Genomic DNA, 288,358 nt, shown 5'->3' on the forward strand with positions numbered 1-288,358 from the left:
CCTGCAGCGCCCGCAAGGTCCCCCTGCTCAAGAAAGCACATGTACAGGCCCATCTGAAGTTTGCCAATGAACATCTGAATGATTCAGAGGAGAACTGGGTGAAAGTGTTGTGGTCAGATGAGACCAAAATCGAGCTCAACTCACCATGTTTGGAGGAGGAGGAATGCTGCCTATGACCCCAAGTCAACAAAGGAGTGGCTAATGAAGAAGCACATTAAGGTCCTGGAGTGGCCTAGCCAGTCTCCAGACCTTAATCCCATAGAAAATCTGTGGAGGGAGCTGAAGGTTCGAGTTGCCAAATGTCAGCCTCGAAACCTTAATGACTTGGAGAGGATCTGCAAAGAGGAGTGGGACAAAATTCCTCCTGAGATGTGTGCAAACCTGGTGGCCAACTACAAGAAACGTCTGACCTCTGTGATTGCCAACAAGGGTTTTGCCACCAAGTACTAAGTCGAAGGGGTCAAATACTTATTTCCCTCATTAACATGCAAATCAATGTATAACTTTTTTTAAATGCGTTTTTCTGGATTTGTTTGTTGTTATTCTGTCTCTCACTGTTAAAATACACCTACCATTAAAATTATAGACTGATCATTTCTTTGTCAGTGGGCAAATGTACAAAATCAGCAGGGGATCAAATACTTTTTTTCCCTCACTGTATATAATATTATATCTCACTACATGTCGCTGCAATTGTGAGGTAGTGACTGAGATTTTCACAACTTGACTTTTAAGTGTTAATTGCACTTAATTTATGCTGAAGATGCCAGTTGTCCTAAGTATCTGTAATGATTGCTAACAATTCAGAACTTTTACACTGAACTTTGTATAATGTATATTACACTCACCTAAAGGATTATTAGGAACACCATACTAATACTGTGTTTGACCCCCTTTCGCCTTCAGAACTGCCTTAATTCTACGTGGCATTGATTCAACAAGGTGCTGAAAGCATTCTTTAGAAATGTTGGCCCATATTGATAGGATAGCATCTTGCAGTTGATGGAGATTTGTGGGATGCACATCCAGGGCACAAAGCTCCCATTCCACCACATCCCAAAGATGCTCTATTGGGTTGAGATCTGGTGACTGTGGGGGCCAGTTTAGTACAGTGAACTCATTGTCAAGAAACCAATTTGAAATGATTCGACCTTTGTGACATGGTGCATTATCCTGCTGGAAGTAGCCATGGATGGATGGGTACATGGTGGTCATAAAGGGATGGACATGGTCAGAAACAATGCTCAGGTAGGCCGTGGCATTTAAACGATACCCAATTGGCACTAAGGGGCCTAAAGTGTGCCAAGAAAACATCCCCCACACCATTACACCACCACCACCAGCCTGCACAGTGGTAACAAGGCATGATGGATCCATGTTCTCATTCTGTTTACACCAAATTCTGACTCTACCATCTGAATGTCTCAACAGAAATCGAGACTCATCAGACCAGGCAACATTTTTCCAGTCTTCAACTGTCCAATTTTGGTGAGCTTGTGCAAATTGTAGCCTCTTTTTCCTATTTGTAGTGGAGATGAGTGGTACCCGGTGGGGTCTTCTGCTGTTGTAGCCCATCCGCCTCAAGGTTGTACGTGTTGTGGCTTCACAAATGCTTTGCTGCATACCTCGGTTGTAACGAGTGGTTATTTCAGTCAAAGTTGCTCTTCTATCAGCTTGAATCAGTCGGCCCATTCTCGTCTGACCTCTAGCATCAACAAGGCATTTTCGCCCACAGGACTGCCACATACTGGATGCTTTTCCCTTTTCACACCATTCCTTGTAAACCCTAGAAATGGTTGTGCGTGAAAATCCCAGTAACTGAGCAGATTGTGAAATACTCAGACCGGCCCGTCTGGCACCAACAACCATGCCAAGCTCAAAATTGCTTAAATCACCTTTCTTTCCCATTCAGACATTTAGTTTGGAGTTCATGAGATTGTCTTGACCAGGACCACACCCCTAAATGCATTGAAGCAACTGCCATGTGATTGGTTGGTTAGATAATTGCATTAATGAGAAATTGAACAGGTGTTCCTAATAATCCTTTAGGTGAGTGTATATATTTATTATTTAATCCAAAGACATTCAGATAAACTATGGCAGGTCTAAATACATGTGTACAGACATACTTAACACATTATTTAAAATGTAATTCATTGTCAAGGGCACGTCAATACAGATATACACATTATGACCACTGATAGGTGAAGTGAATAACACTGATAATCTCGTTATCATGGCACCTGTCAGTGGGTGGGATACATTAGGCAGCAAGTGAACATTTTGTCCACAAAGTTGATGTGTTAGAAGCAGGACAAAATGGGCAAGCGTAAGGATCTGAGCGACTTTGACAAGGGCCAAATTGTGATGGTTAGACGACTGGGTCAGAGCATCTCCAAAACTGCAGCTCTTGTGGGGTGTTCCCGGTCTGCAGTGGTCCGTACCTATCAAAAGTGGTCCAAGGAAGGAAAAGCAGTGAACCGGCAACAGGGTCATGGGCAGCCAAGGCTCGGACCACACGGGCCAGCCTTCGCTCCCCACGTGCATCGATGCACGTGGGGAGCGAAGGCTGGCCCGTGTGGTCCGATCCAACAGACGAGCTACTGTAGCTCAGATTGCTGAAAAAGTTAATGCTGGTTCTGATAGAAAGGTGTCAGAACACACAGTGCATCGCAGTTTGTTGCGTATGGGGCTGCGTAGCCGCAGACCAGTCAGGGTGCCCATGCTGACCCCTGTCCACTGCTGAAAGCGCCTACAATGGGCATGTGAGCATCAGAACTGGACCACGGAGCAATGGAAGAAGGTGGCCTGGTCTGATGAATCATGAGTTCAAGGTGTTGACTTGGCCTCCAAATTCCCCAGATCTCAATCCAATCGAGCATGTGTGGGATGTGCTGGACAAACAAGTCCGATCCATGGAGGCCCCACCTCGCAACTTACAGGACTTAAAGGATCTGCTGCTAACGTCTTGGTGCCAGATACCACAGCACACCTTCAGAGGTCTAGTGGAGTCCATGCCTCGACGGGTCAGGGCTGTTTTGACGGCAAAAGGGGGACCTACACAATATTAGGCAGGTGGTCATAATGGTATGGCTGATTGGTGTACAATTACGGTTGTAATCATTATTATTTAATATATTTTAATATATGTGTTAATCATATGCTTCACAATTTTTACTTTTTTACGAAGGAACGTATTTGTGAACAGAATTAAAGGTTTTATTTGTATATATTTTTGTATTCACCACAAGGGGGAGCAACACAAAATATTAAGATTTTCTTTTTTGGTAAATTGGTATTTTTAATCTGTAATACTTTCACTGCCTATCCTCATGAATCACAGCTGTAGAAAGTATTTCCTTAATTTGAAACCAATGATCAGTGATTTATTTATTGTTCATTTAACTATTCTTATTTATAAATTGAATATTTCCAGTGTGTTGTCTTCATTACACTCACTAAACAACTATATTTAGCAGCAGTAACTGAAAAAAAACACAAAAGGATTGTAATATTTACAATCTGTATTCTGTACTTTAAAAACAATCATTTCTAATATCTAAATTTATTCTCAGTATTTTGTATCTATAGCTGTGTGTGTGTAATTTGACCATGTCCTTCAAATTAACCTACTCATGTGTCCAAAATGGTGAGATTTAAAACTATTGTATTGCTTCTCAAAAATCCATACAATTACAACCCCCAACTTCAGAAATAAACACAAAAGTAATTCAAGTATTTTATTTCACAACACATTACATCTTTCATTCAAAGAAGATACAGAATGAAAAAAAAAAAAGTTTTATGTTACAATAACTAGGAAGACATTTATCCCCAGTAACGTATTTTAGTGTGTTTACAGCTCCTACACCCCACAACAAAGGGCAGGAGCCAGCCAATCAGGGGCATCCTGTGGGTCATTATTATAATAGTAGTAGTAGTAGTAGTAGTAGTAGTAGTAGTAGTAGTAAATAATAATAATAATAATAATAATAATATTAATAATAACTAGAATGCTCAAGTTCCTGGACAAACTTTGTCTGCATGTGAAAGTATGTTTGAGTCCAGTAGCCAGTATGTTTCAGTGTACATGTAGTACTGTGGTAAGTACAAGATACTACAGTATACAACAATGTACTATAGTATATAACAAGTTACTACAGTATACTATAGTATACAACACTGTACCATAGTATTTTCGGTAGAACTGTAGTATATTACAAGGTACTACAGTATTCAATAGTGTACTATAGTATATCGCGTTACTACAGTGTAAAAGTGTACTATAGTATATGCGTTTTTCTGTATTTTTGTGTTGTTATTCTGTCTCTCACTGTTAAAATACACCTACCATTAAAATTATAGACTGATCATTTCTTTGTCAGTGGGCAAACGTACAAAATCAGCAGGGGATCAAATACTTTTTTCCCTCACTGTATATGCTTTTTTCTAAGTCTCTTAGCGCAAAGTTGTGACAAGGTTGAATAGTATGGAATGATAACATTACAAATAATCGGTATTAAAGCCCCGTATACAACTATTAAATGTAGTATAATTATTATTAGTCGTAGAAGTGGTATAAGTATTAGAATAATACAGTATTTATGCGGAAATCAAATGATGTACTCCACCGCAATGGGAAATCACAGTGCATGGCGTAGAGTTTAGGAGAGACAGGGAGGCGGGATCGAACGCTGCGAACCGTGACCGCTGATTGGCGACTGACTGGTTCGTAATTTGCTTAACCAACGCTGATTGGTTACTGAGATTGAGCGGAAGGTCCGTGCTCGAGAATACGTTCCTCCATTGAACTCAATGGAATTTCTTTGATTTTTAATCGATCATATCTCAATAAATATCGATCCCAGCCGCGCAAAAATCACAAACAACCTGAACGGTATCATTATGAACCACTGTGTGAAGTTTGGTGTGTGTACGTTAAGAATTGTAGGAGGAGATAATAATAAGGATTTTGTAAGAACGAAACTGCATGTTTTCACATGCAGAATATTAAGAATAAGAATAACGATTTTGTAAGAGAATAATAATCTGCATGTTTTCACATGCAGACTAATAATAATCATCATCCCAGAAATAACAATAGGATTATTAAGTCTTAAAGGCTTCACAACAAATGAATTTGATGTAATCTTTACATCCTTCTTTGCTGAGATAATCACATACTATTTTATTATTGATATTTTGATTCATTTCGTACTCGAAAGGTTTTTTAATAATGTGCATAATGAAAGGCATCCAAAATCGATCAAAGAACTTGACAGTTTCAGGAAATGAAGCCGAAAGTTCAGATTCAATGAAGTACTCCTCAACAGTGGTGAAGTCCTTTATTTGTTCCTTTACATAGTCAATTAATGATTTTATTTTGAGAAGACGTCCTTTTTTTTTTGTTTCAGTCCTTAAACTTTGTTTTACCATTGAATTTACTAGACGCTTTAATTTTTGTATATCTGAGGCTGTTGGGGGTCTTAGTCTTAGTGCTCTTAGGCACTCCATTTCTAAGGTTTTAGTTTCGGTACTTTCAAATTCTGTATTTTCAGATAAATCTTTTAAAAGGGACTCCAACTCCTTTTCACTATATGAATAATATGTCTTTCCTGTTTCACCATACCATTTCTCAAAACCTACATAGCACTGAATCCCATATTTGTCATGCCAAACTTCAACATAATCATGAAGGATTTCCATGCAAGAGCATTTTCCTTTGTTAACAATGCATGGGCTGTTGTAAGTAAAGATAAACAGCCTACAACCTGTTGTAATCTTTTCCTTATTCTTATCTAAAAATACATCTACAATTTTTATTATGTGTTCTTCTGTGTGAATTCCAGATTTACCATTTGTACCATTAGCTACTGAAAGATCACAAGCATAAAAAAACAATTCTGAATTGTCTGAATTGATGATCTGAGTGAAGGAGTATTGGCAAGATATTTTAATAGATGGATATTTTTGTTTCATTTTTAATTGTAGCTGATGAAATGTTTCAATGATATGTGGATCATTTATTAAATTCCCCACATAAGGTAAATCATACTTTAAGTACCTTGACATTATAATGTTTTTGCATGTTGGAAAAGTTATCACACTTTTTGAAAATGTATGTATTTGACATATATCAGAATTTAATAGCTTGTATTTCAAATCACCAAAATGATACATTAATTCATTCATTATATTTTTCTTATAAAGTGGGTAATTACTATTCCTAGTCAAATAAATAATGTGATCATTTACAAAGGTACATATCTTCTCTAATCTCATGTAAATGTCTTCATTGTCTGAAATGCAAAGGTGTTTCAATTTTCGGTGTTTCAATGAACTGAAGTCCCGTTTGGCTTTCAGCTGTAGCAGAGCAAGAGAGGAACATGTTACTTTACTTTACCAGTGTATTTTATTTTGTTTTTTTATTTAAAGTATTAAAAAAAAAATAGACAAATGTTATTGTTTGTGAAAATGTCTGATTACAAGCATATAGCCTAAGTAAATATAACTTTAAAAAAAAATTAAAAGATGTACTGTGCCTTGTAAATGGCAAACTGTACCTTGTGAAAAGAATAATTCTGTGTTTGTTCTTGGACAGTGTTTTTTAATTTCAAACTGAATTCACACATAAAACAAGATACCTTGACATGAGAATAAACAATTACTCACACAGGCGTTGAAGTGAAGTTCCTTTATGACAGAAAATACAAATTCCAAAATTGGTTTTGAGATCATCTGTGGAAGAAGTATATACTGACTTAATTACATTTTTTTGTTTTGTTTTTGTAATTCTTATTTATTACATCATATACAGACATAAAAACAATTGTACTGGTGGGCATGTATATAAGGTGTGGAGATAAGTGTCTGGGGTATTAAGGGTAAAATAAGTTCAAGTGTCTTTATTAATGATGCCCAAGTTACACATTTTATACTGTCTGATATGTTCTCTGTGATTGACCTTTTACTGAATTAGTTCCATCTAGGTGTTTGAGCAAATGTGTGTCCAGAAGTTGGTATTGGTTGTAATTGCTAGATCTGATTCCCACTGGATGATTGGAGGAAAAATAATGGAATCTATATCTATTAGAAATCTATATAATGTTGAAAGCTGTTTCTTTGAATTTGAATTTGAATTGGTTCTTCTAGTAATGGTGGTGGTAACAGGTTTTTATTAGTAATATCATTTTTTGATTTCAAAATAGGCCTACTTCTTATTTGTAAAAATGTTAAATACTGCTCTTTACTGATACCATACTTCTGGATCAATTCTTCAACAAGGGTTTTGCCACCAAGTACTAAGTCGAAGGGGTCAAATACTTATTTCCCTCATTAACATGCAAATCAATGTATAACTTTTTTGAAATGCGTTTTTCTAGATTTTGTTGTTGTTATTCTGTCTCTCACTGTTAAAATACACCTACCATTAAAATTATAGACTGATCATTTCTTTGTCAGTGGGCAAACGTACAAAATCAGCAGGGGATCAAATACTTTTTTCCCTCACTGTATCTATCAATTTTGTAATGATGGAATCTAAATTGGAAAACCAGTTTGATGTTGGCTGTACCAGGTTAATTTGAATCCGGTATTTTACTTTAGGGAGGATGGTGATTTTAATAGTAGCTATACATCCAATAAGGGAAATGGGAAGATTCATTCAGCATTTTAGTTCTTCTTCTATGGACTTTAATAGAGGTATACAATTGAGAATAAAAACCTCTGATAGCTTATTGAGATGTTGATACCGAGGTATAAGATATTACCAGAGGATAAAGGCACTGTGAGTTGTGTCTGAAGTGTAAGACTCCACCTCTGACTGGTCATGGGTAAAATAGCTGATTTAGTCCAGTTAATGAAATAGTCACATATGAGGGAAATAGTGTTAATAACCTTAAAAACGTACTGCAGAGAAGAAAGGGTTTTTTGAAGGGAAAGTAATATGTCATTTGCATAAAGTCTGATTTTATTAGTTGAATTAAGTGTTTGAATTCCTATAATATTACTGTACTAGTGGTTCAACGAATAGGGCAAATAGGGATGGACAAAGTGGGCATCCTTGTCGTGTTCCTCTTTAAAGGCGAACTGACTCGATCAAAGGCTTTGTTATGGGCTCAAATTAGCGCCATAAGTATCGCATCAAAAAAAATATTGTAGCGACCTTGCCTTTCTAAAGCTTGCTAATAAAATAAAGCACTCGAGACCGAGTTTATCCGAAACAGAAACTGTAATTTATTTATTGGTCCAGCAGGTTTTAGTGACGGTTCTTCCTAACCCAATCAGTGGGCTGGGTGGGTTGGCTGCGTCCCAAATCACACACTTGTTCCCTCGTTCCCTTCCCTTGCGGGGCGGAAGTACTACGGTGGCATCTTAAGGGGTGTCCCAAACCCTTAGGGAACGAGTGAAGGAGCCTAATCGAGCCGTTTGTGCCCTTCAATGCTCCCTTTGACGAAGTGTACATGCGGAAGTGTTTTAGCGCTGAAGTCCCAGAAGTCTTTGCGTTAAAGGCAGAGACAAGTCAACTGGGAAAATCTAGCAGCGGCGGGTGCATATAATGCCCCCGGCCCCGGACGCTTAAAGGGGTGTTTCCACTGGCTAAGCGTCCGGACGCGTCCGTGTTTTGTGGACGGTTAACTAGCTGGTGCTGGACGTGTCCGTAAGTTTCCGTCCCACTGAGGACATGATTCACTTTCAGCAGCGGACGTGTGCGCTTGACTTGAGACACAGGGAGGAGATCAGATACATTGTGTCGGAAGATATAATCTGAAGTGCCGTGTGCGATCACGAAGAAATTACAAGTTTATTAACAGCTTGGAGTGAAATCCACGTACAGAAACAATGACTGCTTACAGTTAATATCCGAGTGTATTCAAAACTTGGAGTTTATTAAAATAAACTGAAGGATAATAATCGGAGCGGTAGCAGCCGATATTCTTAATATTTTATGAATAACTGGCCGGTGTTTCAGGCTGTGTTTTTTGAATGGTGTGCAGGACAATCCGCAGAGACAGTCAGCGTGAAGGCGAACACGATTTAGTTAACGTGTCAATTTACAAGTTAAATTAATGAATACATTAATACAGCAGATCTGGGTTTCCTCTAAAACATTAAGGACTGGTTTAATAAATGCGTCCATAAACGCCATGACTGAGACGCGCAATTTAGTTAAATTATAACCTGCTATATTGTATCTGGATGATTAATCATGAAACGTGTGTATTTTGTTCCAACTGTAACTTCCCCGGGTTAAGGACGTCTGATAAGTAAATTATAAATAATTCGGCAAAAAGTATCGTTTGTAGTTACAAATCTGTAGTAAGAGTAATACGTTATAAGTAATAAGTCACGCTGCGCCGTTTAAAATACATATATACTAGCACAAATTATGACGATAATAATAACAATACATATTCGCTATTTAGTATTATTGTTGTACTTTTTCAGACAAAGGCAAAGGCGCTGAAGTGTGTCCCATTGAGCGCTTTTAGTTTCACCTACACCCTCCTCACTCAAGTGCACACTCTGTGACGTAAGCGCAACGTCACGCAAAGTGTACACTTGTCGAAGCGTGTAGGGAGCAAGTGTGCGATTCAGCGACTCATCAAACACCCTGTGTGCGCAGAGACCTGCAGGCAAATGGATCACCGCCATTTGAGCCCATACAAACAGCACTGAAACACAACACAGGACTCACCTGCTACGTGCACAGTAACATGTTTAATATCATGTTTATGTTAATGTAACCTGCAGAGCTCCTCGGATAACACAGCGCCAGACTGATGGAGCTCACATCATTTAGCAAGAGGCAAATGGAGGGGCATCGTATTCATTAAGAGCATGTGATGTCCCAGTTTATGTTAAGGTAAGAAACCTAAAGGGCACTTACCTGACCCATGTTCTGATAAAGCCTTGAGGATGTATTGGTAAATATACTTGGTGGGTTCAGACAACAGTGACTATTAGGTTTTCCAGTCTGTAAGCAACGTAAAGTGTAATTATTACCAACAATCCAGATATAAAATATATTGCAAGAATGAATGTAAATATAAACAAAAACATAGCAGTTCAAATGTAGGTATCAGATCCAAAGTTTGAGAATACACCCCTCTTATAAAATGGAGGCATTACAATGACTTGTGTCCCTAGTGATCTGTGCATTTAACATTAATGATTTGGTCATATCACTCAGGGCCGATGTTCTGCTGAGGTCCCGCGGACTCCAGCTTTAAAGGGGCGGCTAAAGTGCATAATACATAAAATAATAAAGTTCATGAGCTGCTGAACTGCATCTACAGAGTGGCTCCTCCTGAAACTGAGCGCAGGGGCCGGGCTGACTGCGATGATCAGGACCTTGTGTCAACCGCCAAACCCGAGTGGAGCCGAAATCGCATTCTGTACACAAGATACGCAATGGTCTAAAAGAGACAATTGACTTCAGCTTTCTACGTTTCTTTTTTTCTTCATTGCTGTATTAAGAAACAGATAATGAACAAAACCTAAAAAGAATAGGCCTATAACGTATATCATTTTTAACTGCTCAGTGTATGTTTTAGTGTAGTAGTAGTCTAGTGCTTGTGGCTGTTTTGTGCGCAAATGTGCATTTGTCTAAATTCATGCCTTAACTATGTTTTCTCGATTGTTATATAAAAACATTACTTATTCTAGTACATAATAGCTTTTCTATATTAGTGTAGTATATAGGCTACATTATAGTTCGTCTAGTAATAATGCGTTTGTCTCATCTCCGAGACATAATGCTACTACAATAATCTGTTAACGTTCAGTGCGATCCATGACGTGATACATAAATAGTAACGTTAACGTATTTAAGAAAACAACAGGGAATTAGTTTTGTTTATTTCGTTGATTCTGTTGGTTGCATTATTATTGTTTACAGACAGCCATGGAAAGACATGCAGTTCCTTTATCAGTTTAAGGGACAGATGTGGCACCTTGTATTCAAAGGCCTACAGGCCACATGTTCAATGTGAATAATAGAAAATGAGACTCTCAGGCAAAGTGCCGTATCTGTTTAAGTAGTGTGAACCTATGTGACACCCGTAGATGGCTCTATTTTGCATTATACACAGTCTTACTTTTTCACATGGGCTTTTTTCAGAGTAATCAGAAAACTATCAACAAGGGATACATTGTATCGGTTTTTATTTTCATTTTGTTGAAGGTACACGAAATAAAAATAATATTTTTTATAGATAAAAGTATATAGATTTAAAGTATGATTTACATTTTATTAATGTCATAAGCTATGTTCATAAAATATTTCGTAATATAGGGACCATATCTGTCTCCTAGCCTGGTAAGGGTTGTTTTTCTTTGCAGTTCTATGAATACACTCGATTTTCTACATCCCCATATAGTACATATATTTGTATATAGGCCTACTATACAATACATTATTATTATTCAGTTACGTTTTAATAGTTTTTTGTAAATACATTTTAATTACATTACATTACGGTGTTTTGTTTAGCGTTCACAAATACTGTAAGGAGCAAGGTACTTTGTCAAGACAATTTTAGTATTAGTTAACGTTACAAATATTCTCAGAAAGGTCTTTAGAAGGAAACTGCTTTGTTTCATATCATACCAAATAATGCTTAATTTTCAAAACATGTTTAAAATTCACTTATTTGAGGAAGTATCGAAAGGAGTATACAGATATGAATTAGTTATCACAATTTTGTTTTCATTCCTTCAATACATTGTTTTAACCCATCAATCAGTGAATCAGTGAAGATTAGAACAACAATCTAGCTTTGGTAGGCAGGACTAACCATCCTATTTGTTAGCTGGAAAATAATCAAATATTTACCTTTTGAAGACTTCTTTTTCTCTATAGAGCTCTCTAAAAAAGGCAACCAACAACTGTCAAGATACTCTTCCAAAATGGAAGTAAAAGCTGATTACAATTTGCTGTCATCTTCTGTGACGTCAATGTAGAGCATCCAGAAAAACCAGTATTTAGTGACTGCAAAGTATGTACCGTCCATCTAAATTTAGATGCATGTGGCTACTACAGTGTCAGGTTACCAGAATGATTGCCTTCCTGGATGAACTCATCCAAGAAGATTTCATTTGTGAACGTTGTCGTCATGTTGAAATCCTAGAGATCAAAGTCTGTGATCTTGAGGCTCAGCTTCAGTTGATCTGCGCTGTATTAGTGATATGGAAGAATTAGTCAATCAGCCCCTGAGAGAGATGTTGTTTACGCCAAAACCTAGGAGAGTTGTAGAAAAGGGCGTGCACAACCTTTAGAGACATCCCAAGAGCTAGAAATGCCCAACAGGTTCCAACTGCTGGACACCTAGTTGGACAGTGACAGCTCAGAGGGTGATGGGAGGGCAGTTGAGCACCAGAGCACCATGGTGCTCACTCCCCCCCAGAAGAAGGAGGTAGTTATAGTAGGATACTCAATTCTTAGAGGCGTAGATCACACAGTGTGTTCTTGTGATAAGGAGACCCACATGGTATCTTGCCTGCCTGGTGCTCAGGTTCCAGATCTCCCTAAACTATAGACAACTGGCCAAAGCCGGGGGGAATCCACTGGTCATGGTCCACATATTGGAACCAATGACACAGGAAAAGGAAGGGCAGAGGTGGTGCAAGACAAATTTGAAGAGTTAGGAGAGAAACTAAAGAGCAGAACCTCCATGGTAGTTTTCTCCAAAATACTTCTGGTACCATGTGCCAGACCAGGGAGACAGCCAGAGATTAGAAAGTTCAACACGTGGCTAAAATTCTGGTTTAGGGAAGAGGGCTTTAGATTGATCGGGCATTGGTCTTTCTTCTGGGATAAATGGGACCTGTACAAACCGGACAGTCTACATCTAAACAGAAGGGGGGCTAATGCATTGGGAGAGCGTATGTGCAGAGTAATTGAGAATCTTTAAATTAGGGCCCAGGGGGGCAGGGAGTTCGGACAATGGGAGATGTTCCACTAATGAAAGAAAACAAAGTGAAACCACTAGTAGGAAAGTCCTGAAATGTCTGTACCTCAATGCCAGGAGTATAAGGAACAAGATGTTAGACCTAGAAGCCACAGTGCTGGTGTGTGACTATGATGTTGTAGGAGTGACAGAAACATGGCTTACAGAAAATGATGGGGATGAATACAAGTTGAAAGGATACACACAGTTTAGGAGAGACAGGCAAAATCGAAGAGGTGGTGGGGTGGCATTATATGTCAGAAATGACATTGAGGCAGAAGAACTCAAATTATATCGTTCTAACGAAACTAGGGATAGACCGATTAGAAAATTATTGGCCGATAACGATAGCCGATGTTCATATAACATAATCGGCCGATGCCGATACCGATGTTTTTGACATTTCTGTAACTTTCTACCCTGTCATAAATTAAATAAAAATGTTGCTTCTGATGATGCTTCTAATTTCAGATCATTTTAATTATTCAAGTTATTTTTCCATATATTTGAATAAGAAAATACTTGTACCCCATTCAGCCAGGATAGAGGTCCACCAATTTGACATTGTGTATTTTTTAGAAATGAAAGGTACGCAAAGGGAAACCCATCTACAAAGCCGATACTTTTCTTTCTTGCAATGGAGGTAGTCTATTTTACCTCAGATTTGAATTAATGCGGTACAAGCGTTGGTGGCATTTTGTAGTTAATGCTGTGGTAATAGTTTCAATAAGAACATGTTATCTGTGATTTCTTTACAGATTAGTGTATTTAATAACGTATAAATATAGGCTAACGCAGTGCACATCTTATTCAAATTAAGATTATTATTCACTATAGTATCAGGCTTCATGCATTATGCATATGTTATCTGAAATGAGCGGGGAAGGAACATTTTAATATATAAATAATATATATATATTTCAGACAGACGCGAGTTCATAACGTAGTTTATTACAGTAAGTTGCCAAAAGAACGAATTTTAAAACATTTACTTTTAAACATCCATTTCACTGTCTGTATTTTAATGATTAACGTCAATGGAAGAACTGTGTTTGGTTTTAAAAACAGACAGAGCAACACTACGAGCGACACAGCCTGATGTGGGAGGACTTTTGTGTGTGTTTTATTATTTGTGCTTTACATGATTGTAAACAGCGTAATAAATACACGTTTCTGTTCAGAGATATTTGGAAGAGCTAAACGTGTAGAGACAACATTATATACAGACAAACATTACATTACTGTAAGAAAACGTTTCCATGTGCAACAATAAAATAAATATTTGCTATTTATTTATTTATTATTATTATTATTATTATTATTATTGTAATCATCATGAAGATATGTGCTAGTATATATGTATTTTAAATGGCATTTTAAAACTATTTTAAACTTGACTCCCTTAACTTATTACTCTTACTGCAGATATGTAACTGCAAACAATACTTTTTGCTGTATTATTTATAATTTACTTAACAGACGTCCTTAACCAGGATAAGTTACAGTTGAAACAAAATACATACGTTTCACGTTTAATCATCCAGCTACAATATAGCAGGTTATAATTGAACTAAAGTGTGCGCGTCTCAGTCATGGCATTTATGGACGTTTATTAAACCAGTCCTTAATGTTTTAGAGGGAAACCCGGATCTGCTGTATTTATTTATTTATGAATTCATTGAACTTGTAAATGTGCACACGTTAACTGAATCGTGTTCGCTTTTATACTGATTGTCTCTGCGGGGCTGTTATACAACAGACTGCACACCATTCACAAAACGACAGCCTGAAACACCATCCAGTTGTTCATAAAATATTAATAATATCGGCTACCAATGCGATTATTATCCTTCAGTTTATTTTAACTAGTCAGGCACTGCACCGGTCCTGTGAAATCCAAGTGTTTAATGCACTTGGATATTAAGCAGTCATTGTTTCTGTACGTGGATTTCACTCCATACGGCTAATTAAACTGTAATTTCTTCGTGATCCCACACGGCACTTGAGATTATATCTTCCAACACAATGTATCTGATCTCCTCCCTGTGTCTCAAGTCCAGCACACATCTCGCTGCTGAAAGAGAAGTGTTTCTTCAGTGGGTGACGGGCGCTTACAGCCGCGTCTGGCAGCAGACAGTTAACCGGCCACAAAACACGGATGCGTCCGGACGCTGAGCCAGTGGAAACGGGGCATGAGTGTGAAAGCTCTCACCATATACAACACAGCAGCCTGGCACTGTATTATCTGTCATTGACACGGGACTGGAGAAAAAAACGTTACTTAATATAAAAATTAGGTAAGCATGATGCCTTTTCAGACACCACAATCGGTCGCAAGTAATCGGCCATTTTATACCAATAATTGGTATAAATACCAATAATTACATTTTTTGCCTATAATCTGCAGATACCAATTGTTGGCGGTGCATCGTTGCCGATTATCGGTGAATCAGAGAATCATTAGGAAACTGAATCTTTGTGGGTTAAACTTTTGAAAAAAGATCCGGAGGATTAGCGGTAGGAGTGTGTTACAGACCACCCAACTCAGATATTCAGAAAGATGCTGCATTGTACAATGTAATCAGGACTGCATGTAGCGAGGATGTGGCTGTTATAATGGGGGATTTCACTTTCCCAAACAGACTGGGAAAGCCCAGTTGGGACTACAGAAGCAGAAATAGAAATGGTTGAGATGGTAAATGACTGCTTTCTAACTCAATTTGTCAGGGAACCAACCAGAGAGAGCGCATGTATTGACTTGATCTTTTCAAATGGTCAAGATAGAGTCAGAGGGACACTAGATAGAGAACCAATGGCAAACTGTGATTACAAAATGGTTAGCTTTGAGGCATTCTTTCAAAAAACAAGGACCAAGTCAAAAATAATGGTCTATAATTTTAGGAAAGCAAACCTTGAAGGTATGAGATGGCACTTATAAGTCAGACTAGAGCACACTGGATACAGATTCAGTTGAAAATTGAAACATTGGTCAAAATGGTTTAATAGAAGTATGCAAAAAAAAAGCAAAGAGAAAAATAGAAAGAAACAGCTCTTGGAGATAAAACTAATGCAAAGAGGTTTTTCAATAATACAAAAGCAAGAGGTTAATAAAGGAGGAAGTGAAACAGATAAAGGGCACAAATTGAAGTATCTTGGAAAAAGAACAAGGCACATTTTCTAAAGAAGTATTTCACAGAGGTTTTCACAAAAGAAAAATCAGATAACATGCCACAGGTTAACAATCAGTCCAGTCAAACCTTAAGAGGGATCAGGATAAATGAGGATGAGGTACTAACGGGACTAGCAGAATTAAAAACAAACAAATCACCTGGGTCAGATGGTATATTTCCAACAGTACTTAAAGAAATGAGGGAAATGATTTATAGGCCGCTAACTAAGCTATTCCAAATGACACTTAGAATGGGATGTGCCAAATGATTGGAAAACTGTTAATGTCATACCTATAACATGAAAGGGGCCAAAACTGAGCCAGGAACTTACAGACCAATCAGTCTCACCTGCATCACCTTTAAAATGTTGGAAACAATGATTAGACAAAAAATAGAGGAGCATCTTAATGAAAACCATATTCTTGGAGATAGTCAACATGGGTTTAGATGAGGCAGATCATGTCTCCCTAATCTATTAGAGTTTTTTGAACATGCAACTGCAGCTGTAGATCATGTGAAAGCATATGATATGATATACTTAGATTTTCAAAAAGCTTTTGTTAAGGCTCCACACCAAAGACTGATCCTCAAATTAGAAGCTGTAGGCATTCAGGGTAATGTAAGTAGTTGGATTATGAACTGGTTGATGTATAGGAAACAGAGGGTGCCGATTAGAGGAGTCGCTTCTAACTGGAGTGAGGTTGTTAGTGGAGTTCCACAGGGATCAGTACTGTGGCCTTTGCTTTTTCTAATCTATATTAATGATCTGGACTCTGGGATAGTTAGCAAACTTGTCAAACCACATCAAACCAGAGTAGCTTTTCCAGATCTGCAGGGAGACGCGGACCCAGGGACACAAATGGAAATTGGGCATCAAGGCATTCAAGATGGAAAACAGGAGACACTTCTTCACACACAGAGTTGTTACAATCTGGAACAAACTCCCCAGCGATGTGGTTGAAGCTAGATAGGATCCTTGGATCACTTAGATATTAATGGATACCAAACGAGCATGATGGGTCGAATGGTCTCCTCTCGTGTGTAAACTTTCTTATGTTCTAAATGCCTTGCAAATATCAAATGTTGTGAATCTAGATATTCAGGTATACAATGGATGGTTTTGTGGTAGTTATCTGTGTGTTTATAATAATAAGAAACCGTATTGTATTTTACCAGGTACATATTTAAAAAAAACATTAAAACTATGACTGTCAGTATTTATAATTATCAATAATTCTCCCCTTTTGGGGGTATTTACTGTATCAAGTATTTGTTTTTTGTTATTTTTTGTTTCCCATTTGTCTTACATCCTGACCTTGTTTGCCTTACTCTAGTCAGCCACTTCTATATTCGGTGGTGCTCCAGTAAGGGTTAATCTAGAAGGTCACTTGATCTAGTTGAAGAGAAAAGGCTAAATCACGATATATGCTTTGGTTTTCATTTTGGAATAATCTTCTATAACTAAATGGTCAATATATAGAATGGACAGAAATCCTTTTGGTTAGTGATTGTGGTAGGCCAAAAACAAACTGATGCATTGATTGTACCCACAAGGTTATATTATAATTACAATGGCCGTCAAAGTGCACAGTATCTCAGCTTTTGCCATGTATCTTTGTCCACCTTGACCAGAGAGTTCGCCTTGGACAACAGTACTTGCTATAGCAAAGTACCCTGGGGGACATTGAAAAATTACACTTTGATTAAGTACATAGCAAAATCCGCTTGCTAACATACATTTCTGGGCTAATTTCTATTGTTTCACTTGGCTAAAGAGAGTGTAGAATGTAGTAAACCTTTTCAGTCTGATAAAAGGCTTTAAAATGTCTGATATGGGAATCTTTCTTGAATGATTTTATAATCTTTATAATTCTGACAGCTACCATGTTGTGGTGAAGGTTACAACTTACAAGTGTTAGAAGTTGCTAGTGTTGTGTTCCCGGAAAGAAGGATGACTAACACAGACACCTCAGTGAACTCAACGTATTTTATTCACTTCCATTCCTCCCTTCCACATCTGGGGAAAATACCATGCTAGATGTTCAAAGGAAGCAGCGCCCTCTACAGTCTGTATGATGTATAACTTTAACTATAAACACAACATATCTCCCTCTTTCTAAGCATTCAAGTGAAAAAACAACGAGGAAAGAAAAAGATAAGAACACCATAGTATTAAAGGTAACAACGTTTTTCAGCCTACAGTCATTCAGCCTGGCAGGTGGCTTCCTTATTCCTCTCATTTTGGTAAGAACCCAGTGTCACCTCAGATGACATGGATAAGTGTGACGCATCCCTTGTCTCCCTGTCACTCATCAGGTAGCTGTGTAGTTCTTTCCTTCTTTGGACTTGCGGTGGATTAGTGAACTTTGGGATCCTGGCATTCCTTTAGACATGTGATTCCTTCTTACTGCTTCTTGTATGTCCTTGTTGACAGTGACGTCATCTTTAATAAGTAGGATATTTAGCTTTGTTCTTATTTTCCTGCCATACATGAATTCAAATAGTGACATCCCTGTTATAGCACGTGGTGTGGATCCGTAGTTCTGAAGGAACTCAGTGACAAATGTTTTCCATTACTTACTTTCCCTTTCTGCATTGAGAATGCATTCTTTAAGGACTCTGTTGAACCATTCCACAGCTCCATTCGCTTGAGGGTGGTAGGTTGAATAATGAATGTGCTTTATATCTCTTTAAGAAAAGTCAGTGGATGTAAACATTATCAGTGACCATCTTGTACAGATTTCCCCTCTGGCTAAAGAGAGAAGTCAAGAAAGAAGTGACAGCAGCCATGGTGATGTGTGATGTAAATGCTACTTCAGACCACTTGAGTTAAGTTGATTGGAGTAAAAAAATGCATTTGGTTGTAAATAATGTAGTCAGTGCTTGATGATCCATCCTTGGGGTGAAACGCCCCATAGGTATGTCCTCCATCTTTCAACAGTCCAGACCATGCCAGTGCGTCTTTCTCTATGGTGAGGACTTTATTTCAGCTGCAGACAAAGTCCTAGAAGCAAAAGCAACTGTGTGCTCTGTATTGTCAGGGTGGAGGCCATAATCATATGCATCTGTTTGAAACAAAAGTAGGTAAGAAAGGGTCAAACTGAGCTAGAGCTGGACTGTCTACAATGAGTGTCTTGACTAGCTGAAAACCGTCCTGTGCTGCAGCTGTCCAAGTAAAGTTATTTGTATTCCAAAGAAGCTCTCATCAGTTCTACAGTGGTTGCAGAGTTTGGTATAAATTTGGCATACCAAGCATGAACGGAGCGTGGGATCATCAGTGGGAGCAGGGGCATCTCGATTATCTTGTCCATACCTAGGAGTGGTGTATCTTATTAGAATAGCAGCCGAGTCCATCATGTAATGAACAAGCACTGGCAATACTATTTCTCTGATGTCATGTTTCTGAGCAGATTGGAAGACTTTATCAAAATGTCCGACTTTACCACACATTCTGCACCTTACTTTCCATGCAGGGCATGATGGCACTTTCACTAAGTGAGTTGGTGAGCCACAGCGAGAACATTTACGTGAAGCTTGTTGTCCTGACAAAGTCCCATTTTCTTCTCTGTTGGGAGTCTTTGCCCATGCTTTGTGGCTTGTTTAGTATATAGGCTCTGTACAGGTATTAGTTTTTTAACATTTCTGTTGCCGTGTGAATGGCTGATTCTATCTGGTTCATGAATTCCATGGTTAGAAGCTTTTTCCACGATTTAGTCTCTAAGCTTTTCCTCTTTTTCTCTGACATCAGACTAACTCAGGAAGTGCAGTCACATATTGTATAATGCATTCATCCGATCTCTGTTCCAACTGTTGGAATCTATGGCACTCGGTGCAATTACATTTACTTTTCCTTTAGCAAAAAAGTGTGTTCGTAAAGCAGTAACAGCAGTGGAGTAAGGAGTAGGCCTACCTGTATCTGGCTGGTCTCAGACAATCCTGCAGGTGATGAACCATTGTTTGTATTATTCCCAACATCACACCTTTCAATTAATAATAATAAAATACATCAACATAATTTTGACTCATTTTAAGTGGTTTCTTAAGCAGTCGTGTGGGTCGGTAGCAGTTGCATACACAGTCGAACAGTGCATTTTTCACACATGACTAAAGTTAGCCCATCAGCATAAAAGTTGAACCTTCCCTTCTGTGGGAATGCAGGAAAGTGATCAATTTCATCAAAATGTACATCACTAACTGGCCTTGGAACTACAGGTTTTTTGATCACCTTATCGGTGGCTCAGCCTCCGGATCAGTACCTGGGCAGTCCGGTCTGAACACTGTTCACCAAACCTCTTTACTTCTAAATCAAAGCAATTAAGCAACCAGCCAATATTGACTGCAGTGTCCAGAACCTGCCAAAAAATTCCCAAAGTACCACTGAGATGAATTTCGAGGTGTATGATTTAAGAGGCCTGCCAGAATCTTGCGGAATTGTATCTGTATTATATTACACGAATAATAATAATTAAAATGTTAATCGGTTTAATATTTAAGTTAAAAATACAGTTCAAAATGTATTATTAAAATATACATTTTGGATTCAACTTGATACCATGTACTGACTGCCTGACAATATAATCTGATAAGTATTACACTTAAATCATGTTAACAAATATATTTTGTTTAAATAATAATTACCAGGGCTGTTCCTGCCAGAAGCAGCCATGACAGTTTTTCAATCGGTTGAGCAAACCATTTGAATTAATACTTGAGAAGGTGCCTGAGATTTTGCATAGAAAGGGAAGGTATCCGCTGAGATTCAATGCCAGGTTTGTGCAAATGAGATAGTTTTTAATTAGATAACCAGGACAGCCTTCCAGGATATAACCTCCTCATCATTAGGGGTTACATAATTCAGTTTTGTTGTTATCCTGCTCCTTTCATAATTAACATTTAATTGCTAATGACAACTGTGTCTGCCTGATGGTGCTGAATGGTGTATCCTTTTCTGACATTTGTAGCATGATTCTAATCTTTTCTCTGATGTTGGGATTACAGTTAATTAATTATTGAGAAATTATTTGTCATTGTGAAACAGATTTGAAGTATATTTCATAAACATTAAAAACAAAATAGCTACCAAAGATGTATTTCAGAAGGTGATGCTTTAAAGCCCACACCCCTTATATAACAAAATAAAAGTGTAGGTTTAGGGATGTCTGAGATTCAAACATGATTCCCCTGTGAAATGTGTGGTGGCAATGTCTGCAATGCCTTGTGCGCAGTTTCCTTCAGATAAACAGATGGCTTGTGATAATGTGGCACCAGAAGACAGCCAGTCAACATAAGTGTGCAGTTTTTATTACACTGTTGCAGTTTGGCCATGAAATATTAATCTTTTCATTACTTCGTTATCTCATTATTGTTAACCACTTAGCTTTATTTTAGCTTCACATACAATGCATTTTATTGGCTGTTATCCCATCAACTGAAAGTGGCATAAATACTGTATTTTCAGATCGATTTCTCAGTCACTCTTTGGGACGATCACCTATTAGATTTGTGTAGGAACTAATGTAAGCATGACAGGAGAAATAAACCCCAAAGACAAGTTCTAAACATGTTGTGTTTAATATGGAATGTATACTTTTCCATTAAACATAAATTACAACATTTATATACATTGAGCTTTTCAATCAGGATAGACTATTTATATATAGATAGATTTATATAAAGACAGACAATTATTGAATATCAAATGTACAGCAGTTAAATAAATAATGGGAGCGAAACAAAAATGATTAATGAAAGGGAAACCATTCCCAAATTCAGAAGATATCAGCAGCTGAAAGAAGTAGTAGCAGAAGAAGAAAAATAAGAAGGGTTTGGTTTGCATAGAACAGGGCAAAAACAACCAACACAGTGGCTCAAACCACCTGCTCAAGCATTATATTACCAACTGCAATTGTGTGTTCAAATTCAAGCATTCACCAAACTTTGCGTTTTGATGTTCATGATCCATTTAAAGCTTCAGAGAACTTGAGGTACATTTTATGATGTTCCTGTTGTAGAGAAGTCTGATTTGTAGATCAGACCCTCCCCCCAATGGGGGAAACATCTTTTATATTCGTGGCATATATGAATTTAAAAAATATATACATCACCTCAGGAGGAGGTGTGGCTTCAAACACCACAAATTAAGCTTAAATAATAGATATTTACATCCTGAAAATTTCAATTTGTGTTTCAAGTACATCTGTGAGAAATGAATATCTAAAGCAGAAAATAGTCAAATCCAATTGAATTAAATGACTTTTAATTGTATTGGAATGGCTATTCTTTACACACTTTAATCCTAAATTTGCATATTCTCGCTCTCATATATATATATAAGTACAGAGGCTCTGTAAAATGAGAGGAAAATTAAGACATTACCCTGAAAAAAGCATTTTAAGACTGTGTAGGTTCAGTTGTTTTTAAGGGGAACAAGAAATCTGTGGCTTTCTAAACTACAACAATGATTAAACTCAATTATTCAGATGGCGCCAACTCTGTAAATCAGCGAAGTAGACAATTGTCAAATAATTCACTGATTGCATCAACAAGGGAAGGTAAGATAAAGGCTGACTGTCTAGTATATATAGTTTTATGGATGATATTTAGACAAATAGATTGGGTAATTGTCCACAATTTATCTTTTTCTTCCTATGTGTTTGCAGTGGAACAGCATTCACAGATTGCAAAAACTCAAATAATCCTTGAATATAATCCAGTCCCATTCCTACTAAATACATTCATGAAGAAACCACTTTCTTCCTGGAATGTTGAAGTCATCATGAGCATGTATCCACCATGTAGTACACAGGAGAAAGATATCTGTATACATTTTATATCCTGTCCGCTTGTTAAACGCAATGTAATGGGCTGCTCTGCAATCATCAAAGTTGACAGTCCTGTTCTAACGGCTCAAATCGGAAACTGATGCTGAAGGAGAAGCCGGTCTAGGTTTGGACTGGCATAGAAAATAGGTTATTGTTGGATATAAAACGAGTCTTTTATCTATCTTTCTGGATGAGGTCATGAAACCAGAGAAGAGTGAGAGGGGTCAATCTGGAGAATAAACAGTTAAAGCCAATTCAGTTAGGCTGCTTAGCCATGTCGCACATCCTGAAGTTTCCAACATAGAATTTATTCCCACCAAAAAAAAAAGAAAATTACAGTTTACATTGACCACCGGCCCCCCCTGCTACATTCCCTCAAGGAGAAACAATATTCCATTCATACATAACCAATGGGATCCATTAACCTTTCCCTCATTGTGTCTCCCTGGAGAGCAGACCATATTTATACAACATATATACACACATTTCTCATATACCAGGAAGAACCATGGCCCAGAGGGTCTGGTTGGAGGAGATTTATTTCAATTACTGTACACTGTGATGGGGATGACATTTGATTTTGCTATAGCAATAGGGATAATATTATTCGTTGAGAAAAGATCTTGGCTTGCATCAGAAACCATGTGCAGTAAGCAAAGAGAGAAGTTTTATTGAACAGCTCTAGCTGCTGTACATGTTTAAGGGACTTCTGTGGAACTCAAAATTAGCAATACGTGACGCATTTTCTTTCCAATCGTTCTCCTTTGACTTTTAGGAGGATTTATGTGAATTTTTCATACAAAAAAAACGAGAAGATTAGAGACAAAAGTCCCTGGTCTTCTTTCCTTAGGATTACATTACTGAGCAATTTTATGGAAGACCAGGAATTTTGTCACATCATGGCAGTTTAATGTAAAAAAAACTAAATTGTTGCGTATTTGTATGGCCATGTGATCCCACCTGTGTTTTCAGGCAAATTTCTGAAGCTCACCAAAAACCTTTCGCCCCTCTATAATTTAACCTTTCTGCATCTGATGTAAAACATAATAGCTAGCACTAGAACACAAAATGTGCATACATACAAAAGAAGTTTTACATTTACAATGGAAGCCTGGTGTAATTTAACATTATTTTCAGAACCTTTATACAGTCTCCAATATTACATACAAGCCAAAATAATTATGTTTCAGACATCAGATACAACAATAAGAAGACCTTTCTTGATTGGTCCATTTTCCCTCAAGATGTTGGTGATGGTTGTTAGGCCAGCACACATCCTTAAAAAACAAGTGGCTGTTTATAATTAAGAAAATGCTAATTAAGCAAACGTATTGCTCTTGGTGTACAGTGCATGTAGTTACATAAAGAAATTCTGTAAGGTGATACCTGTGTAAAGACAAAGAGGAATACAAATGTTGAAGGCAAAATGAGGAAAAAATTGCACAAGTTTTTATGATCGATGACACTACTATTAACACAGCGTACATCTTATTCCTCTGAGTAATGTTCAGCAAAAAGACAAGCCAAAGTGAAATCTTAGAACTTACATATATATATATATATATATACACACACACACAGAGACATACATATATATATACACACATACCAAGGGGAAGCAGACCAATCAGAAGAAAAAAAAAACTAAATGCAAATCTCCTTTTTTGGGGTTTTTACTGAGGGCATTGTAGGTTGATTTCAGTGCTTTTAAAATTAAAGTTAAAAAAACTAAAAAAAAAAAAAAAGTTTTAAAGTGTTTATATGTTTGAGCTTAAATTCAGGAATCTCTCTCTTAGGTTTTTTACCATACTCTGTTGGCTACTTTCAGCTTTTTTTGCTGCACTCGCGGTGGCCCTCAGGGGTTCTGCGTCCACCTCGCTGGCAAGGGCGCCCCTCTCCGGTTCTCGGGCTTTCCCACCACGGGGGGCGTGCTCAGTCTTGCTCCCCTCCTCTCTCTGGCGGTATTCTTCTGACTCTTGGTAGGCCTTGCACCGCTCGATGACCGCCATGATGGAGATCTTCTCCCTGCTGGTGGGAGACCTGATCTGAACAAAGCTGTCATCTGTGTCCAAAGCCAATTCACCTGCCCGAGGAGCATCAGTCTCCAGCTCTTTTTCTGGAACTTTCTCCATGACGATCACCTTCTGCTCGTTAGGTAGTGTGGCCTCAGCCGAAACATAGTAGGTGCTTTTCAGGTCTTTGTTGCGCAGGTTCTGGAGTTCGCTGAGCTGGAGGCTGCTTATCCTCTGGTCCAGGGAGCCTGCCCTGCAGACCCTGGCGTGGGGAAAGCTGAGGCAGTCTCCACAGTCCCTCTGCAGAGACCTGGAGCCCCAATGCTCAGATGAGCTGGTGGAAACTGTTCTTCCACGGGCTTCCAACGAAACTGGTGCCCCAGAGGTGTAACTGGAGCGCCTCCATTCTGGGCCGCCCACTGAGTTTTCTACCATCTTCTCAGGAACAGAACAGCTCCTGCCCACTGGTATTACTTTTAACTGTGTTCGGTCAGGACCCCGGTGGGCGTATTTTGAACGCAGCTCACGCACATCCGGCCAGTTGAAGCTCTCGGCCTGCACAGGACTGAGGGGGCTCTTGGATCGTGCTCTGCTGGGGGATAGCACACGGGGACTGCCCACTCCCGAGCTCGGCGTACGTGCCGGGCTGCAGCTGGCATGTCGAGCAGGGCTGGTGCACTGCAGCGTGGGAGATCTCACCTGAGATGTGGGGCTCACCTCCTGCAGGGTGACTTGATCATACGAATTGAGAGCCAGTGTCAAGTTGGGTTTTCCTAGAAGACATTCAAATGGAAGAGCTATATTAAGTTTTTACTGCTCCTCTCACTCGCACAAAAACAAGCAGGGAACTGTGTAGTGAATGTACCTTTGTCTAAAGTAAAGAAATAGCATAATCTTTACAAATATATACAGAACACACTTTGAACATAATTTGAAATGTTAAAATAAACCATACCAGACGATATCTTTTGAACAAAGCAGATGTCTCTTGTTTCTAAAGTAAAAGTAGTTAATCATAATTTCCCTATGGCCTGATTAGCTCCCTGTGATTCTTGTCAACAATCCTAGGGAAGACATTTTGAAATAATTTTGTGTTATGTGGAAATAAAATAAATAAATAAATAAATAACTGTAGCCTCTTGGGTTATTAAAACACATCTATGCACAAAGTAATTTTTAATTAATACAAAATATATAACATTGTTATCATTTGGTCCACTGATTTCTGATACAATAAAGGAAGCTGCATTAAATCAAGATTCAGCTCATATTCAGGTATAAAAACTCAGGCTGATTCATAGCAGATGCCAGACAGAATTCTGGTAGCAAAATGTATTGTTGCCAGGTTTCCTGTTTAAGTTGTTTCTGTTAGAAATCTACAAATCCTTGGAAGAATACCTTTTCTGTTTTAAACACCTGTAACTATACATCAGATGATGTCACAGCAACACACATTATTTTCAGCGGCCATTTTGTGTCTTTAAGCCATAGCTTAGATAGCCAATTTGATCATTAGTTTTTCTGCATTAAACTGAAATGCTAGCATTACCACCTAGTAATGTGTAAGACGTTTTAAAATTACTCCATACACTTTTTCCTTCTGTCTATTTTCCCCAATTCCAGAGAAAAAGCCCATATTCCACAATGGGATGTATTATACACACAGATGCAGACACACACCCTTACCTCGGTTTTCTTTCTCTGGTTTCTCCTCCTGAACTGCCGGCAGGTTTCTCTTATTCAGCTGGCCCTCCCCCTCCCTGCCTCTCTGCGTCACCACCGGCCTTGTGCTCTTGATTCTCTGGCTGTACTGGCGTGCCAGCTGGAAGACCTTGTTCTTCACTTTCTCCACATCTTGCAGCAGCATCTCGTCCTCAATGCCTGACCTGAGATGGATGATCCTTGGGATCGGTGCTCTGGAGACCCTCACTCCAGTGCTCTCCTCCTGTCCCTTGTGTCTTTCAGACAAGCTTCCTATTCTCTCGTGTCCCAGAGCAGTTGGAGAGATCTTCTCTGGTGACGAGTGAGAAGACTCTTCCGTGATTGTGCTTAGATCACCTTCTTCAAGTATCATCAGGGATTCATTGTACTCTGTCTGTGGGCTGCCATTACTCATCTGGCCCCTCCTAGAGAGTCTTGGGCTTGCTCCTCTTGAGAGATTCCCTTCAGGTGCCTTCTCACTGCTCTGCGGCCTCCTGGATGCACCACTCACTTCCTTTTCCATCTCCTGCCACACTTTGATCATCTCTGCTGAAGGCTTGAACTCCTCATCCAAATCATGTGACCTGGCCATGCTGCTTGGAAAGTTCAACGATTCCTCGATTTCTACATCTAAAGGCTTTGATTGAAAATCCTTCTCTAAGGGTGGAAGATCAAAGACTGTCCACGATGGAGGTCTGCGTCCCGAGTCGACAGCCCTGTAATCAGAGCTGTTGACTGCTTTCTTCAAAGTTACGACTGGAGCAGGATCGTCTTTGGGGATACTGTTCAACCTACAAACGGAGTTCCTGACCAGTCCAGCAGGAATATAGGTCAAGCTTTCCCTCCGCTTGATACTAAAGCTGGCATCCTGGTGCTCTGCGTGTTCATAGTAGTTCTTGATCTTGTTGATGAGGAGGCGGTCATGTTTGGAGAGAGTAGAGTCCCTCCTCCTAAAAGGCGTTCTGTCCACCTCAAAGAGGTTGTCCGAGCCTGGGGACAGTATAGTGGGGTCTTGGCAGGAAGTAGCTTGGTGTCCCACAGAGTCCTGTACGACAATGTTGAGAGATGCTTCAGACGCGGTGTTGCTGATTCTCTGTGCTTTCTCCACGGCTTCCAAGCTCATAACACTACTGCTTCTGCTGGTCAACCTCGGAGATGGGCAACCGAGTGAACGAATGTCCTCTGCTATCAAGCTACCCCGCCTGGACAAGTTGCTGACGAACCGTTCTGCAATGACACTGGCCTGGTCTAAAACAGACGGGGGCAGAATGCTCTTGGGCTCGTGCTCTGTCGACGTCTCTTCCTCCTCCTCTTCGGAAGACTCCCCACTGCTAAGGGTCTTCGCTTCCTCTGCCTTGTCTGAAGGTGCCGATTCCCCAGTTATCTCCTCAGTTGTCTCCAGAGGGGTGTCCTTGGGTTCAGAGCTCTCGGGGCCTGCTAAAGCTTCACAGAGCAGCTCTGACATCACAGCTGCCTGTCCGTCAGAAGGATGATCTTCCACAGCCTGCTCTATATTCTCTGACTGAGTTGCCTTGTCCTGCAGTGCCTCCTCTCCTCCAGCAGTCTAAGACGGGAAACAAGATTAAGTGTCGCTCGTAGATACTCCAGATCCTAAAATGTAAACTTGTCTCTATTTTCAGAGATAAAGCAGCACCAGTTTACAAGGTTTTGGAACCAACACAAAACTAAAGCACATCTTGTGAAACATCTCTTGCACTTAGCAACAGTTATACATTTAACAAGTATAGGGTGGATAGTTAAATATCTTGCTTTTTGTTTTTTAGAAAATGGCAAATGTTATAAAAAGACCAGTAAGTTACTAACATTACAGTTTGAAACATTGTTAACAAAACAAGGAGAACAGTTTCCAGCAGGGTGATGTGCCATGCTTCATTTGCTTGACTATGCACCCCGTCTATAGTAACGGTGAGAGAAGAGGATGGAAAGAGAAGTCAGAACTTCATATAGGAGCTCCACAGGGAAGCCAATGTGTTATGCTTCTATGAATCTATCCAATTTTCTTTTCACAGAAAATCAGGTCATAGATCTTTTCATTTCAATACCTTATATATAGATCAACAGGTTAAAATCCCTTATTGAGACATTAATAAATCATTGAGATCAAAACAGAGCTTGCTTTTGGAAATAAATGTATTTCGCATATGACCATTTTCAGTAATAAAAAATACTCCTCCCAAAACACAAAATCTGAATTAACAGATGGGTATGATTAAAGACACCATATATTTTTGGTAATGTGAGGTTTTGGGTTGGGGGGGTGTAAATGGTCAACAGGAGGGGGGTTTGGAGAGCATTTTGAAGAAAGTAGTTCACTATTCTACATCTGATCAATCTGCTTTTACATCCATCCATCCATTTCCAAAACCACTTATCCTGTTGAGGGTCGCGGGGAAGCGGGAGCCGATCCCCGGTAGGCATAGGGCGCAAGGCAGGAATACACCCAGTTCATCGCTGGGCAACACACACACACACACACAGGGCAATTTAGTGAGACCAATTAACCCAACCCGCATGTCTTTGGATGGTGGGAGGAAACCGGAGTGCCCGGAGAAAACCCACGCAGACGCGGGGAGAAAATGTCGGGGTGAGGCAGCAGCACTAACCACAGCGCCACCGTGCAGCCCCTCTGCTTTTACATGGCATCATCAATATTAAATTTTATTTGCAGAAGCATTTACTATGTCATGGTTGTTTTCATGGTTGTATAGAGTATGAATAAAAATACTTCAATGTAGAACACTAGTGAAGATATATGATTATACTATAAATGTACCCTAAACTCATAATTTGAGCTGCAGAGTGCATTAACAGTTTCAAATATTCTCTACATCCAGAACAGGTCATTAGTTACACAACATTTGCACTTTCTTGTTCATAGCAACGGCAGCATCAATTTACCTGCTGAGTGACAGAGGTGCCCTCCACGGTCTCCAACATCTCTTCTTGACCAGACAACCGCTGGTTCTCTCGCTTGAAGCCATTTTCTTCTATAATGTCACACCCTTCTTCGTCCTTAAAAAAGAGCAAGAAATACAGACATATAGAGCATCTTTGGGCAAAAGTGTTCTTGCAGAACCAGCACAAAATGATACGGCTGCTGGACCACGTTGCTGTAGGAATCAGAGGGCACACAACCCATGATGTATACTTTAGACATTCCTCAGCAGCTAGTCTTCAGCTGCTGGTTAGACCCCATCCCAAAATATGAAGGTAATGTACGGGTTTGTCAGCAGTCTCATCTACAATCAGAGATCAAAAATCAAAAATCTTAAATCTAAATCTACACAGAAGAGTGAAAATACTGCCCCAAGAGCAGATTGATTTCTAGGGCCATTTAGGAACTGATAAACAGCTGCAATAATGCAATTACACCAACAGCCTTTAACACGGATATAAGTCAAGTACTTATCTTTTCAACAGGACTAGTTTTTTTTATTTTTATTATTATGTCAGTAATAAACCACTTCCAGTATTTTGTATTAGACATTTTTTGTTCTCTAATATCGACCTTATCATTCATACAGCATTTTTTCCATGCTAATTAACTTTCAATTTCACAATGTTTCCTGCATTAGATGATTATCTATTAGTACTTTGGCTAAGTATCTGTTCCAGCAATTCTAACTTTAAAGACTACTTAGGATGATTGACAGTAAATACACAGGTGTAGTGCATTTATTTTGTTACACTTTACTACACTGTTCCAGCACACGATAGGTGGCATAACACTAATTTGCGATCCTCTGCACACTTCCTCCTAATCAAAATCAAGACCTTTTGAAGCTTTATTAATTCAGTAGTTGTTGGAGATATTTCAAACTGAGAACTGAGATAATGGAATAGTGAAGTTCTGAAAGTAGATGAAACAGTTTAGTCAGAACATTCTTCAAATAAAAAAAACACACCATGCATCACTACGTGTCAAACAACAGGCTAATGCTGTACACAACAAACCAAAATAATTTCTAGAACTTTCAAAAATGTATACTGGACCTCTGAAACACCATACCTGTATCTTATATAATGAAACTTATCTAAAACTTAAGAGTATACAAGTCAAACATGCTTAAGGGTAAGCATGTTTCAGCGTGGCACTGCATTGGTAAAGGTTGTTCGGCTATTTACTTTGACTAAAACGCACAAATGAACCAGACACCCAGTTCACAACATATAATATGGTCGCAAACACTTTTACCCTTTTAACGAACCTTCCAATAGATCAAAATAAAGGCAAAATGACAACATCAAATGTGTAACTATTCAAAGGATATTGTCTGAAAGCAATTCAGTCCAAAAATTGCTTTTAAATATATAGTATTGTGAGTTGCACATTTCTTTTGTAATGCTAACATTTACCAAAAATAGCTTTAAGCTAATTTGGTTCACTTCCTTTTACACAAAGTACAAATAAACCTTTGATGCCCGACATTAACAATGCTGACAAACCAATACATGACTTCACTAATTATAGATTGAAATGCTGCATATAATAATTTTGGCTGATCTTCCGACCCTGGGTGCTGTTGAGAGCATGCATTAAATAATAACAAAATAACATTTTCATGGGGTATGTGGCCTCCGGCTCCAATTATAAAATCAAGTAACACGTCCCAACCCATGGGCTTTTGTTCCTGAAGCTTTTCTCTTGGAACCGTGTCAAGGTTGGTCTATTTTAGCTTCTGTTTCACACCATGTTTTACTTACATCATCATGTCAGCATGCTGGTTTGTGTAAATAACTTGTGAAAACATTAAAAACATTTACATTTGAACACATAATTAGACTGCATACACATTTCCAGTCCTCAGAAGCCTGTTAATGTACTGCATTTTGCAATCCCTGCAATGATGCTCCTTTAAGACCAACAGGCAGGATATGTAAAGCCCATATAATTAAGTGTGTTACTTAAAAAAATTGCAAAATCCTCTCTTTATGCATTATTTGTAGCAAACAAAATCCACCATAAACATTTTTGCTTCAGAAATCAGCATAAAAATAACCAGGTAGTGGAAAAATATTCTACTCTTTAAAACCTATATTAGCATTGTAAATATATACTGTTTTGTATCACATATCTGTTCAATTTTAACCACTCTTTATCTGAACACAAGGTAAACTCTGCAGCATATATGCAAATTAAAAAAAAAAAAGTATCAGCATCATTTTTACATTCACACATAACTATTATTGTGAATCAGGCCAGTTTAAATGAGATTACAAGTCAGTAATTAAAAAAGGGTGACAACCTTTTCCTGATAGATGGAACAGTACATTCCCAATACTTCCCTTCAAGCTTAATTCACACTTAACACACAATTGAACATCACCTCTATATCTTAAGGTTGAATAATTCTCTCTATAGATATAGATATATATAAACTTTGATCTGAAAAAAAACTGTCTGTGATCCAATGTTCCCAACAGCTTTTTGTCTGCAAGACCAGGCCCAGTTTGCTTTTTTCTCTCCCCTTGGAACAGAAAATGGGCAGTCACCCCTTGTCTTGTGTAGTTGCTGTGAGTCAATGACAGGCTTTGTTAGTGTTAATCATTCTTCAGGTTTAATTTCATGCTTCTTCGTTTGAAAGCGAGAGGTCCCAAGGTTCATCAAAATGCTCCCATGCAAACTTCGGTTAGCTTCATGCCGGTGCAGACGCTCACCGTGTTAGTGGGTTAAAAGTGTGTAAAGCACGAGCAGAAGCCAAGGCTTTGACAAGGGTGTAGAATAAAAATAAAAACAAGAACAAGAAAACCCATTGGTGACAGAGCCTCACCGTTGTGAACCGAGCGAAAAGCAAAGCCCTGGCCCTATAGTGCCAGCAGGAGATGGCGGCCAGCATTGAGCTGGCAAAGTCTGCTACCTGGTCGTCCCCCATCAGTATCTCGTCCTCCTCATTCTCCCCCTCCTCAGCTGCACCCGAGGAGAGCTGTAGCCCGTGACCAGCCTCTTCACTGTCACTAGGGCTCAGCTGCTCGAGAGAATCTTTGCGCAGGCCAAGTTCTTCACAGTCTGTTCTCTCCTCATCCTCTTCCATACTAGGCCTCTCAGGCTCACCTAGGCTTGAGCTGCTGACACTAGCTCCAGCTTGTACAGAGCCACTGTCAGCCTGTAGGGCCCCTTCACTGTCTGCGTGCTGCATGAAGTTACAAACATTTCTTTCTGTTAACGTGAGGTCGAATCACGGATACGTTTTCAATGCGATGAGTAGAAAATGTTATACATTTGATAATATGTGATTGTCCAAATTGCTTTCATTAGAAAGCATTGCTCATTATAGAGGGATTTATTCTGGTTACATTGGCCTCCATAAATATCCAGAATTGGGCGTTTGTGATCTTGAATTCCTCATACGAATATCTGAGATTAAAAAAAGGCTATGAAAGTGTTTTAACAAGGGGTTTGATATAGTTTCTAATAATATAGTGAAACAAATTACAGTAATGAAAGAAAATGGTCTGATCAAAAAGCTAATTCTGAAAACCTGTCATACAACATTGCTGCAGCTGCTTGATAAAACGAAATTCCAGTAAGTGTAGCAAAATGAGGAAAATGAAGTACAGGTGACTTTGCAGAAAGGATTTGTTCATGGGTTTAGCATATCTGTGCACACAGAGGTGATACATGCCAGCAGGGTCTTTACATACATTTCTGTTTGGACTGCAATATTCTATACATCAGTTATACATATTCAAAATGTTCTAAACAAAAAAACTCACCTTTCACAACATTTTCTATTATAGCTTAGCATTTAAGGGGTATTGATTTGTGTCCATTTATCAGATTTTTGGAAGAGAACACTATATGCAAATAAATGTATGCATTTATAAATGTATGTCTTTCAAAGAAAACAGGGGAATAGGTCAGAAAATTGTTTCATAAAGAGGGCTGTTATTTTCCTTAAGCAAAAGTACACGGATAACCTGTAGATGCTGATGTTATAGTTCTTGTTCATTTGATTCAAAACAGATTGATGACCAGACATGTTTTAAATAAAGGTAACAGGGCTGTGGATACACAAAAATAACAGATTAGTAAATTATATTTCATGTGAACTAAAGGGTTCAGACTTACCTTGAGAAGGGCTGCCATATTCAATCAGGAAATGTGTTAAATGTGAAGAAAAAAGGAAGGAAAAAGGTTTAGTAGTGAAGTATTTTTAGACAAATCAGTGCTAGGTATTAGCACTATATACAGATAATACAGTGAGAAACCCAAATAAGTTTGGGTAGTTTTGAAATACAACAAAGCAGGATAGTATTGTTTTTTACCCCTGCCTTTTTCAGCAACGTTATTATGCCAGTGTCATCACAGACACTACTTTAACGCTTTTATTCAAACTCAGAAGATCGATTAAGGTGAGGATTACAAATCAAAACCAGGCTGACTAGCTAACCCACCGATAATCAGTAAAAGGACACTATATTACAAATTTAATTTACTAATTTACTTAATTATACAACATACGGATTCTGATGTATTGGCTCTCTTCTTAATTTAGTTTTTACACAGTTTGTTTTACTGCCAGTATGAAGAGAGCCAATGAAATTATAAAATCAGACTTTAACACATACTTATATCAAACAAACTGGCAAAATAAACAGTGATGCTTTTTAGGTCTAAATAGTGCAGCCTTCATTGTACAATTATATTCAGTTAATTCCCTTTTACAGTTTGACATGCTGTATCATTCCAAAGAAAACTCTGAGAGCTAAAATTGAGCATGTTCCCATATGTTACCATAAGATAAATTAGTTGGGCTCAAAATTACTAAATTATGTTGAGTTCACAAATCAGCCTATTACTGACAAGGAGATGGAGTCGAACACACTGTTCTTTCAGGAACTCAGAAAGCTTTACCTTCCTGCTATTAGTTTTGACAAGATTTTTGATTTCCTCGCTAAATAATTCAGAAAAAGATGGAAGTGGAAATGACAGCTTAATTAAGTCTGCTTCAGAAACATGTAATGTTACAAAAATAAATAAAATCGAGAAAAATATGTAAAGCTTTCCACTCACACTCCCCACAAATTAGAATTAATACAACAGGAAATCCATTGATCTCAAGCCAAAACACATTTGATGACTCAAAGAGCCAAAGCATCACAGAGACTTAATAATGCAACAGGCGTGCTTTTGTCAGAAGAGAAAGAAGAAGCCTGGCGTTTGATCTCCTCAAGAGGGCAACAATTCTGCCACTGCTCCTCCCTGGCAGCCTTTGAAGGGTGCGTGACTGGGTGCTCAGTATGGGAGTCCACACGCATCACAAGACAGAAACGGGCCAGGAAGAGGACACACAGGTGAGGGAAAGCATCTCACGAACGCTACTATAGAACAACCTGGACATCCTCTCCCACCCAGACCTATCGCAGTCGAATGTCACCGGAACACAACCTGCGACTATATTAGAAAAGCACATGAACAGAGCTATTTAATGAGCCCTGGCACGGTCAGTAATAACCGCATGTGTAAAACCATTCAGGATCTGTTCTAGCACTCTTGCTTGCTTTTGTGCAAACTGCATATGATTAGTAATATGAATTAATGCAGACAGATGGTAAACACATATACTGTATAAGGAATAATAATAACGTTACACTTTATTTCCATAGAAGGTTCATAGCATTTGTCAGTCAGAAGGAATGTTATTTTCTTACCTTTAGTGCTCTTTATAATATGCTTAGCAGGTTCTAAAGAAAGAAAGAAAAAATGCATTACTGAATAAAACTAATTGCAATTTGCTCTCTGAATTTTTCATTTCAATATAACTGAGAAAATACACTCATCTTAAACCCTATTAGATGTCATCTTAAATTCAGACGCAATTAACATAAATTATCCTACCAGTGATTGTAATGTACATAGTTAAAAGAATGTTATAGTTTTTAAAGCTTTCCCCACACTATTAAATACAGTCAGTCTGAGGTGCAACTAAGAAAATTGTCGGACAGAATATATAGGGCTTACATTACATTAAGTAAATGTAAATCTACATAGATATATGTATATGTAAATATATGAAAAAGGTTTTGGAAATGGAACTTTAACAAACAAACATATTTCAAAATATGGGAGCAGATGGGTCTACACCACAAACAGCCAAAACATAACTGCTCAGATGTGCAAACTGGAATTGGGCCACTGAACCATCCCAAACACTGTCAGCCTGCCAAACAGCCTATATGTCTTGGACTGAGCTAATCTTCAACTTGGTGACAAATCCTTCATAAGAAATGAATTAATACGGAAGATTTCTACAGTTAAAGACGTTCAGCATTGAGCAGCACGTTGCCACACACAACAGGACTGGGTGTATACAGAACAACCAACAAACAACAAACCATACACAATACAACCCTGCTAATTGGTGAGGGATATTAAAGCTATAGCTGGTTCTGCAAGGTACCATTGATAAGTGTTGTGCTTATTTCTGAGTATTTTTGTACAACGGCAGTGTGAGGTGACAGAAACCCACCAGAACGCCTGCGGCCTTGCCTCTCCCCAACCGGAAAGTCATCTGTATGGCATGACAAGGCTTTCTTCAACCGCTCTGGGCTGTACTTGTATTTGCTTGGGTCTGTCAGAGAAACGGTACAAAACACTAAGTAGTATTTCACCTTTACTCCCATTCCCAGTGTCTGTCACAATCTATTATATTTATATTCTTTTTTGGTGATGCCATGCCAGGCAAGACATGCAGGGACCGCTCCAGCAGGCAGTGCCCCGGGGAGGCCAATTAGCACTGCACTCCTGTGATTGGCTCCCTGCCTCAATAAAACAAGAAGTGAATTTCCCAGGGTGGAGTGCCAGGAGAGGAGAGAAGAACAGTGTGAGAGAAGGAGCAAGATAATTGAATACGGTAACTGGACATTGATTTATGGATGTGGATTGTGGAGTGGGATTTGGACCAGTTGTGGTGTGCGTCTATCTGTGTGTTATTACATGTTTAGTGAGGGATCTGTTGTCATGTTTAATGACTCAAAGAGGAGTTGGGTTTTTGATGGTTTTTATACAGGTTTCTTTTGATTCACTGAAGCATTGTATTGTATTAAACTCACTCTCCATTCACTGTACCCCTGCCTTTGTCTATGGATTAACTAAAGCTCTTCCTTTCCATAGGTAGGTGCAATGATTTTATTCAAATTAGTGGATTTCAGTTTTAGTACTTACATATGGAGTCCATTTCTAAGATGGCTTCCTTTGCCTAAAAAGACAATTGAAACAGAACCTCAGTCATGCATGCATGTTAAAAAGCATAATCACATTTATAAAAAGCAAAAATCAAGGTACCTTCTGTGGAATGATAGCATGGTGGTTCTCCAGAATGAGTCTTTTAATATGGTGGGTCCACAGTCTTTTCTCTTCAACAGTTTTGGCCTGAAGAAAAAAAAAAAAAAACTATGAGCCACTCTTATTGTCAGGGTTTATTTCACCAGCATTAATATGGAACTAACATGTGATCATGCTTGTAGATGATAATGGTACACTTAAACCCATATAAGAAGCTTCTCTTTGAATACCTGAACAGATGAAAAAGACAACGATGTCAAACACGAGCACATACTCGCTGCAAGTCTTCACAGACTAAACCGGTGGTAATCAAAGCCAATGACAAGACAGTCTGCTTCTAAAGGCACTCTCTTCTCAGCTGCCGACACACTCACCTGGACTGTGTGCGGCTGCTTGGGGTGTTTGTAGTGCGTCACGCTGAAACTCAGGGAGTCTTTTGCGCTTTCTATCAACATCAAGGTGGAACACTGGAAAGAAAGCCAGAATAAAAGTCTCACACCCCCATATACTTACACAAACTGGATTCATGTTCTGTGCTCAGTTCCTGCTTTGGGCCTATTCACAGTAGTTTGGCACAGTCTAAAGCCATTTTACTCATTTGTACATCACAGCTCTGTCCAACACCTAAAAATAACCCAAACGTCAACAAGAGCCTCGATTAAAACAACAAACGTGGCAGGCAGTTGCGCATACCGTGATGTGCGTCTTGTAGACATAGTGTTCTCCTCGTTTTTTGGTGATGAGCAGCATCTTGTCGAAGAGGAAGAGCGTGCGCTCATTTTTGGCGCGGTGAACCCGGAACGTCCCCTCCAGGACCAGCTCCCCATACGTGGTCAGATCAGGACCCTTCCAGTTGATCAGCAGGGACTGGACCTCCTGGAGAGGAAAGCATGGTATATGGCACAGGTTGATGTGGCTTAGTGATTGAGACGAGTTTTTCTTCATGCTAGAACCACATGTAGCATTTCATTGAGTACTGCAGCATCCACACTCGGCACTGCATTATAAAGCGGTCAGAACAGGTGGATTTATTATTTTTGTACTTTGCCTTTAATCACTGGCTAAAACCCATTTTCAGATCGGCAGGGTTCTTTAAGGTAAGGCTTTGTAGTTTGATGGATGCCACGCTGGGCCTTTGTAAGCAGCAGATTGATGGATTTAACTTTTTTTTTTTTTTCTCCAATCAACAGAAATGGTATTCTACAGTCAAAAGGCAGGAGGTGCAGAGAAGTAACAGGAAAGAAAAATAAGTGAAATGCTAAAAATGTAAGTCCTGTATTTCTGTGCATTGGTCATTTAAGCTAAACTACTTTGTTGGGGTTTCCCTTAAATCCTGATTCTGCAATTAATATCCAAACAGACAAACAAATCCGGTCCCTTTATTTATGACATGTTGTGCTAAAGTGTCTCTCACTACCTGATTGTATAGAACAGCACTTAAACAGATTTTGTTTGGGCTAGAGCAAAGCCTATCCACAAAAAACAAAGAACAAGCCTGTCACAGTTTCATTTATTGTCATAAGCCCCTTTCTACCACTTTTAAATGTAAAATGCAATAAGATACAAATTTGTAATTTGCCATCACAGGGAGGTCAGTTTTGTTTTGGTTTAGGCCTTTGTTTTGTTTTTCACCTTTGCCAGTGTTTAAGAACATACAATTAATAATGCAATGTCATACAAGGTTTATACTAACAATGCTAATCATTAACACTAACATGTTGAGGCAAGGGTTAAATATAAAGGTACAGAGACTTTTTTAGCAAGTAAACAGAGTGAGGGTATAAATCAACTTTTTTGCTTGGCCTGCCACGTGTTTCATTTTGGTCAACTTGCACCACACGTGAAAGCATGTTCTGTGCAGCAGGCAAACATATTGCAGATTAGTGTGGGTAAGCCTGGACTTCCACAGCCGGTTTCTTAGCTGAAGCATTTTTTTGCTAAACATAACACACTAGACATTCCTAGGCATTATGTAGGTGGCAATTTAAAGACGACAACAACTGGTGACACTGCAGGGCTCCCCTCTGTTGCTGTTGATTTATTCAGGAACATTCATCCATTTACATCATCCAGCTAGTAAGACTGCTGCTAATATCAGTGCTGAACATCCTGAGTAATACAGCAAATAAACATAAACCATATATAAAATATATAATTAAATATATTATGGCACAGACTAGACCCTGGTTTCTTTCTGCACTTTGGATCGAGCAGATCCACTATCACTATCAAGTGCATTAATGGTTTAGCAAAGCAGTGAGGCTGTTGACATGCAGTATGTAAGAGCACTTCATGCGATGTGAAAAGCTGGCAGTTTGAGAGAAGACAAGTGGCAGGCTGGCGCCGCCGGCGTGTGGGAACGGACGGCCCACCTGCAGTCTGACGGCGTGCTCATGTTTCCTCTTCATGTCGTTGATGTACCAGGCCACACCCGTCATGGTGTCAATCGCCTCCTCCACCACTTCATAGCCCTCCTCCTCAGGATCGAAATGCTTTGCGATTTCCTGGAGAATTAAATGGGAGATGCATCAAATACAAGGGTGGAGAGTCTTGTGGTCTTATAGTTCTCGCCCTATCCCAGCCTTAAAAAATAATGACTACTAATAAAATAAATCAAGAAACCAAAACACAATGTTCCCAATCATCAAAATGACTGAACAATCAGAAAAACATATACCGGTATCTCAGTCTACAATAATCCATTAACTAGCTGTCCAGTGAAATGGTGCCAGACCTGTCAAACACACAGGCAATCAACTGAAATAAATGGTTCTTTAATTATACACTTTAGCTCTAGCGCTTGAGAACTTCATTAAGGTTGAGAGTGTGTGTGTGTGTGCGCATGTGTGTGGATAATATCTGCACAATCCTTGAAACTCCCCACTGGCCTCAGCTGGGGTGAATATATTCGAACAGGGGAATCCAAGGGACAGCAGTACTCTTAGTTGGGTAAAATGTATAAGCTTTAGGTGGATGTTTTTACGTTCAACACGTAAGTCTGGGAGGAAGTTCCTTGAATCATTTCTAACCACAATGCGGCTGCAGGTTCAGAGTGGAGAATGCTGTGACTCCAAACGGCCCGCTCTATGGGCCCAGCTGGCGTACCTGCAGCAGCAGGTGGTATTTCAGGATGCGCTGGACCGGCTTGAGCAGATAGGAGCCCAGCGGGAGGGAGCGTTTCAGCGAGGCCTGTCTTTCCCGGAAAAACTTGGCCAGCGTCTTGCTCCTCATGCAGTCTGTCAGTGCTGCCACTGAGCTGCAGGGGGGGGGGGGGGAAGTAATGGAGATTAAACAAGGCACAGCCATGAAATGTATATTAAAGAAGAAAAAGTAAAGCCTTCTAGACACTTTTGTAACAGATCCGTGTTGGTACTTTATTACATAATACTACTACTAATAATAATACAGGCACTGAAGAATGGAAAAGTATCACTGGCTTGTTTTTCCATTTAAAGTATTATTTTGGCTTATGCTTTTGACAGACTTCCCATTCTTGCTATAGGAATAATAAATACATCATAACTCCAACAAAATGTTAAGAGCTGCTTGTCAAGTGGTGTGAAATGTTTAAAGTGCTAAAAACTGCAGAATTACGATGCCAATTTCTACCAATAAAAGGCTTCTGAGTTTCTGCACTTAGTCTTCTCCACCATTAGGTGGCAGACAAACACAGACACCAGGGCAGATCTATTATGTTATGTTATGGTATGTATATCGAAGCCACAATGTGGAGAATGAACACAGGTTTGTTTGAAAACACCAGGTCAATTGCATTTTAATTTTATATTGGGAACAAATTAAGATGGAACAATTCTAATACAGCTACTGATAATGTCAAGTGAAAAACCAGTCGAAGACAACAGAATATATCCCATGCAGATAATTCTAGAAAGCATTAAAAGGTTTGATGACCAAGGTTAACTGTAATTAATTTTAGATGCAACAGCTTGATAGTTACAAGGTGTGTATTGGTTCAGTGGAGATAGGACTTCAGGCAGTAAACTCATTGAGTTGCTGACAAGGCCTGCTCTTCTGTAAATATAATGCATTAATCAATTTTCATGAGGCTATAAGCTCTCAGGAACAGATGTACCATGAGGTGAGACTTATTTGCTTACTTGGGGTAGTTTGTGCAGTATTGAGTGTAGATCTCAAAGTACTCACTCTGCAAAATAAAACAAGGGAAGATAAGTCAAGAAATGTATAGCTTTTCATTTCAGCAGCAGTATGTTTTGTAAATTAATTATGAAATGGGCCAAACAGTACAAGGCCCAGTACATTCATTCATTTACTGTAAGTTCCTTATATCTGTTAAATAATCTGATCATAAGAAGACTTTACTATGCTTTATTATGATTGTCTTGAACACTATTTAACCACAGATTATAGAAGATCAAACAGGTTTGGTTAAAAACAGAAAACTATCTATACAGTAGAGTAAGATTCTCAGCTGATGTATTGTGGGAATAAAAAAATAAAGCATTCAAATTTTAGGAATTCCACCCTGTCAGCCATCAGCTCTAGAGTAGTAGATTCTATTGTACATCTATTTTGATTCCTTTTTACATAAGAGCATCTCAAAATCGAATATTAAAATACAACATCTATGCATTAGTACAAGGATATGTACGATTCATTTTCCTCCCGTTACAAGGAAGGCTCAAGTCTACTCACCTTGTCTACAAAACACCTTGCGATTGCTACAGGATCATTCTCACACATATCCAAAGACTGCAAGAGTTCACTAAAAACAAAAAAATAAAGAGTAATGTCAGGCAGTGAGTTTGAAATGGCAACTAACTCAAATGCAAGACCTGCTTTTAAAAGGACAAATTCAACTGTCTATGAAAGAAGAACAAATACTTTAATTAAATACCAAATACTAAAATAAATCAAAAATACCAAAGACAGATTGTGAACATTTTGCAATGTTTCCACAGAAATGACAGATCAGCTTCTCAACATTGTTGGACCTTTTTCTGAAGACAGCAGCTTTAACAGCCAGCTCGGTTCTTCCGTGTGAAATGTATGTGCCACAGCAACTTATTGCCATACTTGCTATTTTCAGTTCAACTAACCAATTACGTTATGGAGACATTGAATGGCATATGATCCAGGAAGATACATTTCTAATTAAATGGTCTAAAAAGATAATTGAATCTTGAATCTAGAATGCATTCAATAAATGTCAGTCATTGTGCCATGTCTGAAACACACATGATGGCAGTACATATAGTGTATTTGTGAATTTGCCACTGACTAGCAGAAAAGCTTTAACATATAACAAATTGCCCACAGCTATGTGGCAGCGACTCCAGTCATTAATGCTGAACAACACCTATATTGGCATTGCTTAAATGGGTTTCTTGCAATTATGTCAAAACAATTTAATTTACAAGCCCATACAAAATGTGCATCTCTCTATGTATATACTGTATTTACTAATCCAGCAAAAGCTGTTGCTTACTGATATTAGATTTGTGTGTGGCAAGTAAGATGTGTATTTTTCCTAAATGTTTCCAATGTTGCCGAGTTTAAAAATCAAGCTTTCAGCCTTTCTACTCGTTTGAAAGAGACAGTAAATAAACCACCACGTACACTTCCCCAAGGTGTTAACGCCCCAGTGATGCATTTTGCGAATTTAGTTAATCAAATCAATATGATAAGACAAGCAAATCGTCAATTTCTGTGGCATAGTTTCACAAAAAAAAAAAAAAAAAAAAAAAAAAGAGGAAGTTGGGATAAACAACAAACAGTTTTGAAGATTTTAATATTGTAGAGCATTTGTATGGACAAATTGCTTGTCAGATATGCTACTTGTTGGAAAGTTCTCCTAGCACAAGTCCATATTTATATTATAGACCTCAACATAATCTCCACTATATGTATAATTTAAAAAAGCATACAAATGAATTGTGTGAATTATGTCTGTGAAAAATTACCGATGGCAAAACATAAAATAAGCAACAGACTTTTCTTAATTTCTCCAAACGAAGTTAAACCTAACAACTTTTATTGAGTTTGCGGTTGTAACTCTATTCCTTTCTTTGTGCCTGGGCGGTCTGTTGTAGCTCTCTGGCTCTATAAAAATATGCTTATTTGTTTATTTTAGGCCGGTCCAACCGAACACAATGATGTAGATTCGTAACCTCAAATCGAACGCATCTGGAGAGGACAGACACACAACGGCACTTCAAGTCGAAATCATAAAGAGAAGAAAACCCACAAAAGCACAGCAACAGAAAAACTGCAAGCTGGCATCAGAAGTGCATCAAAAACAAGCATGCACAAAGGGAATTGAAATCAAGAGCAAACTTTTATTTAAAATATATATTTTTTTTATACTTACCACCTCACACAAAAACAGACTAACAACTAGCAAATTAAAAAAAAAAAAAAAAAAAAAAAAAAAATCCATTTTGAGTCCAAAATAATAGGGGGATTACAAGAGCAAAAAACAATAGGAAACATGTCAATATTTAAAAAGACGACGGAAGAGACAGGTGGGATGTTTTCTGAAGCATATTGACCTGGCTGCCCACAGTCTAACATGAAACGCATGTGAAATCCTGAAGGATCGGTTTATGAGAGACTTGGCTAAAGGAAGGGGGATGTATCAGGACTTTAATACTTTACTACCATTCGTGCAAAAGTAATGGATTGCATATACAGTGCAGCTCTCTCAAATGCGAGAGAGGGCAAAAGTAAAAATACATAAAATGAAACTCAAAATCCACTGGATTCAAAGCAGCTTGACTGTGCATGTGGATATTCCAGGTTTATTTGTGAACCACCCTGCTACACATGGTTGGAACCCCAATGTTTGGACAGCCCACGCATCAATGGAGAGATGGCTGTACCATCAGTGATTGGGTGATTGTGTTTGTTCGGGAAGCATTTAGCACTTGATACTCTCCAGATGAAAGTCAAATAAAAATTCAATTTCATTGCAAGGGACTGGACTTATTTTTAACTAACAGCTTTGTTTTGCTTTGCTCCAATAACCATGGAAAATTACTTGGCAGGGAATACAGCCACACTATTTTTCCACACACCACAGTGTCACACTAACACTGGTTTGCCCTGTCCTGAGCTAAGAATTATGTGGTATGGTTTTTAGAGCTTGGCTCAGTATCAGAGAAACCATTTATAAGTATAACAATATACCACACTCGTAGTGCAGTAAGAAAATATTAATTATCTTATATATATATATATATATATATATATTCTTCATGAGGTAAAATGTAGTTAATTTCTTTCTCCTGTTTTTCATGTACAGCAGAGCACTCAATCCGGAAACAGATTTGCGTTCTCGTATAATGTGAACCTATATTTTCAACAAGGTTAAATCAGTAACAAACTTAGACCACCGTATACATGTATTGATTAGTCATTAAAATTTTAATTCCTTCACAGCTTTTCCTTATCTTGCACCACGTCAAGGGAGCTGGCTAAGATCCATTCCCCATCAGTTTTATAACAAGGTCAAAAGCTCTAAGCACCTGAAATAGTATTTTTCCTGGAATCTGTAGTGAATCTGAACACCTCAAGGAAGAATTTAAATGCAAGCCCATCTGTTCCTGAAACACAGGGATGCCAACCAAAACTGCCACAGTGAAAGCTTCAGTCTTGATATGAATGTGTGACTAGTGCTTACACACAACCCAGGAATGAAGAATCAGCTTCCCAATTTCAATTGTGATACAATTAATTTTAACCCTAACATCACTGTTACACTATCAACCAATCACAGACCAGCACAAACTTTGGAGGTGTCTTGAGTACTGACGAGAGGCAGTCCCATCTGAATCCAATCTGCTGTAGGGTCTTAATTTTTTTAAATGAACAACAACTTTAGAATATTACAGCATTCGGTTTCTCCTTCGTTTTCACCCATTGTGCTCAAGGATTTAGAATGGCCAAGGAAAACAGCTCCTACCTGTTGAATTCATAGATATCCTCAATGTTTCCAAACAGGTGGCACACTTGGTCGGGCCGGATTGGGAGGTCACCTGTATCGATAATGTGAGCCAGGTAATCCTGAAAATGAAAGATGTAAGAAAGAAAGAAAGTTAAAAAGTACATAAACAGAAAATAGATGTCCGTTTTGATGTGCTACTGTAAACTTATCAAAACATGTACCTAGCAGACTGTGTTCCTTAGGACGTATTGAAATTAAATTTGAATGCTCAAATCATTTAAGGAATATAAAACCACTGTTTAAGTATACTTTACGTTATATGTGGAATTTCCAAATATTTCCATAGTTTAACAATGAAATGCAGACCAATCTACAAGATTCTGAGACTGAATAGCAATATCCTTTCTACATGCACTATTGCAGTTACACTGATTTGTTCTCAGTTGCGATTGATCCTGCATCTCGACAGTCACCCAGCAGGTGGGGGTATGTGCACAGAGACTATAGGTGCCATTTCCTCCTTGAAAAAACACTGCATGACAGAAACTCTTTATTCAATGCATTAGATATTCTGTATATAGCTCATTAACAAGACTGTGGTCCTATGCTCTCATTATGATTTATAACATCTGATAATCTGGTCCCTATTTCATCTTTTTTCTACAGTGGACAAAAGCTATGCCATTTTTCTCCTCTAAATAATGTGGTGTGAGCACATGTGTGTTTCTAGGTAACTTCATTTTCTGGTCTATTTCTTTGGATCTGAGGCCACAGGAAAGCTACGCATAAGAACACAGACAGTTGTTAAAAGGCAAACAAAGGACGGGCAGCAGAGATTGTAAAACAATCTGAAGCTCGGCTCCGGTAAATCAACCTGCTATTCCTGCCCACCCCCAGCTGGCCCCTTGTTCAATCCGATGCACAGAACCCGAGCTCGGCTTTCGGTGAAAATGGATAAGATCGGATGCAGAATGTGGCTATTATACAATCAGGAAGAAATGGAAATGCCTTGGTTCACAGTTAGCAACATGCCAAACTGCCGTGATAATTTGGGACACTGACAGGAGTGCAGCTTTCTATTACAAAACTGCAGAAAAAAGTAACCTAAGGCTGTTTTCAATATGAAGACAGTCCAGGATTTATCATAAACGGCTCATCTCAGTGTGCATCAGATAAGCATGTTCCAGATCAATTTAACATCTTTTCATTGCGTCAGCGGTGCCAATGAAAATCCTTTCCGTGTGCACAGGGAGCTTGACAAAATGGTGTTAAGGAAGAAATACTTATTTATACTCATCATGGAGATGGGAAATATAGATAATTATGTGAGCCGATATGTGTAAACAACTTAATTTGCAATTATTCATCTTCCTGGAGAAAACAAAAAGAACATCAGGGACATATTCTGACATTCATTAGCAAGAACGAAGTCCTTCTCCTTCCTTCACACCGACCACAAATTAGGGTGTGAAGTCTAAAACTAAATGCAGATTTCAAATAAAGATACAAGCAGGGGTATACATAAAACATTTTTTCTTTGAGGAAACATGCGATCCTCTTTTGGATGCAGCCTCACTATGTCAATTTCTCCTGGGTGGGCCGCTGAAGCACACTTCCTGTTTGGAATATTGAGTTCTCCTTTACCATCCCTGGACTGCCTTACGGTCACCAGCTTCCTACACCAACGGCTGCACAAATCCTCCAAACCCATGCGAAAAACGTTATGAGATAATGGACTGTATATGTTCCATATTGTCTCTTAACACGCCTGTTTAAATTTATTCAATCAACAAGTATGTTTAAAACAAGACGATAGCCAACACAACACAGACGTCTGTTAAAACAATCATAGTGCAGTAGTGCACAGGCAATATGCTGCACAGCACTTCAGGAGCTGAGACTGGGATGTCCCCGTGGGGTTCTCTGTCAAGCCTTAGGATGGCAGGGTTGGAACGTGGCCCTGGGGTCTTTTTAACTTATGGGTCTCTAGGTTCTCCATATGAAGGATCTGAAACATGTTTGCTTAGGATTGGAAGGGATCAGGGCCAACACAAACAGTCCACACAAGGGGGGCCACGATTCCTCACTGTCAGCGGCTACTAGAACTTGCGCTGACAGACTGTCTTGCCCACAGCCAGAGCAAGCGTAATCACACACGCATGTTGACATACATGGTCAGATCACTCCACACCAAAACACAAAAGAAAAACAAAACACCAATAGTAAATGCATTTGCTCACCAGGCAATATGGCATACAAGCAGAGATTATCATGGGATATGTGATGCCAAGGAGCCTCCATCAGTGTTTTTGTATGGCCACAGATCCCACTGCAGTCTTGGGTTACTGCATGGTGTTGGCAATATCTGCTCTTGGTTTACCAGTCAAACCCCACACAGGGTCAGACTTTCACTCAACCAGCAGAAATGGTATTTACAGTGCCACTGGATTTTAAGTTGGAGATGCATTAAAAAAAAAAAAAAAAAAAACACTGGAGTTAAAATTCCCCAAATCCTGAAAACCCCAGCATGTGACCTACTAGAAAAGGTTTACTGTACAATTTACAAATCTGCTAAGCCTCCACCAATTCTCAAGTAATTAAAAAAAAATGTAAAAGATAGCAATTCGCTTTCCGTTACCTCACACAAACACCGTTACACCTCAAACCGCCCTACTGGATTGTGTAATGCAACCAAATCTTCTTGAAACTCAGACCTGGAATGTCAACGATACTTTCACACCTTTTCATTTGAATTTATATGGAACATGAAGTATTCCACAGAATTTGATAGCTGTGGAAGTGTTCAACCCTTCCGAAGCATCTGCGTTACAGTGGGATTACTCCATGGGAGAATGTGACCCAGGAGAATAGTCATCTGGATAATTTACTGGTTTTGTTAAGAGGGGGCAGAGGAAGCTAAATCATGAGATGGAAAGGAAAGAAGTGTAGAAAATTACCTCTTTTGCAGTCCTATCATTTGCCTTTTGGGAACAGCTGTTTAAACTCAGCCTGAAATCTCATGCAAGCTGGTAGGCCCACACAGCTGTGTTTAAGACCTTAAGAAGGCTGTGCTTTCAAGATCAGAAGTGGCACTTTCTTGATGATGTTACACCTTGTAAGGGAGAGATGGCATTTGGAAACATGACACTCCCACTACAGATAATATGGTGTGCTTCCATATTTGTCAGGTAAGAACAATAAACTAGACTAGAGCACCAGAAACTTGGACATTAAAATATTTTAAGATTAAAGGAGTACAATTCAGGACAAAATCAAGACAATGGTAATGAGCAATGGAGAAAATGAAGTGTTGCCTGGCCATTTCCCACCAAAACCCAGAAACCCTAAGGCTGATGTTGTCTGGAGTTCGTCTTCAGTCTTTGTAAGTGCTCTGAATGAAACAAATTGAAAGGTTTAAAACAAGTTTATCTTTCTTCCTTTCCCTCTTGTTTGGCTGAAACAGGAGAAATACTTTGTTTCCATGCTGTAGAACAATGCATTGTTAAACTGCTGTTTTTAGCTAAAATATTCTTGTTCAAGGGTATACAACATTAAGCAGTAAAGTGAAGGGAAATCATTGACAGGGTTATCATTTATTCTCATTCTCAGGTCTTTTTGGACTGCAAGATGTTTCAGCACCTGAGCAAAGCCAATACATCAACGTGCCCAAAGGAAACAGTCAGAAAGACCTTCTGTCAAGCCAGTAAAATTGTAACTAACTTGTTCACATGTTAAAGTCATTAAAATAGATATTTAAGCAAATATCTTAACATAGGAAACGCTGTCAATGAAACCAGATCTACGGCATTCACAGAAATGTAAGTCTAATGACCACCTGTCCGACAGGAGGCTTTAGTCAGGAACAGCAGTCAACCAAAACACAATTAACCCACCTCAGCCACACAGCCTCCAGGGAGAAGATACTGAAGGTGGACTAAAATAGCAACTGATGTCTTCCTCTTGTCGTGACAGCTTGTGCTTTATTCAGGAACTGAACCACTTATCCATATCTCAGTCTCAGGAAGACAGAATTCAGTCTCAAAATAAGCTTTTGTTCTTTATTATTTGCTACTTCAAATACAACTTTTGTATGATACACGTTTACAGGCATGTGTTAAACACAAAACAGCGTGGCTGCCAAACGTTAATGCAAAAAAAACTTTAAACACATCCACAGTGTAAATGGTCTGGGAAACGCTCATGCTAAAACAAGGTGGAGGTATGGAGTCATATTATATACATGTGTGTGCGTGTGTGTGTGATATATACATATATACACTGATCAGCCATAACATTATGACCACCTGCCTAATATTGTGTAGGTCCCCCTTTTGCCGCCAAAACAGCCCTGACCCATCGAGGCATGGACTCCACTAGATCTCTGAAGCTGTGCTGTGGTATCTGGCACCAAGACATTAGCAGCAGATCTTTTAAGTCCTGTAAGTTGCGAGGTGGGGCATCCATAGATCGGACTTGTTTAGCCAGCACATCCCACAGATGGTCGATTGGATTGAGATCTGGGGAATTTGGAGGCCAAGTCAACACCTTGAACTCGTGATTCATCAGACCAGGCCACCTTCTTCCATTGCTCTGTGGTCTAGTTCTGATGCTCACATGCCCATTGCAGGTGCTTTCAGTAGTGGACAGGGGTCAGCATGGGCACCCTGACTGGTCTGCGGCTACGCAGCCCCATACGCAACAAACTGCGATGCACTGTGTGTTCTGACATCTGTCTATCAGAACCAGCATTAACTTGCAATTTGAGCTACAGTAGCTCGTCTGTTGGATCGGACCACATGGGCCAGCCTTCGCTCCCCACATGCATCAATGAGCCTTGGCCACCCATGACCCTGTCGCCGGTTCACCGCTTTTCCTTCCTGGGACCACTTTTGATAGGTACTGACCACTGCAGACCGGGAACACCCCACAAGAGCTGCAGTTTTGGAGATGCTCTGACCCAGTCGTCTAGCCATCAAAATTTGGCCCTTGTCAAAATCGCTCAGATCCTTACGCTTGCCCATTTTTCCTACTTCTAACACATCAACTTTGAGGACAAAATGTTCACTTGCTGCCTAATATATCCCACCCACCAACAGGTGCCATGATAACGAGATTATCAGTGTTATTCACTTCACCTGTCAGTGGTCATAATGTTATGGCTGATCGGTGTGCGTTACATTTATATATATATACATACATACACACATATACATATATACATATATACACATACACACACAGTTTTCACTGTAATGGTTCCTTTTACACACCTGAAAAAAGCTTTTAAATAGAAACTCTACAAAATGACATGTTTATTGAAACATACTTTCTCCCAGAGCAGGGTTGTATGTGGCTCAAATGTTATCAGTGAAGCTGTGGTCTGAATTATCACTGAGCACTATTGTGTGGGAGATACTCCCTCAAAACATACAGAAAGCAATGAGCCTTATTGACAAACTCCCATTTTAAACAGCATGCACAATGCACCACAATGGGTCTTGTTGTGTTTCATTATTGACACTAGTGGTTAATAAGAAACTAGTCAATAGAGGTTTTGGTCTACTCTTCCTGTAATAAACAGTAGTGTCATTTTGCACAAACCATATCACGAGTGCCCGCTTCCAGATACATAAGCAAACAGGTGCTGCTGTACCTTAATACAGAGTGGCATGTTTTTTAAAGGAAATGCACAAAGTGGCCAAAGCCAACAGTGCTGAATGTAAAAGCTCTCCTTTGGCTTCTCAAATTGCCCCACTTTGACCATATTTTATTTGGTTCAAACCTTGGTCTGCCTCATAGGGTGCAAACTAAATAAAATAAAGGTAAATAGAATCTTTAATGAGGAAGGGGTTTAAAGCAATACGATCAGGTCGCCTTTTAATCAGACTCGAGATCCTGTAGCTTTTCAAACATCAATAGTAACATTTCTGTGTGCCTTTTGTTCAAGGAGTGATTAAACTGTCAGCGATGCACTGGACTGACACCAAACACTTGGTTGTACAAGAATGCATTCACTCTAAGAAAATAATAAAAACTGTCCCATTTTCCATCTATCTGACCCCTTCAGGACCTAGAATCCCAAAGGTTTTGTTCTATTGTATGTGAGGGGCGTGGATGTTCATTTGACATGTGCTGTCTTTAAAACTACAAATTAAACCAGAAAAGTAGGCTCAAAACAATCCATAACCATTGAACTGCATCAATATGAGGTGTCAATTCACTGCATGCCTTAATCAGCATGCATTCTATTTTAATCACTCCTTGAAAATGCGAGAATGAAGAACTCTGTGAAACACCTGTTCGGATATTAGCACCGTGTGGCCCTGGAGAGCCACAACACGGAAGATGTTACATCCTGCAACAGCTGAAGAAATGGAATAAATTGTGACAGACTTCTTATGTCTATTTCATTCAAATAACTCAAGTTCAGGTGGAGCAAAGTCTAGAAGACCTCGCCTGTCTCCTGAGGCAAAAGAGAGTACCACAAAGGCGGTTACTGTGACAACGCAATATTCATTATTCAGATTAACTGCAAGCCAACGCCCTGCAATGCTGCTGCAGTTTTCATGGGGCTTTTGGTTTTATAACCATGCTTTATTTACTCAATAAATGCAGGAGAATGCAGAATGCAAAACTAGCTACTCTCTTAGCCAGGTAAACAAATGTTATGTCAACAACAGTCCCCTGCTTTTCTGTTGAAAGAGATAAGTGAGAACAGTGATAAACAGGATAAACAAGATAGACAAACAAAGGATGCATTTTTGTTTTGTTTTTAAACAAACAAACCACAAAGCATAGCCTTTGTTTTCAGCTATGGGTAAAAGGAAAATTGTGTGAGGCATATTTATGAAAGAGAAAAGGAGCAGAATTTAAAGCCAGCATTTTTATTATGGAATGGTGCTCTTTGCCACATACATGCATGTTACATTACCACAACACTGGCATTGAGCCAGCACCAAAATTTACACTTTACACTGGAACAGAGCAAAATATAGATTAAATTGAAGAGATGCTCTGTTTTGTTATTCTGTTTCTATCACATCCTACAAAAAAGTATAACAGACAGAAATATAGACATTACAAAGTTTACACAGGGTCACGAGCACAAGAATCGAGCTTACACCATCCTATTTACTATCAGGTGATTATATATATATATATATATATATATATATATATATATATATATATATATATATATATATATATATGATGTATGATATATATAATAATAAAACTGCCACAAAGGTGTGGGTAAAATTACATCTGAAGGACAACAGGTGATTCAGATGAAGGCGATCACTGCATGTTACACTTGGCTCTGGCAGGAGCCACAGCAGAAAGCGTCCAGGCTTATCGTTTGAAGCTGTTTGAAGGTCTACCCTTTCGCAACCAGCACAGAAAGTCCGTCTGCTCTTTGATTTGTTGCCACATCAAGTTTAGTTATGTTTTTTCTTCCCCCTCTCTCGGCTGCTGTGTGGCAATCGATGAAAATACACTTTCATGAGGTTGTGGAGAAGGCCTTTGATAGCATCCTATACAGCAGTTTTGTTTTTAATATGCAGCTGGTAACAAACAACGCCCCAAACAAACCATGTCTGGCAAATGCAGGCGCACTGTTTCCAGGAGTTTGACGCAATAGATGGAGTGGAGGCCTGTAGGTTTATCTCAGTGAATATCTTTCACTTCACAAGACTAAGATGGCTCTTTGGCCTATTAAAAAGCAACTTAAAGTGCAAAGAAAACGTTAAAATAATTAATAATCCTATATGCTATAAAAGTGTACAAAACAATTACAACTATAGAAAGAAATACTATAGGTTGTGTGTTAAATCAAAACCCTTTAATATTTAGAATACCTATACAAAGAATAATGTATCTATACTACTACTATTACTACTAATATAAAAAAAAAAAAAAAGGTAATTCATACATAGTTCTTTATAAATCTCTACCTGGAAAAAAATCCAAATAATATATTTTCACTTTCAGATAATGGAAATAAGATTACCATAGTCATTTATCTGGTCACTAATAAAGAGGAATGACGACCTCTTTTCAGTTCAACAGGTTTCTTTCTATATTTTTTTCAGCTTAAAAACACATTGTGAAAAACGGGCAGAGAACACATGGGTAATTATGGTTAAGGTAGATAAACTCCAAGAAGATATAAAGGATCTTTTGTAGCATCATGTCTAAAATATGCTGGAATTTTGGCCATGAGAAAACAAACCTAAGTATTTAATTTTCACTTTGGAGTGATGAATAATCCCATACCCATGTTAATTTGGTTGACCTAAACACTTTAACTGTAACTCAAATGCATTCTTCAGCTGGAAGTGTAAAGATAGAATAAACTGCAACTGCTTACATTGCCCATTTAGTGGAGGTTTCCACACAAAGGAAGGTTTTTAGATATTTCAACTGTAACAAAAACATGTGGCAGATTTGATTATTCTGCTTTTTTTCCATAATTAAACAATAATGTGTGTTCAATGCGGTGTGAGTAAAGGTAGGGAGAGCATAATGTATTCCCCTCTTAAACTATTGTGCCAAAACAGAGTCCCACTCCTGCCAAAAAATCTAGAATAATATAGTTCCTCTTGGAAAAATCTTGGATGTCTGCAAACCCACAGGGGATTATACAGCAAACCTGTAATAACAAAGCAACTTGCTCGAGAGCAATTGAGGTAGTAGCAAAGTACTGTGCAGTTGAATCTTCATTTTCAAGGTATGTTCACCTTATAGGCCACAGTACCTCCAGTGCTGGAAAGGAGTCATGGCTTTCATCAGGGTTTCTAAAGTCCTGCAATGCCCCAAAAGGCACAGTTATTAAAATCTTGTATGTCATTGCAGTGGGTTGTCATGGGTTTGTTTGATAGAAGCAGATGGATGACGGGTAGAGCTGTGGAAAGTAGCTTCAGGGAACTTGAGGGTATTTGCTACCAAGTTCACAACTATTCTAACAAACGGCCACACCTGGCATGTGGGGGATAAAAGTCAAAACCTCCAGGGAATGGCTACTTCTGTCAGATAGACACGAAGAACGTTTTAATCATTTAAATCTCATGTAATGGTAGGGTTTATCACTTACAGGCCCAAGCCTTCGCCCATTCCTTTATTCATTGCTCGGCCTACAGATTATCCTAAAACTTCAAATAAACGCCCCCGCCATTTATTCCAAATAACTGCAAGAAACCCCGGCAATTGTATTAAACGTTCATAAGGAAAAGACATCACAAACTCATGCAGGGTTAGAAGAGCCTGGAAACACAGAAGTAGGCTAATATGCCAGGCTTTTATTGATTTATTTTTGTAATTATAATTTTTTCATAATTTGCTTTCCAAAGATGCAAACAAATCACATTCAATGTATGGTAAACTATACACTGGATTGAAAGCAAAACACCAGTAATTCTGTTAGCAGTCTAAGATTTGATACACTGTGAACTCTCACTAAATAAGCAAGAACTATTCAACAAAACTGTGGAATTACGCTTTACACCAAACCATCAACATAATGCATTAATGCATTATGTCGCAATTAACAGCTAGTTCAATCACTGCAATTAACAGCAATACATATAGTTAGTGAGAAATACATTAATAAAAACACAAGAGATACTGAAAACAAGAGACGCGTAACCCGGCGTTTATTAGAGACCGGATATTGTTTACATGATTATGCAAATCACCTATTGGACACCGGCTGTTATTTGAGACTCGGCGAGTATTGAAAGTTTTACGGTAACTTAAATCAACACACTCTATGCAGATGCACAGTGATGGTTAATTGACTTAATTTAGCTCTGTCAGTTATATTACAGTGATGCCGTTACCCTTGTACTGTTGGGTGGATGTAGAGCATCGTATGTTAACATTTGAATTACCATGCATGACTTAGTTTGACAAGGAGTGACTCACCCCATAAAAGTTTTTATAGGCCTGTTAGAAGATTTAGATATTTTTTTTTGTTTCTTCTTGCTGCTAAGATGAAAGGACCAGAAAGGAAGCAGTCAGTCACAGTAATACATGAGGGAAGAAAACTCAACTAAGAATTTGATTCAATTACAAAACAATGCTCTATAGTTCATTTAAGTTGAGCTCTTAACACAGAGGTCTATTTCTGACTTGAACAAAGGCAGCAAACAAACTTAAAATTAGAAAAACAGAGGACACTGACATTCAAAACAGTGCTTCCAAAAACCTCCCATCAAGTCCCCCAGTCGACTAAACAGTGTCCCTCGACTCCCAACCCACTGCAACTGAAAGTCACAGAACCAGTTAATGGGATTATTTGAGGAGGATGGTAGGGCTTAAAAAGAGTTAATAATAGATTGTGTTGTTGTAGTTCCAGAGGACTTTCTAAATCATGTGAGAGGATATGTTTTTATCATTACGAGTGATCGTTGTTATGAATTTCCTTCGCTCCAGCTAGGGACTGCTTTTCCATGGTGCGTCTATATGTACTCAGTCAGCGGGGACTTGAGGAAACAATCTGTTGTGCTCATAACACAAGCACAAAACAACACTGGCGTACACACAGCCAGAGAACAGACCTCCTAATCCTCCTACACTGAACTGATCCGTCAGCTAAAGGAGTTAGCTTCCAAACTGGTGCCGTGTCAGACATAACTCCGAGTCACACTATATGGAAAAAATGCACAATGACAAAATCTTGTTGCACTCCGAATTCTTGTGCGTCTCTGCATGATAAAGAGTTATCGGTTTAATTGTGCGGAAAGCTTATCTACTATATAAAGGGCTGCATTTTACAAAGTATGTGACGGATAAAAGCTGTTCCTTGCACGGAGTTAGACGTCAGTAACATATTTGAAGTTCATCTGGATGTCATTTTATATACCTATCGAAACTCATTGCCCTTCCCCGAGAACAAATGGAGAATTCCTTGTTCTGTGAGGTGTAAAACAATAATAATTATTATTTAATTAGTGCTCCCTTAAAATGCAAGCAGCATGTGAGCCACTGCTAGCATTCCTTACAAAGTGAGACGCCGTCACATCACTGAAATGGCCGATTGGGTTTAACTCACTTGTTCCTTTCAACCCAATTTGTGAACTAACAGACCTAAACAAAGGATTTTAATGAGATAAAGATGTGTGGTTGAACTAGTGTTGGCTTTAGAGGTCAGAGGTCTAAACTCTCCATATTAAAGTGAAAATCACCTTTTTCTCTTGGGATCTAACCTTGTATATTATTATTAGTAAACGACAGATTCGCAATTATAGAAGTGTACTACAGTCTAAAGTATCCCCCCAGCAGGTTCTCACCTCAACGATGCTCCTCAGGTCACGCACGTACATGCGCTCCGTCTCGATGATCTCCATGACAACACGGTCCACGTAGCTGAGCTTGGGGTTGGGCGCCATGGCTTTGGCAGCAAAGGGCGAGAGGGGGCCCTGGCCGGCCCTGTTGGCAGTGTTGTTGTTGTTATTGAGGGGGTGGCTCAATCGCACGTGGACCTCCTCTGTTTGGGCTTGCTCTGTGTGCGTCAGGGCTCTGTGCTGTTCCTTTGGGGACCCCGTGGGGCTCAGCTCCAGATCGATGTCCTCCCCGGCACCGTGTTGGGGCTCAGATAGGTGGGAGACGGGGGCAGTGGCGGTCAGCGCAGCCGTACTCCCGTACAGACTGTGGCCGTCCCGGGAGGAGCCTGAGGACAGGGTGGACACCAGGCTCACTGGGCGGTCGGTGTCGGAGAAGTCGGCGCTGACAGAGGTGGAGCACTCCGACACCGTGGCCGTGGACATCCTCTCATTGCTGCTGATGGAGGAGGCCGTGGACAACCGAGGGGATTCTGAAGGAACAAAGAGAGAAGAACCTGTTAAAAATGACCACACAAATCCACAAAAGACAGTCTAGGAAGAGGGATAATAAGGGATGGGGGGAGTGGGGCAGCTTAAAAATGTGTTTTTTTTTTGTTTTGTTTTTTAGGATTTAGCCAAGTTATTAACCCACATAAAACAATGGTTTTAAAATGGTGCAAGCTAGCTATTATTCCTATAATTGCAACCTGAGTTTGAGAAATAACACATATTAGACAGCAGGAAGAGTGAAGAACGCAAGACGAGACCTGGGGTAAACTGCATTCACATCATAAATTAAAAAAGATATAGGCTAGATAATTTAGGGAAGGCAACTAGACAATGTACAGGTTTCAAATAAAGATGGCCATAAGATAGTACAGTGAGGGAAAAAAGTATTTGATCCCCTGCTGATTTTGTACGTTTGCCCACTGACAAAGAAATGATCAGTCTAATTTTAATGGTAGGTGTATTTTAACAGTGAGAGAAAGAATAACAACAACAAAATCCAGAAAAACGCATTTCAAAAAAAGTTATAAATTGATTTGCATGTTAATGAGGGAAATAAGTATTTGATCCCCTATCAATCAGCAAGATTTCTGGCTCCCAGGTGTCTTTTATACAGGTAACGAGCTGAGATTAGGAGCACTCTCTTAAAGGGAGTGCTCCTAATCTCAGCTCGTTACCTGTATATAAGACACCTGTCCACAGAAGCAATCAATCAATCAGATTCCAAACTCTCCACCATGGCCAAGACCAAAGAGCTGTCCAAGGATCTCAGGGACAAGATTGTAGACCTACACAAGGCTGGAATGGGCTACAAGACCATCGCCAAGCAGCTTGGTGAGAAGGTGACAACAGTTGGTGCGATTTTTCGCAAATGGAAGAAACACAAAATAACTGTCAGTCTCCCTCGGTCTGGGGCTCCATGCAAGATCTCACCTCGTGGAGTTTCAATGATCATGAGAACGGTGAGGAATCAGCCCAGAACTACACGGGAGGATCTTGTTAATGATCTCAAGGCAGCTGGGACCATAGTCACCAAGAAAACAATTGGTAACACACTACGCCGTGAAGGACTGAAATCCTGCAGCGCCCGCAAGGTCCCCCTGCTCAAGAAAGCACATGTACAGGCCTGTCTGAAGTTTGCCAATGAACATCTGAATGATTCAGAGGAGAACTGGGTGAAAGTGTTGTGGTCAGATGAGACCAAAATCGAGCTCTTTGGCATCAACTCAACTCGCCGTGTTTGGAGGAGGAGGAATGACCCCAAGAACACCATCCCCACCGTCAAACATGGAGGTGGAAACATTATGCTTTGGGGGTGTTTTTCTGCTAAGGGGACAGGACAACTGCACCGCATCAAAGGGACGATGGACGGGGCCATGTACCATCAAATCTTGGGTGAGAACCTCCTTCACTCATGCCAGGGCATTGAAAATGGGTCGTGGATGGGTATTCCAGCATGACAATGACCCAAAACACACAGCCAAGGCAACAAAGGAGTGGCTCAAGAAGCAGCACATTAAGGTCCTGGAGTGGCCTAGCCAGTCTCCAGACCTTAATCCCATAGAAAATCTGTGGAGGGAGCTGAAGGTTTGAGTTGCCAAACGTCAGCCTCGAAACCTTAATGACTTGGAGAGGATCTGCAAAGAGGAGTGGGACAAAATCCCTCCTGAGATGTGTGCAAACCTGGTGGCCAAATACAAGAAACATCTGACCTCTGTGATTGCCAACAAGGGTTCTGCCACCAAGTACTAAGTCGAAGGGGTCAAATACTTATTTCCCTCATTAACATGCAAATCAAATTATAACTTTTTTTAAATGCGTTTTTCTGGATTTTTTTGTTGTTATTCTGTCTCTCACTGTTAAAATACACCTACCATTAAAATTGTAGACTGATCATTTCTTTGTCAGTGGGCAAACGTACAAAATCAGTAGGGGATCAAATACTTTTTTCCCTCACTGTATATGTCCATGCTGTGTGTGTAGGCTGTGGGGCAGGTCTGTTCTTTAAATGAGACATGGCTGTGGATTGATGGTGGTACGTTTTCAACCGAAAGCGTGTCAACCAAACTACTCATACTTCTGTCCTATTTGTTTTCCATTCTGTGTGATCACACAGTCAATTTCTCTTACTGTAGGTACAGTCTTCCCAGTGTTCTGGAAACACACCTCCAGCCGAGAAGGTTATTAAAATGCAGCTGGTTTGGTGCTCCAGCCCTGTGATTCAGTCTGTGTCAGTTTTGTGTGTGGTGCACTGAGGTCTGGTGTGACATCATATCTCCAAAAGCAGCAAAGAACTTTGTTGCCCATCAGAGGTCATTTAAATTTGAAGATAGGTTTTCTTCCTGTCTGTGTTGAGTTTGTGTGTGTGTGGAGTTCTCCCCCTGTCTGCGTGGGTTTTCTCCAGGCACTTCGGTTTCCTCCCACCGTCCAAAGACGTTTGTTAGGTCGATTGGTCCCTCTAAATTGCCCTGTGTGTGTGTCTGTGTGTTGCCCAGTGATAGACTGGCATCCCATCCTGGGTGTATTCCTGCCTTGCACCCTATGCCTGATGGGATCGGCTCTGGCTTCCCAGCGACTCTCACCAGGATAAGCGGTTTTGAGAATGGATGGATGGATGGTTGGTTGGTTGGTTGGTTGGTTGGTTGGTTGGTTGGTTGGTTGGTTGGTTGGTTGGTTTTCTTCCAGCTGGGGTACTTATACCATTTCCCAAACATACAATATGAAGACGAAGAAGAAGAAATCTACAAATAAAACAAGTCTGGGCAACTCCCATGAGCATTTTTTTTTTTTTCTGTGATTCTTAACAAAGTTCTTCGAAATTATTCATTCAGCTTTAAATTGCAGAGTTACCAACTGAAAAATCAAATGAGGAAAGCATTCAACATGCAGGTTTAGGCCTCATTTCTGGGCTAAACAGACAAGTGTTTTGCCATTGGTTCAAAGTCACAAATTGATGATACAACGAACATACAAACATGAAAGGGAAAATGAAAATGAAAAAGATGCTTCCCCTGGTTATGATGGAAAAAAAGAACAAACAAAATGGTGGTATAAAAGTTATAATAAAAGAACTACTGTTTTTAATTTAGTTTTTATGACAAAAAATAAAAATGCCAGGCTCCTTTAATCTTTATTCGATACATTCTTTGGTTTAATTTCCCCGTTTGAGTCTATTCCAAATTTTTCTTACAGCTGGTCCTCTGATGAATTCAGCTGTACTGTTAAATGTAGCTGTTCCTCGGCTTAATACTATTTACAAAGAAGCCTCTCACATTGGGAATGGAGATATTACAGTTTCTGTTGGTAATGCAGCAGTAAAATCACTAGGATTAACCTCCAATTCTAAAGGCCGAACCCCGTTTTTGTCCAAAACCAGTTTCACTAAATATAAGGACCATATACAGTGAGGGAAAAAAGTATTTGATCCCCTGCTGATTTTGTACGTTTGCCCACTGACAAAGAAATGACCAGTCTATAATTTTAATGGTAGGTGTATTTTAACAGTGAGAGACAGAATAACAACAAACAAATCCAGAAAAACGCATTTCAAAAAAGTTATATATTGATTTGCATGTTAATGAGGGAAATAAGTATTTGATCCTCTATCAATCAGCAAGATTTCTGGCTCCCAGGTGTCTTTTATACAGGTAACGAGCTGAGATTAGGAGCACTCTCTTAAAGGGAGTGCTCCTAATCTCAGCTCGTTACCTGTATATAAGACACCTGTCCACAGAAGCAAATCAATCAATCAGATTCCAAACTCTCCACCATTGCCAAGACCAAAGAGCTGTCCAGGGATGTCAGGGGCAAGATTGTAGACCTACACAAGGCTGGAATGGGCTACAAGACCATCGCCAAGCAGCTTGGTGAGAAGGTGACAACAGTTGGTGCGATTTTTCGCAAATGGAAGAAACACAAAATAACTGTCAGTCTCCTCAGTCTGGGGCTCCATGCAAGATCTCACCTCTTGGAGTTTCAATGATCATGAGAACGGTGAGGAATCAGCCCAGAACTACACGGGAGGATCTTGTTAATGATCTCAAGGCAGCTGGGACCATAGTCACCAAGAAAACAATTGGTAACACACTACGCCGTGAAGGACTGAAATCCTGCAGTGCCCGCAAGGTCCCCCTGCTCAAGAAAGCACATGTACAGGCCCGTCTGAAGTTTGCCAATGAACATCTGAATGATTCAGAGGAGAACTGGGTGAAAGTGTTGTGGTCAGATGAGACCAAAATCAAGCTCTTTGGCATCAACTCAACTCGCCGTGTTTGGAGGAGGAGGAATGCTGCCTATGACCCCAAGAACACCATCCCCACCGTCAAACATGGAGGTGGAAACATTATGCTTTGGGGGTGTTTTTCTGCTAAGGGGACAGGACAACTGCACCGCATCAAAGGGACGATGGACGGGGCCATGTACCATCAAATCTTGGGTGAGAACCTCCTTCCCTCAGCCAGGGCATTGAAAATGGGTCGTGGATGGGTATTCCAGCATGACAATGACCCAAAACACACAGCCAAGGCAACAAAGGAGTGGCTCAAGAAGCAGCACATTAAGGTCCTGGAGTGGCCTAGCCAGTCTCCAGACCTTAATCCCATAGAAAATCTGTGGAGGGAGCTGAAGGTTCGAGTTGCCAAACGTCAGCCTCGAAACCTTAATGACTTGGAGAGGATCTGCAAAGAGGAGTGGGACAAAATCCCTCCTGAGATGTGTGCAAACTTGGTGGCCAACTACAAGAAACGTCTGACCTCTGTGATTGCCAACAAGGGTTTTGCCACCAAGTACTAAGTCGAAGGGGTCAAATACTTATTTCTACTTATTAATCAATGTATAACTTTTTTGAAATGCGTTTTTCTGGATTTTTTTGTTGTTATTCTGTCTCTCACTGTTAAAATACACCTACCATTACAATTATAGACTGATCATTTCTTTGTCAGTGGGCAAATTTACAAAATCAGCAGGGGATCAAATACTTTTTTCCCCTCACTGTATCCACTTTCCACTGCATGAAGAAACCAAAGGATTTTTATGCTAGTTGTCAGCATTTTATTAAACAAATGCATAACCAGACATGTATAAAATGAAATGAAAATAAAGAGGGGATTTACATCACTTAAAGTATATTGCAACATAGCTCCAGTGTTACAATATGCACCTAAAAACATATCCCTTCCTATCTAGAACAAAGTCTTCTGAATGATTCATAGTATGCAATAATTACAAATGTACCACATCCTTGGGAAAGGCCCTTTATTGCTTGAGTGGGCCCTCCTAGTTACAGTAGGAATGGGAATATCCAAGATGCAGAGTAACCAGCACCCAGTTCATTTTGTCAAGCTCAATCAAGTTATTCAAGATGCTTACTTTTTGCTCACGTCTTGTTCGGAAAGACTTTTCTGAGAGACTTTTGAGGAAAAGGAAAAAATGCATAGACTCAATCACCATCTACGTTCAACCATATCGACTTGTCAAATTAAGACAGATTTATGGTCTCTGGGAATCTAAATCATTACCAACATTAAACCATCTCTATTCCAGACAAGCTCGACAGATTTCAGTAACATCCTTCCTTTAGTGTATTTCTTCTCCTTCAGACTGCTTATTTTTCTGTATGTTTCTGAACTTAGCACATTTGCATGGACAGTGATGGTGTTAGGTGATGCAGCTACATTGAACCCATGGACGCCAAGCAAAAGAATACCACCATTTATAATCTATAATATTTAGGCTTTGTTTCATAAGGTAATGCAAGGTGACCATTAAATTCAATGCAACAGTTTAAATGGCCAATGCTAAAGGCACAGATTTTCCAAGATTTTGATTTTACTGAATTAGCTGGAAATGCTAGAGGTGAATCAGTTCTGTACAACAGGCAGATCAAATTGGTGTAGGAAAGTTTTGAAATCTTGTGAATAAATCTTATAGCATGAAGCTATAGTAAACAATGTACGTATGTATCTATTTAAGTAAACATGGGACCAATTAAATAAGGAAAAACGTGTTCAAACTTTCATCAAACGTATTCGAAAACAGTTGTGTCACAATCCCTGTGAAACCACAGCCACAAATTGAATTCCTAAAAGAATACACTGGCATGACTGTAAAAACTTCTTGCTATCTTGGGATTATAACAAAAATCCACAAGCAACACATCATTGGGAGTTATTCAAATACTTAGCATGAACACAATGTTAACCATAATTATTCAAGTAACCACGATGCGAATTACATGGGAACAGATATGTCTTTCAAATTTTTAAATTATCTTAAAACCTTGCAGCTGTGACTGAAGTTTCAAAAGAATATTAATTTTTAGCTTGAGAGAACCTGGGATCATTTCACGAAAGTGGTTACTCCACAGATTCTGGAAAATACATTATGACTTCAAGGACATCAAAAACCAAAAATCAACATCCGGCAGACATTACAGTAAAGAGCATTATGATTTTACATCCTTCTGCAGTTTGCAAGGGGCAGAGATCAATACAGTTAATAGGAATCTCCGAGTTATTTATAGTCTTTTCCTCTTTGAAAACAATTTTAGCTGATGGAAAGATTCCTGGACACGCAATTATACCTTAAGACCAAGTCAATCTGACAGGAAAGAAAATTACAAACAAAGGAAGCTTGCCGCACAAAGGTGATAGTTACTGGATTGGCCTTTATAATTGAGGCTGACATATTGAAGGAGAAACAACAAACTCACAGGGAAAAGTATGAAAGATATTTTTTTCCTGTAAACTAAACAAAACAAAAACTATTCCTTGTATTGTACAGTACTCATCTCATAGCTGGGACAGAAAGTTAACATTGCAGCATTATAATGGCAGCCAAGAAATAATTTGTTTTATGCCGATTGTGGAATCACATTCTCCATGACCCCTACATAACACAGGAATGAAGGAAGGGGGGGGAGAAAATTCAATTTAGTTTTAGTTCTTATGGTTAATTACACTCACCACATTCTCATGTGTGTATTTTCACATAAACAGAACACATAACAGATATGTTGGGAGACCGGTCTAGCCTATTTTTAAAAGTATTGTTTTCTTTCCAGATATGCATTTAAGCTTATAATGTAGGGACTGCTGAAATCAGGGAGATTCATAACATGAAATAATACCCATAAAAGGAGTATGGTATATATACAAATGTAGGCCTTCACTGATTTATACCAAATATGAAAAGTAATTTCATTGTAATCTATGAATTGGACTGTTGCAAACATTTTGTTCTTAAGATTACAAGAAAATAAGAAACCTAGTAGGGCCTATTGCCTTCATAATTGTTGTAGAATAGATCTTTACTGCAATGCTTTCCCAACAAAACAAATTAACACTGTTAATGTTACTATTCAAATGAATAATAACCATCTAGACAAAGTCAAATTTGATCTAAATAAAATTGATTATCTCTTTGAGAACATTCATCATGAACTTTGTTTTTCCCCATGGAATTACAAACGTGAATGTTATAATAGACATAACCTTCACGTGTGTAACTTGAGTGGGGAAACTCAGATTAAGTACATATTTTTTCTGGTTGAAAATTACTTTCACTTTTAAAATTACGTTTTCACTTAAGAACAAAGTATACAAACGAGAGGAGGCCATTCAACCCATCATACTCATTTGGTGTCCACTTCTCTGTAAAGCACCCATTCACATCTCTCAGCACAAATGCGATTAAATTATCCGCAAATCATTCACATTGATTGAACCACACAATTTCAAGCGGTTGTAGATCATGCTTTCGACTTACAAAGCCATGGCTCTTTTGATTACAGAACTATTTAAATCAGGACTGGATTAAAAATCTGGAACAGTGGTGATCTGATCTTATCGATTGGATTTATTTATCGTCAAATGAAATTGAACATAAGGAGAGTGAATAAAATATATGGACATACCCACTAACCAGTCCTGGGTAGGTTTGAGAATAAATGTGTATAGAAGAGAGCCTGCTAGTCCACCTGACAAAACAAAGCAAACATAAATAATAATGCAAATAAAAACAAATCCAGAAAAGATTAATGTGTGAAATACAATTTAAGAGGTGAAATTCAGATGAGTCAGTCCTTTATAACCAGAGGAATGTTTGGAAGACTGTGGGATTCTTTAGATGGTGCTGAACATATCACTACACAACATTAGATGGAGTTGTCTATTTAGATTAAAACTGTTTTTCACCATTATCAGAGGTGACAAGATAAAGTTTATAACTGCACGTTCAAAGAATTTGACCAACAACCATATGTTTGGATTGAAAGCAGTATTATCTTGTTTCAGATCTGCATATATAGTAAATGAGTAAAACACATTAAAAAAAAAAAACATTAGAAAATGTGACATTGTGTTCATCTGTCAGTCACCAAATTTTAAGTCAACATTCATGTTGAGCACTTAATTTGGGGAGATACCCTTGTAACCCCGCCCTTCCCCATTCTGCTTTTACCAATAGTAAAATGTAGCCTATAGGGATACCTAGATTAGAAGGTCTGTAATGCAAAAGGAAATTTGTTTATTCTCAAACAATGCCTTGCTCCTGCAGAGCCGCCCTAGATAGCCAAACATTGGGAGTATGCTTTCCTTTGAAAGAAAACATTTTCAAACTGGAACAGCATTTCAAATCTAGCCAGTCCTGGCTGTGCGTCACTGGACTTTTACCCCCAGTGTGAGAATGAGCTTGGCTGACAGCCTTTTATTGGGCCGAGAAGTAACTGCTGCTTTGGTCTGGTGCACACACTGGCAGAGTGAGAGGCATGCAACAGGCCAACACCTAGGTCAACGACAAGTCACAAATGTTCTCTCTCAAAACCCCAATGGGAAAAGCAAAATGCTGGTCTTTCAAAGTGAAGAGATTCCTTTCATTCTTATTATGTTCTCCCTGATGAATGCAAACGTTCTAGGGCACTTGTTTTGTTCAAGGAAAACCCCAGCATAACCTTGTTAGTTCAATGTGTTTACCTTGACCTTAAAAGACAAATCCCACTACTAGAACTACAACTAATAGTATAAAAATAGATATAAATATACCTGTCAGACAAACTTTAACTATCATTGTCTCTAACCCTGGAAAACATTTGGAAAGCACTGAACCACAACAAAACAAATTAGTCTGACTTTTGAATGCAGGCTGTTAACAATCTCTCATTGTAGAGGCAACAGTTCCTGCTTACTCAATACACTAAACCCAAACTTAAGTTACACTTGATATGGCCTATTCCAAGCAAGACCCTTGAGCTTCATCCACTTATTGTGCATGTAAATATTTACTCACAATGGACATACAGGAAATTAGCAAAAAACAGAGAAAGAAAATACTGACATCCACAAGAATAGACTAAAAGTTATCACACAAATTCATTAAATCACCAGAAATATTACTGAGCATTAAGGTAATATAAAAATAAAAAATAAAATAAAAAAAGCCTTTTAAAAGCCGTTTAATTATTCCAGTCCTTGCTCACTTAATGAGTTACAGTTTGACACTTCAGATTCAGGTTTCTACATGACAGAATTTGGAGTGGGAAATACTGAAGCATATTGCAATATGGTGCCTTTTTTGGGCTTTGGCCTAATGTTACAGTGAATCATGAATTATTTAATTATGCCAACTCTCCAAGAGAAATATGTGCGCGCCTGTACATGTGAAGTTAACAACAAAATACAAAACTAAAAACAGTTGTTAACTTGAGCATGGTTACATTTAAAAAAAAAAATCCTTCTAAAGTCATTACTCCCTTGAATTGAAGAGGGAAAAAACAAATACTTACCAAACCACCTGGAAATCCGTTTGTTTAAACTATTCCTGAGGCGTCTATCCTCCCAAGCATTCCTGATCCCAGCTATTCCCACCATGCTTGGCTTTAGAGTGACACCCCAGCTCCTCTCCTTATTTCTGCTCATCAGATTCATGGATTTTTATTCCAGAGCAAGGGAAGGGGGGGGTATAACAAGAGATAAACCCTGACTGAAAACTCCTCATGAGTCCTGTCTTGGTCTGACTTGCTGCCTCCGTCTTGGTCGTGAAACAGGAGTGAGTGAAGGAAACCGTTGCTGACACAGGTGAAAATCTTTTAAAAATACCTGGCCTCATTTTACAGCCACAAGAGCACGCCCCCAGTGCTTTGAGCGGAAGAACCTGCGACGTCATTCTGAGTAAAGAGTAGGAAAACAAAGAACAATCCCCACCCAGACATGACAAGAGAAGCCAGGGAGCAGCCGTGGAATGTGCTTGGAGAAACGCTCTCTCCAGACTGGATTCATGTGGATTTATTTGGCAGGTAGCTGCTGAAAGAGCAAAAGGTGGGCTTTGACATATAGGCTATTGCATTTCGCTTCCCTGTGTGTTCCTATGGCTTTTTAAGGACACAACCTGTATTCCCTCTCTACATATACAAAATACTTAAAAACCGTGCAATTGATATGAGGTCAGCAAAGCCTGCACCTACTATTGTGCCTTGTCTACCGAATGGGTTACAATACAAATGCAGTGGGGACTTAATACAATGCCAGTCAGGATATAAGATTAATGATTAATCAAAGAAGCTGGTTGTAACCAAATCTTACAACAGTATTGATTATGTCCAGTATCTGACTTTTCTTTTTTCTTCTTTTTTAGTAACCAGTGTGTCATAACTAATGATAACCATGCTTTGCCTGCTGTTGTGATGAATTCACACTGACTAATAGACCAATCACGTACTGTATGAGACAGGTAAACAACACCATTAACCTCAGGGGCCTGGTACACACTGGGACAAGTAAGAGTCACTGTACAGAGTCATGGAGACTGAAGACAGGGAAATACTGATCATGTCTGGTTTGGTTTAATCGCTGGTTTACTCCCCTGCAGTCTGTACTGGATAGTTTCAATACCTCACCATCCCCTTCCTCCATTTTCCCTAGAAGATTGATATATTTTTAGTATATTTAGTAAATCAGTATATGACTGAACTATAAGCGTTTTCTTATCCAACTGTAAATCTAAAAGACAAAGTGCTACCAGTGAAACTTGCTCTCTCTCGTGCTTTCCATCAAAGACCGTACACCACCAAGGAATGCACTCTCTAAAGAGTATTTTTGTATATCAACCTAGTGAATGACTAACACCAACCCATCATAGGAAGAGAGAAGTTGGATGATAGTTCTAATCAAGAGAGGAAATCAAAGTGTTGCAACCTGGCACGGGCCATTTGTCAAAACCTGTGATGGTAATGCGGTTGACAGGAAATGGGATGGCGATGTTTTACGGACTTCGTGTATGATCCTTACAAGCAAAACCTCATTAAATCACACGGCTGCACTCCCCCAAGGTATTCTGGAGGAACTGTACAAGCATCATCCCATGTCAGACAGCCTCACAAGCAGTCACCCCACCATATGTACACAAAACCCATGACGCCCTTAAAAGTTGTCATTATGAAACCAAATTTAGAAACTCTCTCTAAAGCAAACCGTCTTGTTATAGGCCTACTTGACAGGTAATACTCTGACATGTTTGTTGGTTGGTTTGTTATTCATTCACTAGAAAAGGGAAACCTTTAACAATTAATTCAATGCAGTTTATGTGTATGACCATGTTGCCAACTTTGATCATCAATACTAAAAGTTTTTGGATTTACAATCTATTTTCATTGCGTTTTCCGTTTTTAGATTTTAAGGCAGGGTTACGTGGACAACCCTGGTCCAGGAGGGCCACAGTGCCTTCTGGTTTTTGTTTTATCCAGATTAAGTGAATATTCCATTAAATGTTAATTGAGCCAATTGTTGGTCTTAATTAGTCCCGATTTCCATGCATTCAAGGTATCCAGTGATTGGCGATTCAGAAAGACCTGTAAAACCTACAGAATTGCTGCCCTCAAGGAACAAGGTTGACTGCCCCTCGGACAACTCAGATTTTTATCATTCATTACAAACATAAAAACAAAAGCCAAATCATACACTTGTTCCAACATGGACGTGCTGAACCTTACAACATGTGCAATCAATTCTGACAGACTATAATACTGCGGTGCAACAGCCCAGATTCCAACAATTTGCACACTCAAGGCACACCTCCAGCTCACGTAATAAAAGGAAAACATCCCAAACAGTCACATCTGTTCTCCACACAATTCACTCTTGACTTTTCATATAGAGAAAGCGAAGAGCTAGACTTTTACTGAAGAACCTACAAAAAAAAGCTTCCAGACAGATCATGGGTCTCCAAGGAGCACAATATCTTTCAAAGACTTGCCAAGACTAGAGCTATGCAGATCCATCAGCTGCTGGGTGTAATTTATCTTGCATACTTGAGCCATGCAGCAGCAGCAGCAGCAGCACACTGGCCAGCTACACTGCAATTTAGATCATTATCCCCTGGGATCTAGTATTCACTGCCTGCGTAACCACTGTGACACGGCCATTAGAAACACCAGGCAATTACAATGAAATCAACATTCCTTGAAATACAATCTGACATTTAATGGTAGGAATTGAGGCAAAATGTGGGCCAAAATATAAGGAATGTCTGGTTGATCCAGAAAAAGAAAGGCTATGAGTTTTGGAAGGGGAAAAAAGGACCGATATAGATCTTTTTTATAGTGTATACAAATATAGACACTCTGTTACTCAGAATTATGCTGTTACCAGGAAACAAAAACTGATATAAATTGAGACTTCCGATTGAGTTAATTTCCTTTAGAAGTCTCAAGATATTTAATGATACAACTACAGATCTGAAGGTGGTTTCAGAGAGTAGTTTTCACAGAACAGCCAACCTGTAAGATTCCAAGTTCACATGTTTTTCCATCCTGACAATGTCTCCAAATAATGACTAGTAAATGGTAATAGTAATTCATCATACATGATATTCCCAAGACAACCTGCTGATTGGGCTTTAAAGTGACCTCAAACATTATAAAGACCCTTTTTGAGCACACCAAAACATGCCTTACATAAATGAGCTGTGAGGTGGCGTGTTCGAAAAGTATTTTTATTGTTACATACTTCATAACAGCATTCAAGCAAGCAAATGATACCTTTCATGCTTGGTGAAAAATGTAACAGAGGGTGGATTCTTTTATTTTACATGGTTGGTTTTTCTCTATTCTTGTGCAACCATTTTGATGACATTATAAACATTTATTTCCTTGCAGCACAGTCAGTGTATTTTTAGGCCTCCCCAGAATGCACCATTATTATTTATTTATTAGCAGACACCCTTATCCAGGGAGACTTACAACATAAGAGCATTACAAATGTTTCCATTGTGTTTCACAGTGATTTCCAGCTTAGGTGGATCTATAAACAGTAGATTCTTATTCTACATTTTAACATTTCTAATTATTATTTATTAATTTGGCTGTAGTGTTTATCCAAGGTGGATAAACGGAAACTATTCAATTATAAACCGAGAGTAATTTAACAAATAATGTACAAAATTCATTAGAAAATGGGGAATAAAAAAAAAAAACTATTGTAGAACTTGTATTTACATGTAGACAAAGCAAGCAGGAAGTGGCCACTCTCCCAGGAATGCCCTTGGTGGAAATCCATCTTCCTTTACTGAGCAGAAAATGATACGGCTTGTTGACCAGCCTGCCTTCTGTGTTTGGGTTTCTTTGGCGCACTGACTGACACCTTTCAGATGTAAAGAGTCTAATTAGAGGCCGTTTTTGGCTGACATTCCCCAGCAAAAACACAAGCAACAGTAAAGATGTTCAGACTAGCCTACGGCCTTCACGTCAATCTGCTTTCAGTAAATGATCTGATCACTTTGTTGTGAGAGGCAGCAAGTAAAAGCAAAGAAAAAGAACAAAAAATACAAAATACAAATACAAAAAAAAAAAGCAGTGAGCTGAAGAGGTAATGAATGACACAGGCAATTGTGCATTTTGCTCATGAGGGGAACTTTAAATACATGCACACTCCAAACTGTTACACGTTCTAATGTCTACCATATTCTTTACGTTCTCCAAACATGTCATTTAATGTCGGTAATTAATTACTGACACACACACACACATGCAGTCGGTTTGCTTCTTTGTTTGTTTGCTTGCTTGCTTTACGTTCCGTACAAAAAGATTAGAGAGCAGGATGCTTTGAAATGAACCCTAGGATTACGTCAAAGGTTGTACTGCAAAAGCACCTCAAGCGATATTCCAAATGGAAAGCTCATTATTTTTTGTGAGCTTAGACCTCAGATCCCAGGTTAGGCATGACATCCTCTTATAATTGCATTGTCCTGGCTGGAACGAACCATTAGCAAGTAATCAAACCTCGTCTGTGACCAGCTTTATTGACACATAATATCTCAAATTCAACCCAGTTACTTCTAATCCCCCATGAAGCAATCAGACAAAGAACCCCTTGATGGCAGCAGTAAAGTACTTTACCGAAGGCATTATTTTAAAATGATCAAAGTTAAAAAAAAAATGTCCAGTAATTATTAATCTTACCAGCACTGAGTCAAAAGAACATATTGGAACAGAGCCCTAGGAGCTGAGGTTCAACCATTCGAATCCAGATCCAGTCTAAATCCAAATTAGTTCAAATGTACAAAAACAAGGTCTAGCCAATACCTACTGTCCAAAAAGTTAATTTAAACCTTTAATTCCACACAAAATAAACACATGGAAAAAAATGTCTTCTCAGTAGAAAAAATACATCTAGTTTGTTTTGTATTGCAAATATTTTTTTGGTGCAGTTCACCATTTCCTTGGAAAGGAAGACAGCACTTGACCAAAGAATGCCACAAATTTAGCTCATCTCAAACAAAGTCCGAGAGCTGGCTGATGTTTTTACAACAATGGACATTGATTTCATCCTCCTAAGTAATTGAAGCTTCCAATAAAGTATTTAAGCGCAGGACAAAATTAACAATCAGTCTGGGAGCATAATTCGATATTCTTGAAACAAAATTATGATGGCTTTAGGTTAGGATTAGGTTTAGGTCCAGGTTATACTGTTCCAGAAACAACAGCTGCCCAGCCAAATCAGGTTGTGCCATTCTAAGAATTGATATGGATAACCGATTAAGGAAGTGTGTTTGTAGGGCTGAAGGGAGGAATATAAACTAGTACTAGTCTAATGCCATTGCATTTTGAGCCAAGTCCAAACTGATGTCAAGAGGAGAGCACCCACCCTGAAAAGATCCTAGGACGCCGCCCTACTTCTGAGGCTTAAGTTTGCAAGTGAAAACCATACTTGACTAGAATGGGACCTCAGAAGACATTTGTGAAATTAAAATGGGCCTATCAAATGCATAATGAAAGGGATAAATATAGATGTCACTCACACGTCTTTAGATTGTGTTTTCGAAATGTAGTTTGGGATTTTTTCAAGATCTTTTGACCTCGTTGTGAAATATGGAATGATTTAATCATTGGTGCGGTCACAGATGCAGAAATATCTGGATCTGATGATTTGCAAGAGCGTTTGTTTATCTTACAGCAGCATCTTTGTAACTCCAGTGTAGGGGTATAATAAGACCTCTGTTCAAAAAGTCACAAGGGTTTGTTTTCTTCTCATGTATCATAGCAAGAACAAAGGACTGGTAATTTATAAGCCCAGATACGATTAAGAGTATGATTGCAGATTGAAAAGGCATACCATTTGAAAATAATTTGTTAGGTAGATGTAAGTTACACACATACCAGATTAGGATATTTTTCATGATTGAGTCTTCTTCCTAACTGAACTGTGCTACATTTGCTAGCCTTTAAGCAGCAGACAAGCAACAGATTTTTCTTTATTCACATATTGAAAGTTCAAGGTTTGGAAACACAATTATTAACTCAGCCTCAATAGTAGGTTTGCAATTTATGCCTTGGGATAGTGTATGTTCTTGGAAGACCTTCTCCACTACAACTACTTCAACATTGTCCAAAAACTGGCAAGAAAAAGCAGCTTATCTTTCCTATTGAAGTTCTTCCTATTCAATTCAACATTTCTCTAATATTAATTTTTAAAAATACTTTAAAATGCCAAGTCATGCAAAATGTAGGGCCCTAGCCATTACATATTGAATTTCCTTCACATTTCAAATTTGAAAGAACCAGCCCTACTTCCCTCAATTTCTAAGGCAGTTACTCTCTTTAACAAAAAAGTCCTCTTTACATACAGCATTTTTATCTATTACACAATGTCTGACAATAGACTAATCAGTTCCATGATTTACATCTTACAGTACTGCTTAGTGAAAGCAGAAGTACACATGGCTATTGTGAGTACTTAATGCTGACACTATCCACATTTAGCTGGGGGATACAATAAATGGTGTTACAAAACCATTATTCACTAAATGATTGAACCACAATGCATATTACCCATAATTACCTTTTTTTTTTTTTTTTTTTTTTTTTTTTTTTTAATTCAAATACCCATTCCAAGAAGCACCTTTTATACTGCTGGCATTATGGGAGGCTCATAATGGGTTAATTCCTGTAATCCCACAAAGCTGGCTAATTCCTTTGGCCTAGGGCTGCAGACTGGGCAGAATGGCTTGGATATGAGCAAAGTGTAATTCCAAACACAATCCAATTCTTGGAATTCCAGAGATCTGAGGAGCAAACTCTGCTGGCTGTTTTGTAAAAACACTGTCATCATGTGCCCTCCCTCCACAATAGCCCTCACCACTGCTGCAGAATCCATCATACCATCGCCACCTGCTTATCAGGAAACTACCTTCGGGGGAAGCCAGCAGACAGAAACCCTATAAGGGAGTTCAACAATACAAATGGGATGTCCTGCCCCGTCAACAGCTCGGAGTCTGAATGGTGCAGCAATCCAAAACACACTGGACTTTCAGAGTTAGATATGCTTAAAGTATTTTATTGCATACTTAAGTATTCTAATTATGGCTTACAGGGCCTTGCAACACCTCAAGGTGACAATGCTAAGTGCTTGGGGGCTGAGGGCTATGTGGTAAATGATTAACACAGTATTGATATTTTCTATTAATATTCCACTGGAGGCTGTTCAGGTTAAAAACATTTCCAACCACAATCAAACAGTCAATGCCGGTGCTGGACTGTGTGGAAGGACAGAATATAGACAAACTGAACAATGTAAATAGGCTCTCTTATGAAAGAGCAACAAGTATCTGTTTTTCATTTTTACAGATTGGATGAAAAAATGTGGCAGGCCAGAATGGTTTTAAAGGTTTCATGTCTCCAGGGAGCAGAGATACTTCAGAGAACTTAACATCAAACCTCTTTATAAATACTAGCTAAGTATGATTTTTATTTTATATTTTAGAAATTAAGTTATTATATATACAGCACCAAATATCTCCTCTTCAAGAGATTTTCTCTGTGGGTGTTTTTTTTTTGTATAGTGTCATCAATTCCTTTTTTAGAGAAAAAATTCCTTGTGGAAAAAAGTTTGCATAACTTCTTTTCATTACTGGACAAGGAAAGACTAAAGGGTCAAGGGCATTGTTAGGGATCCACAGAGTGCGGCGCTCCCATTCATTCTTCACATTCCTCTTTTTCAACTCATCTTCTCAATCCACAGATTCAGGCTGATAAGTTTGTATTGTTAAATGTAACAAAAAATCAGTTCACAATTGGAAACCATTGAAAACCTTTTGCTTCCTAAATAAATTCATGGTTTTAGGCAAGTACTATGTATTTAACTAGAGTAAACATACACCATTGAAACACTATTCAGCACCATTATGGTGTCTTGTTTAAGGGAATTGAATCTAAATTTTATGTGAGTATATGATATAGGAGAAAAATAAATGCACTTTCAAAAATAAAAAAATAAAATAAGTGCAAGATTTTCCATAGACATACTCTTTTGGTTAAACAAGGTTAATAGGCAGCAAATCCATGGTTTTAACCGCAGAGTGAAATTTTTGATAACTGATAAAGTTTGATACTCTCCAGATATATCTGCACCCATCAGTAAATGGAAGATTAACTGTGCTGCGCTTTAGGTATCGATTGCTCATCTGCTGCATCACAAGTTAATGCAACACATTTTACATGCTGTGTGACCTTAGCCGCGAGGTGAAAATGAGCAGTTTGTGCCTCTTTGTTCAGCCTGTGTAAGAGGAAGCCAGTGTACAGCACGCCGCAACAGGAGAGATCTGGTTTTCCAATTACACTGAGCTTAACAACACTCTCTAAAACAAAGGGACATTCCTAAGAGTCAGGATTAGATGTTTTTTGCGGACACAATACAAAAATATGCCCCCATTTAACAGTGTAACTTGATATTTATCCTACTTGTATAATGGAAAAATGCATGGGCGAGAATGAGGCACCATTTGAATGTGCGTGTTGCAGATATTGTTTCATTGCACAATTTAGAAGAAAATAACCAAGAAATATAAAGGCTTATGAATTTTAGGACAAGGGCACACAGATCTCCAAAAAAGGCAAACGCGTGACCCCAAAAAGCTGGGAACGTAACAGAGGTTCATGGAAAATATAAGCCTAAAAACACTTAATGTCCTGCTCAAAGGCTTAATCTACAGCCACCAACAATCTCCAGAAAGAAATGAGAAATTGTTAAGAGACCACTGTGAAGCTGTGTTTTGCATGTTGTCCATTGTCCAAATGCATTTTGCAATGTAGTGCGATACATACAAAGTGCATCTCTCCACACACTTCCTTCACATGCAGAAAATACATGTATGATGCATAAAGAAAACAGAAGTGGCAAACTAGACAACCCCCAGTTACACAATCAATCCATATGGATTTGTCATGTGATGGTCAAGTCATCACCCGTGTTAATTTCACAACTATAATTACGATCATTACGTGGGTGATAATCTAGTATCAAGTCATGTTCACTGGAATAAATCTCTTGTCTTGTGCAGGAGAGCGGGGATTAATTCTGTTGCTGTTCTTAATTCCCCAAGATAAAACACAAATGTAGTTGACACTGCCTTTTGTCTGGGCAAAATCTCTTCATCTGCATTTAAAAGCTTACAGCCTGGCCTAAAAACAAACACTCAGGAGTTTCTGAGCGGCTCCACCACTAAAGGCAGAACGCAAAGGCAGACCTCATTGTACCAAAATTTCCGGTAGGAACCTGGTCATTAGTGGACTGGGTGAAGGAGCAGGCATTTGGCAGGGTTAGGCGTGTTCAGTTTGACAGCGTTTCCCTGCCACACGGAAGTGAAACGTGTTGAGTATTGGTGTTATCAGCAAGGGCTGAGTGTTTGCAGAGTGAAAAGGAGTGACTGTGTACATTTTGGATGCTCTGTTTAGGTTCTCCATCTCCCACCGCAATGAGGCTCCATTTACAAGATTGATAAAGATAATTGAAACCAACACTGATGTAGTTTGGCAGACTAGACTTTTCCTGTAGTACAATATATGGCTCACTATGTAATTTGATGATATGTTATGCTGTATTAATAATTCAAGTTAAAAATAATATTAAATATAAAATTGACTAATTAGAGTACTTGCAAACAAACACATTTCTCAAACATTTTAATAGAAGTGGAAGAAAAACATTGGAGAGCAACTACTGCAAGTCATATTACACTATGATATGTGCTAGTTGAATTAAATATTGCAGGTGCAAGAAAAGCATGTCATATGTAAATTCTTGCAAATGAATGTAAATGTCAAAAGCTGGATATAATTAAATTCGAATGGCAGTCAAAGTTAAAAAAATAAACCTCAATTTTTCACTCGTTTCAAACTGTATTTCCATTTTGCAGAAATTGTTTATACAGGTTATGCAATTCTAGTCCATAGAGGGTCACCCGGATCATCCAACGTGCCAGAGCTAGCTAATCTGCAAGCTTGTCTGATTTTCACAAACAGCATCATGGTATAACAAGAATGAAGCAATCAGGTTGCTGTACAAAAGAAGAAATGTCTGATTGTGCACGTGTGCGTGCGTGTGTCCTGGGGCCAGGTCTCCCAGCAAGCACACTGTATAGAGATAAAGCACGATGTAGACACCCCAAAGTGCGCCAGCCTCAGCTTGCTGCACAGTAACTGACTGAAACAACCCCTCTTTAAGACTAAGAAGGATATAATGGGATCAGTTACATTGAAATAGTTTCCGTAAAGCCTCTATGGGACAAAGCCTGCAGGATACAGGCCTTTTAAGGTGGGATATTTTGCTAGTAAAGCTGCTGTCAGCCTGACACCCAGTTCTCAAGCCTGGCCAATGGGCAGATTAATGAAATCCTCGCAATCCCTCATAAGTAAGGTCAGCAGACACGCCTCCAACACTAACACTGCAGTGCAAGAACTGCAGACTCCAAGAACAACGGACTGGCAGCCAATGGGAGTAGGTAGACTTCAGGTCGTGACGCAGGCTATTTAAAAAAAGGTAACAGAGCAAGTGCTTGATATGTCAAGGTGTACATGTACAAGGTGTCCCTTCTGTGTACATTTGCGGGTAAGTGGTGGATATGGATGGTAATGACAGAATGCACCAGTACACATGAATCAAAGACCAAGTGGGCCGACACCTGGCAGATGAAATTCAATGTGGACAAGTGCAAGGTAATACATGCAGGTAACAAAAATGTCCACTATAATTAAACTATGGGAGGTACAGATCTAGATTAAGTAACGCATGAGAAAGACCTAGGAGTCTATGTGGACTCCTCACTTTCTCCATCCAAACAATGTGGGGAAGCAATAAAAAAGGCAAACAGAATGCTAGGGTATATTGTCAAAAGTGTAGAATTTAAAACAAGGGCAGTAATGTTAAGACTGTACAATGCGCTAGTTAGACCTCATCTGGAATACTGTGGACAGTTCTGGGCTCCACACTTCAAGAAGGATATTGCTGCTTTAGAGGCAGTTCAGAGGAGAGCAACCAGACTTATTCCAGGTCTGAAGGGAATGTCCTACTCTGAGAGACTGAGGGAACTGAACCTTTTCACCCTGGAACAGAGGAGACTACGTGGGGACTTGATCCAAGTCTTCAAAATCATGAAAGGCATCGACCACATCAAACCAGAGGAGCTTTTCCAGATCAGCAGGGACACACGCACCCGGGGACACAAATGGAAATTGGGCTTCAAGGCATTCAAAACAGAAAACAGGAGACACTTCTTTACACAGAGAGTAGTCACAATCTGGAATAAACTACCGAGCGATGTGGTTGAAGCTGAAAGTTTGGGAACATTTAAAATAGTCTGGATAGGATCCTTGGATCACTTAGATATTAATGAACACCAAATGAGCACGATGGGTCAAATGGCCCCCTCTCGTTTGTAAACTTTCTTAAATCAAAGTGTACTTTATAGAAGGATAATATCATGATAGGGATATTTTTTTTTTTTTTTTTAACTGCAATGCAGTGAGCTGCAAGATGATGACCAGGCTTCAGTAAAGAAGTGTCCTCTCTGGATGACCCAGTGGAACAGCAGGGCCTGTCTCTCAATACCACACGACTTCCAACTAGAGAACGCTAATAAAATCAAACCAATAGCACTTTCTAAATTGAGTTGGTGAGACCATTAGTGTTAACCTCTCGTAAATAAAGCAAAGAGTGACTGCAGGTTCTTAACCCACAGAAAGCATGGCTGTCAGAGGCAGGCAGTAGGAGACTGGATCACATAATCACAGCCTAGGAAAAACACAACAATGATGATTACAACAACACACTGACCTGCAAACTTGTATACTTTCTTAAGTAAACCCTTTTTTCCTTGTGCAAAAATGATCCTCATCCAAATTCCTGCAACAGCACTAACTGCCATATGGAAAGTCAAAGCATGTCATTTACATTACAGTATTTAAAAACCAAGTCAATGATTACCATGCATTTAGAAATACAATTAGCATAACTATCCATTCAATTGCTGATTATAAAGTTCAGGGGAAGAAAAATTATCCATTATAGTTGACTGGAAATAGTCAGTTTTTGCACTTCATGATTGGTTTAAATACATTATGAATACATCAGAGTTTGGCAGGAATAGATATTAGCTGTAAGACAAAACCCAGGAGACTTACTTAGAGACACTATCGAAGGGTTGGGGAAAAGCACAGTCTCTGGATAGTAGAACAAGGTATTGTGCCTTAATTATACTAAAGTAACTGGGTGATCTTTCTAGCAGAGAAAGGGTTGCTCTGTAAACAGCATCATGCTTGTACAGAGAGTTAAAGCTCTTTAACGCTTACACAACCCGGAGTAATTCTTTAACACAATCTGTTAACAGTGCATGGGGACTTCAGTGACATCAGTATAATTCACAACTCCTTCCACAGCAAGGTGCCCTAAAAAGGTGTCCTAAACAATTAAATGATCTGCAGCTCTGTTTTGTAATCTGGAGACTTCAGAATATCAGTCAAGAACACTCAAAAACTTGGTCTGTAGACTGCAAATGAACCATAAATTAGGCCTTTCTGTCATGAAAACAAAACCCACATTCCAATGTCTACTTTAGGAGTATAATAGAATGGCAGAAGTTGACATTTGCTTTCATTTCTCTTTGGTCAACCAATCACATTCAATTAGATGAATGGATTTCATAACGCAGAAATTGAATTTGTGGAAAATTACACTACTGACGTCCTATGGTGTAGATATGTCCTTTGTAAGGTCTACAGGCTTTTGTAAACACAAATAGCACATAATACAATATAAAATCACTCCTGGAGAACTGTCCAGTAGTTCTTTACTACTGCTGAAGACTTCCATGGCTTAATGGATTGAGACAAAAAGTACAATCCCCTGCTAAATTACACAGAACATGCAGAACTGGTACACTGCAATGCTTTGCTAAGATTCATTCATCATGCCTAATAGAATGACCAAGTGAAAAATTGTTCAGTCTCCATGACCTAGCTTTGGCCACCCACTTCAAACCAGCTCCAAGGAATCCAATGCATCGGGATGAACCATGTCTGACGTGGACCTATATCCAACTGGGGCTATCTATGGAGCCAAATAAAACATTTACTCAGGTGTCATGTCTGGGTTTTCAGTGGGTTTCTGGGGAAAGTTCACCACTTCATGTAAAGAGCAGGTACTTTATTCAGTCCTTGCTACCATATGACAACGCCAGCTAAGCAATAACACAAAATGTACAAACAGAGCATATGCAGAGACTTATTTCTTCCGATACTGATTACAGATAGGCCTGCTGCTTTTAAATTTTAACATTAAAATTATTTAGGCTGAATAACTTCACATTGCTCTAAAAACTCAACTGTACTTAAGGTATGAAATAAATCCAGACGCAATAACGGGAACTAGAAAAAGGTGCACAGAAAAAGAAAACGGGTCTCTGGTGCATCAGCAGTAACGTAGGAAGTAGGTTTCCACGCTAATAACCAGACTATGATTTACAGACGGAAGTCAGGTGGTGGAGCAACATTTCGACCAATGAAAACATTCAGTGAACAGAAGACAATCAGAATTTGCAAGTAAAATCCTCAGAGCTATAAATACATAAAGAAAAGAGGAAGGGAGAGGTATGATGCTACAGAAACAAAGTAACAGGACAATATAGTTAAACTAAAAGGTATATATCCATGCATTTATAGTCTGTAAAATCAAAACCTGCATGTGTAACAGCAGCACGGCTGTGGACACAGCATATGGGACATGGATAGGCACATGGACACCATGAGATTCAGCGACATCTCAATGCTATGGGACCTTTCTGATAACAGTGCATTTGTTTTCCAATAGGAGAAAATACAGTACATACAAAAGTTATATCACTTAGAAGGTTAAAATGCCAAAATTCACCATACATTCTATATCAGAAACTAAATGTGAATGAAAACAACTTTACGATCAGTAAGGTATTTTTTTTTTCTATGCTATATATTTAAAAGAAATGTCAATATGATAGCCAAGGAGACAACATTGATGACACCATCCCCCTCCTCTCCAAAAATATCAGTTTAAGATTTATTTGCTTTTAAATATAAATGTTGGCTCTTCTGGTTAATTTAGTACTTTGCTGCTTTCTCTAGAACCATAAGAAGACAAATTAATGTCTTTAAAGCTTCTGCCAAATTACTGATATTCAACTGATTTAAATCTGGGAAATGCATTTATACATTTCAAAGTTCTGGAACTGAAATCTCTTTTACCATTTTAATTCCTTCAAGTTAAAATGAAAATGTGATTTCCTTATCAAATAATACAGCCATTCGTTTTCTCAACGTCTTTCGGCAAGGGAGTATTTGAAAACGCTTTCCTATCTAAAGCATGGGAGTGAAAGGAAAAATCCTATACATACCTTCCAGGGAGATTAAAAATCAGTCTCGCCAGCTCTCCCTGGGGAGAGGTTATGATTTCCCTTGGGGAGGTTAGAAACCCCAGCAGAGTTTCTGCAGCAAAATCCCCCTTTTTGTCCCCTTCCTCAGCTGCTCAAAGCTCAGTGTTGGGACTGAGCCTTTCCTCCCTCTGTGTACACTCTTTTCTTCATCAGTGAGGCACACCTGTCGCCCTTGCTCACCGACCTTTCATGTTGCCCATTCGAGACAAGGAACTTCTATCCAATTAGTGAAAACTCTGCGAGCTGCAGCCAGCTCCTCCCACCACATCCTGCCCTGAGCCACACAGAGCGTCACAGTGAGCTCCACTCGCACAGCCCCGGCACTCTCCCACACCACAGCATTTACACACACAAATGATTAACAATCACTACTTCAGGAGGCAGTCAACTAGGTATTAAAAGAAGGCAGGCAGGGCCTCAAGTGTAAAGAGAAAAAGGTTTGGGGATGTATTTCACTCTCTCCTACTTTATGCAGAGTGCAAAAGACCTTTAACTTATTTGATTACTTTTGCGGAGTTAGAATGCTTTTGCAACACCTTCTTTTGCACGGTTGGCTTACCGCGGAAATGTGAAAAAATAAAAGTGAGTAACTTGTCTAAAATTATGACTCAGCTTTACTATTGTGCAAAAAAACCTGAACAGTATAATATTTTTAAGTTAATTAAAATTTTCTGTCAAACAGGAGGTACATTTTCAAAACCAATTAAATACATTATACATGCATTTCAGCAATATATTTTAAAATGGAAACTGAATAATGTGGTAGTAACTTGCATTTGTGATTTTACCTGAAAATCCTGCATAGTATTCCTTATAATTGAGATGATAAATGACAAGTAGAAGGGGTTCAAGAAAACTGACAATTACAATTTCATAAGAAAATAAACACGTGATTCGTAAACTATGCTTTCCTACACAATTAATGACAACTCCTATGCAAGGCACTTTCTTGATAGTGGGACTATTCCCCTTATTCAACCCTCTGCCTAATCTAACTAATCCCTTTAACAAGTTTAAATCCACATGTCAATGCACTGCTCTGAGCATGTGCTCGCCCGCAATGGGGCAGTTGCCATGGAAAGCCCCAGCCACCGACCCGTCCACACACTGGCGTCATGGGGGCAGGTGTGCTGCGTTTGAAAACCAGCGGGACAGAGCTCTTAATTATTCTTCTGCTCTCCAGTGCAACTGGGAACATTGCACTCCTGCTAAGGGACACATTTTTACATGGCAGCAACATACTATTAACTTTGGAACTGTCTTATTATTGTATTCATAGGAGCATTTAATATCCTTTTTTGATCATGCATTATGCAACTTATCCAAAATTCACTGTGAATACAAATACATCAAAAGGATGAAATGAGGCTTTAAAACCCATTAAACAGCCCCAGTCTGTTCAGCCAAAATGAATAATGACGCATACATTTTTTTTTTAGATGTTTTTATTCCCCCCTGTTTATGTAAGAACTATGACTTGCCAGGGACTGTGTGGATCTAGAGTACAAACATAAGCTGCTTGGCTGATAAAAGTTCATATTTTTCTTTCGATAGATTTGTAGAAAAGCTGCCTTTTATGCTCATTATGCCTTTTTAGCAGTCCTGCTTTGGAAGTACACCATGTTGGCTCTTATGAGAGGAAAATCTATATTTTTCAGATAATAAGGACACACTCCTCATAAACCTCCATTTGATATGCTGTAATGTGGTTTTGTATTTTCCCCTCCCTGACACAAAGTGTCCCTGGACACCCTGGACACATTCCCGAAGTATAATTTGACATTTGTATTTGACCTCTTGCTGATTTCTTTAATGAAAATAAGAAAGCAGTCTGTCATTCAGCTCTTTTGCATGACCCTATGGAAGCACCCTCCTTAGACATATAATATCTTTGGTTATTAAGGTCGAGTTTCACGAGTGCATTCCAGAGTCCACTGTTTAATCAGCTGCCGTTTTCGAGTCCTACTCTGCCTTTTCTGGGTGTTCTGGCTTGGCGAGAGTTACCAAACCACATTCAGTAGCCTGTCTTCTGGAGGTCCTATCAACAGATCCATGATGGACTCATCAACACACAGTAGCAGAAACTCAATAGCCAAACCACATCTTCACAGTTTACTAGGATCAGTGATGCATGATGGGAGTAAGGGAAGCACTGTGTAATGCAGTCATGCTAATAGCAAAATGTTTTACAAACAATAACATTTGCCAAAGCATGACATTTTATTAGGAGTTTAGGTTAAAATGGTTACCAGCTCGGTTTTAAACACCAGCATGCTGACTGAAGGTGCTCTCTGCAATTATGAATGACCTTTGTTATATGTTCCATTTTTTTGTAAACTTTAGTTTTAGACAGATGAGTGTTTGTTAAATATTTTCAAACACTTCCATCAGATACTGTCACATCAGTTGTGTTTCTCAGTAGGGAGGCTCGTTCAACTGCAAAACTGATGATGAGATTAAAAGAAATTAAATAGATACCGTGTATCACTAACAATGACTGTATGAAGAGTATGGGAATTTGGTATTTTGCTAAAGTTTTTTGTATGCATACCTTATTACCATACGTAAGCTAATAAAAGAAACCCACACAGGAAGAAGCCAGACATTCCAATGAAGACTATGTTGATGTCTTAAAAATGAGTTTGTATAAGAAGTAAGTAGTATCATTAAACAAGTTCAGTCCTTGAATTGGTGGAGTGAAACACTGAGGTAATGTCAACTAGGTCTGCATCTGGTACAAATGCAGGAGGCAAGACCCTTTCATCCCTTTAAGAAGGTGTACAGGGAGCTTGTAAATACTGAACACTAATTAAACAAATTGGCACTTGGTGAGCTGTCACTCATTAACGATTAAACATCCTCCTCACACACCTTCCATAACGAGCGGTCTTCCTGACTCCCTTTGAGGTAAAAAAATAAACAGCTTTTTGCTTCAGATCTGGAAATCCCCATGCATTTATTTTCAAACACTGAACCAAATAGATTTTATCCAGCAAATGCCTTGACGATTACAGATACTGAAAAAATACAAATAAAAGATATATTAAGTTTGCCTAAATTAATCAGTTAACCCTCTCTCTAAAACTCTGTGCATCTTGAGCATAATTCTGAAGGATGTCTAAAGGAGAGGTGTTTGGCTGCTTAGACACTCATTGAAACAGTATTTAAGGCTCACAGACTGGGCAGAAGTTTCTCGTTCCCTTTATCCATGGGAATGCACAGTCCCACCACCTAGACTAAAGGAAACGCTTCTGAAACAGCAGCAGTAATGAGTTCCTGTCTTTAATGTTTAACAAATTTTAGTTCAGAGGGGCTGTTAACTGCAGGGACTCCAGCCTTCCTTCTCAGCAGCTAATAAGACAGAAGAGCAGTTGATCCCCTTGAGAAAACTTGCTCCCACTTACACAAGAACAAAAGACACACCTGTGAAGTTAGGAGGAGGTGCATGGTACATCCCCCCCCCGCAGACAAGCAGTGGCACATTCCTAAGAATATCATAATGCCAAATTTCTTCATAATTAAAAACTTTTTCCTGAATGTTTAAAAAAGAAAATATTAAAGACAATATTAAATAAATAAATAAATAAATAAATAAAAGGTGTAATGGTGGTTCTCATACAATAGTTTTTTTTTTTCCACCTATGGAGTTTAACAGAGGGTCAATTGGAATACCAAAATCATGCAGTTTTACAATGTTCTGCATAAATAAAGATCAATCTAATATACACTCACCTAAAGGATTATTAGGAACACCTGTTCAATTTCTCATTAATGAAATTATCTAACCAACCAATCACATGGCAGTTGCTTCAATGCATTTAGGGGTGTGGTCCTGGTCAAGACAATCTCCTAAACTCCAAACTGAATGTCTGAATGGGAAAGAAAGGTGATTTAAGCAATTTTGAGCGTGGCATGGTTGTTGGTGCCAGACGGGCCGGTCTGAGTATTTCACAATCTGCTCAGTTACTGGGATTTTCACACACAACCATTTCTAGGGTTTACAAAGAATGGTGTGAAAAGGGAAAAACATCCAGTATGCGGCAGTCCTGTGGGCGAAAATGCCTTGTTGATGCTAGAGGTCAGAGGAGAATGGGCCAACTGATTCAAGCTGATAGAAGAGCAACTTTGACTGAAATAACCACTCGTTACAACCGAGGTATGCAGCAAAGCATTTGTGAAGCCACAACACGTACAACCTTGAGGCGGATGGGCTACAACAGCAGAAGACCCCACCGGGTACCACTCATCTCCACTACAAATAGGAAAAAGAGGCTACAATTTGCACAAGCTCACCAAAATTGGACAGTTGAAGACTGGAAAAATGTTGCCTGGTCTGATGAGTCTCGATTTCTATTGAGACATTCAGATGGTAGAGTCAGAATTTGGCGTAAACAGAATGAGAACATGGATCCATCATGCCTTGTTACCACTGTGCAGGCTGGTGGTGGTGGTGTAATGGTGTGGGGGATGTTTTCTTGGCACACTTTAGGCCCCTTAGTGCCAATTGGGCATCGTTTAAATGCCACGGCCTACCTGAGCATTGTTTCTGACCATGTCCATCCCTTTATGACCACCATGTACCCATCCTCTGATGGCTACTTCCAGCAGGATAATGCACCATGTCACAAAGGTCGAATCATTTCAAATTGGTTTCTTGAACATGACAATGAGTTCACTGTACTAAACTGGCCCCCACAGTCACCAGATCTCAACCCAATAGAGCATCTTTGGGATGTGGTGGAACGGGAGCTTCGTGCCCTGGATGTGCATCCCACAAATCTCCATCAACTGCAAGATGCTATCCTATCAATATGGGCCAACATTTCTAAAGAATGCTTTCAGCACCTTGTTGAATCAATGCCACGTAGAATTAAGGCAGTTCTGAAGGCGAAAGGGGGTCAAACACAGTATTAGTATGGTGTTCCTAATAATCCTTTAGGTGAGTGTATTTCACATTAAGAATACAAATACAGTGTCATGCTGCTGTAAAACAGCAGGGCTTCACAACTTGTTGGTGAATAACAGTGGATTCCTGCCATTAACTTCCTCTTTAAAGTAGTTTATGAACTTGTTAATCATAGGTACTAAAGTCCAAAAATATGTTTGGTTGGCACCAGCGCCTAAGCAGCATGCAAAATAAACGAAAATATCACTTTTCACTCTTCTGCAGTTGGCAAAAGACTGAATTATGACCAAGTGTATATTTTTAAAAACTAAAGACAGTGAAACGCTTATTAAAGAGAACGTTAGAGCAAAATATTCAGCTGCCATTTTCTACAGCATGTAGACTAGATTAATTAAACATAATATCCCCAAAAGGGTACTACAGGCTTTAGGTCTATACAGGGAAACATTTCCGATGGAAAAAATTTTAAGTATTATAACAATGATATCATAGCTATTCATCTTAGCAATATGGCCTTCCACATTAAAAACTGACAGCATTAAGATGCTTTAAATACATTACTAATGTTCATAAACATCTCAACTAAAATCTAACTTATTTCTTACACCCCAAAATATACAGGGGAGTTACAAAAGATTTGTAACTTTCAATAATTCACCATGAGATCTTGCATGCAAAAAAAAAAAAAAAAAAAAGACTACTGATTCAGAGCTGAAAAACTAGTACCCCAGATGAGGTTTTACAGCTTAATTAGACAGATAACCGTGGTTATGGAAAACAAACCTTGAAAGATTGAAGACTGCAAATCTTGTTTATGAGAGCAAGTGATGCCAAATAAAATAAATGTGTTGATTCGGTGTGACGAGGTCAGCTTATGCTGTACATTTTCCACTCATTATACAGTGTGTTACACAATTGCAAGACAGCCATGAGATCAAACTCCATTTTGAAATATGACGTTGAATATGTAGGACATAGTATTCAAACCACTACTCCAGTTACATGTGACAATGTAAACTATTCATTACAATGCCAAACAAATCACTGCTTAATAAACATGTAGCCTAGTACTTATACAGCCTTTATGCAGTAATGATACAGAAATGTGTTTTGCAGACTAAGGTTAAAGGGTACGCTTACATGATTAAAAGGGTCAAAGGCCATCAAATAAAGTCAAGATCGAAACAGACCCAAAGTAAAGACGCCTCTTGACGCAAGCAATACATTTTTTCAGATCTCTCAACACAAGCCAGCCGTGAGGACAGGTCAGCCATCTTCAGGGGTTCTGTACTGATGTGGTCAGAAATTTTATGTGCTTAAAACATACATCTCATAGATTTTCAAATAGGATAACAATATGCTCTTATTGTGAATGTGGCCATTTCTCCATCTTATACTAGTTCCCTGCACTCTGGTCTGTATTTGAATTACCTATGCAAGCTGGAATACAGTAAGCTGGGTACTAGGCAATTTGATTATGATCCATGAAAAACTGCTGCATATTTTGTTGACTTCCTCTTCACAAAGTGGAAAAGTTTCTAAAGCGACAGCCTTTGACATAAGTAAACCAGGTCGAGCAATACAAAGGTTGCGTTTCTGCGCTAAGGAATGTCAAGATATGCACTTGCCGAATGCCCGTCTGGATTTTAAAACGAGCCCTCATTAACAAGCTGTGGAATGCCCCCATAAAGCTCCTCACGTCTCCAGTAACAACCCACGACGCGTGTTTCGCAATGTCCTTTCACAGAGGAGAACAGTGTTCTGCTCATTGTGAAATTTATTAGCAGGTAATAAATCCCTGCCATAATCTTGCGCATGGCTGTAGTGTTATGTTCCTTTAACACCCTCCAAAAAGCAGAACATTGTTGTTCTTGCAGAACGAGGAGGAAGTCGGATATCAAAGGAGTATATTCTTTGGATATTCATCTGCTCTCCTCTGGCAATAGTAAGACTGGGAAGCCGAGTAATTAATACATGTTTTGAGATTAAAGCCCTTTGGGAAGTTTCGATCCTTCCAAGCTTATATCAATGAAACTTCCTAGTTGATTGGTCGCTAATCTTTTGATTGTGTTGACAAACATTAAACTTAAATGTCAAAAATAATGAAACCGCAATAAATATGCCTATATATTCTCTTTTTTTTTTTTTTTAAATCAATATTGTACTTCAGTTTTAGCGTGAAGATTCCATAAACCAACTTTCTTGAAGTTTTCGGCACCTAGTGCTTTTAAGAAATGTCTGAAGAACAAGTCTGTACAGCATAAATTATGGTGCTGTAACCAGACAGTCATTTGCTGCACCCTGGCGTGTCATTTATGTTTACATTCCAGTGTAGAGGTTTAAATTGAATTCATGACAAGCAATGCAATGAAGTAAAAGACCAAACAAAATGTATATTTTTTGGGGGTTCACAAAACCGGTGTAATAATGAAATTTAATTTAATCACTTTAGCTTAGGAAGACCTTATCCAATATTTATTTAAAAGACAAACACTTGCTTCAGAAACCAAGGAAACCTGCTGATTCTTGGGAGAACGTTCTTAAGTAAATGGATGCAAGATTGTTTGTTGATCTCATAATTAACTGAAAACAAATAAACCTAAAGAATTATACTGTAGCCTGCCATGTGGCCTAGACAAAATTATACATTACAATATACCCGTAAAGAGTTTAAGAAGAGCAGTTGTTTCAATGATAGCATAGAGGCTAAGGAGTTGAGAACCACAAGGGGCCCCTCTGCATTACCAGTACTTGGATTACAAATGTGTAGTGATTAATATTGTTTCTATGCGTTTGTCTCACTTTCCCAGACCAATTACTTTCAATAAGGTTCCCACATAATAATCCTCAATAATATTATGAACTTTATGACTTATGTCATATGGGAAGAGCCTTCTGACCTGCCAATCATTGAAAGCATCTCTGGGACTGCTCTCACCTGGTTCTCCTCCTACCTCAATGACCGGACCTACCAAGTGACATGGCGAGGTTCCTCATCCACACCCCAACCTCTCCCCACAGGTGTACCCCAAGGCTCTGTCCTGGGCCGCTCCTGTTCTCTCTCTACACTCGCTCCCCTCATCGCATCCCATGGTTTCTCCTACCACTTCTACACAGATAATGCCCAGATCTTCCCGTCATTTCCCTCTTCTGACCCTCTCATCCCCTCTCGCATCTCTTCCTGCTTGTCTGCTATCTCCGCCTGGATGCACTCGCAACACCTCAAGTTCAACCTCTCCAAATCGGATCTCCTCTTTCCACCCCCCCCTTCCTCACATTCTGCTGATCTCTCCATCTCAATCCCCTTAGAATCCACCACACTCTCTCCTTCTTCCGCTAAAATCTAGGAGTCACCCTCGATCCCGCGCTCTCCTACACCCAGCACATCACCACAGTGATGCGCACCTGTAGATTCTTCCTGAGCAACATACGCTGAATCCGTCCCTTCCTCACCAACTAGTCGACTCAGCTACTCGTCCAGTCACTGGTCCTCTCCCGCCTGGACTACTGCAACTCTCTCCTGGCTGGCCTGCCTGCAACTACTACCTGCCCGCTCCAGCTCATCCAGAACTCTGCAGCTCGTCTGGTATTCTCTCTGCCCCGATTCACACACGCTACTCCACTGCTCCGCTCCCTCCCTTATCAATGTGTGAGCTGTCTGGGCGAAGAGCATGCCAAGAACGCACTGATGGGAGAAGGAAGCTGTGTACACTGCCCAGCGTTTATGGAGGCCACATGCCGTAAGAGAGCCAGGAACTCCCCGGCGGCCAGCCGCTGCAGCGAAAGCTCCACCCGCCACTCTTCTGTTGGCACGGCTCCGCACAGACCCCCTGCGAGTGTCTCTCCAAGAAGGCAGAACAGGTGGTGGTCATCTTCCTCACGAGCTTCACCAGCAACGGTGCAGTCTCCTCCCAGGAGAGTGCCTATGAGGAGGCAGAGAGGGGGAGGTAGAGTGCACTCTCCCAGATGAAGGTCCCCGAGAGCGAAACGCTCCCGCTCCAGATCATCCACGGACTCCTCCATGCTGCAGGAGACAGGCAGTGGAAGGGATTGCAACACTGCTTAAGCAGCTCGGGGAGAGGAGATGCAGGCTGTACTCCCAGCAGCAGATACTAAACACTGTGGTGGCACTACTTCCACCGCACAACACCTCCTTCAGCTGCCACCACCACTACCACCGGAAGAAGCACTGTCCCATGTGGCATCGCACTCGGACATATCGGATCCTCCATCTTTCACAGAGGAGACCGAGGCAGCGAGTTCAGTGTCGGAGCACTTTCAGGGGCCAAGCATGGAGTTTAAGGCCCTGATGAGATGTGCGGCTATGGCAGTGGATGTTCCGTGGTGCCCCCAAGAAGAGGTTCCAAAAAATTGTAAGGAAGAAGACCGCTAAACCTGCGGAGACCATTCCCCTCCTTAGCGATTACGTGGACATTGTGCAATCCACATGGAGCCAGCCGGCTTCTATCCTGAAACCTGGATGCCATGTACACAATGGCGGGGGCGGAAAAGTCTGGGATCTTTCCCATCGATAGGGGACTCAGCGTCCAGGCTGGTGCAGGTGAATGCAATATTAGGCAAATAACTGTTGGGGTTAATGGGAGCCCGCCTCGAAATTTTCTCCCCTTGGGCCTTCTGCACATGCGCCCATTGCAACGCTGGGTAAACGCCCACAAGCTACACCCAACGAGAGACAAACACCACCCACTGACAGTGACGTCAACGTGCTTGCAGGCACTGTCCTGGTGGAGAAATCTGTGCCTCAGCTCAAGGAGTGGCCTCTGGTCAGCCACACACATCAACTGACAGGAACTGCAAGCGGTGCAACTGGTGCTACACCACTTTCGCCATGGTCTGACAGGCAGACACGTGCTGGTTCAGATGGACAACACGTCAGTGGTGGCCTACATCAACCACCAGGGAGGCCTACACTCCCCCAGACTACATTGTGTGGCATGCAGACTTCTCCTGTGGCATACGGGTGATACACCTGCCGGGCGTGTCCAATACAGCGGCAGACATTCTCTCCAGGGGAGGTCCAGACAGCTCCGAGTGAAGACTGAATCCTCAGGTGGTGGAGCAGATCTGGAAGAGGCTGGGATGAGCTCGGGTCAACCTCTTCGTTACACAGACGACGACCCACTGTCCTCTGTGGTTCTCCCTGGAGACAGGAGGCGGCCCCCTGGGTGTGGACGCCTTTGCTCACCCATGGCCGCAGGAACTGCTATATGCCTTCCCCCCACTGCCACTTCCACTGACACTGGAGAGGATTCACCAGGAAGGAGTTCAAGTTCTCCTGATCGCCCCCTGGTTGCCGAGACAATTATGGTTCACGACGCTGGCACAGATGATCAGTGCGGATCCATGGCAGCTTCTGCTTCGACGGGACTTGCTGAGCCAAGCAGAGGGATTGCTGTGGCATCCAAACCCAGCGCAGCTGCAGTTGTGGGTTTGGCCCCTGAAAAGCACCGCCTGATCTCTCTGGGGCTGCCTGTTAATGTACACAATTGTGTTAAAGTACACAATTCCAGCCTGGGACTTGGAATTAGTGCTGAAAGGACTGAGCGGTGCTCCCTTTGAGCTCATCTCCACAACAGAGCTCTGCTTCCTCTCACTGAAGGTGGCCTTCCTTTTAGCGATAATGTCGGCAAGGAGAATTAGTGAAATTCATGCCTTTGTCTGTGGATAAAGCCTGTCTGATCTTCTTGGGAAGCAACGACAGAGTCACTCTCAGGACGAACCCGGCCTTCCTGTCCAAGGTCGTGTTGGCGTTCCATATAAACCAACCTGTTGTCCTGGAGTCTTTCCATCCCCCTCCACATGATTTGGATAAGGACTGCAGACTATACACACTTTGCCCTGTCCGGGCCTTGAGGTGCTATATGTGGCAAATCCGACCAGCTATTTTGTCTACACGGTTCCACCACCAGAGGGAGGGCGGTTTCGAAACAGCGACTGGCACACTGGGTGGTGGACGCAATCCGGCTCACCTACAAGACTGCTAATGTTCCCATGCCTGAACACATCTCAGTGCACTCAACGAGGGGACAAGACACGTCGTAGGCTCTCTTTCACTGTGCGACACTTAAAGATTTGTGCAATGTTGCGACCTGGTCCGGCCAACAGACCTTCACAAGGTTCTACCGCCTCAACGTGGCGGACCGGCTACGCCCAAGCTTGGGTTCCCAGGTACTTCAAACTGCTAGCCCTCAGGTGCCATGAGGCTCTGCTATCCTTGTCATTGTGGGTTTAGGCTTAGTCGGGTGTCAGGACTCCTGACATGTCTGGTATAGTCTTCCCATTAGGTCATGGCTGTCTTTCGATTTCCCCGAAAAAGAAAGACAGCGATTACTCTTCAGGGGTTGCTCGACTAGATGACCATCCTGATGAAGAAATGGCAGGGAGCAGCAGTCAGGAGGAGACTTTTCACAGAGGCTGGGGGCAGGTCTCCCTCATGCCAGCAGGGCCCCTATTGGGCAGCTTTGGTACATGCTTTCAATGACTCACAGGTCAGAAGGCTCTTCCTTAGGTAATTGCCGTCTTTCTTTTTCAGGGAACCGGGGTTATGATAATAACCTATCGTTTTAATTAATGTCTATTTACTACATAACCTGACCTAAATAAAAACTGCAGCCAATCTTTGCAGCCGACCACAAACGGCACTGGAATGGTTAAGAGGTTAGAAGTTCTCGCAAGTGCAGTAATGGGTGTACACAGAAAGCAGTCACCCTTGACGAGGTCATGACTTTCAATTTGATTTCTAACAGCCTGGAGGGACTGTTGCGCATCTGCGGGTTGACTATTTTCTTTAAAATTGCTTTACTTGCAAAACTGAGGGCAAGCTAAATACTAACTTCAAAAAGGAGACAACTGAAGGCCCAAAAGACAGCCTCCATAGCCCGAAAACAAAACGGAAAAATGTTTTGGAACATACTCTGTATTGACATCTCGACTAAACTACGACACATGAAAAGCACAAGAATGTATTTCTCGTCTTTGTTTTTTTCTTCTCACAAATTCAAGCAATCCAGTTCTCTCAAACTAAAACAATAGACACCATCTATAGCCAAATAAACAGTTTTAGAAGTCAGTTTCTCGTTCTTTGTCAGAGCAGCTTAGATGACAGCTCAGTGATACTGATGTGGACTGACTACCTTAAAGTATTTGTGACTGTGACCCTACATCTTGACAGCACAGTCCAGGATGTAGGACCTCACTTACTGTACCTGTCTGTGTAAATTGTAAATTAGAAGTTGTAAAATGTATTATTATTTTGAATTGCTATGTTTTATGTAAATTGAATTTGTAATGATTGATGCCTTTATTGAACTGTATTTTTGCACTTTGTTTTGCACTTATGTTGTAAGTCGCCCTGGATAAGGGCGTCTGCCAAGAAATAAAAATAATAATACATTTGTTTTTCTTTTTTCCAGATTTTCCCAAGCCTGCCTTTGTCAGCCATCCATCACTAACTTACATTAAAGCTATGAAGTTGCTTGACAACCTCTACGTCAGTCATTATTCAGAATTAGGGAAACATTCAAACCTGCTGTAGATGCCCAAATTACACCCCATTCAGAAGTCTGTTAAAATTAACTCTGGGCCATTTACTATACAATGGTCTACGTGGAATAAGCTGTTATTATTGAACTTTACTGCAATTTGTCTTCATGTTGTACCACGTCACCGGGGTTTACCAGGTTTAATAAAGCAATTCCATGACATTCCTGTCATCACCTCAGAGGAACCTGTAGAGGCAAGCAGATATTTAAGGAGGCAGGAGCTTGTCTATCTAGTTTAATCACTGCCAAGGTGTGCTTACCAAAAAGAGCATGGCTGAAGCAAAACTGGAAATTCATACCAAAAAGAACTACAGTGCAAAGGTAAACATGTATAATTAATGTAATGAACGTATCTTGATTTAAGATGTACAAGCTCCAATATCTATTTTCATATACATGGCATTAGTAAACAGATATTGGCAAAAAACAACCAAATACTGCTTTGGTCTGTTATAATTATAGATAGGCTGTCCTCAGTTAGGAAGGCCACTGTTTAAATATTTGACTCCTTTCTGGCACTTCAAGAGAATGTAAACAGGAATGTAGCATTAAAAAAAAGTCTCGTTTACCGTGACACACAGCCGTGCACCCTTTTCAACAGACGCATTCTCTAGTCATTTGGTTGCAACTGTTAATCACTCCAATTGAGCTCACAATTGAAGCAGCTATGCCGGCTATCCTCTTTGTTAATCACTAACATATCCCCGAAGCTCAGAGCCAACTCAACCAGGCCTCTTCAGCTGGTGTAACCAAATTCGGTGATCAAACTGGTTTATCCGTCCAGATGTTGGAAATCTCAGGATATCTCAAGCAAAGCTTATAATGCATGCACACTCGAAAACCTAGTCAAGGGAAAAGGGGAAAGTCCGACTTCTGTGACTTAATGCATTTCAGGAACTCCAGCCCCCATTTGAGTGGAGCAAACAACTCTGGGCCAACTGTCTCACAGTGGAGGTGGCGGCCGAAGTGGTAGAAAAAGAAAGAAAGGCATTGACGGAGCATTCCTGAACCAGAGGGAGCGTCAACTGCTGCCAAGTCCATTTGTCAGTGAGGGACAGTGCAGGACAGCACTGCAAAGGATAAAGACTTTCTGTAACATGTAGGGGGAGTTTCTGCATTTCAGGTTCTTTTTTTTTTTTTTTTTTTTTTCATTTTTGGATAAATATTATTTTTGGTTTTTGTTCTACCAAAGGCAATAAGGATATAATATACCCCTGGGTAGTAACACAAAGCACTGCAATGTCTACCGCTGTAGAAGCTGTTGCACTAGCCGACCATCCCTTTTTAATTGTAGTAAATTCGATTGAAAAAACACATTCCACCACTTGTTTTGAATTTCTCCATTAAAAGGTTACAGCTGTAAAAATCCTGAGCTCAGGGAGGACCGCTGCCAGGAAAGAACGGCAGCAGACAAAGCATTTCTTCAACGAGGCATTATGGGACTGGCAGGGACGGACGCTTTTGGCTTTGTTTTCTTGTTTCGATTTTTTTTTTTTTTTTTTTTAATTTGGTTATTCTTTTATTTTCCTTGATATTTTTAAGGACCTGCTATAAACTTAAGCTTAATTTTTATGGTATATGTGTCTCGGGCAGTCATGCGGTCCCTTATGTTGACCCATGAACCCCAGGTCCTTTGCATCTCATGTACCCCAACTGAACTCAGTTATGTCAATGGCCATGGACTGTATGAACCTAGCCCAAAACTTTAACATTAAAGCACATAATACATTTGCGGCAAAAAAAATACTTCCAACACATATCTACTGGGTTTGCACTTTGGAAACTAAAGAACTCTCCACTTGGCATAGTGAGAGAATGAGAAAGAGGCAATTCATACCTTCACCCATTGGCACCTCATATGGAGCACTGAGGGATCCTTCAGGCATGGCACAGGGCGCCGCAGACACTAAAAAGAAAAAGTAATGCAGGTTTTACAGAACAATCCGAAAAATAACAGTCACACTGCAGTTTAACATTGTCACATGTCAGTCAAGCATGGCAGTCAGGTACTTTCCTGAACAGCCAGTCATCAAGTTCCTTTTCTAACAGATTTTTTTATGGTGGGAATGGCCAAGAACTTTATTTAAATCCTTTTTTTTGTATTATAAAAAAATTAGGACTAGACCAAAATCAAAACTTTGACCCTCCCACAGAAATGGTAATTACAAAGTTCTGCCCGATCACATTTTGATTTATAAATTGTAGTAACAATAAATGAAACTGTGATAGGATACAGATGTATACTTTGCGATTTGCAGGTAGGTCAGTCGGGTTTTTTTGGTCTCTCTCGTTTAGCCATTATCATGTTCAATTCAATTCATTCAACGGGTACTTTTTGTGTGTGCAGCTGGCCATGCTTACACAAACACAAAGCAGTCGAACATAATAATAATAAAAAAAAAAAAAAAAAGGACAAGACTGAGGATGTAAAACAGGCAGATGTTTTATGTGTATATGGCCTATCAATACAAACAAAAAGTGTCTACATTGCAATTATACGGGTATAAGTCACCCAGCTTGCACACAGATGAATGCACCAAAACTACTTCTGCTAATACCAAGAATCCCAAAGTACCAGAGACAGCACAGTTCACACAACAGACACTTAAGCTCTTTTGCACAGCAGCCCAGCCACCTCCGGGGAAGCTGCTACCAGCACTGTGGACATGTACACCTTGGGAACAGCTTGAAGGAGGACTAAAGTGGGGAAAATGGTCACAATTCATCATAATCAGCTGACAGAAACCATAACACCATGCTCTGTCCCAGCCTATAAAGGAGAGAGGGGGCTGGACTGTAAATTCGCAGACACATTAACGGGGAGGTTCTCACACCTAGCCGTAAATCCTCCTGCCTCTGTTTAACTTCACCATCCACGCTGCCTCCTACAAACTCAAAGTACATAACTGCAATATTGCATTCAGCATTCCCACCACTGTGTTGGGTAACAACTTTCCCCAGGAAATGGAGAGCTCTTTCCAAAGCATTACCACACTGGGGAGGTTCTGGAAACAGCTGTCAGTGCAGCAACCCTTTGGCGCTATTCTCTGAAAGCATCAGAGTGTTTGTGGAGGAGATCAGCTAAGAAAGACTGCTCTCACAAGAGTCTACCGAAGAGAAAGAGAGAAACGCACCTTAGTGGGAGAATGGGACAGTGGGCTGGGAATGCAGATGCATGTGGTAGATAAGATACCCATACCCAGAGTACCACCGATGCATTAAATTCAAAATAAAATCACTCAAAAACAAAGCCAAAGCAACATAATATTGAGATAATATTCACAATTGTAATAAGAATAATAACAGTTTAAAGTATTGTTTATATATTAATAAACATCTTATATTAATTATATTCTACAGAAGGTTAATGTAGAAGAAAATGTAGAGTTCATTCTGATCATTGTTATCACTGTGAAATATACATTACATTTCATTGTGCAAATTTAAATAAATAAAATGACTATTAAAAGAAAAGATTTACACTACAATCAGAGCTTGGGTACTGATGGATATACAGAGATTTTACTCAGCAGACATTACCAGGAACAACAGTTTTGCTCAGAAACATTACACTGAACCTGAACTGAACCGATTCTAGTCAAGCATTACAAAAATGTAAATCTGAATTTTGAAAATGCTTCCATAAGACATGCAACCAGCTTTCATTAGTCTGCACTGTCATTCATAAAACACTTCACCAGGCATAGGATACGATACATCCGAAACGTCTTTAAGGGCTAAGCTGTTACTTCCTGGTCTGCAGTCCGATTCCGTCAGCACTTTGTGGATTTCTCAAGACCACTCCCTCACTGCGCATTCCTATCCCCCAAGACAGATGTTTCCACTGAGGGAGGCAGGCTAGCGAAGTTCATTATCTTCTGTCCCACGTTACAGCGAAACAGCTGATCCAGCCAAATGTCCTTTTATTTCTTTTGATTCTCAGCGTTCTGCGTGATGCGAGCGAGATCCCTGGCAGCTTCTTCTGGTCTCTAAGGTCCTATCATGCTGCAGGTGGACCCTGCCCTTTCTCCCTAGCTGGACAGCATCCCGACAAATTTTCTCACGATGTAGAGGAGCCGTATTTCCATGTTCTCTAGACTGGCACAGCTCTGTTTGTTATTCTTCAGTTTTTTATACGTTTTTTATTTTTATTTCCCTTAGATAACCTCAGAGAGATCAGGGCGAAAAACTAGCTGTGAACTGGCTGCCTCCTCCCTGAAGTTCCTCTGCCACCTTTCATTTATTGCTGTAATTAGAGGAGCGGGAGCCAAAATTCGGCGTAATCGGACCTCCCGCTACACTCGCGCTGAACTCATAGTTACCACAGTAGTTATTCTCAGCTGCGTTCTGAAGACCATCAATCTGTTATTTGCTTGTGGCCAGCCAGGCTGTTAAAAGGGCAGAAACTGTTATTTAACCAGCTTAAAAGGCAAACCTGGGACTTGGCTTCTTTACAGTTCCAGCAGAGGAGTGTTAAAACAAACTGATGTAGAGAGAATACACATACAAAAACATTGATCTTCAAGTCAGTCAGGATGCTAGTTTGGTTTTCTATCTGAATTGTTCTTCCTCAAAGTGTTCTGCTTCCCCCAGGCCCTCCACTGCAAATCACAGAAATAGTCAATTGTGTTTACAATATAATTTTAAAAATTAAAAAAATAAAAAGTTAAGCTTTATATTACAAAGTAAAAGGTACCAATGCCATTACGAAAATGATATAAATCCTAGGCCAGGAGATGTCAATACTTCAGTTAGGCCCCAAGCCATGCGTAACAAGGGATTTGATATGAAAAGAACCACTATCTACAGCTACTGTACACTGATGAGCCTTTTTGATTTTTGTTCTTTTAATGACAGTAATTTTGACATCGACAAATATACGGAAGTAAACTGAGTCAGTCGCAGACAAAAGTGCAGACCGGAGTTAGTGTATGGTGACTTGGCCGGCCTGGAATCTTATTATCAGTGCAAAGCGGAAATTCTTGCCATTCCCCAGGAACAGTACTGTTCAGTATTCGGTGCTAGCTCGTGCTAGTCTCTTGCAAGCATATGGACTTCCAGCTGATATAGGAGAGGGCTGTGAATCCATTCCCTGCATTCCCACAATAGCCTGACAGCTGTACCATGCAGCTGGGATTAAACCCCCCAAGGGAGTTGCGATAGTGTGCTTAGAGATCAAACTTTGCAGCACCGCACATGATTAGAGATGAGCAGAGTCAAAAACTCAGCACTCTGTACTATATAATCACCCTCATAATGGCAAATGATCCTCCCAATTAATTTTAGACTTTCGATTATGTCAGAGCATTCTTAAGGCGGTAGAAGAGTTTGGCAGTCCACTGAAGGTTTAAAGAAACAATAAATCAGGCCTTTATAGCAGGAGCCTTTCACCCTCCATTGCTGCTAATATGATGAAAAGAGGGTGTGACATGCCAGTATGACATGTCAGGTTCCCATGTTGGAGTCACATAATTGTAGCTGCACTTTATAGATATGGGGAAACTACAAAAACATCAAAGCAGAAACGTCTGCGGCTTCACCAAGCACGTCGTCTGCTTCTAAAGACCCAACATCTTTGGACAACGAGACTTTCTCAGCAAGATCAGACGATTCAAATTCCTTACAGCTTAAGCTCAGTACTATTCCAAGTATTAGGTTACGATACTGAGATCTGACAGCTCTGTTAAAGCCAAAATGCTTTGCAATGTGCGCTTGATTAATTACCCTGTTTGGGAACTTGAACATCCATGAACTCTCGATTGCCCACTGGATTATTGTGAACCAAGTGAATGTGTTAATTTGGTTTTTCTTTCTTAAAACGGTTATAAGGGATCACAAGCGAAATGGGGGATGATAACATGGAACTGATTTCACCCAACAAGTCCAGAAAGGAAGGGTAGGGTTAAGTGACACAATAAAAGTGTAGATAGCCACAATAAACAAACAAGCCAAGGACTGCCTCCTCAAGTCACATGACTGGCACACAGCTGAAACACAAAGCCCCCATTCTGTAAAGCAACGATTCAGCGATTGGTAATACTCTGCTTCACAATGTGAAGTGCACAATAAACAATGTCCAGCAGGCTGCCGGCACCTGCACTAGGTTTCAGGATGAGTCAGGATCAATATTTACCTTACAGATGACCCAACAGGTTGCTCCCCTGAGCTGTCAGAGATGGGCTTCAAGGCCAAAAGCCTTCAAACTTCACTGGTCTTGTACACCTTTATGAAGTACTGAATGCTAATCTGGCATTAAACAAGCACATTGGAAGAGGGAAAGAAAGAAAGTCAACAGTTACTCAGATAATCCAGTGTAAGTAGGCTATTTTTTTTTTTTTTTTTTTAGAATCCAGACAATTATGGCAAATACACATTTCATACAAGACGTTTCTTCATAAGCTATCTTGGAGGCCACAATCTCCCCTAATGACGATAATGTTGTAAATCTGTAAAGGAAAGGTAAATTTGTGCTTAGAGCCAATTTATAATCAACTGTTTATGGTCCGCACAGATTTATAGATGGTGTAAAGGTCACGGTCTGATAAATTAAACATTTTGTGGGTCATTAAAGTCTTCATTCCATAGTGGATGATTTTAGTCTGAAGGACAATTATTTTATTCCCCTATAGCATATGGAGCTCTTAAAGAACTAGCTTTGCAAACAATTCTACACAGCACTTTAGAATGTAAGATAATGGGTATAAGTACTTTTTGGACTATTTCAGGTCTAATGGAACTGAAAATGTAATGAGAGGTTTGTTTTCAGTTTAAATTGGCGAGACTGACCCATGTTAGAAGTCTCTTCTTACAAATACTTCTCAGAGCATTTAGATTTTTATTTCAAGCCATCTGGTTTCAATTACATAAACTTAACTGATAGTGTTTACTATAAAGGGCTGACGTTGCTTAAATTTCCAGTGTAAACTTATCCCAGAAACAGATGATCACCAAAGCAAGTAAAGAAGTCCATGCTAACGTCTAGTTGGAAATAGACCAGATACACTCTCTAGATCTCTAATGGTTCAGTTGTAAAAGTTGCACTTGCAGCCATGGCCTACTGACCTTTGGTCTATGAAACGGATCTTACAATTAGAGGCATGGAGAACAAAATCTTTCTAGACCAATTAGGCTAAATTGTTTGTCCGACAGAAAAGATGCACCATTACTATAAGGAAATATAGAAGCACCTGTACGCACACTTCAAGTTCAATGGGATAGTCCTTTTCTCTCACATTTCAGACTAGTATCTTTTCCCAGATCTGAACTCCCTCTGGGAGCACTGCAGCTCGTTAGCTAATTGGACACAGATGTATAGGATGGAGATTCTGTAAAAACAGACTATGAAAATTACCTCAGAAAATACAATTCATATATATATATATATATTTTTTTTAAGATTGCGATAATTATCCTGTGATGCTAGTCGTTTTTACAGAGTAGGCTCCGTTATGAAAATTTACAAAGTAGTAGCAGGGCAGACAGACAAGAACCAGATGGGAATCTTTATTTTTATATCCTAAAGATGAGTTTCAACATTTTCTGATTGTTAAGAAAATGCACATTCAAAAAACAAATAAGTCATTGATAATATAAATACAACCTTAAAACCTTAAACTAATTAATTCTCTTTTAGTGCTTTAAATCATTTCCAGCTCAATTTGTAAAAGAGTTTTGCAGTAATGATGTTTGGCATTTGATCTGAATCTGTAAGGGCTGAAGGATATCATGAGCTCAGTTTAAAGATGTAAGGACGAGAAATTAGTGTGACTATCAAATTGTTCATTAAAGGGATTCAGATAAACTCTACTAGTTGTGTAGAAGGCCATCAGTTAGTCAATAAGATCATTAGAGCTGGAAATAAGGAAGCGGCAAAGCACCATGGGAAATTCTTGCTGCTTTTATACTTGTGCAATGTGGAACACAGGAAAGATCTAGTGGGCAGCCAAAAAGCTTAAATCTCAATTGGTGTCAAGGGACAAGCTGTTCTAGGTAAACAAAAATATGATGTAAATGTATTAGGATTTGTTTGTAACCCTAAAACAGGCGTTTCCCAATAGCAGCTCAACTGGATACAAACTGCTGTACTGACAAATTACTTGCCAAGAAGATGACATGAACAAACATGAAGGTAGTTTTTGAATGTATTCCCAAAGAACAGCCATGGGAAGCAATTACACAAAAAGTGAACAAACAGAGCTATAACTTACCCTTCGGTAGGCAAATGTACTTTGACATACTGTGCACATGACAGAGCACTAATTTCTTTTTGGTATGTTAAATACGAGACTGATGCCCATTTTGTGCCGACACAAAACAAAAGAAAAGTGCATTTCAATAATGGTCATATCAAAAGCAACCGATTCTTAAAATTATTTAAAGTACCCCCCCCCCCAATTAATTAATGCAAAATGGATTAATAGGGAGCTGACCTTGAAGACCTACGTTTTTGTTTTTTTATCTAGCTGAAAACATTCCAGACCTTTGAACTCACCCAAGGGTTTGTGAACTTAACACTCATGGTTGACTAACCTCAGAGATATTTATTTTATTTGTGAGAGAAATACCTAGTTAAGCAGTAAATACTACTTGTTTATGACGATTTAAAAAAAAAAAAAAAAAGAGAACATTAAGACATACTTCTTCCTAATTAGCTGTAACAAACTTCCAGAGACTGGTGTATATGCACTTATTTTCAGGAAAAGTGGCTGACTCCCTTGGATGGTTAAATCCTGCCAGGAAGTTTCGGGAAACTGGCCAACACAAACCGCAATGTAGGTGTAACAGAATTGTCTCATGGGATTCCAGAAAATTGCAATGTAAAATATGGTCATTTTTCTAGACCTGTGGTAGGTTTTGATTTTGTACAGGTTTCTCATATAGAGGACAGCATTCACAGTCCATTTCAAACTGTAGTGTTCTACACATACTGTAAGACAATAGCCACATTTGTAAATTATGTATGTTGTGGAAGAAAATGAAGTACATAGCAGAACAGGCTTGAACTAATGACTACTTAAAGTTTTTTTCTTTCTCTTACTCATGGCCCGTATGGAAAACAAACTGAAAGAGGCCAGTCCTGGATGGTAATCTGGGAAATTAGCCGTCTGTCAGGGTGGGAGGTAAACCCTAAAGTGTTGAGAATCAGCTAAAAATAGTCCTGGACTGCAGTGGCCGAATGCAATCTCCCACAGCCTTCCTGCCAGAGAGGAAGTAAGCATCCCCCCACACACACACACACATACACAGAACTAGCCCACCGAGACCCAGGAGAGTCTGCAAGGACTGTACAATTAGACACGAGTGGATGATAAATCTAACGAGCACTACGATAATATTTATATTCTGAACTAAAACAGACAAACCCTGACAAGTTCCCTTAAATAAATACAAAATGTAAACTATATATATACATATATTTGTAGTAGATTGACTTGTTAAACTAAGACATTATTAAATCCACAGTCTAATTTCATTTATTTCCCTTCCCAACTCCCTCACCACACATATTCTCAGCCACGTCTTCTCTAAATAATCCCTCAGTTTCCCACATTCCCTTTCCTGTGGTTGCTCTGTGTAACAATTCGCAGGAGAACTCAGTTTCCTAAGCATTGGGAAGCAAAAAATTAAACAAAAGCTGGCCTGGTATTTTCTTGGGGGCTTTCCTGCATATTTTACTCTGAGCAAGAAGCTCCAATGCAGGGGACTCGAATTTCTCAATGGGCAAGAGCTAGAGAGATTCGGGAAAAGCCGATGACCAACTGCCCTGTATGCTTAACTACACACCATCGCAACGCAATAACTCCCAAGAGATATGACTTTACAGGGAATGAGGAAAGGGAAGCAATTTCTATGAGCTAATTTCTTGGATGGCAGCCACTCTGGATTGAAAGCCAGCAATCAGGGGGGGGGGGGGGTTGCATAGCCTCAAGTTCTCAGGACTTTCAGGCTGCACAAAACATAATTCTTCCTCTTCTACTCTATTACTTTTACAGTCTTCCGTTATGAAGAACTGTGATAAGCTGGCCCAACCTCTGGAAAGCTCAATGGAGGAAATTGCAAGAAAGAAACAAGCTAAAAAGTGTCTTGCCAAACTCTAAAATAATTTTCCCTCCATTGAAATCAAGGTCATTGCTTTCACTTTTATCAGGCAAAGTGTGCCGTTACGATAAGCAATCTTTTGCTTCTACACACTCAAGGTGCCTTGTTAAGATAAACACACTGTTGTGACTTGGTGCCCACTCAGCCCACCACACAGATGAAGGCTAATTTGTGGATAATCATTTCCTTAGCCCGCCACAAAAGACAACAGGAATTTTAGGCCGCCTTGAAGTAGCTAACCCCGGGGGAAGAAGGTACATTTCTCAGGAGGGCATCTTGTTTAAAAGTGGCAGCACTTAACTTTTACCCTTTTCACCTCTCATTTCATTCACCCTCAACTTGCTATTCAGAAACTAATCACTGGAAAGCCTTGAGTTTTTTTTTCCTCTCTCAATTACTCCCTTCTTTTTGAAGCTAGCGAGATAAAAGCAGTTTTAGAGCAATAAGAGCTCTAAAAAAGCATTAAAACTTTCATCAATGGTGAATGTCAAGAAAAGACAAGTTGGCTGAATATAAACCTTCAAACATTTGGTTACGAATTTTTACGACTACTGGGAAATATATTGCTGCTCAGTCTGGTGGGATGAGAATAATTGATTCTGTGAAGGCTGTTACTATAGACAGCGATGGAAAGTTAATTGAACTGATATGGATTGTTGCCGTGCAAAGATGAATAGACATAAGATCATTGGCTGAATTAGAGTGGTTGTTGATCCTAACCCAATGAATTTCAACTCAACATTTGGCAAGATAAAGTTAGCGCAAGCAAGTGCCGATTCTAATGAAGTTAAAGACTGAACCGTAGACAACTAGTAGGCCTTCTGGCTACAGTAGCTGCAGAGTAAGATGCGACATTTTGTTTCGATTACAAACAGCTGGCTTCAAATTCTACCATCTCTCAAGGAAACTGATAATTTTCTCAGCTATCTGGCAAAACTTGGACTTTAGGTTACTGGGAGATTATAGAGCTTCCCTCACAACCAGCAAGTTCAGAATTCTTTTCACGCAAACCACCAGAAATTTGATTCCATGCAATTTTCCCTAACCAGTGTTGGATTGTTACATCTCATACCCTTTAGCATCAATCATTTTGTGTACTTCTGCAAGATAATTGATCAAGTTACAACAAACAAAACAGCTGTTTGTTGTGAGTTAAGGCTTCATTTTATATGAAAAAGGTTCTCCAAAATATCATGGTACTCCAGATAAATTTCAACTTGAAATGTAGAATATTATCCTGCACTTGCATAAGCCTTTCTTTTACTTGCAGTATAGAATAACACTGGCAACTGTAGTATATATCCAAGTGTATACAAAACAATAAAAATAAACTTTTGGCAAGCATTTGTTGATTTAATGCATGAAAGGTGTCCTACCAGTTCATTTTCAGAAACACACACAGCAAAAATCAAGACTTAATAACATAATTGGATATTTAAGAAGGGTGACATTGGCTGGTTGCCTTTAAAACATATTTTCCTAAGAAAACATGCTAGTTTTCCTTCTCTGTAAACTGAAATTATGTTCTCCACTAAGGGGCATGGATACAAAAAATAAGTGCAGAAATGACCGGGGAAGTATTTTAAAAGGTAAGGCCTATTAAATTCCAGCAGTCCATTCTTTCCAAGTACTTCAAAGGTAAAAAAAAAGTTAATGCTTTGTCTTTGTAATCAAGCATCGTGCATCTTTCTTAGCCGATGCCTCAAATATGCCCATGGCAAGACTTCCCAACATGTCAGCAATACGCACAACACACTGTGTGTGACCATGCTTAATGTGTGATAAAGCACAACGTCTGCGCTGGAATTGGAAAGGAGACTGCTTTGCTGCCACACTGGCTTATGGCATGTGTTTTTTTTTTTGCCTCCCTTTCATTAAAATAATTACTGTAGGTTTTACAACTCTGTAACTATCATTATGGAGGCACCATCACTTTGCTTCAGATCCTTTGTCGCACTTTAAAAAGCTTTGTCTATGTTCAACATCTACTTCAAGTTCTCACAGATAAGAGTAGCTCTTATTGACACACTCCTTAGCAGATAATCTAGAGTGTACACTCGAGTCAATCATCCTCACCAAAGATTCAGTCAAACAGTATACTATGGCATGTGAGACCCTGAAAGAAAAGACCATGTATTCATCCATCAAGAAATGCTGGTGCAAAAATAAACACAATTGCAAATAATTTGGCCTATCTTGTTCGATTAATAGTACATAATCAATACTTCAATTTTATCCAGCGAGTTCTTGAAGGATCCCAGCAGGTTAGGTTCTTGTGACCATAAACCCTTTGTGTCAGGAAGTGCAATCGACACAGTTCAAGACTAAAACAATCATATTCCCATTCAGCTAAAAACATGCTTTTCACATATCAGCATTTGCATTTCACATTAGTATGCCAGTTGGTAGTATGTCTGCTGTTTTTATCTAAATACAAGTTGATGGACCATACAACAGAGTTTAAACCCCAAAATGGAGCAATATTGCAAAAATAAAAGCCAAAGACCAACTGTTGGTCTTTTTCATAACCTTGACTTAAGAGGACAATTAAAGCCCACTGTTCCCGGTTTTTAAAGCGAAATAGGATTCGATCATTAAGTTTGTTATTTTTCAGATTGCAGTTAGCTTTAGTCTACCAGTATAAATCCTCAAGAATATGTAGCGCTAACAAAAACATGGTATTATGGCAAATCCCAGCAATCTAATCCTAATCTGGAATCAGATGTGAAGAAGGGCAAAGCAAACAGAAATCCAATGCCACAACAACAGCTCCAGCAACACTGTGAGAAGAATATGACAAATCTGTTTCCTGCTACAGGTCTCCCACATTACATTCTTAAAGTTACCCACAGCTTATACAATTGCTTGAATGCAATTCCTAAATAACATCTAGCTAGACACTTCAGGCCTCCACATCTCCCTCTGATCCAAACTGGATTCTTCCAGTCAACCACAAAGCTACAGTTACCAAAGGACAAGAAGGAACAAGGATGTGAACCAGATTGACATCTCTCATTCCTGGGCAGCTGTCAAGCATGCATGGGTCTGAAAGTCAGCATGGGCCCCCTTTCCCATCTCACATGATATGGCAGACTGGAGCAAAGACACAGGAGAGATAAGACCCATAGCAAATTTGCTATTTTACGAGCCCAAGAGATTCCAAAGCACACCAAAAAAAAATCAAAGACCAAAAAATACAGATTTTAGCCACCAGGTGGCACTGCTTAGTTTGAAGGCAATACATTTTCCAGTGTTCTTCTGCTTTTATAACCTTTAGCATTTTGTGGACAGTGTTTCAGTAATACTTTTACAAATTAATTGCCACTCCTTGATATGGAAGAAATAGACACCGATGCTTCAATCCCTAAAAACAAGGGATTATGGAAATAGTGCAACATAACAAATCCTTTGTCTCCTTCATGAATACATCAATTTCTTAAATGGAACTTGAAAAGTATACAAAATCCCACCAGACCCATCTATGAATCTGCGTCTTGTCTAGATGGCACAAATTAATCAAACGAGGACTGCAGAATACGGTGCACCATCAAGACAATGAATTAATTGTATTCTTGATGGAGCACAAATCAGAATGGCAGCAAAAAATACTGTAAATTACAAAGACCATATACAGCAAATATGTAGTCCACTTACAAGAGAATGCAATGCTTATTGAGACATACCCTGTAAGATTTTGAGTAGAGCAAAAGATAAAAGTTTTGAAAAAATACACCCACAAGCTAGACTTTCTGAAATATGAATTGTCATTAGGCAGAGCATTCTAGCTCAGCCGAGGCAACGGAGGGGAATCACACAAGCTAAGGACGTATCTGATATGAGTCAGGAAACCAAGAAAGCTCTATAACACCCGAGTGTATTATAGAAAAGCATGCAGTCGCTGATTTGGCACCATTTTGAAAGAGGAACTGGGTGTTGGCTACAACACAGTATGGCTTACTAACACTGGTCAGGAGTATGGATAGATACGGTAAGTTAGAAAAATAAATGTAAGGATTAATAGTTAGGCCAACTTCCTTTTTTTTGCCTTTTCAGTCTTAGATTGGTATTGTCTCTATCTCAGGGTCAAAACCAATATTTACCATATCAGTCTAAATTTGGTCTGCGTTAAATACAGCACATGGGACAGTTCTGTGGGAGACTCAATTCTTCTACCATTTTCTGACATCCACAACAATTCAGAGTTTAGACTATGACACTCTTTAACTAATTGTTTGTGGGAAAATTCCTCCATTCCAAAAAAAGTTTGAAGCTTTCATGACCTTTTCCATTCCAAATCGCCCCATACCAGTACAGCAGAAAAAATCCTGGTTCTCAGGAACTGGACATGAGCACAGTGACAAACCCTGCTGGTAGTCATTTTGTTTTTGGAAAATCAATCAGACTGGAACACTGCATTATGCTTAAATTACAGAAGTGGCCGCCTATCACAATGCGTTTGTTGTTTTTTAAACAAATATTTAGCTTCCTGACAAGGTGGTTTAAAATGCGAACAACAGTACAACAGAGGACCAGTTCAAAGTACAAACATTAGGGGAAGTTCTAGCCTTGATTTTGAAATACTTTGTGAACATAGACAATCAAATTACCCTTATCAGTCTTATGCTTTGTAACCCATGCAAGAGATGGGAATACCATTACCAATTTTGGGCAAACGAAAGTCACTTATGAGACGCTCCTTGTTAAGCAATTTGTCAGTATTAAACTACAGCTCCCCAACAGTGATGCTGCAATAAAGGCAACAGACACCCTGGTGTGTTATGAGGAGTGGAATAAATACAATTCAATGCATTATTATAATGTGCCCATTTGTCTCCAAGATGGGCAATCGAGTGGATCATCCAATAAAAGCATCCACCTGCAAGACACTACAGTTTCAGCACTAGAGAGCCCTTGCCTCATTTGCTCAATAGTCCCTAGGGTGTGGTGGGTTAACAGACAAAATTGAGAAGATTACCTGTGAAGTCTGGCAGAATAAGAATTACATTATAACTAAAGTACACAATAGTAATTAATTTCCTCTAAGCACAATATGTAAACCCACACTGGTTTACTTTCTTCTTCATTTTTAAAGATGTTAGCATCACAACTCATTTGCTACGTGTGCAACTGGAACTCTCCAATTTGTTTTGTGTACTTAGAGAGGGTCTATTTAACACATGAGCAGTAATCTATTACAAGAGTAGTCCATGTGTTAATAATACAGAGCAAAAGTGCACACAAGGCAAGGGTCATACACTGATGAGAATAGAACCATGGTTTGTCCTGAGCCAAATATCTAAATATTAAGGGGAAATGAACCACCCTGCCCCATTCACCAAATAATGAGTAAAATAATTCTATAAAACAAGCAGGATTAACTTCGTAGCATGGAACAGGGACACAAATACAGAATGGCATTAGGCAGGATTTAACCTGTACAAATATCCCATTCATAGGATGAATCACTACAAAGCTGAAAAACTCTCTCCTAGATCGAAAAAAGAAAACAAATCAAACATAAAGGCAGATCTTTGTTAATGTACAGGTCAGTCTGTCTTTGCAACCCCCGCCATTGTTTTTAGCGCATTCCCACATGTGTGGTCAGAGGATGTTTGCAATAGGATAGTCCGAACCAGCCCGTTCTTCTGGAGTCCAGTAAGCTGTAATTATCTTCTACGGAGGTGTAATATTATGAGCAAACAAAATACAAAGATTGGAGTGTTGACTGAGCTGTGATGTAAGCATCTCATTGTGTGAAGGTTAAGCAGATCTGTACAGGAAATAGTCTATGAAACAGATTATCCACAGGCACATTCAACTGGCCACTGTAGTGAAGAAACAAAGACCTAGGCCAGAAAACGTGAATTACACACCTGTACCAACCCATGTTTCATTCGAAATCAGTAGAATGTGGCTTCTGACAATAAGTGAACCTGCCATTGAGTAGGTTAATGTTTAGATTTGGTCTGAGCCGAAACTTAATTGCATTTTCATTAGAATGGGTTAAAACTAGTTCAACTTCTCAGTTCAAAGATTAGATCATGTATTAATTTTAGGGCAGAACAATAGAAATGCTGTCAGAATCGAGAGCCTTGACAGGTGTACAAACTGTACAATTTGCCTCGTTTTGGGCAAAGCTGTTTTGTGTCACTCCCTGGCTGTGATTTAATTGTAGGCGACTGATGAGGCAATAATCAAATTCTTTACAGAAAAACCTACAGAGCAACGTTGCGTGACCAATCTCACTGTGTTCATGCTAGCCTGCTGGTTACTCTAATTAATCATGATGTGTGGAATTCACTTCTGTACAGTTTTCTCAAGACTTTAAGCTGTAAACTTTTGCCGTATTTCTGCCATTTCTCACTGGATGGTGAGATGTAAACAAGTCCAGAAGAAATAATGCTTGACTCTGCATTATTGACCTATGTTAACCTTCTAGTGGACTTTAAATAAACATGGGAATACTTTCTTATTAACAATATAATAAACCAGTTCATAGTCCACTTCTAAGTCACAGGAAGACAAAGGTCAGCATTTGTATTTCAGTTTCGTCAGACAGGTATTTTCTTTAGCAGATGCTATCAATTCTCATCGGAGTGGCTGGTCTTAGGATTGTGAAAGCTACTGAGAAGCATGGCTCTAGTACTGTATAATGCTCAGTTGAGTTTGACAAGGTTTTCACAATAAGTAAAATTAAATACATACATACAAGACATGCGTCTAACTACATCCAATTGCTTTTTGGGTGTCTCCCTATGATTGTGTGCACAGCAAATGCATCATTTCCATTAGTGTTAGGAGCAAGAGATATCTGGTTTAGGATGCGAAAAATAATCTTGCCACTTGTGGTGGTGTGATGTCCTGGTACATGAAGCTCCTACTACCTCCTGCCTGCCCTATGTATAAGCCTCTTATTTCCCAGTTTGTCTTTTTATTTTAAAGCCTCCAGGCTATAAACCCAGAGCATGCATCTCTTACAAGGCAAGCATGAACGTTTAATCATTATTAGGATTAGATACTTTGTTAGGCTTGAGATACATGTGTGCTGTGCCAAACTTTCAAATGGCTTTTAATTTGGTCAATTCGTGATGCATCGTTGACTTAACTAGACCACACAATGCAGTTGTAGTGCTGTATTGTACTTTTACTAAATCAGTGTATCATCATTACAAATAATACTACCAATAACAAAAGTCCACATACAGAACAGCTGTATTTATGTTTTCACTGATACACAAACAAACACAATCGTGACAGTTTGGTTGCAACTGTTACCGCAGAGATGTTATTACCTGATCACACATGAGTGCAAACTTGCGTTTTTTCGTGGCATCTTGCGCACAGATGTGTTGGATGATTGGCTTCCCAGCGGACACACAACGTAGTATTGTTAGCTCGTTAACACAATGACTTTCGTCGTTTTAAAATGGGAAAAAAAATCGCTTATCCACTATTTAACAGTGTGGCATTAAATACAGGAAAAACAAATACCTATTTTGTATGCATGTCTATGCTAGGTGTTCACTGCACCTACACCTTTAAAAACACCTGGTTGCACAGCAGGTAAAAGCATTGCTCTCCCTATCTCTCAACTAAGAGAAACAAACTCCGGGAAAGTCACACAAAGTCCAACCGGCCGGTCCACAAAGCGTTGCCAACTTATACAAGATAATAATGCAAGACCATTGCCCCCACCCCTCAATACAGACAAGTTTAGGGCTCGTATGTGTGTGACACAAAAACAGTTAGCCTTACTTGTTTGTACAATAACGCAGTCGTGCAAAAAGCTGCTACTCACCCAAAGGCTTTGTGAACTTTTCTTATCCTCGCAATCAGACCGGCGACCTACGCAGCATTAACGTCCCATGCACATTCAAAGTGCGTCTCCTTAAAAGCACCACTAAAGTCCTGGGAAAAACAACTTCCCGAGCTACCATTCAATCCAGTAAAAGCCTGCCCGCTCGCCTCTGCTCTCCCTGCCCACACTAATACAGCCAACGCAAATCCGCTGCACTAGCCGCAATGGGGAAAGCGCCGCCTCCTCTGCGCATGCGCGGCACAAAGTTACAACGTTTCCCCAATCCTTGCAAGCGGCGTTGTAAGGGATTAGCAAATTGTAGCACCTGCGTGAAACTCTTTACACGCCATGTTTATGCACATGATAACCACTTTTCATAATTTCAAAAAAGTATGCCACTGCGTTATATCGTCCACACAACAGAGGAAAAAGACACTAATCCAGAATGCATTACGTCACCTCGGAAGTCTGGCTATTGGTAGTGCTTTTACAGATCCATTTTGAGCGCATTTTTTGAAAAGTGGATGGGCAGGTAGCTGTATGCTGGTCTTTAGTTAGGATCTAATTAATCTGTTTGAAAGCAACAGGAAATGCAGAGGTTTAAATAAGAAGACAGATGCTAGCTAATGCCCCCCGCCCTCTTCCTCCTGCTGATAAGAACAATAATTAGCAGTAATAGAATAAGCTGTAGTAGTCATAGTAATAGTACTATCTGATTTCGTAACAATACTTACACTGTTTGAGGGGTTTTCAGGAGTGCTGTTGTTCCTGTATACCAAGTTTTACCACTGGTAGGCAAGGGAGATGGATAAATGGGTTAAGAAGTTGGGGGACTGAGGGAAAATGACATCTCAGAAGGCATTTACAATTAATCATCAGTGGAACATAGGTATTTGGACACAAACAATTATATTCTAGCAATTACTGTGATTGTTCTTGTGCCATACTAAGTTGTAAGGCAAAAAATAAGGAATATTTGAATGTAAATCCAATCTTGTCACCACATAAAGTATAGAAGAACATAAGACCCATTTCCACGTCTTTCTTTTGTGAATGTGTTTATAGCAAGATGACTTATTCTTTACTGACAATAAGATATGGATTGTGGCACTGTAAACTATACACACCTTTGGGGAATGTTCTGTTTTAAAGGATTGTTAGTCACCTTGGATGTTTTCCTGTGGGCTGTGGGTACTGCTCCTCACTCAATACAGGTTTGCTTATTTGACACAGTCAATGCCGTTGCTGCAGTGACTGTGGCTGGAAGATGTTATCTCAGTGTTGACACTTCACAGTTTCCGGCTTAAAGCATAAGTTTAGACTATTAAGACTATTTATCACATGTATCTCTGTGTATTTTTACACACAAACATCTCTCATATTGTGTGTGTGTGTGTGTGTGTTTCCAATTATGTTAATGCATAATATACTTTTTGCATCAGAGTGTTCCTTTGCCTAAATAGATCTGAGGCATTTAAGCAGATGTTTTTTGCATTCATGTAAGTTTTCTGTGCAACAAAACATTCAAAGCTCGGCCCACAAACACTCGACCTGATCTCCAGACAGAAACAGAGTGGGGACAGATCACCACCCCACTGCTGGGGGTCAGCCGGAGAGTGATTTGGGTTTTGTTGGCGTATGCACTGTTTCACGGTGTTGACACGGTGAGAGGCAGGCCCCACCGCACCTAATGACATTTGCATTGTGCGAAAAAATGAAACAAACAAAACAACACAATTCTCACAGAGGGAATACAAGGAGGGCAGGCCAGAGAGCTTAATGCACACAATCAAGAAAAGAGAAAAGAAATGCCTGTGCAAGTATAAACCTGTCTATAGCCAGTAACCACACACCCATACAAGTACGTCTACAAAAGCTCTGTACTTTGGGTTTGTGGTCCAACCACATCTATGCCTGACTCAGAAATCAGATATGTTAAACTGCTACAGTTCTCCTGTGTAGGATACAGGATGCAAGACTAAGTTATAAACAAGCTTCCAAAATAATACTTTGAAAACAACATCAGGAAGTGTTTTGTTTGCCTTTTAAAGTAGTTTGCATCTTTCAGTTGCACAACATAGATTGGCTTTCTTAAGGACTTTGTAACAGATCAGATTGTTGCATATGCCAGTACAAGCTGAGACAGTGATATTGTCAACACCTTGTAGTTGAGTTTTTAAATACATTTATTTTTTAATGACTTACAGCAGGAGTGCAGTCTGTGCTTAGATTCTGAAACCTCAGATCAGGTCAACAGATTACATTTGTATTATCTTCTGAATTTTACTTTCAAGGTGTTTTCTTTACAACAAGTGACCATTTATATCTGTGCCTATCTTTTCACCAAGTATTATCCAAATCTCTCATATGTATGCTTTCTGTATTCATAAATCCATAAGGGACAACAACACCACTTTAAGTTACATGTAACATTATAAAGCAGACACCAAAAACTGTAAGACTTAAGACTCATCACATATTTGACTAATTTAGATTTGATGGGTTGCATCTCATAATGATATTACAGCAGGACAACTTGAACAAAGAAGAGGGCAACAATTGTTCAAATGGTTTAAACTTAAGCAGTAAAATGTGGACTCATGAATAGACACATTCTTCCTTTAATGACTCACCGTGAGGGAAGATAAGAGGTCACCGAGCACCTGTGGTGGGTTTCGGTCAGATGTTTGAGAATAAAATTCAGCTTTTGTGTGTTGTCGTGTAAAGTTCAGTCTTGTGCAATACATGCTCTTATCGAGCTCAAATGGTCACTTTGCAAAATGAAACTCTTATGACAAACGGGCTTGGATGTTTATGAGTTGAGTTTACTATCTTGAGAAATTCACTTAATTCACCCTGCTATAATAATCATCATCATCACCACCATAACCGACTCCCATGCTGACATCTCAATTTGGGAACCAGTACTCTGTGACAGGTAGGAGGTACAATCCACTGAAACAGAGAATAATATAAACATTTTATACAATACGCTGTTTAAATCCAATGTGGATTTCTATAACAGCAGTCATCTTGACAAAGGTATCCTTACAAATGAAGAGGTTTGTGTCCTGGAAAGAAGGGACTGGAAAATATATTTCAAATTTACACACCTTTTAATTTGTTTACATGTTCTTCTTGTCTAGGTGGGAACAGACAGTGGGACACAAGTCTCTACAAGCCACTGCACAAACGAGTACCTGTGTAAACCTCAAGGCATTTGTTGGAAAATCAGTTCAGAATAACAACACTAGGAGCTAGACTAAATCAAAACTCTGACCTACCCAAGAATCGCAAAATACCAATCTGTATCCTATCGTGGTTTAATGCATTTTCTGTAAACTAAAATGCGATAGGGTACAAATTCGTAATTGGAGATTCATGACTGGGTCAATTAATGGTTATGATTTGATCTAGCCCTAGGTGTGTATTATCATTTCACAATCACAAAAAGTGTTCTTTATAAGAAGCATCCACAGTTATATAATTTGTATTCTAGATAAAATAGGAATATTAGTCATAGTAATATTCTAATGTAAAACAATGCCTATATATATATATATATATATATATATATATATATAGTTTAAATAATGCAGATGCAAGCACTCAATAGGCAATAGACAATGCATCTATAATGCATGATAAATAAAGCTATTAGTAGCAAATTTTGAAAGCGGACAGATATAGACAACATAATGGAAAGATTTGTAAGCTGCCAAGAACAAGGCTGATGGTCAAGGTGGGTTTGCAACAATGCTCAAACTTAATTTATCTTACAAAGTGTCTTGAAGCTTTCGCTTCAGAACAGCAGAAAAATTTAAAGTTTCAGTTTTTACGGTCCTCTATATGATCTGTATCTCAAACTTATATTTTAAGGTTAAAAACTGACTGAATTACACTTAGACAGCACTGAAACAGATTGGAAATACCCAATCATTCCAGACCCATACAGAACTTGCAAAACTGGAGTGGGGCAAAGATGTTGGAGGACAAACCCATACTATATGCCAGATAGCAACACCATTACTTATTTTGTGAGCAAGTCCACAATCTTGAGTTGGGAACTACGGTCCATTTCTGAAAGAATCTGTATGCAGCCTTGTTTTGCTTTTGTGTGGGAATTACACAGAAAATGAACCCATAACAGAACATCATGCTTTTAAAAACAACACTGACACCATCTGGTGAAATGTAGAACTTAAAATATGATCACTTTGGGCTGGTTTCCCAGACACATATTAGCACTAGTCTTGAACTACCCAATATTAGTAGTACCATAGAGTAGTACCATAATTGTGCTAATCAAGGTCTGTGATTCAGGTGTAAGTCCCCCCCCACCTTAAAAACAATATTTGCTTTTTCTGCTTTGATGCTCTTAAAGACTTTCTTTCAAAAAAGTAATTTCAATCAATAAAATAAAGACAGTAGTCAATAATATGTTTCCCCTCTTTCTTTAATTAGAAAACACATTGACTTAACCCAGGACATTCTTTACACTCAGATGCAGCAGATACAGACAGGTGTGTGTGTGTGTGTGTGTGTGTTTTTGGGGGTATGAGACTAACGTATGGGTATGGGAATAAAGCCAATAAAGTCCATGAATTACAAAACTAGCTAGTTGCAAAGACCAGGAGTAATAACTGGTGTACAGATACTGGTAATGGACACCCATTTGCATGTGAAAATATCAACAATATCTGTCAAATTTGATCATTTGTATGCCTAACTATAAAAACCTTAAAACCCCCCACTCACAGGAATATACCATCTAGGCTATTATTCATCCATATAACAAATCTACAAATTTAGTAAAATACATCAGGTAGATTACATTTAACAAAAGTATTAGTTTTATAAATCAGAAAAATCAAAAGCCAAACATAAGAAATTACTTAATGCACAGGGGAAAATACAAAACCAAAAGGGAGATCATTTGAAATGCATTAGAAGTTCCAGGATGTATTTATTTCATTCCATTCTGTGTAGCCAGAAATCAAGCCAAGAGAAGGGGACCAATAGGGCAAGTAATGTTACCCATGTCTCAAGACACAGAAAGGGAAACAATAAAAAGCATGAATGTGTGCCTGCTGTTCTGTGCTGTACCTCTGTTAAACATATACAAACTATATTAGTGTTGTACTTCTAGATTTTAAATTTCATGTCTGCTCACTCACTTTACCCCACCTGATTTTACAATAAAAGGGAATTCAGTTGGTGTAGATGCTGCAAACATCAGCTTCTTATGATCTTGTATGAATTAATACAGCATCCCACCAAACAAACTGCTGGCAGGGAATCAAAACAGCCATCTGAATTATCACTTTAAACTCTTATCACCCTGTGCTGGAATCACACACCTTCTGTTCATTGCACCAAATTTACATCAACACCAAATGTGAAACTGGGCTAACCTGTGGGAATCTTCATTCAATGACCAGAAGTTAACATAGTATTCTCTCTTAACCTAGAAGATGTATTCATATGTACAATATGTTCTGTGTATTAAAAAAAAATCCCTCCATTTCTACAATTCCCCTTACTTGGATTTATTATAAGCATTTTTGCAAAACCAGATTACAATTATTTACAAAACTATGACCGTTTCATTTCAATAGTAAAGATTTGTTTAAAATATACATGTAGATTAAACAATTTATACACAAGTAGTAAGAAATGACAGGAATAATAAAAAAAAAGGTTTTATTATTATTAAAAACAATCCCACATTTCTGCTGGAAAAAATAGTAGACAAGGGAACCTTAACAGTATGGGGAGTAAGGAGTTCATATGGAAAACATTTTGCTGAAAGACAGGTGATAAGAGGATAAGTCAGACCCCCCCCCCCCCCCCCCACACCCTCTTAAAAACTGGTGAAGGAGTTTGAAGACAGGGATGAAAGCAGTGCAATCTGAGTGAAGCAAGCAGCTCTCAATTAACCAATTATTCTACATTTCTTCCATGATGGAGCTATACATTGGTTTATTTTCTTTGAAGGAGAAAATTATAGCTGCTGCACTGCCATCGATTCAAAGTCCCATTATTTCCTAAAGAGGGGGTGGGGTGTGGGTGTGGATAAAACAAGTACCCTTTTATGGTGGACTGGTGAAAATATTCCAACCAACATATGCATAACAATAAAGTATACGACCAATAGTATTCACCATTCTTTACAATCTTTACTAGTTACACTAGCAAAATGTAAACTTTTCTTATTGAGTAGCACTGCAAGTGTTTATCACACCAAGCCCCAACCCTCTGGGAATCACCTACATCAACAGATTTAGTTTTTCAAAATCTGGTATGTGTGTGTGCATATGCGTAGGTGTACAATTGTTTGGAGTATTTAGGAGCATGGGCACCTGCTGGGTATTTTGCATAATCGTGTATTTTTATGAGATTTGTGAGGGTCACATTACAAAAATATTAAAGATGACAAAAGACTCCATATATGTACCTACCACCCATGTGCTGGTAAGACTTTTGACATAACTTGTTAGCTGGAATGATTTTCTTGGAGAATAAGATTTTCTTACCGACACATGCATGACCAAAAAACTATTTTATGACAACTCTACGTGTTAAAAATAAAATCAACTAACTCTGTAGCACCCCTACACATAGAAAATTATATACATTATTTTTTCAGCAAGGCACATTTTACAAATACAAAAAAACAACAACCTTAGAAGCCTCTTTGGAGTGTTAAATAACACTTAAAAAGAAACGGTAGTAATTCATAAAGCTAACTGGCAGTCATTTCAATCAAAGGTTTCTGTGTATGTAGGTAAAACAGCAGCAACAAGGATCCCAACAGATATGATATACAACATGTTCTACGGGATCTTGTATAAATGGATATAAGAACAAAACAAACTGAGAAAGAAGTGGACGACAACTCATTGTGACTGAACTGGTTTAAATGAAATCTATATACACCTACGCATCATTTGAGTTAAAAATCTGTAGTCACCAAGACATCTAAGGCATTTACGTACAAAAGCAAAAACAAAAAACAAAACCCCCACGTTTGGCCGAGTTTCAATGAAGCGGTGTCAACCTGAGATCAATTGGCTTTCCTGGATTAAATGCCAAAAACCTAACAAAAATCATAGTTTAAATGTACAGACCAAATTATTTTTCCAGGTTAATCTGCTAGATCTAAGTGGGGCAATACTGCCAGATGCAAACTTTCCATGTAAACTCACATGCATCATCACAGAGGCTTGCGCTGACAAATTGTCAAGAACATCGAACGGGAGAAAATGACTTGGTCTTACTGGGGAAAAAGCAGTAAGACCAAGGCAGACCAAAAGAAAAGCAGACTCACTCCACAAATTGGGAGATCCTGCCTGAATGGGAAGTGAAAAAGTCTGTTTGTGTGCTCCTCAGATGGGCTTGGTGGTGGAGTTGTAGACGAGGCGCTCGGTGTCTCCTGTGGTGGAGATGGTGGAGCCGTTGACCACTACACGCTGTGGTTGTCTGTTGCGCTCCTTCTTGTTTTTCAGGAAGCAATAGCCCAGAATGGCCAGGACAATTGCAATGGCAACACCTAGAAGAACAGCTATTGCAATGGTGCCTTAGAGGGAGGGGGGAAAAAACAAAACACAAATGAATGCCTCACCAATTAAAATATACACCAGTTTTCTTACACGATTTTAAAAAGTATTGGGATATCCTCCCTGTGTCAGTAATAGTATTCCTCGTGGACTGGACGAGGGGAGATTTTGGTTTTATGTGGGGCTTGGTGGTTGTCAGCATGAATTATTGCAGCATCTCATGCGGATGGCTGGTGTTCAAAGAGTCTTATAGTAACAGGCAGTAATATCTAGCTTGAGAATAATACACCATGACACTAAAACTGGGAGTGTGACAAGTATTTGTTTTTTACAATAGATTGCAAAACATGACATGGCCTGCTCAGAGTGCCGACCTCAATCTCACACATGGGCTCACTGTCCTGGAAAACGTGCTGAAGGAGGATGACTGTTTGCATGCCCATCAAATCAACAGATTTCTGGGATTGCAGAGTGTCAGTAGGGTGAAGGGTGGGCCTACACTTTATCAACATCATCATGAACAGCTGCTTTTGTATTACTACTACTACTACTGTATTATATGTACTGTATGTATGTATGTAATAGACATTTTCAGATTATAAATCTCAATAGGCCATTGATAATGAACGCATACGATTTATTTTGATAGCCTACTAAATGTGCTTCGCTTTCAGGTGAACAGCACTTTTAGACTTCCAGAACTGAAGATAGACATTTGAAAAGGGAAATATATTAATTTGATTCCCCATTGAACCAGCACGTTTAAATTATATTAGAAAGTTTCGGCTGCAAAGGGTTATAATTACTTTCAAAGAAAATAAAGAACCGATCAATAGCCTACATATCAATATTAATAAGCTGTTATTATAAATACATCACATAAACCTGTAAGCAGACCTAAACTAGATGTTTGTATAAATTAAAAGGTCAGGCATCCAGTAGAGGAAGCAGATCAGATTCTACGTGTGAAGTATTGTATTCTTATTACTTGCAAATTATTATTGATATTAAATGTGATAATTCATTAAGAACAAGTCGGTCTGTAGTAGGTTACCATGGCAATTTTATAGTTTGAGATAAGACTCAAAATATTCAAAAACTACTTACCTGATTCGGACTTGTCAGACTCCTGACGCTCAGCAAACTTCCTTGAGAACATATCCTTTCCTGTAAAATACCAGAAACAATTCTCATACAATTGGCTTATTACCTCTAATTTCCAAATGTTCCCAACTATGAACAACATTACATTACCTTGTAAACAACATTTTTTATGAGAGTGTGTATAAAAGACTTTTACTCCACAGAATATGTTTCTACTTCTAGAATAAGCAGAGAAATTATAGATTTTCAGTGGATGCATGTAAAAAGCAAATAAACTAGAATGCGTAGATTTTCGCCATTTATACTTCCATTCTGTTCTGCAAGAATTTGTTTTTTGTTGTTGTTATTGTTTTTTTCCATTATATACATTTCCCCCACCCCCACCCCCCAATTTATATATATAAATATGGAATATATAAACACATACACAGCTCTGGGAAAAATTAAGAGACCACTGCAATGTTTTCTTAAATCAGCATCTCTACATTCCATTCATAATTTTATTTGGAATCTGGGAGAAATGTCAGTAGTTTATAGAATAAAACAAATTTTACCCAAACACATACCTATAAATAGTAAAATCAGAGAAACTGGTAATTTTGAAGTGGTCTCTTCATTTTGTCCAGAGCTGTGTATGTATATTACACAAACACACACAAATTTGTGTTAAAATGTGATACTGACTGTGGGTATTTAGAATACAAGGATTTTGACCCCAGTTATTACAGCCCAAAGTACTACATAATTATGTTTTTATATTTAACACATGAATAAAAGATACACCTCAGAATATTTGGCATTTTATTTCTTGCCTTCAAAAAATTGACAGAAAATGTTTGAAATGTGGCATGAAAATAAAGCAGTAAAGTGTGACATTCCTGACTTTGATTATTTTAGAACACATACAGCAGACTGGTTTATACAGATGACACACACACATTCAATGCTATTATATAGTTGGAGAATGGCCAAGTTAATTAATCTGAATCGGAGGAATTTGTTTACAAAATTCCGGTAACTTTTGTTACCTGTCATGTCCATGCCGGTTATGAACATTCAAGTTCCACCTACAGACAGCGCAGTGATCATGGAATAATGAAATGGCTGTTAATTCTCAGGGTCTTGGACGCAAAATAAACTACCCATTAGTAGTTGCGAGTGGATTTTCAATCTCCAGCAAAATGATGTGTCGGCTGTTACACCCTTCAATACACAACCCCCCCAACAATACTCATAATGACAGGAAGTTGGATCCCTTTGTGAAGGAGTGGGATGAAGTAGTGAGAGAAACTAAGAATTGCTTTGGAAGAGAATCCGACCTAGTAACGAACATTTGCTTTGGAATTTGACTACCCTTTGGATTACGCTTTGACTGTTTGCTGTGTATTTAGGCGTTTAGTGTTTGGTTAGTTAGGGACTGCTAGGGTTTGTTTTAGGTTTTCTTTTGCTTTGGCACTGTTGTTCTCATGTCTATTTCCTGAGACCCTGCCTATATCAAGAGCCCAGCATCATGGCAACCCCCCATGGTGTGAGAATATACACACATATATATATATATATATATATATATATATAGATGGATCATCTATTTCCCCACCAGTTACTCCTTTGCAGGCCTCCATGCAAATGTCCTCTGTTGGAAACCTGTTCTCAGTGCCATCGCAGCCCCCATAGTTGAAGCGATGGCACCTCTCGTTCACAGGGTCATAGTACCACATGGTCATACTGGCGCGGCAGGGTCCAGTAGCTGGCGGATCTGTGCAACGGACTGAAGCACAGCAAACAGCCACAATGAGCCAGAGGGCAAATCTAACATGATAAATATCAAAATAAATCGTATGCGTTCATTATCAATGGCCTATTGAGATTTATAATCTGAAAATGTCTATTACATACATACAGTACATATAATACAGTAGTAGTAGTAGTAATACAAAAGCAGCTGTTCATGATGATGTTGATAAAGTGTAGGCCCACCCTTCACCCTACAATTATCATTGATTTACAAGAGTAGACCATATGTTCCCACACATGCAGAGTGACCAATAATGGATAAGCGTCTTAAAGTAAAAGGCTTTAAAATGCAAGGTCTAACAAAAAGACTACAGACAAAACTTGCTTCTTACCTTTGTTCTTCTCAATTTGAATGTTCAACAGACGGGTAAAAGTTTCATCGACTATAAGAGAAGGATCTTTATTAGGACATTGATTTCACTTTATATGCAAGTGAATAATAAAAGTTGGAGAACAAACAGACAGAAAAATAATCTAAAGCATTACGTTATATTTAGAGGATTTCAGAGTGTTATACAAACACCAACTTGACTGTCAAAGCTAATATCCCATCATTCTTAGCGTTTCTTGTTGCGGTTTCCCATATTGGCGAGATGTAAACAGGTGAGCCTGTGGAAGGAACCTGTAGAGTTCTTACTGGATTTACAGGAGGCTTCATCCGACCCATCTTCGCACTGCTTCTTCTGGTCGCACTCGAGCCCTTTGTCAATACAGCACCTGTTGTCACAGGTAAACTGGGTGTCTTGGCAGGGAGTGTTGCAGTCTGGGGGGGGGGACATTCTGTGAGGACCTGCATTTCACAATTCTTCACTTAGGAACACATTCCTAGTGATGTTGGCAGATGCATTATATATGGGTCATTCTCCCAAAACATGTACCACTGAGGGTGATCAACAATTTGGCAATAGTTAGTTAAAAAAATATGAATACACATCTTAACATACATTGTTATCATGCATGTAAAATGAAGAAAAATCTATATATTTTTTGTTTTTGTGCTTATTTTGCATTTGTTGCAGGTCGCAATTGTGCTGCGCGGATTTCCAAATTTCTGCAGAGCTGCACAATTCCACAGATCCCATTGGTGAAGCAGGGCAGATCTGCACAGAACTGTGGAAATCTGTGCTACATGAACGTGACCACAGATCTCAAGCACTGTATTTAGTGAATTGTTCTCCGTTTCACCATGACACCTTTTTGTGCAAGTCTTCAGCAGAAAAACATCAGAAAGATCATGATAAATACCCGAACAGGTAGCAAAATGTTGGATATGCCAGAGAATGAAACACCCAAACATGGCCTCAGCATGCACCTTTTTAAAAATGTGACATGCACCAATGCAGACTCTCATGAATACCCACTGATGCATGCAGACAGTTAGATATGTTCATTTTAACATATCAACAAAGAACACAAGATAATAATATACATATACTTTCTGTACACCTGTTTGGCGTCTTTGTTCCAATCAAAATCCTAGGGGGGTGGTAAAAACATGCCACTAGCACAATGTATCTGGCTGATTATGTATTTTTTCATACAGAGGTCTTTAGATAATGAATTTAATAATTAAAAAACAAGAATATAATAGATAATGGCATGATCAATTTTGGACTCACGTGTAACACTAGTGGTACATGTTTTGGGAGAATGACCCATATACTGGAGTATAAAAAGTGAGGATTGTAATTTTAAATACTTACCAGAAGTTGGCAAGATCTTTCTGCCTCCCGGTGATGGCAAAGATTCTATTACAAAGAAAAAGAAAAGTCAATCTTAAAAGGTTACAATGGTCAAGTATTTGTACATCTTCCATAACTGTGGTGTGGTCTAAATTGTGGAATTTTCTGGCGTTTCCTTGGCTTTCTTGAGAGGGCGGCTTGGCGTGTTGCATGCGGCATCATGTCTGCAAACACGCCAGCCCTTGAGCAGAACGTTTTCACTTTATAACAAAATACATCAAGAAGAGACAAAGTATCTAGAGCCTTACCTGTCACTCCTTCACAAGCCTTTTTACACTCATCCTGCGTCAAGTAATTGTTCCGGTTTTCCCTGCAACCTCCAAATAGGAAGCTCTCACAACTTCCAGAGGCCGCATTGTAGTGCCAGCGAGCGAACGAACCCCGGCAAGGGCCGATCTTCATTGGAACCAGACAGTGACCTGGAGAATTTGAGAGAGAGAGAGAGAACAGATATGAAACATGTCTATTAATTAGATTTGGAAGAAGATAAACAAGCATGAAAAATAATCTGCAATTGATTTTGAAAACAATATGGAATATGAAGAATTAAAATCAAGATGCAATAGAAATGTGTTACAACAAGATGGAAAGGAAGGCAGTACGGGCTTTAACATCCAAGAGCTGCCATTATAAAAGGACACATTTTGTTCCAATATATTTTTATTTGCATTGATATGCTTCATACTAACATTTTATTGCAGACACAGAAAGCAGTTAACTAGGAAGTTTGTCAATATTTTGTCAAGCTCTTGCTTCTTATGAAGGTGAAGACTTGCAAAACAGTTTCCATTTCTGGAATAAATCAGCATAACCCATAAGGTGAATGTATCTGAGCAAAAATGGTTTTCTGAAGATGCATCAGAGCTGGCAGGCAGGCAAATTATTACTGCCGCAGATCAGTCACACTCTGGTAAAGTTTCCACACCATCACTTTGGCTTTGGAAGTTCTCTCAAAAGCTTTCCTTCCCTGCAATACAGCACAAGAAACTGTTTTCCTGTAAACTTGATTGTCAGAATTAATCTGAACTCTTTAAATACAACAGTTGCCAAGCCATAGAAAAGTGGGACACATGATTTTTGCAGTCATGGAATGGGGTATAATTACCACATAGAAATGTCCCAAATCTTTTAAAACAAGCAGTTCAGAACATGTAAAATAAAGGGAATATGGAAACGTTTCTGAAAAAAGGAATAAATACACCATTGTCATTTTACAAGTTCAAAAATGTAAAGCTGGCACATTAATGGGTTTCCTGTATTCCTAGAAACAAGGTTATGGCATGACAAACCGTGGTATTTTATGGCAGGGCTCAGAAACCCTGATTAATTGAAGACCAGAAAGGGATGGATGAATCATCAGTCAGCGAGAGAGAGCAGGAATGGGCACTCGAGTATGGCCAATCAATTAGCCATTCCAGCAAAGCAACTCTCTCCATTCAACCATCAATAGCCAGCAGGAGGACAGAGGCATGCCAGAAAGCTTGGGTGTGGACATGTTAGTCAAGCCTGTCCTCTTGCATTTACCTTTTGACTAGCCAGCCCTTTTCTATAAAGCATGGTTTTGTTATACATAACTCTCCATTTGTATTAAAGGGCCAGCAGAGATTGTTTCTGACCTTTTTAAAAAAAATTGTTTATGAAACTTAATGTGGGTCAGAAATGCAAGCAGTCCACGATTACCCATGAGCCTTGCTTCCTGTTCTGAGGGGGCGATGCTGCAGCAACTGGCCCAAATTGAACCACATTGTGGAAGTTTCTGTGATGCAGTCCAATGCTGCTGAAGACACCCCTATCCAGTTTCAGTCCTGAGTACTTTTCCATTTCCCATAGTCACTTGCTGCATGTCATAACAAAGGCCTAAGGACAACAACCTGATCCACATCTCAGGTGTACTGAAAGATTTGCCATTTTAAATGGCAAGTATGGATGGTAAGAATGTAAAGCCACAGATGGAACAAGAATCTGCCTTCTAAACTTCATAATCATTTCCAGTCACAGTATTTTTCCTTCTAAGATTGAATTCTAAAGCTCCCAATGAGAGATTAAAAATCATGAATAAATAAAAAAAGATATAACCAGAGTAAAAACTAAGTTTGTCAAGATAATCTGCGTTCCCTTTAATTAAAAAGAACAAGAAAAATGTAACAAACACTGCAAACTTACCAACATGTGCAGCCATAACAAAATCATATTGCCATGTAATTCTAAAATCACCCCCTCCCTTTCAGGTTTTATTCAAAGGACTAAGATAAGATTATTATAAGATAATATAAAACAGAATTAACAGTTTATTGATAATGTCAATGGATCACAAGATTGCTTTTCCATTTCCATGTATTATATACACACAATTGGTTTTAAAATGTGATTATGGGCCATTTATCTAAAACAAATATGATACAATTGAATGACCAAATACAGCTTACTGTATTGCGTGTTTACAACTTTCAATGAGATTCGTTGCCCTTATATGTCATATGAGATTAGTCTGTGGCAAATTTACTGTAATCACAGCCAACTCCTGGCTTTGCACACTTTCTTCCATTTGTTTTCGATCACAGAAGGTACGATCTGTTATTGTAGTAAGTCACATGGAATTTCTAGAACAGTAATTTTTGACATATCAAGAATCTGGTTACACATATTTAGCAAATATTATGCATTTTAAAAAGTGTATTTCTAGTTATTAAAAAAAAAAGATTCTCAGCTTACACATCAGAGCATTGAAACAAGCAAACATAATATTTATACTATATAACTGAATGGCCAATTTAAGTTGGCTGGGTACAGAGACCTGTGAAACAGCCATGAAATGGAAGCAGACAAATGAAAATGTGCACCCTTCACAGTGGAATCAACTTACTCCACCCCCAGGGAATGGAGAATCGAAAAATTTTGCCCTCAGACAAAAAAGATCTGCTCTACTCATTTCACTTTTAAGATTTATTATGGACTATTGCACATTCAGCACCTGGCTTAGGTTGGTCATAGTTAATGAATACCTACATAAAGCTTTCAGTAAAGGTCCTTGCCAAGGCATTGTTTCACTGTACAGTCAGGGAGTCAGAAAACCTAGCACAACCCTATAGACAAAACAGGTTCATAAAAAAATTAAAAAATAAAACCTAATGTTGATTTTATGGTCTTCCTCCATTAATCCATTTAACCCTGCCCTTATCAGATTATACAACCCTATTCATCTGCTGTTGGATTGGATCAAGGTCACTAATGCTTTTCGGGCAAGTTGTCAACAGGAAATAAAATTGAAATTTCCACCTTCAGTCTCCTGGGAATTGAAAATGCAGCCCCCCAGGGTTTTTTCTTTGGATTAGTCCAGGCTATCACATGAGTGAAAGAAAAGCCAATTGCTTGATGTGACTCAACATCGTGACCAGCTAAACCGGTTTCTTAGGTTTGCAATGAAGGCACTGCAGTTGAGCAACAGTTGCAGTCAGATCCACCTTCAACCAGATTGTCCCTTCCACTCCAATTGTGTATTTATTGTGAAACTCGAGCCATTTGCTTGAGACTTACAATTGCAGATTCCATTGCTGAATTTAGACTCTTCATCTAGTTAAGACCAAGATGGAATTCTCTTTAAATGGGGGCATTTAATTAACCAAAAGATCAGATGGTAATCAAGGCAGCAGAAAGGAATACATTTCAAACTTTTCACTCTGCTCATATGGTAATTAAATGTGAAGTGTAATAGATCACTTGAACCAACTTCCTTTATCAAACATGGTTTAGCCAAGGCCAGAGCATTGGATAAAACCAGTCAACCATAAATGACAATAACTACAATCGATATCTAGTTCTACAGGTCACATTCATAGAAGATTAATGTTTTATTCCATGTATATAAGTATATACATGACAGACACAATGAGGTATTTATTCATTTGTCTATCGTTTTTTAATAATGCCTTTATCAAAACAAACCTGGTATGCAGTGTTAGATTAATAGATTAACAGGAAGAGCATGAACTAGTCTTAACATGTTTCCTGAGCAAGTGGAATTCCAGTTTAACAGTCAGCGAAAACAAACAAGAAAACAAAAAGTTGTAAACCGGTGCATGCAAAACTGATGTTACCTTTCTGTTTTTCTTTCTGGTTTTGATTCACCCCTCCATATTTTAGCTACAAGGGTGGCCATTACACCAGATCTGTTCAAAACAGCACATTCACTAGTGTACACTGAAGACAAAAGACAATGATGATTCAACGATGTGCTATTACAGAATGGTGTTGCCCATCATTGTAGATCGTGCCATTCTCTAACCAGAAGAAGAATAAAATCTCTCAGTCCTAAAGAATCTTAATTTGGATGTAAACTTAATGAAGTCATTTAAATAGTTTACTTACATAAAGCAGAATACTGAACATATTTTGAAAACTAAATAAAAAGATTCCCAAAACAATCAACAAGAGAGGGACTGAATTAAACTGTGCATTTGCCCATGCGTTTTATAAAGTGAATGATACTGTGTAACACCGACAACCATTAAACTATTACAGCTATCAAACTAATCCTGATTTAGTGTTAAACAGAGAGTTTAATCCATCTTCATCTTTTAATTACGGCTTGATTTCACCTGTAGTTGAAGAACATAGCCATTATGAAGCCATAATTCAGAAGTGTATGAAATGAGTGAGCAGATCCATCCATTCATCCATCTATCCATTTTCGAAACCGCTAATCCAGCTGAGGGTCGCGGGGAAGTCGGAGCTGATCCCGGCAGGCATAGGGTGCAAGGCAGGAATACACCCAATATGGGACGCCAGTCCATTACTGGGCAACACACACACATACCAACAGGGCAATTTAGTGATGCCAATTAACCTAACTCACATGTCTTTGGACGGTGGGAGGAAACCGAAGTGCCCGGAGAAAACGCACGTGGACACGGGGAGAACGTGCAAACTCCACATAGACAGGCCCCCCGAGCTGAGACTCGGACCTGGAGCTGTGAGGCAGCAACGATAACCACCGAGCCACCGTGCCGAGTGAGCAGACCCTCATATGCAAATTGAACGTTAACCTTCTCTCTGCTTCCATACAGTTCTCCTGTAGACTCACAATTGTGGCTCTGGGACAAGAAGAGATATTCTCCCTTCAAAACCACGATGGACATTTCCTCAACTAGGCCAAGGTATTGCTTTCATGCTCAGAAGTACATTAAAAAAAAAAAACTGAAAGGAATTTACTTGCTCAGACTTACTCTTATATTTACCAGTACTGAAACCATACAGGAGGGACAAAAACACCCAAAATGCTTTACAATGTTATCATAGAGTGGAAAACTATTTCCTTCCCATTTACAAGACCCTTCCATAAACAATCTTGAAACCTGTTTTACACTTCTCCTCTGCAACCCTTCCCTTTCTTCTCTGCAGATGAGGAAAGTAAACCCCACATCTAGATTTGCCAATGACTAGAATCAAATCACAAAAATTATGCTTGCCCAATGGGGGGAAAACCTTTCAGTATCCAAAAGATAATCAATTTGTAAATAAAATCAGTGAAACTAAATTCTATATGAATGCTACATATTGTTTCCTTTCAGAGACATTATAAAATTACTTTTTGCAAATTGTACTGAAAGAAGAGTTAATATTTACCTTGCGAACACACACTAATATACATTAATATACATTATCCTGTTGATACAAACTAGTGTTGGCAAGTGGTGTGACTCAAGTGATGTAATAAACGTTGGAATGCACGGTGATTAAAGTGATCACTGTAGATTGCAGATCATTTTTCCTTTCTTGAATGTGGGATGGTTTACTTGCACAATCTCCTCTGTTGCTGGGGACACAGCAACACTTCATATTTATAGAAACTACAATCACTATCGAGGAGTAAGACCATTCAATATTTTTTTTCCACAATCCATGTAATTATGACAACACATGCCGAAACACTTAAAGAGCACACATGACATCTGCCGTTACTGATTAAAGGTTATCAATTTAAAACTTGCTTATATGCTAGTGTGGAAGAAACTCAGCCTTCATTAAGGTTAGTGTGTTCATTGCAATGCCTTCATTTCACGAAGCACGGAGAGGAACAGTGAATCATAAACTACACAAATTACACAGACATATAAATAGAGGAAATTCTAAAATATTATGAATTTCAAATGTTAAAAAGTTAAATAGGACATAGTTAAATACAGATCTTTGAATTTGAATATTTTCCTAATACGTTTTAAACTACTTGAGGCATAATGTAGGCTAATAAATAATAATAAATAATAATAATAATAATAATAATAATAATAATAATAAATGTAAAATATCTACAATTAGAGTAGTGTGCTGTTATAGAAATCATAATTATATATTATATCAATAATATAAATACTATTCCACCTAAATAGGAGAAGAAACATTAACAACTCGTTAAAATATGAACTAATCACCAAGTTCAGAGTGACTGTTGGGACATTGCCACTCTGTAGTAAATTACTATGTTCCCATCTCAACCAACCACACTGAAATGCCATGATCTGTTGGTTGTCAGCAGATGGACATTATCATTAGCTGTCAGACATCTCCTCAGCCCAGAACCTGGTCAAAACCAGTTTTTTTTTATATAATAAATATATCCTGGATAAAACACACAATATCAAGACATAAACAAAATGGACAGATGCTAGTCATAGCATTGCAAAACAGTTATTATAAATTTTAAACTTATAAACTAAATTATTTTTCAACCAAGCCCACTATGTTGTCGCTTAAATTTCCGAGGTCAGATCGGTATAGCCAGTGCCATCTGTTCTTCAAAATAAGCATGATGTCCTTTATGATCAAACAATACCCCATGAAAAGCATTGTTTGGTACAGGGATGTTGTTATTAAAACCATGTTTACATAAATGGATAATGGAATATGCCAAGTGACAAAGCTTTTGAGAACATTTTACATATTAAGGTTTTACAGGTTATATTTTCTGACAATTTTTATACATTACATTTAAATGCATACGTAAACCACTGTGCTATGTGGTTAGAAACTAGCACACCACGTTATGCTGGCAGAAGGTTTCACAGATGCTCAGAATTTAAATATATCTTTCATCTCTTCTCTTGCAAAACAAACAGAAAAGAGGAACTTGGTTTTACCCAGAGCAAAGATCACAGATGTAATAGGACCAGAATTATCTGCAAACAAAGTAGTTCAAGGGCAGAGAATTCTCCCAGCATTTTCATTCACTTGCAGAATAAAAAATGCGGGGAAAAATTAGTTCCAGATTACTCACTCTCTGATTGCTCTTGCGTGAGGACAAGAATAGTGACCTGGGCAGAATCAGATTGTCCGGCAGAGTCTGTAACGGTCAGCTGAAAGACATACTTCCCAGGTATGAGCTCAGACACCTGGACTTGATCATCCAGGTGAGTTTTCTAGAAGGGGGGGGAAAAGAAAAAAAATCAAAACAGTCCATCTGTACCAAACAACCCCCCTCCGACACACATACATACATAAACCAGTGTATTTGAACCATCAAGTGTTGCAACACATTTTGGGGGGTTGGGGAGCAAAAATTAAGGCCAGGAAGTTTGTTTAATTTTGTTAATGGTTTATACTTTAATGGGTTTAGAAAGAACAGGTAGGCACTACATTTAAAAAAAAAAAATGAATATTTTTCATAAATACAGATACTAAAATAGAGTAATGGCATATACGTTTGGTTTGAAGCAGCTTCAGGATTAATAAGCAAGAACAAAAACTATTAAATTGGCAACATCATAATGTAAATTAACCAGCTTTCCAAACCTCTAATGTGAATGAGGGGTTTCCTGAAACCAGGGACCAAACATAGCTGACAATCTTGTGGTCATCTTCACTCTGATTGCCTTCAAGCATGACCACTTCATGTGGCTGGACAACTCTGGCGTGACCAGCATTGGCAATTGGAGGTTTATCTTCATCACCTGGAACAAAAAATAATAAGAGAACTTCGGGATTTAGGAGATTTAGCAACCACCTTATGCAAGATGCAAGATGCAAATATATTATATATAAATATTTTAATTGATCTTGCATTTTTCTGTTTGAAGATATTACCTTTGATTAGTTTAAAAATGATTAATAGTCTGAAAGCTAAAAGGGTGTGTAGTTGTCCAAGACCACAATGCAAGATGCATGTCAAGGTTGAAAATAAACTTCTCATGGGTTAGAAGTTTAATGCATTTTATATTATGCAAGAGCTGCAAGCATAGGCTTTTAACATTAATAGCCATGCTATTAAATTGGGCCTAAACCTTTAACTATCCAGCACAAGATATCAGCTTTAAAGACTGATGTCTAATTGCAGTGCAATGCATGTTTTGTTACTAAATGATTAAGAGATTATTTTTATTTTACATTATTATCACATTATTGACAAGATGGAGAGTGCAACATGTCATTTTGTGGATCCAAGGATTCTGTATTAAAACTATTAACATCTGTGTTGTAGGAGTTAAAAACATTCTTGCAATGTAAGCCTAGTTAAAAAAAAACATCAGTTCACCTAAAAAGAATGCTAGAACAAGCTGAAATGAGGACTATCTTGCAACACCTTGCAATCTAAAACAACTGCTTATTTCTCAATCTCACTTTCCCACATTGCTTAAAAGAGAAGTAAAAAATAAACTATGGCTTAGCTAAGTATGAAAAGAAAAAAATCCATATCAGTTGAAAGCCAAATTTTAAAACAGTGCAGAAGATAAGTTAACAGATGCTGTTAAGGGTACAAAAACACTACAGTAAACAGATTCCAACACCAACAACAAAACTCAAGTTCCTTGAGATGGTGTTGGCATGCATGACATCATTTCACACACCACACCTCCAGAGATTACAATGGACGATCGGGGTGGGGCAGTTCTTCCTTTACCGCACATAGGTGACTGACAATCATCTGCTGTGCTTCAATATAGAAATCTACTACTCCTGTTACATACAATCGGGAAACTGTACAACTTAATTAGGCAAATCCATGGCGGATTTCAAGAATACACACAAGTCTGTACTCCGTAAGTGTAGGCCTCAGCCATAAACATCTCTGGGTGTACGAAAAGCCATTAAAAGCTGATGGGTTAGATAGATAAATGTTGGGTATCTAAGCATCATTACTGATCTCATAATAGAGGAGAGGGTGTTGAGGAACAACTAACCCATCTGAATTCATGAGAGGGGCTGCCTAATGAACTCATAACGAGTTCAGGCTTGTGGGAGGATTCCGTAATCAAACAGGTTTTTTCCCCTCTATCCTCCATGTAAAAGGTGCGTGTTGAGTTGCAACCATTACATTTTTCCTTACCTATCCTAGGCTGGTTCAGTACCCAGTGACTAATACAACAGGATTGAAGGTGGGCTATTTTGAATGGCACTATGAGATTACTGGCTTTATGAGGCATCAACACCCCGTAAAATGAAGTATAGTTGAGTAACGGGCAAGCTTTCAATGACTGGCATACTAAACTGCACTGAACTGGTTTTACAGCCAAATCATATTTTGGCTTCGTATGACTGGTGTTTGGACACTGCACATTGTTTTCTCATGGTTAATGATGCTAACCAACTAACATAACAGAAAAAATAAAACAAAATCAAGGTGCTCTACTAACTTTTCCGGAAACACAAACACGTCTAGTTCCTTTGGAAAATATGGGGGGCTGGATAGACTTCTACAATAAGCTACAAAATGACTTATCTAAAATAAGTACTGTGAAATGAATTAGTATTTTATATATACATGTCATATTTAAAGCAATCACAGAGAAGAGTGTGTCAATCAGAATAAAGGTAGTTATATTACAAGTGAGCAAAAAAAGCCTAGATTTCATGGGAGAATAAGCACGGGTTTGACCTTTTGTTAGGGTTTCAGCAAGTCATGTGTCCAATGTGACAGCATGGAGGGAGTTCCATAGTCTTGCTAGTTCAGTGTCACATGTAATCAGTTGACAATTGCCAGATTAATTTAAGATTAATCTTCTGCAGGGTTTAAGATTTCCCTTAAACCTGGAACTTAACTGAATAGGTTACATTTTTTATTTATGAAACAACGACTGCTGCTTAAAAGCTTTGGAGAGGGAAACAAGTAATTAAAACAAACTGAAATAGGTCTGATTACATTTGTTGTGTCCCCTCCCAAACACACACACACACCACATTATACTGATGTTTAGTTCTAGGTTTTAAAAGGGAATATATACTAATCAGGAAAAAATAGAATGCAACCCTGATAGTATTATCAGTGTTTGATTTGGAATTAAAAGACCTGTGTCTAATTTAGACATATTTGGAGGAAAATAAGATGTCATGGTACATACATGGCAGCACTATGGCCACTTCGGTGGAAAAAAAAAAAAAAGTGCTCATGCAATAGGTAATATCTCATGCCACCATTTGCTGTCAATGAACATCTTGACAACTGAAAGGAAATTCCCTGTGTGGTGGATTCAAAAGATTTCACTAATTTGAAGTGACTGGCCAGTAGCTTTGCACATGGAATTGTTCAGTAGTAGTGGTGGGGATCTCTGATCTTACAGGGCCACATTATCTTTTAATTTACTTAATTGAACCATCAATTTGCTAAACTCAACCCATAAGGTATTTCTTCCAATTTGTGAGCAAAGGGAAATGTAGAAAGACCCACAAAACCTGTTGGACTCGGGCCCTCACGGTGTTAAAGCAGGTGTAATTAGAAGCAGGAAATTAAGCCATGTTGCTGAAGTATCTCAATGTATTTTACAATGCACTGTAAATTCCTTGATTTAATATATTTAACATTTGATTTGTTAAATAACAGTCTATATGGCAGGGGCAGAGTTTCAAAGTCATGCTATCCATTAATTGACCATTGTAGCTGCAATCCCAGGAATGGACAACGCTTACTTCAGTTTTAATCCTACATAGGCGATCAAACACGCTATACACCTGTAGGTCGCGTTCGTGTAGCGCAGATTTCCGCAGTTCTGCGCAGCTGCGCCAAGGGGATCGCCGTGGAAATCTGCGCCACAAGAACGCAACCATATCTATACACATACCTTTGGACAACACCGATCTGCGGTCGCACCTAGGTCCATAAACCGAGCGTGTGAAGCAGACAAAGGGGAATGAAAAGGTCCAATTTACCGTCACCGGCGCGGCGCACGTCCATGAAAGTCTTGGAGACCGACTCCAGCATGAAATTGGTGAATCCCTCCTTCCTGGCGAACTTGCAGGCGTAGGCTTGCTTGTACACACAGTCGAACAAGAAGCAGTGCTTGACCAGCTCGTCCTCGCCATCCTTCTCGATCAGCGCCAGGTTGCACCTCGGCTCTTTGCAGCAGGCCCAGACGCAGTCCTTGGCTCGTCTCACCTCCGGCGAGGACAGGTACGTGGCCCCCTGCTTCACCGAGTCGTCGGTGTCCAGGACGAAGTCTGACTGGCCGCTGGTGAATTTGGCAAAGCATTCACCGCCAACCGACTGAGCCCCCACTTCGCCTTGGAAAAGCAGCCAAGACCAGCAGAATAATCCGACACGGAACGGGGTCATTTTAAGGCAGTAAAACGACCTGGATCCAATGTGTTTCTCTAGAATCTGAAAACAAAGACAGAGCAATACGTTCACTTATCATTGCAGTTTCTTAATAAGTTTACACCTAGCACATTAAAGTTTGATTGTAACAACTTTTGCTTTGTGTTAAAAGTGAATTGGATACAAGTTATACATGAAACAAAAGTCACCTTGTTGTGGAACTGATCCTGTCCAATCGCCTTCTCAAACGCAGTGCAACTCAGTCCATGTAAGCCGGGTGTCCTTTCACAAATCACTTTTTATCTACTAGTTTCTTTCTTCCAAAAAAAAAAAAAAAAACCCAAACAAACCAACAACAACCCTGTCTAGTTTCTGTCGAGAGTGACGCATTGAGAGGTGGCTCGGGTGTTTCCTCTCGATGCGACGCGACGAACAATTAAAGCCCCGTGTTGTGCGGCTCAGGTGTGTCGCTACCTCTGCGCAGACCCGGAAGTGAAACGCGACACCGAGCGCACTGACGCAGGTAGGAAGACTCACCTGTCACCGACACTTACACACGCACGCAAAGCTCATTCGTTTTGGACAATGGGTTAGCTTGGGTTAGCTTTGATGCTGCTAATGTCTGTGTGAAGTGTGACTGAAACACAATGGGGTGCCATATGTGCACAATGACAAAGTTGAACAATGCAGGACTTTACTGAGATATCCCACATGGAAAATCACATTCAGATTAACATGAACAACCAACCAAATGGATACATAATATGTTACACTGTGGAAATAATGGATAGCAAGCATTGCTCTGTATTTTCCTAGGTCCATGGTGTAATTGTACTGAGTAAAACCTAATAGATTGATGCAACAGGTGCAGTTACCATTACAGTGCAGTCCTGATGTCAAGACTGCCAAGCGACTTGTGGATCACACTGAATGTAAATGTTGAGTATTGATGCAAACCTGTAATGTACAAGACAACTGGGCGGACCAACTATGCAGTGAAGAAACATAACCATTGAATGCAGCACCAAACACAGGTGACAGAAGTCTAGAAATGTACATTGTTTTTAACACTATTTTAACAGATTTGATAAGAAAATGCTTTGTTTTGGGCAATTGCAGTTCTACAGCATATTAAGGTTTAATAGGCTTCACTTTTAACAGTGAAATCAAGCAACTGCAATAGTAACATTTCATAATTATTTTAAATAAAACATTTTGAAATAAAAGGTAATAAAGTACATTTTGATGTGAAATATTAAACGATTATGTAAATAAGTGATTATTTACACTCACAGGGCTGGCCGCAAGCTAGACCTCTTCTTCTCTAGAGGCTGCTTCCCTTCAACACTCTCCATGACACCATGGACATCTCGGACCACCACTTCATTTCCTTCTCCCTCCCCACTCCACCCACTCCCTCCGTCTCCCCCTCCACCCTTGCCTCCACTGCCCTCACTCTCTTACCTTCCATTGACTTTCTCCCATCTATCTGTCAACTGTGCTACCTCCTCTTTGTTCTCCTCCCTCACCTCCTCCCTTGACTCTCTCTGTCCTCTCACGTCTCGTCCTGCCCATCCCTCCCCTCCTCCTTCATCTCCTCCCTCCTCTCTGGCTGTTTCCCCTCTGCATTTAAACAAGCTGCCATCATCCCACTGCTCAAGAAACCAACCCTTGATGCCACCTCTCCTCAGACCTACCGCCCTGTCACCATACTCCCCTTCCTCTCCAAGACTCTCAAGCAGGCGGTCCACCGTCAGCTCTCTGACTTTCTGTGCCAGCACTCACTCCTTGATCCTCTGCAATCCGGCTTCTGCACAGCTCACTCCACTGAGACGGCTCTCCTGGCTGACACTGACTCCCTCAGCTGTGCTCGGGCGGCCTCCCTCTCCTCAGTCCTCATCCTCCTTGACCTCTCCGCAGCATTTGACACCGTTGATCACTCCATCCTCCTCTCCTGCCTTGCTGACCTTGGAATCTCTGGGACTGCTTTCACCTGGTTCTCCTCCTACCTCAGTGACCGGTCCTACCAAGTGACATGGCGAGGCTCCTCATCCACCCCCCAACCTCTCTTCACAGGCGTTCCCCAAGGCTCCGTCCTGGGCCCCCTCCTGTTCTCTCTCTACACTCGCTCCCTGGGCCCCCTCATCGCTTCCCATGGTTTCTCCTACCACTTATACGCTGATGATTTTGAATTGCTATGTTTTAGCTAAAGTTGAATTTGTAATGATTGATGCCTTGTACTTCTCTGTATTTTTGCACTTTATTTGCACTTATGTTGTAAGTCGCCCTGGATAAGGGCGTCTGCCAAGAAATAAAAATAATAATAATAATGATGCCCAGATCTTCCTGTCTTTTCCCTCTTCTGACCCTCTCATCCCCTCTCGCATCTCTTCCTGCTTGTCTGCTATTTCCGCCTGGATGCACTCGCACCACCTCAAGCTCAACCTCTCCAAATCGGATCTCCTCTTTTCCCCCACTCTTCCTCACCCTCTGCTGACCTCCCCATGTCGATCCCCTTGGAATCCACCACACTCTCTCCTTCTTCCGCTAAAAATCTAGGAGTCACCCTCGATCCTGCGTTCTCCTACACCCAGCACATCATCACGCTGACACGCACCTGTAGATTCTTCCTGAGCAACATACGCTGGATCCGTCCCTTCCTCACCGACTACTCGACTCAGCTACTCGTCCAGTCACTGGTCCTCTCCCGCCTGGACTACTGCAACCCCCTCCTGGCTGGCCTGCCTGCAGCTACTACCCGCCCACTCCAGCTCATCCAGAAATCTGCGGCTCGTCTGGTATTCTCTCTGCCATGGTTTGCACACGCTACTCCACTGCTCCGCTCCCTCCACTGGCTCCCGATACCGGCACGCATTCAGTTCAAGACTTTGACCCTCACCTACCGCTGTCTCGACCACACTGCACCGAGTTACCTTCAGTCACTCGTCTCTCCATACATCCCCTCCAGACCACTGCGTTCATCCAGTGCCAGAAGACTAACTCTACCTCCTCTCCACTCCACTCTCCTTCCTCCAGAGCCCGCTCCTTCTCATCCCTGGTCCCTAAATGGTGGAACAACCTGCCCACCGAAGTCAAAACAGCAGAGTCCTTGACCTCATTCTGGCGCTTACTCAAGACGCATCTTTTCCGACAGTACTTGTAATATTAGTCCTCTATCCCTGCTAGATAGCACTTCACAGTTTTTATTATGCTTCTCGCGTTCTTGTTTTCCTCCTTGCTCCCTTTCCCGTAGCCCTTGACTGTGACCCTACATCTTGACAGCACTTAGCTTTCACCGTCCAGGATGTAGGACCTCACTTACTGTACTTGTGTAAATTGTAAATTGGAATTTGTAAAATGTATTTTGAATTGCTGTTTTAGCTAAATTGAATTTGTAATGATTGATGCCTTGTACTTCACTGTATTTCTGCACTTTGTTTGCACTTATGTTGTAAGTCGCTCTGGATAAGGGCGTCTGCCAAGAAATAATAATAATAATAATAATAATAATAATGAAGATTTGTCAAATTATTTGTAATATGATATACAAAGAAGTTACTCTTTCTATTAGACAATGATTATCTAAAAAAAGACCTCTTCAAGGTGTGTGTGACACCACTATAATGAATGTAGTACAGTCAGTCTGATTGACAACATCTCCAGAAAGGATTGTCTGGTTTTTCGAATAGCCCAGCATTACACATTAAACAGTAAACCTGTCCTATGAATCCACAATAAGTCTTTTTGTATTTAAACACAAACCTACTATAGAAGGTGAAAGTGGAAATTGTTCTTTTGTTTGTCAGAAACAGTTTGTTCTATTATGAAAAATTGCTATGGAAACTGTTCAGACAATGCAGTGTACAAATGCAGGATTTTTTGAAGGGGTATGAAATGAGTTTGTGGACCACTAAAACACCTTTGTTTCTTTTATTTACTGGAAAATGAAGTACACATTTATGGGGGTGTATGTATAAACATTCCTTACTGGAGCAACACAGCTGAGATAGATGTCACACAATAGAGCTGTTAAAAAACATGTGAAGTTAGGGGGGCAGGCAAAATAATAGTTATCTGTTAAAATGAATAATAAAAGTGAAGCAATAATAACAATAATGTAAAGAAAGCAAACTGTTTATTAGTGTTTGATGTTTATTATAATAAATGTGTGTTTTTTTGTGTCATTATATATTTGCTTTTAATCTAACAAAGTAACCAACTAAATAGTAACAGTCACATCCAGATAAGAGTGAGAAAGATGATTTCTCAGGAAGGAATTCTTCATTATAGATAAGACCAGAAGAGGGCAGTCAAACATCAGATTCCTGTGTTATGCTGTAATGCAGGCAAAGATTTATTGACCACATTACAGAGTCCCTTGAGAGCTTCCATCAGCTTGTTTTAAGCATTTATCTATATGTCCTCTACATTTCAGTATACTGATCAGTACAAATACTGATTATACTTTACGGCTACATTTCAGTGCATAGATCATTGGTCCCAGGGAGCCTCAATCCTTTGGGTTTTAATGTTTACAAATTAAGCCAATAAGTGGTCCAGTTAAATGATGCCATTATGGATGGGAACCAGAAGAAAATACTGAATTGGGTTGCAGATCCCTGCCATAGATTAATATTATTGTGTTTATTTAGGCATAAGTATAGTCTAAACTGGTTTTTAGAAATACACAATTCACAGTCTACATCATAATGACAGGCAATATATGCATCCTCCCAAAGGTATCTGAACTCTTATCTTATGTTTCTAGTGGGCAGCACAGTGTATTTCACACGGTAATATTAACAAACACTACATCAAAAGTTAGGTTTCACTATCATACACTAATCTTTCAGAGTTTTCTCTTTTAGCAAGATCATTTGCAAGTTTTCCTCCCTACTTTGCATTTTTAAAGACTACAGTGACCAGAATGCACTGCAGTCAAACGAGCAATTCAAACTTGCCCTAAGGTTCTGATTTGAAATAGTTCTCACGTACAAAGCCTTTTTCACATCTGTGTTCTCCTGCCGGCTAGGCCTCTGAGAATAATATTCCTTTTCCTTATTAAACTGTGTTGAAGAGGCTCATTTACTTCAAAGCTAAGCATTTTAGATGCAATTCAAGAACAAAATGAATTATTAATTGGGTCTGATTTCAAACACAGACAGTCTGTCCTGGTTTATTAAAGAGATAGTGTCGAAGTGTGTTACAATACTCAAACCTGAGCAAAAAGCCATAAGTCTTCTTTTAGCCAATCAGCATGCAAAAGTTATAGATGGGTTAGTTAATGTATATCAAGGACAAAACTCTCTCTTTGAACCACCTTAATTTCTGATTGACTTGAAGTAGAGTCATTGTAAATGGAAATTCAATGCAAAGGTACATCTAGCCACAATGCTTGTAATATTAAAGGGATTGTGGTAGTCATTAAGGCTAAGCTTACATCCTTTTAAAAACATTGTGCACAGCTGTCTTTTAGTATTCATCTGATGTACCAATACACTTGGTCTAATACTGCAAACTGATTTTCACCAATGTTCAGTGGTTTAGATTTGAGATATACACTTTATACTGATATATACACTGTATATGCATTTGAATTCAATTCTACAGATTTGTGTACAAATTATTTGCACTGAAATGCTTCCATTTTAATATTAGCATTACTTGTGCTGAATTGTGTTGTGCAGTACAAAACTGATTGTGCTCCCTCTCTCTCTCTCTCTCTCTCTCTCTCTCTCTCTCTCTCTCTCTCTCTCAAACACACACATACACACACAATCATACCTTTGGCATTGTGCCTCGGATCTTACCGGCCCTTTGTCGGTTTTTAAATTCTGCAAGCTTCACCTGGATAAATAAATAATATGGCCTCATATATTTTTAAAAGCTTCTTTAAAAACCTACTGACCAGACAATTCAGATTAATGCTGCATAATTTATCATAATTCCCAAGAATTGCATAATTGGTGCACATAAACATTGCTGAGTCACTACAAATTATACCATAGCTGTCCTGCTATTGTCTGCATAGGAGAATCTGATCATACAAATCTTCTACACAATAAAATCCAGGCAGTGTGTTTCCTGCAACACAATGCCTGGAGTGGAGACAATGATAGTGTATTTGGAAAGTGGGTGTGCTGTCTTAGTCATAAATTCCATCTTTAACTCTATTCAGTTTAGGGATAAAAACTATAGCTTGGCTGTTTTCTCCCATGAAGATATTTCCCTGTGATTAAGTAATGGCCTGGCTTGTGATTATGGTTTCTACCTTTTATTTAGTGTATATAACTGGAAACTAATGTATTACGTGTTACCTATAGCTGGCAACTGGGCAGGACTTTGCTAATTTTTAGTCATCAATTCGTTCTAACGGGAAGTGAAGCATTGCAAACAGTCTCCTTTTTATTTTTGGCATTGCCATGGTGACAGCTAATGCACTGTAGGGAATGCAGCATTTGCATAAACACTTCTTAAGAGTTGACAAACAGTTTGCATAAAATGGACATTAAATGATGTCTGTTGCTCAGTTAGAATATACCTACTCCTGCATCCTTATGGACAGTGGACAGTGGACAGTATTTACATAGTAATTTTGAGGTGCAGTGAAGCCAAATGTGTTTTTCTTCAAAAAGCTCTGTGTTAACGGTAACTGGAAAAAGTAATAAAGGCAAAAAGTCTGGCGAATGTGTTGAGAACTAACTTTTGTTAAGGTGAAGAGCTGGGTGACTCTCCTATGAGAGGTTGACCTTCGTACAATGGGGTCTTGTTTTTAGCAGGGCTGGCAAAATGAGGCATCCTGAGAGGGCCTGAAATAGCTGTAAATAGATCCGGCACAATCTTACGCTCCAGGTTTATCCACACGAGCGCATTATGGACAGTAGGGGCAGAAGAAAGGTGAACCTGTCGGTGTGTGAGCACCCTTTAGTGTTGCTATATTTAATTCCCCCTCCTCCTTTATGGGCTGGCTGGCAGAGCAGAACACAGGCAGAAGAAATGAAGCTGAATGAATTTGTTCATTCAGACAGGCGAGCTGCAAGGCAATCAATAATTCAGCGTTAGTAACAGACGGTGCACCTCAACTGGCACATGCCGGGTTACGGCTGACTGGTGTGCTTGAGCACAACAAAAAGGGATTGATTCATTTTGGGTTTGTTACTTTATAAAAGGATCTGAGGAAAACGCTGTTTTACATCCCGTCCATATTTGGCGCAAGGAGAAATGCCTCAGTTACTTTTGTTTAGTCACTATTTCAGTATAGATGTTCCAGTTGCCTTAGAAGACATTATTTTGTGGACTGTCAAGAAGGGTGTTCAGAAGGTTTTATTCTTGATGTTACTTTAAACAGCCTTTCACAACTAACAATTTCTTATTTCTTATGTATCTGAAGAATAGTTTCTCAAAAACGTCATGAACATCTTGGGATTTCCATAACAGATGCCAATATTTTGTTCAAACTTGTGATTGAGTTTTTGCTACATCAGTCCACAATCCTAGTGAAATAAACAGACAAGCATGACCCTTCTTCAAAACAGTCTTGAAACGACAAAGGTAGAGTACAGAATCGATGACTCTCTCTTAGTCTGGATACAGTTTGGGAAGCCTTGCGTTCAGCCAATGAAAAGGTATGTAGAGAAAGGTGTTGGAGGTCAGCCAGAGTGCAGACAGGTTCAGGACAGACTCTCACTGAAATGTCAAGGGATTGCACACCTTTGTGAGGCCTACAATAAGTATACCATAAAAAACATCAATTTCAGATCTTCTGCATAATTTATCTTCCTGATTAGTCATAGTTGAGGCTTTCAAAAAGTCCTAGCCTACCTTAGTCAGGAGTTGCAGTTATATTTTCCCAGACATACAGTGAGGGAAAAAAGTATTTGATCCCCTGCTAATTTTGTACGTTTGCCCACTGACAAAGAAATGATCAGTCTATAATTTTAATGGTAGGTGTATTTTAACAGTGAGAGACAGAATAACAACAAAAAAATCCAGAAAAACGCATTTCAAAAAAGTTATACATTGATTTGCATGTTAATGAGGGAAATAAGTATTTGACCCCTTCGACTTAGTACTTGGTGGCAAAACCCTTGTTGGCAATCACAGAGGTCAGACGTTTCTTGTCGTTGGCCACCAGGTTTGCACACATCTCAGGAGGGATTTTGTCCCACTCCTCTTTGCAGATCCTCTCCAAGTCATTAAGGTTTCGAGGCTGACGTTTGGCAACTCGAACCTTCAGCTCCCTCCACAGATTTTCTATGGGATTAAGGTCTGGAGACTGGCTAGGCCACTCCAGGACCTTAATGTGCTTCTTCTTGAGCCACTCCTTTGTTGCCTTGGCTGTGTGTTTTGGGTTATTGTCATGCTGGAATACCCATCCACGACCCATTTTCAATGCCCTGGCTGAGAGAAGGAGGTTCTCACCCAAGATTTGACAGTACATGGCCCCGTCCATCGTCCCTTTGATGCGGTGCAGTTGTCCTGTCCCCTTAGCAGAAAAACACCCCCAAAGCATAATGTTTCCACCTCCATGTTTGACGGTGGGGTCATTCCTCCTCCTCCAAACACGGCGAGTTGAGTTGATGCCAAAGAGTTCGATTTTGGTCTCATCTGACCACAACACTTTCACCCAGTTCTCCTCTGAATCATTCAGATGTTCATTGGCAAACTTCAGACGGGCCTGTACATGTGCTTTCTTGAGCAGGGGGACCTTGCGGGCACTGCAGGATTTCAGTCCTTCATGGCGTAGTGTTACCAATTTGTTTTCTTGGTGACTATGGTCCCAGCTGCCTTGAGATCATTAACAAGATAGTCCCGTGTAGTTCTGGGCTGATTCCTCACCGTTCTCATGATCATTGAAACTCTGCGAGGTGAGATCTTGCATGGAGCCCCAGACCGAGGGAGACTGACAGTTATTTTGTGTTTCTTCCATTTGCGAATAATCGCACCAACTGTTGTCACCTTCTCACCAAGCTGCTTGGCGATGGTCTTATAGCCCATTCCAGCCTTGTGTAGGTCTACAATCTTGTCCCTGACATCCTTGGACAGCTCTTTGGTCTTGGCCATGGTGGAGAGTTTGGAATCTGATTGATTGATTGCTTCTGTGGACAGGTGTCTTTTATACAGGTAACGAGCTGAGATTAGGAGCACTCCCTTTAAGAGAGTGCTCCTAATCTCAGCTCGTTACCTGTATAAAAGACACCTGGGAGCCAGAAATCTTGCTGATTGATAGGGGATCAAATACTTATTTCCCTCATTAACATGCAAATCAATGCATAACTTTTTTGAAATGCGTTTTTCTGGATTTTTTTGTTGTTATTCTGTCTCTCACTGTTAAAATACACCTACCATTAAAATTATAGACTGATCATTTCTTTGTCAGTGGGCAAACGTACAAAATCAGCAGGGGATCAAATACTTTTTTCCCTCACTGTATACACTAATATTCAACCAAAATAACTAAAATGTTCTTTTGTTGCTACATATGCCATAAAAAAGTTATGATTAGTAGTAAGGAATTATGGAGACCAGGAAAGATACCACACCAGCAGTAAATATCTCACAGCTGAAGGGTTATTGATTGACAGATCTTTGATTGTTTGAGTGCAGATTTTTATTGTTGTTGTAGATTCCTGGCATAACGTTTCCTCGTTCCAGTTCACCTGACACATCTCAACATCATATTGAACCTCAATAAAAACTCCATTAAGCATCATCATCATCGAAAAAGGGGAAGACCCCAATGATCATTTCTCTACTTGCCATTAAAGGTAAAGGTATGTAGTGGTTAATAATTGCTTCAAGTTCAGTTACAAGTCCAGTGCATTTTGATCACTGCGTCACCTCATCTATTTGTATCGAAGAGTGGATGCTGTCAAACTCGTAGTGGCTTAAGAAAGCTTTTGACCCACCTTTAAAAGCTTAACTGGACTTGCTTCCCATTTTGACTTTACACAAATGTATTTTTCCTACCTTTCCTCCATCCATTTTCTGTCAGGCAGGAGAAGAGACGGTTAGGAAGAGTTCAGACAGGGAAATAATTAGCCTCCAGCTGAGGTACATTGTGAAAGAAATAAAGTTGTAATACAGAAAGCTCAATCACCCTGAAACAAAATAAACTAGTCTGTCGGTTGAGAGTGGCAACTTCTCCAAACAGGGAAGAACCGGAAAAAAACAAGGAAAAAATATACAAAAATACTCTAAATGTCTTCTTCAGTGGAATGACGGGTTAAATAGTTTTTGAGAGAATTTGTTCCGTTACTGAGTAAAACTGAAATAAAATGTTAGGAGTGATTACATCCATGCCAGCAGTTCTTGTGATAAGCGTTGCTTTAGCTTTTATTTAGATGGACATCTACTGGTGGACCTGGGATTTCAAACACTTCAAACACTCAAAAAATGTTCTGACAATAGCTGTAGGTCTGGTACAGTAAATTGGGGTATGAAAGATTTGCATTTTCAGCCTCAGTCACACCTGTCAGGTAATTTCTTGGGTTGCATTAGGATGCATTAAATGAAACTAAAACATTTTTTGAGGGGAAAGCATGTATACCCAGAAAGCTACTGTCCCAATCAATATGATAAACATGCAATCCATCATCCTAGACCTATTATAGACCTCTTATCTGCATTCTTCTTAACCAACCCCTCCTAAACACAGGTAAGCTGTGACCCAAAGTTGGGAGTGTTGCCAAAGTGATTAAACTCACTACTTTTCTCTCCTTTCTTGGCCGCCTTCCTAACTAGAACTGGAATATGTGTGCAAGAAGCATGACTTTTCTGTCTCCCTCCCTATGTCCCTCCCTCCCTCTCTCTCTCTTTCTCTCTCTCTCTCTCTCTCTCTCTCTCTCTCTCTGTCTCTTTCTCTCCCTCTCTTGAATTACAGTAGCTTCCTGATTGCCTTCTGTTTCCCTCTCTCTCTCTCTCTCTAATTCTCCCAAACACACACACACACGCACGCACCACATAGGCAGCTTTTATTACCATCCGCCAAAGAGAACAAGGAGAGAAAACAACAGAGGGAGAGAAAGAGTGAGAGAAGGCTAGCAGAGTTCCCTCAGCTGATTCCCGAGGCCGAGGCAGGCATGGCAGCAGAGCCCAGCACCCAGCCAAGGGTACTCTTCCAAACCCCAGACAAGGTGGAAGCAGAAGCCCCCCATCGCAAACTGGGCAAGCTGACAGTCAAGTACAATCGCAAGGACCTGCAGAGGAGGCTAGACATTGAGGAGTGGATCGATGGGCAGTTACACCTTCTCTATGACTGTGAGGTAAGGCAGACCAGGCATTTGTTTCTTTATTTTAATGAGTTTTTGTGGCCATGCTAAAAGAGCACACTCAAGAGGGATTTCTGCTGATACGCCAACCTGCTCAGAGGACTTTAATTTGTGGCTGGGTGCTGTGTCAATAATTAAACGAAAAGAGTGTGTTGGCAGAGCTGAAGGGACTGGAAAGTTGCGTGCCTTGTTCGTTTCTCTGACATACTTTGCATTCTAGCTCTATGGCCATTGCTTACTAAGTAGTTTGAGTAGGCAGTTTAGTCTTTCTGAAATGGACCTGCTTACAGCCAACAACTAAAAAGCAGAGAGGTTCTTTTCTGATTGTCTATAAAACAATTTCATTCTAATTTGGCAGTTTGTTTACAGTATTCATATTATCTGTGAATGTATAAATGACAGAGAAATATACATTTATACCCACCATCAATTGTAAACTGTTCCAGTGCAAGTGGGCGTGATTTTATCACTTTAAAGTGTTTCCAAGTCTTGGGAAACATCACGACTACATTTCATAGACGTGCATAGACGTATCTCTTGAATGTTGATCGTGTTGGTTTCTATCGTGTAAACAGCTGTGGGTTACGACTCGGTGCTCGTGTGTGGGGGAAAATGGGAACAGCATGGGATTTAAAGTGTGTTTTATACATTCATCAAGATTAGCACCCCTAGTTTCTTAAATAAAAACGTGGTCTCTAATTAAGCTCATCTATGTACTGTGACAGGACAAAAGATTGTTTTATTGAGGGGTTCAGAGAAAGAAAATTGGTGAGAAAATCCCATGTTAGTAGAATTCTTGATATATTATGGATGTTTTACTCAGGTGGATACATTACACTATTATTATTATGTAATTTAGCCAATGCATTTATCCTAGGTGATTTACATGTGGAGATTATAAGAGGTTACAGCTCTACAGAAAAACAGCAACAAAAACATTTATATAACTGGTAACACTTTATAATAAGGTGATGTGATTCCTCGTGAATTAATGTATGAATACGACAGGATTAAAACATCAATTCCTAATGAATATCATCTGAGTTCTGATGTTGAGAACCTTAACCCTAACCCTAACCTGGTTACACATGTGATTAACATCAGAACTCAGATGCAGCACGTGACATATTCATGTGTTTATCCTGTGGTATTCATATATTAATTCATGAGGAATAACACTACCTTATTTTAAAGTGTGAGCATAAAGAAAGTAAAAGCTGGGATTTGGAACAGTCGCAAAAATGGGAAATATTGGTGTTATTCACATCAACAATAAAATGGACTGGCCGTACTGTAAAAGAATGTGCTAGGTGTCTATTTATATATCTTGTGCTTGTAGAAGAGCTAATGAATATAAACCCTATCAATCAAGAAAATGCATTGAAATTGAAGGTTTGTTCTTAGAGAAGACATTTACAATGGGTCCAATCAGTACATGGAAGCAAATACGACCACTGAGTTAATTTTCTCTCAAAGCAATGTGCTCCTTATTTCCCCCTGAACATTTGTCTTTATTAGCTGAGAGAGGAAGAGAAGATATTGAAAGAAAAACTCTATTCCCGGAATATTTTTCTGTTTTTTTTTATTTATTATTTTCCCCTTGGAAGAGCAGCAATCTTTTTGATTGAACTATTTATGACACATATGAAAAACATCAGTTTTAAAGTGCTTCACTGTACCCACCCTAGCAATAATAAATGCCAACAGGGGGTAAATCAGATTATTCGGTGTGCCGCCTGTAGTCTATAGGCCCAAATTAACGACTCGATGGGGTTGCTGTATTGAACTCCACGGGGGGCTGTCAGAAGGAACTACTTACAAAAAGGGCAGCACCCGAGAACGTAAAGATTCAAAGTGTGTTTGCATAATTGATTCCGCAAACGAAGATGTAGAATCCCATTACTAAATGTATCGAGGCCTTTGTATCTGTTTGTGAAATCCAATTAAATGTGTGCTGTGTTCGTTTGCAGCCGAGCCTCTTGGGAAGCTTGCAACTGTTAACTAGTACATGAGAGAAGTTATAGGTGAGAGGAGGTTGTTTGGTCAATATTGCTCATCCTATTTTTCGTTGGGTCCATCTGGAATGCGTACATAACATGGCACTGTTCCACTATACCCATCACCCAAGTCAAGAAGTGGCACCTGTTCTCAGTCCCTAATTTGGTTCTGGCTTCTGTGTTGAGTTTGAAGTCATAGTTTGCATAAGAAAATAAGAGAGTTACAATCGAGATGAATTCTACCTGCAGCTGTGCAGCCAAAGTTGGTGTTCTCGTTGCATGCAGGTGGGTCTCAGTATGCGAACACTTTAATGTAATGTTTCCTAAAATAATTCAACTATGAACAATGCCCTGCACTAATTGTTTTATTAAAAGGACTGGGTGGGCATCGTTCTTTAGTCTTTAACTGTTTACAAGTTTTAGATCTGCACCTTGCATGTTGGCAGATTAGACAATGTCCCCAAATTTAGTTTGACCTTAAAATACCTACAACTCAAAACGGAAAGTCACCACCTGCTTTCCAGATAACATTCTTTAATAGCAGCAAACGGTCAGGAAAGAAAAGGACTTTCTCTCGGAAAATAGATGCTTTCTTTAGAAGACTTGCTACCAGTTTGGCCTCGGTCCATTTGGTGAGCAGAGGAGCCAGTGTTAAGAAAGAAAAGGCACAATCAGGCAACACAATAACTGCGTCAGTGTACATCTAATAGTTCAAGAGCAAAGCCAAAAGGGCAACAAACAATGTAAGGATACAGGCTGTGTTCAACTGGATCTCATTCCACTGGCTGTGTGGGTGACAGGAGAGTGGGTGTGTGGCATGCAGTCAAGATCTTCAGTTAACAAAGGCTGTTGTCCAGAATAGCAGTGATCTGCACATTAAATTGATTCGGACTGCACAGACTAAGTGCTATGTGCTTTCATCTCAACACGAGTATAAACTTGATGAAGGACAAATTGTTAATAAACTACTTCAGAAATGTGTAATTGTGCATATCATTCCATATTGTTCTGTATGTTTATAACCACAATACAGCCACAATCTATTCTACTATTATTGCCTTAGATGAGAGAGGTGAACAGAAACACATTATGGATTTCTTTGTTTGGGTTAATTAGGACTCATTAGGCACACACACCACTACTTTGCAGGTCAGCAAAGAAGCAGTTGAGAGCATGCATCATGTCAACTGTTTTTTAAACAAACCCTGTCTGTAATAATTATGCATATTTTTTATCCGAGTAGAGTATGTGAATTTCTAAAAATAGCATGAAATGCAACCATAATATGACATACTTATTCCCCAAAGGATCCAGACTATGTGATTATGTGTCAAAGCATACCCAGTGCACGTGAGGCACAGTCTTTGAGATGAATCATCAAAACAATATGGAGTCACTAATCACACAATTGTTTGTTTAAAAAATGCCATTGCACCTTGTGAATCTGAATACAAACTGACTCTGTAACATTATCAGTAAAGTGTATCAGACCAACTGATCACATCTAACCGTTAAAAAAACAACAACATTTGTAATGCTAAGAATCTGAGTATTTATGACTTGTCTCATGCAGTTATTCAGCTTGGAAGGGTGGTTTAAAATGAATCATATCTGCAATAAAAATCTAGCCACTTTTCCCTCTATCCAAGGTTGTGATCAGAAAGCCTGCTGTAAAAAAACAAACAATTGCACACTTGAGTTGACAGACATATCCAGTAACCCTGATGTCCGGTTGGAATGAAACTGGAAAACTGGAAAATACGAGGTGCATCTAATCACCTTGTAAATATAGGACAATGATATCAGTATCATAACAGCACAATGGAAAATGGAAAACAGCAGTTGTGAAGGGTGGATAATGTCATAGCATATTATGTGCTTAATTTAAATGGCAAACATTATTATTAAGAAGCTTACACTGAGAAACACTGACTCTTACTTGGGGAGGAATTGCTGAATTATTTAAGAACATTTCTAATTTAGACATCTTTCCTGAGGCTGACATGCTGTTACACAGCCAGTGTGTGAATATCTTCAGAAATTGTTATATTGCCATTTACAACAAAGCAGCGAGAAAGTGTTTCAAATTTGAGTGTTTGACAACCCCTAGATTCTTATTTAATTTAAAAAAATGACAATTGCAAATTAATCAATGCATTTTATCAATTAATATGTTCATGGCAACCATAAAGGCAAAATACTTGCATTATGCATTATACTGTAGCATGCAGTAGTCTCAAATATAATTTAATTAACAGACATTGGTTGACTAGTCATTCCACCACAATTAATTACAATTCAAATGAATACAACTAAGCCATATCAACAAGTCCCTTTACCAAAAAGTTTGTTTTGGCATACATTTCTTGTTTATTCTCTTTGGGAGTTTTCAGGTGAGGATTTCATTGACACAGAAAGCAATTGTGAACTGGACAAGCATGGCTGAGGGAATGGGGCCCTATATTTGGAAGCATAAACATGTAATTCTGCCATTCAGGGAAGAAAACAGGGCTCCTCTCTTTTATCTACCACAGCAAATGTGAATGGGGGGTAATAGTCTAGGGTATGTATGAGTTGCTTGGGTCGTGTAGCAAGTCCTTCTCCTCGGTGTGCTTGCAACCTGTTCACCCAGAAAATTGTGCGTAATGGAAAAAAACCCTCTCATTAGGGTTTCATCCATTATTGGAGGTTGGAACTATTCCAAAGATGCCCTTTCTCATGGTCTTTGGGGAAAAACAAAGCAAAATAAAAGCGGATTAGTCACGGAGCAACTTCTGAAAAGCAATCTTCTTTTAATTGAGATCCAACTTAAAAAAATGACCCCTTTACAAATGACAAACAAACTAATCTGGTTCAGTGCAACGTCAATTTAAAATGTTTAATAAAATGGAGGTCTGCAGAGAACAGGAGCACAAAGCCTAGAGACTTTGTTACCATGGCTGCATATCTCAGAGCAAGGGTTCGTATGGGATTTTGCCTGGGGAATCACCTTTTCAGACAATCTTTGCAACAGAAATCCACTTCTGTAGTACTGTCAGGCCAAATAGCATTAGAGAGGAAAAACAAAAGACTAAAATATGATATATAATATGTGAAATATGAAATATAATACATAATGTGTCTGGGCTTTTTATGGAGACCTCGGTTTTCAGATTTAGAGTCACTGTATGTCCCACTGATATAGACCCGTGTATAGCATTTAGAATCAGACTGATAATGTACTTCCTTGCAGAAACAATATTTTCAGTCGCGGTAAGATTTGTATTGATCTTCCTGATGTTGTTGCCTTTTAATTTTACCTTAGTATTATAATTATTATAATATTAAAAATAAGATGTCACTTTCCTCTTGCTGTTTCGTCAATAATAATATTTAGAAATCTACATACAGAACATAAAAATGACTTTTTGAACCTCAGCCAACTAGAATGTTTTTCTTAATTATTCTCTGGGTTCCCACTCCTTCCTTTATTATCATACCAACATTAAGTCTGATGGTCCAGTAATGAGAGAGAGCCTTGTTCACAAACCCACATCCTTATCCTGGGCATAAGTGCCCTGTTAGAGTCTAGAGACTAATTGAAACCCTTTTCCAGCCTAATTCCCGGACACCAGCTAAATTGTATGGGCATCCCATTTGTTTAGTGTCTGTCTTACAGTCATATACTTCACCTACTTAGATTCAAGCTCAGCAAACACTACAGCTATTGTGCAGCTTTGGAAACCTATTTTGGAGGAAGAAAAATAAAACAACTCTATAGACTCAAACCACATTAAAGGCAAATCGAAAGCCATAGCATGCAGACATCATTGATGACTCAAAACCAGCAGAACAGGTTGTAAATGCCACTAATTAACAAAGGAAATGATGTCTCATCGAATCCGATTACATTTCGATCAAAATCATTCAAATTGTAGGCTAAGTTAGAGCCCCGAGGAAAATAAACGGCACCTGTTTTTCTGGTCTGCATCTTTCATTCAACAGATGTACAAATTATATCGTTTCTAAATTAAAGCTTGGAGTATTTAATGTGACAACAAGAGGAACAAATGGGGGAGCTGTAAAAGGCATTTTTATACTCTACTTTAAAGTAAATAAATGCAAATAAGTTAAAACCTCCGCCCCCCCTAATTATTTTATGAATTTCAAGATGGAAAACCTGTCAGTCATGGATCTTTGCCCTTTCTACATTTCTTTTCTCACTTTCAAGTACCAAAGCAAAACTGTGCCAAAAGAACAGTAAATGTAATTGTAGTTGTTCTATAATTCAATAGATTTTTTCCATTTATAGTATTTGGTAACTTCTGTAGGAATATTTCCTCTAAATAATGGCAGTTTATTAGTAGCATATTAGTGTAGTTATTGTGTACTTTATTACTTAAAGAAACCTATAACAAACAAAATATACAGTGCCAAATATATATTGTCATGTTGTGAATGTATACAACAACAACATTAACCTTTGAGAACAACTTTCCCAGTGCGTGTGATTGTGTTTAAACATGTGGGTCAAGCAATGCCAGTATGTGACGACATTATTTCCTCTCTCATATCTAGGAAGAGGATATTCCCGAGCTAGAAATTGATATCGATGAACTACTCGAACTTAAAGATGAGCAACAGCGATCAAAACTCCAGGTGGGCAATGAGAGGTCTTTTTCCCCTCCCACTTACCCTTTCATAAAGCCCACATAAGGATGCCTACAAGATACCAAGATTTCTCAAGACTGCTTTCTCATTTTATGCTACATTCCACATATATCTAAGTCATCTATGTGAGTTTTATAAGATACAATATTTGTAGAAATGGAGACAGATGTCAAAAATGTTTTTTACAGGCATGTACTCTGACAGTATATTTACCAAAGGTTAAAATAAGGAAGACCTGAAGCACAGAAAAGCCTTTTACTCTGAATCTCATATTATTCAGAAGTGAATATTAAACAAAATATTGTCCTGCTTTGTTTACAGGAACTTTTACAGGAATGTGGCAAGCCGAAAGAGGTAAGAAAAATTAATGTAGGCCTCTGGGACTAAAACTGAAAACAAGAATAAAATGTTGTTATATTATAATAATTTAACAAGTACCAAAAACTTGTTAAAAATATATATTATTAAGTCAGTAATTCATCCTTGTGGGTTTAAACTATCAATGTCTTTTAAATTAGTGGATTTAGAGGAAGTGCAACACTAGTAATAGTAATTTACGTCAGCCCTAATTACAAGTCTTCTCAGAGCAGCTGTCTATACCATACACTTATGGCTTAATGTATACGCGGAAATTAGTTACATTCATTCCTGATGATCGGTGACAAACAAAAAGAGTTGCATTCAACACTTAGTTTCAACCATTATTTTAACCAAGACAACTAAATTTGACCACAGTTTCTACTTGTGTGTTTGGTACTTTGTCAGCTCTAGAAAAGTAAAAACATGTGCCTGTGAAAAAGCCACTGTAGAAGCAAGCAAAACAGAAACAAACAACCAAAGCATTATGGGAGGAACGGTCAACAGCAAAATTAGCTTTGTACCTATTACAGTGCATGAAGATTGAACCTAAACTACAGATTTCACCTTTCCCCCCCCCATCACAAGGACTTTATCAATGGACTGTTGTATCGAATTAAGGGGCTTCGGAAGATGTCAGTGCCCCAGAGGAAATGAGCAGCGAGGAACTGGAGGATTGTGAAAATGTGACGTTACCATTTCTGGTCGTCTGGATGTTTTTATGTACTGTCTACATGTTCTTAACAGAACTAATGTCAGGATGGTGGGGTCCTTCTCTGTACACACATGGGTCAATGTCAATCTCAACGGAGAAGGCCTTCTGGACTGTTTCTGAAAACTATTTATGGACATTTTGACTTTTTGGAATCTTTGGGCGTATAAATGATGCAATGTGTTTATTTGTTGTTGTTTTTTTGTGAATTAAAAGAAAGAAAAACAAGTTGACCATTTTTGGCTTATTAAATACACAATGTCTTTCGTGAGTAGGGGACAGTTGTGCTTTTTATTGTATTTCTATGTTCTTATAACAGTCCATTCTGTGTGAGTTTCAGTGGTTTGTAATGAACAGAGGAAATCAGAAGAAAAGTCAATTGAAAAAAGCCACAGGCAAGCTAGCTCTTTATTATTTAGGTTCATAATTGTTTTTATAGCCTTATTTTATGTGCTAGAGATGATTTTCATTCAGCATTTACACTTGGGTCGTTATTTGCAACTCTGGCAGATTATCTTCCAAGAGGATGTTCATTACACAGAAGGTAATTTGCGAGAAATAGCATTCAATTATTGCTCTGAAGAGCCCTAATTATAGTACAGGAAGTTGCTTAGCATACGCAAAAAGTGGGTATGGTACATAATAAGTCTTTCAGATGTTTCTATTCTTTCCCTTCTCTCTTTACCAAATTTGCATTACTTTTATTTTCTTGCTCTAAACTTAATGAAAGTACGTCATAGCATGTCTAGCATATAACTACTTTCACACTGACTGCAGGCCCTTTGAACCCCTACTAAACTGGTAATTAACTCAGTGCTTTGATAAAATGTGCCACCTAATCACTTTCTTGTCATGATAGCAGTAATAAATATGCACCCTGAGCCAAACTTTGCTTTGTGAAATTATATTTAAATTATGATGTATTTTTGCATGTGATGGTAATTATGGGTCATGCACATTTTTTGATTGTCCTCAATAATAAAAAGCTGGGATTTGAAATGCCTGAGACAAGTGGAGTGCAGGCCAAGAATCATTTTCGGGAATCCACTAAAGCTCTTATCTGTGCCTGGGAGTCAAACTGGGCAACCTATCAGCAACCTAATTTGTGGCACAGATAAACTATCAGTATCAGTATTTGCAACCTTCTATTAATACATTAATACAAGTGTTATGTAGGCTAGTACGTCCTCATACTCTCCAATAACAACTATAAACAGTATTTTTGCTTTGGTTGTGCGAAAGTGAAACAAATTGAATATAGTTACTTTCACAGGTGACTGAAATAGAACAACGAATGTATTGAAATGAATGTTACATTAAAAATCATAAAGGCACACTTTTGCCAACAGTCTAAGGATACGTTATAAGTTGTATTTATTTATTATTTATTTTCAACCATAATAAATGCAGCATCCAGTTCTCGATAACACCCACATGCACAATCAGGCTATTAAATTATGTTTTTTTCTTTTTTTCTTTATAACTTCAAATAACCATAAGCCATCATTCAACTAATCCTAGCTGTATATTATTTTTGAACAACAGCTGGTGTAATTTTCTTTTATATATTGTTTTTTGTTCTTAATTGGAGTGAAAATCAAATTAATTCAATTCAATCGACATATTTTTCTCGCTCACTTTCCTTTCACTTCTTCTAAGGCATTTATGTCAATAGAACGTCCATAGCTCAGGTTCCTATGCTGATGAATTAACAGGTAACTGTCCCTTTCACACCACCTGACCATCGGCTGTGACTACAGCCCTCCTGGTTGTGTGTGCCTTCCTTGATTCATCAACAAACAACAACTTCCAGCACCAAACACTGAGAGTGTCACTTCCGGTCCCATTACATTTGTGCATCGCAAAACACTCTTCTCTAGCTCTTTCTACAATCTATTTACATCCCTCACACTCTCTTCTATTTTCATTTCCATATTTTCTACCATCTTGTTTACATGTAAACTAGAAACTCCTATCTCGCCCCAAGTTGAGTGAGCTGCTCAGCACTAGGTTTCAAGGTCTTATTCCCATCGAATTGGGGGGATTTCAGTTAAATCTGGCAATTACAAATACGTACCAAACAAAGAAATAAAATGACAGTGGGCTTCTTGCACATGAATTCAACTCACAGAAGAAAAGTCATGATTATGCATATTTAGAAAAGCAATGATTATAGAAATTACCCCTTCAGTGCTTGATTAAAAATTCAGCTTGAGGTTGGCTACAGTTGTCTGTATACACATTAATAGTCAGTACAAACAGTAAATGTTCTTTTACTATTAGTCTTTTGAATTTCTGGACATAGATCAACACTCATCTATTCCAAATAGAGTCTGATCTTGTTAGTAAAAAAAACACTAGAGACCATGATCCAGTTACTTGGCAACACAAAAATGACCGGGGCCAATACAGCTTATATACTGAGACACAACGGAGGCAGAAACAATAAAGTTTCCAAAATAGAATTAGATGTAATCTCCAGAGTTTGGCCAACAGGGTAACTGACACTCCCTACTGTGACAAATGCAACCACCTACTTTAGGACCCATCTCAGACATGTTTTTCAGCACAAGAAATAAGATTCACATTCCCTGACTAAATCTCTGGTCTTCACCACAAAAAGACAGGATTTTAGAAGTTATGGAAGATGGGTCAGATTCACTGGGTTTAGATACATATATATCTAAACCCAGTGAATCTGACCCAGTAAAGTCTGAATGGACAGGCATAAATGTATGTGTATATATATATATATATATATATATATATATATATATATGCCTGTCCCTTAAGACTTTTGGTACAAGAGAAATCCTGAATAAGGATTTCTGGTTAGGATGGGAAGATTCCTGCAAGATATGAAAACAAGCTGGGCTCTGTGTGCATCAGATTCGGTCAGCGCTGCTTTCAGACAGCGGAGGGTGGTAGTGCCGGTCACCTCTTGTTTAGTTATTCAGCAAACAAGGCAAAAAGAAGTATAAAACCATGTGGGTCAGTCATTATGCTGGTTGTAAAGACTTACAATAAGTCACTGTTTAGTTGTTGCACCTCCTAAAATCCACTGAATGCAACACAACACACATTCTTGCATTTTTCTTCTCTTCAAAGGTAAAAAGTGTTTAGATCATTTCATGCCCAACGCGGTGCTCATTCAGAGAATATACATACAATTCTGATTATAGCTCTACTTATATATTGAATTGTGTTTACATTTTCACACCCATTGTGTTTTGCAATAAGCCAACGTACTTTTGAACCAAATATAAATGACAATGAGTGAACTCTTGTGAGCTCGTTAAACAGATAGCCCTTACCTTGCCGTGTTTGTTTTTGGTTGGTGCGATTATCTAACTGAACTGCAAGGACTCTAGAAGCATGTCCTGGTTCAATGTTCATTGCGTGAATAATTTCTATGGACTTATTCCCAGGGGCAATCGTGGCTGTTTTCAGTCCCTGTACAAGACAAATAATACCGACACTGTACACAAATGCCTCCACGCTTGTGTTTCCTTTCTGTAGAACAGCTTTTAAAAGGAGTAGAAAATGCAGCCTGTGGATCCATTAACTATTTTGGAGCCTTTTCAGTGTGCCCCAGGTGGCTGTGTTCTTCTCCATCCCTTTGGTTCAGGTTATATAACATTCAAACTGGAACCAGAGTTCAGAACGCTCACATTTTATTGTGCATGATTGTGTCGACACTCAGGCACTCATGGACATGGAATCGGTGGCAAGAACAGGACTGCATTGATGAATGGACACTTTGTGGAGAAGAACCCGTAAAACAGTAATGTCCAAATCAGCAATTTACTTGAGGGTAGCTCAAATCTGTGAAAGATCGGTACACAGCAATTGGCAGGACATGAAAGGACTCTCGATTTGAGTTACTTTTCCAACGTGAACTTGAAAACATTAAGAAGGACCAACCACAGTTCCAGAAAGTCAATGTTTTGCACTCACAGTCATGAAGTACGATATGAAAAAAAAATCGATTTACGAGTTTTGTTCTTTATTCTTAATTATTTTATTTTTTTAATCCTGAAATTATGATTTGTTTTCAGCCTCTGTTAGTGCTCTAGCACTCTGGGACAGCTCTGGACAGATCATATAAAGCCTGGCCTTCTGTCTTTTCTTCCAATAAGGGTCACAATGGGATAGCTAGCCAAGGACAGTTTTGAGAAGGACACTGCAGAGGAGCTTCTGTACACCTGAGCTTCAACAGACATATTGTGATTTGGTAATTAGGGTGTGTAATGATGCACAGCCTAACCGCTGGCACATGTTTTCTATTCATAATGAACAAGGAGGCTGAAATTAAAAATATTGTATTACAATGCTTGGGTCCTGTCACGGAAAATAACACGTCTTGTCATGCACCCTTATTCAAACATTTGTCATCCATTAGGACAACGAAAAGTCAGAATAATTACAGGTTTGGCTAAATAATCAAATAGTAAATGTCATTTTGGTTTATAATTTCAGTGGCTCGTGATTGAAAAAAACAGTGATTCACTCACTTTGGGAGGTTTTCTTATTCTTCAGTTTTCTGAGAGTTCTCACAAATAAAAACTCAGAGAAGTAATTAATTTCTGCTGTGCAATCACCTGATATTAAATATAACTGTCCTAACCATCACCAGAAATAAAAGCCTCAAATCTAATTCTGTATCAGTCACTATTATTAGGTCAAATCATGGTTAAGCTTTTTTTAAAAGGCTGTATTTAATCATTTGGATTCTGGAAAGAAATTACCTACATCCAGTCACAAAGTTGTATGTGAATTGCACATACAAAAATAATCTTCAAAAGTGGCCTACTTTCTAAGAAAGATGAAGGCTTCTCAAAGTCTTCTGTTAGGTGATTGAAGTAAACAACTCATAATATTCAGTTTGCTTTATAGTCTATTGACCCATGACTCATTATATTCCACGCTGAACTATATTAAAAGTAGTTTACATTTAAATGCCCTTATTGATTTTAAGTGATTTCTTTTTTAATAGAACAGATAACATAACTATAAACTAGTTTGTGACCAAATTTAATTTAAACAGACTTCAAGCCTAGGTCCAAATCTACCAGATAATCACAAACTTAATTACTAGGTGGTGGAAACCATGTTCAAAGTTTGTGCGTAAAGTCATCGGTTGTGCTAATCCTGCCTGTGAAGAAGCGTGATGTGGAGGTCCTGGAATGGCGAGGCCGGTTGGACTTGCTGCCAAATTCTAAAACGATGTTGAAGATGGCTTATGGTGGAGAAATGAACAATAAAAACTGGAGACATATGTGGCATTATGTTGTGTCCCAGCTGCATGTTAGGGTCCATACTTCCCTGGCCATGGCTGCCATGCTGCTCTACTGAAGTACCATACAGAAATAAACTCACTTTATTTCGACACAGAAAATCAGATATTTTCACCCACCCTACCTGAAATAACACAAGGAAATCAGTCCCAAGACTAGAGTTTATATGGGACTCTGAAACCAGCTCTTTAAATTGTAAATGCTTGATTTGAAATCATGTTAAATCCCCCCTTTCAAAATTAGAACTAGAACAAATAACTAAAATTTCTGTGTATATGGTTCAATTCTTGCCTGCCTTCCCATACTCAGTGATGCTCTGTGTTGGCAACACTTTCTGATGCCAGAGCCCCCAATGACAATGTCTCCATGCTGCTTCACGATGCCCAGGTGGCAAGAAGAGCTTCTCGGCACTCTTTTGTGAACGCCTCTGCACTTCACACCTCCTCCTTTTGACCCGTCCCAAAGACTGACTCAGCTACTGATGAAGAACACAGACTTAATGTGATCAACATTTTTTGTTGTTGTTGGCCTGCAGGATAAAGAAACATTACTAATCCATATGGACTAACTATTATTTAAGATAGAAAAAGGGCACTTTATTATGCAGGTATTTTTTTGACTGGTGAGGTAGTTACACAAGGGAGGGAAATCAGAAATTAACTACTTTACAAGAGTATTTAATCCAAACAATGAAAGTTCTCCTACTTTGAGGTTCATTAAATTGTGTGGAGGCAAGGATTAATATAATTTTCTTTAATAATGAATTTTATTAAATCATTTTGAACAACAAATGAGATGCACAGAAAGACCGAAAGGAGTTACCCGCACCTGATTCACAAAATGAAAACAATGGTCTTTCTTATTAGCTATATCCACAATGTAGTGCAGTTTTAGATCTGTGCTGTATAACATCTAGATCTGACTGAAATGTGAGGTGTTTCTATGCCAACCCTGTAACAGCAAATACAATTACGGACTTATTTTTGTTTCCTCCCCTTAAAACAGCTGTAAAAAGAACTTGCATGTTTGCACAGCTAAAAATACTTTCAGATGAAAATAATAATAACAATACAGAGCTAAGGGAAATTTACTTTGTTTGCATTTTCCTTTCAATATATTTACAAATTATTGTATTTCTCCCTTACAATACAATCTAGATTATACAGTATCAAAAGAAGTAAGTGTGCAGAAAACATGTAATATCCTGGGATTATGTAGAACTAGGCAATTTAATACACCAGGCCAAGTTTAATTAGCTAACAAAGATAGACAGAGGGAGGGATGCTCCAAATATTTGTCACAGGAGGAAACCAAACAGCGTACCAACGGAAATGTAAACATTCCAGAATTAAACCTGTAATTGAATCATTTTCACCAATTAGGTATATTATGAAATACACATATAACGTCGTAAGACACTGAACTGAAGTGTGTGTGTGCATAGTATATTATCCAACATGACTAACTTGCCCATGTCTGTGTGGATTATACAGAGGCCATGAAAAGGTTCTTAAAGTGCCATTAAGGAGTGTTGAGAACTTTCGGTTCAGAAATGATATACATTTGCCTATCAGTGGACTTTGTCCTCTAACTGACTTCTGAAGTGTTGGGGGTGGGGGGTGGATAAAGCACTTAAATCGTAAATGGACTGTTTCCTGTCCTTATACTCTTCTTCAAAATGGACCAATAACAGGACATAAAAACAGAAACTGAATTTACAGAATCTTTAAAGTACAGTTCTTCACATTAGAAATAATAAATATAATAATAATAATAATAATAATAATAATAATAATAATAATAATAATAAAAATATAAAAATGTGTATACCTATATATAAGACATCTGGCACATCAGTGACTGCCCAAGTGGTCTGAAAAGAAAACCCATCCTGCACAGCCTTATATTTTGACCTTTAGCCAATGTACCTCTGCTATAGGACAACATACAAAGATCACTGTTGGTTACAAATGGCTCTTCAAATGCAGCTCAAGAGGACAGAAAACTAAAAATCCCTTTGCATGGTTGGGAACATCTTAATGTAACATGTAAGGTAGAACGGTACTTTTCCTCAAGAATGTTTTCCTTATTTTTATTTATGGCAACAGAGGACTGAAAGGGAGATTATGCATTATATCTATATATACGGGTTTCTAACGTATCCAGCTGTGAGTTCAGAGACCACAGAGCTAAAAGCATGAGTCATTTTGGAGCAACTAAGACCTTGATTAGTCACTTGTGAGATTAATTGGAGAGACTGGTGTTCACAAGCACTCAGGGTCTAATTAAGCTAACAGTAATGCCTTATAGTCTTGAGTGTGCTAGACGTCCGTGGGCATAGGCCCACGTCAGAAGCTATATTTAAAAAGATATTGCTATTTCTATAACCAGAAGTAACTAAATGTAGGAATTAATAACTTAAAGTTGCTCACAGCTGAATCTTCAAGTTTCCAGTTAAGAGTGCAACACTGACAGTATGTAATTGTCTGCCGAGACCCCATTAATAGTACCTGTATGTGATTTAAACATAAAATCACCAAATAAAAACATTCATAATACAATTTTAACTAATCTGAACACTGCTAGTTATTATGAATAGATAAAGAATATATCAGATGCCTCATTCTCTCCTCATACAATGAAAATGGTCACACCCAGGAGATTTTCTTATTAAGTTATTGTTGTTTGAAGAAATTAGAAATCTAGATTTCTTGGATAAATTCTAGTAAATCCTGCACATGCACTCAATCCCTACATCAATTATGTTTGTGTCAGTTACTACTTATTTGCGTTACTAGTCACAATCTCAGTAAACTCTGCTTATTCTCTTATTGAAATGTTTCCAGTGGAGTATAAACACGGATTGTGACTAGGGTGATTTTGAAGCTGTAATAAAGAGATTATTTTATTTGAGTCTACTGATATAAAAGACTAAGTGCCTTCATAAGATCTGCTCCTCTGCTAGACAAAGATAACTATTGTGCAGTTCCAATCAATTCCTGATGATAAAGCACTAAATCAAACAAAGCACGTCAAGGGTTTTCTCTCGTGTCTTTGACAAAGGCTGCTACTGTCTCCGACAGGAACTCCGTACATCAGCATTTCACTTCTTCTTTTTCGTTTTCTGCGGTGCTTGGTAAGGGTCTGTCTGATGTTCTTTTCTATCGAACTCGTCGTGACCTTCCCTGTAGGCATGGAATTAGAAAGATGTACATTTAATGCCACGAACTCTGATGTAAAATATTGACCCTTTAACATGCTTTCGATTGTGGGAGACTCTCTTAAATAGAAATGTTAAGCAAATAACTTCTGACACAATATGTTGATGAGTTGGGGCTATTGTGCTTCTGCAAAGTTCAAACAAGTGCACACTGAGCTGCTGCCATAGTAAAAAGATCATAGTAAGGAAAAGTTGCCTCTTAACCTTTCCAACTCAAAGCTGTGGTTCCATTTACAATATATATATATACATTTTTTTAAAAGCGCCTTGCAGCAAAAGGAATTTCATAACATGTGGTTGTGACTAAGGTTGTCAACCAGGGAAACAAATCGGTAGGAATTGAAACCTGTGAACAGTTGTTAACGAGAAAAATCCTTTCCTGCTCAATAAGCTTGGATTGATCGTGGGTCGGCAATTATAAAAAATCCACAAACCTGAAGCATCTTTTACAGTAGAGGTCCCCATCACAAGAGTGGCAGCGTATAGTGGCGTCTTCGTTACAGAGAGAGCACCAGGGCAGCTCTTCTTCATCAGAGTCCGAGGCCAGGGCCCCGGCAGCGGGCTTTCTACCCACTGTGGACGGCACCGCACTGGGCACCTGCAACACATCAGCCTGCATTACTTCTGCTGCCCAAACCTCCCAGAAAAGATCTACCAGTATGGTCAAAGCATTAAAAAAAATTAGACTAGGAACCGGCTCAGACTGGATCTGAATCTGAGGATGTTACAGCTACAGGTGTTTCATAATTATGTCACTATTTCAACTGCACCAAGACTATATAAGTATGTTGTTTGCACATGCACAAGTACATTTGAGTTCTGCTTGGCCACTATTGAGTTGGAAGCGAATCTCCCTTTGTGTGCATCGAATAAAGAACATTTGTTGTATATGTGACTCAATTCTGTTAAACCAGATTACCTTCTTATAACCTCCTGGCTTCTCTGTATTTATTGGACCGCTCTGTTCAGGTGGGATGTTGTAGCCACTGGCTTCATCTAAAGCGGCTTCTTCAGACAGCTGTGACGGAGGAGCACAGTACGAGGAAAAAACAACAGGGCTTCTCTGTCATGTCATGAAATTATAAATCACCGTCTCTGAAGAAACCAATCCCATCTTTCAAGAAATGTGCACTATATTAATTTAATATTATATACATAAACACACAGTCATAAAAATGTCAAACAACACCACAGTCTAAGCCTCTCATCTGTATGAATGGGAGGGAGATGTGAATGGAAGTCAGACCTCTATATTTGATCATATTTCTGAATCACTTGTAAACTGCATTAGTCAAATGTTCAAAAACAGCCAGAAAAAGAAATCAATAAATATTCCAAGGTTATCTTAAGATTTCTTTATCAGCCCAGCAAGAGTTTGTCAGTTTCTGCTTTGGTATATTAAGAACAGAGGATTTTATTAGATACAGTATCAACGCTACATTCATTTTCTGCCTTACAAACACATGCAACATCTATTTATACCGGAGTAACTTGTTCTGCAGTGCTCCCTTGTGGTTAAAAGCATACTGACTGAACATTCACTAGCTCCGAAGTACTGTCGAAAATGACCTGCAAACTCGAATGACAGGATACTGTTGGTGACTCATTTCCTTTCTATTTAGGATGAGCACTATTTTTCTTTTCACTTTCATGATCTTTGGCTGCATGAATGTCCGAAAAATATTTAAACACATAAGACAAACCTTTTTCAACATCCTTTTCACTGCCTCTTCCTCCGTTTCCTCCTCACTGTCCGACTGGTTTAGATCCTGTGCAGTGACTTGGACACAGAGCACAAACAGTGAGAAGATGCTGCGTGAACTAGAAGGAAGCGTACAGATGTTATAATGACAGCGACAATCATCATATACATGCTTTCGATGATCTCTAATAAAACAGGACCAATCATACGGCTCGACTCTGTCCTCTCTTGGCCCACCGCAGCTTGCTCACAATTCCAGTTTAATCAAAGTGAATTCCAATGTCATGGAAGGTGTGACCTACTTTTGTCCGGGTCCTGTCCCTTGAGGAGTGCCAGCCTCTTGGCCATCTGCAGCACCTGCCCCTGCCCCACTTTTTCCTTCTTCAGCTCCTCCATGGCTTCTGTCAGCAGACGGCTCTTCTCGGCCTCCAGTTGCTTGGCGTCCCGTTGTAGATCATCCAGATTCTCGTCCAACGCCCCACCCTCCTCCTTGTTCAGGTTGTTTAGAGGGCCGTCCGTGCCTGGGAATGAGACAGACATGACCATGTCTCTGTTAGACGCTGATGTTGAAATTTTGAGTGCCTTGGGACTGTTGGCTGCTGTAGACTCTGTGTACCTGTTACGCCTTGCGAGGTTGAGTCTGGTTCGTATCTGTTGTCGATGGCTACCTCCTCAGACAGCTGGCTAATCAGATCGTTGGCTTTTTCAGTCTGGGTTCTGTGATCAGGGGGCTGGTGGACCTGCAAAGCACGTGATTACTGTGGACTGCTAACTAAGCCGTTTTTGTTTATCATAGTACCTGAAAGTCATGACTTTGATGGCAACAAATGCTAGAGACCTGACCACAACAGACATTCTGGTACACTGGAGAGGTGCAACAGAAAGGAAAGTGTCTCTCTGCTGATTTGAGCTCCGCTGGGTTGGCATACTCACCGGTCTGGAGGCCTGGGAGGGTGGGGTGTGTCCCTGTAGGGCAGCCAGGCGGTCTTCCATCTCCGAGGCAGAGGGGATGGTTTGGGTAGGGGCCTTCAGAGCTGCCAGCCGGGCCTCTATCTCTTTCTCAGAGGGGATTGATTCTGAATTTCGGACAATACCAAGAGTCAGGCACGCGTACATCACAGGAAAATAGGAAAACTCAAGAGTTCTCCAAAGGTGCTCAGTGATCTCAAATCCCAGGCCGTTCATTTAAAAGTCTTGTTAACACAAACAATTACAACAAAAAGCTTTCAGAAAGCATTGCCTTATTGGGGTTTACTTTGAAATACAATTTTAAAAACTGACTGGGTTTAGTGTCCTCCTTCAGTCTCTGCAGCCTCTCTGCAATGGCCTGGTCCTCTCTGCTCAGTCCTTTGGCCACAGTATGTCCTGGGGCACTGCTCTTTGTACTGGGCCCAGATGCCAAACCTTGCTGGCTCTGCCGGGCCTCCAGAGCTGCCACCCTCCTGAGGATAAAAATAATGCCATTTTTACTAATTTCTCACTTCTTCTTGCCATCAAAAGAAAGCCTGTGATCTTGTCCCAGGAGTCACAAAATCCTGTAGACAGTGCCAACTCAGATTGTAGGAGTTTATTGTTTATACATAATCACAAATATTTTAGAAGCACTGTAATGCCAATGTTGGCAAATTCTTTTTGTTCTGGAAATGTTAAGGAATGGGAGTGGGTGGCATTGTTTTGTGACATGTTGAGCTTTTGAAAAGAGGAAACTGAAGTGGCAGCCATGTAAAAAAACAAAAAACAAACAAACATCCCTCAGGAATTGGCACAACTGAAAGTACTCTCTGCATGTCATCTAGTTTGCAGAAATTCTGTTCTGCACTCACTTTAAATGCATGCATGCACTTACATTTACAATGAGCTCTGCACGTTTGTCACATATTACTTACTCTGTTGAAATATTACTTAAAATGCTCAGTAGGACATCAGAGAAATACAGATTATTCTCAACAAGACAAGGTAGATTACATGTAAAGAGAATGCACATTGACCTGCTTCATATCCTTAACTGGCCCATGTCAGTTAGATATAGTTCTTAAACTCTTAAAGTCTATACCATATAAATAGATAAACAGAAACATGAAAAATGAAAGAACATATATGTTTAAGCGTCTTTAAGCTAAACACTGGTATCTGATGAAGCCTGCAACCAAGATTTCACCAGGTTCCCAGCGTGAGAATATGGAGTTTACTCACTTTTTGTAGTTCTCTGGGGGAGACCATTTAGCAGCATTATTCTGGGCTCCTTCTGGGCTGGAAATGAAAATGAAGAACACAAGAATCAGTTTACCTATCCACATACTAACTATTTTAAAGATGGGCAACTGACATTTTCAATTAGTTTGACGTCTGTCTATTGAAAGTGGCATTGAGCGATGCTTACCTAGTGAGATTGGCGTGGCACTGCTTGCAGACCTTCTGCTGGGTGTTACCGCAGCGGGGCACCAGTGCAGTGTAGTTCAGACAGCCCGAGCAATGGGACTTGCCACAGTTCTTACATCCGAGCTTGGGGGTGGGGGGTGACAGCCAGAAAAATTAATCACACATGTTATACGCTGAATAATAACATTCCCTTGCATTATTGGAAATAGTGCTGATTGCAACATAGACATAACAATCAAAAACAGGATCAAAATACAGCTGCAAAGTGGTGTACATGTCCTCCTTTCTATACATAAAATGCAAATGCAAACCTCCTTTTTGAAGCGGGTGAATTTAGACGCACAGCCGTAACATCTGCCATCCATGTCGGATTAATAAGGGGAGAGCTCTTCTGTGCAGAAAGATAAATACCGATCAGCTGATCCTGCACAACACACAATTCGTTAGACAATTATAAAGTAGCTTTTCAGTTCAAGATAGCTAGCTAATTATGCGTTTAATTTAACAAATGTAGCCTTAACCGCGTACGTAAATAGTAATTCTAACACCAATACCCCACGAATTCATTCAAGGACGACAATCATTTCAAAATGCACTTCCTAACAAGTTTGAACTTGTATCCCCATCTTACCGTAGTTTACTGACTAATGCGCACACGACATGATTATTATGAGCATTGTATTTTGTCATGCCCAACTTAAATCAGACAGAATTGTCAATGTTATTTAAATCCGCTTTCACTAAAAATAAATCACAATGGAGATGTTGTTCAGTTATGCTTACAATCCCAACGAAATCTGCGACCCGACGACGGAAGTACACAGGAAGTTTTCCATCGCTCTCGCAGTGTGTTCTGGGACATGTAGTCCGGAAACGACAACGCAACGATACACTTTACCGATTAATTTAAAAGGACATTTTGTTTCGTATTATAATTAAAATGGGTCTTTAAAATGAATACGTCGTCTTTAAAACATAGCTATGCATTAACGCTGTCTACTCTAACACTATCCCCACGGCTGCACTGTGGTGTAGGACTACATTTCCCAGACTATGTTGCCCGCTACAGTCGATATACATATCTAAAAAATGTTTAATACATTTTATAATTTAAAACTACATCCTATTTATATAAAACATGTATAAAATAATACATAGATTACACAAATATACGCTACTTTTACATCTTCAAGGTCAAACAACAGTTATAAACACGGGGTCGGGCTAGTCCAATCGGCTTTGAGAGTTGTGCTCTTCGGCCCTGGCGGTTTGTGTTTGAAATTAAGATACCGGGAAAAGGAGGAAGCAAGAAGGGTCTTTATTGACTATTTTGAAAATATTGTGTTTCCAGCATTTATACATTTATCTTGTGTAAGTACTTCTGATTATTTTACTCGGCCACTGCTGTTGTACTACACCTTTCTTCTTTTTAAGTGTGCAGTGCATTTATAATATAGATAAATCGTTGAATGCAATCCGATCGGGATAAACGCGTTACACAAATGTCCAACACTACTGTGCAATATAGCGGTATACTATCGCTGCTATTTACTTCTGTGCCCTTTCGATAAACGATGTCAAGATAATCGTAGTGAATGGCATGTAAACACGATTAAAAAAGAAACGCAATGTCACGGCGCAGACTACACAATTTGTGCTTTTTTTATTATACCGTTCTTGCACATTTTAAATGGGCAGCAACCCCCATTCAGAGACTGATATGCTCTGCCAGTCATAACCTGCCATGCTGGGTATGTGACGGGATCTGGTGCTACAGTTACAGCGGTTCCTGTGCATCCCGCCATGGCAGAGGGAGGCCCGGAGTGGGAGCTTTGCAAGGAGAACATCCAGCCCCTGAAACACGGCCGAGCCATCTCAGCCCTTCACCAGGCCTTCAGCCAGCAAGAGGGCACCGCCATCCAGCAGCAGAAACAGTATGTCTCTCTGTGCAAACTGCTGCCCACCGATTGCATCTAATGTGCATTCATGTTCACTAAAGAAATGATAATAAAAACTTTCAAAAAAGCAACTTGCAACCAAATATCGCTGTCTGTATTAGCATCATAGATTTGGATAGAGTTTTATTCTATTTCCTCCCCACTAGGGCTTTTGAGTCTGAAATCCGGCTGTATAATGGAGATGATCCACTTGATGTGTGGGAAAGGTAAGCATTAATGTGACTATCAGATGTACTTTTTTCTGTAGTTTTTTTGACCTAAGGATTTGAGTGTATATATATATATTTTTTTTTAATGTTTAACAATGACCAACATTTATTGAAATGGCTTCTGTCAAAATCATTTGTGCATGCTGTGCAAGCAAAAAATAAAATCTTCTTTTTACTATAGCTTAGCACCAGCATGGTACGATGTCGTGTGCACAAACGACATTTTTTTTATCCTCTAGGTACATCAAATGGACGCAGGAGACGTACCCACAGGGAGGGAAGGAAAGCAATCTCATCCCCCTGTTAGAGCGAGCTGTCGTGCAGTTCAAAGATGAGAAAATGTACTATAATGACCAACGCTATGTTAACCTCTGGATTAAATATGTAAGTATTTTAAAATATCTGTTGAGTTTGTATGTCTTTCATAGATTTGTAAATCTAGGGGTATAAAAAACTATCTTTGGCCCACTTGCTAACCGAAAACAACAAACCTGCACTTGTCAAGTACGTGTTTGTTCAGTATCGAGACTTAATTTTCTTATCCGTCTAATGTATATGAACTTGTTTCTGAATGTTTTTCTTTTCTAAGGCTAGCGTTGGCACTGAACCTCTGGACCTCTACAGTTACATGCACGCACAGGGCATTGGGATCCTGACGGCTTCATTTTACATCGCTTGGTCAGAGGAGTATGAAAGACTTGGGAACTTAAAGCAGGCAGACGCCGTCTTTCAAGAAGCCCTCAAGTGCGGGGCAGAACCCCTCGATAAACTGCAGTACTATCACCGGTAGTCCTTTTATAGTTACTTTTATGTATGTAGTTTTTGAAAGATGTAAGGTTAGTCAGTGCAGGTTCAATACTGACGCTTATTTTTGTGTCTCAGGGGCTTTCAGGCACGTGTGTCTCGTCAGGTGATTGCAGACATGGCGTCTGGAGGACAGGATGTGGACAGTCCTGAAGCAGCTCCGCCTCACAGGGCCTCCCTTGTGGATCTCAAGCACAAGGGGAAGAAGAAAGTAGTTGTACCCGTTATCCGAACTGGGGCTTCTGTCAGTCGTAAGCACTGCTTTCACATGTTTCTACTTTTCCTTTTTTGTATTGTTTCTCTAATATACTAATATTTTTATATCTCATTGTCTATTTTATTTGCTGCCAGATCATGGTCGAGGACTGAACTTGCAGTTGCCTGGTTCTACACAAGCCAAATCCAACCATCGAATTGCTGTGTTTGACGAAAATCAGGCCGCTCACATGGAGCCCTCCAGGCCGAGGTCAGAGCCCTGGATCGCCCCGCCGATAGGCAGAGCCAAGGAAAACGATCTCATGCCTGAAAAATGGAATAATGTCAAGGTATGGTAAATATTCTCCAGAAGGCTGGAGTCTGCTGTGCCCCTTCATGGCTATGAGATGTTTTCCATTTAGGTAGTGTCTTGTGAATTCTTCAGAGTCCTTTTAAGCTTGTCTTTAAAATCAATCCTATCTTGAGTGGTAGCATTCTGGATTTCACTGGCAATGTATGCTCTGACACTGAGTGGTGTTCTGGTCTGATAACCTGTAGAAGATGTTAAAATACATGTTTCTTAGTCTCCAAAGTAGCAACAAATCTTTGAAATAAGTTTGGAATTAGTCATTAGAGTAATTTGATCCCTTTTTAATAGCACTATTCATGATGCAATTCCATGTTAATTCAGCTGCCACAGAAATCCAGGGTTGGCTACAGCGCAGAGATGCCACCCAGCAAACCCAACTTCCAACCCTACGTGGAGGACTGTGACGAACTCCCTGCTGTGTGAGTGGCCTATATGCATCCTCAACATTGAATTTGTGCATATTTACCTTAAATATTCTGAATTGGAACTGGCATTCCAGAAAAAATCATTCTGTTGCATTTGAATACAGAATTCCGGTTTCAGTAAATTGCTTCTTGTTTTCATCCAGGACGCCGTGCAAGATCAATTCGATGGTGAACAACGTGCTGTCGGCCCGGAAGCCAGGCAGGGAGGAGAGCGTGCTGGCGAGACTGCAGGTCCAGCAGGCTGGCGAGGGGGAGAGGAAGGAGCAGAGCATGTACTGCAAAGACCTGCTGTATGGAGGCACCAGCGAGTTCTGTTTCGAGGAGCTGCGTGCAGAATGCTTTAGGAAAAAGAAGGCCAAGGAAATTGAAGGTATAACTACAACCCCTAAACTGTCATGGTACAGTTCCAATAGCAAACAAAAACTATTTATGGTTTAATCCTGTTTTATTTCGGGGGTAAGAAATGTAAGCACTTGTTTTTCTACCCCTCTTGTAAACCTTAAGCCCCTGAAGTTTTGTATTTGATGTACCCACTAGACATTGATAATGAGTTTGTTGTTGAAAACCTCTTACCTACCATTTAATTAGACCCAAGAACAGTGCATAATCAACATTGCTTTGAATGGATTATTTTGTGTGAGTTTGATAATACAAAGTATAATTGTTCAGTTGTTTTGGATAAAGTTGACAGAGGACAGTGAAATGCATTTTGGTTGGAATTTTTTTTTTAATTGGGTGCATCTAGGCTTCAAACAGTGCTCAGTACAGATTTGTCTTCAGTTGATTAAATAGCCTTTTTTAATGAATATACATGTATTTAATGTGCTTTTACCTGAGACTTTTTTTTTTTTTTTAATTTTACAGCAGAGGAAGCTGAAATACGTAGAAGACGAGAAGAACTTAGACAAGAAATTGAGGAAAAACAAAGACTCCTTCAAGACACTTGCTTGAGAAACCAAGAGTTGGGTTTACCAAATGAGGTGAGATTTGTATTACAATAATAACTATTTCTCTGATCCAGTGTAAGTATCTAAATGTTTAAATTAGTCTTTCTTCAGCATAGGTGAGCTGTGAATCGCACACCTACATTAGTTTAACATTTCATGCATTTACCATATGGGTGCATACGATTTGGATGCCGTCTTATTTTGAATATCAATGATTTACATGCACAGTGACCGGTTGCATAAAACAACTTAAGTAATTCTCTTAAGTTGTTCACTTAAGGACATTTCCCCCTTAACTAGGGGATGAATTAAGAGTGTTGCACAAACCACCTTAAGTGTTCCCCTTAGGTAAGAAAAATCCCTCGTCTCTTGCGATTCATCTTGTCCATCAGCCACTGCGAGCTTACTGAGCACTCCGGGCCGGTTTCCATAGAAATGGTGCAGCGCCTCAGATAATCGTTTTATACAGCGTTGCTCAAGAACATGGCAGAGATGTTAACATTTTGTAAATGATCTTAAAATAGTTATATGAAGTTAAGAAACTACGTATACAAAACATAAAACGTCTTATCATATTTATTTCAACATAATTTATAAATAAAGGAAATAAATGGAAATACAAAATAAATTCGTGGTTATTATTTTTACCTGATTTCTTAGCAGACACACTTATCCAGGGTGACTTACAATTGTTAAAAGATATCACATTATTCTTCTACATTTGTACCCATTTATACAGCTGGGCATTTACTGGAGCAATCTAGGTAAAGTACCTTGCTCAAGTGCCAGCAGTGCCCCCACCTGGGATTGCACCCACAACCATCCACTCCAGAGTCCTAACCACTACTCCACACTACTGCCCACAGTAGTGTTATTATGTTAATATTTAAAACCGGCATTTTAATATGGCTGTGTATATGTTAATTAACTCATGTCTAGTCTCTGTCTACATATTTAGAACAAACAAGAAGGAATGTCTTGTTCCCTGTCCCACACACATGCGTTGTACTGCCATCTTCACACATTTAAAGGCAAATCCTGCACAAGGTTTCAAATGCGTTATTTTGAATAGATTACAATTAAATCTAGTTTGTGCTTCTATATCTGATTCCATAATCGCAGATATTTTAAGTTATTTAACGTCTGTTAAACGTTTGTCCGGTAATTTTTCATTTAGTTTTTAGTTAATTCGTTTTTTCATTATCATCCAGTGTATCCAAAGGATTCTCTCTATCTCTGAAAACCCTTGTGTGAATCACAGCTTCATCTTAATTTTCAGTATTTAGAAATGTGGCCATTATAAACAGGCTTTACGGTACCTGAATAGGACCCTTAAATTCTTTTACTTTATTTTTTTAAATGAAAATTCCCCTTAAGTTGTTTTTTGCAACCATTAACTACCTTATTGGTAGTATTCCTTAACTTCCCCTAAATAAATGTTTGTTGTTTTATACAACACACTTACTTGTAAGTACAAGTTAAGATGAAAACTAAGGGGGAAATTCACTTAAGTTGTTTTATGCAGCCAGGCACTGATGCCTACTTTCATTGAGTTGCATGATTCAGCAGAGACTGCATCGTAAGGTTTCAGACCACCTTGTAGAAAGAAAGCAGAGCAAACTCGCTAACTGGCTTCTTTTAATTTTGATTACGTTTTTCCAACCTCTTAATGTAGCAGTTTGATTTGATATGTGTTTTTTTCTTTTCAAGGCTGTTCAAGAATGCAGTAAGGTTCCACATGCCTTGTTGGAAGATGTGATCCATCCACAGACGCGAGACCCCTCAACAGCTGTAGAGCAGTCTAACCCAACAATTGAAATTTATAAAGCATCGGGGTCTGACGTCTATTCCCCACCAAGGTTATCTTGTATTTGTTTTTTTTGTTTTTTTTGGTGCAGGTTTGATTTAAATTCATTGTTATATAGATTTTTATATCCCAACCTGTTGCTTTCAATTGCATCACTTGGGTTGGGCACTATGGGCACCTATTTCAGTATCACACTCTTGCTAGTTTGTGATTTTTCTTTCATTAAAACAATGGATAATTTGCTTTGGTTCAAGTAATTAATTTTAATTTATTCTGCTCCTGTCTTATCTCCTAGATCTAACCCCCTAATTGCAAATGGTTTTGACTTTCCAGGTAAGTTTGCCATTTTATGTATTTGTGTATATTTGTTTTAGCTGGTGAAATGCAGGCATCCATCATTTCAATATTGAAGTTTATCTTTAGAGCCCTTAATACTCCTAAGTATCATTATTTAATAATGAACGGGACATCTACTGAAACAAAATAGTGTTCTTTGCATTACATTACTTTATAAATTAGGATAATTCATCATGTGACTTCAATTCTTGTAATGTGCTGCTTGTTTATTGAATTCACACCCTGGGGAGCTTTTAAATATTCAATTAAATTTACAGTCCCCTTTCGCCGAGAAAATGTCCCATTAAGGTTAAGCACACTGGCAGAACACATTAGTATAATTAATAGGGAAGGCTAAATGCATGTTAAATTGGCCATTTTTGTTTGGAAGAGTAATATGAGGGTCTTAACCAAATTGTATAGTTTCAGAAATCTTTTTTTCCTCCCTCCTTTCTTTTCTCAGATGATGTTTTTGTGAGCCCTTCTGCAAAAGAGGACATTGAATTTGAAGCAATGTTTTTAAAATCCGGTGAGTTTTTTTTTTTTTTTTTTAATGATTGTTCCGATTTAACTTAACTTTATGTATTTTTTTCAAGGCAATTTCACATGGACACTTTTAGGATCTCATTCTATTGTTTGTTATTACAGCTTTAGAAGCAAACACAATGTGTGTTATACCTGAGTTGTTTGCATTTAATTCCCATTTGGATACATTTTTACATTACTGAAAATTTAAACTTGGAAGAGTATAATTCTATTTTTCATTTTTATTTTTATTTTTATGCATGACTTTCTAGATCACAATATGCCAAATACAGAAAAGATGTCTAACAAACCAGCGATCACTCCTTTCACTATTTTTGATGAGAATCCCATTGTTGAAGAGCCACAGAAAGTGTACGTATTTGCAGAAATTACATTATTTTTGTTTTGACTTTCATTTCCAAAAGCCAAATCCATTTGATGTAGCATTGTTGTTATTTTAACACTTCTTTCAAAGACTGACAGGCACCTCATTGAAAGCAAACGTCAGCCACAATGTTATCACTAGGCTTCCAATTTACTTTCCATTGAAATCTTTGGTCTGCCTTTACCCAGTTTATTACATTTGCATTTTCTTTCTCGGAGACTGACAAACGTTACAATTGTGACAATATAATTTGGGTCGTGAAGATTTTATGCTAGTTTTTAATTGTCATTTATGTGTATCACATGCTAGATTTTGGCATCTCCTTGTAGTTATTTGATTTATCTATTTAATCTTGACCATATTGGTCTCTGTATTGTAATTCCATTAACTAATGGTGCTGAAGACATGGAAAAGTCCTGACCAAATTTTACAGATTTTTTTTTTTTAATTCAATACTTCAGTTCATAGTGGGTTCCCAAATAGTTTATTGATCTTTGAGTCCATGTGATGATAAAATTAATTTACCTCCTGATTCCCAGGGCTCCTCTGCCTTCTTCCCAGGCCACTGCTCGGAAGCCTTTGGCCGCAATCCTGAGACCAGCGGGGGGCGTTCCTCCGAAAGCAGCCACAGACGAATGTGTAATTGTTTTTCTTCCTTACTGTGAATGGGTGTTGATGTGTTGAATCTGAAAGTCAGTGGAGGGGGTCCTAGAATTTGCATAGCTGTGAAGCTGTCATCTTGATGGTTTAACAACACTAAGTACAGTAGTATTTTGTATTGTTGAAGTAACCTCTTTCCTGTTCTCCTTTGTTCCAGGATGACTTGGAAGGAATTGAGCCCCTGAATGAAGATGCCATAGTCAGCAGCTATCGCAATAAAACCCTCTGTCCCAACCCTGACGATACCTGTGACTTTATGAGAGCTGCTCAGCTGGCCTCCACCCCCTTCAGTGGGGGGCTGGGCATGAGGAACAGTCCTGAGCCCGAGATTACAATGACCACGGATCTGTGCAGTGCCGACCTAGATTCCCTGAAATCAGTCACCCCAGTGGTAAAGGATGCGGCAAATGAGGAACCCCCGAGGGTCAAGCAGCTCAGGTAAGAAAAGTGACAAACCAGGGATTTACAGATGATTTGCACCTTTCGTCACTGAAAGTAGTTTTAGAATTCTGTTAATTAAGGTTAAGTTTATATATCCATGCTTATATTGCACAGGGTGATACCCCGAAATTCCCAACATTAAGATCATAATTGTATCTCGGTATCCTTAGTCCTATCCAGGAAGCTAGTTTGGAAGATGCCCGCTATTCAGTGTCCTCTGGCTCGTCCACATCCTCTTCTGTCAGTGGACAATCCTCTGTGAATGAGATGACCATCGCGGGCAAACTGGAATTGGGTCAATCCCGGACTCTGAGTACACTCGCTGAGCAAACCAGCATCGCCCATTGTGCAGGTGAGAGCTCTTTGATTACTTCCCAGAGTCCAATTTAACCATGTTTATTTATTTTTTATTTTTTATTTGCTGACAAGTCATTTTAAGTTAATAACATTGTTCACTATTTGTTTTTGTTTCTGCAGGAACTGGGATTGCCCCGTCAACCATACATGTTAGAAAGCAGTTGTTGGACAAGCTTCCCGAGAGTTATTTTTCACAGTTTTTCAGGGAATCGGGACCCCTGCCTACACTGGAGGAAAAATACCAAGTCTGTCTAGGTAACTACATAACCAAAATCAAAAGTAGAAGTGTATCCGAGTTTAAAGAGGAAAAATTACTTTTGAAATGCATAAATTAGCTGCAACGTTTTCTGTGTAGAAAACTTTTTCTAGACGTCGAGCATTGTTCTGGAAATGTAGATGGTGGAATATAATGCAGACTGCATTAATAGAACAAAGAATCCAATTTGCGCATTTTCTGTAATGCTTGTCCTGTGGATGCAATGAGATGTATACACGGATGTTGCAACTTGCTAACAGTCCTCAGTATACAGATACAGATTTGTGCTGAATATCCTGAAGTAGTGACTGTAACTTCACAAATGTTGTATACGTGGACTTTGGCTGGAGAACTGTCGAAATTAATGTTTTCTTTCATTTGAAGGCAATGATACCTATGACATTAAACGGGAGATCATAAGCACTGAAGACTATAACTTGTATTTTGCACAAAGGTCTGTGAATGATAAAATTACAGTTATCAAGGTAAGCCCTTCATAACCAAACAAGCAGAATGTTTACCATGGTTAAGTTCAATTGTTTAAAGACTTTTACAATGTGTACGTTTAGATTTGTATCCATATGTTTGGCTCTAAATTTGTATCTAAGGTGCAGAAATTCTTTATGCATAATTCTATCTAAAATAAGGGAATTAAAACTTGCTGTAATAGTGCTGGGCATGAAAGCAGAGAAGCTCAGAAGTCATGTCTTGAAATTAATCGTTAATTTGGTCCCTGTAGGTTGACTTCCAGTGTGTACCCTGGGATTTCTACATTATGACACGCCTGAAGAAGCACCTGGGAGACAAATCCCAAAGCTTTTTTGGTGACCTGTGCCGCTGTTACATGTATGAGGAGGGTTGTGTGACTCTGTTCCAGGGTTTGTACCCACACACACTAATGGTGAATATCAAATCGGATCTGTCAGTTTTATTTGGTCAAACTATACATTTTAAATATGACCCTCTGGCACTTCCTTCACTAAAATACAATTTTAATTAGTCTTGTGATTAATTCAAATGTGCAGGTCTTATTCTGATTCTCGTTACATACTTTACCCAGATAATGTGCTGTGTTTTAAGTTCACATTGTTTATTTTAATGATAGGATATATTGGAAAAAACAAGGCTTCAGAAAGACATTGCTGCTTTCCTGACGGTGAACTTGCTTGAGCTGGTCGAACAAATGCATAGCTGCGGTCTGGTACACGCAAACCTCAGCCCTGATACCTTACTCCTGGGAAGCAGGTATATTGGATTTTTATATTTGTTTTATTGGTGAAAAATGCATTGAATCAAGATTGGTGGTCAGTTGGTGTCGCTTTAAATAGTGTACATTGTGTAATTGTGAAATTGCATATATACACTCACTTAAAGGATTATTAGGAACACCTGTTCAATTTCTTATTAATGCAATTATCTAACCAACCAATCACATGGCAGTTGCTTCAATGCATTTAGGGGTGTGGTCCTGGTCAAGACAATCTCCTGAACTCCAAACTGAATGTCTGAATGGGAAAGAAAGGTGATTTAAGCAATTTTGAGCGTGGCATGGTTGTTGGTGCCAGACGGGCCGGTCTGAGTATTTCACAATCTGCTCAGTTACTGGGATTTTCACGCACAACCATTTCTAGGGTTTACAAAGAATGGTGTGAAAAGGGAAAAACATCCAGTATGTGGCAGTCCTGTGGGCGAAAATGCCTTGTTGATGTCAGAGGAGAATGGGCCGACTGATTCAAGCTGATAGAAGAGCAACTTTGACTGAAATAACCACTCGTTACAACCGAGGTATGCAGCAAAGCATTTGTGAAGCCACAACACGTACAACCTTGAGGCGGATGGGCTACAACAGCAGAAGACCCCACCGGGTACCACTCATCTCCACTACAAATAGGAAAAAGAGGCTACAATTTGCACAAGCTCACCAAAATTGGACAGTTGAAGACTGGAAAAATGTTGCCTGGTCTGATGAGTCTCGATTTCTGTTGAGACATTCAGATGGTAGAGTCAGAATTTGGCGTAAACAGAATGAGAACATGGATCCATCATGCCTTGTTACCACTGTGCAGGCTGGTGGTGGTGGTGTAATGGTGTGGGGGATGTTTTCTTGGCACACTTTAGGCCCCTTGGTGCCAATTGGGCATCGTTTAAATGCCACGGCCTACCTGAGCATTGTTTCTGACCATGTCCATCCCTTTATGACCACCATGTACCCATCCTCTGATGGCTACTTCCAGCAGGATAATGCACCATGTCACAAAGGTCGAATCATTTCAAATTGGTTTCTTGAACATGACAATGAGTTCACTGTACTAAACTGGCCCCCACAGTCACCAGATCTCAACCCAATAGAGCATCTTTGGGATGTGGTGGAACGGGAGCTTCGTGCCCTGGATGTGCATCCCACAAATCTCCATCAACTGCAAGATGCTATCCTATCAATATGGGCCAACATTTCTAAAGAATGCTTTCAGCACCTTGTTGAATCAATGCCACGTAGAATTAAGGCAGTTCTGAAGGCGAAATGGGGTCAAACACAGTATTAGTATGGTGTTCCTAATAATCCTTTAGGTGAGTGTATATTGCTAGTTTAGATGTGCCGTTTGTAATACTTTTTTTATTACTTAAAAACTCAGGTTTCATGAGACAGAGGGCGGCCCTCTCAATTTGGTGGATTTCTCCCATTGCCTGGATTTGGATTTTCAGCCCGAAGTGATGTCAGTCGGTAAACTCCAGATGGCTCAGCGCTTCCTGAAGCAGGGCTTGTTATCGGAGACCTCCACTCCTTATCAGGTATGGCCACAGCTAAATATAGTGGATTAGCGAGCAGTGATAAATTCCTCAGGCTTCAGCTTGGAGGTTCAGGATTTTAAAAAGTTTCTGTAGTTGTGAAGTTTGACAAGACGTTTGAGTTTATGCAAACCCTGATTATTGTATTGAATTCACCAGGTCAAGTTATTTTCTTTAGTCCTGCTGTGTTTTTGTACTATTCCCTGTTGGGAGAGTTTAATCTTATGATTCTGCACAGCTCTTTTGATATCACCCACTTTATTTAAGAATGGTCAGGAGCACAATTGAGTGGATGACCTCTTATCTACTTGTCCATTTAGCAGAGTTTTTTTTCATTCATTGACAGCTGGACTTGTTAGGGATCGCCGATACCGTACATAAGATGTTGGAAGGAAGGAGTATGGAGGTTGTCCGTGAGGGCTCGGAGTGGAGACTTGTTGAGTCGAATGCTGTACCTGTGAATGCGTAAGTTATTTCTGATCTGAAAACTTGATTTAACCCAAGGTGCAGATTTGTGTAAGGGAAACTAACCATGAGTCTGGGATTAATAGAAACTTTCCCTTACTCTAAGTGGTACTTTGTGCATCAAAACCCAGCCAGACTTCAGATATTGGGTTTGGAATTTGCTGGTTTTGTTTATTATATATTTTTCTGGGGTTGGCCTAAGTTATGGTTTTCTAATGCAGCGATTGTGAAAATTCTGGGACCCAAAATCCATATAACGTATTGTCCGGTACCGATATTTTATTAATTTTACCCTGGCATAAAATAAATCCAATATTGTGCTTTTGATGATGCTGTTCAATGAATGCATTCAGTGATACAAATACAAAGTGATGGAACAACATTTAGTATTAATTTCTGTATCATTCTTCCAAAACAAACATTCTGTTTCACCATCTCTTGGTAATCCAAATGTGTATTTTGTTGTAATTTCCAGAAAATTCAATGATGGCATTTGGTTTAACTTCTTCAAGAAGATTCTTAATCCTGGGGACAGATCCAGTGTGATCATCCTTGCTGAGCTACGGGAGGAATTTAACCGAGAGATGAAGCTCCTGTCCTGCCAGGACTTTGAAATGGAACTGGCATTTTTCTTCTAAAGCTTGTTGAGAAGTGTAACATGCATTTAAATAGTTTTCTCTTCTGTATGTTTTTAATAAGATGTTTTTGTATTTTCTATTCTGCTTTAGTAATAAAGTTTTTTTTTCACTACTTGAATGCAGTAATTTGTATGCTTTGCGAGTGTTTACATACTGATTGAAGCCAGTGTGCACAGAGACTGGAAAATGTGGAAATCCAAATGTGTAAGAAATGCAGTTCACTTCTAGAATATCATTTGTACCACATGGATAGGAACAAATGTAGGTTAATTTACATGTTCTCTGCTGTTTGCCTCAGTAATGGTGGTTGTTTGGAAGACGGAGACGAACTGCACATAGTCTAGTTTTGCCTGCAGGTGTTTAACCCAGCTGTGCAAGTATTTTAATATTCATATGAAGTTATATATAGCACTTCTCATTTCAAACCATTTTTGCTCTTATGAAGGGAACTGATAATCCCTGACCCAAGACTAATAAATAGTCTGTTTGAAGTAATTGGGAACAAGTTGGTTTGACTGCATATAGGAAAAACATTAATGGAACCATGTCCTCAAGGGTTATTTATAATGACTCAATGCAAAATCCAAAATACAATGAATTTGTTCATTTTAATGTACACATTTATCAAATTTCTGACAAATGTGTTCATGCCGAACCTTCAGAACCCGATTCGAGATTTGTGTCCAGAGTTCATGAAACTTTTCTTCTCTTGTGTCATTTACAGGTGTACAGCAATGTAGACTTCACACAGCAGAGTTAATTTTTAACTTTGGGAGCTTACAGGAACTCATTTGCAAGTCAAAACCAGATGTTTCGGTTAGATCTGAAACGCCGCTTTTCTCCAGTCCTGCAATGAATTTGAAGTTTCGTCAGGATAATGTGATCGGTAATATCGCTGTCGTTTAATTAAGAGAAACGGTTACTGAAGGAAGCTTGGTTTTTGTCTGGATGTATTCTGTGGATATAAGCCTACTTTGATTGTTAGATGTTCAGTGACTTCAGCAGCATGTAACTTGCAGGAAAATATGTATTGTGTATATGTAACGTGAAGGAGCAAATATATTCATTATATGCTTGTATGGTTAGTTCCTTTTCTTTGTTTTTGGCACTTTGGAAAATGAGAAGGAATATAGATTTTTGCATATTACTAGGTAAGTCTTTAAGATATAGTGCTTTTCATTTACAAGACTTGGGTGTATGTTGGAAGTTTTAGTTTATTTCTCCTTGGGCAGATGTAAAGTTATTTCTTCATCTGCCTATGCATATGGCACACTCATTTTTGCTAGCTGTAGCTGTTTTCTTGCCTGGCCCAAGGCATGATATGTAGTGTCTGATATAGAAACCAGCTGTTGCAGTGAACATTTGTTTTGTCACCCAGTAGCAAAAGGAGGCTAACCGCTGACACAATTATTCACGATTGCTTTTCAGATTGCCCAAAGGTAAGTGAGGTGGATCTGTTAAGTGAGAGGTCAGTTGTTCATTGTTTTTGGCTGCAGTATTGTTAGTTACCTGCCAAATATAACATTTAACAATTAAGAGTTACCAAAGTGTTGATATTAAACCTAAAAGGTTATACAAATCCTTCAGTTTCACAATTAATTAAATTTTAGTTGATTTATATACATACTTTTATTAAGGTTATGGTTATCATTTTTATGATTAAGAAAGACAAACTACAAGGAAAGCTTAACTGTACAGCATAGATCATAATTGATTGTAACAATCTTGCAGACGAAAACTAGTTCGGTCATTATAACATTTTGAATTCTCAACGTTTCCCTGCAGAACCTACAATTCTGCATAATTACAAACATTAGAAGATGAAGTTGACTGGAAAGTAGGACAGGAAATCTAATAAACTCATATTGGAGATAATGCATTTTAATAGTGTAATAAAAATTATAGTACAATTACAGTGGAAAAGGAATCGATCTCCATAGAAACTGAATTTCCGTTTACCAGGAGATGTAGTTTTGTTGGTTCTGATGCAGCCCTACGAAGTGTGTGGTTTCTTCTGTCACTCAGCAATGAAATACCTGTCTGGGCTTATGTCTCTCCCACCTTTTCCCTGCTGGAAATGAGTTCCTAATAAGGAATTGAGACGCTGCCTGGGGCCATATTCTTGCTCTGAGATGTGCCTTCATGATGGGCTAGACTGCAAATGCCTCAGCAGATAGTGTTAGCAGATGGCTCAGGCTTGTCAGAAGGAGACAAAAATTTCTAGACTGATGTAGGGTGGGATTTCCCTCTATATTTTTATATCTTGCCCGAGACTCAACTTTTTAATCCACCCTCGAGGCTTCTCCCAGAGACAATTGAAGTCCTTCACTGGCTTTAATATCATCAGGGTGTTACATCTTCAGGTAAAATTCACCCACAGAACTGGCAGTCCAGGGCCGTGCATTTAAGTCCTGGCTGGACCCCTGAGCACCTCTCCAATTGGTCTCCATTGACAATTGAACCAGGAGAGAGTTAAAACTTCACTGACCCACTCCTTAAAAGAGTATGAATCCAGAAATTCCTATTGGTGTTGCCAGCTCTCCAGTTTAGGAAGTGTACGCCATATATCATATATCAAAATCCTTAGCTCATGATATGCTTTGTTTCCCATGTATAGGATAGGGCAAAAACCTGTGTCGTTTTGTATATGTTTATTGACTAAAACAGATGTACAAAGTCTGAGAATACTGGCCCCTGACAGCTAGATTATTCCTCCACTCATTCGACCTTCCATCAACACTAATGAAGTTGCCCAATACATCTTACAAAGAGGAAGACAATTTATATGCATTCCAGATTGTTTAGCCATTGACTTTAGTTAATCTGCCTACATGAGAGGATATTGTCATTTTCAAATTTACGGTTACATTTTTTTGCTTTTGTTTTGTTTTACAGAGCACAGAGGCCATATGAAAAACATGATTTAGTGTTTGTTCTACTTAATGAGTACAGCAGGTCATTTAATTAATTGCAAAGCATTATTACAGGGCTCAGCATTTCACAAAACAGTACGAGAACTACTTTTCAGCTTAATCCTTTGACTTTGCTTCATTATTATTATTATTATTATTATTATTATTATCAGTCGCAGGGTTAACTGCCTCAAAGAACATCATAATAGACTTGATGGCCATCAATACCCACCTGCTGCACTTTATCAAGGTATTTTAAAAGCATTCACAGAAACAATTACCAACAATTAGCTTGTGAACAATTACATTGTTTTGGTTTTAACTGTCTTATGCGCCAGGCCTGTAGGTCCACCCAACTTTGTCAGCGATTCATCCAGCACATTGAGAAAGCACTTTGATTAGTATTAGTTATCTTCTTTGGACGGTGATGTGAGGGGGAAAACAAAGGAAGCCGTTTCCAGGGGAAGCATGCAGGTTTTTGTTCTTCACAGACAAGAGGGACAAAGATGTGGTCGAGGTGCTTGTTTGGCAGCTGTTACTTTTACATTGAAGTACAGGCACGGGTAACCATTGATCTGCCTGTTTAGCTCAGATTGTCTTTGTCCTCCACTCTGTGTCTCTGTGTGAGAGGAGGCTGACTAGGTAGAACAGTAGGTTTCAGGTCAAACAGTTTATAGATGACTGCATAAATACTGAAAGACTGCTTCGGGCAAATGTTTCGTGGCTATGGTGGTGTCTGCAGTGGCTGATGATAATCTGGAGGAAATGCAGGCTGCATGAAACTACAAAAAACTTGGTTCGGAAGGGAGGAATGGAGGGGGGCATGTTCCAGTACAGAGAGAGACACTTGCAATTGAAATGCAAATTTTATGTGGCAGGCCTTTTGCTCCACTTATGTATGCAAGGTAAGAAAGAGTAGGGTTTTTGAATTCATCAGCATGTGTGGGAGGTTTTCCTTTAATCCAGCCCTGTACTGCATTTCTCAATCTTGTTAGTTGCGCTGCAATGTCTGTGGTTCCCCAGCGTTGGGGAGTTTGGTTTGTTGCCATTTTACTCTTCCCAAGAGCTACAAAGGTGTGCGACACTGTAACTTAAAACACATCCTGCTCTAGGTCCTATTACAGTGCTATTGAAGTTGCATTAAAAATTAACATGCCATTCTTCTGGCTCAGCAATGACGGGCAAAGGCAAGTCACAATGTGGAATGAATTAAAGTGCGAGACACGTGTTGAAAATAGCACAAACCAGGGCGCATTTAATACCATGAGACTTCCCAGGTATGTGATTAATTGCTGGTATATATGCTACTGTTCCCTTCCAGATTTAGTAACAAAACTATGTGTAATTGTTGGATTAAAAGTCACCCAAAGTTCACACACAACATGGATCTTACATATTTATTGTATTCATTTTGAATTTTTGGAAGAACACATCCTTTAAGTAATTAAATGAAATGTAATTGAATTCCATGTACTAGTAGATAGAAACTGCATTACCTGACCTTGCCTGTATTCTGTACTTTATTTTTGTCCTGTTTGGCTCCTACTACGATGAGTTTGTGTTTTTGCTGATTCTGTAATGAGATTCCCTTTGGAAATGTTTTTGACAATAAGGCAATCAGTAAAGAGTTAAAGAAGTTTTGGTAATTTCCAGAACTGCACAATATCTACCGAGTCACCATTTTTATGTAACTAGCTGGGGTATACAATTAAGGCTTAGGCGGAGACAATTTGAGTGTCTTGGTGATGCCCCCGATCACTTAAACTAAGAGTTTCTCAGTTGAATGTGAAGCAAATAAATGTGTACGTTGAAAACAGAGAACCTGGAAGCTGTTTTATGAGGCTTAATAAATGTCAGTCGGGTTATAACTTGTTTCAGACTATTTTTCTCTCCTAACTAAATCCTTTCCAGTATCACCACTCCCCCAGTGCACACTTGTAACATTGAATTGTCAAGGTACTGATTCTCAAGTACTTATTGCACAATAAATGGAGTGTTAAAACAACAATAGCAACAATCAAACAAACATAAATGTAAAGTGTCTATTTCTTGTGGGATCTTTTATAGTTTATAACCTGACTGTAAACGAGCGTCTGAAAATCGATGGAAACCGTGACGAGGGAAGTCAAATGTATTTTAAAGTTATATCCCCTCAAGGACTCTAGGACAGAAGGAATGTACTGCAGCAAACACGTGCATGCTTGTGTGATAAAGTGTCAAGTTCAACTTCTGTCTGTGAAATATAAAATGTATTTTTAAATGGGCGAGGGCAATCCTTTTCGCTGAACGAACTGCCCTTCCAAGGTGTTTTTTCAAAGGCATGTGCGAAGAAATGAAAAGACACAATTACGATGACTAAACAAGATCCGTCTCACCGAATTTCGTAAGAGAACTACCTTGACGCTGAATGTAATGTTATGTTGTGCTTCCACACTTTCCACCCAGCATAAATGGAATCAGGAATAAAACCACATATTTTAGGTTGAAGAGGACATGCAATTAGACTAATATAATATTTCCCTTCAAGGGTGGGGGGTTAAAGGTTTGGACCATAGAGGTTTTTCACACACTTCAAAGGAAGTGACTAATGTTTGCTACTTGTACTTTGCAGGCTTGGACTTTTCTTTAGTGGGAAGGGCTTTGGATCCATGTTGTAATGTGAACCAATTTTACCTCTTTCTAGGCAAGATAAGGGGCATGCACCAACCATAGGCCTACTTTTGATCTCGCCGGGTGGATACTGCTGGATAAGAAGTGGATTGCAGTTGCAGTTACCTGGCAGGTAGCCTTCAATTACACTAAACTGGCAGGGGGTGGCCCACTTGAAGTCCCATTCTAACCTTTACCTTTCCGTCATTTGAAACCTGACCTGGGAGACCGACTGTTATTTAGGTTTCTCTGTGAGGGAGTACTCTGAGGGGGGGAGGGGGGGGATCAAGTCTTTAGAGCTGTAATATCCTGTTCAGTAGCTCATCCCTTACTCTGTGTGCTGAGGAGAAAATGGGGCTGGTGAAATCCACATGAGCCTCTCCTGGAGCAGGTACTGAGGAGCGAATAAGAAGTTTGTGAGCGCGCTCAGTGAGTCATCTCCCACAAAGACTCTCTGAGCTGTCTGACTGCCTGAGGGAGGAACGCGTTTGCTCTCTCAGACAAGCAGCAGCCTGCAGTGAGAGCCAGCGTGAGCCAGCGCTCCTCATCTGAGCTCACAAGCAGTCCCCGAGGACGCCGCTCTCCACAAACAGCAAGGTAAGGGGCCTGCGTTTTTCATTATTGCGGCTGCCAGACTCCTCTTCTTCCCTGGGGAGTGCTGGAAAAAACTGGGCTTCGTATACAACAACAACAAAAAAATAGGCTAGGTAGCACAGGCAAACAGCAGAATGTAGTAAGCAAGCCCAGGTGATAATGAAGCGACGGAGAGCGGATCAGAGGAGCTTATTGGAAAAGATGTCTCACAAGGTGCAACTTTATGATTTAATCCTCCCTTTCGCTCTCTTTTTCTCTCTCTCTCATTCTCTCTTTCTTCTCCTGTCCTCTTTCTCTTCCCTTTCTTCCCTTTGAATGGTTTTCCTTCATAGCCCAGGTGAGAAAGTTGGGACTCCTGCTGCTATTGTCTTGTGTTTCTCTCTGTGTGAAAAAGCTCCTGGGGATGTTGGCAGTCCCCCCTTTCTAGAATTCGCTAGGTTTGGTAATGGGTCATTTGAGCTGCTGTTTCTTGGGTTTTGTGTAGGTGGTGACATGTCAGGGCTTCTTTAGCACTGCCCAGGTGAAGGGCGCAATCTTATCAGAGACCCACTAAAGGTGATTGTGCCTGAGGAAGCAAACTTTTATGGGGTAGTGTTGCTATGGTGCTGACTCCAATTGCTTGGAGTGTGTGCAATGCTATTTTTTTTCTCTGTGTTAGATAAACTAAGGAAAACTTCTCCCAGTTGTCAGTGTTACCATGTTGTCTGTTTCAGTTATTGTGCTTTAAGTCCCAACACAATGTCACAAACAAGGACCTATCAGGTGAGACATATAGCAAGCATTGGTATTTGATTAGTTGCCTGTTTTGAACAGTAACACATTTTCAACTTCAAATGGGACTGGGAAAATCAAAAAGTATTGTTTAAGAGAGCAAAGGATCACAGCCCTCAGATGTGTGCTCCTCCCTTAGTAAAATGTTGTACTTCTGTTTGATTATCTGCACTTTTATTTCATATTTTAATGTATCTGTACCAGAAAGGAATGTGATATCCTTGTCTATCCAGTCTCATAGCTCTGTTTGAAAATGCTAGCTGGAAATATACACAGCTGTTGTATCTTGCAGTCTCCCAAAAGTGAAATGCTTCGATCAGTCTAACCCAAAACTCTCTCAGACCCTTAGGTGGGCTAAGTCACTTCATCCGGCATGTCAGTGGGCAGTTCTGTGTGTGGCGTGTGTAGCTCTTTAGTTTAACACTGCAAGAAGTCACATGGCCATGACTTGCACACAAAATAATGGACTTTTCTGCACAAAAAACACTTCACTTTAAATTGAGAGCAATGTGTCCAATTCAAGCTGTGAGAGTTCAACAAATATTCTAATGAAGTGCTCTCTTATCTATGTATCTCAGTATATAATAATAATTAATCATCATTATTAATTTTTTTAACTAATTTCACAGGTGCAGTAAAAGATTACAGCACAATGGTTTTGAAAAGAACAGAATAACAAAAATATACAAAATAAGGCACAATTTACAGCTATACAGAGAAAATTAAAATGGCAAAATATGCAATAATATCACAGCAAGGGGCTAGAGAGAACAAAAATATTAGTAGAAACAAAAAGAACAAAAATAATACACCAAATTAGCACCATATATGCTAGAATTTTAAATATTTGCTTCCGATAAGGCCCTTTTTGTTATCTAAAGGTTAGTCTAATACACAGACCTGGAAATCAAACACGGCCAACAAGCACATGTATATTTTGTGATCTCTCTGACCTACATACAATTAAGCCAACCAGCTTTCACTTTTGTCCAAAGCTTTATACAAGTAATTTGCAGCCGAAGGGACACTTGGTAGCTTCCCACGTACACAGCTGCAGGGTGCCAAAGCAGAAAAGAGCCCAGTGCTATTAAATGAAATTACATGGCATGGCATTGTGCAGATGTGAGGCAAAATAAACACTCCTCAATTACGCCAGCCTTGCAATCCCAGGATAAACAGCTTACTCAGGCGATGTGCCATGTTACGCAAAACAGTTCAGTGCTAACAGCTTCAAATTAGGCCACCGATCCAATATAACCTGTTTTAAGGAATATTGCCTGCTTTATTAATATGCAATATATGTCAAGCTAGTTCAAATGTCATGGTGAGGTCTTAGGTGTTCTGTCTTTACCTTGATTTTACCAGTTTATACATATATACATATATTCTATGCACATTCCAAATTACGCAGTTATGACGTGCTTGCATATTTAATTTAACAGTTTTTCCTCCCTTAAAATAAAACATCACATTGACATTATCAAGTCTAAAATAAATCTCTCAAGATGCTAGTTTAGGAAGGACTGTTTTAACAACATTAGGACTTTGTTTTTCCATTTTCAAAAGATGTGTGGAAGAAATGTGCGTGTTGCAGGAATGTGTCTCGAAATATGTGGGAAACAATGCTTCTTAAGGGGTCTTTTTCACATGACACATTTCTAATTGGTTTTCCTTGCACGTTCTGTGGCAGTTTTGAGCGCTGTTTTCAGCTCTCCCAGAATAGCTAGATAGGATGGAAAATAGACCAGTTTAACAGGCAGAGGGAACTACAGAGAATCAATTACACACATCCACTTTATGAATCTGTGAGAGTGTGTGTGTATTAATATATTTATTACAATCACAGAATTTACATTGGGAGCACAAATTTGGTTAATTTTGTCCTCTCGGGACCCTGGTTAATTAAATACATTGGTCTCCCTGAACAGATACGAAAATCCTCTGTCCTTTTAAAATATACTATAGAAAATAATGAGGTAGCCCTTTTTGAAGTATAATAGCAGCCCAACATCCACCTTTATTGCATACATTGTGTGTATTCTCTGATCATTTAACTGTATCATAGAATGTTTTTGGTTCATTGTTGATGTTTCTTACTGAACAGATATATCTTTCCTTTCCTGTTTTGGGATAACATTTATTATTATTATTATTATTATTATTATTATTATTATTATTATTATTTCTTGGCAGATGCCCTTATCCAGGGTGACTTACAAAATATAAGTGCAATACGAAGTGCAAGAATACAGTTTAGTACAAGGCATCAAACATTACAAATTCAAATTTACATTATACAAAGCAATTCAAAGCATAATACATTTTACAAATTCCAATTTACACAATATTTAGGTTATATTTGTTAATCTGGGTGTTCAAGTTAGAAGCTGTATTCAAGATTTTGACATCCTTGTAGTCTCATCCCATGTAGAGACGAGAAAGCCCCCCAAAATAGTACTTTCGGTGTAGAAATGCTGTGTTGTGAGTCTTCCAAGCAAAGCTTATTGCATTAATAAATTAAATCATTTGGCCTGTTCTACCAGAGTGGGGATTTGACCCTGTAAGCTACACTGACAAAAGTGGAATTGTTTCAGTGTCGGTCGAAGTCTTAAAATTCTTTAATTAAGCTGAGTGCTGATAGAAATCGGTTGCTTTATAACCCAGTATATAAAAGAGATGCCTGTAAATATATGGCTAGGACCTTTGGAAGCCTGTGCCATCCCGTAAAGTATAAGTAAATCAATTAATTTGCTTGTCTGTTAGTTACGGGGAATATGTACAGCCACAGGTAGGACAGAGAGGGAATGACCAAGAGACTAATCAATAAATGGGTAGATAGATCTTGAGATACCGTTTTAAAATGCTTAAACTGTAACAATAGTAATAGTAATAATAATACACTGCAATGTACACATTAATTCAAATGTGTTTCTTGTACTCTCTTAGCTTGAAGTTGACACATTGCTTTGAGTTTTAAATTTGAATTTCTATTCTATGATGAATAGAATCCTAAAGCACTTAAGAGACTTCATATCTGTTAACGCATATCAATGGCAGCATAGAGTCACCTTTAACTGTGCTGAAACGTTTTCAGGTCCCTGGGTTTCCGACAAGGCCAGCGCTCGGCAGTGACAGCCCTTGACAAAGCATGCACGTGCTTGTGGTCGCCTCCTCAAAGTAATTTGGATGTGCAGTCACTGGTATGAAATGTATTGTTCTACTATGCTTCACCTAACTTGAGGATTTCCATTCAGAAACTCTATAAGATAATGAAAGCGGTGTTCGAGAATCCCATTTATGAATTTGGAATCCTCCAACTCAATTCGTTTTACCACTTTTTTTCCCTCCTCTCAGTTGCCTTACTTATTAGTGCTATTATTTATTTATTATTTATTAAAATCTTGAATATTACTACTGTTATGAACCATCTCTGCCTGAGGACAGTAGGTTTATAAAGGTAGTTGGTGATTCAGTGGTTTAATATCCTGTCCACATTAAATTCATTATGTGTCACTGTGAAAATATTTAAAGTAATATTTCTATTAGGAGTTTACAAAAAAAAGAATAATTTTAATGTGACGCAATACAGACCAGGCTTTGATACCCAATGGTAATTGTGAAAGTCAGTTGTTGTTTTTTAAAAAGTAATTCATATGTAAGGCATGCCAATATTATGAACCAGTTTGGTAAGTACTATAAATCCTAGACTTAAATAGTGCATAAATTAAAGGGTGTCACTCAAATTATACATCATCAGTTACACATCATTGCTAAGGCCTGTTTTATGATTGTTTGATTTATGCCACATATTGCATTTACAATGGTCACAGAAGAACAAAAAAGACCACCTGCATCTATTTAAATCTGACTCTGAAAATCATTCTTTCAAAAGTTAGCGCAGTGCAACTTTTAAGACTGGGAGCCATTATGTTAAGGCATCGCTCTTCATTTTTCTTTATTTTTTTGCACTTTTTTGGGGGGTTAAAAACATACTCCTAGTCAAATATGTTTGCAGGAGTATAATAATGTTATGAAAGTGGGACCTAGGTCTGTTTTGAGATATTGAGGTATTTTCCAGTTCATGCTGAATAATCCTATGGGATTATTTCTATAATCCATGTTGAAAGCCACTTTCCTATCCACTGAAAGTAAAACCACTTCCAGCGCAGTCAGAAAAGAGTGACGTTGATGTGAGAATGATTTCATAAGCAGTGACTGACTTCCTAACTGACCGTTTGTTGTAATTCTATTATGTAACTATGTATAAATCTTTGTAGTTTGCAGAATCCATGATGAGACGTATGTTCTCGAAAAGGGACAATATGGCAGCAAGATAGGTCCCTTAATAACTCAACTACAAACACATTATGTCAGATTGCGTGTATTTTTATATTCAAAGGCCTGCCATGAACTGACGGATATAAAGGATTTGTGATACCGGTTCGAGCATGAGATGTAAGCTGAGAGATCTCCCTGTGCTGACTATTCCTTTGTTTTACCATTCTGTAGCAAATTCTCTCCTGAAAAAAGTTATTGATGATGAGATTCAGTGGCGAATTCAAACGACTCCTTCCCATTTTTCTCATTTTTGTTTTAATTAGGCTCTTCTCCTTGACATCTTGAAATGTAGTCCTTCTTTTTAGTTTTTCCCCCACTTCTCATATATTTACATTCCACACAGGCGCCTTGAAGCAGGAGAAGGTGAAGTCCTGAAATTAGTAGGCCTCCCCATGTGTCAAACTGCACTCTCTAATTTCAAAGCACGTCAAGGGAATCCGCAAGTACCTATGCCACTGTGTGAATGAAGCTAGGTTTTAGCTGGGATTATGCACTGGTTTGGAACAAAAGAGGCTTTGCCGATCTCTCCACCCACACTTCCCCCGCAATCAAACGCCCGCTTGGTTAAAATGCCTTCAAACGCTCACACAAACCAATCAGGATGGAATAGGGATGGGCAGAGGGTGACTCAAGCAGTGATCACTTGCAATTAGTCAATCCAGCCCTCCACTCTCCTCTAGGCACAGGTATCTGTCATTTCTCACCACTACAGGCAGCGTGCTCAAGGAACTGACACCCTGGAAGTCTCTGCACTCTAACCGCTATCCTTGCCACACCCATAACTCAAACTCAAACAGAAAAAAAAAAATGTGCTAACATGACAACTCCCTCTCAATCTTCACTCTTGCACACACCTTCAAGCTTCCCATGGCTAAACCAGCTGGTAGATAAAGCAACAGGGAAACTATCATAGTCCCTACAAGCAGCCATATGGAGTAAGGTAAGGCTGTTTTCCCATTTGATGATCCCTGTTTTGGGTCTTCAGTGTGTGGAAGGTTTTATGCATGACAGTACGTGTTGTTGAATAGTTGCGTTCTGCTATATCTTGCTTGTGATAAGTTCATTTTTGGATTCTATGATGGCCCTTGACTTGAATTGTATTTTTTCAGCAGTCCAGAGGTGTTTTCGAATGCTGCAGTTGTGATATCATTTTCAAGGTTGACGATAGAGGATGTGATTCTAAAAAATACAATTCTTTACCGCTGCATTGTTGCTTGAGAAGTTCACAGCTGGAAAACCAGATCTCCAAAACCACTCACTTAAATCCACACATTTCAAACGCAAAGCAAAGCAAAAATAAAACAAAGTCTACAATTCTGTAATGGGATGCCAGCCAAAATCAACCTTTGATTAATTCCAATTCCACTTAGCCTTTGATTCCTTTGATCGTTTCTTTAATTGAGTGGCAATGAAATGAAAGTAAAAGTGGTTCTAATCTCAGTACTGTTTTGTAGAAGCCATTTTTATACCTGGTACTGACTGACCATCCATGTTGGCAGCCTTTCATATGAGCTGAGAATCAATTAGAGGTCATTATCAAGATACAATTGAGAGTCAATAATGGTAGAGACTCTAATATTGCACCCTCAGATTCAGAGGTATATATGTGCTTTGCAAGTAGTTTTGATGGATTCTGTGATGACAATTATTATTATTATTATTGTTGTTATTTATTTATTGGCAGACACCTTATCCAGGGCAACAGTTTACATGAGCATTCAAAAAGTACATACAAATCAATACAAAATTCAAATTAAGCATTACAAAAATGTAAATAGTACAATTACTGTAAAATACAGAGCATACGTCTTATTTCAATGGGGTAACAAGTGCAGACATGATGTAGTGAAGTCTTCGGTATGTGCTAAAAGGGGGGCATTGGAGATATCTGAGTAAAATAATGGTAGGTCTAACAATGTATAAGTAAGTAGGAGCATTCAGATGTACCTTATGTAAGATTAATGCATTCATATTTAAAAGGAATTGAAAACATTGTCTGATGGAATTCAAATGCAGAAAAAGATTAACTCCCAATATCTCCAAAAGCACATGCTGTACATAGCTGCCTGTCTGAAGCTTTCAGTTGAGTATCCGTATTAGTTGTACATGTATATGGAAAAAATAGATATCAAGGTAAAAAACAATCTTTTCCTCAGTGGAGAGCATGAATCACAAGACAAAAAACCTCCAGAAGAATTAATCTTCAAAATGAGTGTCGGAGTCGGAGGATCTGTGTGATTGTGTTCGAAAGCCTTTTCTGAAATGATGCTGTTTTATGTCTTGACTTTAATCTGTGTAAACAGCACTGAGAGGTTTATAATGAATAACCAGGGGCAGGTACTGCAATTTATGTAAAAGATAAAGTCTGTTTGAAATAATGTAAAAGCTTTATTACAGCCTTAAGGCTATACTGTTTTGGTGTGTGTGTGTGTGTGTGTGTGTGAGAGGGGGGGGGTGTATAATCAAGACAGGACAACTCTACAGAACAGGCCCTTTTTTCATCTATAGTGGAACTAGCTAGGAATTCTTCAGTTTTTTAATGACATCTCTTTCATGACCGAATTGGTCAGGCTAATTAACAAACTATGTACATTGTGGACTATTGTGTGCCAATTATGTGATTATTTTCTGAAAATACCACAATGCATTCATACTGAAAAAGGGAAAACCCCATTGGTATTGAATGCTTCCACGTTGCTTACAAACAAATGTTCCCGAGTTAATAAGCACAATGCTGTCATTGCTCAGCCCAATACATTGTTTGTTGACAGCTGACAGTGTTGTATTTTGAGTCCCTGAGGGCACAAGAGGAGCCTTTTGACTGAAAAGGAAGTACTTTCGTTCAATTGATTTCTGTTTCTTATCTAGAATCTAATTATCAAGTATGACAACCCATAAACATTGAACATTTCCGTGTAGTATTAGATAACCCATTGGATGCTATTTATGATGGCGTATATCTTTAACAAGAACATTTATGGTCTACATGTCATTCTTGACTTAACATGTACCTGTTTAAATAGGAAACTGGTGCCACATGAGTTAATATTTGGTTTGGATTATGTAAACATTTAGCTTTTTATCGGTTGACTGGAAATAATACATTTTACTCATTATAAAAAATGTTACAGACTATCCTATATATCCACCTGACATTTTACTCAAGATAGATCTGTCAAAAAGTCACTGATATTGACTGTGAACAGTGAATTCACTATGCACTACACAGATCTATTTTGAACAACATATTGCACGATAAGAAGTCACCTTGAAATATGAAGATATCTGCAGGTGTTCAGGAAAGGGAGAGTTCTTAGTAAACCATCTACAGATGTAGTTTTATTGTTTATTTGTTCTATCCCTGAGTCAAATCCAGCCTATATGTAAGATGTTTCCATCTCCCCTCTTCCTGTATTCTGTATGATGTCAAATGGGCTTGTGTATTTGAATTTATACATATGCAATCAGTTTTTCTTAAATTACATATAGTTACTTGATATGTTTTATCTCTAGACCTGGACTTCTTTTGTAACTATTTCTGAGTGAGTGAGAGGTTTCAAGTTTCCTTATTGTCTTACCAAAACAACACAGTGGACACACATTTTTAAATAGTTAATACATAAATTATAACCTGTATAAACTAATATGCACATTTTATATGTATGGTGTTTACATTTATGACACTTTATAAACCTTGCACCTACATCTTATAACCATTTAACAAACGGCCCAATCATGTTTGCTTGTTTCCCCTCAGATTTAGAGGAAACAGAAAGTTTTATGTTACAGTATAAAAGTTTTACAAACACCCCCGTCACACTCAAAAACTTTCCCCCTCTTCTGCTTTAAACAATCATAATTGACTGGTTGTAAAAGCCCTTTTGTGTTTTTGATAATAGCGCCATCTTTTTTCTACCTTGACCATACTCTGGGCCTTCTTCTCTTTCCTACTTAAGAGCGTCAGCTAAATGACAAAAATAATAATAATAATACTTCCGCTTACTCCTCACAAGTAAAGACTAGTTTCCCTGTCAGAAGCAATCAACTGCCTTTTCATTTCAATGTTGTGTAAATAGTGATGGCATAAAATGATATGCTTGCACAACCCATGTCATATTAAGCGTGTGATCAATTATGACATCCTGAAGACACGTACCTCCAAGCAAATGTTTTTTGGGCTGAATCAATTTTAATTTGAGAATAACCACAGGCTGTTCATTTCCTCGCTCTATCACCTTCATTAAGGTATGGCTGTTTGCTAATTATTTAGGTGGCGGTACTGTACATACAGATCATGCAATGGAAAATCTAGCTTTTTGGGGATGGGGGTCAGAAAACTGCATGTAAAACTGATTATTTTTCCAGTTCCTTTTTACACATTTTTACTCTATGAATTAGATATTCTGAAGCCAAAGAAAGAAAGTCAGAGGCACGGACTGAACCACAGATGATGTTCAGGCAGATATTTGATTTGCAATAATTCTCAGACTCTTGGTGCATGCATCCTGTAACAGGCAGCCTACACATTATCCTATTTAATGTATTTATGATCCCCTTCTGACTTGGCTTGTCACTCCCTCATCTTTATTTATTCAAATTCCATTACAGTTTGTACCTGAGAAGAATATAGATTACGGTGAATTTATTGACACACAAATACTGACGCAGCCATACAGAGACACATACATGCATCCAGGAAGGTGATTGGATCGAGGTTATATCACAAAAGGACAAAGATATTTAGTTTTGTGTGAATGTCTACCTTCAGAATAAAGTTGTTGTAGTGAAAATACACTACAATTTTCAATTAGTATCAATCCCTTAGGAAAGACTCCATACTTTGGAGCCCTGAACCTGTCATCTTTTATGTGGAAGAGTATAGATTACACCTTTTCTCCAATAATTTGTAATGAATAGACTGATACAGTGGCTCTTTTGCATTGTTTTTCGCTGGCTAATGCAGTCGAAACCTCCAGGACCAGATTGCAGTCTGTGTATGTATCAAAAGAGTTCATGAACCACAAAGAGTAAAAACAACTGAAGACACTTTACCCCATTCATCAATTTTGTGTTTTTTATACCACTCCCTGTAGAATACATCAGACAAAGGCAAAGTTAGAAAGTGGAAAATTGCAGAAATGAGTGTCTATTAAACATATTTTGAATAATACACCTTCACTTTAAACAAGTGCTTTTCCAAGTTGATTGGTAGATGATACTTTTACTGCAGAAAGGTCACAGATAACCTCGAGGGACAGCACTGTTCTACAGAGGAATGCAGTTTGAACTTAAATTTATTCCCAACCCCTTAACTTCATAAACAATATGCAACATGTAGTGACAAAGAAACTCATTAACCTTCTATGTGGTGTAAAATTGGTGGAGTGCAAAGCATTTAGAAAATTAATTGCATAATCTATAGTTAAGATCAAATCACATCAGGTTTGCCAGGATGTTTGGGATTGTTTACTCTAGTCATCTGATGAATGCCTGTTTTAGTTTTGTCAAGGTGAACAGGAAGTCCTGCCTCTCTTAAAGAAGACTCATTTGCTCCACGGTTTCTCTCTTGCTCCGTTCTGTCCAGGTCATCTCCACAATGGCTTGGCTGTGTGACCTGCACTTGAAACGCTGTCAAACTAAATTTCCCATCTTTCTGCAGGGACTCTCTCTCTCTCCGACCTGAAGATGTTCCGCAAGAAGAAGAAGAAGAGGCCCGAGATCTCGGCACCCTTGAACTTCGAACACCGGGTCCACACCTCCTTTGATCCCAAGCAGGGGAGATTCATCGGCCTCCCATCGCAATGGCAAAGCGTCATCGAGACTCTCAGGAGGCCCAAGCCTGTGGTGGATCCCTCCAGAATCACTCGTGTGGAGCTGAGGCCAAAGAAGGTAGATTTGGATGTGTTTTTAGTTACAATTCAATTCCTTTCAATCCTTTTTAAAGGAGGTGTGTAGCAGGGTGGCTTTCGAAGCTTTATTCCCCTGAGAAACAAAATTACCTCTCATTTGCTGAAACCAACTGTAACACTTTAAAAGGTCTGGTCTAGCATGTAGGTGTAAGAAAAATGCATTAAATAAAGGTTTTTGGGGAAAAGATGTGCAAAACCATGTGGAGCAAATTGTACACTAATGCAAGACGCTTAGAAAACTGTTTTGAGAGTTCAAGTGCAGTACTGGCATGGATATATTTATAGTAGGTAGAGGCATCAAAACAGATCCCTTCTGCCAAATGGTTATAAAAAGCCCTGAGAAAGGGGGTTTGCTGTCATTGCCATGCAGCACACTTTTTTTTCTTTTAGAGACAGACATGTTCTTGTAGTGTTCAGTGCCGTATGAGGAAGGTGTGTTGTTAATCTGCCATCATAGGACAGAACTCGCCCGCACAGCCACACATACTTACCTTACATGCACGGCCCAGAGGGGATAGAAGATTTACAACGCTGTGTACACAATTTAAAATAAGTCTGTTGATGTCAAGCTCAAAGGAAAGGTTTGCAGTTACAGCTTTTTGCTATTCTGTTTGCATATCCTATTCTAATACTGTAACAAAACTAAAAGAATGAAGGCCAGTTCACTTTTTTTTGCTTTTCTTTTTTTCCCCTATTTCTCTATATTGTTGTTATTTTCTTAGTTTAGAAACTTGCCTCATAACACAATTCTTTAAAGCTGGTGTTGTATACAATTATCATTAATCAAGTCTGCATTTGTAAAACCAAAAGATAGGGCACTTTCTAAATGAAGAATCTGCAGTCTGGGACTAGGTTAGTGTTTTGCAAATAAAAACTGCTGAAATGAAGATAAATCTCACAGCGGTGGCATGCAAAGGTATACGACTACATGAGATGTGTTTAATATACAAGGTGTCGGTTTTAATATATTCAAGCTTGTTTAAGATTTCTACATGTAATTTATTATAGTAGCCCACAAACTGAGACTTTTACAATGCTCTACAGTCTCAAAACAGGATGAGTATTTAATATGACTGATTATATTGTGCAAATCCACAAGAAACGATGACAACTATGAAATGTGATGTGTATCATTTATTTGTATAAGTTACAATGAAACACACAGTCAAACTTGTTAGGGCAGATTTAATTTAATCTTTCCTCCAATCTTGGTGAACGCCAAAAGACTGTTGGAAACTTGGTTTCCAAGCACTGAGAAAATATGCTTATATGCATTGACTTTTCATCTGATTTTCAAAGAATGTTTTTTTTAACCACTCCATTATAAACGGCTACATGTTTTTAATACTCACGTTTATTTGAGAAGGCAGTCCCTCAACATATTCAAGGAGTATGTGGTGTTTTTGTTTTTCATACCTTCAGCATGAAGTGAAGAAGGACTCCAAAGTTATGTCTTGCATGGTGTACAGCAGGGATGGCGAACCTGTGAAACGCAGAGCCGTATTTACTTGAGTTTTTTTGCTTCAATTGTCTAAACTGATTGGCACTTCAGAAAAGCAGTCAGTATATTTGGCAATGACGGCACTGGCCCCAAGTCATCGAGCAGCGCGCACGTTATTGTCTGTATATTCATGTTGTAGGTCGGGTTCTTGTGCGCAGATTATCGCTGTTATGCGCAGAACTGCGAAAATCCGCACTTCACAGACGAGATGTTAGTGCTATGATGAGTGTTCATGCTGCGCTGCGCACTGGGAGCAGGAGGAAGATGACAGACATTGTAAGTCTGTGCTGTTGTGATTCATTGTGTCAGCAATGGACGGGTCTGTTGAGCACTCAGGGGAAAGCACTGTGTTTACCGTTATCTCCTGTATCAAATGGAAATGGCCACAATCATATCATATTTAACACCCCGACAATTTAAAAACTTCATGAAGTCGGCAAAAGAAAGTGGTACATTCTCAAAAATAAATAAATTATGCCTTTGATTGTAGAGTACATTTGTGCACACTCAATGTACATTGATACCACTGCATTATTTTTTTCTTAAAATATAAGTGCCACACAATGTATATTAATATACCAGTGATTTACAAAATGTAAAAGCAGTACATATTAAGTAAATATACGTTGAAAAAAGGATCAGTGATAATGATTGAGTGCAAGTGCAATCAAAACACTATGGAAGGGTTACTAATGCAGCCAAATGAACAAACTTCTTCTTCTGATGTGCAACGTCAAGGCAATGGGAGAATCTGTGGGACTTTGTTTTGGAGGTCGATTGTGATTTTAATGGGGGTTTTAAATGTACTTTAGCATTATAATCCTCAAACTTAATGTGTGATGAAATGTGATTCATGCATTTTACTGCACCCTAGCAATACTGCAACATTTAAATGATGTATTAATTGTATGATGCACTTATTCTTGAATGTTGTGACATGATTTGGCATGCTGTTCCACTATATACAATTAAGATTGATTGATTTAATTTGAATGAGGATTAAAGATTCTCATTGTCAAAAATAAAAAGGCACATATTCCAAAAATGATCGAGCTAGTGAAGTCCTAGTACTATTGTTTTTTTATATTTGTAAATTGACAATCTGTGAGCAAAAATGGAACCTGCGTATTTATATATTTTTGGGGAAGAATATGTGCCTCGCTTCATTCAGCTTCATACTCTGCAGCACACTCCCATTAGCAGACTGGAGCTGCACTTGCTCTCCAGACTACAGAGGGATATGGGGGAGGTTCAAGGTGGGGGGAGGTTGGCAGTGGATGCAGGTGGCGGGTGGGTGGGATGGTTCTATCTGTCCATAGTTTTCAGATTTTTCTGTTTGTTTTGTTGACATGTTTGCTTAATAACTTAATAACAACAAAAAATACATATAAATATTTGTTAGAAAATGCCCTTTATAGCCCCTTTATAAACGTTTATATCCCTAATTTATCATTGGCACCCTTTGACACTTAGTAAAGTATACAAACCAGCCAAGAAAGGTTTGCCATTCCTGGTCTACAGTTTGCAAAAATCAATTTGTAATCATGGTCTTTAATGCAAACTGTCTGTTTATAGAGTGTTTTTATGCAGATAATTTTGCTGTGCACAATTTCTTTCTTTGTTTCCAAGGGATTCTTTAAGCAATATGGAGCACCCATACATACAGTACAATTTGCTTCTTGCTTTATGACTGGGTCATTATAAATTAAATTAATTGGGAATTCAGGTTTTGAACACTAGATGGGGCTTGTGCATTTTTTTCATTATGCTATGCATAAAATAGCTTTTCATAGAAACCTGATGAACCTGAAGAAAGAAAATGTCTGGTTTAGGAATAATACAAATTACGCAATTAACTCTAGTTTGTAAAAATAAACAAACAAACACTTGTTACAATACCTATTCAATTGCACTTTCTTAAAATACAGATGAAAATATGAGATGTCATAGGAGTTCAATATCCATTCAGTGTCCCACACAGCAAAATAAATGTATTTGATCTAAGTTGTTTAGCTAATCTCATTATTATATTTCTGAATAATGATTGGTGTAGCTTGTTCACACAAAGTCTCACAACAACTCGATCTGAAGGTACAATAGAAATAATGGTCATGCAAGCATTTCGTAATGCCCATTGTTATGCACGGCAGAATAATAGTACTTGGAGAGTATAATAAGTGTGTACATTTTGGATGGGTAATGCCATTATCCAGGAAATCAGAACGCACAGTCACAACCTTCAGAGGTCTGCAGTACACAAAAGACACATTCTATACACTTTATTTTGGATTGCTATCTAAAATCAATAAAATATGGAGCTAGAAAAACAAGGAACTAGGAAAAGTTGTAAAATAACCAACAAGCTATAACGTTACCTGTGACCTGTTACTGACATGCTAAATATAAGGCAAGAGTGAAAAGGTTGTATGTAAACCCCTTATTAAAGTAAATACTTAACTGGCTACAAATGGAGGCCAATTGTAGGATTCGTAGCACATCAACATAAACCTTCGTTCCCAGGGCCTTGTGAAACACTGCTTTAGCACATGACATGGTGCAATGGGGCGTGTCATGTGAGATGACGCAGCAACACCAGCTTCTTCCACCTGCTCAACCCTAGGTCACCTTCATATGTGTAATCGTCTGAGCGTGACCCCAATCAATATTTAAACTGAAAGAACAGAAGCCATGTCAGACTGAGAAACCACCACAAGCCTTTTCCTAACCAACTTGTAATGCTCCTCATGACATGATTTTATCAATCCATACAAGTACTCGACAGAGGAAGTCCTGCCTAATGCTTTATTTGAAGGCTTTTCAAATCCGTTTATTTTTAAACTCTCATTATTTCAGGTCAAATGAATAAAATGCCACCGGGCATATCGGTTTATCAGTTTACCCCTAGCTCCTCAGTGTTGTTGCTGTTATTTTTATTATTCATATTATTCAACATGCAGATGCTTTCAAGAAAGTCGACATAGAAGGTCACCAATAACATTAATAGAATACATATATAATACCCTATTTACAACATTACACAATCTCAAAAGAGGCAAAGTAATTTCCAAAACTTCATCACTTAATAATAAGCTCCTTTCAAGTTTATTTTTTTTGTATAAAAGACATCATGCATCAATTTTTTGCACATTTAAACATATTCATGAAGTCATTTGGTTACATAAACCAGACTTTAAAAACCAGCCTCTTATCGTGCCCCCATTGGAAACCATGCTGTATATTACACCAGGGCATGGCTATGGATACAACGAACGAAGTGCAGAGCAAAGACAAAGGCGAGAACAGAGGGACTGTGTCCTGAACAACTGTGTCCTGAAATTACAAGTCATTAACAGTCATACAGAACAGTACTCAGAGGCCCTAGAGGAGACCTGTAGGATCTGTTTCTTTGCAAAGGTATGGAGTAGGCAGACAAGCTCCTGGGTTTCATGTTTTGAATGCATTTGATCACCTGGTCTATGATGTAACATGTATGGATGGAATGAACCTACGCTTGGCTCAGGGCAGTGCTTGAACTCTGCACTTCTCTTTCTCTGATACATTATCCCCGGTGGATTTCCTTTACTTATTTTTGTATTGCATTACCCCTCTTCAAACTTTATTTTTACTATTGTGTTATTCATAGAGGCTTTAATTATGTAGTTGCATTGCTTTGGAAGGGCAACACTTCTGATATTTTGCTTTAGTTATGTACTTTTTGATGTTTCCATTTTTTATCTGACAATTTCCAGCTAATAGCGTGAGGATATGAGGAAAACAAATCTGTTGCCACAATGAAAGGATTGTAATTACAGCTCCAGTCACTTTATTTCCTCCCCTTTATGGGACTCCATTAGAATAATATCTGTGTCTGTAATGCAAAATATGCTGGAGTGGCCACTCAGAGGATAGGCTTGTGGAAATGTATTCTCCTTTTGAAAAATGTATTTGGTTGAGAAAATGATGTTCATCAAACTATACTTATTTATCAGTGATATTCAAATCTAGATTAACGCTGCAAAGTTTCCAATTGGTTGATCTGAGTAAACTATTGACTCTTAATTGATTTCTATAGAGTTGCAGTTCAAAGTTTAAACTTCTTAACCCTAGCCTGAATAATGTTTAATCAAATTCTGTGATAAATAAGTATAGTTCATTTTGAGACTTTCAGCCACATATAATAGAGGTACCAGCTTGGTTTCTTCTAAATAGATAGTGCTGTTTTTCCCATGGATGCAGTTTGATGTGATTTGATATGATGTATTTGCTTTGGGTGGAAAGGCGGTGGCAAACCTGCTTTACCAGGTGCATTGAGGTTAGAAAATGAAGCGAACTGTCCGGACAAAGCTTTTCAAATTTGGTTTAAGGCACAGCTAAGAGAGCATTGCATGATGCATTATGTACTGCCATGTCTTTTTGTGTTTTCTTATAAGTCTCCAGGGCTTTTTCTAAATTGAAATCATTCAGCTATAACTCCGTTCTGTGGTAGAGAGAAAGCAAGAGAGTTCAGAGCAAGGAGAGGGTTGTCTATTTCTATCTGTCTGCTTCGAGTCAGCAGCTTCAGGTCCTAAAAGGAACAGTGGAAGAATTGAAAAAAATAAAAAATCCTGGAATCCTAAGAGATGAATCAGTCCTGACGTTAGTAGCAATTATGTATTTTCATGCAAGCTGTTCAATGTCTACTTTGCCTCAGCGTTATTAACTTGTATCACAGAGTGAAAACACCAGCAGAGTTTAGTAGCAGCAATTTAGTAGCTGTAATTTATTCAGAGCACATTAAACGGGACATCCACTAAAGATAACTTTTGCTGCAGGAAAACAAACAAAAAGGATTTATTTAATTCTTGAGTCTTGCAGTTCTGGAGTGTCCAAAAAACGTTAAGAGGTGAGTAGTTCTTTTTCCAAATTGTAGTTTAGTTTCAGGCAGTATTTCGACACCAATTACGAGATGGGTTGCTGATATTTATATTTTTAATAGTGTAAACTGGTAACTAACTAGCAGAGAACAGTCAAGTAAACATTCTTTAACATTTAATTCAGTTGATGAATTTCTCTTTTTTTCACATGTATGATATGGAAATATGTGATATTCATCTATGCATATCTGATATATAAGCTAATGAATATTATGTAAATTGTAGATTTCACATTGAAATAATGCTGAGGTGTTTCACACCAAGGTGGCTTGAGCTAGCTAGCTATTCAGGTTAAAGTCAAAAACAACTTTTGTTTTTCTCCAAGCTTTGAAGGAAGACCAAATGATGAAGCTAGCAGCATACTGATGTATTCATTTGCTGTATAGGGGCTACAGCTAAGTAAACATCCATTGACAGGGAAGAGGGCATTATAGTTTCAGTCCTTAAAAATATAACATTTTTATTATGTTTATTATTATTGGATGGATTTGTGTCAGGTGAAGAGCCATATTTATGAAAGATGAGTCATTTTGACAACTTTTGAAGTAAGTAATAAATTCCATTGTTTTAATCTGATTCAGTCTTGTTAAACAGTCCATTATGTATTTTTGCACTTTGTATTGCTCTTATGTGTTGTAAGTCACCCTGGATAAATTTATATATATATATATATATATATATATATATATATATATATATATATATATATATATGGTTCTCTTTAATTTTCTGTTTCCTCCAACCCTTAGCATGAACTTGTCCGTAACATAAAAGTCACAATCCTACAGGTAGAAATACAAAACTAATTGTCAGCACAACTGACCACTGCTGCGGTCTGTTTACTTCTATTGATTATCCTGGACTTAAAAATGTATTGGGATTAACAATTGGTTAACAATTAACTCATTTGTTTACCTCCCAAATAAAACCTATTGATCATAGAAATACTAGCTTTCATGAATGTTTCAGTGAACTCTATTAAATGCGAAAGCCACATTAGTTTCAATCAATGATGTAAGCTTTGACAACATTGTGATTGTTTCTTGAAGAATCAATAATGCAGAGATGAATTTCAAAGCAGTACTGAGGAGTGCTGAACATCAGAATGTTTATTTCCCAAAATGTCTTTTAAAATAAATGTTCAAAACTGTGATGTCATTTTAGCATACCATCTTGATTGTTGCTATTTTCTTCTATTTCTGTTTCTCTAGGCACTTGTGAGATTTCTGCTACCTAAAGTAGCTTTTGTTCATAGGCCCTGCTGAAACCTGTTTGACAGCCAGTGTGCACCAACCTAATCCGAACATTATATCTCCATGGAGACAGACATTTAATGAAAAGTTTAATATAATCTGAAACAAGATAAAAGAGAAAATAGAAGTGTAATGAAATGTACTTGCTTTTAGCCAAAATGCAAAAATCCTGGTTTCAATCGTTATTGCCACACTGCATATACTAAATCAATCAATCCATAATTAAATTAAAACATAATGTTGGCTGTTTGTTCATTTAAGGGTCCAGATTGGGGTCTATGCTACTTACATTTAGATGAAGACCATTCACATTGAAAATAAATAAGGAAACTCTCTATAAACATCATACATATGTCCTTAAGGATTTTATTACCCTGCACAGAACATACCAAAGAGTGACACAGAGCTCGCTAGATATACATTTACTAGTGCACAGGTCATGACTTCAGATTGATTTCATTCCTTCCATTAAATTATATAATATTGATGCAGAAGTGGCCCATTTTTAAACATGGCATTTAATTGCTCATAGAGAGGGAAGGGAAAGGAAAGGGAATAGAGTCAGAACATAGACACAGCCCAGTATTGAAACCTATTCAGAAGACACACCCATTGAACTTCTGACATAAACCTGAATCATTTTATTGTCTTCCAGAACAAAGATAAATACAAAATTCAGCAGCTGTCCAAGACCCAGACGAAGTATAGGGTTTTTATGTCTAACATCACCTTTTTTGTGTACACACATTTAATTACTATTTTTCGGATCCCTTTCAGACCATCGTGCGTGGAAGCTTCATCGGACACGGGGACTACATCGCGGCGGCTCTCTCAGACCTCAGCAAGATTTCAGTGACAAGTTCCAACTCCCTACGCAAGACCAGTCCGTCTGCCAGAAAGAGGGCTCAGTCTTTAGGCCGACTGGGGGAGGTCAAAGAAACCGACAGCTACCAGTATGAAGACTTGAGCCGGAATGGCCAAAATGGAGGGCAGCCCAACTGGAAGGACCGAGTTCAGAATGTCAGGAGTGAAAGTGGGAGTCCTCACCTGGCCCTGAAGAAGAGCACCACTCTTCAGCCCAATGGGGTCCTGCCTAGAGCCAAGTCCACCTATGAGGTACGAGTGACCTCCCCCGACAGCCAAAACGCCCAGAGTAGAGAAGCCAGCCGTCAGAGTTCACAAGGACATAGTGACCTGGGTGACTCCCCCGAAAAACTGAGCAATAATCACCAGCCCAGTGTGATGAAGAGGGAGAAGCCTCCGAGGAGGAACGGCCCTGACCAGAGGCCTACCTCCTGCTTCTACACCCCGGCCAGTTCTCTGACTGATGGGCAGCAGAAGGCCAAGTCAGGCCCCAGCACCCCTGAGCTAAAGTCACAGGACCATCTCCTCAACCATTCTTTTAACACCTCTGGCAGGCCATTTTCTTCATATGACTTGAAGGTAAATCGATTGACAGGCTGAATCACGGGCTAGTCACACAAAAAATACCTTTGACAGTTAACTTTCCTGTGTTTATGCCATTTCAGGGTTAGTTTGAAATAACGAACTGACACACATATTTCTTGAAATAAGGTTTCCTAAGTCACTGCATGGTTTGGTGGATACATATGGAACATGCCCATAACTGAGAACACTTCATCAGCAAAGTGGGATGTTAATTATACACAAACTGCGTCCGTTGATTGTAGAGCACCCTATGAGAAGAGCGCTTAAATCTCAAAGACGGATTGTTCTTTCAAGTAGGGACACTGTTACAAGGCAGTTAAAATATGATTTGTGGGGTATTACTTTAACCAGCCCGTAAGTAGTGATATGCTGTTGCCAGGAGCCCGAGTTACTTTCAAAGTGAATGAAGTGAATACGTTTGTTTGGAAAGGTAGCCCAGGCGATGAGTATGAGATTCTTCAGCTGGGACCAGGTGCTATGATGATGTTATCATTCAGTGGTGTTGCATCACATGTGTAGTGAAGAAAAATGGAACATATACCTCTTAATCCTTGAAAAGAGTGGCAGATACCACATTATATAATGTACACTTACATTACACTGCACATATGTCTTGTTTGCAGTCACTTTTATGTTGTTTATAATGCTCTGTAATATTCTGACAAGATCCAGATTAAAACAAGCCCACTCATGTAAACCCCTATCAAGGATTGTGTTTGTACTTTGCGATTGGCATTTGGGATGAGATTTTGATTTAATCCAGATTGTAGCACAACTGCTGTTGCAGCTGCTATTGACCCCTTTTTCTTGTATTCATACTTCTAGAACTATGGCTGTTACTGGTACTACAGCTATGGGTACACAATCACAATCACAAGAAAATGTTTCCAAAAATCTTGAAAACAAGCATCAGAAAATGTAAACGAAATCTCTTTATATATGTGCGTGGGTGTCGGTGTCTGTACAAAGCCTCTGAGAACAAAATGCTAAAGATATGTGCCAAGGTTGCTTTGCTAACATCCTCAATCTTCTGTCATCTCTCCTGTCCTGCCCTGTCCTGTCAGAAAGTCTTCTTTATATGTAATAGTAAAACAACTCTTAGTTCAATCAAGATTATTGGCATTATACAATGTGTCTCGTACAATGCTATTTTGCTAACTTATATAGGCCAACTGGTGATATTTATAGGATAGAAATTGCAATGTATTGTGCAAGCTCCTGTTTGTCATGCACATTAGGCTTGCAAATGTTAAATTAATCACCTCAGTTTTGTTTCAAGTCTTAATTTATAATGTAATTTAAATCAGCTATATTACTGTACCATGGAGTGTAATGCAAGGATTTGGGTTTCATCAAGGTTTATCTTGTCAAAATGGTTCATTATAATATATAACATATATAAAACTTTATATTAGAAATTATATAAACTAATAATTGAGGCACTTATTCTATTTCCTGATAAATAAATAAGTGATACTAATGCCTTTTTATTCAATTTTATAGGCAGATGCTGTTTTAAGACACCAACAAGGTATCCAGCCCAATGGCGCCAGCAGTCCGATTATGGTGGGCACAAGAACACATAGACAATTGCGACCTTCATCCAGCTACACGATTGGACTTTCACCCAGGCAGAATGGTGGCCTTTTGAAAGTGGCCTCAAGCCCAAAGCCTGCTCTTCACAGGCAGGACAGTCCCTCCCAGCCCAGGCCATCTCCAACGGGATCCCCTGCTACCAGCCCCACAGGAGCCTGCTCTCCTTCCTTCAAGCCCCCTCCTTATGCTTCAACCAGGCCAACCCCAGAGCCACCCAAGGTGACCCATGACCAGTTCAAGGCCGCTCTCCAGATGGTTGTAGACAAAGGGGACCCCAGGATGTACCTGGAGAACTTTGTGAAGATAGGAGAAGGCTCTACAGGGGTGGTGTGCATAGCTAGGGAGAAACACAGTGGGCGACAGGTTGCTGTGAAGATGATGGACCTGAGGAAGCAGCAGCGCAGAGAACTGTTGTTCAATGAGGTATGTCTATTTATCTTCAGGAATGGGGCAGTGTACATGTGACAAATGAACATGGTGACTCCGATCAACACTGTGGTGCAATCAACATAAATTAGATCAACGCTAAACGCAGGTCGAATAAATGTGGTTGTTTCAAGCCCCAGGCAAAAAAAAAAATGAAAAGGTTAATGACAAATTACTAATTTTGATCAAAATCTGTTGTCAGTGTATCAGTTAAGGGGTTACACAAATAAAATCTATAAAATGTGTAAGCGGTTACTGACAAGATAATATTGGTAATTATGACCATAATGAAACCGGGGTTTGAATCTTGCCATTGTGAAAACCCTCCTGGGTGTTACATTGGTGTCAGCAGTGGGATGCTGCATTGGTCCATAGCAGGGGAGATGTAGGAGCAGCGGCGCAAGGACGTGCTGTAATTACTGGTGGGGGGTAGTGTAGCATTACTGAGGCCTTGCTAAGGGGCTGAGGCCTTTTAGAGATGCGGTAAGGTCACTGCAGTGTGGCATGGGAGACTGGAGTTTGAACCACGCAGTGGCCAGAACCCCCCAGGATGTTACAATAGGTCATTGCAAAGATGTGGTTTACAATGCCAGTAAAAGACTAAAAATCCATTATTTTGCTCTGTAGAATTTCACCAAATTGATAACTTAGCATCACAAAGAAGAGTGTTTTTTGTATGATTCTTTTTGTTTTAGCAATGAAACCCTATTTAAGAATTGACAATTATTCACCTAAAGTGAATATTGTATTTATTTATTCCCAAGACAATACAAAATACAACAATGTAATAAGTACAAAGTCTTATATCAGACAAAAAACATTTAAGAAATTAATTAAACCTTTTTATCTTCCAATTATTAACTCTTAAGGCCTTCAAAGAATAGGAACTTGTGAATATGTATTGATGTTTGAATTTAAATTCTGTATTCCTCTCACCACAGGAAATTAATAGTGTGATTTGCTGTTTTGTTTTCCTGAACAAAGCATTTAGTTTAGAGGGAGCTGGAATGCATTTGATGCTGCAGTAGATAAAGGCATTGGCAGAAAATAGCTTCATTTTAGAAATCTGAATAACATTCAGCAGTGACTCAGAGAACGGTATGTTTCAACAAGGGTATTTTTCACAAATGCTATCTTGTATAATGCACACGTATCCTCTACAATGTTGATAATGCAGCTCTGTATGTTATTTTAGAAATTAAACTATTCATTAATCATAAAATAATTACATAAATAGAATCACAGCATTATTTTCAAACTGTGGTTCTTGTTCCTTTCAGGTTGTCATAATGAGAGACTACCAACATAGAAATGTGGTGGAGATGTATAAAAGTGCTCTGGTGGAGGAGGAGCTGTGGGTTATAATGGAGTACCTGCAGGGCGGCGCTCTTACCAACATTGTATCTGAAACCAGGTAAGCAATGGTAGAAAAATGTCACATATCCATTTGATGTAAGTCAGGGTCTGTTTTGCCTGTCAAACAGCTCTCATATCAGAACAACTTGATTAAAGCTATTACCCCTAACCCCCAAAAATTACACCCAAAGCTAACCAACCCCTGGAGAGCATGGACTTAATCTTTGGACCACCTAGGGGCTTCAATGACAAGCCTAACTTTGGCCTCAGAGGCAGACCTTGGAGATTAAACTGATTTCACAAACCCATAAGTCCTGCAAAATTGTGATAAATAATGCAACATGCTGGATGACAGTAGGTAAATACAATGCAAAATAAATGCCTCAGTAAACTCTAGTTTTAATTTATTAGCAGTATGTTTTCCTCACCTATTCTGTGTGGAATTTTACTGTAATAAAAAATAATGAATCAATCAAATATGTTGTTTGTAATTATCTCTTTAAAATAGTTATTCATAACTATTATACTAAGTCATCAGTATAGCTTAAAAGTAACCTCAAAGACTTGCCAATTTATTCCGCATTTAATGATTTAATCAAATAGGTAGGATACACTGAAAAGACAACAACCAAGTCTTGTTGCATTCATCATGCTTCCTGTAACCCAAGATATTCCTGCAGTCTCATTGATACTGCAGTATATTGCAAACCATTCCACTGCAGTGTACATCAGATCAATGTTGTCAAAAACCAAACAAATGGCACAGCCAGTGATCTGGAACCTACACCATCGATATTCATTAAAAATATAATTGAAAAAATAATAATTTCTAGAAGGTAACTCAGTTTGAATAATAACATGGCATATGTTTAAGATAGGAGTCAAGGGACACCGTGTAGAGATTTTAGAGAATCACAGAATATTATATCTTGATGACTAGCCACATATGGACATTTTGTTGATTTAGAAAAAGGCAAGGATGAGGTAAAATGATCTCCACTGAGTTTATGTGAGGCATATTGTGCAATTACATGTCATAATACTGACTCTACAGGTTGAGCTGTATTTTAAAATATTCATCTACCTACCTCCCTGTTGGTATCATGCAATATGACCCACCTACTGTATTTGTTTACCCCTCCGGATAGGTTTATGTACAGCAGCTATGAGTCATTTCGGTTTCTTATGATCTGTATTGTAAGGATTGTACAGCACAGGAATGCAAACCACGAACAAAACAAACTTGATGCCTTTCAGTGCTTTTTAACTTCAGTGGCAACCCTTGTAAAAGTTTATAGTACACCGTAAAGTGTAGGAAATCAATATAAAATCCTCGTATAGCATGGACAGGTATGATAAACCATGATGCCAACCAAGGAAACTCACAGGTAAGAAAAGAACACACATTGTATATTGAGGGAGTGTGTGTGTGTCCATACAAACAAGGAGGTTGAGGCCCCTGCAATTTTCAAATAATAATATTCTCTTTGGCCTAGGTTCATGGCTTTGCTCTTGATTTTCAGGCTGAACGAGGAACAGATTGCCACAGTGTGCGAGGCAGTTTTGCAGGCTCTGGCTTATCTGCACTCTCAAGGGGTGATCCACAGAGACATTAAGAGTGACTCCATCCTCCTCACTATCGACGGAAGGGTAAGCCGATGGTGGGGTGACCCACCTAGAGCAACCCGAGTCAACCCTCAAAAGTGCTGCATCATCATTTTCCATCTTTCAGGCCCTTGTGTACACTGATGAGAGCAATTTAGTGGTCACATATTCTACTGACATTTAAGCACTGCTATATCAATTATAACTTCAATGTTAAAGCACACATACTCCAACAAATTGTGCCACATACTGAAATGGTGCCATTACCTTACTTCCATTATACTAGAAATGACAAATGGGTAGCCAAACATCAGTGTCACAGTAGAAGTGGCAACCATGAAGGAAAGCTTTACACAGCTATGGTTAAATTTGCCATGGTTAAATGTGTGACTCTTATCAGGTTAAGAGACTTCTTAAGACTCACGGAAGAATTTTTTCAATTTCCAAATATAGTAGTTAAATACATATTATTCTAAATATATATATAGTTCTGTTCAATTAATTATTGTCAGGTCCTGTAAAGGAAATGATCAATACCAATAAACCAAATAGTGCTATGAAAAATGAAGTGTGTAGACGGAGTACATTTAATATACTTTATATCAAGTAGGTAAATAGGTGATATACTTGATATCAACAAGTAGCTGCAATGTTCTCTAAACGACAATATGTACTGAGATGTAACGTAGAGATATATACTAATCTTGCCTGCTTCTGCCTTCCTGCCCAGATAAAGCTCTCAGACTTCGGGTTCTGCGCACAGATCAGTAAAGATATCCCAAAGAGGAAGTCCTTAGTAGGAACACCCTACTGGATGGCACCAGAAGTCATATCTAAAACGCCGTATGGTACAGAGGTAAGCACACGTCTAGGTGCCCAGATATAAACGGAGAGAGAGAATTAAAGCAAAATCTGATTATTATCATACCTTGTTAATATCGAAGTGGTCACCAGATGTGTTGCAAACTTGAGAGTGAATCATTGATCCTGATTTTAATGTGTTTTTAAGCATTTACCGACCTTATGTTAGCAAAAAGAAGATATCGATGCTGTCCCCCCTCCACTTCAGCTGTGCAACTAAATATAAACTCTCTAGAACCAAGTGAATCATCACTGAAATGACTGTCTGTTGGGAGTCGGCTCTTCTGCAGTAGTTTAGGGTTCAGGAATGCAGGCTGGTTTAACCCAAAGGCTGAGTGGCAACGCCAAGGGTGTCCCAGTGAACCAGAACCAACTAGTTCTCAATGTTATGTTTATTTATTAATGTTTTGCTAATGTTTTCTTCTAGATGTACAACTTACACAATCAGACATATAAAAGCAGTCGAGCTGTCGATACACAAAATGCAAAGCAGCTCTCACTGCATCCAACTGCCCAACTGATTCTCTTGGGACAATGACAGGTTTGGTATCATTGCCGTGCAGGATGTTATACCCCGTGTTTTTTGTGCCGTCAGGTCGATATCTGGTCTCTTGGCATCATGGTGGTGGAGATGATCGATGGTGAGCCCCCTTATTTCAGTGAAGCCCCAGTGCAGGCCATGAAGAGGCTGAGAGATGAGCCAGCTCCCACGCTCAGGAACTCTCACAAGGTGGGCAGCCGTAGCATGGGCTTTAAAATGACCGTGATTCAGCAAGAGCATGATATTAGAGCAGTAAAAGATGTATTTGGCCCACTGTAGTTAATGTAGCAATTGTAATTCATTCATTTCAACTTTTCTTGTAGGCCTCGCCCGTTTTGAAGGACTTCCTGGACCGCATGCTGACCCGAGATCCTTTAGAGAGAGCTTGTGCCACCGACCTGCTTGAACACCCCTTCCTCCTGCAGTGTGGCACGCCTCAGTGCCTAGTCCCCCTGGTGGAGCAATACCGCAAGCGCATGTCGAGGTGCTGACGCAGATGGCCTCCTCTATTTTCTCCTTTGCCGGGCTCTGCTGCAGTCAGAATCCGGAGTCGACCAGCCGAGGCAGGCAGGGCGTGAGGTAGTGGTTGGGGCTCCAGTGTGGAATCATAGTGACATATGGACCCCCTTCGGCAACAGTGTCCAGGGCATTGTCTCGTGTACAGAGAGTGCCCTTGAAAAAACCTCCAAAGCACTTTACTGATGTATTAACGCTTGTGGACAAGGCGCAATGACCACCTGTTGCCTGCCCCTGTGTTGCATCCAGCTGACACAGGTGGATGAGACTTGCCACGTTGGTTATCGTTCACACAGTGTCACTGTCAGACTCATCCCAGGTCTCCGAGTGACAAATCAACCTCTCCTATCATTGCTTTTATGGAATTCCATCAGCAGGAAACAAGCTAAATAGATCCAGGAATATTTGACTTGTGAATTTACGAGAAGTGTGTTTGGTTGCTTGCGAGATTGGGTAGGAGTGCTAGTTCCTCCCTTTGGTCCTACAGGGTGTGGAAAATTAGCTTCCACACTCCCACAGCTTCGGGAAACAATAATGTCTGGTTTTATCTCAACACGACATGCCACAGCAACACCTACTTAGCAGGCAACTGGTATGACCAGATGGACACTGGTAAGTTCAGCCAACGAGTCTCAGATATCAGTTGCCTGGGAATGTGAAGAGATACACATCCTTCATCTATAGGGCCATGAAAAGCTGCAGATGATGTGGTCTGCCGATGATCTACGGGCAAATCAATGTGATGTTGCTTGGAACGTTTTTATACGTTTTGCAGAACAGTGTAATACAAGGTAGTAGTTTAAACTGTGTTTCAAACAGTTGCTTTAACAATGAGAACTGTTTTGAATTTGTCAAATAAGGACGGCACCACTATAGACTGTAGGGGTTGCATTTGTATTTATTTCATAATTTTTGTATTGATTGATATGTTCTTTCTTAAAAGTATTCTTGAACATTGATCAGATGTGATACTGCAAATGTGAGTTTTAACCTCAAAGGTTTATTGTTGTACAGTTTATGTCGTCTTTAATCAAGGGCAAGACAAAAAAAAAGTATTTCACAAAGCGGAACTTTATTACCTAAACATTTTGTAAAATATTCCAATGTGTAGGTTTGTTGTTATCCTTTACTTTTGAATGTATGTGTGCAGCTCTCATGCTATATTGCTGCACCCCAGTTTGATCCCAGTGAATGGTGCAATGGCATCGCTCTTCTAATAATGAACTGGCTGACAATGACAACTCTCTAGATGACAGTATTTGTGAAGCTTACTTATTTTTGCAGTTTTATACACTTAAGGTTGTGCACAGAAAGCGCATAGACTTAACAAATGATGCCAAATTGCACAAGCTATTCACACCTAGATATGTATTTTCTTGGCCTGGAGTGTGCTAATGCAATTTTTAATTATTCCCATGTGCAATTTTAAGTCTTTAATTAAATACTAAAATGAAAAATAATACAAAGTATAAATAATCCTATACTTTGAGACACCTTTGATAAACATCCTTCCCTGTCCTCAGCCAGACATGCTTGCAGATTGGAAAGCCTTCTTATCTTCTGTACCAGAGCAGAACAACAATCATGGTAATCCTGTCCCAGCTACAGGATTCCAGTGCACCTTTTTTATTTGGAAACCTTATGTAATAAGTAATGATGAAAATGTGACATTGACTGTTGATAATATGAAAGACTTTTATTACTAATGGAAATTAAAGTGAACTTTTATTTAAATAAAACAAATTCAATCTCTCTTTCTCTATATTATTATTATTATTATTATTATTATTATTATTATTATTATTATTATTATTATATCATTTTTAACATATTTTGACAGATAATTTTGCTGGTTTGGTATTTCATACATTTTTTGTGGTATTAAAGACATTTGTAGACATTCTTTTAAATTCACCATTATATTCCCATGTGGTACAATCTGCAGCACATTGAATGTGCTCTTGGCAATCTTGCTAAGAAACAGGTCCATGGAAACCCAATAAGAACCAGACACGGTAAAGAATGCTCCTAGGAATAAATAAATATGGAAAACCTTCAAATGTTTAAACCACAACATTTTTATTCAACTCTCTCTATGGAGAGAGTTTGTATGTACTTCATATCTGCCCCTAAACAAGAAATGTTTAATATACAATACAAATCTAAGACAATTCCCTATTCTAGGTATATATATGGTTTCCACTTGCTATTAAGTTGTTTTGTATTTTAAATGTAGTTAGTACAAATGGAAATTAGTTATGTATGCTGTATTCCTTCACAACCTGATTTGATGTAGTGAAATGTCTAAACTGTGCCATTGTTTTGTGATTTTACATCTTCAATATTTTCGAAAACAATTTAATTTCAACAATATCAATAATTTCACTTAAATAAGGAAAGGTTCTGACACAATATATACACACAAAGACAAGTACAAATTAAATTTAATCATTTATTAACGTTTATTGGAATTTGCAAAGCATTATTACAACGTTTTCTACAGTTTGAGACGGTTAAACTTAAAGACATCGTCTTTCAATTAATAAAACTAATCCGGACCAGACGTTATTTGGATATATAGACATGAATGCTATTTTCAATGTCATTACAATATTTTAAGTCTCACAAGTACAATTGCAGTCCACTCCACTGCGATGTAATGAAGACGAGACGTGTCAATGTAAGTGAATAATAATGCAATATTACCAACATTTATCTAACGCTTTAAAGCCTTTCATATACAAAATGAATTACACTTACATATCATAAATGTACTTTTTGTATATATGTTTTGATCAGCATCAGGCACCAGCAGAAAATAAATGATTCATATGTGGAAGGTAGCCTATTACTCTAAATAAGAAAAACGAAATGTCAATGAGAAAAAAATATAGAGCGAATTAGGATATGCATGTATTCTTTCCTGTTATGTGTTTACCTCTTATATAATAATCTAAATCTCGGCTGTATCCTCCCGCAAACAATGTATGATCACCCCTACATACCTCACATTGACTGATTGATTCATGATTTATTTACACATGATACACGTGGGCATTATTTTCAAACTCGCACTTCACCCCACTGATGCTGTCCACGCTTGGCTGGTGGTTGACTCTGTGGTGCGCGTATGAAAGAGGGAAAGTCTCCGATCGGGATATCTTGGCTCTCCCGTGGTCTGAGCCCGAGGGGAAGTCTTTGACTAGTCTCAGAAACTCCGGGGCTGTGAAGCGGCGCAGTAAGCGGGTCCCCAGCGCAGAGATGGCCGGCGGACTTGCCTGGATCTTGTGCGGCGGGAGCTCCTCTCTCTGCGCCAGGAGCTTGTCCGGCCGGCCGCACTGAGGGAGGCTCAGCCTTTTCTCCGAGTACGCAGGGCTGCCGCTTGCGTGGCTGCTGTGCTTTGGGTTCGGTGTCTGTGCGCCGTCTGATTGCTCAAAGCAGTGCCCCTGTCTGAGGTGGTCTAGCCGTGTCCTAGACGCGCTGCAGCCACTTGCGTCAAGGTCATTGATCGCAGCAGGACAGGCATCTTCTTGGTATTGCATGTGTGCAGACTGCTCATCCTGCACCGATCCTCTCTTCACTCTCAGTGTGTCAGGCAAGGCACTTTGCTCTGTCTGGTTTCGGAAAAGCATCTGCTCGCTGTTCAAGGACTTTGCTCTGCCCCAGACTGGAACTGGTTGCAGCACTTGTTGTGTCACCGCTCTGTCTATAGATTCATCTTCCTTGGTGTTGAATTCTAGCGTTTGGCTTTGGCTGCACCTCAGGTCTTTCAGTTTGCAGTTTTGCATCTGCTTGGCCGTGAAAAGGGTGCTGCTTTGGTCTTCCTGGTCGTCTTTGGTGGTGAAATGTTTGTTGAAGTGATTCAAGAAAGGTGGATTGGGGCCTTTTCGGTCCGGCGACTGGTTTTGCACTTTGGTTCGCTTCCTCACCCCATTGCTGTCTCCCACTTTGAGCTGCTTTTGAAACACAGCCGGCAGGTGGTCTTCACACTTACTGTGGAACTGTTTGGTGAACCTTTCTAGCACTTGCTTTGGTAGACGGTTTGGGCGCCGAATATCTGCATGTTCTTTGCTGCTCACCTCCACGAGCTGCTCCTCTGTATCGAGTGCCTTCTTCCCTTGGCTGTTGAGTGCCTGGACACACTGGTTGTGCCCGAAGAAATTGGCCACTTGGGCAGCCGAGTGCCCAGCTTGGTTGGTCCTGTCCAGTTTGAGTCCCAGTCTCTTGAAAGCCCTGATGAGAAACTCCAAGACTTGGCTGTGGCCCGAGCAGGCAGCGTACATAAGGGAGTTGTTTCCCCAGGCATCGGGGATTTCAGGGTCCGCATTGAACTGCACCAGGAGCTTCACCACGTCCAGGTAGCCTAGCTCACAAGTCATACTCAGGGCTGTCCTCCCACGATCATCCTGGCAGTTCACATCAGCTCCCTTCTCCAGTAGCAACCTGGTGAACTTCACTCGGGCTGCTGCGTCTGGGAGAGAAACTGCAAACATCAGAGGAGTCTTGCTGTTCTCCGTCTTGGAGTTGATGATCCTCCCGTCCAAGGCATCAAGGACAAACCGTGCCAAGTGCACCTTGCCACTGTGCATGGCATCCAGGAAAGTCTTGGTGCCCGAGCCTTGGCAGAGATCTTTAGGTCTAAGCATGTCTGCTGTAGTTTCAGTTCAGGACTTGATTCCTTCTCTCTCTTCCCCAAGTTCTTGCGTCTAGTTGTTCTGAAAGTTTAGTCCTCGCAGCGTCTTTGCATTTTGTTTTCGATTGTGTGTGTGTGTTTGAGGCGTTCAGCCCTGAATGAATCTAAGGGAAAAGGTGCGTGGCTTTTTATAGCTTCTTTCTCACCCTGCCTACGTAACCATGGAGACGGCCAGCTGAGGCGAGTGATGCTCTTGGAATAGCCATTCACAATTTCATGTGCGCTCTGCGCCGAGGGAAGCGTGCAGTTTGTAACTGAACAATCACACAAATACACAAACACCGTGTTTTCATTACACTGCCAGACAGAACCACTTAATATGGCCTGTTCTGTTACCCTTTCCTGTATGTGTAATGGATGTAGTCCTGTGCTTTAAACACTGTCACGTACAGGTATTCTTTGAAATGCATTTAGTTTCTTTTGGAGTATGAAAAAGGAATCACTTTGCATTTAGCACTTCTAGTAAAAGGATACAAGATCAACTTCCTGGAGAAATGCTGAAGTATTGTTTGTTTATATAGACTGCATATGGACAAAACACATTGCATTTGGAAGATTTCTTATACAATTATTGTTTAAATATCCAGAGGCAATAAAAAAGAACTGCAATAAAATACATCACTACTTAATACATTTAATGACTATAACCCCTTTATTTTCAGTCTGATATAGCTTGATTAATTTGAGTTAGTATACCATTATAAGCAGGTCTATCTATTTGGCAGTTTTTATATGAAACCTATTTTAATACCAGTGCTTTAACCAAAAGTAATATGTTCAAGGATCACAACCTAAAGATTTTCAAGACTCCTGAAATCAATCGACAGGGATGAACGGCAATGGATACTCAGGACGAAAACAAAAATAGACATGGTCTTACTGCACTAGACTGGCTGTTTATTATTCATGAGCATTGTAAGCTGCATTCAGACCATTATCTTTCAGGAGGCTTATTAATATAACTGTACCAAATGTGTATATCTATACCAGAGCCACTTGAGTAATAAAGAGCCCGACATTTATTCGATTCTTTCCATGAACCCTGACCTGTGAGTGTCTGATGTGCGCGCTGTGCCAGACCCCCATTTGATCAGTACAAGTTGGCAATTCAAATGGTCAGGCTGTTACACCTGTCACACAGCGGACAACCTTGTCTTTGACCTCTGTTTACAATTATTTAGGTAGATTCCATGGGAATCAAAGTTACTTGGAATACTTCTGTATATATTCATATATGTGCACACTGTTTGATACCCCGACTCCGAACACACATGCAGATTTCTTCAGTCCAGTTTAGCTTCATTGCTTTAAACTAATTTCTGTACCCCAATCTTACCTACACCATGCTAACCAACTGAATAAATGCAACCTCTTACTATTCCTGTGTAGAAACTCCAAACTGTATCTCTACCAAATGTCTTCCATTCAAATTATTTGAATGTTCAGACTCTGAATATGTCCTTAACAATGAAGTCTGCCATTATTTTTTAAACATAATTAAATGGTCAATCAACAGGTATTTGTATAGGTATATTAATTTTTTTTTTTTTTGGAAGTCAACTTAAACATATAAACAAACTTGGATTTTCCTTTAAATCTGGGTGGTCACATGAAAGAGCATGATTATTATCTTTTGGACTTGTTAATATAAAACGCAGCAAGAATAAATAAAACCTCAAATACAGCCAAACCGGATGAGTGACAGAAAGCCACAGGCTCCCAGTTTAATTGCTTTTCTGATGCCGATCCCCTGGCAAGTCATCTTAATCAAAGTTGACAGCCACCTGGAAGTGAAGATGGCTATGGGCTAACCGGTTGATGGGTTCTTCCCTACAGTCGTTAAAAAGAATAACCTATATTGGCAATCAGTTATTTTTCTTGATAGGGATCAATGGAACTGCTCCCTGTAGGCAAAACGATTTACTCAAGCAAGAACCATCCCAGTTTATTTTCATTCTGGGGGCTTGAAGTGAATTGATGCTTAAGCTACAAATGACCTTTTTGATCATCTGTTGCCAGGAAATACCCAGTTAAATATCAGCTAATGATGTCATCCCAAACAAAATATCAAAATAAGTATATAATGGCATAGATAAATACAGTTGAAGTTGAAAGTATTTAGTCCCTTCAGTTGATTAAACGGAGTGGCTGTGTAAACTTTTTGATTGCCACTCATCACATTTATTTATTTATTTCTCTCTCTCTCTCTCTTCCAATTACATAATCAACTACCTGCAGTCATCAGTCTTTCCATCAAACTCACAATACCTTGGAGCCCCTCCTCTCCCATTTAGGCAGGGGACAGACCTTCAAGCCCAAGGGACACTAAGGCCTTTATAAAACATTATACCACCTTCACTAGCTCAATTCACAGGGTTGTTCCAATCTGGGGATCTCCCAGTTGCGTTTTCAGGCTGCAACGATTTTCCAAAACAAAGGCATACATACATCCACCTGAAAAACACGCCTTCAGTACTCTGAGAAGAAGTTACCAGGCTTGACTTTAGAGGTTACATATTGAAGAGAGTAAGTGATTTACAGAAAAAAAACAGCTGTGTCCAAAGATATTAAACAATGCAGTTAAGATATCTTTCAATATTATTATTCTCTAGCCACAGAGTACGATTATCGGTGACTTAGTTAAATAAATATAAATATAAATATACATTGTTCTTAAATGCTAGACTATAAATATTTATAACTGTGACAAGTTCACTTCAGGTTGCCCTTTTATAATTTATATATAGCAATAAACTACCAGCTGCAGTAATGTTATCTTTAATTTGAGGTAAACCTTTCAGTTATTTCCTGGGATCTGTGATAATTTAAGCAGAGCGATGGTCCAGGCAGGTACACACAGAAAGAATAAACCCATTGGCTAATAGAAAGAAAAAAAACATTCAAATTAATGGCAAAGCTAGTTTACTTAAACTCCCCAAAGCAGCACCCCCTGCTGTGGGTCTGACTGTAATGCAAATCTTACCAGATTACCAGCGAACAGGGGTCCCTTGAACGGAGTGGCCAGAGCCTTTACGTGATAAACTTCACGTTATCGCATGAGTTGTCCTGACTGAGTTATTATTAAGAATAATTGATATGGAAAGTCAACCCCTTCCAGAAACATCTCTTGTAAAGAGCTAAAAGCAAAAGCAATAAAAGCTGTATGTACTTTTGAGGTATTTTTACAAAGAATGATATGAAATGCTGTGTAGATTAATGAGCTCTATGGATATGGCGCTTATTTTTTTAATCTCCAAGCTGCACACTGTTAGCCTTTCCAACAGTTAATTAAATCGCTGTCCCAGGATGGCTTTCACTTTCCATTCTAATAATCTAATTACTGCACTGAAGGTGGCATGCGATGTGGTGGTGGTGCTGGTGGTGATGCAACCACTTTGGAGTGGGGTAAACAACTAAATCAGGCTATCCAAGCTGAGCACAAGTCCACGCAACACACAGTGCTGTCAAAGAAGTGGCAAATTAAGACTGATGGATCCCAACACGACGATGAAAATGGAGACTCTTTTATTTATCTACCACAGATTGAAAATGAGAACAAAACACATGCATTAAGATATAATGCATGATGGCTCCAATGATATTCAACACAGCAAGGGCACAAATTACCAAGCAGTGGCATAGTTACAATTTTCTCCTCATTTGGAAGAAATGATCTGGGGTCATGCTTTTCCATTCTAAGCTTTACAACTCCTTTATAGTGGCTCCAAAAGGGAGGTCAACAGATTTAAAAATACCAGCTGGACTAGCTTCATCTGGGGAGTAAACAAGCCAAAACCAGTTGTGAACTCTCATGGATCCTGCAGCCAAAGTCAATAATTGTGTTGAGATATACAATATGAAATACATTATTTTACCTCAATACACTGAACTCACTGATGCTGTAGAACCGGTTTAAGGAAGTGTTGCAAATGTAGCAAAATGGGCACTCACGACTAACATAAAGAGGTTTTGTGTGGCATACTGCAGGGCTGTGTACTTGCTAATGTTCTTTTAATACCCTGTATGCTTATCTTGAATTCCAGAAGTGTACTAGCAGGCCTTTAGTGTTATTTTAGTTCTGCAGTCCCCATAAATGGGATTCATCAGGCTACCCTCAGGGCTTGAATATGCTTGATCAGCTCAAGTTGAACTATTTTGTTGGTTCAGTTGCATTGGGGGACACAAGATATTCAATAGTTGGCAAAGATGAACATACAAAAGCTGCTGAGAATGAACAGAAAAGTAAAGTAAGCACAGCATCAACAAAGGTTAGCAAATCCTTTAAACAAATATGCATGATTGTGAACATGAAAAAAAGAATTATGCTGGATGCATCAGGGATTTGTCTATATACTAAATCTGACTTATATTGTAACTGCGGTTAGAGGCACTCAATTTGTTATTTGAAAATCTGTTGATTCTGACTGTATACTAGCAACAGTCCACCACACATCAATCTAAATACAATTGATCCCTCTAATGAGAGGAAATTATGCAGAAACCTAGAATTAGCTCAATAGCCACATCACTTTATACAATTTCTTTGTTAACAAACATTTATTTTGATAAGTAGGTGTTAGATTAAAATAAAGCTAAACTGTTATCAGGAAAATGTAATGGCACAAGGAACCAAAAAACACATCTGCAATTTTTAATTGCTCTCCCCATAGGCAATTATACCAACCAATTTAAAATGCCCCTGAGTATTTAGATTTTCATAAACAAGCACTTGTTGGTGAAGTGCTAAAAGGAAAAAAAATATATAAATATCAACTGTAATAAATACTTTCAGACACTCCATTGCCAAGTAGCTTCTGTTAGGGGTTATAGTTATAGTAAAGAGGGTAATTAGATACGTTTCCCTGTGGACCATTAGAACAGATTTTCTTATATCGAGAACCATCTGATTTAAGCCTTTTCAACCATGTGACCAATTCTGAAATTGAAGTTATACAAAGATGAATTGAAATCATTCAAGCTTTTGAAGAACTTCTTTGTTTGTTATTTGCTTATGAACAAGAAACAAAATAAAGCCACCAAATGTTTCAGGTACTGCACCTTTTCTCTTATTCTCTTTTTGGAGATGGGCTGCATTGCTAAGAATAGCTTTTTCAAGGGAACAGCACTACAAAAGTTGTTCATGTGGAACCCAGGCTGTGTGACCAGCAGGTTCATTGCGATTCTGTAGTTTTTCTTGCTCTTAATGAGCCAGTGATCCTTTCGTCATCTTCAAGTGAGGCGTGAAGAGCCTTATCAAAACTGACATGTGATTTGATTGTATTGTCTTTCTCAGCAGTTAACTTCCTCCCCCCTCCCCGTCTTAAGACTCTAATGCCATTTCTTTGAACAGGAGATGCAACAGTCTGAGTTTCACACTTTTTAGCTTTCACTCAGTGGCAGCACCTGGATCACTGGCACAATGCAAATTTACGTGCCAATATAGAAAGATTATATCAGTCCAGTACGGGTACTAAGACTTCCTCCATGACTCCAAAGACTCTTGAATTCCCATCACAAACTATAGGAAAACTAGGTAAATGTACATTTATTCCTATGATAAACTATGTTACAATAAAGGTATTTACTATACTGTCATTATATCACACTTTATAGTACACCTTCAAATACTGTATATAATAGATTTGTTATTAATATAGTTGACTATTTTAACTGTAGTTAATGCTACTGTGTGTATTGTAGTTACTGTATTGACCTATCTACTACTTACTGACAAAGATCTACTACAGTATGACTTTCACAGCAGCAACTACCTTGTTTACTGTACTTTCTATGTTAAACTGTAGCATTACATTGTGGATTACAGGAGTTAAAACTACTGTAGCAGCTGTGATGTAGAATAGTTTGAGTTTCTTCTAATTATAGGCCCAGTGCAAAACTGCTATTAATTAGTTAACAGCTAAATAGCATTAAAACAATAAGGCTTTACCCAAAACAAGCATTTTAAAATTACAGTTACAGCATAACTGTAACTAGACCATTATGTTTAATGTTCTGGCCTTCTATCAGACTCTTGTACCTATGGGTCGGGTTTTGGCTAGAGACTTTTACTAATCAACACAAAGGAAGACAGATCATGAACAAAAACAGCATAAAAGCTTCATAAAAGAAAACACTCCCTTTCAGACAAGTGAAACTCTCAAATGAAAAGACTCCAAAGCAAAGCAGGATTCTGAACCCCAGGAAAATAATCTCCCCAGAGCCTTGCCGGACCTTAAAATAAGGCTGAAGGTGTCCCCTCTCTGACTTTTACCCCATTCTCACAAAAATTTATGTTGGATATTTAGTGGCATTTTGTTGCTGGCAAGGTCTGTGTGAAAAGGTTTGTCAGCATTTCGACACCAGCAATATTCTACCTCGGGACCTAGTCCAAATGCTAGATTTGTTCTGTGTGAATGGAGCAGAATTAGACTGGTCAGGTCTAGATGCCATACATGCTAGACGATGACATCTCGTTTTCTTGTGGAGTATATCCAATTGCCTCGGGATATCGGCAGAAATTATTGATGACATCCGAATAGCGGAATGTTTGAATCAAGAACATTTGAAATGTTGAGTTTCCCTAGTTACTTACTTAGTCACATAATATATATTAAAATTCAGTACTCAAATAACAAGAAACAACTATGTATATATAAGCCATTGTACTGAATAAAACATTCCCTGAAGAACCCAAATGGGTGAAACTAGTTGGAAAATGTATAACAGACTTTGAGTTCTCATTTAACTTAACTTAAATATATATCAACTATAAGTTACAATTCAGATGACAGAACCTCACTCAAGAAAAATAGCCCATTTTAAGAAATCATGACCGGAGAGGGATTCGCACACAGCACGTATGGGTTGCAATGAATGACATACACTCACCTAAAGGATTATTAGGAACACCTGTTCAATTTGTCATTAATGCAATTATCTAACCAACCAATCACATGGCAGTTGCTTCAATGCATTTAGGGGTGTGGTCCTGGTCAAGACAATCTCCTGAACTCCAAACTGAATGTCTGAATGGGAAAGAAAGGTGATTTAAGCAATTTTGAGCGTGGCATGGTTGTTGGTGCCAGACGGGCCGGTCTGAGTATTTCACAATCTGCTCAGTTACTGGGATTTTCACGCACAACCATTTCTAGGGTTTACAAAGAATGGTGTGAAAAGGGAAAAACATCCAGTATGCGGCAGTCCTGTGGGCGAAAATGCCTTGTTGACGCTAGAGGTCAGAGGAGAATGGGCCGACTGATTCAAGCTGATAGAAGAGCAACTTTGACTGAAATAACCACTCGTTACAACCGAGGTATGCAGCAAAGCATTTGTGAAGCCACAACACATACAACCTTGAGGCGGATGGGCTACAACAGCAGAAGACCCCACCGGGTACCACTCATCTCCACTACAAATAGGAAAAAGAGGCTACAATTTGCACAAGCTCACCAAAATTGGACAGTTGAAGACTGGAAAAATGTTGCCTGGTCTGATGAGTCTCGATTTCTGTTGAGACATTCAGATGGTAGAGTCAGAATTTGGCGTAAACAGAATGAGAACATGGATCCATCATGCCTTGTTACCACTGTGCAGGCTGGTGGTGGTGGTGTAATGGTGTGGGGGATGTTTTCTTGGCACACTTTAGGCCCCTTAGTGCCAATTGGGCATCGTTTAAATGCCACGGCCTACCTGAGCATTGTTTCTGACCATGTCCATCCCTTTATGACCACCATGTACCCATCCTCTGATGGCTACTTCCAGCAGGATAATGCAGCATGTCACAAAGGTCGAATCATTTCAAATTGGTTTCTTGAACATGACAATGAGTTCACTGTACTAAACTGGCCCCCACAGTCACCAGATCTCAACCCAATAGAGCATCTTTGGGATGTGGTGGAACGGGAGCTTCGTGCCCTGGATGTGCATCCCACAAATCTCCATCAACTGCAAGATGCTATCCTATCAATATGGGCCAACATTTCTAAAGAATGCTTTCAGCACCTTGTTGAATCAATGCCACGTAGAATTAAGGCAGTTCTGAAGGTGAAAGGGGGTCAAACACAGTATTTGTATGGTGTTCCTAATAATCCTTTAGGTGAGTGTACACTACACCGTCAGATGCGTTGTCGACGCAATATGTTAGCTAACTGGCATAACCACTTAGAATAGGGCCACTGACACAACAAGATGAAGCCACCTTTGAACAAGAACTTGTGACTGTAACGAAAAACTAACTGGGTCTTTAGAAATGGCGGAGGTTGAAAATAATGTAGTAGCAGCAACTCTGAGTGATTTTGATGAACAAACAGGTTGGTGACGTATGTAATGCTAACTTGTCACACATCAATTGCAGATCTGCACACCCAGACTTATAGTATATAGATATAGATATACATGCCAATCTACGTGCGTTTTCGTGCTATGACCAGTTCATCAGTGTGTTTTTGCGGTGTGGTCACTGGACCCAACGATCACAGCATTTGAACCAGTGAGTCCAGTATGAGACTCGGCTCTCGGTTCATGGTGGCATGACGAGAGGCTTTGTGTTGGTCTTGACATATACTGCAGCAAAGTTAAATCAACTAAAATAAATGAGAAAAAAGCATGACATTGCGTTGTCCAATGCAGAATTGGTGAACCTGCTTTGTGGGAAACAAAATAAAAGGAATGCAACATGTTACATTGTATAGATGCATTTGTATTACAGCACCTGCAGTAGCCTATAATTACTCCAGTTAACTACAATACCTTTATCTGTACAATATCTGCTTTGGTAATATATATATATATATATATATATATATATATATGTCAAAACAACTCAACCCTTAGTAAAAAATCCTACAGGATTCCTGCTGGAATTGTTGGTGAAAATGTAAGGGATAAAATAAATAAATAAATAATCAAACATAAATAAATAGCTAAATAAAATATATTCATTTTATTTATTTATCCCTTACAAAAAAATCCTACAGGATTTTCAGACCATTTTCGCGCAGAATACCTGTACAATTCCTGCAAGACACCAACAAGTCATTAATGTCTTATATTTTATAGTCTATCTGTTCATGAAGGTTTTGAATGTTAATACTACAGGTTTGAAAGTAACACATATCTGTAACTGTAGCTTCAGTATAAAAGCATATTGGTGCCACATAGAGTAAAAAATAAAGTTTGTTTTGACGAGATACTTATCTCATAAAAAACGAAGCCTTACAGTGTCAGAGACATCTCCAACGTCTGGTGTCTTGTGGATTTGATGTTAGAAGAAGGACAGCAGGACCAGATTCCCCAATAAATGACACCAACTGTAATGTGGACACACTGTCCAAACAACATAAATAATAACATCAACAACATAATGATAAAGGAGTAATAAAACTTTAAATATGCATTTGAATCCTAACCCCATTCTTCCAGAGCCCAATTAAAAACACTTTAGTTACAGTAATATTTCAGATGGCATTGTATTTTTAATAAAATATGTATACAATAATTATTAATAAATACATTATTGAATTCATTAAGTAGTGTAGTATTCCCCCAAGTACAAAATAACTTGTTAAACTGTTTTTAAAAAGATTATATGTTTAAAATGTAAATAGTGTGTGTATCATCCAGAACTATACAGGTGGAGACTCCTGTTGCTCTCTACTTTCAGACAAATTCTACTCCCTGGAGAACTGTCAAACAAATAAGATTCAAATCTCATTCTACCATTGTGTATTAATATTTCTCATATTTAAACTTGTCCTTTATTCCCTAAGCTAATTTTGAAAATGTTTACACACATTGGTGTGTGAATGTCATTTTATACTCTTCAAGTGGGGACTCACAAGTGTCATTCTGTGCTATTGGAGTGGGGACTCCATTGTAAGGGCTAACTTGATAAGTTGTAGCACCAACGGTTAGATATAATACACAAACCAGAAAACATTGAATTATATATTTAATTTAGCAGTTGACCGTAAAACTACTGACAGGTGTGTGAGTGTCGTCCTGTACCATAGAAGTGGGGACCTGTGTCGTTCTGCAACATCCGAGTGGGGACTATATGATGAATATTAATAGAAGAGACTACCATCCTGCTTGACGGATCACATTGAAAAACCTTGACAACACAAGCAGCAATCGAGATGTTGAGAGTTGCTGTACAGCAGTAGCAGACTGGTGTATTATATTTCCACTGGGGGGGGGGGGCAAAATAACAAGTAGATCAATCTGAATAAAATCATATTTGTTTGATTTAAACTACTTGATATATAAAAAGTAAACTAAAATGGTAAAAGAGGAAGATTATTATTAATATTTATATAAGTATAATACGTATTATAATATTATATAAGTAACTTAGTTGTGTTTATTTTTTGGTAACAGCAATTAGCTTACAAATAAATATGAGCATGTAGTTGATGACTAACGTGTATATACCCCAATGTATCAAAATTTCAATGTACTGAAGTGTTAATTTTTTTAAAGAATTACATCACAAAACACAAGTCTCGACACATTTGTATAAAGAAAAACATTCCAACAGTCTGAAGCTTGTAGACTGCAACATTAGTCAAATGTATATACCAGATTGTTATTACATGTCTTAAGTTGTTCTACTTTTTCTAGGACTCTGGTCATGGCTACATGCAGGTCAGAACATAGAGCAAGAGGTGAAACTCAAAAGAAGCTGAAAATTGTGTGTTTAGGAGCTGTGGCATTAAGAGGTGGCATCTCAACAGTATAAAAGTAAAACAACTTTGCAACCATTGTTAAGCATCTTCTTGTATAACAGATAAAACAGAAATGGTACATTTGCATTTATTGTGATTAAGTATTGTACCAATTGAGACAGATTTCCTGAGATGTACAGTCACTCTTCTGTGGTACGAATACCATGCACTGTTTTTTCTGCAGCAATCTCTAAAGGGTATGGAGAGGAATATCTATGTGATTCAACAAAAATAGCCAAGCAGTGTAGATTATACAAGTACTAGAGAAGCATGAAGACATCCTTCGTGTTGCTGCTTTGGCAGACAAAATGATCTGCCCTTGTGATTGTGCCCATCTGTTGTGTTGCTAGATGAGAGGAGCACGTTGTTATTAGATGTTTAAAGTTGTCATTGGAAGTGGTTAACATCTCGACGGGATCTGCCAGTAAACATGATGTCAAACTATCGGTCTTCCTGCCCTACCAAGGGGCAGAGATTGTTATCCCCAAAGGAGCCTGGGCTAAAATACAGCCTGTTAACAGCATCTATCCACAGCCTATTATTACCACGGCTTCCCTCCATTTCAATATCGGGCTGTAATTAATAGTTGAATTTATAATTTTGGGGAAATCTAATACCTGTCTTCCAACTGAAGGGACACGAGCAACTAGAAATAACAACTGCAGGGCATGTTGTACAATTTGCCTTTGCACTTTAGATTGTGTCCTTTCTGTACAGCTGGATACAGTGGGTAATAGAGACAATGATTCTCCTTGTTAATACATTGTAATTTCCTCATACTTGGGATTTTGTGATAATAATCTGGAAGTTGAATTTGATTTTTCATTTTTCTTAAGATACCAAAGCTTCCTTGCGAGTTTAACATTTAGATGTTGACATTTTGTCATTCGTAATTTAGGTGCTTGATGTCTGCAGTTGCAGATTGAAAACGGGTCAAAATAAACCAAATTTAACGGAATCAAAATTGTACATACTTTTTCAAAACAGCTTTTTCAAGAGAAGAGTCTTAAAGCTTTTAAATGGGAATATGAAAATGATTGGAGTCACCTTGAGGACCATTTTCTGTCGATCAATTGTATGATTTTAATTAAAACTGTGTGTGTGTGTGTGTGTGTTGTAATGAATTAGGCTGACCCATTAAGCTGTTTAATGTTCTAATCAGTATGTCTTCTTCTGCTCTGTCAAAAACTGACAGTACACAGAGAAAATGTATGAGATTCAAATCAATGGAGTTTACCTATTATATTCAACAGTCTGTTGAGCTCATTAAATAAAGACCCATTCCATAACAATTCTAGACATTTATATATAATGTAGACTGCTTTTGACAGGGGGGCTATCTTTGCCTCATTACAAAGACCGTTGACCTACATACATATATATTAAATCCAAGTCACGTCTTTCTGAAATAGCACACAATGTATAATTCAATACTATTCTTTCACAGCTATGCTGCAAACCCCTCTTCTAAACTGATTACATTGACTTATACAGGGGAAACTTGGTTCTACATGACTGTGGAGATACCATGCATGTACTAGCAAGTGGAAGATTGTGCTATTGTGTGATCATATTATCAGCACATAAAATATGGCTCTGAAAGATTAGAATAATTGAATCCAAGTCGGCTACATGTGGATTGCCCAAAATTTGAAATGTGTATTGTAAATTGGCATGCATTAAGTGATTTGACAAGTTAAATAAAGTATTTCGACACATTCTGATGACCTCATATTCCTGGCAAAATATATATGGCAACCATAACAGACCTTGCTGAGTGACTTCCATGTTAATTGGAAATAGGAGACAATCAGTGTAATGACCATTTGAACCCCAGAGGTGAAACCTGTGTAGGTTTTGTGCACTTAGCATCTCTAATTAGTGTGATAGTCATCCAGGTTATTTAAGAGCACACAAATAATAGTACTGCCTTGTCTAATGGTTTGGTACTGCACCTTTACTTTTTATACACTTTGTCAAGCAGTGACAAAATAGAGCTTAGTTTTATTCAAACCCTGAAACATGACATGACGACTGTCAAGAGCATGGGGAGGGGACACATGCATTACATAAAACTCAACTCAAGCACCTCATTTGCAGTATTTCAAAATCTCACTCTCAGTCTGTAGAGCTTTGATTGATTGAAGGGAAGGATATTCAGTTTTTCATGCTCTCTAATGTTTCAGTGCTTTCTAATGCATCTAAAGAATGTCAGAGGTTTTAGAATATTAGTAGCTTAGTTTAAACTAGGTTTTGGAAGTTAAAGAAGTTTTCCATTTAAAAGAAAACCATGAGTAACTTAGTAGTGGTTCCCCAACTGGTTAAGATACTGGTTGAAAAGTCACACAATTTAGCATAAATGTAACTACATTCTGTTGGGCTATATTTAATGAGGTAACTTTTATTGTCCATGTATCTGATAACTAATTTAATCACCATAAAATATCTTCAGACACATCTGATGCAGTTTCTTACATTTTTGAAGTTCATTATCGTAATGGATTATTGCATTGTGTACATCCCGCAAAGCACTCGCTTTCATTTCTGTGTTGATGAACATGTATCTTTGTTATATGTCTGAATATTAAAAACATACAGGGAATATCCTCTCCCTCAGTACTGACAAACAAAAGAACTGAATGCTACGTGATGGAAGAGAATTGTGTATAAGCAGCCGACCACAATGCGTCTACAATTTATATCAATTTTAGGCAGGTACAATTTTAAGGTACTTTTTAGTTACCTTATCTCACATCTTGTTATTCACTTCATCTCAAGAGTAATGATCTCTCAAACAGGACAAATATCACTGCCATGTTTGTTGCACAATCCATGACAAATTTAGTTCTAGTTTGAAAGATGCAAGTGGGGTTTTCAGCAGTAAATGAAATGCATAACCACATATAGTCAGCATTTTGTCATTTTGTTGTAAGAAAAAACGTTGTATGTACCAATTGTGTAGTGGAAATGATTCTCACAGACAGCTGGCGAGACATTGAACAGTCACGGCTCGATCTAAATACGGAACAGCTATGAAATATTAATATTTTGTGGTACAATAAAGTGATGTGTTGAAGATTTATTAGTAAATCACCAGGGACATCTCAATGACAGAATTGATTGTTATTTTAGAAAGATCCAACTGATACCTTGTAAAATACTGTTCAACAGTTTCAATGTTAAGCAGTTTGTTATCACTTCCTTGAAATGGTGTAATTTGGATTGTAATAATTACTTCTAGAATATTATGAACAAGAACCTCTGATTATGTATTGGTAGTATTGTCTTTGCTGTTGCTTAATCACAGATATTTGTGCTTCATGCATGGTAAATCACAGTTATTATTGAAGTTATCAAAGAGAAATTATGAATTAAAAAAATGAAAATACTGAATTGGTTAAAATTGTAAAATTGCTGTGTAAATTATACATATTTGATACACTGTTAAAGGTTTAATTGAACCAATTTTCTAAAGCAAAACAAAAAAAACCTTAAATCTACTATGTATACATTTAGGTAATATCTATATATTCTGTGTATTTTTTTAATTGAAAACATAGGGTAAATACATTTATGGAAAAAAATCCACATTATTTAGATTATGCAAACCGTTACATTACCCACCATCCTTATAACATAGCTTATACTATCCCTGTAAAATCAATGTATGTAAAAGGTTAGTTTAAAGGACAATATAATTGTGGTTAATATTTGGTCTTGTCTTGTAAGATTATAGGTACTTAATAGGTATACTTATTAGGTTGAAAATTCAGTTCAGTGAAAGGCTAGCCAGAGGTATATTCATTCTTTATACTCCTATTCATTATTCACACCATACTACATTTTAGTAAGGTGATGCCACTGATGCAGATGAAAATGTTAAACTAAGAAAACTAAAACTTTGTTTTGTTGCCCATTTGGTGATTTACATAAGATATGATGAGCACCAAGAAGATGAAATGAAGGCATTGTGAAAGCAGACCATTCTTTCATTTATTACTCCTGACAGTAGGTTTTTAAGTCGTCATGATTAATTTAAATGAGCAAATTTCCTTTTAAATATATACAGTGAGGGAAAAAAGTATTTGATCCCCTGCTGATTTTGTACGTTTGCCCACTGACAAAGAAATGATCAGTCTATAATTTTAATGGTAGGTGTATTTTAACAGTGTGAGACAGAATAACAACAAAAAAATCCAGAAAAACGCATTTCAAAAAAGTTATAAATTGATTTGCATGTTAATGAGGGAAATAAGTATTTGACCCCTTCGACTTAGTACTTGGTAGCAAAACCCTTGTTGGCAATCACAGAGGTCAGACGTTTCTTGTAGTTGGCCACCAGGTTTGCACACATCTCAGGAGGGATTTTGTCCCACTCCTCTTTGCAGATCCTCTCCAAGTCATTAAGGTTTCGAGGCTGAAGTTTGGCAACTCGAACCTTCAGCTCCCTCCACAGATTTTCTATGGGATTAAGGTCTGGAGACTGGCTAGGCCACTCCAGGACCTTAATGTGCTGCTTCTTGAGCCACTCCTTTGTTGCCTTGGCTGTGTGTTTTGGGTCATTGTCATGCTGGAATACCCATCCACGACCCATTTTCAATGCCCTGGCTGAGGGAAGGAGGTTCTCACCCAAGATTTGACGGTACATGGCCCCGTCCATCGTCCCTTTGATGCGGTGCAGTTGTCCTGTCCCCTTAGCAGAAAAACACCCCCAAAGCATAATGTTTCCACCTCCATGTTTGACGGTGGGGATGGTGTTCTTGGGGTCATTCCTCCTCCTCCAAACACGGCGAGTTGAGTTGATGCCAAAGAGCTCGATTTTGGTCTCATCTGACCACAACACTTTCACCCAGTTCTCCTCTGAATCATTCAGATGTTCATTGGCAAACTTCAGACGGGCCTGTACATGTGCTTTCTTGAGCAGGGGGACCTTGCGGGCACTGCAGGATTTCAGTCCTTCACGGCGTAGTGTGTTACCAATTGTTTTCTTGGTGACTATGGTCCCAGCTGCCTTGAGATCATTAACAAGATCCTCCCGTGTAGTTCTGGGCTGATTCCTCACTGTTCTCATGATCATTGAAACTCCACGAGGTGAGATCTTGCGTGGAGCCCCAGACCGAGGGAGACTGACAGTTATTTTGTGTTTCTTCCATTTGCGAATAATCGCACCAACTGTTGTCACCTTCTCACCAAGCTGCTTGGCGATGGTCTGGTAGCCCATTCCAGCCTTGTGTAGGTCTACAATCTTGTCCCTGACATCCTTGGACAGCTCTTTGGTCTTGGCCATGGTGGAGAGTTTGGAATCTGATTGATTGATTGCTTCTGTGGACAGGTGTCTTTTATACAGGTAACGAGCTGAGATTAGGAGCACTCCCTTTAAGAGAGTGCTCCTAATCTCAGCTCGTTACCTGTATAAAAGACACCTGGGAGCCAGAAATCTTGCTGAGTGATAGGGGATCAAATACTTATTTCCCTCATTAACATGCAAATCAATATATAACTTTTTTGAAATGTGTTTTTCTGGATTTGTTTGTTGTTATTCTGTCTCTCACTGTTAAAATACACCTACCATTAAAATGATAGACTGATCATTTCTTTGTCAGTGGGCAAACGTACAAAATCAGCAGGGGATCAAATACTTTTTTCCCTCACTGTATATTATTTACTCTTTACTTCTGAAGATCAGAGCTAGACATTCCCATTCCTTCTGAATGTAATTTCAGTACCATTTTCTCTATTCATTTTTTGTTATTGATTTTGCACAGCTCATTAGGAGAGTAATGGATTTGTATCACACTTTATATAAAATAAATAAATACATAAAATATTTTACTTAAAATGAATCTCATTTTTTTTTTATTGGAGAAGGAGGGCAGGCAGGAAAAAATATTTTCATAAACAAGGGTTGCTCTAAGGAATGCAGAACAAACAATATACACACAAAACAACCTTTCCAAGTGTTTGGCCAAGCAGTTGTCACAGCAGGAGGTAACTGTGACTTTTGTTTTTGTTTGGATACAGGTTTGTGTGTGTGGCCACAAACATGGCTATTGACAATTGATCAAACAAGACAGAGTGTCTGATCTTAAAAATAACACTTACAGTTTGATAGGCCACTAGGGTTTTCTTTTGTATGTATCTGTTTTCTTAATGTTTGTAGTAAATGCAAATGAGAACATATGTGCCCCCCGCCTCTCTTTCTCTCTCCCCATCTATATATATATATATATATATACAGTTATGTCCATAAATATTTGGACAGTGACACAATTTTAATCATTTTGGCTCTGTACTTTCATCTCATCTTTAATTTGAGGGTAGTTACATCCAAACTGGGTGAACAGTGTAGGAATTACACCCATTTTTATAGGTGGTCCCCCAATTTTAGGGGCTCAAAAGTATTTGGACAAAGTAACATAATCATGAATTAAATTGTGAGTTTCAATACTTGCTTGCAAATCCTTTACAGTCAATGACTGCCTGAAGTCTGGAACCCATAGACATCACCAGATGATGGGTTTCTTCCCTGGTGATGCTCTGCCAGGCCTGTACTGCAGCTGTCTTTAGTTCCTGCTTGTTCTTGGGGAATAATATAAAACTAATATTATTGAATATCAGAACATGAAAAACACTTCTGTAAATCTGTACTCTCAATGAACAGACAGATTTAGCTGTATTTAAAAAATGATCAGGTTTGCTTAATTCCTCCTCCTATCATATTTTTATTACACATCGGTGTCAAACCCTTAATAAATCCTGCAAATATATTCCAAGTCACTTGACTGCAACCTTAAAAAAAAATCTTAAATTAAAAACAAACAAAATTCATACTGCAACAGATGATTTTTTATGGTATCTCCTACAAAAATTGTGGTACAAATATATATATATATATATAGACTGTGCTATTTATAATATGAATAGGCCGTCAATGCCGCATCCCTGTGCTATCTAGTCTTATTGAAATTCTTCACTTATATCTCTGATGTATGATGTGGCAGAAATAGAAGCCAGAGAGCCCCCACTCCATCTCCCCCTGACAGCCTCTATTTGTAGCTTTTCTTCCTGTGCTTGCAAGTGACAGCTCAATAAATTGGACAATTGGATAACAAATTTATTTCTTTCACGACTACATTCATGGGAGACGGGGCTTGCTGAAGACTACGTGGAGTAATTGCTCTACATGTAATTGCGTCCACTGAGGAAACAAGGCTGCAAGCACTTTAGCTGCGCCAAGCAAAGAAAAACAGTTCGAACTTCAAACCCGATCTCTTATCCCTGGCTCTAACGCTCACCCCGGGCCACATACCATGAGACCACCTCTGAGAAATACTGGCATTAACTTGAAATCACATCACCTGCCACAGGTCACAAATATAGTTCAAGGTCAAGGTTCATTTTATTGTTGTAGTAAAAACCGCAACAGTGGAATTCTTACCCTTTTTTTTTAAGTTTATAATGGAATATTTACTACAGTTTGTTACAAAACATATTTGTAACTTTTGTTCAGGCTATACAAATAATTTTACTGAAATTTCAATTAATAAATATTGTAATAATAACAAACTGTGATATGCATGGATTTCATTGATCATTATTTATGTCTTTGTGTGAAACAAGAAACACTGAGCTGAGACTGTAACACTTAAGACTGATACTATCAAATCGCTTACAAGATTTCAACATATGTCAGCTTTTTCTATTAATGCTGGAATTGCTTTATTTTATGTTGCCCACCTTTCTTTGTGTTAAAGCAACATTTCTGAATAGGTTGTATTTCACAACAAAGAATAAAAAATGTATTAAAAGTTTAAGTTACCCAATTCAACAGCTTTGACTTGGAAAAGGACATCCCTGCTATGGCTCATAACACATATTTCTAACAATCCACATAGGGATAGTGGGTTAAAATCAAAAGCAGAGCTGAACGCAACGACGTGTGCTGGGATATTTAAGTTGACAGAAGATGAGTGTGTGGGAATAGTGAGCAGGCAGAGAGGTGTTAGTGCAATGAACGGTCTATGATGCAGAGACAGACAGCAAGCAAGAGATAAAGATAAAGTCACCTTAATGCCAGATGTATTTTAAAGTCACCCTTTGTTCTCCCTTGCTAGATATTAACATTTCTTTGTGTTGATTTTCAGCAGTTCTGCTAAAATTCAGAGTTTGTGAACAAGCCAGATATTGTACATATCTTTCACTTGCATCATGAACATTCATGTTCTGCATTTTGTGGGAGTGAAATACTATTGTTAATAATACTACTAAATATTGTTCTCTCTAAAGAAAATCTTTCTTATGTAGCATTCTGTCATTAGATCAGATAGATTGAATATAAAACTGATGAATGACTTATGTGGATGAAAGAGTTAAAGACCACAGAATCCTGAGGGTTAAAAAGAAATGGAGAAGTACAGATAAGTTTGATTTTGAAGAGGTGAATGGAATGCATATTGATGGGACTTAAAGGCCTTAAGGAGATAACCAAAGAGGTGACAGTTGTCCTAAAATGGACATTGGCATGTTAACCAGAATCATATGTAGTGACCCCTCCTCTTTCTTGGGCCTAAATTGGATTGATTTGTTGGAACCTGAAGTTGCATCCTAATTTGGCAGTCTCCTGAGCCTTTATAAACCTTACCATAGAGGAGGGATACTCACAGTTACCTACAGGGTCTGCTGAGAGTTTTCAGTCTTCAGTTTCTTTTCTACAGTCAGTTATCCTTACAGTCCTACAATGGGTGATGCTCTGATGGCTGAGTTTGGACCTGCTGCCCCTTTTCTGAGAAAATCTGACAAGGAGCGCCTGGAGGCTCAGACCAGACTCTTTGACATCAAGAAGGAGTGCTTTGTCGTGGATGACAAGGTGGAATTTGTCAAGGGACGGATCGAGAGCCGTGATGGGGACAAGGTGACTGTGAAAACGGAAGATGGAAGGACTGTGACAGTTAAGGAATCTGGTGTCCATCCTCAGAACCCTCCAAAATTTGACAAAATTGAGGACATGGCCATGTTTACTTTTCTCCACGAGCCGGCTGTGCTGTTTAACCTCAAAGAGCGTTATGCAGCCTGGATGATCTACACTTACTCTGGACTGTTTTGCGTGACGGTAAACCCTTACAAGTGGCTTCCAGTCTATGATTCTGATGTTGTTAATGCTTACAGAGGCAAGAAGAGAAGTGAAGCCCCCCCTCATATCTTCTCCATTTCTGATAATGCTTATCAGTACATGCTTACGGATCGGGAGAATCAGTCTGTTCTAATCACTGGAGAATCCGGGGCTGGAAAGACTGTCAATACTAAAAGAGTGATTCAGTATTTTGCCAGCATTGCTGCTGTAGGGGGCAATAAGAAAGACACAGGCAAAGGGACACTGGAAGATCAAATCATCCAGGCCAACCCTGCTCTGGAAGCTTTTGGCAATGCCAAAACACTGCGAAATGATAACTCCTCGCGTTTTGGCAAATTCATCCGTATTCATTTCGGAGCCAGTGGGAAGCTGTCCTCTGCAGACATAGAGACTTACCTTCTTGAAAAATCCCGTGTCACCTTTCAGCTCAAAGCAGAAAGAAACTACCACATATTTTACCAGATATTATCTAATCAAAAGCCCGAGCTGCTGGACATGCTTTTAATCACAAACAATCCGTACGACTACTCCTATGTGTCCCAAGGAGAAGTCACAGTTGCATCTATAGATGATGCTGAAGAACTGATCGCCACGGACAGTGCCTTTGATGTGCTTGGCTTCACCACAGAAGAAAAAATGGGGGTCTATAAACTAACAGGTGCCATCATGCATTATGGGAACATGAGGTTCAAGCAAAAGCAGCGTGAAGAGCAGGCAGAGCCCGATGGCAGTGAGTCTGCTGACAAGTCAGCATACCTGATGGGACTCAACTCAGCTGACCTCTTGAAAGGACTTTGCCACCCCAGGGTGAAAGTCGGCAATGAGTATGTAACCAAGGGGCAAAGTGTTGAACAGGTTTACTATTCCATTGGTGCACTGGCGAAGGCTGTGTATGAGAAAATGTTCAACTGGATGGTTGTGAGAATCAATCAGTCCCTGGAAACCAAGCAGCAGCGCCAATATTTTATCGGTGTGCTGGACATTGCCGGGTTTGAGATTTTTGACTTCAACAGCTTCGAGCAGCTCTGTATCAATTTCACTAATGAAAAACTGCAACAGTTTTTCAATCACCACATGTTTGTGCTAGAGCAAGAGGAGTACAAAAAAGAAGGCATCGACTGGGAGTTTATTGACTTTGGCATGGACTTACAAGCCTGCATTGACCTCATTGAAAAGCCTCTGGGAATCATGTCAATTCTAGAGGAAGAGTGCATGTTTCCCAAAGCCTCTGATCAGACTTTTAAGGCAAAGCTTTATGACAACCACTTGGGCAAATCAAACATGTTCCAGAAACCACGTGTTGTTAAAGGCAAGTCAGAGGCTCACTTTGCTCTTGTGCATTATGCTGGAACTGTGGATTACAACATCACAGGCTGGCTGGTTAAAAACAAGGACCCTCTGAATGAAACTGTGGTGGGGTTATACCAGAAATCATCTCTCAAGCTCCTCAGTACTCTATTCTCTAATTATGCTGCTGATGGAGCTGAAAAATCTAGTAAAGGGGCTAAGAAGAAAGGCTCGTCTTTCCAAACCGTTTCTGCTTTGCACAGGGAAAACCTTAACAAGCTGATGACCAATCTGAAGACTACCCATCCCCACTTTGTACGTTGTTTGATTCCCAATGAAAGTAAGACACCTGGAGTCATGGACAACTGCTTGGTGATGCACCAGCTCCGTTGCAATGGTGTGTTGGAAGGCATCAGGATCTGCAGAAAAGGTTTCCCTAATAGGATTCTCTATGGTGACTTCAAACAACGATACCGAATCTTGAATGCAGCCGCCATCCCAGAAGGACAGTTTATTGATAGCAAGAAAGGTACTGAGAAACTCTTGGGATCACTGGACATTGACCACAATCAGTATAGATTTGGACACACCAAGGTTTTCTTTAAAGCTGGGCTCCTAGGCACACTGGAGGAGATGAGAGATGAACAGCTTGCTCGTATCATCACACGAATTCAGGCCAACTCCAGAGCTCTGCTCATGAGAGAAGAATTCAAGAAACTTGTGGAACGCAGGGATGCTTTGATGGTAATCCAATGGAATATCCGTGCCTTTATGGCAGTAAAGAATTGGCCATGGATGAAACTCTACTTCAAGATCAAGCCACTTTTGAAGAGTGCAGAGTCAGAGAAAGAAATGGCAAATATGAAGGAGGAATTCACCAAGATAAAAGAGGCTCTGGAGAAATCTGAAGGCAGACGCAAAGAGTTGGAAGAGAAGATGGTTTCCCTGCTGCAAGAAAAAAATGACCTTCTGCTGCAGTTACAATCTGAACAAGACACTCTAACAGATGCAGAGGAACGTTGTGAACAGCTAATAAAAAGTAAAATTCAGTTGGAGGCAAAAGTTAAAGAAATAACAGAGCGAATGGAAGATGAGGAAGAAATGAATGCAGAACTCACTGCCAAGAAGCGAAAGCTGGAAGATGAGTGCTCTGAACTAAAGAAAGACATTGATGACTTAGAGTTAACCTTAGCCAAGGTGGAGAAAGAGAAACATGCCACAGAAAACAAAGTTAAAAACCTTACTGAAGAGATGGCTTCCCTGGATGAAACCATTATGAGACTGACAAAAGAGAAGAAAGCATTGCAGGAGGCACATCAGCAAACACTAGATGATCTTCAGGCTGAAGAGGACAAAGTTAACACGCTGACAAAGGCCAAGTGCAAGCTTGAACAGCAAGTGGATGACTTGGAAGGCTCCCTGGAACAGGAGAAAAAGGTTCGAATGGACTTGGAGCGTGTCAAGAGAAAACTGGAGGGGGATCTGAAATTAACCCAGGAAAATTTGATGGACGTGGAAAATGACAAACAACAGCTAGAAGAGAAACTAAAAAAAAAAGACTTTGAAATAAATCAGCTCAACAGCAAGGTAGAGGATGAGCAAGTTGTCGGGATTCAATTCCAGAAGAAACTGAAAGAGAACCAGGCACGCATAGAGGAGCTGGAAGAGGAACTGGATGCTGAACGAGCATCACGTGCTAAGGTGGAGAAACAGAGATCTGAGCTTTCCCGCGAGCTAGAGGAAATCAGTGAACGCCTTGAAGAAGCAGGGGGAGCCACATCTGTCCAGGTGGAACTAAACAAAAAAAGAGAAATGGAGTTCCAAAAGATCAGGAGGGACTTAGAAGAATCCACTCTTCAACATGAAGCCACTGCTGCTACTCTGAGGAAGAAGCATTCTGACAGTGTAGCCGAGTTAGGGGAACAAATTGACAACTTGCAGCGGGTCAAGCAGAAACTGGAGAAAGAGAAAAGTGAGTTAAAGCTTGAGCTAGATGACTTCGCCTCCAATATGGAACATGTAGTCAAGGCCAAAACAAATCTGGAGAAGATGTGCCGCACTCTAGAAGACCAAATGAATGAATACAGAGCCAAATCTGAAGAATCCCAACGATTGATCAATGACTTCTCTTCCCACAAAGCAAAGCTGCTCACTGAAAATGGAGAGTTGAGCAGGCAGCTAGAAGAGAAAGAGTGTCTCATCTCTCAGCTGACCCGAGGAAAGATGTCTTACACTCAGCAGCTGGAAGACCTGCGCAGACAGCTGGAGGAGGAAGTTAAAGCAAAGAATGCTCTTGCCCATGCAGTCCAGTCAGCCCGACATGACTGTGACCTTTTAAGGGAGCAATTTGAAGAAGAGCAAGAAGCAAAGGCGGAGTTGCAGAGAGTTTTGTCTAAGGCCAACAGTGAAGTATCCCAGTGGAGGACCAAATATGAAACCGATGCCATCCAGAGAACAGATGAACTGGAGGAAGCTAAGAAGAAACTGGTTCAGAGATTGCAGGAGGCAGAAGAGGCAGTGGAGGCAGTAAATGCCAAATGTTCCTCCCTAGAAAAGACCAAGCATCGCCTGCAAAATGAGATTGAAGATCTCATGTTGGACCTGGAGAGATCTAATGCAGCATCTGCAGCTCTGGACAAGAAACAGAGAACCTTTGACAAAGTGATGGCTGAATGGAAGCAGAAGTTTGAGGAGTCTCAGTGTGAACTGGAAGCCTCCCTGAAGGAATCCCGCTCACTTAGCACAGAACTCTTCAAGTTAAAGAATGCTTATGAGGAAGCTCTGGATCATCTGGAAACTCTCAAGAGAGAGAACAAGAATTTGCAGGAGGAGATTTCTGACCTGACTGACCAGCTTGGTGAAGGAGGAAAGAATGTCCATGAGCTGGAGAAAATAAGAAAGCAGCTGGACCAAGAGAAAGCTGAGCTGCAGTCTGCCCTGGAAGAAGCAGAGGCTTCTCTTGAGCACGAGGAAAGCAAAATCCTTCGTGCCCAACTAGAGTTCAACCAGGTGAAGGCAGATATTGAACGCAAGCTGACCGAGAAGGATGAAGAGATGGAGCAGGCAAAGAGAAACTATCAGCGTATGGTGGAGTCCTTGCAGACCACCCTGGAATCAGAAACACGCAGTCGTAATGAGGCCCTGAGAATCAAGAAGAAAATGGAGGGAGACCTAAATGAAATGGAAATTCAACTAAGCCAGGCCAACCGACAAGCAGCCGATGCTCAAAAACAACTCAAAGTGGTTCAAGCTTACCTGAAAGACACTCAGTTACAGCTAGATGACTCCATGCGCTTAAATGAAGATGTGAAAGAGAACACTGGAATTTTGGAGCGCAGAAACAACCTGATGCAAGCAGAACTGGAAGAGCTCCGGGCTATTGTCGAACAAACAGACCGTGCCCGTAAACTGGTGGAGCAAGAGCTCACAGAGGCCACGGAGAGAATGCAGCTCCTGCATTCCCAGAACACCAGTTTGATTAATCAGAAGAAGAAACTGGAAGGAGACACTGTCCAGCTCCAGAATGAGGTTGAGGAGGCAGTGCAGGAGTGCAGAAATGCAGAGGAGAAAGCCAAAAAAGCTATCACTGATGCCGCCATGATGGCAGAAGAACTCAAAAAAGAGCAGGACACAAGTGCCCATCTGGAGCGTATGAAGAAGAACATGGAACAGACCATCAAGGACTTGCAACATCGTTTGGATGAAGCTGAGCAAATTGCAATGAAAGGAGGAAAGAAGCAGGTCCACAAACTGGAAGCGCGGGTCCGAGAGCTGGAGAATGAGCTGGAATCCGAACAGAAGCATGGCGCCGAGTCTATCAAAGGAGTGCGCAAGTTCGAGAGACGCATTAAAGAGCTCACCTACCAGGCAGAAGAAGATCGCAAGAACATGGCAAGACTGCAGGATCTCGTGGACAAGCTGCAACTGAAGGTTAAATCCTACAAGAGATCTGCAGAGGAGGCTGAAGAGCAGGCCAATGCCAACTTGGCCAAGTTCCGCAAACTGCAGCATGAACTGGACGAAGCGGAGGAACGAGCTGACATTGCAGAGTCTCAGGTGAACAAGCTGCGAGCCAAGACCCGTGATGGACCTTGCAAGAAATCACTGGATGAGTAGTAGGATTTTGAACACCAATTCCAAAGCACGTTTTATACTATATTACACCTTTTTGAAGTGATTTTATACCACATAAAATATGGCATATATTGTCATTTACAGAATAGAAAACAAAAAGAACACAAACACACACACACATATATTTAACATTAATTATGGTTGTGCAGATATTTGTTTTGTTTCTCAATGTTGCACATTTATTGTAAGATAGAATGTATGACTTAATTTTCCATTAGAATATGGAATTTGCATCCCACATAAATTACCATGAGAGAACAGCTGAGAACTTGCATTTTGTCTAGTATTACCTGCTGCAAAACAGTAGCATAACAACAGAATAGTGCTATTGTATTCACAATTGCCACTTAGTTACTCCATATTCCTTCACTTCTCCTAAAGCTTCTTTCTCTCAGATTAGCTTACTTCTGCAGCCATATATGGTTAAAAGGGCAGTTAAATTCTTGCTAAATTAATGTTTTTTAATGCTAGTCTTCTATGTATGGTGTGGGATTGACTGTAATGTAGATATAGGTTTGTTGCATTTTTTTAGTTATATATTATCAAAATATAGGAGTAATGATTCTGGACTGCTGTCTTGAATTCAGTTTTGTTGTTTTTTTGTTCTTTTGAGCTCTATCTCTACTTCTATATACAAAAAGGAACATTGTGAAATAGTGGTATAGGTCAAATGTGGAAATGTTTAACAAGTTAACATACACTAAGGTATGAAAAACTAGAATACATAGTTTGCACATAATTTAAATTCTTTGGAGAAAATATGTACTTCCATACTCTACTGCTGAGATATTATGGCTTTATTATTATTATTATTATTATTATTATTATTATTATTATTATTATTATTTCTTAGCAGGCACCCTTATCCAGAGCGACCTACAATTGTTACAATATATCACATTATTTTTACATACAATTCCCCATTGATACAGCTGGGTTTTTACTGGAGCAATCTAGGTAAAGTGCCTTGCTCAAGGGTACAACATTTATGATTTATGAGGCAACTGGAAAGCAATGAATTGGTGAAACTGAAAATGTCACTGACAGAGGCAAAATCAATGTTAAACATGAATCGGGTGGGTTGTTTTGAAGGGTCTTGGAGGTTTTTTTCTGTTATTCATAGGTAATTGAAATGTTACATAACCCATAATATAATACACTACTAAAGTTAAAAAATAAAATAAAAAAAAAAGAATAATCGTGTTTGTGTTACTAAGAAATCATTTTATCAATGCCATTTCATAGAGCTGCAAATACAGTGTGTGTTTGTTTTGATGTGGAGGGCATTTTGTATTGGCCTCAATGCATATTCATCATGTTAATGTGTGTATTGATACTGCTGCAAAGGGTGAGTCACTGGTGTCATAATATATCATTAAATTAAAATTCAAAAGGTCATTTTCACCATCTCAAAGTATACAGTAATTGGGGGCTTTTATTATTATTAGGTTGTATCTTTGCTTTGTAACCCGACACTCATGAGATTTTAGAGTTCTGTTTACCAGATCATCAGAAATCACTCATGAGAGTTTAAAAGGCATCTTTGGGTCTCACTCGGTCACAAAACTGCAAAGACGACTTTTCACTAAGAATCTCTGATGGAGTAATTCACTTGAGATTAGCCTTCGATTTTGGACAGACTGGTGGTTTAATATTGGATCACAAATAACTGGAGAAATAATGACAGCATTCCTACTGCAATGTATATATGGCTTCATCATTTAATTAGATTTATTTGACTTTTACGAAAAACACCTACAATGTGATAACTAATGCTTTTGTGACTGACTTACATGAATTAGTTTATCCTCTTACAACCCATGCACACATAAGGAAGATATTATCTTACTTAGAAGTGACAAATTATTTCAGTTCAACAACAAAATGCATTCTTTAGTTAATTTTAGATTTTTACACTAAACACAAGGTTGTGAGCTGTTGTTAATAAAGACTGATTCAAATACCTTAGGTACTCTACAACACAGTTAAATCTGTGTGATTGTAACACTTGAGATAAGGCAGTTGATTGAAACAGGAGGGAATTCCCAGATCCATGCTGCCCTGAGGTGCTATGTAACTACTGCAAAAAATGTAAACCCCCTGGAGAGAGGAGAATAAACACAGAACAGCAGCTATCCCCTAAAACCTGTCACTCTGTTCCCAAGAATGCTGACCTTAAATTGCTCTTAACTTCACCTCCTAATATGACTTTATGAATATGGTTCAGAGAAAAAAAAAAAAAAAAAAGATTTTTCTGCAGCCTTGTTTTTCTATAAACCTATTGAGGATTTCACTTGCAGAAGCTTTCTTAAGTAATTGTATTGTTCCGTGGCCTGTTGGGCACAGTTGCATATGTCATGGTGTTAAGACAGCAGTGTTTTCCAGGGAGATCCCACAAGTGCACAAGACAACAAATTAGCCTTGAAGTTCAGTGAGCCATGTTTGACAAAATAAATACTTCAGGGCTCGACGGCCAGGCAGGAATCTCCAGAGAGCAGTTGAAAGAAGCTTTTAGAATCAATATTTGTAAGGGTAATGTTTCATACGTTTCAGTATGAAATGAAATGGGGAAGAACCAGATGTGCTCAAATTTGTTTTTGTTTGATTAAAATGGAACAGTATATTGGAAAGTCTCTAAACAAAACTGCAAAATATCTCTGTGGGAAAGGAGGCAATCCGCACAAACTCCAGGTTAATAAGACTGCCAATGTTCAATTGAATGTTGTGCATTCATCTGAAGTGAGGACCAGACATGCACAGTCACAAATCTCGGGCAAATAATATGTTGCAGATACTACACGGGGCCTGAATTTCAAAAGCTTGTGCAAGATTTACTCATGAAGAGAACATATTTAATTCAGCGTTTTCTCAAGGTCGAATCATGGTAAACATAAATCATCAATGTGTCTAGTTTATTGAAAACTATACATTAATCTAAATAAATAATAAAATCACATTGTATCAAATAAAATACTTTCAACTATATATATACACTAACCCCATCAATTACTACTCCAAGAAGGCAGGGAGCACATTTTCATCAGAGAATACCATGAGTTACCATGTTTTCCCGTGCATTGTGCCATTCCTCTCCGTGGCATCTGAAGCCTTTTAGGCAGGTTATAAATAACAGCATTTAGCCATCATAGAGAAATTACTAGGCAACGCCGTTTGCAGATAATATGGGGAAACAAGGAAGAACGGCATGAATTGCCTCAGCAGACCTGAAGTACCGCACTCGGGTCATACGGTCTCCTAAATACAAACTCATTACAATTCAAGAGGCCCAGGCGAAGAAGCGTATGAAAGGGACACGGGTCTCGGGAAAGGGGGCCGCCCTCATCCCCATCCCTCCACATGTGCAGACTGTGTTTGTGCAATAAACATCTGAGAAATCCATGTTTCTCCCAGGCAGAGGTGAAAATAAACCTCTACTTATAAAAGATTCAGACCTTCTGTACCATAACAGGAAAACAAAGGGTTAAGGTCACATATTGAGACTTTTAACTGTTAAAAAAAAAAAATACATATGAAAGCACAGTTTTGGTGTTTTGCTTTATTAATTTTGTTTTTCATAGGTTACTAATATGTGAAGAAAAATGTTTCGTTGATATCACACTGAAATGACGGCCTCTGAAAGCACTGTTGACAGCTTGTCAATGTTAGCTAACCTTTCAAGGAAAAAAAGGTTTTAAGATAATGCAGGTTGAAATGGGAACAGTTCAGCTCATACAAGATGGGCAAGTTTACAACTGTATTTGCAGTATTCTTGATAGTTTGGTAGTTTTTAAAGTCATGTTTTGGAACTTTGTGTGTGTGCGTGCGTGCTTGTGTGGAATGAAGGTTTAGATTTGCCGACATTTATTTTTGTACATGTATTTATTAAAATGTAATGGCTGTAGACTTTTGTATCGATGGTATTATCTGGGTATTAGGCTTAATTGTGAATTTGACTTTAAAGATAAATGTTAACCACTAAGGAGTAGGCCTATGCATTTCGTCTTCTGCCACGCTAAATACTTCACAGTGATGCACTGATTATACAGTACAGTATATGATTATGATTCCATAACAGCTTAAGTCAGTGATCCCTTTTAGTGAGATTTTGTAGGAACTCAAAGTATTAACTCATTCAATGGCATATTGGACAAAGTGCATATAAATATAGATAAACCATACTTGGGGATTTTAAGTTGTATTGAAAGTGGATCATCATTCATTTCCAAATTTAATATTTGTATAATTACAATATAAGCCACATATCAAACTGGACCCCTTCCCATATTATATAGTTTCCTGAGAAGTGTGTATAATGTCAAATACATAATCATTATCATCATTAATAACTCTATGATGGCATATACATGAATGCAATGCTTAGGTCCGAACGGTTTCCCTTTTCTACTTTTTTTCAAATTACTTTTTGGCTTCATCAGTGTCCATCTAATTTTACTTATGCAGAGATGGCATGACATTATTATTATTACATTTTTTAGTGTCAAGCAATTACAACAGGGTTCAATTGATTGTCATCCTCATCTATTCCTCAGTTCAAAGCACAGCTAAAAAAAAACCTCTAAAGTAATGCAAGAAGTCTGTTTACCTGCTGTCAATGCTTAATAATACCCTGGACATTTAAACACAGGTGGTGTCTTAACATATAGGTTACAATTTCCTCTCAGATAATGAAAATCCTCTGCAGATGTACGGTTATTTTTTTCCTAACTTACATTTCACTAAAACAAAAAAGAAAACCAGTGCACTTACCTGTTAAGGTTACAATCTCTACCCTTTAGGTGAATTTACCTGTTAAGAGCTACTCAGGGCCCCTTATTTTGTGTGTGCGTGCGTGTGTGTGTGTGCGTGTGTGTGTCAGTCACAGTACCTTCTGAATTCCATCCACTCACTCAGGTGTGAGATGTAGACACAGTTTTTCTGGTTCCCTGTCCTTTGTTGCCCCCGAAACCTTTAACCTCTTGTGAAGAGGAAACAAAACACCACACAATACAACTAGAAGCGTGGGCCAAAGGGGGTGGACATGATATTTACCGTGTCTGTAAGAGCTGTAAGGCCACAGCAGCAGTGGGAGGTTATTTGACATTTAACATCTCCACAATATAACTAGAGCTCAGCTGTCTTTCTTTAAAAAGGTATTTGCATAAAGTAAGCCTGTCCCCTCGGCTCTTGTTATATTGACAGGAAGTGGGTGTCAGTGGAGTGCCACTTCACTCATCCTACACGCGCTCTCTAATCATTCCAGCTGGCCGCTGAGTGTCACACTGGTTGAGGATTGTTTCCATGGACCACCCCCTTGCCACACTGTAAAATGTATATCATCAGAAATTATACATTTAACAGGAAAGAATGTCAATTGCCAATAGCCAGGAGTCGCATACAACAGGCTGATGTAAAGTAAAGTAAAGTGAAATGCATGTGTTTCCCTGCTGGGTATAGCTGTTTGCTATTTAACCTGCTTTAAGGTGTACTCAGGAAATATCATATGTTATCCAAATAGTATTATTATACTTTATTTGATTCAAACCAACATCAACAAAACATAATTGCCTTGACTTCTTTTAGCAGCTAAATTGACAATGTTATTAGGCACTGTTGTGGCTAATCATTTGATAAAACTTAAATGAAGTGTAATAATTCAGCTGCATATCAGTTCAGGATTTTTCATGTCTTCAGGTCTATTTTTGAAATGGCAACTAATGGTAAGTGAAATGGGCTGTTTAAAAAGTCAGCACAGAAGGGCAATTTTCAAATTATGTATATTGCTGTCCTGATGTCTTGTATAATTTTAAAACATACATTTATCATGTATTTATTACAATTTTACCTTTTTTTAAGTTTTGTACCACAGATCTCATAACCAACCCATCCCCAAACTAGAATTTAGATTTTCAGAGGTACATTTTAGATACTTAAACATTAGAAATTCTAGAAAATACTTAAAAATACTTTATTAATCTGAAGCTTGTAAAAAAATTATCCTTAATCTGTGTCCTCCCATTTTCCACATAAAATCTCATAACTGACATCCTAAGGAATTTGTATGTGAAAACATTTCAATAAAGTTTTCTGAATGAGGTGAAAGATCAAGGCCTTGTGTCAGTGAACACCACAGACACAGGTAAGGACTGCTTCATCTTTTCTTAAAAATGTTAATGTTAAACTTAGAAGTGCCTCTTGACACATTGTTGTAGCGCATAACCAACACCCATGGGAAAAATGAAACTGAAATATTAAAAGAGTATGAACATATTTGACCAAAAAACGATTATTTCTCAATGCTAATTTAATTTAGTACAAGAACAAAAATGGCTGCCACATGCATTAAAATGGACATCATGCAATTTATTTCATAGCCGACACTTTTCAGGAGATAGAGAACGTGTTGGTTATTATTTTATTGAAATTCTTAGTTCAGTTGTTTGGTATTTAATGTTTTTATTTGTGTGTGGTTTCTAAAGCCAGTTTTAATATTAATTATAATATTGGGCCAAGTTAAATTGAGCTGTAAAATCTGAAAATTTGTATTATAGAATGGTAGAAGTTAAGGTTGAGTCTAAGGCCTTTATCCAAAGCCTGACCATGGACAGCAGTTGAAAATAAGCTTTGGCTAGAAACCCTGTATGCAGTGCATCAGTTCTGCGTTTTTAATTTGTAACTATGTGTACTGCATTGCCCATGATAAATACATTAAAATAAAAAGGGTACTATGGTGGCTTAGATTAGTAGATTAGTCTGTTTTTGTTTTATATTACAGCTCATAAACCTCATGTAGATCAAACGACTATGCAATCATTGTTTTCTTTCTTTCTATGCATTATAGGAATGAGTTATTTACTTTAATCTTGTAAAATGTGGTTTAGACCCATCTAAAATTAATTGTCATCACCAACACCATGATGCCATAACCGACACCAGGCATTCATAACCGACATTCATATGAAAAAGGTCACTTTTGCAAAATATAACAGGAAACTTTTAAATGTAATGCTCTAGTTATTTTCTACATCTACAGTACTTTATATCTATCTAAAGTTTGTGCATAGAACATAAATGTTGTTTTCCTAAAAAACAAAACAATTATGGGTGCTGGTTATGATATAAAACCTGAAATAAAAATAAATGTTTATATATACACCAAATATATTGTACATTATAGAGATTAAAAGAGAACCATTCCAGAAATAAGTTTTGTAACACTTTCATGCAGCAGCATCAGATTTAATTGAGTGTCGGTTATGAGATTTTAGGGAGGGATTTGGTAATCATTATAAGAAAAATTTATATAAATAAAAAAAATGGATGTGCCAATATTTGAATGTCAAAGTGCCCTAAACATGAAAATGTTTTAAAAAAAAATGGTTTTCAACCCAATCTACATAGTTATTTGAAAATTGCCCAAAGATATGTTTCTACCATATAAACAAGTTATAATTTTTTATGTAAAAGATATGTCCACTGATATATAGTGTTGCAAATTACAGCAAAAACAATGCAGTGCAAATGTATGGTACTTTTGTGGTGGTTCTTTTTTTCTTGTAAGTGAACAGATTACATTTTTATCTTCTGTTCATAGATTGTTCTTCAGAGGATTTTCAATTAAAGAGGCAAGAGAATAAGTCAAGCTTGTTAACAAAATGTATTTCCCCCTCTTCCCATTAAAATAACTCATGCCACAGACATTAAAATACAATTCCAGCATTTTCATTTGACATTACCATAAGATTTTACTTTGGAAGATGACAGAAAGACGTTTCCCACAACCTCAATAAAACAAAATAAAATAAAAAAAAAAGCATAGTGTTTTCTACCTTACATAATAATTAATTACTTTTATATAACAAATATTTTATATGGTGCATGGTTTGAAAATAATAAAAAAATATAACATTCCAAAATTGTTCTAAATCATTGCAGACAAGAATTAGTCCGGAGAGCTAAAGGTCTTTTTTTAAGTGCTTATATATATATATATATATATATATATATATATATATATATATATATATATATATATATAAGAATAAGCATGCAACCCATCAGGTATATTGTTCTAAATAATATATTTAGTGTTATAGTTTGATTGCTGCTTTATTCATTATTAGATTATTTTAACAGTTTTTGGACAGTGTAAATTATGACTAGTGTATAATGTAGATGCAGAAGATAACAACAACAAAAAAAAGCCTACCTCTAAACTTCTTTTGGTTTTGTTGGGTTTTTGGGTAAGTTCAGAAATATGTAAGCAAAGAGCATTAATTCTGTAAAACAAATATAAATTCAAATTCACATAGTTAATATATCCTTATTGTCTTGTGAGATACAATTATTATATATATATATTACATTAGCTTTCCCTTTATCCTTATTAACCAAGTTACATGCAAATACTAACCAGTTGCTTGTTTTACTCAAATATGTTTATATAGATGCAATCTGTAAGTCTTTGGAATGAGTGTCCCCATTTTCTAGTTCTGCTCCCTTTATCATTAAAGCCTTTTTTACTTTAGCCTTTTCCTTGGACAAAGAGTGCTGTCAGCCAGTTATAGTTAAATTTGCTTCAAATTAATTAATCTCTTGTTTCATAGTAATGCAATTACAGACAGCATTTGCGGATGATCTTTGTGGCATTTACCGCTTCACTGCTGCAGATGGCCTGATATAAAGGCATAATGCTTTTCTTATTTTTTGTAAAACTAGGTTAGTGGCTATATCTTCACTCATTCATAATCATTCTTTACACTTTAAAAACATACTTGGAAAGGGAATGAGCTGCTTAAGATATATAATCATTGTCTTTTAAAGCAACTGCACATTACACAACATGTTAAAATATCACTCTCTCTGAGACTGTTAGGGTTTATTTGGAGGAAGTGTTTTTCAGTTTCTGTAATGTTGAGAATTGTGATTCAGGTTGGTACCTGCTTAATGAAACATAGTACAGTACTGTCAAGGTTTTCATGTTTAAATTTTAAAACTTTGTAAATCATTTAGTCAACCTACTTTTTTGTACCCCTTTATGTGGCCTCTCCACCCTACTGCTGCAGGTATACGAACTGCAATAAATAAGCCTGACACTAACCCATATTTCTTTCCCTGAATTAAAATGTACAATGAATAAATGTATCAAAATCAATGATTAAGTTCCCACACCCCAATGATAAAACACCACCAAGGTTAAAGTGGGTCTAGCCTAGATAGACATTCCCGTAATCGCTACCGTCCCCCTGGTCACCATTGGCCGTCTTCTCCTCCTCTTTGTCCACCTGGTCTGGGTAGTGGGGGCTGACACACGAGTTCACGGTTTCTCTGACATGGCTGGGAAGGCCCTTCATCTTCTTGTCATATTCAGAGCTGGCTTCCTCAGCGGTCTGTTATCGACAGACAGAATACCGACAGCTCATAGTAATAGAAACACACTATACACTGGATTAAGATTGAAAGCATCACCTCTAAAATGATCCAGTTTCCCTCAGGGGTAATTCGGTGATTCAACAGTAGTAAAAATACCAAGTTTTTACATCATCAGGGCTTAGGTGATACAGAAAGGCAAACTATTGGAGCAAATATTTTCTATAATCCTGCAATCTATATTCTGTTATGCCAAGCACAGTCCAATTTAAAATTGCATAACTGTTTTAGAAGATCAAATGACCATGAATTTTATTTTTCAATCTTAAACCTTTGGCAACAGAGATTTGTAGATTGCAGGGGATTTTACCCAAACATTGTAAAATAATATGATCAAATTACATTTAAATAGCTGCTATTCCAGAGAAGAAGAAGGAAAAAAAAAAACTAAACTGAAATAACTCAATTTAATCATATCAGCATCTAGTGTATTTCCCTGTATTTTATTACTGAATATTTCTTTTTTTGACATGGAGGTGAATGTTCAAGCATTTTTATTTCAGAAAGTGGGAGAAACTGTTTATAATACTATATAATAAAGTTATACTGGGTCATCAAAAACAGGTGCATAAAAGTATAGACTACATCAAACAGTCTGGACATGTACAGTATATCATTTGGGATATTCAATAAAATGTCTGGTATAATATCACAATAATACAATTACTGGTAATTAATGAGGTATTCAGGGCATGCTCTGGTATTTGTTATGGACTGTAAATATGTGTGGGGTGTCAGTCATTGGAGATGTTACTATAGAAAGCAAAGCAATAGACAGCTGCCTGTATTTACCTGATTTGCTATGCCTTTGATCTCCTCTAAAGTGGCTGCTTGTTTCTTCTCTAGCACTGCCTGTTGCGCAGCATTTTTTTCTGTAAGCTACAACAGAATTAAAAAATAAAACACGGCGATCTCTACCCAGGGAAAAGAGGGGAGACATGGAGTTATCTGCTGACATCTAAATCACAGGAGGACTGCACAAGTTGGGTTTTTGCTGTTAAATGTATCTGACCGTATAGTTGTTTAAGAACTGTGTCAAATGTCAAATGTTGGCTCTGAGATGTAAAACATTTTGAACTTTACTGAGCATTCACTAAGCCAAAAAACTATTTATCTCACTGGCTGAATATACTGTGGGTTAGTAGGCAGTATCCTGAACAACAAAACATTGGAATTAAAATGTCAGCCTTAAAAAGCACAACACAGTAAATTCAGAATATTTTATATTCATATAAATGCAGATTACAGATTTGGTGGCTTACATTAATGTTGAATATGTTGAAATCAAAAAATAGAAGCATGGATTGAATAACCTGTACAGGGGCTTTTTAATCGACTGCTATATCCAGCTGCTTTTCTCAAAAGCCATGTCCATCTCGTCTCATTGATTGTTGCTATAGTAACCCATTTATTGCTTGCTTAGATATACAAATATGTAATGTTAGAGTCAAATCATATTTACAAGAAACTCTTTAAAGAATAATAATAATAATGTGAATTACTGCAAAGCAATAATAACAAATTATGAATAAACATTTAATTTCTAATGTAATTGCTGTTATTTATTTTGATGTCACTGTAAAGCTCTTCAGACAGGGAGATATTCTCTCTCTCTCAGATTTATATATATATATATATATATAAAGGTTAATAAATCATATAGTACTTATATAGGATTATACTAATCATTCATAATTATTTTATCTTCAGTTCTTAAAGAGCTGCACCAATTCTGTGTTCTGTGCATTAAACTAAAAGTGATTAACATCAATCTATATTGTAATCAGCAAGTAAACAGCAGCTGGTGAGAGTAATAACACTGAATAGCTTCTTAATGAGGCATGCATTCACACTCTGCTTACCTCTTTTGTCGACTGTGCCACCTCATCAGTGAAGGTACTGTTTATCTCCTTCTTATTCCTGAAATTGAACAAAAAACAATGAATGATTACAAATTACAAAGATCTGGGGAATCTGAAAACGAAAGCTGCACTGACATAGTTAAACTTGAACACATTCAGAACTACTATTACAGAAGCTGTACTTAAATCTGCTGTATCTGTCCTTTCACTATACTAAAATTACAATTTAGAATACACATATGGTAAAGTATTTAAGGCTAAAGCTACGTTGCTTGATCAACCATCTGTCTTAGTAACTCACTTTAAAAAATCTCCATAAATGTATTTCATTGTCTGGCAGTATAAATGAGCATAAATCAATGTCAGGTACAGTACTTCTCCTGTGTAGCTTTATCAGAAGCCGACTTGACTGAGGCGGTGAGTTTCTCGTTGCGTTTGGCTTCAAGTTTCTTCTTCATTTCTTTAGTTTCACTGCGGACAAGATAAGACAAGTGCAATTTTCCCAAGTTGGGAACTGAATCAGCAAGGGTCACGACTACTAACCTCATACGGGTACAATGAAAGCAACATACACCCATCTCTGATGCCCACGGTCTGCTTCTTATAACACCGCTATCCCCTCCACAGTGCAAACAATAGAGATACATTACTGTGGGAAGCATAATGCTTTTATAACACTTGAAACTCACAGGGGAAGCTGTTACACAACAAGCCTTTGAGTCCATTTACCTCACCTTTGAGTCCACCTTACCCTGGGAGTGCTCTCCCAGTTGAAACCTCCCTCTCAGGAAATCCCAGCAGGCAGCTGTGACGTCGCCCAGATTATATTTCTATTATAAGTGATGCTTAATAGTGCCTTCATTTTTTTGTTTTTATCAATAAAAGCCATCTTATTTTAAGAACTCTGAATCGAGACATCAAATGTTTAAATACTGATTTGTACAGCCAGTTAGATGATGTATGTACAGCAAAGAAAATAAAAGGTCTGTCTCTCTTGTGTGATAAGATGGAGACCATAATTCAACTGTCCATATCCATTACCCTTTTAGAATCTGTAAGGGTGAGGGGTCTGTATTTTCTATTCCCATTTCTGGGATTTTTGTTTTCTGGTTGTGGTCTGTTAAGCATTGTGTACAAAATCTTACCTATCAAGAGCATCCTTCAGTGCCTTCTTTTCACTTGCATGCTTCTCTTTAGCTATGTCCTGAAGTTTGATGGATTGCTGTCAATTGAAATTAAGGATATGGTAAATATCACCCATCTTGTCACAATTGTGGTTGCAACTGGTCACAGCATTTTAACTATTGATCAAAACTGTCCAAACAAATCTTTCCTAATTTCCTAATTTAAATCAAACTCGCTAAATATATATTTAACCCCATATTAGTATAGCATTCTACATATACATTTCATTTAATGTATTTTCCACAAAACCTATGATCCTTTAGACTTAATAGGCATAGACCGCAACAGGTTTGTTGTGTTTTTCTCCATCATGCTAGGACTGTAAAAAACATACGAAAGAGAATTCCCAGCTGCTGTACCTCTGAGCCATGCTGTTCTTTCTTCTTTTTCACAAGGTCATATTGTTCCTCACACAGGGCCTTCAGCTCCGTCTGCAGTTTCTCCTTCAGCTCTTTTACCTTCTCTGTACTGGGGCCTGGATCGCCACTGTGAGAGCACAATTCAGAAGTTTATGACCTTGCACAAAAATCTAAGAAGATCATTCTCAGTGTCTATAAAATGTCCCAGAAAGTTTGGGCTGAATATCACAACCTGCCCACAAAAACAAACTGCTGGTTGCTACAGCTTGTGAAGTGTTACATTTCTTATGTTTCCGGTGCCAAAAATGGAACACACGCTAACTACTTAGCAAATACGTAAAATGAGGATTTCATTGGTTAAGAAATCAAATACTTTCTGGGATTTATGCAGCACTAATTAGTGTGATGCTTCTGGTAACAAACCCACAAGATTCCAAATACTGTATTATGTCTTTGTTTGCCATGTTCAGTTTTAACCACAGAGAGAGAGAGAGAGAGAGGGAGAGGGGGGGGGGCAATGCCTCCATCTAGTGGAAATTCTGAAGTTAGCCAATCTCAAATGGATGCAGCATTAAGAAGCACATTACTCTTTGTTTTTCTGGGACCTCTTTTTGTCAGCATTGCTGAGATTCTTAAACAGAGTGTTGTATTTCTGCGTCAGGTCATCGCTCTTCTTCTGAAACTTCTTTTCCAGGTCCTTTATCTCTTTCTCCTGCTTTTTGGTGATTTTCACAAAGTTCTTGTGCTGTTTCAACTCCACCACTGTCACTGTAGCCGGTTCTAAGTAAAGCAGAAAAGCCATAGGTTTGGGCTGTGAATGGAGGCCATGGCATTCAATTTGTACGACAGAAAAATTAAAAGTTATGAGCTTATCAAGCAGCCTTGTATTGTGTAATTGCTCTTACTAGATTACCACCCACCAATGCATATGCATGTTCAGAAAAAGCCTGATAAAGGATTGTAAAGCATATTTACCTGGGCCAGTACTTGCAGGTTCTTTCTCAGGTTCAACTGGAGGCGAAGGGGCAGCATCTGAATCAACAGCTACTGGGGCAACTTCAGCAACTTCAGCAACTAGAGCAGAGTCGGGTTCAGTAGATGCCTCAGGTTCGGGGGCTGCCTCGGCATCAGGTGATGGTGCCGCCTCAGGTTCAGTAGGCTGGGCAGTGTTGGGTTCAGCAGATTGTTCAATTTTGGGCTCAGTAGAGGGGCCGGGGTTAGGTTCAGTTGGCGGGTCAGGGGTGGGTTCAGTGGGTGGGGCAGTAGCAGTATCATCTGACGGAGCAGGGTTTGAATCAGAGTCAGATTTCGGCGGCGAGGCAGGCTCAGGTTCAGCAGAGGCGGCAGGTACTACTTCAGCTGACTGGACAGGAGCTACTAAAGACACAAACAGTAATGCAATGGTTCACAAAGCTAGTGGTGTTTGATAAAAATATCAAAATGCATCAGCTGGAGACTAGATGGTCTAAGGCCAACTCTAATCCTCAGGAGCCATAGTCCAGCAGGTTTTACAAATATATTAAAACATCACCTACAGGCCCAGGAAAAGCAAATGATTAGTTTAAACAGGTAACAAAGTTCTAGAATACCCTAGAGCTCGACCACAGATGCTCATACCTGTACTAAGCCCCACAGGTGGTATATGATAGTTCTTCCATCTTACCTTCAGCAGCCTTTGATTCTGGTTGTGTCGCTGCGGAGGTCTCAGTGGTTGGTTCACTTGGTGTCTCATCTGGAGGCTTCTGCTCAGGAGCGGGCTGTTTCCAATGGGAATAAGATTGGGTCACTTTATTCTGACCAAAATAAATGACTTACTTACCTTAACATCTTCTATTAAATTCTACAGTATTATATTTTCCTGATGTTTGCCATTCCTACTGTGTCTCAATAGTTTGAAACAATAACTGACAAAACAATTAATTCAACATTTAGCAACTGTTCTATATATTTGTTTCTTGAGATCTCCAAGCAAACACCAACACACACAACACAACAGTACTCCTAGGCCTGGTTTGAAGAAACATATTTAGATCATTCAAATGCAATGCTCTCAATGTCTTAGCTGTAAGGTAAAATGCAATAGACCCCTAAACAAGAAGAGAAAATTATTATTTTGGTTTTAGCTGCAGTCATAATGAAGGACACAAGTTTGACTATTATTTGCTTACCTCTATGGGCTTGGGTTTTGAAGGCTTGTCTTTTAAGGGATTGAATAAGGCATCTGTGAAACCTAGAATAAAAACGAATATAAATGATTCATTTTTAAATCTCAGACGTCACTCACACCTGGCAAACTTTAATTTCAGGATGGAAATTGCTGAGCATAGGCAAGAATAGCAACACTATAAATACCAAATGGGAGGTAGTGAACATGAAGAGGCCTCCTATGAGGTGGACTTTGTAGTGGTAATTGAGATATAGATTTAATTCAAGTATTATTATCCTTCCACAAACGTCAGCCCAAAGGACTACTTCAAGTTCAACAATGAAACAAGGTCACAAGTGGAAATGTAATAGAAAATAAAAGTACCGGCAAAGGATTCTGGGATGTAATCTTTCACCTCAATGTACACAAAAAGGGCAGGCAGGGTCAGCGTCATGTTGCTCTCAGTTCGCAGGCATATATGTTGATAGCCTATAAAGCAAACACAGATGTAATTACTTCGGTATAGGTATAGGTGACATGAGCAGCTGCCCAGGGCAGCACGGGGCGCCCGCACAAAGAAATTCGGAATGGTGACATTTGTGCGATCGGTTTTCTTTCGCTCATTTGCACATCACTTCAATGATATCATGTCACCGTGTGGGACTGTGGGTCCATTAACCTTGTCGGAGTGGGCGCCTACTTTGTGAGTTATGCAGGCTGGGAAGGTCTTCCACTCAGAAGTGCGAGATGGGGAGGGGGGCGGGGGTAGGTTGACCTCAGGTCTCCCCACTGTAAGCCTGGGGAATCTAACAAATAGAACACCTCTAAATTTGTAAAGTACTAATGCAATTAGTAAAATCAATCACCTTACGAAATGCCACCAAATTAACCACAATTCATTCATAATACTGCGAATATATCGTCTCAGACATATTGTTCCATTTTGTTTCTTTTTTGTGCAAAATCGTTAAGAATAATATAAAACCAGTCTCCACACCAGAATTGGTGAATTGGTTTAGTCTTGCCTCTTGGTTGACAGTGTTGGGGGATGGGTAATGTATTGATACTCAAGTGCCAAATCAACACAAATGGATAAGAAGAGGTCTAAGACATCAGGTGCCCAGTTTAGGAAAAAGAGGAAAGAAGAACAGGAGAAACACGCAAAAGATAAAGGTGTGCAGCTATATCATCTTTTTATGAGTATAATATTATGCATGTAATTAAACAGACTAGTATGACTTGTATGTTTGTTAGCCTATGTTGCTTGCTATGCTATTACACATAGGGCGACAATTTTCAGTTTTCTGTCCAACTAGCTTACAGCTGTCCTGTACTGTCATCAGCATTAACCATGCAATTGCTGGGCAGATCTCTTATGATGTAATTGATGACTTTGAATCAAGGAAGGCAAGAAAGGTCAGGGTTTAGATGGCAGTTGTGCAATTTAGTTTGTTTGTTTCTTGTTTGAAGTGCAATAGTGTCATAATCAGGTTATCTTCTTTATAAGTGTGTTATTCTATTTGTATATTTGTGTGATACAGGATTTGCGCAATTTAGTTGTTTGTGTTTTTGTTAGAAATAGGGTAATGGTAATTCTTTTTATTTGTATTTATATACTACAATGTTTCTATTTGTTACATTTTTATATTTATGAGTTATTTTTGTATATATTTATATAGTTTTAAATGTTATGATTATTTATTTGTGTTGTTCCACATGTCCACATAAAACATATATTTTGCTTTTTATTTTTGTTGGCGGGGGGGCTGGGGGGCATTGAAGGGGGGGTTCACCAGGGAGCCATACAAGCTAGAATCACCACTGCATACACAGACTAAAACTAGCAAGTTCAGTTAGCACAATGCAAACTTTACAGAAATGCAAACTAAAGAGAAAGTGTTTGATCTTGCCATGGAAGTGTTACCTGACTGTATTGCATGGACTGGGAGTATTCTGTGTCCAAGAAACTTGCCACCCTCATCAAGAACCACTATCCTGAGAGAGGCCATCTCCTGCAGTAGAATCTGTCAGAGTGAAAAGATGAACAGCCATAATACAGGAAAAGGACAAAATACAGTTTGAAAAATCCCACAGATACGTTTTATGGTTTATTTGTGGTCATATAAATCGCTTCAATTCAACCAGGTGAGTTTCCGCAGGCCCTTCACACCTTTTCAAGAGACATGTTTTCAGTTTGAAATTTCCACAACAATCTCTCCTCCTCCTCACCTTCTCAAAGACAAAGGGCTCCTCATTCCACACCGGGTTGATGCCATTAGGGGTGGTGGTCATCTTGGTCTTGTACTTGCGTTTGGGGTCTCCAGGCAGGCCAATCAGTTCCACCTCCACCCCCGTCTTTACATTCTTATCAGACAGGAACTGGCCGGAGTAGATCTGCCAAGGTTAGACACAGTCAGACCCTGGGTTCGGTGTTAACAGACCATCAGCGGAGGATTGAGCTGTATAGGAAACGCTCAGCAGTACGCTTCTAAATTGTAGACCGATTACAGTGTGTCATTGCCTTCTGTCAATAGTCTATAGCAGTAGTCTCCAGCAGGTTTTGGAGGTCACCCTTTTATCACCAATTTTTAAATACCTGAAAGTATTTAATTGGAAACAATTAGGTGGTGTGGTAAATTCCATCATTTAGAAACCTTTGGAACAATCAACTGAATACCTTCAGATTTCAATAATTCCCATTGGTTGAGTTGCTTAATTGATTAATAACGCCAATGTGATTGCAGTATTTCAAATTGGTGATTTAAGGACCTATAAGATTAAGTGGATTGGGGGTCTCCGGGACCAGGGTTGGAGACCACTGGTCTACAGTGTTGTTGTAGAAGCAGTGCAGACAAAGTATAAGAAAAATGAAAAGGAGGAGACCACCGGAAATCATAAACCACACAGGACTGTGGGGAGGACATGAACAAGAACTTTGGTGCACATGATGACATCATGATCTGGTCCAAATACTTGCCTTGATCTTCAGAGTACTTGCCACAATAGAATCAATCCTGTCAGCGAAGGGATTAAACTTCTTGTCAGGTCGTCTCATAAAGTCATGCTTGAGAATGTAGCCAGTCCTCCCGTTGAACTCGAACAAGGCCATGTTCAACTGCATTGGGAAGTCTGACAGACAGAAGGAGCATGCATTGCCATTTACTCATTTGACCGATTCCTTAATCTAAGGTGATTTACAGGACTTCATAAGAGTATACTACATATTTTACCTAGAGTAACAGCTACATATTTATTAATTTGGAAATGTATTTTAGACATGCTTATTCTATGCTGACCTCTAGTGGAAGTTGTGAGAACTTGTTTGGAAGGCTTTACTGTACTGGGTTGTATAGCTCTTACCCATAGTCTGGTAGTTGAGCGCTACCATCTGACAGCCAGCAGTCCAGAATGGCTGAGGGTTGTAGTTAGAGGAGTCCATCCTTGTGCCTTTGGGGTAGATGCGACTCATCTGCCTCTTGTTGTACCTGGATTACTCAATATAGGAACTCTGAGCAGATATTTTCCCAAGTTTCAAATATATTCTTCACTCTTTTGGACCAAACACAGGCAGAATTGTGTGATTGTTCCTTAAATGTGATATAGTAACTTTTACTGTAAACTGGGTCTGGGTATTTATTTGGAATTGTCAGTTTTGCATTTTGTTTTAAAGATGAGTACAGATTTGCTAAACACAGATAGACTTTTTTTTTCCCCCAACTATGTTGTTGCAAACAAAAAAAGAGTAGTGATTCATGTATCAAAGTTCTAATTAATACAACTGTAAAAAGTGCTGAAAGGATACTCAATGAAGTCCACGGGAAATTTGGTGAGTAAGTCCCCTCCTTTCGTTTCCACGAAGGAAGAGATTGAATAGCTCTTATTCTTTTCTGGAGAGGCAGGAATGAAAGAAACGTCACCCCCAGCCAGTACAGTTAATCTTTGACTCACACACTATGCCAGGGGTGTCTAACTGTCAGCTGAAAATACCATGCATGCTGAGTTATGATTCAGATAATCTGACACACAAAGATAATATGTTCTCTTATTCAGACCAGCATAAATCCAGGACTTACTTTTAGCATTTTCAAAAGAGATGAATTTGTTTGGCTGGATGTAATTCACCAAAGCTGACATTTCCTCATAGGCTGTTACTTCTTGACCCGCTGTACCCTGAGAAAGACAGGAGGGAGTTGCTGTTAGCGTATGGTCCTTCCCAGGGCCTGCACCCTCATGACTGCACCCAAGCGATCCTGTTGTGCAGCTCCCACCATACCTCATCAGAATTCTTCATCTTCTCTTCATCTTGTTCGTTTTGGTCATCTTGCTCTTCTTGGTCATCTTGAACTTCTTTGGGTGCATCTTGCCCCTCTTTCGCAGCTTCCTGCCCCTCTTTCGGCGTCTCTTGCCCCTCTCCCTCTGGCACACAAAAACAGAAATAGTTATGAGATTGACAAAAGGAGCACTGGCGGCATAGACTAAATTTGAGCTTAAGTTTCCAACTAGAAACTTCCTCCAGAAATTATTTGTTTTTCAATAACCTCAAAATAATCTACTAAACCATGGCTCTAATTAAGGTCTCCAAAAGAATATGGCATGAACTTCCTGAAACTTAACGAAAAACATGAATATCAAATGGTTTGCCAATCAGATCTGCAACCTTATTGGGTGGGGTCTTCACACACCTGGGCTCTCTTGGCTCTTTTGATCAGCATTTTCCTGTGGCTGGTTGGCAGCGGCAGGAGGTGGTGTCTGGTCTGTTGTTTCTGGTTTCTTCGCAGCCTCTTGAGTGTCTTTGCTATTCTTCTTGTTCTTAATCAAGATTTTACCCATCAGTTCTGCAGGGCTCGGTATTTGCTGTCCTGGCTTTAGCTGTCAGACGGAAAAGCAAAAGGAAACGGGAACAGTATGAAATCGGCAGCAGTTCAAGAAAATATCTGTGCAACACTATTTTCAAAAACTGCTTGTGTGGAACGCTGGCCACTAAGCTTAAAGGTTGGATTATGGACACAGGTATGGGGAAAATACTAAACACACTGGAATCAACTATACTGAATTTCATAGCTCAATGGCCTTGAACAATTTCTCAGTTGTCAGAAAGATTCACACAGATTCTTGCTGGCTTTGACATTTATATTTTGTTCAGGAATTTGGAGAGTGGGGTCTGTAGTCAAAGGAGTCCTACAGAACAGGGGCTTTGATTCCTGATAACCACAAATTATACCATACAAACATTAATCAGTCGAGTATTGCATGGTCTGTAAATAGTAGATAAAGCAGATACTTTCTAATTAGTGTGAATTGATTTTCATGTTTTCATAGCTGTGGGATTCTCAATAGGAGAGAGTGAGATGCTTTAATTTATAGAGCTGATTTGCATTTTTAGAGAGGATGAAAAGAAAGTGTAGTTATGTAGTGAAACGGTCACAAGGGGCTAATGAATGGCAAAGTGAAATTGACAGGAGTGGGAAAAGGGAAAGTTCAGAAGTGTGAAGTTACACATTTTTAGTTGCAAGTCTTTATTTCTTCTGACAGGAGATGGGAAATAAAAATCTCTCAGTCTGAAGTCTTCCACATGTAAGGGCCTTGATCTTCTTTTTTGACTCAGAGTGACCTTCTAGAAGGATTGATTTCTGCCCCCCGGGGCCACCTCCACACCAGTGGGCAACTTATATCAGGAACTACACATGATGGATGACCCAAAGTACATTTTTGTCCTGATCTTTTATTTTAAGTGTTTTAAAGGCACAGTGAAACAATTGAATTGATTAGTTATCCATTATACTTATACAAGATATTATTCTCATAGGGCTAAATATTACTCACAGGGTACTTCTCAAGTGGATCTGTCAGCAAAGCATCCCCAAAAATTGTCTTGCAGTAGTTCGCCATCTTTTCTTGCTGTTTGACTCTGATCAGGAAAAATAAATCAATATCAGTCATTTAAAATTTAAGGTATTTTGTCTGACTTTTGTTTTAGTGAAATATTTGAGACCATTATCTATGGTTTGTTAGCCTCAACATAAATTTGTTCAGGTGTCAATTAGGTGTTGAACCCCAATTCCTTTGTATGCACTTTGATTATCTGTATTCTTCTATTTCTGTGCATAAATTGCTTGTATTTATACATGCTAGAGAAATAAAATCATAATAAATAAATAAAAAGCTGAAAAACATTTTATGGAAACTGATGGGTTCTAATTGCACACTCTTTTCAAATATTTTCACAGGACCTGTATTCTCCTGTTTTGTTGTTGTTGTTTTTTGTTAGTTTTGCTTTGTTATATGTGTTCAAAAGTAAAGAAATAACGTAGCATGTCTCACGAGTCAACGTGGTTCTCAAAAGACAGGATGACGGGATAATTGGATGTTTTGAATGCACTCTCTGCAATAGCCTCAATAACGTCCTGCCAGAAAGAAACAGAAAATGGTGATGAGGCTGAACAGTTATTTCATTGCAGCACAGAGTTTTTTTGTCAAAACCAGACTAAGTTTATTAAAGGATCAAAGGATTCTGGGAGGGTGGTATTTGCATACACTCAACATGGACTATATCCAGTATTCCCATCTGTATTTTCCTCTGAATTTCTGAACCAACCTTGTAGGTGTGCTAAGTGTATTATACCCAACATGCATTGTTTTTCTTTGCGGACTATTGTTCCAAGTGATCCCATGCACCTTGAAGAGGATTTCGGTGGTCATGGTGAACCCGTGGGTGATGATGGGCTCTTCATCTGGGGGTTTCCCCTTCCAGCAGTCGAGCTCCAGGCATCGACACCCAGCGAGAAGACACTGCCGGTACATCTCGGGGGAGGACACACCTGAGAACTGGCCCGCTGCAGCCCACATACAAACACACCATCAGTGAACTGTCAATCAGACTGGCCTCACATTGAAATACACCAACAGGGAACGTTTCAAAAGGATTAATTGTTTCAGTGCAGAACTTTCACAATGTTTTCTAATGCCCACTAGCTCTGTCAAGATGGATTTGACTGTAAAATACGCATTTCTTATTTGAGTGAGGCAAATTCTGCCTACTTTTTTTGTAACTGAAGAGAAAGCATTCCCCATTTAATTTCTGCCTCATTGTCAGTGGTGCTTACCTGTGAGGTAGGTGTTGTGTGAGGATTTGATAAAGTAATGAGGCACAGGTTGCATCATGTCCTGGTAAATGCCCAGTTTATCAAGCGCGACAATGGAGGTTTCAGGCCCAGTCAAGTAGAACAGTAGGCCTTCTGGGGAGATCTGGCCTAGAAAGTAAAACAATAAATAAATAAAAAAACAAACCGAAGACACATCTGGTATTATATTTCTAATGAAAGCTGCCATTTGTTAACATTTTTCTAACGTTGGGTGAATGTGTGAAACTATAAAACGTTCCACAAAGAAAGCTGATATGAGCACAAATACCTATCATACTTGTTTTAAAATGTGGCATGTATTAGAAAATGTAGTTGCATATAATGATCTGTTAACAGCTTTACTATATTTGGTCTGTAGATCAGACGTACAAGTGTGCACTCTACCAGAGAGTGTGACTCATGTGCAAAATACTGGAAGGATCTTTATTTGGTCTGCAATGCTTTCCATCTCAAGAGAGTTCTGTCACATGTACCAAAAACTAAAGGCAGCAATCCGCTAACAACAGAGGATAACATCTGTCTGCTGAAGATAGCTGAATGACTTGGGAATTAAATTATAAAACATTTAATGAAAATGCTGTTTGAATTCATCAAGAAATTTGGAAATATGTTGCAAACATTACAGGAACATTTTAATGGATTTAATAAACACATGACAGTCAAATAAATAAATAAATACATTTTGGGGTATCTTTGAGTGAAAAATGTTATCATAATTATAGATGCTGCTGCTCACCTCTGTTAGCATTAGATGCGGTGGGTTCATACTTCTCTATCAGGTTCTTGACCTGCTCGGGTCTGATCAGGGGGTACAGGGTCTCGTTGAGCCGTGAATCTCGTTGCTTCTCATTGATGAACTTGGTGAAATTCTCCTTTGTCATATAAGGCTTGGCCTTGGCAGAGCTGTGGAGCATAACATTATTCTTCAGCCAAAATGTCAAAGAAAAGCCACCAAGAACAAGAATGAAAAAAAAGGAGAAGAAAAACAATTGAAGAAATGTTTAAGCTGCTGAAACTGAATGACCCAGAATAATTTGGAACTAGGAATCAAAGAATAATTTGGAATTATCCTGCCAAATGTGCATATATATATATATATATATATATATATAATAATTGCTGAAGGAAAAAAAATCATGGTTCTGTTTTTTTAAAAAGGTAAGAATGAAGACAAAGACACTCAAACATTACAGCATAAATTTGATGTTGAAATTAAAAGCATCTATTTCAAATAAGATCTTGTCACTGCTTGACCATTTAAAACAACCTATCTCTAAACTGTGGCTTTTGTACTCTCAGGCAATGTGAAAACAGAAGGAAAATAAAACCTACTAAGATGTGAATATCTCATAAATTTCTGGTCTGGGACAGAGGTTCATAATAAATGATTTATAAGCAGCTTCAGTGAAGACATCTGGCTTCATTGCATCATGCTAGACAAAAAAAATAAAATAAGAGATTACAAAACACTAACATTTATAGAACTTTTTCATAGCATTTCAGCAAAAGACCCCAAACTCTGACAGAGCCACACATACTTTGTTTAGTGTGTGTACAAATATTATAATGTAGAATATGTTTTTACAATAAAAAGCCCCTGTAAAATATTCCATGTTGGTTTGTGGCATTTCCGGCCTCACCTTTCCTTTTGGGAGATGAGCGGACGCTAAAGCAGCCTCGACCCTCTTTTTGTCAGCAGGGAACATCTTATAAATCCTGAAAAACACAAAAAAAAGTGTGTTGAATGTTGTGTTACCACAGCTAAGCGATACCAGATGTGAATACACAAGCTAATGCAGTAAATGTCCCTGAAGTAACAATAATGACAATACTGAAAACAGACACACAGACAGTCAACTTTTGAAGTAGCATGACACAGAATCATTACGAAATTAATTGGGACAAAAAGTGAAATAGCTCAATTTTGATTACGTAAGTCTTGGTAGCTTTCTATACATGGGTTATTTCTGATATTTTTGATTTCTCAAGGGTTGCAGATTGTCCTTGGGGTGTTATACAAAGAAGACATGAACATACTTGGCCTTAGTCTTTTTCCTAATTACTATTTAACAAATTGCCATGTTCCTTACGTTTTCACTGGTATCTTGCCATCTTTGTTCTTCTGTAGTGAGATACGGACATATCTAAGAGAGAAAACAGTAAGCGGTGGTAAGAACTCGCCAAGATTATTCCACCTCCACCATCCAGCCACTGCCCAGCCAAGTGAGCACTTCAGCAGAGTAGTGTTGCAGCACTCCACAGAAGTGGAGTTGACACTTTTGTGAAACATAATTGTGGCTTTCAAAAATGTTAATTCATTAATGTGCTTCATAGAAAAGCACTCACCCACCTGTGTGGCTCTTCAAAAGCTGGCATTATGGGAAAAGGTTGTTGTCCTAACTGTTTTATAAGCAACTATTTTAATTAAATGTCAGACAGATAAATGCTGAGGCTGTCTTTATAGGTTTCCCATATTTAAAATCTTTAGTCATGTCATGAAGATACCTTATCAGGGAACTCTAAATGTAGAATGTCCAGTATGTTCTACAGTGAAGGAAAAAAGTATTTGATCCCCTGCTGAGTTTGTATGTTTGCCCACTGACAAAGAAATGATCAGTCTATAATTTTAATGGTAGGTGTATTTTAACAGCAAGAGACAGAATAACAACAAACAAATCCAGAAAAACGCATTAAAAAAAGTTATATATTGATTTGCATGTTAATGAGGGAAATAAGTATTTGATCCCCTATCAATCAGCAAGATTTCTGGCTCCCAGGTGTCTTTTATACAGGTAACGAGCTGAGATTAGGAGCACTCTCTTAAAGGGAGTGCTCCTAATCTCAGCTCGTTACCTGTATAAAAGACACCTGTCCATAGAAGCAATCAATCAATCAGATTCCAAACTCTCCACCATGGCCAAGACCAAAGAGCTGTCCAAGGATGTCAGGGACAAGATTGTAGACCTACACAATGCTGGAATGGGCTACAAGACCATCGCCAAGCAGCTTGGTGACAACAGTTGGTGCGATTATTCGCAAATGGAAGAAACACAAAATAACTGTCAGTCTCCCTTGGTCTGGGGCTCCATGCAAGATCTCACCTCGTGGAGTTTCAATGATCATGAGAACGGTGAGGAATCAGCCCAGAACTACACGGGAGGATCTTGTTAATGATCTCAAGGCAGCTGGGACCATAGTCACCAAGAAAACAATTGGTAACACACTACGCCGTGAAGGACTGAAATCCTGCAGCGCCCGCAAGGTCCCCCTGCTCAAGAAAGCACATGTACAGGCCCGTCTGAAGTTTGCCAATGAACATCTGAATGATTCAGAGGAGAACTGGGTGAAAGTGTTGTGGTCAGATGAGACCAAAATTGAGCTCTTTGGCATCAACTCAACTCGCCGTGTTTGGAGGAGGAGGAATGACCCCAAGAACACCATCCCCACCGTCAAACATGGAGGTGGAAACATTATGCTTTGGGGGTGTTTTTCTGCTAAGGGGACAGGACAACTGCACCGCATCAAAGGGACGATGGACGGGGCCATGTACCGTCAAATCTTGGGTGAGAACCTCCTTCCCTCAGCCAGGGCATTGAAAATGGGTTGTAGATGGGTATTCCAGCATGACAATGACCCAAAACACACAGCCAAGGCAACAAAGGAGTGGCTCAAGAAGAAGCACATTAAGGTCCTGGAGTGGCCTAGCCAGTCTCCAGACCTTAATCCCATAGAAAATCTGTGGAGGGAGCTGAAGGTTCGAGTTGCCAAATGTCAGCCTTGAAACCTTAATGACTTGGAGAGGATCTGCAAAGAGGAGTGGGACAAAATTCCTCCTGAGATGTGTGCAAACCTGGTGACCAACTACAAGAAACGTCTGACCTCTGTGATTGCCAACAAGGGTTTTGCCACCAAGTACTAAGTCGAAGGGGTCAAATACAATAGGGTAGGTCTACAATCTTGTCCCTGACATCCTTGGACAGCTCTTTGATCTTGGCCATGGTGGAGAATTTGGAATCTGATTTGATTGATTGATTGCTTCTGTGGACAGGTGTCTTTTATATAGGTAACGAGCTGAGATTAGGAGCACTCCCTTTAAGAGAGTGCTCCTAATCTCAGCTCGTTACCTGTATAAAAGACACCTGGGAGCCAGAAATCTTGCTGATTGATAGGGGATCAAATACTTATTTCCCTCATTAACATGCAAATCAATTTATAACTTTTTTGAAATGCGTTTTTTTCTGGATTCTTTTGTTGTTATTCTGTCTCTCACTGTTAAAATACATCTACCATTAAAATTATAGACTGATCATTTCTTTGTCAGTGGGCAAACATACAAACTCAGCAGGGGATCAAATACTTTTTCCCCCTCACTGTATTTCAATTTCTTAATCAGCTTGACTAGAGTATATGTAAATTTTACTTTTCCTTTTTTTCATCCTAACTGTTCAAAAGTAAGTAGTTAATCCACAACCTCTTATAAAAGCCATACAGTACAATATTACAAAATCCTTGATTGAAAAACAAACGCAAAGAAGCTGTGCATTTTTGCCCAGAGTGATTTCTTTTGAGTCATTAACTTACATTTTCTCCAGGAAGACTTGTCTGCAAGCATTGATCCTCATGGGGTTGTACACAATAGCAAGAATATCTGCTGCCCAATTCTACAGCAGAGAAATACAGATGACTCTTTAGTTACAATGCCCAGGACACTTCTCAAAATTAAAAACAAAGAGAAGAGACGTTTTGAGTTTAGTGCATTTCATAAGCCCTGGTGTAAAGGAGAATTAAACAGCAGGTTGTTTTTTATTTGTTGTATTGTATTCTGACTGTCAGGCTTTGCCACAAGAGGGCTCTCATACAAATATAGGGATCCTTGAAAATGAGGTACACTGGCCACTGTTTAGTCTATTAAAAACCACTGTCTCTGTTTTAGAAATGCTAATCTGTAGAGTTTTAATTCAATATGGGTGTCAGTGTGATTATACAGAAATATGACCGGCAGGAATATGACAACAAGGCTACGCTTCAAAATTATAGGAATTACTTCACAAGAGATGAGAGGTTACAAGCTTTGACATCTCAGCAACACTGTCTAGGAATAGCTCTGAGGCACTGAGCTCTAATTTAAGAAGCACTTGCAGCTGTGTTTGCCCTTCATTGGGATAATGATTAATTATCACAATATGTGTATCAAAATACTGAAAGACATGGCAATAAGTATCAGAATCGAACTGATTAGTTGTCTGGTTATTGCAGTATAAACTGAAAAAGCAAAAACTGAATCATTTTAAATGGTAAAATATAATATTCCTGTTAGGATTTGTTTAATTTCTTTCTAATCCACAGGCAATTCATATACCCACATTCATATGTTTTTAATATAAATCAAGCATTGCAAGACTCAAGAAAAAAAGTTGTGAATTCTTTAGCTGAATTTCATTACATTGCAACACATTCAGTGCCAGGAAAATCGGGAAGTCTTGCCGTCTAATGTTTATATTTACCCTGCAGCTTTTTCAATGCACTTTTACATTTTCTATCCCACTTGTATGTGATAACTGACTGGACATAATATAAATTCTTACCTGGGTCACATTTTCTTTGTAAGCAAAAAAGTTGTTATATGTGAGATTCACTGTGTCGAGTCCTGTGACTATTGTCAGTGTTTTTGCTAAATAGTGACTGTCTGGAAAATCCAAGTTGAAGACGTTCCGAACTTTCTGGTTCTGTTGGGTACAATAAACAAATAAATAAAATACTGACCAAACTAAAATCACACATTCAAACTACACAGACCTGTGTTAAATACTGCATACACAATCATAATATCAGTCAGAAAACAAATGATTTTGAGTGGAATATTTCACCTACATCATCTCCAAAAGAAATTGAAAAGTGATAAGAACTGAAGAGAAACCAGACCTGGGGCATAAGAAGAGAATGGCAGACAAGCTAGATCTGTTTCTCTCACTTTACAGATTAAAAGATCAGTGACAACGTTGGAAAACAATATAGACAGCAAAAATCAAGGCAAATCGCACCCTGGCTTTCAATGACAAGCACAGGAGCACTAAAATCGTGGCTGCACTTGATTTGCATCGAAGTTCATGAACCTCGTCCTGTTTGTCAGTGAGTGCAATCTGGCATTCGGCATTCCTTACTTAGGCTTAGGCTTTTGATTTGCGTATCTAGGACATTTGCAAGGGTGAGGTTAAACAAAGCAGGCAAATGACAAGCTGTAAGCAAAACCTACAAAACAAAATGCCTGGACACTGAGATTCACGAAGGAATATCATATTCGAAAGGAATTTTCCACTTACCAAAAAAACAATCACACTTATGAAAGCATCACCTATGACCAGAAATGTATCTACACCATTCCGTGGAGATGACAACACGGAGATATTAAATGATGATTGATAATGTCAAAGTACACAAAGACGGGCAGTAGGAGTGTTCACAGGGAAAACACCAGATGGTTCCTCAGGTGTCATGCAAAGCTGAAGGCCACAAGCTCTGTTTTCTACAGGCTGTCAGCTCCTCAACCTTGCCCACCTTGGCAGATGTGAGAAGAAAGACACAAACTCCTGTTTCATTTTGTCTTTTCCCATAGCAGATTTTCCCAGCTGCCTTTGGGTTTGGGGCAAGCGGGTGACTACTGCTCCTATCGCGAGTAAATTGATTGCAATAACTGGGCTAAAGGCTAATTATCCAGCTCATTCTCAATAGTGAATCATATATATATCCATCAAATGGATCCCAAGAGATGAAAAAGACCTTGAAGATGACCACTTAGAAGATGGGAAGATGAAATCATACACTTTGCAGGTGTGACGTGGAAAAGTGAAGCTGTAGATCAAATCAAGTGGAGACATCTTGGGGAGCCTTCATCCAGCACTGGATCAATATAGACTGATAATGGTGGGGATAGTGATGATATATATTCATTCAAGTTCTTCTTGCCTCCATGTTACTTAGTATTCACTCACCTTGAACAGGGCTTTACACTGAGCTTTATAAGGCCCCTGCTGCTTAACCTTCTTGTTTGACAGTAAAGTCAGATCAATTAATGGTCCCACCTTATTATTGTGGATTATGGGTATTTTATCTTGTTGAGTTGATTTTGTAAACAATTCTATGTGTCTAGATTGCCTTGGTGTCTTTCAAAAACATAGGAACAGTCTCATAAATGATGCATGCAGATATATAGAGAGAGTGTAGAAATAATATAATTACATTGCCATTTGACCTCAGACTTCACATACTTACTCTATTGCAGACAGAATATATTTACACAGGCCCATGTCTCTGGTCTACTGTGTTCAGGTGCTCCCATGGGCACAACACTATTTGCAGAGCGCTTTGGGGTTTGCGTCATAAGAAGCTGAAAATTGACTGTTTTGCTTGCTCTGCCATGCAGTTGGTGAGGCGTGTTGTGAGTGTGTGTGTTGCTCCTCAATCCACTGCGAGGGATCTGCTATTTGAGCTTCACAAAGACACTGGGGATCTCAAACTAAAAACAATTCACTGCTGCGAGGAACAAACAAGCAGCTCCACCGGCTTCTATTCTTTTGTCAATAAGTTTAGTCTCTATCCTCAAAATTGTTTTGACTGCCACGAAAACTGATTCAGCAAAACAAATAGTGCAGCATACACTGAAAACCAAAGGGAAGTAGTCTAAGAAAGAGAAAAAGGACAGTATTTCTCATGTGGAGTAATGCAATGTGCAGTGGAGAATATTTTCAGAAAAAAACATGTTCGTGCCAGTACTGTTTTCCTGACACAATATTGTAAACCTTTTGTAAAACAAAATGTCAGTATGCATTGTCTCTTGTGTATAGCACAGCCTCCAATTCTCATGAGAGAAAATAAAAAGAGCAACAGCCTCATCCTACACTGCTCTTTGCATTAGGCTGTTTAATTTGTAAATGTATTTCTGCGTTAATCTCGATCAATAAAGAACATCCCTGCTGAGGTGACATTCCAGACGAAATTAAAAGAATAAGCACAGGCTTCTTTCTCTGGTATTCCTCTGTGTGTCATGATTATAGACGATCCATGTCTTTGCTGAAATGTTTGCAGAGGCAAATGATCTAAGCAGAAACAACAGAAGAGTACCACATAGAACAAACAGAAAAGGAAATGCAACAAATCAGAAGATAAATAAGAGTAAGACCTGAGCTGATTGCAGCTGCTTTGAAATGACATCCATGGCATTGCCCTACTAAATATTAACACTACTGCAGAAAAAAAACCTATACACCTATAAGTAAACAGAAAAAGCCCATTTGGAGCACAGTAATAAATTGTGCTTTGAAAAATCTGTTTAGCTGCATAATACTCTTCTGTCAATTAACCGCATGAACCCGAGGTTGAAACAGCTTGCTCTGTAATTCAAAATATCTCCAAGCAGTCTTTAACGATCTTTAAAGTTATGTCCCAGGAGTTTGATACTGCTAAAGCACACATGGCTCTTGCAGAGTGGTAGTGTTCTTTTCTTGCATAAATATATACATTTTGTATTTCTGTTTTCTACACAAGGTGGACTAAGGCTCAGTACAAGCACTACCTTTTTAATTTAGATCAGTCACATGGATATGGGTCTATCACATAGATAGGGCAAGGGCACTTTCTTTTAATCCCAGAACTAGGTTGAATGTCAAACTCTTTTAATTACAGACTCTTCTGCATAATTTTGTCCAGAGAAAAAGCCAAGACATGTATAACTCCAACTGTTGTTTTGCCATGTCCTGGGCAGTGCAGTGAATTTGAACTGATCACACATCCAAAGTGACTTCCAGTCAGAAGGGAGGATTAAGATACTTGTACCACAGCCTGAATTTAAAATTGACATCCTCAGTAGCCATACTCACCTTTGGGATTCTAGCATATTTTCCTGATCTTGTATCCCGGATCGTGGCAATATCCAGAAACTCCATTTCCTACAGGGAAAAGAGAAAATATACTTTTTCAGCTAGACAATGCCTAACTATTTGTCCCATTATGATACCCTTTCCATTTTTGTTTTACAGAAGAGGAATCCCTACTTCAAGTGTGTACTAATGCTCATGCATAATGTCGTGCACCAAACTATGTCTTAAACAATAATTTTAACACAACATCAGCTGCAACTGTTACACTAATCTCATTCACAGAAATGTTTTCCAGCCTTATCAAGCGAATGGATTTGTAACTACTAGTGGGTTTTATATAAAAAAGGGGCTTCGGGTTGCAACAGTAATTTGACTGGGGGAGTCTGTCTTCCTGTCATTTTTTTCTTCTTTTGTTTTAGTGTGTCAGGAAATCCACCAACCCACGCAGGTTTCAATCCAGTGAACAACAATCAACCATACTGTGCAACAAAGCCTTATGATGAAAATGCATGTGCTGGAACCAATATCTTTCACATTGTTTTTGTAGTTTTTATCTCAAGTAATGCAATATGTAGTGCTCATATTATGCCCAAATACAATGTTTTTACCTTCTTTCAATATAATTGTGTAAATATATTTAAACAAATACATAACTTCTATTTGTAGTATTATAAAAAGAATACCAAATTGTGAATGTTAAATTTTTTGTAAAAGGAAGTGAAATCTTGTATCTAATAGTTCCAGTTATATTTTGAAAGTTTCAGTACTCAATTCTCTTTTTAAATCAACTCAGATACATTATTGAATCCCTCTTTTAACATATTCAGCTCTATTTACATATGTAAAGAAACCAGTAAACTCTGAGTTTACAAAACCTGTAAGGTATAAAGTTTACAAATACAGTACTTACTATAGACAATACATATTCTCACTTAGATTTCAAAGTATAGTGCTGTCAATTATTAGTTTTTGTTTAGATTTTTATTGTCCTACAAGGCTTGCATTTCTTGTAATTAGTTTCACCCTTATTTAGTTTCAAATGAAAATTGTTCTCATCATTATCCTTAAATATATTTTTATACCAGTAATGGTGTTTTATATATTCTTCATCATATGAAGAACATCACTGGGTTACATCATGAATAGAAGAGGCTGCAGTGCTCCCTGGAAAACATATCCACTCACCTTGTTCTGATGGGTCCAATACAGATAAAAGCCCTTCGGATCAACTTTCATCATGACTGGAGAGGTGCGAGTTGAGTCCTAAAACAAAAGAACGGGGTACAGTTATATTCTTGCGCCTGAACATTGATTGTGAAGCTTTTTGAAATCACGTGCACCCTGGTTTAGAACACAGTTTGCAACCATCTGCCCATGTCAGAAACGCAGAGCAGAAAATGGTTCAATAGCATTCTTCTGCCAAGCTTGAACACGATCTCTATCAAAAGATTAGTCAATAAATATTTCCAAAGATATATGTAGAAAACCCATCACAAACACATGACTGATGGTATACTTCTCCAAAGCTGCTTGTGGAACATCAAACAGCTTGTATCTTGTACCTTAACCTATGTATTTTGAGGGTATGACTTTTATAATGTTTTTAATCATAAATAAATTATCACTTTGACTAGATACCTCCTCTACCCCTTAGCCACCCCTCTACTACCCTGTACCCCCCTGTTTGCTTGTCCCCGTTGATTTGTGGAATCAACAAGAACTCTCCAGATGCTTCTATATCTATATATATATATCCATTCCCTCTATAGCCCCTGAGCTTCAGCAACTGATGTCTTGGTAGCCTTCTCAAAAATTGTTTCTTTAGTTGGACAGCACTGAGATTTTGAATTTGTTTGTTAAAACGGAGGTATACCGTAGTGTGTAGGATTACTGGGACAGCATACTCTGCTTAACCTTTGAATCTACTCTTACTTTAACTCTTCTGTAAAACTACTGTACTATATACCAAGCAAATGTACTACTTTTAACTTTTTAACACAGTTCAATTAGATTTATTTGTCTTCACCTGGGCATTGTTATTGGGTGCATTAGTTCTATACATGTCAATATCTCTGCTTCTTGAATCATCAATACAAAGCAAATTGTCTTTAAAGAATTAAAGTCCACAACTGAAACATGTACAGATAAAGATAAAGCTTTCTATTCTTCTGGGGAAGGGGATGGGGGTCAAACTGCTATGAAAGGCAATCTGTGTCTGAAAGGTGTTGACAATAATTTTGAAGAAGCAGAGAGGTTGCACCAGCTGGGAGAGCCTGAGTAAAATCATTATAAAGCTAGTTAAACAGTAGCATCTGAAAAGAAAGTTTACAAGGTGCAAACAAGACAAAAGTAGATTTTTCCTTTTTCTCGATTCTACTCACTTCACTCCACTTGGTGAATCTGTCTCCTTTTACCAAGTAGTCCTTTACTACTGGTGGTTCCAATGGAGAGCCTTTCTCCATTTTGACACACGTGTTCCTCCAAAGCCCAATCCTTCACAATAACGTTAACGCTGAAATCCCTGTGTCATTGTTGCCACCACAGAACACATTACTGGCCAATTCAGGAAGCAGGCATGCCGTTTTATACCTCTACAAGCATCCAGAAATGACTCGAGATGAAACAACCAAGGACATATGCATTGCAAATGAGCACAACACCAGAGACACCATTTACAATCTATGGTAGGGAAACTTTCATTATGAACAATACCGCTCAAAGCCGTTCAGATGAACAGTAGCAATGCTTCTACAGGCATATACATCGAAACCGATGAAACTGCCTCCAGTACACATGCATCTCTAAGCACACCATGAATGAGCCATACATGATACATAAAGTGATAGATTGCATCACTTCACAACCGCTTCTGGAGAAAATGAATAAAACCGAAAGAGTAATACAGCAACGTATTCTCCTGGGCTCTCGGCACTCTTTCTATTATGCTCTTTATTTCATTCTGCTTCCATATGCTTCTGTGTACTTATGTATTGTTGGCACTTCTACCATTTTACTGCCATTTTCCCTATACCTCCCCTCCCTTTAGCACATACCCAGGACTTTACTGTGTTATGTCTGCACTTTTTACCTCATTGTACTAGGATGTATGCTTATTGTATTTTGTACTAATTGTACTACTGCACTTTAGTAAAGAATCTGATCTAACCGTTTAAAGCTTTTCCTCCTTTATACAATGTTTAAACCCATTTCTGCCACTATGTACAATCTATAAAATATAAATATATACATTTTTTTAAATATATAATACTGTATATCATGAGTCTAACTCTTGAAAGGCCAACAAAATTATTATTAACCAAATCCACACACACAACTTTTTTTTTTTTGAAAAGCGCTGAAATAGTTGCCTGTTAGTAAAAGCACTGAATAAAAAAAACGTAGTTCTAAAATCATCTATTAAGTGTCATCATTTTATTGTTCGCCTGCCTTCCTGCTTGATTTATGTCTTTAGAGATCTTCTGAAATAAGAAAGGTATGCTCCATTCATGAATAACATCTGTCAGCTTCACTTTGCTAGGATACCAATTTGAAATGAACACCATAGAAAAACAATTTATAAAATCAAAGAGGCAGAAGCCATTAATTGCACCGATTCAAATCCAGTCTGGACTGCCTGCTATTGTTTGAATAAAATTCAAATGTCCAATTCATGGCAATAGTCTATGTAAATCCTTCAAAGCCTGGCTGCACATGTGCGGACTACAAATTCAGTATACAAACAATGTAGCTAAAAGGAAAACACATGGTGTCATTGCTGTTAATAGCAAAGAATGAAAAGGACCAAGATTGTACCTTTAAAGATTGAGAGTCTAGGTACGCCCCTGTGAAAGTAAGTACCTTAGATGTAGGCCTAAATAATTACATAGAACAATCTACTGAAATATTAGGTAGAATTATCTGAGAAACGTGTTTCATGGAGCAGCATCCATGTTTTTTTTTTCAAAAGAACAGGAAGGTACTTGGAGTGTCTAATGGGCTTTTAAATATGGCAAAAAGAACAACACTTTGTTAAACACAACACTGTGCACAAAACTAATCAGACACTAACACAGCAAGATGTGATCACATGGCCTTGTGCTTTATGCAGGGCCTGCCGCGGCCATTCGGACTGAAGGGCTGAAATGTATTCCACAGTATTCAGTAACTGGATGATTGTGTTAGGTTTGAGTTAGAGTTTGTTTTAATGGACAGAATTAGAACTCAGGACACATCACTTAACTTTCAGCATCTAGCTTAAACTTTTGGATCACACAACCCCAACGTAATCTGTGTATTTAAAGTCTATGTAAAACAGGATGAATTGTCTGGGTGACTTCCAAACCTCAACATACACAGCTGCTGTCAAGCTATAGAAAAGGTTTTTTTTTTTTTTTTTTTAAATCACTATTAATTTACATGAAGCTCGGAGCTGAATTTGATTTAGTGCTGTTACCTTTTGAAGCTGTCTATGTTGACATTGCTCTTTTTAATGTGTAATGGCCGTTTCATGACCTTAATTCCCATTTTGATGCTGGCTGTAATTTGGACCATGACTGATCGGGCACTGGGAAAGCAGAAATAAATTAATTTCTCCTTCATGGAAAAAAAATGTAATAATACTAAATGTCACTGAATACGATAAAGAGGCCACTGATTTGCTTCCTGTTATACTTCTTGTGTTAAAAAATTCACTGTTATTTCAGTTGACATGGACTTGCTGCCTAGAATCATCTATAAAAAACCTGAGATTGGGGGAGCATCCATACATCTCCCCTTAACTTTCTTCTCTAAAAACCAAGGATTGCTGACAGAGGCGCCCAGAGCACATGTCACATTTTTTTATGAATCAGTACTTTCCCTCTTCCAGCAACAGTCACCGGCAGCACTGAGATCTCATTTCCTGTCTCACTCTTATCCTGCTCAGCACACTAAGTACTGAAAATGTCGTGAATAAATCTAGAGCTGCGGTTTCATTTCAGAAGTGGCGTCACAAGCTGCCATTCAGTCATTTCTCACGAGCCTGGTGTTATATGTATATCGACGAAGAGCCCATAGTCACTGCCTTAATTACGCAAAAACTATGTAAAACAATTCACGTGTATGTATGTATGTATGTAGATAACGTTAGAAAGTATGGGTAATAGAAATAGGGCAACAGAAATTGTAACACAGGACCTCCTGATGAAACACACACACAGACATGTACACATGCAAACACAGAGAAAGAAACAATCAAACAAGGAAAGCCAAACCTGCCCTCTGGAGGGGATTTTATTACATAATCTCTATACTGTCTGTATGGCAGGATTTTTTTTATGTAAAAAGTCTGGCTTCTTTAAATAATAACAATAATAATAATATTAATATTAATAATAATATATAATAAAAATAGATTTAGGTATAATTTTTGTAGTCAGTGCTGATAGTAAACTCAGATTGCAGTTTGGGGCCTATTGTGGACTCTGATTTACTAGCTGTACCTGTGAATTTTTCTTTTTCATATTTTAAACTTACTATAGCAATATATGATATGCATATTTTCTTAACATTGTTAATTTTGTTTAACAATACATATTAAGAAGTCAATTTCCTAAAGAATGAATATTTCATGGATAAAAATGTCAAGGCGGTGACAGAAGCTTTTCATTACTGAGGATACACAGGTTTTGTGTTTGCTTGATCAATAGGTACATCCGTTCAGACTTCTCTCCACACAGACCTGTTTATTCTTGAGAACTGAAAACGGTAGAATGAGCCATAAAAAGCTCAGTTATTTTAATCAAATTAGCTTGTCTCCCTGTTTATCACATTTTAAACAAAGGGGACAAAAGGGGATTGCTAGCAATATCCTAATAACACTTTTATATTACTGTCCCTCAGTCAAGAAATGACATCAAACATCTGCCTTTTTTTCTAAGTAAATTTAAACAGGTGCAGGGCTCATCAGAATAATATTTCGTATCAGTGTTTTCAGTCGTAATGATAATGTAATTCTCTGTTAGAGTCAGTGGGCTGTCCTGTGGTGTACCTCGTGAACATGTCTTTGATTCAATACCTTTGCAGACCAAGAATTTGTACCTTACATCTACTTGGGGTAGAAACAAAGGACACAAAATAACCAAACACTACCTCCATGCCAAAAATACGTGTTTGGTTAAAATACGGTATTACATACCATAAAAAATACAGAATAGTTCCCTGCTTTGTAATAACTAGCTGTTTCTACCAATCCCTTTTATCCCAAAGCCTTTGATAAAAATGAATCCCCTGGGATAATAAAGATTTTACATGTATATATACACATAAAAGGGATCAAAATAATAAGGATATCTAACACCTGCAACTTGTAATGAAACTGGGATACACTTTTGCTCATAATTCATGCAAAGGAAAATATATTTATGTAGGATATTGGGATTTTACAACAAACTTTTCAACAAAGCTACTCTCATCAAAGGGAGGCAAGTGTGCACAGGCCCTTGCAGTACGATAGACAGCCATGACTGTATGGCAGAGTTTAATCTTCACACTTGACTGGATGTGTGAAATACTAAGCTTTCATTGAGCTGTAACACTTTTTCCTGCCAAAAGATGTGGTTAGCTAACAAAAAACATTTTTAATTTGTTTGCTTATTTTTCTTAACTTTCTATAGTGACATAAAAATACAGACCAAGGGAAGGGGCAGAAGGCAAGAGGAAGGTATAGTTTACATCCACCAAGATTGGAGGTGGGTCCCTTCCTCAATATGAGCTACTGCATTTGGTCAAAGAGCATAAGTTAAAACTATGGCACAATGGAAATTGTTCCTGTCAATGTGGTTAGTGGCTGATAAACTACATCCTCTCAAACTCAATTGCCTGAAAGCAAAAACTACTAAAACCAATCTCCATTTCCTTTCATTAACAGTCTTCATTAACTACCCATTTTTGGTTAAGGGACTTATTAAGACCAACACTAGAGGTCACTGCTTATCTCATATGGTCAGAAAAGCCAGAGAAAACACATACTGACTTGGCATCGAGAACAGGCCCAGAACAAGTCATGCGAGTGCACAAAGGTTACAATGACAGACAAGAAAAGAAACACAACATAACAGAATAAAAAAGACAAAAAGGTTATGAAGAGTACAGAACTGCAGTGAAGTGAAATACACACTAGGAACATAAGAAGAAACATAAGAAAGTTTAAAATGAGAGGAGCCCACTGGACCCATCGTGCTCGTTTGGTGTCCATTAATAACTAAGTGATCCAAGGATCCTATTCAGTCTATTTTTAAATGTTCCCAAATTTTCAGCTTCAACCACATCGCTGGGGAGTTTGTTCCAGATTGTGACACCTCTCTGTGTGAAGAAGTGTCTCCAGTTTTCCGTCTTGAATGCCTTGAAGCCCAATTTCCATTTGTGTCCCCGGGTGCGTGGGTCCCTGCTGATCTGGAAAAGCTCCTCTGGTTTGATGTGGTCGATGTCTTTCATGATTTTGAAGACTTGGATCAAGTCCCCACGTAGTCTCCTCTGTTCCAGGGTGAAAAGGTTCATTGCTGCATTCCATTATGCTGGAGTGCATTTAATTGAGTTGTGCAGCTTTGTCCAGCACACAATTCAGCATTTTAAGTGTGTGCGTCTGTGGATGAGCTTTCCTACCATGCATTTACCAAAAAAAAAAAAAAAAAACCCTCTATATCCACCCACATTCCTTGATTTCCACTGATTTTTGGATTCAAGTTTGGGTTCTTGTACTTTGAATGTCATTCCTCATTAAACAATTATGTACATGCAACACCAAACCTCAATACAAAAAGCAGAGCCAGGTTATCATTTCAGTTCAGTTCTTTTCAGCCGTTTTCTCTCTTGTCCCAGAAGAGTTTCCATAGCAAACTAATTTGAAATGCAGCCACAATACAATGAATGGAGTGCTACTTGACAACTCCACAAATGACTGCAGCTGAAACTACTTTGAACTCTCTAACAATTACACTGCACTTATGCAGTTGCATCCCTATGACTTGTGTGCCTGCAAAATCATCTCCATTTGGATTGTCCTCAGTGTGATATATTGAACTAAAAAAAGATTGACAAATCCAACTGATCCCACTGTCGAAGACTGGTCTAAAGCAAAGACAAAACATATTGTATACTATATTTAAATTGACCACAGTATAAAACAAATTGCTCTGGGGGTGTGCAGTATGCTTTAATGAGGATTGATAATCAAAAACAAAGTACAAGAATCCCAACTTCAAATCATTGGGAATTTAGGAAACGTCATATACTGAGAAATTTGACCAGTTTTCATGCAATTAATTATTTTGCTTTTTAACGCAATAAACTACATTTGTACTTGCTACATCGTATTCTAGGTTCAGCTCGGTGCTGATTTTAATTGTCGTATAGGGAATTGAAAGGTCGCTGTCCAGAGTGCTGAACTCGTCATGTGACACCCTGCACACTAGAAATCAGGTAAATTGCATGGGAACGGTTCCAGTGTGCGTTAAGATTTAGGATGCACATGCATGAAATAAAGCGTACGTGTGGGATAGAAAATGTAATATGTACTGCTTCGTAGTGTCAACAAGTCTATGTCATCTAACAGTAGGTATTTCTAAGTATTGCCCTGGGGGAATCACATATTTCGAATTGATAAGCAAAATGTGCTCATCCTTAGAAGTAACTCTGTATGCATGAAGAAAACTAGTTTTTAAAGGATGTAAACTACTTGAAAGAATCTGCTGAGCTGATTAAATCAAGATTCCTTATTTTTTTTAGAGGGGTTGCCGTCCCTTTAAGAGCCTTCACCCGCCTCTTTTCCTGTATGTGTTGCAGAGCCAATTCATTTGTTGGATAAGAGAGGCAGCCTGCTTCTGTACCTTATGATCTCATTTAATCACTCTGATAAATCACACCGAAGCCCATACTGCGGAATTGCTGTGGTCGTTATTCCCTTGGAGGTTTTGGAGGAATAAACCTTTTTTCTTTTTTTCATGGGGATTTGTCCAAGTCTGCAAATCCAGGAAAACACCAGAACAGCAGAAATTATTATTGCTATTCTGCTGGAGAAATGGAGTGCGGCAACGGATTTCACACAGCAACCGCTATGTTTCCAAGAGCGAGATGAATGAAAGAAACCTCAATTTCGAAACAAAATAGACAGTCGGGTGCCAGTGATTTTTTTTTATAACAATACAATTATTGTTCTTATTATTACTCCTTTCTCTTGGATTGTGGATAATCAATAACGTTCAAGACGGACGGGGTTGTGGAGCTCAGAGGTAAAAACCGGGGCAACATGAGAGAGAGGGACTTCATGCCCAGTATGGAGAGGGGCAAACCTGCCACATACACGGGGGACAAAAAGGCAAAGATGGCTGCGAAGACCAACAAAAAGTGGGTGAGACTGGCCACCGTTTTTGCCTATGTGTTATCCGTCTCCTTGGCTGCCATCATTTTGGCGATTTATTACAGCCTGATTTGGAAACCAACATCTGCTTCTACAGCAACCGCAGCCCCAAACACCCCCCACACAGCAACAACCAGCAGCCTTGCCCCCACGGAGAACGGGACCAGTTCCAATCAGACAGACCTCATATCGGCCACTGATGCCCCGGGCTCGACGGGCGCGATGGGCTCTGATCAGCAGAGCACGTCTGACGGCTCTGGAGTCACTTCGCCCTTGGTGGACAGGGACACAACAGAGGCGCCGGGGCCGGTCAGTAGTAATATCAGTGGAGTACGACGGATGAGCCTTGAAGAAACGGGGTCTGATTTCATAGTTGGTGATGTAGCAAGACATCAGATAACCCCTTCCCAGGCCCCAGCCGTTGGTTCCTCAAATGCAAAAGACCTGCAATGGGGACAGACAACGGCCCAGGCCGGGGAGACCACCCAGAGACAGGCGCAGCAGCTGAGAGATGCAAACCATGAGCTGGATACAACAGAGGGGTCTTCTTACTTATTTGAGCACCTAGTTTCTAAAGACACAGAGGATTCAACAGTGAGAAGTTCATCTACTTCAGGACACACATAAACTACAGATGACGCATTGAATGCATTCTAAACGATTTAGATACACAACACACCTGCTTTTAAAATATTACTTTTATTTAGACACGTCACTTTTTCATTTATGCCTTAAACGACTGTTATCTTTGTTTTGGATAGTCGATATTTTCTTTCAGTCCGCAAGGTTAAGTTCAGTCACTCGTATAGCCACTACGATTGTATCACTGTATTCTATACACACATATATAAATATACATATATAAATATATAAACAAGAGCAACGCTTTTCAATTACAGAACGTGTAAATACAACATGATGTACATTTTCGACGGCCTTTCGGTGGCCAAAGGACATGCTACGGATGAATGGTTGAACATGAACATTTGTAAAGAATATGGCTCGTCTAAATATAATAATCGTAATACTAATTAACCAGGATTCCTCTGGCTTAAGGAAAGTCGTATTGAGTTGAGCTCAGGTATGTGCATAGAAAAATGTAAATGTGAAATATAATGTATTTGGTATTGTACATAAGGCATATTGTATATTCTCCGACCTGGATTAAAGTTTTAGCCAAAATAGATACTTTTTATTAAAGCAAAAATGTACAATAGGTATATATCAGAAAGCAAATAAACGTCCTTGTAAAAATACACTGTTGTTTAGGTTTTGTAAGTTAATACAAAGAAGGCTTATTTATGATAGATACCTTCTTTAATATTAAACGCAATTTTATTTTGAGTTATCAGTGATCTCTTACCTAATACATCGAAGACACGCATTACCCACAGAAACAAGTTTTTTCAGCATTGAGACATCCCTATTCCTGTGGAAATGTTTATATCACTACATTTTAATGCAGGACAATTTTGTGACTTATATAAGGTGACATTACATAAGTTATCTCAAATATAAGTAATATGAAATAAGACTGTTATGTTTAACACTTTGTCTTGAAAGAATCCAGGACCCCTAGTTTTAAATGTACTTTGCAATCATGCTTGTGACAGTAAGTCTCCCCTTAATGGTGTTTTCAATTTTACACTAAGAAGGCTAAAAGCTTTCCCTAATGTTTGATGTTGGAGACCTGGTAAATCTTTGTCAATTTCAACAACTGCATTCCCTGATTATAGAGGGATGAAAGCACACAAATTGTATTATGTTTTACACTGTAATACATGACATATCAAAGGAGCAAAATATCCATTTCAAAAGGTACTGTACAAAGATAGTGAAAAAATATTCAGATAAAAATCAAATTATGCCTTTGTGTAAGAAGACATCTTGTGCAATACCTTTTAGTTTTCAAAACTCCATATATAATAATAATAATAATAATAATAATAATAATAATAATAATAATAATAATAATAATAATGGATAGTTGTTACTGTTATCAACTATTTTTAATGTCTTGGTAATGCATGCACAATCAAAATTACCATTCTGCAAAATGTAAACATATGTGATACTGCTATAATTGGCACTCACTAGACAGCATTTACAGTCTTTATTCAGTGAAACTTGTGAGTTTTAACATTTCAATACTAATATCAAGAAATGCACTACTCTCTGTTTGTAAAGCTAAACCAGCCCAGTGGCACAGTTTGGGTTTTGTTTGAGTCACATAAACCCTCAGTGAACTAGCACATTTATGTTTAGAAATATTTACGGTGAAATCTTTGTTGGAGCAGCTTGCCGAAGGGCACTTATCGATCTAAAGAATTTCAAAGCTGTGGAAACATAAATTACACAGAACTACTTACATACGTACTGTTACAAATGATCTGTAAGATATATTTTTATAGGAAACAGACCTTTTGTTTATGATTTGTTTTGTATTCCAGGTCAATACTTCGTGCATAATACTGTACAGCCAAAAATACATATTACACGTAAAATCGCATGCTTAGAGAGCTGAGCCAAAGGCCAGGTGCTTTTACTTTTGTCTTCCGTTTTAAAACAATGAAAATTATCATGAGAACAATGTTTCTAGGATGTCTATCGTCTGATTGTAGTTCCCATTCCTTTCAATGCAATCTACTTTAGGTGCACCATAGCTTTTTCAAATTTTCTTTTGATGAGTCAGATTCCCAGTGATATGCTGGGAGTTCATAATCCTACCCTACAAAAAGGTTTATATATTTGATTTGATTTTGAGAACACATTGGTAAAAAAAGTCAGGCCATAAATCAGTACATTTATGAGCCGTGGTGCAAGGACGGTGTATTCCTTTGTGGTATTTACAGTTTCAATTCTTCTTGAGAAATTAAGTGTCAACCGTCTAATGGCTACAGTGACAGCTGCTGAAATGCACTTTAGGATTTCTGCCACATTTTACTAAAGAACTATTGACATATCCACTATCGGACTCAGATTTTATTAATTGAAAGGGGGGACAGATACAGCTGGTTTCCCCCCACCACCCAACTGCTGTGTAAATCCATCAAGCCGACTGCATGTCTTGTTTAGAGAGCAGCATTCCCTTTAGATTTGCTGCAAAGCTCATTTGAGATGACTATACTGTTCATTTACCAGAAAGTATACAGGAAAAGGCATATAGGGAAGTTGGCTGATGTGAGGTAGACAAAAACAAAACAGTGGTCCTCTTAGGGGAGGATTCACAAAAAGACTGCATGCAGAATTGGTTCAAACAAGGAGTCCAGAATGAGTAATCAGAGATGTCATCTTTGTGTGTGGATGCTACATTAAATAGGTGTTGTTTTTGTTGTTTTTGTGTCAGACAGATGTACTGGGGGGATACTGCTAGATCCTTGAATATTTTATTAGAAAGCAATGTCGGAATATTTCATTTGACATTGATCAATGCAGACATGTTTAATTAATGCTTTTCCCGAGATTCTCAAATAGTGCTACAGGCTAAACCAAGACAGAGAAAGGGCAAAATGGTCTTCTCTCAGTTGTTACATTTATATTCTGATAACCTAGAGTGCATAGCAGGATTCTGACACGTCCGAGTTGCTTTTCTACTTAACATTCGTATGCACTTTGCCAGAGTCCTGATAAGTTTCTAAACTTGTAAGCCATACGTCTGGCGGAATTACCTACAAGATGTTTTTCTTTCAAAGTTGCTGCAGTAAAAGTAAAATGCATACAATTCCCCCAAAATCTCAGTGTGCATCGATCACCTGACATCTGGAAAGTGATTGCATGTGGCCACTACATTGCTTTAAACCAGCACTTGGTGTAGTAGAGCTTATTTTTTCAGAACCTTTATCTTTATCCCCTTTTTTTTTTTTAGCTTTCAGCCTCTATCACTAGGGGTCTAAAAATTTGCTATTTAAAACAAAAGGATACATAATTACACACTTATCCATTTCTATTTGGTTTGGTTTGAACTGTTGCTATGGTTTAATTGAATTCGTGTTCAAAATCAAGGTTGCAAAATGCATGGCAAGCATTCATTCAGTTCAAATCAGTATATGACAAAGATTTCCCTGGATTAAATTCATAAATTAATATTCATGTATATGTTACAGGTAGCCCTTTTCTCTGGCCTTGTTTGAAAAGTATAGTACTTATATCACAATACCTGAAACCGTACCTCAGGCATGTCAAGGAATGAGAATCCAGAAAGGCTTCGGAGTTCCTTCTATGTAGGAGCCCTAATTTTTTTCTCTCTCTTCAAACAAGGTCGCTTTGATCAAGTTGTTTCCTGTAGAAATATAAACATGTCATGTAAGGCCGATTCTTTGAGCGTGGCTGTTCTGTCTTCAAAACTTATGAAGGAATAACTGGCTGGTGCAACAATCCTTGGGCTAGATTAAAATTAACTTTGATCTTTGACCTGCTAATGGACAACTACAAACCATCACTCTGAAGCAACACAATGTCAGATCCTTCTTTCTTAAAATCCTACATCTTTAGACTTATCAAGTACATTTGTAGATTGCTATTGGCAAGTGGGTCAATATTGTTCTGTTAAATGCTGTATAAAAGCATTATGTATATGAATGTCTTCAGGAGGTCTCCAATGTTGTTTTTATTAGCTCTAGATCTGCTATGAGGAGGTTTTTGTAATT

General features: G+C 38.8%; 9 protein-coding genes, 1 long non-coding RNA gene and 1 pseudogene across 25 annotated transcripts; 5 read left to right on the top strand and 6 right to left on the bottom strand.

Annotated features, from left to right (window-relative positions):
• Positions 1 to 3,726: 3,726 nt before the first annotated feature.
• On the bottom strand, positions 3,727 to 11,908 carry LOC136716841 (uncharacterized). Its single transcript, XR_010805153.1, has 4 exons — positions 11,837 to 11,908; positions 9,890 to 9,976; positions 6,673 to 6,738; positions 3,727 to 6,363 (listed from the first exon to the last, which is right to left on the bottom strand). It is a non-coding gene; the product is annotated as an uncharacterized LOC136716841 (long non-coding RNA).
• Positions 11,909 to 21,672: 9,764 nt separating this feature from the next.
• Positions 21,673 to 111,508, bottom strand: LOC136717248 (pleckstrin homology domain-containing family G member 3). 8 transcript variants are annotated; one of them, XM_066694768.1, is made up of 21 exons: positions 111,302 to 111,508; positions 99,539 to 99,651; positions 95,243 to 95,311; positions 64,628 to 64,690; positions 56,176 to 56,699; positions 44,903 to 45,003; positions 41,635 to 41,704; positions 41,079 to 41,125; positions 40,066 to 40,216; positions 39,333 to 39,464; positions 37,654 to 37,836; positions 37,335 to 37,427; positions 36,961 to 37,047; positions 36,841 to 36,874; positions 36,146 to 36,247; positions 35,328 to 35,360; positions 33,745 to 33,755; positions 32,447 to 32,806; positions 29,574 to 29,687; positions 26,640 to 28,218; positions 21,673 to 25,726 (listed from the first exon to the last, which is right to left on the bottom strand). In XM_066694768.1, the coding sequence occupies exons 3-21, from the start codon at positions 95,289 to 95,291 to the stop codon at positions 24,699 to 24,701; spliced, it is 4,761 nt and encodes a 1,586-aa protein (XP_066550865.1). In that variant the 5' UTR covers positions 95,292 to 95,311; positions 99,539 to 99,651; positions 111,302 to 111,508; the 3' UTR covers positions 21,673 to 24,698. The 8 variants fall into 8 exon arrangements, with proteins under 8 accessions (XP_066550865.1, XP_066550864.1, XP_066550867.1 ...); XM_066694767.1 differs by lacking the exon at positions 99,539 to 99,651; XM_066694770.1 differs by lacking the exon at positions 64,628 to 64,690.
• A 4,231-nt stretch (positions 111,509 to 115,739) lies between these two features.
• On the bottom strand, positions 115,740 to 135,496 carry spint1a (serine peptidase inhibitor, Kunitz type 1 a). 2 transcript variants are annotated; one of them, XM_066694042.1, is made up of 11 exons: positions 135,228 to 135,494; positions 134,634 to 135,081; positions 131,286 to 131,443; positions 130,771 to 130,912; positions 123,749 to 123,919; positions 123,462 to 123,506; positions 122,396 to 122,521; positions 122,091 to 122,141; positions 121,562 to 121,732; positions 119,968 to 120,027; positions 115,740 to 118,880 (listed from the first exon to the last, which is right to left on the bottom strand). In XM_066694042.1, exons 2-11 carry the CDS (start codon positions 135,034 to 135,036, stop codon positions 118,690 to 118,692), a joined length of 1,518 nt encoding a protein of 505 aa, XP_066550139.1. In that variant the 5' UTR covers positions 135,037 to 135,081; positions 135,228 to 135,494; the 3' UTR covers positions 115,740 to 118,689. The 2 variants fall into 2 exon arrangements, with proteins under 2 accessions (XP_066550139.1, XP_066550140.1); XM_066694043.1 differs by lacking the exon at positions 121,562 to 121,732 and having other exon boundaries at positions 135,228 to 135,496.
• A 10,359-nt stretch (positions 135,497 to 145,855) lies between these two features.
• ppp1r14d (protein phosphatase 1 regulatory inhibitor subunit 14D) lies at positions 145,856 to 154,232 on the top strand. 2 transcript variants are annotated; one of them, XM_066694652.1, is made up of 4 exons: positions 145,856 to 146,282; positions 152,843 to 152,923; positions 153,257 to 153,289; positions 153,701 to 153,874. In XM_066694652.1, exons 1-4 carry the CDS (start codon positions 146,100 to 146,102, stop codon positions 153,704 to 153,706), a joined length of 303 nt encoding a protein of 100 aa, XP_066550749.1. In that variant the 5' UTR covers positions 145,856 to 146,099; the 3' UTR covers positions 153,707 to 153,874. The 2 variants fall into 2 exon arrangements, with proteins under 2 accessions (XP_066550749.1, XP_066550748.1); XM_066694651.1 differs by lacking the exon at positions 153,701 to 153,874 and adding an exon at positions 153,881 to 154,232 and having other exon boundaries at positions 145,858 to 146,282.
• Positions 154,233 to 160,039: 5,807 nt separating this feature from the next.
• Positions 160,040 to 167,433, bottom strand: zfyve19 (zinc finger, FYVE domain containing 19). Of its 6 annotated transcripts, none has more exons than XM_066694378.1 (12): positions 167,386 to 167,433; positions 166,914 to 166,993; positions 166,604 to 166,725; positions 166,417 to 166,473; positions 165,505 to 165,665; positions 165,157 to 165,299; positions 164,840 to 164,963; positions 164,526 to 164,744; positions 164,225 to 164,301; positions 163,441 to 163,539; positions 162,956 to 163,119; positions 160,040 to 162,486 (listed from the first exon to the last, which is right to left on the bottom strand). In XM_066694378.1, the coding sequence occupies exons 2-12, from the start codon at positions 166,965 to 166,967 to the stop codon at positions 162,405 to 162,407; spliced, it is 1,302 nt and encodes a 433-aa protein (XP_066550475.1). In that variant the 5' UTR covers positions 166,968 to 166,993; positions 167,386 to 167,433; the 3' UTR covers positions 160,040 to 162,404. The 6 variants fall into 6 exon arrangements, with proteins under 6 accessions (XP_066550475.1, XP_066550473.1, XP_066550476.1 ...); XM_066694376.1 differs by having other exon boundaries at positions 166,914 to 167,026; positions 167,386 to 167,420; XM_066694379.1 differs by having other exon boundaries at positions 166,914 to 166,990; positions 167,386 to 167,416.
• A 433-nt stretch (positions 167,434 to 167,866) lies between these two features.
• bub1bb (BUB1 mitotic checkpoint serine/threonine kinase Bb) lies at positions 167,867 to 180,274 on the top strand. Of its 2 annotated transcripts, XM_066694443.1 has the most exons (24): positions 167,867 to 167,973; positions 168,380 to 168,536; positions 168,707 to 168,766; positions 169,009 to 169,153; positions 169,359 to 169,555; positions 169,652 to 169,824; positions 169,925 to 170,118; positions 170,460 to 170,557; positions 170,707 to 170,933; positions 171,428 to 171,543; positions 173,221 to 173,369; positions 173,613 to 173,650; positions 174,117 to 174,182; positions 174,451 to 174,550; positions 175,103 to 175,202; positions 175,381 to 175,661; positions 175,835 to 176,016; positions 176,142 to 176,276; positions 176,662 to 176,762; positions 177,017 to 177,178; positions 177,383 to 177,522; positions 178,911 to 179,067; positions 179,411 to 179,529; positions 180,005 to 180,274. In XM_066694443.1, the coding sequence occupies exons 2-24, from the start codon at positions 168,406 to 168,408 to the stop codon at positions 180,165 to 180,167; spliced, it is 3,234 nt and encodes a 1,077-aa protein (XP_066550540.1). In that variant the 5' UTR covers positions 167,867 to 167,973; positions 168,380 to 168,405; the 3' UTR covers positions 180,168 to 180,274. The 2 variants fall into 2 exon arrangements, with proteins under 2 accessions (XP_066550540.1, XP_066550541.1); XM_066694444.1 differs by lacking the exon at positions 168,380 to 168,536 and having other exon boundaries at positions 167,897 to 167,973.
• Positions 180,275 to 197,116: 16,842 nt separating this feature from the next.
• Positions 197,117 to 215,109, top strand: pak6 (p21 (RAC1) activated kinase 6). Its single transcript, XM_066694452.1, has 8 exons — positions 197,117 to 197,320; positions 205,785 to 206,450; positions 207,960 to 208,475; positions 209,759 to 209,892; positions 211,358 to 211,484; positions 212,170 to 212,295; positions 212,896 to 213,030; positions 213,165 to 215,109. Exons 1-8 carry the CDS (start codon positions 197,117 to 197,119, stop codon positions 213,330 to 213,332), a joined length of 2,076 nt encoding a protein of 691 aa, XP_066550549.1. The 3' UTR covers positions 213,333 to 215,109.
• Positions 215,110 to 215,800: 691 nt separating this feature from the next.
• On the bottom strand, positions 215,801 to 218,128 carry ankrd63 (ankyrin repeat domain 63). The gene has a single exon (XM_066694264.1). The coding sequence runs from the start codon at positions 218,001 to 218,003 to the stop codon at positions 216,393 to 216,395; it is 1,611 nt and encodes a 536-aa protein (XP_066550361.1). The 5' UTR covers positions 218,004 to 218,128; the 3' UTR covers positions 215,801 to 216,392.
• Positions 218,129 to 237,453: 19,325 nt separating this feature from the next.
• LOC136717025 (myosin-6 pseudogene) lies at positions 237,454 to 244,723 on the top strand (annotated as a pseudogene).
• Positions 244,724 to 250,960: 6,237 nt separating this feature from the next.
• plcb2 (phospholipase C, beta 2) lies at positions 250,961 to 276,836 on the bottom strand. The gene is made up of 32 exons (XM_066695008.1): positions 276,700 to 276,836; positions 275,504 to 275,581; positions 274,319 to 274,387; positions 271,031 to 271,171; positions 270,027 to 270,106; positions 267,536 to 267,589; positions 267,086 to 267,161; positions 266,778 to 266,878; positions 266,182 to 266,348; positions 265,407 to 265,553; positions 264,979 to 265,136; positions 264,625 to 264,707; positions 264,127 to 264,211; positions 262,986 to 263,172; positions 262,577 to 262,704; positions 262,377 to 262,473; positions 262,106 to 262,190; positions 261,664 to 261,788; positions 261,281 to 261,432; positions 260,533 to 260,697; positions 260,228 to 260,327; positions 258,688 to 258,792; positions 258,326 to 258,387; positions 257,821 to 257,914; positions 257,133 to 257,534; positions 256,745 to 256,937; positions 256,158 to 256,284; positions 255,759 to 255,835; positions 254,989 to 255,084; positions 254,614 to 254,671; positions 253,544 to 253,630; positions 250,961 to 252,711 (listed from the first exon to the last, which is right to left on the bottom strand). The coding sequence occupies exons 1-32, from the start codon at positions 276,778 to 276,780 to the stop codon at positions 252,529 to 252,531; spliced, it is 3,843 nt and encodes a 1,280-aa protein (XP_066551105.1). The 5' UTR covers positions 276,781 to 276,836; the 3' UTR covers positions 250,961 to 252,528.
• Positions 276,837 to 283,159: 6,323 nt separating this feature from the next.
• On the top strand, positions 283,160 to 284,968 carry LOC136717178 (uncharacterized). Its single transcript, XM_066694669.1, has one exon. The coding sequence runs from the start codon at positions 283,602 to 283,604 to the stop codon at positions 284,337 to 284,339; it is 738 nt and encodes a 245-aa protein (XP_066550766.1). The 5' UTR covers positions 283,160 to 283,601; the 3' UTR covers positions 284,340 to 284,968.
• Positions 284,969 to 288,358: the final 3,390 nt, after the last annotated feature.

The sequence above is a fragment of the Amia ocellicauda genome, chromosome 21 (assembly GCF_036373705.1).
Source record: "Amia ocellicauda isolate fAmiCal2 chromosome 21, fAmiCal2.hap1, whole genome shotgun sequence".
Lineage (NCBI taxonomy): Eukaryota > Metazoa > Chordata > Actinopteri > Amiiformes > Amiidae > Amia > Amia ocellicauda.

Coding starts and splice junctions, on each gene's coding strand:
- LOC136717248 (XM_066694764.1), bottom strand. CDS start 66,635: ATGAATCTGATGAGCAGAAATAAGGAGAGGAGCTGGGGTGTCACTCTA. Junction 64,691..66,493: donor ACGGATTTCCAGGTGGTTTG/GTAAGTATTTGT, acceptor TTGTTTTGTCAG/GTGGACTAGCAGGCTCTCTT. Junction 29,688..32,446: donor TTTTCGCTCGGTTCACAACG/GTGAGGCTCTGT, acceptor CTCTTTTTTAAG/GACGAAGAAGGGTGTGACAT.
- spint1a (XM_066694042.1), bottom strand. CDS start 135,036: ATGACCCCGTTCCGTGTCGGATTATTCTGCTGGTCTTGGCTGCTTTTC. Junction 122,142..122,395: donor TGAAGCCTCCTGTAAATCCA/GTAAGAACTCTA, acceptor CTTCTCTTATAG/TCGATGAAACTTTTACCCGT. Junction 121,733..122,090: donor TCAAATTGAGAAGAACAAAG/GTAAGAAGCAAG, acceptor GCTGTGCTTCAG/TCCGTTGCACAGATCCGCCA.
- ppp1r14d (XM_066694651.1), top strand. CDS start 146,100: ATGGCAGCAGAGCCCAGCACCCAGCCAAGGGTACTCTTCCAAACCCCA. Junction 152,924..153,256: donor AACAGCGATCAAAACTCCAG/GTGGGCAATGAG, acceptor CTTTGTTTACAG/GAACTTTTACAGGAATGTGG. Junction 153,290..153,880: donor AATGTGGCAAGCCGAAAGAG/GTAAGAAAAATT, acceptor CCCCATCACAAG/GACTTTATCAATGGACTGTT.
- zfyve19 (XM_066694378.1), bottom strand. CDS start 166,967: ATGGATGGCAGATGTTACGGCTGTGCGTCTAAATTCACCCGCTTCAAA. Junction 164,745..164,839: donor AACCTCGCAAGGCGTAACAG/GTACACAGAGTC, acceptor TCTCATTCCCAG/GCACGGACGGCCCTCTAAAC. Junction 163,120..163,440: donor AGCCAGGAGGTTATAAGAAG/GTAATCTGGTTT, acceptor GATGTGTTGCAG/GTGCCCAGTGCGGTGCCGTC.
- bub1bb (XM_066694443.1), top strand. CDS start 168,406: ATGGCAGAGGGAGGCCCGGAGTGGGAGCTTTGCAAGGAGAACATCCAG. Junction 173,370..173,612: donor GACGTCTATTCCCCACCAAG/GTTATCTTGTAT, acceptor CTTATCTCCTAG/ATCTAACCCCCTAATTGCAA. Junction 175,203..175,380: donor AAGCAGCCACAGACGAATGT/GTAATTGTTTTT, acceptor CCTTTGTTCCAG/GATGACTTGGAAGGAATTGA.
- pak6 (XM_066694452.1), top strand. CDS start 197,117: ATGTTCCGCAAGAAGAAGAAGAAGAGGCCCGAGATCTCGGCACCCTTG. Junction 208,476..209,758: donor GAGAACTGTTGTTCAATGAG/GTATGTCTATTT, acceptor TGTTCCTTTCAG/GTTGTCATAATGAGAGACTA. Junction 212,296..212,895: donor AAACGCCGTATGGTACAGAG/GTAAGCACACGT, acceptor TTGTGCCGTCAG/GTCGATATCTGGTCTCTTGG.
- ankrd63 (XM_066694264.1), bottom strand. CDS start 218,003: ATGCTTAGACCTAAAGATCTCTGCCAAGGCTCGGGCACCAAGACTTTC.
- plcb2 (XM_066695008.1), bottom strand. CDS start 276,780: ATGGAGAAAGGCTCTCCATTGGAACCACCAGTAGTAAAGGACTACTTG. Junction 265,137..265,406: donor ACACAACACCTACCTCACAG/GTAAGCACCACT, acceptor TGTGGGCTGCAG/CGGGCCAGTTCTCAGGTGTG. Junction 252,712..253,543: donor TCAAAGGCATAGCAAATCAG/GTAAATACAGGC, acceptor TGTCGATAACAG/ACCGCTGAGGAAGCCAGCTC.
- LOC136717178 (XM_066694669.1), top strand. CDS start 283,602: ATGAGAGAGAGGGACTTCATGCCCAGTATGGAGAGGGGCAAACCTGCC.